Source organism: Dendrobates tinctorius, unplaced genomic scaffold (assembly GCF_039654945.1).
Source record: "Dendrobates tinctorius isolate UK_male_01 unplaced genomic scaffold, ASM3965494v1 ptg000019l, whole genome shotgun sequence".
Taxonomy (NCBI): Eukaryota; Metazoa; Chordata; class Amphibia; order Anura; family Dendrobatidae; genus Dendrobates; species Dendrobates tinctorius.
This window is the reverse complement of record NW_027361687.1, coordinates 26,662,786-26,951,143: the sequence shown is the minus strand read 5'-3', so window position 1 is coordinate 26,951,143 and position 288,358 is coordinate 26,662,786. Positions and strand designations below refer to the sequence as shown.

Here is a 288,358-nt window from a genome sequence, read left to right as displayed (position 1 = left end):
TCACCTCTCTCCTTACCTTGCTGCGCTCCAGCGATGAGCGATCTGTACTCCAACCTGAAAGCGCGCACTCACCAGCGAATGACAACGACATCAGATGCTGGGGATGTGCGCGCTGATGTCAGACGCCAGCCCCCGTTTGGCTTGCAGCTTTAACTATTGCCATGCGGGCCCGCACGGCAATAGAGTAACTGAACCTGCAACCTGGATGCAGGTTCAATTACTTGATCAGTAGAATTCTGCCGCTGGGGACGGGGCAGTGGATGGGTAGAGGTGACAGGGCCCGATGCGGGCCCCCTCTACTGATCGGGCCCCATACGCCAATCAGGGCAGTAATGCCCTGATGGTGGCCCTGTGTGTGTGTATGGTGCATACGGCGTATAGAGTGTGTGTGTGGTGATACGGTGTTCCGCTGGTGGTACCGCGCAATACGTTGGTACCAGCAGCAGTTTCCATATTGAGACACCCATCACTTGGGTGTCCCAATATGGCGGTATATGGTGAACTTCCTCCGCTTGGAATTCTGGGATATGGTGACATCTGGACAGAACAGAAAATGAAAACATTACAAGGCAATTATATAAATAGAGTTTAGTGATGGAAAAAAAATTCTAAACTTTGTAAAAGAAAAAAAAAGGGTTTGTGCCATTGGAGCTGTGTGAAGTCTCAATTCTTTTTTGCTTGCTGAGCTGTTGTTTTTATTTATATCATTTGTGCATACTTGATGCTTTGATTGCTTTTTATTTCATTTTTTTGTGGGAAGTACAGCAACTAAAAAAAAAAAAAATTCTAGATATTTCGACTTTTTGGTGTTTACTGTATGGTTAACATATTTTGAAGATCGATTTTTTACAGATCGAATAAAATTATTTTTTATTTCTTTATTTTTAAAATGGAAAAAGGGGAGATGATTTAATTTTTTTTTTTATTGCATGTATATTTTTAGCAACTTAAACCTGTGATTGCTTGATTGCTTATGCTATATACTGCAATATTAAATTGATGCATTGCCCGGAAGAAGATGGCGGCGAAACGCGTGTCGAGGTGAGGGGACGCTGTGGCGACTAGTTCTCGTTTGGAAACTACTGACATTCTATACAAGGTAATTTTGGCACAAGAGCACTTTAAGGATATTTAAGACATCATGAATCCCTGTTTCTTTATCAGATATATTTTTTTTCCGTTTGGTCCTATAATCTCACTAACTGGGGAACAATACACTACTCTGTATCTATATCTTCACACTGCACTTGCAGTACATCAGTACAAATTCTAGATACAACTAAGGTTGATATGACTCCCTTGCATTACCTTTTTCTTCCCTGAGCTACTGCATCTACACATTGGGAATCCATAGGTACCTTATCTGCTCTCTGGTCATCATACTGTACAGTGTATAGTCCATGGTTTCTTTCCACTTACTCTGTAATTATAATTTTATCAAGGAATGGAGATTTAATATAATAATAATAAATTTTATTTCTATAGCGCTGACATATTCCGCAGCACTTTACATTTCAGAGGAGATTTGTACAGACGATAGACATTAGAGCATAACAATAATCACATAGATCATAACAGATACCAAGATTAATGAGGGCCCTGCTCGCAAGCTTAGGCCTCTTTCATCCGGTGTCAGGGGTCCGGCGGCCTGCGGCGAATAGCCGGGCCGCCGGATCCGGCCTGCAGCGGTGACACCGGATGTACATGCGGCCCCTGATGCGGCTTGGAGGACATTTAAAGGAGCCGCAGCACCGGGGGTCGAGAGAGCCAGCCGGAGAGAGATCGGGAGGCGAGAGAGCAGCCAGAGAGACAGCGGGGGACGAGAGAGCAGCCAGAGAGACAGCGGGGGACGAGAGAGCAGCCAGAGAGACAGAGGGGGACGAGAGAGCCAGCCAAAGAAAGGTATGGAGCGTATGGAGAGAGAGAGGGAGAGAGAGAAGGGGAGGGGGAGAGAGAGATGCGCGCCGGGCACTTGTGGGGTTAAAACTCATAGTGCCCGGGCATGCGCAGTTGAAAAAGCCGGTCCGGCGCTGCAAAAAAACGTTGCAGCCAACGTTTTTTGCAGACGCCGGACGGCGCATGTTTGCCGTATCCGGCAAAACCCGGAGGCGCCGCATGTCCATCCGGCATGATGCGGCGATCATTACATTCTATGTGAAAAAACCGGATCCAATTCCGGATCCGGTTTACACAAATTTCGCCGCATCATGCCGGATTTAGAAAAACGGATGTGTGAAAGTAGCCTTTCAATCTATGGTGAAAAAAAAAGGGAGACACGAAAGGTGGGTGGTACCAATTGCCCTGATTGTTTGGACCAGCCATAATGTTAAGTGTGTAACAGTACAGACACAGGGGGCTAATGGATGCATAAAGCATGTGGGAACATGATGCGGGGAACCTGGTTATGGTAAAACTTTTGGCTGTGCCACACAGGGATAGATTAGGTTAATGTGTTGAGGCGATAGGCCAGTCTGAATAAATGCGTTTTCAGGGCAGCTTAAAATTGTGGGGATTGGGGACTAATAGTATTGACCTGGGAAGTGCATTCCAAAGAATTGGCGCAGCACGTGTAAAGTCTTGGAGACGGGAGTGGGAGGTTCTGATTATTGAGGATGCTAACCTCAGGTCATCAGCAGAACGGAGGGCACGGGTAGGATGGTATACTGAAACAAGGGAGGAGATGTAGGGTGGTGCTGAGCCATGGAGGGCTTTGTGGGTGAGGGTATAATAGTATTATGATATTATTGTCATGTAGGGGACGCTGTCACCCAAACAGCGTCCCCTACATGACAATCTCCGCTCATAATTATGGTTTTAATACTTTGTATAAAGAAAATGGAATTTTTTCATGGATCTCTTCTCAAAACTGGACCCTTTATTTTGAATTGGTGGTTGCAGTTTAAATTGTGTTCTACATATCTTTGCAGGAGGATCAACATGGAAACCAAGGTCGACTTCAATGGACCCTGAGCTACCATGGTGCCCCATCGACACACCACGATCACGTACCTGCAACTTGGCCATTTAATGGTAGCCGTCAGTGATTGACAATGGCATTTAAATGGTTAAACAGCAACGATCAGAGTTGCTCCTAACATTGCCGTTACAGGCATCTGCCAGAAAGAGATGAGCAGGTCATTTTAACCCCTTTCTGACATGAGACGTACTATCCCGTCCATGGGACCCGGGCCCCTATGCCCATGGACGGGATAGTACGTCTACCGCGATCAGCGGCGCCCACGTGGTGAGCGCCGCTGATGGCGGCCGGGTGTCAGCAGATTATCACAGCTGACACCCGGCACAATGTGTCAGGGGCGGTCACGGACCGCCCCCGACACGTTAACCCCTTGCACACCGCGATCAAACACGATCGCAGTGTACCGGGGGTTAAAGGGAAGCATCGGCAGGGAGGGGGCTCCCTCCGTGCTTCCCTGGGCCCCCCACGGCAGCGCAATGTGTAGCGCTGCTGCGAGGGGCTCCTTTCCTGCAGGCCCCCGAATCCAAGATGGCGACGGGGGCCTTCGGGGGCCTGCAGGAAGCTGGCTTCCTCAGTGCCTGCAAAGCGCAGGCAAGATGAAGTCTTCTTCAATGCCTGTGACAGATTGCTGATCTGTCACAGTGATCTGTGATGTGACAGATCAGCGATCTGTCACAGGACAGTGATGTCCCACCTGGGACTATTTATTAAAGTAAAAAAAAAATAAAAAAAAGTGTTAAAATAATTTAAAAAAATCGCCAAATAAATTAGAAAAAAAAAAAATATTCCCCCAAATAAATCCATTTTTTGGAAATAAAAAAAACCCAAAACAATAAAAGTACATATATTAGGTATCGCCGCGTCCGTAACGACCCGCCCTATAAAACTGTCCCATTAGTTAACCCCTTTAGCAAACCCCTTAAAAAATAAAAAACGAAGCAAAAAATAATGATTTATTATCATACCGCCAAACAAAAAGTGTAATAACGCGCGATCAAAAAGACGCATATAAATATCCATGATACCACTGAAAACATCATCTTGTCCCGCAAAAAACGAGCTGCCACACAGCATCATCAGCAAAAAAATAAAAAAGTTATAGCTCGCAGAATAAAGCAATGCAAAAATAATTATTTTTTATATAAAATAGTTTTCATTGCATAAAACCAACAAAACATAAAAAAACGACCTAAATGAGGTATCGCTGTAACCGTACTGACCCGAAGAATGAAACCGCTTTATCAATTTTACCGCACGCGGAACGGTGTAAACACACTCCCCCAAAAGAAATTCATGAAACGCTGGTTTTGTTCATTCTGCATCCCAAAAATCGGAATAAAAAGCGATCAAAAAATGTCACGTGCCCGAAAATGGTACCAATAAAAACGTCAACTCGTCCCGCAAAAAATAAGACCTCACATGACTCGGTGGGTCAAAATACGGAAAAATTATAGCTCTCAATATGTGGTGATGCAAAAACTATTTTTACAATAAAAAGCGTCTTTTAGCGTGCGACAGCTGCCAAACATAAAAACCGCCATAAATAGTAAATCAAACCCCCCGTTATCACCCCCTTAGTTAGGAAAAAATAATAAAATAAAAAAAATGTATTTATTTCCATTTTTCCATTAGGGTTAGGGTTAGGGCTAGGGTTAGGGTTAGGGCTAGGGTTAGGGTTAAGGCTGAGATTAGGGTTAGGGGTGTGTTGGGGTTCGGGTTGGAGTTAGAATTGGGGGTTTCCACTGTTTGGGCACATCAGGGGCTCTCCAAATGCAACATTGCGTCTGATCTCAATTCCAGCCAATTCTGAGTTGAAAAAGTCAAATGGTGCTCCTTCCCTTCCAAGCTCTGCCATGCGCCCAAACAGTGTTTTACCCCCACATGTAGGGTATCAGCCTACTCAGGACAAATTGCAAAACAATTTTTGGGGTCCAATTTCTCCTGTTACCCTTAGGAAAATAAAAAATTGTGGGCAAAAATATCATTTTTGTGGAAAAAAATGATTTTTTTATTTTCACGTCCGAGCGTTATAAACTTCTGTGAAGCACTTGGGGGTTCAAAGTGCTCACCACACATCTAGATAAGTTCCGTGAGGGGTCTAGTGTCCAAAATGGGGTCACTTGTGGGGAGTTTCAATAGTTTAGGTACATCAGGGGCTCTCCAAACGCACATGACACCCGCAGACCATTCCATCAAAGTCTGCATTCCAAAACGTCACTGCTTCCCTTCCGAGCCCCGACGTGTGTCCATACAGTAGTTTTCTCTCACATATGGGGTGTCAGCGTACTGATGACAAATTGGACAACAACTTTTGGGGTCCAATTTCTCCTGTTAACCTTGGGAAAATGAAAAAATTGGGGACTAATTGATCATGTTGATTGATCACCATATTGATCACCAAGGACAACATCTGCAAGGAGTTTGTATGTTCTCCCCGTGTTTGCGTGGGTTTCCTCCGGGCACTCCGGTTTCCTCCCACACTCCAAAGACATACTGATAGGGAATTTAGATTGTGAGCCCCATCGGGGACAGTGATGAAAATGTGTGCAAACTGTAAAGCGCTGCGGAATATGTTAGCGCTATATAAAAATAAAGATTATTATTATTATTATTATCATGTTTGTGGAAAAAATAAGATTTTTTTATTTTCATGCCCGGGCATTATAAACTTCTGTGAAGCCCTTGGGGGTTCAAAGTGCTCACCACACATCTAGATAAGTTCCTTAGGGGGTCTCGTTTCCAAAATGGGGTCATTTGTGGGGGTTTCCACTGTTTAGGTACATTAGGGGCTATCCAAAGGCAACATGACACCCACAGAACATTCCCTTAAAGTCTGCATTCCAAAACGTCACTGCTTCCCTTCCGAGCCCCGACGTGTATCCATACAGTAGTTTTCTCCCACATATGGGGCGTCAGCGTACTCAGGACAAATTGGACAACAACTTTTGGGGTTCAGTTTCTCCAGTTACCCTTGGGAAAATAAAAAAATTGGGGACTAATTGATCATGTTTGTGGAAAAAATATGATTTTTTTATTTTCATGCCCGGGCATTATAAACTTCTGTGAAGCCCTTGGGGGTTCAAAGTGCTCACCACACATCTAGATAAGTTCCTTAGGGGGTTTCGTTTCCAAAATGGGGTCATTTGTGGGGGGTTTCCACTGTTTAGGTACATTAGGGGCTATCCAAAGGCAACATGACACCCGCAGAACATTCCATCAAAGTCTGCATTCCAAAACGTCACTACTTCCCTTCCGAGCCCTGACGTGTGTCCATACAGTAGTTTTCTCCCACATATGGGGTGTCAGCGTACTCAGGACAAATTGGACAACAACTTTTGGGGTTCAGTTTCTCCTGTTACCCTTGGTAAAATAAAAAAATTGGGGACTAATTGATCATGTTTGTGGAAAAAATACGATTTTTAGAATTTTCATGCCCTGGTATTATAAACTTCTGTGAAGCCCTTGGGGGTTCAAAGTGCTCACCTCACATCTATATAAGTTCCTTAGGGGGTCTAGTTTTCAAAATGGGGTCATTTGTGGGGGGTTTCCACTGTTTAGGTACATTAGGGGCTCTCCAAAGGCAACATGACACCCGCAGACCATTCCATCAATGTCTGCATTCCAAAACGTCACTACTTCCCTTCCGAGCCCCGACGTGTGCCCATACAGTAGTTTTCTCCCACATATGGGGTATCAGCATACTCAGGACAAATTGGACAACAACTTTTGGGGTCCAATTTCTCCTGTTACCCTTAGGAAAATAAAAAAAATGGTGACTAAAAGATCATGTTTGTGGGAAAAAATACGAATTTTTTATTTTCACGCCCGGGCGTTATAAACTTCTGTGAAGCACTGGGGGGTTCAAAGTGCTCACCACACATCTAGATAAGTTCCTTGGGGGGTCTAGTTTACAAAATGGTGTCATTTGTGGGGGGTTTCCTCTGTTTAGGTACATCAGGGGTTTTCCAATCGCGACATGGTGTCCGACGTCAATTGGCGCTGCTTCCCTTCCGAGCTCTGCCATACTCCCAAATAGTGGTTTACCCCCACATGTGGGGTATCAGCGTACTCAGGACAAATTGCACAATAACTTTTAGGGTCCTGTTACCCCTGGAAAAATAAGAATTGAGGGTGAAAAGATCATTTTTGTGGAAAAAATATGATTTTTTAATTGTACCGGCTGTATGTTATAAACTTCTGTGAAGCCCTTGGGGGTTCAAAGTTCTCACCACACATCTAGATAAGTTCCTTAGGGGTCTAGTTTCCAAAATGGTGTCATTTGTGGGGGGTTTCCACTGTTTTGGTACATCAGGGGTTTTCCAATCGCGACATGGTGTCTGATCTCAATTCCAGCCAAAAACGTCAAATGGCGCTGCTTCCCTTCCAAGCTCTGCCATGCGCCCAAATAGTGGTTTACCCCCACATGTGGGGTATCAGCGTACTCAGGACAAATTGCACAATAACTTTTAGGGTCCTGTTACCCTTGGGAAAATAAAAATTGGGGTGAAAAGATCATTTTTGTGGAAAAAATATGATTTTTTAATTGTACCGCTGTACGTTATAAACTTCTGTAAAGCCCTTGTGGGTTTAAAGTTCTCACCACATATCTAGATAAGTCCCATGGGGGGTCTAGTTTCTAAAATGGGGTCACTTGTAGGGGGTTTCCACTGTTTAGGTACATCAGGGACTCTCCAAACGTGACATGGCGTCCGATCTGAATTCCAGCCAATTTTGCATTGAAAAAGTCAAACGGCGCTCCTTCCATTCTGAGCTCTGCCATGCGCCGAAACAGTCGTTCCCCCCACAAATCAGGTATCAGCGTACTCAGGACAAATTGCACAATAACTTTTGCAGTCCAATTTCTCCTGTTACCCTTGGTAAAATAAAAAAAATTGAACCTGAAGTATTTTTTTTGTGAAAAAAGTTAGATGTTCATTTTTTTTAAATATTCAAAAAAATTCCTGTGACGCACCTAAAGGGTTAATAAACTTCTTGAATGTGGTTTTGAGCACCTTAAGGGGTGCAGTTTTTAGAATGGTGTCACTTTTGGGTATTTTCTATCATATAGACCCCTCAAAGTGGCTTCAAATGTGATGTGGTTCCAAAAATAAAATGGTGTTGTAAAAATGAGAAATCGCTGGTCAACTTTTAAACCCTTATAACTTCCCAACAAAAAAAAATTTTGGTTCCAAAATTGTGCTGATGTAAAGTAAACATGTGGGAAATGTTAGTTATCAAGTTTTTTGTGTGCCATATCTCTGTGATTTAAGGGCATAAAAATTCAAATTTGGAAAATTGCGAAATTTTCAAAATTTTTGCCAAATTTCCGTTTTTTTCACAAATAAACGCAAGTTATTTGAATGAAATTTTACCACTAACATGAAGTACAATATGTCATGAGAAAACAATGTCAGAATCACCGGGATCCATGGAAGCGTTCCAGAGTTATGACCTCATAAAGGTACAGTGGTCAGAATTGTAAAAATTGGCCCGGTCATGAACGTGCAAACCACCCTTGGGGGTGAAGGGGTTAAGCAACCACAGTCCAGCTCAGTGCACTCCGCACATAGAAAGGAGCTGCATACATTTCCTGACCCTCCAGGACCCTGTGCTCCTCTTAGGATTTGTTGTGCTGGTGCGTCATCACGGTGCAGAGATTCTGTCACACCAGGCTGGTGAATCAAGCGACGCACCGAGGAACTCAAGAGGTCAGAAAATTTGTGCAACTACTGACCACGTGCGGAGTGCACTGAGATGGACCATGGTTGTGTGAAGCGATCCGCTCATCTGTTTTTGCTAGGAAGGGTGCAGGCTGAATTCTTTAGCCCGCTTCACACACTCGACACGATCATGTTTCATAATCTTATGTATGGTCAGAAGTGACTTTTTTTTTTTTTTTTGCTCTTATTTTATTCCAGCCATTCCTGAATATTGCATGTTTTTTATTTTTTTTTTTAATCTGCCATACATTCCCAGAGATTTGGGCCTTTTTACTTAGTGAAAATGTTTATGGCCTTAGCTCATTGGTTAATTATGCAGCACAGCCTAAAGACACGCCCCTGAGGATCCTGTGAGCAGTGTCCCCAAGGAAAAGACTCTTGTAATTAGCACTAACAAAAAAGCCTATATCTCTGTAACCATACGTTGGATTAAAAAAAAAGCATAAAATACTCAAGGGGACAGCAGGAATAAAGCAGGAGCAAAACAATTTTTAATAGCATCGCAAAACATGGTGGTGAAAATGAAGCCAGAGTGACTGGAAGACACTGAATGGCACGTCAGCCCGATTTAACTTTTTTTTGCAGTGTGTTATTTATTAGCACCGCTTTATAGGATTCATAGTGGATTTGTTTGTTTTTTTTGTCATTTATCAGCTTAGACAAAATGCAAAAAAAACCCAAAAAACTATATCCAACGCCCATCTGCTCAGGTATTATCAGGGGGGTTTGAATGTTTTTTTTTTTCTATTGAGTTACAGAAAAGATGGATCAAGGCTTTTGCTCCAATTGTTTGGTGCCAAATGTCTCCCAATTTAGGACACGCCAAACATTGAGAGTTGCTGCACCGTTTCAATTAATTCATTGTGGCCAGACACAGATGGCGGATCTGTGAGGCAAGTAAAAAGCACTAAAATATATAAAAAATAGATAAAAATACAAATCAACAACTTTTCTCCTCAGAAAAAAAAACCTTACACAACTATGGAAAAATAAAAGCACAAACCGGCTGCAGAGACAAAGGGAACAGTGACCCCGGCTGTAGTCAAGAATAAGTCAAAATTAGCCCAAATATTTGGGTTAAATCGAAACCGACATTGTGTCAGTGTAAACATAACTGTGGCGACAAGGAAACCGGATAATTTTTAGCCAGACGTGAAATAAACAAAAAGAAACTACATCTCCCAAAATCCTTTTGTACTTCCTGTTGCGATCACATGGTATGTTTTAGCGAATCAACACCCAGCTTTGAAATATAAGCGGCAAAAGGCATGCGCGTCACGTGACACATCTCAACGAGGACCAATCAGAGGGCGACCGCTTGCGTTTGAATGTGCTTGCACCGGAGCCTTCACTACTGCAGCGGAAATAACCGAACGGGCGGTGAGTGGCTAACCATTAATGTACCGGGGCGGGGAGGACGTCCTGGAGTTTGTCAACAGTGCTTGCACTGCCGCCCTACACTAGCGGGAATACAGGTGTCCCAATCAATAAGACACCCCCCCCCCCCCTCATTCTGCATTGTGGTTATGGCAACAGGCTCTTCTTGGCTATGTGCACACACTGCGGAATCACCTGCGGGTTTTTCCCCATGGAACCGCAGGTAAAGTGACCTGAAGTTTTCCTGCGGTTTTGCTGCGGTTTCACACCTCTACTATGTTAAAGGTGTGAAACCGCAGCAGAAACAATTGACATGCTGCGGTTTATAAACCGCGTGGAAAAAACGCAGTGTGAGCACTGCGGTTTTGAAAACCCATAGGGTTACATGGTAGTGTACCATGTCTGTGGAACTGCTGCAGATCTGCAGGGCCAAAACCGCAGCGTGTGCACATAGCCTTAGGGTGTGTGCACACGCTGCGGATTAGGTGCGGATTCATCCCGTGGATTTTGTAAAATCCGCAGGTCAAAATACCTGCGGATTGCTCTGCGGTTTTGCCCTGCGGTTTTTCATCTCCTCAATGGAGGAGATGGCAAACCGCAGCAGAATCCGCAGAAAGAATTGACATGTCAATTTTTTCTGCGGATTGAAAACCGCAGATAATCCACGCGGAAAATTCCGCACCGTCTGCACTGCGGTTTTTGTTTCCCATAGGGAATCATGGTACTGTACACCGCAGCTAAAACTGCTGCGGGTCCGCAGCGGCCGGAAACGCAGCGGAATCCACAGCGTGTGCACATACCCTTAGGGTGTGTGCACACGTTGCGGATTCTGCTGCGGATCTGCAGTGGAACTGGCCCTGCGGATCCTGCCGTTTCTGCTTCGGTGTACAGTACCTTTTTAGTCTATGGGAAATGAAATCCGCAGTGCACACGGTGTGGAATTTTCCGTGGTTTCAAATCCGCAGTATGTCAATTCTTTGTGCGGATTCCGCTGTGGTTTGGCCCCTGCTCTGTGGCAGGTGTCAAACCGCAGGGGAAACCCGCAGGCTAAACCGTAGAAAATCTGCAGATAAATCTTAGACAAATCTGCGCGGAAAATTCCGCAGGAGAATCCGCAACGTGTGCACACAGCCTTAGGGATACATAATGCTTTTTTTTTTTTCTTTTTCTTTACAGCTGCCATTCAGGATGGCACAGGCTGGAGACGAGTGGGAACTAAGTAAGGAGAATGTTCAACCTCTTCGCCAAGGGAGAGCGATGTCCACCCTGCAGGAAGTTCTCACCCAGCAGGACGGGGCCAATCACAATGCCGTCCAGCAAAAGAAACAGTGAGTGTTTCAGCGACAGGGCTAAAATATGGATGTCCTAAACTGGAAGTAAAGTGTGCACAGCTTCGTACACTATAGAGGCTTTTTTTGTGCACTGGAGCTCCTCTCCCACTGAAGTGAATGGGAGTTTTGTTGCAGTCCCCAAGAACGACCGCTACAAAGCACGTGGAGCTGTGGTGTTCCCTGCTTTACTCCAGGACCTGTAAATGTCTCATTGGCGGGGGAGGCTGTTATTTATTGGTGGTGGTGGCGACTATTTGACCGCTGTTAGTCTGAATCTGATATTAATGACTTACAGAAATTCTAAGAAATGTGCTAAAATAAAGATATATAATAACTAGTACATAATTGAATATTAAACGTTTTTCTACTTAACTTCTTTTAGCAAAAGGTGTGCTTTATCTAGTGCAGTCTTTCAGGATTCCAAGATGGCAGCCACAATCAGTCACACCTCCTCCTGATTGCATGGAAGAGGCATCTTTGCGATGCCTGACAGGACACTGTTCTGGTGTAACTTCTGTCTTGTTCTTCACGCATCCCATCCTGAAATCTAGGTGTGATTGATGGTGGCTGCCATATTGGAATCCTGACAGGCTGCACTAGATGAAGTTATTTAGAAAAATGTTTAATATTTAAATGTGTATTTATTGAGCACATTTCTTGGAAAACCCCTTAAAGGACTGGTCATCAGAATCTAAGTCTTGCAAATGGCCCTTCTTTCTCTTTCTGGAATCCAAATAGAGGTTTTTATTGTGACACAGATTTCTTAAAGGGGTTCCCCTGAAAAATAAATAACTTTAGATGATCATTAGACGTGTTCTTTGTAGATTCCCGTGTTGCAGTTTCTGAAACCCATGTGCCACCATCTTGGGTGAGTGAGCGCACATGTTTGCAGTAACACTGAGATATTACAAGCAGACAGATCCGAGTGTGAGATCTGGTAGATTCAGGGCAGGTCCTGCTCTGATCTGATTTGAGATCCGAAAAAAAAAATCAGACGGCACACCGCCACTTCTCACGAATGTGTGCTATGTGCACACGTAGAAAAAGTGGTGCAGAATTTTCTGCACAAAATCCGCATCTCCTGGCAGAATCCGCAGCCGTGGATTTGCCGCTGTTTTTATGCGGATTTTGTGCGGATTTTCTGCAGTTTTTGCCACTGCGGATTTCTATCATGGAGGGGTCCAGAAACGCTGCAAATCCACACAAAAGAAGTGACAATGACTTCTTTTGAATCCGCAGCAATTCCGCACTGATTTTTCTGCACCCCATCTGCACAGCTTTTTTTTTTTTTTTTTTTTTTCCATTGATTTACATTGTACTGTAAATCACAGTGCGGATCTGCAGCGTTTCTGCACGGATAAATCCGCTGCGGATCCGCAGCAAATCTGCATCGTGTGCACATAGCCTTAGTGTAACCTAAATATGAGGCGGTATGATCATATAGACTGATTAGCGATTGAGGGACTTCTATATCAATGTGATATAAGCGCCTGAGAACCAAGAGTTTTTTTTAATTTGAATTTTTTTTAACAAAGAGGGGAAAGATTTGATTTTTCATTTGTTAATTTATTTCCTTTTTTTATTTAGGGCCTTTGAATTAGAGCTTCGCTTCTACAATGGAGACGATCCTCTGGATGTGTGGGACAGGTAGGTCATTAGTTAATCGTGGACTAAAAGGGGTTGTTCTTAAGACGGTGATCACCGATCCACAGTAGAGGTGATTAAATAAATTACTGTTTGTGCGTTGGATCGCTGGGACCCCCAGCAAATCCATGGAAGACTCTGCCATACTTGATCTCTCAAAAGTGACACAATGAAAGCACTGAGAGATCAACCCCTATATCCAGACCAGATTTTCTTTGAGAAGACCACAACACAAGAAGACAACTTTTCAGTGTTCATTTCTCAGAGCTATGATATTTTCTTTGGAAGAGTGATTATATAGAGGGGTGACCTGATTGGGGATGGGAGGTTATAGACCTGTTAAAGCAAGTGAAGCCAGTGCACTCAACACAATGGATCATGGCGTTTTGGAAAAGGAAACCCTTTCAAAATGGATCATTTACTAAAGATGTTTCTATGATACACATCTGTGACTTTGCTGAAAAATAGCAAGCGCTTCCCTTCCCGGCCCCTCTGTAACAACTAGTGAAACTTTTTTTTTTTTTTTTAATAGAGGGATAATGGAGTTCTTATGTTGGGGTATTTGTAATAGTTATTTGTTCTAGGTTAGTTCTCTCAATATCAAAATTTTATTTATATATATATATATATATATATATATATATATATATATATCTCTCATAAATTTTCCTATGTCGTAGGTATATAAAATGGGCAGAACAAGCGTTTCCTCAGGGCGGTAAAGAGAGTAACCTGTGTCTGCTGCTTGAGAGAGCTGTCAAGATCTTCCACCAAGAGCAGAAATACTATGGGGACCTGCGCTATCTCGTCATTTGCCTTAAGTTTGTAAGTTGAGCCAAATGATTTTTCTTTTGTAAGCTTTTATGGTTACACCATGTACTCCACTTAACGGCACGTATAGAATTCAGAGCGAGTGGGAGATGAGATGAAGCACTCTGCATCAGAAACTAAAAAATGTGTGGAGCTGCTGTATCCTACTCCATTCGTTGCTTACATTCCATAGCTGCTGAATCAGATATGAGTTGCCTGGTGTCAAACCACCATCGTTGTCATATTTGTGACCTATCCTAAACATAAGTCACAATGCAAGACCTGGACATCCCCTTTAATGGGTACTTATTAGAGATGAGCGAATTGATCCACATCAGTAATCTGTGGCCATCGGTCTGGAGCCCTGAGATCCCGCCTCCTCCCTGCCAGCATCTGCAGTTCTTCTTTGGATTAACAAGTCTGGCGCACCATAATGATGACATGAAAAGAGGATCCAGGGATGCCTTTAGGTAAGAGGTGGTTCTTGGGCCTCCCATCTGGCGGCCACGTGTATTTGACATGGCTGCTGCAAATCGATTCCCACCAACTCTAGTCCTTGATAGGTGCAAATTTCTGAAATGTTTTGGGATCCTTGCAGGATCATAAAATATATATATATGGATTTGTAGGTAGAGGAAGACAGCCCAAAATCTGAGTGATGGGCCAACTGTTCACTGAGTATTTGATAAGACTTTGTGTTTGTAATCACAACTTTTATGGTGAAGATAGTAAAGGGATTGTCCACTTCTTGGACAACCCCTTCTCAATCCTTATGTTTCCCCCTGTATAATAACACTTATGCTCTCCTCCAGCTCTGGCTACCTTCTCTTCTCCTTCAGACAAGTCAGACATCTGGAGGAAGTGTGAGCTGTGGCTGCGAGTATTGTCCCTTTGTTACTTAGAATATCTGTAACTTACTGTAATTATAAATGATCACCTCTCCCTTCACAAGATACTAGATGTTATCTGTTGTTCTAGGCTCATTTTTGCACAGAACCTGCAGACTTGTACAGTTATTTACACAGCCAGGGGATTGGTATTCTACACGCTCAACTGTACATCACGTGGGCAGAAGACTACGAAGCCAGGGGCAATTATAAGAAAGCGGATTCCATATTCCAGGATGGCATCCAACGTAGAGCTGAGCCTCTGGAGAAACTCGAAACCCATCACAAGTAAGACATTCTCAATCTGTATTCACACACTGCAGATTTGATACAAAGATTTTTGTGCTTGAGAAAAGAGGATTTTTGGTAGTTGCCATAAAATCACTGCCTTTATTGGAGCACTCATGGTTTCACCCAAAGTAGTGAGCAATATTTGTTTTTGCAACTGGTCCATTCATCTGAGACAGAACTGTGGGTATTTGCCCTGACCAGGTACGAAAAGTGTAAATGTTCACCTGGTGTGATGTACCTCCTCTTCAAACACAAGCAGCTCCGTTTCCTCCTAGTGTCTCCATGGGATCTGCTGCAACTAATATTACTTTTTTTTTTTTTTTTTTTCCCTTTAGTTGCTGAGTGTCCCCCACTTTTTTTTTTTTTTTTTCTTCCTCTGCTACTGGGAGGTTATGGCGTGTACGCAACACTAGTAGTTCCTCTCTGGTGGTTCCCATATATTTGCTGGTCATCCATCCCCCAAATTGATTTAACAGATGAGTGTCTGCATCCCCACTGTCATTGCAGGGCCATTGAAGGAGTAACCGTCATGAACACAAAGATAGTGGACAGATGATGATCACCTTGCATCCCTTCTCAGAACTCTTCCAACTACCCCCTTTCTCTGGGTCCGGCTTCTATCCTATCCCTTACTCCCTAAAAAGGGTCATTTTAGTGGCTATCTCCATTTTTATTTATCCAGGGCCTCTTCTCTTTCTCAGTTTCACCTGAAGTAAGTTGGGTATTCTCACCAGTTGTCGTTGGATGCCGGGGCCGACCTGTCCGGTGGATGACAGTGGGGGTTCCCTGTCCCGGCTGGGGTGGTGACCCGAGGCGCCACCGCTGGAAGGTCAGCGGGCCTCCAGGGTGTGTGTGTGAGCGCTACTGAAGACTGCCTCTCCCAGGAGTCTCCAGGGACAGCGGCGCAGGAAGTCTCCGGTGGAGTTGGGCCGCCGTAATGCATCCCTGGGAGCGACGGCGAGCAGGCCTAGTGACGTTGCCACCGTCGCAATGCATCTCTGGGAACCGGCATCTCAGAGCGCACGCATGGGGAGAACGGGGCGGCACTGAATGACGTCAGACACCGGGTGCGGGCAAAGCATCTCTGGGAGCCCGGAGTGTAGGGAAGAGGATGCAGTGGCGGCGCGCACCCGGAAGAGGGGGGGGGGGAAGCGCTCCCCCACGCGGCAGTGACTGGAGGTGAGTGGGGATATAAATTAAAAAAATCAACAGATTGCGGCATCTCCTGGAAGCATGAGTGAGCTTCCAGAGGAGCATCCGCAGCTGGACATGTCCTCCGACACAGGGCACCAGCGGCAACTGCGGTAGTCACCGCAACAGCAGCAACGCCGTAAGAAGGATCCCAAGGAGCCTCAGCGACACAGTAGTAGCAGCAGCAGCCGCTCTGGGTCCCGGCGCAGCAAGGAGTCCAGTGGGGCAGTGGACCCAAAAGACAAGGCTTTGGCAGACCCGGCGGTCCCTGCAGATCCGGTATCCTTCTTCGGCCTGGTAGGTAAGTGGACTACGTGAATGTACCAGCCGTAACTAAGCCTGTTCTCCCTCTTTTAGGGGGAAGAAGTGCACGCAGAAGGCCAACCACAAGATTTGCCCACTTTGTAAAGAGGAGCTTCCCACGGGGTGGGGGAAAAGGCTCTGCCAAGCATGCATTGATCACACGATTTGTAAAGAATCTCCAAGGTTTGCCTCTGACCTTAGGGCCCTAATTAAACACCAGGTAGAAAACACTGTTAAATCCCTCCAGGGAGGAAGCAAAAAGCATAGGAAAGCTAAAACTAGGGACCCCGAATCAGACCTCAGCAATAGGGAGAGCGAACCTTCAACATCAAACTCGGACAATTCAGCATCCGACTCCTCGTCCTCTGAAGAAGGGGGTCGCAGCTGTTTCCCTATCGAGGAAACGGATAATTTAGTAAAAGCAATTAGAATAACTATGGGGCTGGTAGACACCAAACCCAAAAGAACTATCCAGGATGCCATGTTCAGCGGGTTGGAACAAAAAAAGAGAAGCTCATTCGTTATGAACGAGAAAATTCAAGCACTAATTCAGAGAATGGAAAAGGCTGGAAAAAGGCCTCCTGACTTCAAAAAGGAAATATCCCTTTGAAGACCCAAGCTGTTCTTATTGGGGAAAAAGCGCCAAAGGTGGATGTAGCTATAGCAAAAGGCCTCGAAAAAATTTGCCCTGCCGTTTGAGGATATGGGAACATTAAAAGACCGCATGGACAAAATAGCGGCAACATTCCTAAAAGGTTCCTGGGAGGCAGCCGAAGGAGGACTGAAAACCGCCATAGCCGCCACATGCACAGCTAGAGCCTTAATGGTGTGGCTAGATCAGTTGGAGGGCCATCTGAAAGACAACACCCCAAGAGGCACGATTTTAGACTCCGTCCCATTGATGAGAGGAGTGGCGGCCTTTCTGGCAAATGCATCCGCGGATTCAATCCAACTGGCAGCCAGGGCAGCTTCATTTTCAAATGTGGCAAGGAGAGCACTCTGGCTCAAATGCTGAACGGGGGACCTGCAGACGAAATCCAAACTTTGCTCCATTCCCTGTGAAGGCGAATTCCTTTTTGGCCCCAGGCTGCACGATATCCTTGACAAAGCGGGGGATAAAAAGAAGCCTTTCCCTCAACCAGTCCAATTTCCCCTTCAAACGTTTTCGGAGCAGGAAATTTATCCAGAGAAAGCCGCCTAGAAACTCCCAGGATAAGTGGGAGGACAGGAGAGGAAAAGGGAAAGGGTTCATGTTCGGGAATCCAGCGGACAAGAAACAACCCCAATGAAGGTGTCTCCCAGGTAGGAGGAAGATTGGGAGTTCCTGCAGAAGGGCTTAGAGCAAGGCTTAGCTACCAGCACATTGAAAGTTCAGGTGGCGGCCCAAGGGGCCCTTTACAACTATGACTTGGCAGGGAACCGTTTGGTGGCCAGGTTCATCGAGGCAGCCGGTAGATCCAGACCTAGACCTTCGCTAAACATTCCTCTCTGGGATCTAAACTTGGTCCTCTCAGCCCTGTCCAAACCGCCCTTTGAACCGTTACAAGAGGCTCCACTAAAACTGATATCACTCAAGACCTCCCTCTTGATAGCCCTCACATGGGCCCGCAGTATCATTGATATCCAGGCCCTGTCAGCCTTCCCTCTGTTTACTCAGATCCTAGAGGAGAGGGCGGTACTTAGGACAGACCCAGCCTACCTGCCGAAGGTAACATCCCGATTCCACAGAACTCAGGAAATCTCCCTCCCCTCCTTTTGCCCCAATCCAAAAACGGGAGAAGTGTTACACACATTAGATGTTAGGAGATGCCTAATTGAATACCTAGCGGCCACCTGGGAGTGTAGAAAGGATAGGTCTCTTTTTGTCTGCTTCCAGGGGCCAAGAAAAGGGTGAAAGGCATCAAAGAGCACGCTGGCGAGGTGGATAAGAGACTCCATCACCTTGTTGTACTCGTCGCAGGGAGCGAACGTCCCAGACAGAACAACAGCCCATTCTGCAAGAGCGGTGTCAACTTCCTGGGCAGAGAGAGCAGGCGTCTCCATTGAGCAGATATGTAGAGCCGCTACTTGGTCCTCTCCTTCAACTTTCTTCAACCACTACCGGCTGGACCTAGCCACCTCCTCAGATCTAACCTTTGGTAGAAGGGTGCTGGAGGTAGTGCCCCCCCCCCCCCCTAATGGTCTCTGTAATTCTCTCCGTGGTGCCGTCATGGGTGAAAGAGAAAAGCATAGTTACTTACCGTTAACGGTATTTCTCTGAGCCCATGACGGCACCCATATATTCCCTCCCTACACGCGTGGGGTGCGCACTTACTGTAAATACAGTTTAGTTAAAAGTCACGTGGTGTCTCATCTACGCTGTTTAATTATAGAAATTTCGTTTTTTTTCTTAAAATTGTTGTTAGTATTAGGCTGAAGTTCCGTTAATGCTCTGTAAAACAACTGATGCGGGAGATAGGTGTACCGCCTTTTTATCTGTAGGTTTCCTGTCCCCGTTGGGCGGATCCCCTCTCTCCGTGGTGCTGTCATAGGCTCAGAGAAATACTGTTAACGGGAAGTAACCTCACTTTTTCTGACTGTCATCCAAACCAGGCTCAGGGCCTGTAATCCTCAATCTGCCCTGGTTTATCACCGCACTTGGAAGTTCTACTTTCCTTCTTTGCAAGCATCTGGATTTCCAATTCCTTTGACTTCATCATTTCCAAGATTCTCTCCTTTCTTCATTACAGGTTGGACTTTGGCCTCAACCTTCCATCCCTTAAGGAACAGATTTTACCCTTTCCATTTTCTTCTAGAATTCTGTAAGCGGAATAAATCTTTCCATTGTGCCCTTCCTTAGAGCCTTCCGGCAAATCTTTAATGTTGTCTTATCTGCTCTTCAACAAACACCTGTTCAATGTTTTGACAGTATTTCTCCCAGATTTCTTTCCTGAAAGGTGTCATTACTGGTGGTGATCACCTTCCTGTGCAGGGTATCTGAGCTTGCTGTGCCCTCCCATAAACCTCCCTGAGGAGCAAGGTGGTCATGCGCCCTATGCCATCCTTTTTTCCAAAGATGTCCTTCTACCACCTATCCCTGGAGCGATGTCTCCACCATCTGGATTTGTGCAAGGCCGTTAAAAGGGGTTGTCTGAGTCTTGCCTATTGCTTGGTTAATAATATGTGATTTAAAGGGTTTGTCTCATGTTATCAATTTATAGCAATATATCTCATATACATACAGTAGGTACGGAAAGTATTTAGACCCCTTTAAATTTTTCAGTCTTTGTTTCATTGCAAACATTTGGAAAATTCAAAAAAGTTAATTTTTTTTCTCATTAATATACTCTGCACCACATTTTGACTGAAAAAAAAAATGTAGAAATTTTTACAAACTTATTTAAAAAAGAAAAACTGAAATATTACATTGTCATAAGTATTCAGACCCTGTTATGCGTCGAGTTCCTGCCTCTGCACAGGAGGAATCCCAAGCCTTGACTTCTGCAGTCTCCCATTCAGTCCTGACCGCAGAGGAGGCTGCTCAGCAAAGGTGTCGATTCTGATGTCTTGCTCAGGCTAGAGCTGTCGGGTTGGTTGCTGCTACCACCTCTGGTTCAGCTTTAGCAATCTGCACTAGTCAGCAGCGAGCAGCTCCGGAGGCGAAGTCCTTTTTGCAGCTTACTGAGCATGCCTGTGGGACGACCTCTCATTGGAGGTCGGAGGTCACATGCTCAGGTCCTCAAGCAGCTCGGATTGGACCATCAGGACAGTCCCGGAAGGACGCTGCTATAAAAGGCTCACTTGGCTAAGCGCTAGTATAGACTAATATGGCAAAGTGTGTGTGTGTGTGATGATGGATGTTTGTGACAGGTGACTGACTCATTATGACTCCCTCCCTTGGTTGTGCATCAGATAGGGTATTTTAAGAGTCAGCGCCGAGTTATGGCACTGCCTAGCGCCGCAGTGCTCCCAGCTCACACATGCTAACGCCAGAGTGTGCCACTCTACCTAAGGCTCTACGCTACCGCATGTACAGCAGCATCTGTTAGAGCGGCGCCCTGCACGTCTTATGCGCTTTCCAGTCCTAAGCTTAGGCTGGTTAGTGGCGTCCGCCAGAGCCGCGCTGTACGCACTTAGTGCGGTAGGCAACTATAAGCTGCACCCTGTGACTGTTAACAAGGGCACAGCATTCTATAAGCGTCTGTCCAGGCGTTGCGGTACTGTACGCTAGTGGGGCTAGAGGGACTCTAACCCTGTGTCCTTGGGGCAGAGTCCGTGTCTCCACACTGGCGCTCCCCTGCTGAGTTCTGTGAAGATGAACAGGCTCTGGCACTTGTTCCAGCGGCTCTGTGAGGTAACAGAGTTCGCTCTTGTACACACCGTGTCAGCGGTTAACCTGCCAATGTTTAGTTAGTGCTCTGCCATTACTGAGCAGCACTTTTTCATCTCTGCACGGTGGACCCCGAGTTGCGATCGCTCTTCCTTATATTTTATATTTAGTGCAATCCACAACCCTAACAGACCCTTTACTCAGTATTGACTAGAAGCACCCTTTTGAGCTAGTACAGCCATGAGTCTTCTTGGGAATGATGCAACAAGTTTTTCACACCTGGATTTGGGGATCCTCTGCCATTCTTCCTTGCAGATCCTCTCCAGTTCTGTCAGGTTGGATGGTGAACATTTTTTTTGTGGACAGCCATTTTCAGGTCTCTCCAGAGATGCTCAATTGGGTTTAGGGCAGGGCTCTGGCTGGGCCAGTCAAGAATGGTCGCAGAGTTGTTTTGAAGCCACTCCTTTGTTATTTTAGCTGTGTGCTTAGGGTCATTGTCTTGTTGGAAGGTGAACCTTCAGCCAAGTCTGAGGTCCAGAGCACTCTGGAAGAGGTTTTCATCCAGGATATCTCTGTATTTGGCCACATTCATGTTTCCTTCAATTGCAACCAGTCGTTCTGTCCCTGCAGCTGAAAAACACCCCCATAGCCTGATGCTGCCACCACCATGTTTCACTGTTGGGATTGTATTGGGCAGGTGATGAGCAGTACCTGGTTTTCTCCACACATACTGCTTAGAATTATCACCAAAGTATTTTATCTTCATCTCATCAGACCAGAGAATCTTGTTTCTTATAGTCTGGGAGTCCTTCATGTGTTTTATTTATTTATTTTTTTGCAAACTCTGAGAGCTTTCAAATGTTTGGCACAGAGGAGAGGCTTCTGTTGGGCCTCTCTGCCCTAAAGGCCCGACTGGTGGAGGGCTGCAGTGATAGTTGACTTTGTGGAACTTTCTCCCATCTCCCTACTGCATCTGTGGAGCTCAGCCACAGTGATCTTGGGGGTCTTCTGTACCTCTCTCCAAAGCTGTTCTCTCACGATTACTCAGTTTGGCTGGATGGCCAGGTCTAGGAAGACTTCTGGTGGTCCCAAATTTCTTCCATTTGAGGATTATGGAGGCCACTGTGCTCTTGGGATCCTTGAGTACTGCAGAAATTCTTTTGTAACCATGGCAAGATCTGTGCCTTGCCACAATTCTGTCTCTGAGCTCCTTGGCCAGTTCCTTCGACCTCAAGATTCTCATTTGGTCTGACATGCACTGTGAGGTCTTATATAGACAGGTGTGTGCCTTTTACAAATCAAATCCTATCAGATTAATTAAACACAGCTGGACTCAAATGAAGGAGTAGTACCATCTCAAGGAGGATCACAAGGAAATTGACAACATGTGACTTAAATATGAGTGTTTGAGCAAAGGGTCTGAATACTTATGACCATGTGATGTCGCATTGTATTGATGACAACATCCCAGAAATCTGTCCCACCTCCTCCATAACTCGATCATCTTTAATACTCTCTGCAGACAATTCCAGGCACGAGTCTCGCGACAGATATTGCAAGGAATCGGTGAGGGCGCTAGCGGAGAGGATTCAGAAGTCGCTGAACCGCCACGAAGTTCTCTAGTTGATTTAAAAGCCAAAGGGAAGAATAAAGCGAGAGCTCCAATAAACAGAGTGGGAGATGCCCTGAAACGTAGGCGCTGGCTCTTATATTTTTTACCATTTCATATTCTTCCCTTTTCTTTACATCAACGTGCAAATTTACATTTTTTTTTTTTTTTTTTTTTTTCCCAGCTCGTAGCCAAGGGTTAAGTGCTTTGAGTGCTCCTCCACAGCAGATCCCGAGCCACTCTCGTTTTGCAGTGTTTGATGAGAATGCGGGTGCTCCGATGGCGGGAAGCATGGCTACCACAACTGATCAACCGTGGGTAGCATTACCTCCAGCACGAGCGAAGGAAAATGAACAGAAAGCAGGACCCTGGAGCTCTGGAAGGGTAAGTGTGCAGGGTTTGTGCAGCTATACAACAATAACTAGCTCGCAAGCCGATTTCTGTAGCAGAAATGGCACACCTTTTTTTAAAAATTTTTTTCAGCCATCAAAAAGCAGTCATCAGCCACCTAGCAATACTCCGCAGAACCTGCCCAGCTTTACGCCATATGTGGATGAAATGGTCCAGCAGCAAACAGTGTAAGGAGCTTCCCCATTAGCTCAGGACTTCATACTTTAACCCTTTTATGACCAGCACATTTTCACTTTTGTTGTCTCATGACCTTATTGCTCCCCTTTTAAATGCCACTATCAGAAAATTGCAAAAGCATTTAAAGTGGTTGGGGTGTATAAAGCGGGCTCGGCACCTGCAGACTTTATACTTTTATGTCACATGTATGGAAGAGGTTAGAAAGTCCATCAATGAATGTCTCCTGATATTAAATGGCATCCATATCAATGGGATATATGGTGGCTAGATAATTTATATGGTCTACCATCATTGCTTGTTCTCTTCAGAACCCCCTGCAAGATTAATCCATCAGTCAGCAGCGTCCTGAGTTCACGTAAGCCTAGCAAAGAAGAGGATCCCCTGCAACGACTGCAGAGCAATTCGCAAGGCAAAGAAGAGATGGTCATGTACTGCAAAAGCAAAATCTATGCTGGTGTGGACGAGTTCTCATTAGAAGAAATCCGGGCAGAAATTTACATTGCAAAGATCCGTAAGAAGAGAGAAGGTTTGTCCTTGTATTGTTGTGGGTGATACAAGGTGGGTTATGGATGTATTGTCTTATGATCCTCCTCCCAGTGATAAGAAAGTAGATCTACCAATAGCATAACTGAACTTTAGTTTAAGGCCAAAATTGTTACTTTAGTTCAGGGTGACTGGGTATCATGTCTGTTCTCTTTGACAGAAGATCTCCAAGCCAGTGCTCTTCGTAGGCAAGAGATGGAGCGGCAGATTGAAGAAATGGAAAAGCAGCTAAAAGAAAGAAGTCTTGGCAATCAGGAAATGGTGGTTGAGCAGGTAACCTTTTAAATGGAAGTTTGCTATAATTTAAACATTTAATTAGGCAATTGCATAAATAGCAATTGCCTTTAGTCTAATACACTCTTTTCAAGTGGGAATAATTACTGTGGTTGATAAGTAATTTCGCATAAGCCACCCTTGTGAGGGGGCAATGTTTTGCCACCTTTGTAAGGGGGGGCGACAATGTTTCGCTGCACTACAGTTAAATGAATCTCTGCGGCAGATTATAGCTGTTTGGGCCTGATGTGCATATATATATATGTGCATGCTGCAGGGAAAAAATGTGAAGTAGTTATACCAAATCTGGAAAATCCTGATGAAAAATATTCTGCAGACTGTGCCACATATCTTTTTGAGGTTTCTATTTCAAGGGTTTGTCCACAGGTTGTAAGTTATCCCCTAACCTAGAATAGGGAATAACTTCCCTACTGCTAGACCCACTAACTATACCTGATGGCCCAGACTAGTGCAGAGGCTAAGTATGCACACTCCTGCACAAATCATTCTCAATGGGACGCTGGTGATAACCAAGCTTATCTCTCAGCTGTCTCCTGTACTCTCATTAACCCCTTTTACCCCCAAGGGTGGTTTGCACGTTCATGACCAGGCCAATTTTTACAATTCTGACCACTGTCCCTTTATGAGGTAATAACTCTGAAACGCTTCCATAGATCCCGGTGATTCTGACATTGTTTTCTCGTGACATATTGTACTTCATGTTAGTGGTAAAATTTCATTCAGATAACTTGCGTTTATTTGTGAAAACAACGGAAATTTGGCAAAAATTTCGCAATTTTCCAACTTTGAATTTTTATGCCCTTAAATGCCCTTAAATCAGAGATATGGCACACAAAAAACTTAATAAATAACATTTCTTTATCGCCTTATTGGGGGACACAGATTACCATGGGGTGTATGCTGCTGCTGCTAGGAGGCTGACACTATGCAAAACAAGAAAATTAGTTCCTCCCCGGCAGTATACACCCACCGACAGGCACCGAGCACCTCAGTTTGTGCTTAGTGTCTGTAGGAGGCGGACCGGGATCTCCCCAGATCCGCTCTTATTAATATCCCCTTTTTTCTTTTAGGTTTCCAGTCGAACCTTTAATCTTTTCGCTTTATTTTTCAGGTTCTCCATCAGGAAACAGGGTGTAGCTATCACCCTGATTTCCCATATCAGGCGGCTGAGCGAGCAGTGTGGTGTCATCCACATCGCACCTCTCAGTTCCGCAGGCAGGACTTTGGCCCTATCACCTTCCGGTGCTAGGGGCTGTGGATCGGTGGCTGGTCCTTGCCAATTTCCCTCCTCACCCCTCTCTCTGGACAGGGCTGAGAGGAAGACGGCGGTCGCAGGAGGTCTACGCCGTCTTCTCCAAGATGTGGGCATAGAGGATATTCTCCAGTGGCTTTCACCGTGGGCCCCTGTGACAGCCTCTTCAGGGACGTCAGGTAAGTGCCTGTACGATCCCTCCAGGCCCCACATCATAGCCTGCCTGCCAGCCAGCGTACCTCTGCAGAACTAGATCCCCAGATTCGAATCTCCCGCCCCTTCTCCTCTGCATGCCGCGCGCCGACCTCTCAGCCGCGCGTCTACCTTCCGGTGAGCCTTCCAGGGGACAGGTCAGTGAGCATAGGGGGAGCCGTCCTCCCTCAGCTCAGTATTCTACCGGCGCTCATATCGCCCCCCCCCCCCCCCCCCCCCGGAGTGGTTTCATCGGTTCAGGCATTGCGGGGCTGCGGCGTCCGGAGTCCGTGTTAGTTTCACTTTCGTTTTCGTTCGGGCGCCTCAGCGCGCTCCTCCTCTGTTCTGAGCGCGCTTTCCTGCGCGCCCTTTTCTAACCCATCACAGGGCTCCTTTCACTTTGTTACTCCAGCCTCCTCCGCTTTTCTCCAATCGCGGCACAGCTGCAAGGCTCCGCCCTTCCTTCCTTGTCGGGTGTTTTCCTGGCTCCTCATCTCTCTTCCTGTGCTGTTTGGGGGACACTTCAGCATTCGGCTGCTCCTCTGAATCTGGGTAGGCTCTACACTGGCGCTAATTAGCTCCCCTCTGCAGTTTTCTCACGACCTATTGCGGTCTCTCAGCGCATTTTTACTTATGCCCAATCCTTCAAGGGATCTCTGCTTCAGGCCCACCGCTACTCATTACGCCTGTGCGTGCTGTAAAAAGAAGTGGGCTTCGGGTCGCCTGTCCCCCTTTTGCCCGTCCTGCAGTCCTTCCGCTATGTCTGCATCCCATGAGCACGCAGAGTCCCGGGCTGAGGACGCTAAGCCTCCCCCGGAATGGGCCATTGTAATGTCTCAGTCGGTCTCTGACTTGACTAAGGTTTCCCAGTCGCTGGTCCAGGTCTTGGAACGACTTCCACAGCTGTCTACTGCCACCTGCGGCCGACCGCCTCTCAGGGTGAGTCATCCGCTCCTGACCGCGACCTTCCGAGAGACAGACAAAGCAGTAGCTCTAGGAAGTGGGCTCTGTCTACCTCGTCCTCTAGCTCGCAGGGTCCCTCTGAGCCTGTCAGGTTGCATTCTCCTTCCTCCGATGGCGACTCCAGGTCTGGCGATGACTCTCAATCGGAATCGAGTTCAGAAGCAGACAATGTTTCTAAAACACGGGACATGGTCGATAGTCTCATTTCGGCTATTTTTCAAACCCTTAAAATTAAGCAAGACAAGGCTCCCCCTCAGGAATGCTCTGTACTCCTTAAACGAGCAAGACCTCCGTCTCTGACCTTTCCCAATCACAAAGATTTCGATACTACCTTGGCCAAACACTGGGAGCACCCTGAGCAACGTTTCTCAGGCCGCAAGTACTTAGACGTGCTGTACCCCTTTGAGGCAGACCTGCTCACAAAATGGGCCAAGGCTCCTGAGGTGGATCCCCCGGTTTCCCGGATAGCCTCCAAAACGGTGCTATCCCTACCAGATGGGGCATCGCTTAAAGATCCTACGGACAGGCAGATTGAATCTCTGGCTAAGTCAATTTTTGAGGCATCCGGCTCCTCTCTCTGTCCTATTTTTGCATCAGCCTGGGTAGCGAAAGTCATATCTGCTTGGGCAAAAATCCTTCGCAGGGGCATATTGGCAACAGCTCCTCAGGACGAGTTGGCAGATCTTGCAGATCAGATTAACCATGCGGGTAAATACCTTTTGGCCGCCTCCTTGGATGCAGCCGGGTGCGTGGCCAGGGCAAATAGCAACATAGTAGCTATACGCCGAGTTCTTTGGCTAAAGTCATGGAATGCGGATACCACTTCGAAAAAGTCCCTTACTAATCTGCCATTCAACGGTTCTAGGCTCTTTGGAGCCAAGCTGGACCAGCTAATCGCCGATGCCACTGGTAGTAAAAGCACCTCTCTTCCCCAGTCTCGCCCATGACATTTCCTTAATAGAAGGGGTTTTCGCCCGTTTAGGCCCTTTCGTCCCTTCTCGTCCACGGACAGATCTGGCCAGCAGGATCGCTCATCTGCCACTAGAGAGCGAGAACAGAAAAAGCCATCCTACAAACCAGCTCCCCGCTGGAGATCTTAGAGGACAATATTCCAGGCCTTCAGGCACCAGTTCCGGCAGGTTTTCTTGCAAGTGACGGGTCACCCCCACCTGGAAGTTCTTCCAGGGTGGGAGGCAGACTTTCCTTTTCGTGGATGCTTGGCTGTCTGTTGTCGACGACGCTTGGGTCAGAGAAATCGTCGCATCCGGCTACAAGATCGAATTTGCTTCCCCCCCGAACAGACGTTTTTTCCGGTCTCTGCCTCCGCGACAGCGGTCTCAGACTCCGGGGTTTCTCCAGGCCATTGCCTCCCTTCTTTCCGCCGGAGTGATTGTTCCCGTTCCCTCAAACGAACTGTTTTCCGGGTTCTACTCAAATCTCTTCGTAGTCCCGAAGAAAGACGGCTCCCTTCGTCCAATTCTGGACCTCAAGTTGCTCAATCGCCACGTGAAGATTCTTCATTTCAAAATGGAGTCTCTTCGGTCGGTGATTGCCTCCATGGAGCCCTGGGAATTCCTCTGCTCTGTGGACATTCGGGACGCCTATCTGCACATTCCGGTTTGTGTGCAACATCAGACGTATCTTCGTTTTGCGATTCAGGGAGACCACTATCAGTTCACGGCTCTTCCTTTCGGCCTAGCTTCAGCGCCCCGTGTTTTCACGAAGGTGATGGCGACCGTCATGGCCATCCTTCGCTCCAGAGGGATTCTCATCATTCCTTATCTGGACGATCTTTTGATCAAGGGCTCGTCTCGTCAGGACTGCCTCCAGAGTCTTCAGATCACTCTGGACACTCTCGGCCGCCTCAGTTGGCTAGTCAACAGGGAGAAGTCCATTCTGATCCCCACTCAGCGTCTGACCTTCCTGGGCATGGAATTCGACAAGGATCTAGCCCGAGTGTTTCTTCCGAGGGAAAAGATTGCGGCTCTTTCCAAGGGCATCAGAATTCTCAAGAGGCCATCTCCCATTCCCATTCGGTCCTGCATGAAGGTTCTGTGCAAAATGGTGGCTTCCATGGAAGCAGTGCCCTTTGCGCAGTTTCATCTTCGCCCCTTCCAGCTGTCTCTGCTTTCAGCCTGGGACAAGACCACGATGTCCTTGGACCGTCCTATTCTGCTCTCTCTGAGTGAGGCAATCTCTCACTTGGTGGTTACTGCCAGCGTCAGTTCTCCAAGGGAGGTCCTTCCTTCCGCCTCGGTGACAAGTCATCACCACTGATGCCAGTCTTCTGGGATGGGGAGCCGTGTTCCAGAAAGCGGCCCAAGGATGCTGGAACCCACAGGAGACTCACCTCTCAATCAATCTTCTGGAGATCAGAGCAATCTTCCTGGCCCTTCACTGGCAGCCTCTCCTCTCCGGCAAGCCGGTCCGTATTCAGTCGGACAACGCCACGGCCGTGGCGTACATAAACCATCGGGGGGGGCACGCGCAGAAAGCAAGTAATGTCGGAAGTGGCCAAGATATTCTGCTGGGCAGAACGTTACGTTCCGGCAATCTCCGCCGTTCATATTCCAGGGGTGGAAAATTGGGCAGCCGACTTTCTGAGTCGTCAGGGCCTAGCGTCCGGCGAATGGTCCCTGCACCCCACAGTCTTCGATCAGATATGCCACCGTTGGGGCACCTCGGATGTCGATCTCATGGCATCTCGGATGAACCACAAAGTGCCGCAGTTCGTAGCCAGGTCCAGGGACCCTCTAGCCATCGCGTGCGACGCTCTGGTGATTCCGTGGTCCCAGTTTCAACTTCCTTATCTGTTCCCGCCTCTGGCCTTGATCCCACGAGTGGTCAAAAAGATAAAATCGGAAGGCGTACCAGTGATTCTTGTCGCTACAGATTGGCCAAGACAGCCTTGGTACGCGGAACTGGTGAACATGCTCGCGGACGTCCCCTGGAGGCTTCCAGACCGTCCAGACCTTCTCTCGCAAGGCCCCCTTTACCACGAGAATTCTCAGTATCTCTGAGTTTGACGGCATGGCCGTTGAGGCCGCAATCCTGAAGGAATCAGGTCTGTCCAGTCAGGTGATTCAAACTATGATCAGAGCCAGGAAACCAGCCTCTTCCCGCATTTATCGTAGGCACTGGAAGGCTTTTTTCCGCTGGTGCAATGATAAAAAAGTCTTTCCAATGTCCTTTTCCATCCCATCTATTCTTGGGTTTCTCCAGTCTGGTTTAGAAGCGGGTCTGTCCCTCAGTACCCTCAAGGGCCAGGTCTCCGCTCTTTCTGTCCTTTTCCAAAGAGAGCTTGCTTCCTTACCACAGGTCAAAACCTTTCTCCAAGGGGTCTCCCATGTGGCTCCTCCTCATCATTCGCCGATAGACCCGTGGGATCTCAATCTCGTTCTTAGCGCTCTCCAGAAGGCGCCATTCGAGCCTATCCAGGACATTCCTTTGTCCCTTCTCTCATGGAAGGTCACCTTTTTGATTGCCATTACATCCATCAGAAGAGTTTCTGAATTGGCGGCCTTGTCCTGTCGTTCCCCTTACCTGATTCTCCATCAGGATAAGGTCGTCCTCAGGCCCGTTCCTTCTTTCCTTCCAAAGGTGGTTTCCTCTTTCCATATCAATGAGGATATCATTCTTCCATCTTTTTGTCTGGCTCCCTCTCATCCGCTTGAGAAGTCTCTCCACAAACTGGACGTAGTTAGAGCCCTGCGTGTCTATCTCGCCACGACCTCTTCCTTTCGTCAGTCTGATTCCTTGCTGGTCATCTCTGAAGGTCGCCAGAAAGGACTTCCGGCATCTAAATCCACGATCGCTCGTTGGATTCGTTCTACCATTCTGGAAGCGTACCGTGTTGTGAGTTCATTTTCCCCTTCGTCACTGAGGTCTGGTGAACTCCCTATTCTGGTGAGTGAAGGTAGTGAGCCTGATTATCAGGCACCTGAGCCTAATGATGATGACTGGCTGAGTGGAGTCACTGACTGGATATAAGGCTGCCGACGCCCTTCTGCCCTGCGGGTGATTTCTCTGTGGACTTCTAGTTTACCAGTCTGATTCCTGCTCCTCTAAAGATAAGTTTTCTGCTTTGCCTTTTTGCATTTGTGTTTTGTTTTTTGCCTTGCTTTTCTGGATTCTGCCATTCCCTGCTGGGGTGAGCTGAATCTCCTTTTGCCGGTTGCTCTGTCTTCAGAATATTCCTGAGTACTGACACAGTTTTTTTGAAGCCTAGTGTCTTCAGAGCCTTTTTCACTGTCAGTCTGTTGGCTCTTATTTTCATAGGGTTTTTCACGGATTGCAGACAGCAGCCTTCCTGTCCTTTCCTATCTAGTTAGCTTGGGCCCCGTCTTTGCTCAGTCTATCTTTCTGTCTGTGTTGTGTTCTTTCTTCTTGCTTCACCGTCATTATATGTGGGGGGCTGCCTTTTGCTTTGTGGTCTGCTCTGGGGCAGTTTAGATTTCCCTTTCTGTCTTTAGGCTATCTAGTCCTCTGGCTGTGATCGAGGGGTCTAGGGCATCGTAGGAACCCCCCACGGCTACTGCTAGTTGTGTTGATAGGTTCAGAGGTATGCAATCTGATAGCTGCCAACCTCTCTGGTTTTCTGGACTTAGCTTGCATTTCTGTTTTTGCCTCCTGCGGTGACTCAATCATAACCGTACCGACTTCAGGAAAAACGGCCCCCTCCGGGGGTAAGAGCTCACTCCACCCGGGCTGTGGCGGCTTCGTGGGCTGTTCGTCACCAGGCTTCGGCCATGCAAATTTGCAAGGCTGCAACCTGGTCGTCCTTGCACACCTTTGCGAGGTTCTACTGGGTTCATACCCAGGCCTCGTCTGATGCAGTTGTTGGTAGCAAGGTTCTGCAGGCGGCGGTGGCTCACCGGCCGACCTAAGCCTTTTCCGATTCTTTCGTTCCTTTTTGCTGTTCCCACCCTTGGGACTGCTTTGGAACGTCCCATGGTAATCTGTGTCCCCCAATAAGGCGATAAAGAAAGATGGATTTTTGGCTCTTACCGTAAAATCTTTTTCTTGGAGCCTTCATTGGGGGACATAGCACCCTCCCTGTTTAAGTTGTACCGTGTTGGGTCTTCGAGTCCCTTGTTGGGTTGGTACATATGTTTTTAGAGTTTTCTCGTTGCTTCTCCTACTGCTTTTTCACCAACTGAGGTGCTCGATGCCTGTCGGTGGGTGTATACTGCCGGGGAGGAGCTAATTTTCTTGTTTTGCATAGTGTCAGCCTCCTAGCAGCAGCAGCAGGCACCCCATGGTAATCTGTGTCCCCCAATGAAGGCTCCAAGAAAGATTTTACGGTAAGAACCAAAAATCCATCTTTCCCATTTGTTTACTTTACTTCAGCACAATTTTGGAACCAAAATTTTTTTTGTTAGGAAGTTAGAAGGGTTAAAAGTTGACCAGCGATTTTTCATTTTTGCAACCCCATTTTATTTTTACGGACTACATCACATTTGAAGTCACTTTGAGGGGTCTATATGATAGAAAATACCCAAAAGTGACACCATTCTAAAAACTGCACCCCGCAAGGTGCTCAAAACCACATTCAAGAAGTTTATTATCCCTTCAGGTGCTTCACAGGAATTTTTTGAATGTTTAAAAAAAGTGAATATTTTACTTTTTTTTCACAAAAATTTACTTCAGGTCCAATTTTTTTTATTTTACCAAGGGTAACAGGAGAAATTGGACAGCAAAAGTATTGTGCAATTTGTCCTGAGTACGCTGATACCTGATATGTGGGGGGGAACCACTGTTTTGGCGCATGGCAGAGCTGAGAAGGGAAGGAGCGCCGTTTGACTTTTTCAATGTCTGAAATTCAGATTGGACGCCATGTCGCATTTGGAGAGCCCCTGATGTACCTAAACAGTGGAAACCCCCCACAAGTAACCCCATTTTGGAAACTAGACCCACCAAGGAACTTATCTAGATATGTGGTGAGAACTTTGAACCCACAAGGGCTTCACAGAAGTTTATAACATACAGCTGTACAATTAAAAAATCATATTTTTTCCACAAAAATGATCTTTTCACCCCCAATTTTTATTTTCCCAAGGGTAACAGGACCCTAAAAGTTATTGTGCAATTTGTCCTGAGTACGCTGATACCCCACATGTGGGGGTAAACCACTATTTGGGCGCATGGCAGAGCTCGGAAGAGAAGCAGCGTCATTTGACTTTTATGGCTGGAATTCAGATCGGATGCCATGTCACGTTTGGAGAGCCCCTGATGTGCCAAAACAGTGGAAACCCCCCACAAATGACACCATTTTGGAAACTAGAACCCCCAAGGAACTTATCTAGATGTGTGGTGAGAACTTGAAACCCCCAAGAGCTTCACAGAAGTTTATAACGCCCGGGCGTGAAAATTAAAAAAATCATATTTTTTCCACAAACATGATCTTTTGGTCCCCAATTTTTTTATTTTCCCAAGGGTAACAAGAGACATTGGACCCCAAAAGTTGTCCAATTTGTCCTGAGTACGCTGATACTTCATATGTGGGAGAAAACTACTGTATGGGCACACGTCGGGGCTCGGAAGGGAAGTAGTGACGTTTTGGAATGCAGACTTTGATGGAATGGTCTGTGGGTGTCATGTTGCATTTGGAGAGCCTCTGATGTGCCTAAACTGTTGAAACTCCCCCCATTTTGGAAACTAGACCCCCCCCCCCCCCCCCAAGGAACTTACCTAGATATGTGGTGAGCGCTTTGAACCCCCAAGTGGGCGTTAAAAAAAAAAATCATCTTTTTTTCCACAAAAATGATATTTTTGCCCCCAATTTTTTATTTTCCTAAGGGTAACAGGAGAAATTGGACCCCAAAAGTTGTTCTGCAATTTGTCCTGAGTAGGCTGATACCCTACATGTGGGGGTAAAACACTGTTTGGGCGCTTGGAAGGGAAGGAGCACCGTTTGACTTTTTCAACGCAGAATTGGCTGGAGTTGAGATCAGACGCCATGTTGCGTTTGGAGAGCACCTGATGTGCCCAAACAGTGGAAACCCCCAATTCCAACTCTAACCCTAGCCCTAACGGGAAAATGGAAATAAATACTTTGTTTTAATTTTATTATTTTTCCCTAACTGAGGTGGTAAAGGGGGGTTTGATTTACTATTTATGGTGGGATTTTATGTTTGGCAACTGTCACACACTAAATGACACTTTTTATTGTAAAAATAGTTTTTGCATCACCACATTTTCAGAGCTATAACTTTTCCGTTTTTTGACCCACCGAGTCATGTGAGGTCTTATTTTTTGCGGGACGAGTTGATATTTTTATTGGTACCATTTTTGGGCACGTGACATTTTTTTTTGATCGCTTTTTATTCCGATTTTTGGGACGCAGAATGAACAAAAACCAGCATTTCAAGAATTTCTTTTGGGGGTTGCGTTTACACCGTTCTGCGTGCGGTAAAATTGATCAAACTGTTTTATTCTTCGTGTCGGTACGGTTACAGCGATACCGCATTTATGCGTTTTTTTTTGTGTTTTGGCGCTTTTATGCAATGAAAACAATTTTAGATAAAAAAATAATAATTTTTGCATCGCTTTATTCTGCGACCTATAACTTTTTTATTTTTTCGCTGATGACGCTGTGTGGCGGCTTGTTTTTGTGGGACAAGATGACGTTTTCAGCGGTACCATGGTTATTTATATCCGTCTTTTTGATCGCGCGTTATTGCACTTTTTGTTCGACGGTATGATAATAAAGAATTATTTTTATTTTTTGCTTTTGTTTTTTATTTTTTAAGGGATTCGCTAAATGTTAACTAATGGGACAGTTTTATAGGGCGGGTCCTTACGGACGCGGCGATACTAAATGTGTACTTCTATATTTTTATTTTTTTTTAATTAGCGATTTTTTTATAAATTATTTTTACACTTTTTTTTTTTTGTTTGTTTAACTTTATTACATTGCCCCAGGGGGGACTTAACTGTCATGTGACAGATCGCTGATCTGTCACATCATAGATTGCTGTGACAGATCAGCGCAGAAGGCTTCCTCATGCCTGCGCTTTGCAGGCAGTGAAGCCAGCTCCCTGCAGGCCCCCGAAGGTCCCAGCCGCCATATTGGATCCGGGGACCTGCAGGGAAGGAGGGGCTCCCTCCGTGCTTCCCTGAGACCCCCGCAGCAGCACAATGTGCAGCGCTGCTGCGGGGGTCTCAGGGAAGCACGGAGGGAGCCCCTCCCTGCCGATGCTTCCCTAAACCCCTGGTACACTGCGATCGTGTTTAATCGCAGTGTGCCAGGGGCAGTCCGTGACCGCCCCTGACACATAGTGCCGGTTGTCAGCTGTGATAATCAGCTGACACCCGGCCGCCATCAGCGGCGCTTACCTTCTGAGTGCCGCTGATCGCTTAGACGTACTATCCCATCCTTGGTCATAGGGGCCCAGGTACCGTGGACGGGATGGTAAGTCAGATGTCAGTTAGGGGTTAAAGGGAATCTGTCATCAATTTTTTTTGCCCATCAGCTGCGGCCACCGGCATCAGGGGCTTATCTACATCATTCTGTAATGCTGTAGATAAGACCCCCCCCCCCCATGTTACCTGAAAGAGAAGGAAAAAAAAGTTAGATTATACTCGCCCAGGGGCGTTTCGGGTCCGGAGGGAGTCGCGGTCCGGACCGGCGCCTCCCATCTTGCAGTGATGATGTCCTCTTCATTTCTGGCCATTGAAGTCAGAGCAGAGTCCTGCAGTGCGCAGGCCCTCTTCCGGCACCTGCGCACTGCAGTAATTACCCTAGTATTACAGCTCAGCCCCATTTGCTGGATTTGAACAGAGCTGTAGAGATCTGTAGTACCAGGCACAGGCACAACAAACAGTATGGTGCTGTGCCTGCTACAGAATGTGGATGTGCTGCTCAGTGGAGGCCCCTGGCCTTTTTTGACATGAGTTGTTGGACCCCCAACAATCTGATATTCTGAGTATAAAACAGGATTTTTAGTTGCTTACCGTAAAATCTGTTTCTCTGAGCCTTCATTGGGGGGACACAGGAACCATGGGTGTATGCTACTGCCACTAGGAGGCTGACACTATGCAGAAAAAAAAGATACCTCCTCCTCCGCAGTGTACACCCCACCGACAGGAAGTAGGATGTTCAGTTAGTGAGAAAGCAGTAGGAGAAGCAATCTGTAAGCGAGATAAAAATCACAAACACAAATCCAAACTGTAACAATATTATACAGTAAACTGAGCTGTTCAACTTGGGAGGGTGCTGTGTCCCCCATGAAGGCTCAGAGAAACAGATTTTACAGTAAGCAACTAAAAATCCTGTTTTCTCTATCACTTCATTGGGGGACACAGGAACCATGGGACGTCCCAAAGCAGTCCTCAAGGGGAGGGAACAGCAAATAACTCCATCAGGACGAGGAAGTCACCCTCGTCACCTGCAAGGTCTTTTTTACCCCGATCGACACTTGCCGAAGCTAGGCATGGGCTCTGAAGAAAACCTTATAGACCTGTGGAGGACATATCATCGCACTGCAGAGGTGCCAGACGAAGGCCCAAAGAGTACCGTCAAGAGGACACACACTGTGCCCGGGCACAGTGCGTCGTACTCAAAAGAACGCAGTCCTTCCTGAGCCAGCAACCCTACTAATGCCGACCAGTTTCCGCGAACAGAACTCTAACCTGAAGGCCAGAGGACCTCTACACTTCAAGCCTGAGCTTGAGAAGTACCGTTGCTGTGGCCAAGTAGCCTGATGAGAGGGCATCACGAAGGAAAAGTCCGAGGCGGACGAAAGAAAGGGAATTCAGAATGACGGAGAGTGGACCCTTGATGCACAGGAAGTGCACCACAGCTGCTACAGACTCTGTAAGACCTCAGGCGTGGTTGAGAGTCTGAAAGGGAAAGATACCAACTGAAAAGGAAAATGAACCTGTTCGTTGCAAGAGCAGACATTGCCAAAGCCCTGAAGAAATCAGGGGACCTGGATAAAAGCTTCATGGAACAAGGAAAAAAAATCATGCGATTCACAGAAGTTAAATGTTGAACGAAGAAAATTTCTTCCACAAAAAAACAAGGATGTACTGAATCCTAGATCCCCAAACGTCATGCTGAGGAAAAAGCACTGAAGAATGACAATGCTTAGCCTGAGGAAGGGGAGCGCTTGTCCTTCCGGTGAGCTCCTTAATAATTTGGCCTATTGGAGCCACACGGAAGGAACGGAAAGTTGGTGAGAGACCTCTTTGGGCCTAATTTCGCTCGTGAAACCGAAAGCCAAATGGACCCTTAGTTTTTCGCCTAATCGTTCCCATCTACGTCACCAGGCAAGAAAAATTTTTGGACAGTAAGGATGGTCAAATCTTCCGACCGGCCCCCAGAAAGAATGCTCTGAGCAAGCTAGGCCACGCGTCTATAGAACTTTGCAACATGAGTGGGGGCTAAGGCAGGACACGCTATAGCGGCGGGTGCTTTGAAGGTTGACCCTGCTAACTACTGTGTGAATTCGACGTTGGTATCCCTGAGGGATCAACGTCTGGACGAGGAAGGACCGTAGTGGAGAACTTGGAACCGGAGGGTTCGTAGTCGCAGAAGTAGTCTAATTTGTGAAGCGCTCAGGAGAAAAAAAGATATACCGAGGCACCCCCTTGTTTGGAAACGGCTGAAGTCCGTTCCATGAGAATATGACAAGACCTGAGAGCAGGCTCTGAGAACCTGCTAAAGAACCGAACACTGAAAACATACTGAATGGAACCTGGGGATAACCTGTATCTCATCGCTGCGATGTAGGCACAGGTTGGCTATGAAGAGACAACTGATTTCTTGATTAAGCAGTAGACTGAAGACTACTGGATGACTTTTCAGACTGAGATCAAGAGGAAGATAAACCCAACATACAGGGATGAGGGTGAATATGGGAAAAAATAGTCCAGCTGGATTTATAAAAATGAATAGTCGAGCAAGGAAAGTCCACGGCAAAACATGGAGTATGTCAACTGCAAAGAAAGTTGGCAACTAGGCTGATGAAAGGAAGGTCAATCCTTATGACGATGTAAACGGTAGAATCCATCCTGGACCCTCTGGAGTAGGGAGGGGATTGCAGTGTGTAGATCAGCGTGCCTAAGTCTAAGACAACACGCGCCCGAAGATCACAGTGAAAAAATACAATTCTAGCTGAAATAAGAAACATGTTATCACCAGACTCATCCTTAGATCCAAGACTGGAGCAGCTTTCTACCCTGGTCGATACTTGCGCAGAGTGAGATCCCACTCCTGTCTGAGGTGGGATACTTTCCCCAGTCACGGTCAGAAGTCACATCTGTGAGCTGCTGGAGGCTTTATCTGGTAGGTCTGTAAGAAAGAATAGGTAAGTTCCGACAAATAAGGAGCTTGGGTATTGTAGTAGCTCGAAAGCCCTTAGGACATACTAGAACCTATAAACTACTATTAGCCAAACATTAATGATAGGCGTAACACACCGGGCAGTAAAGATAGCCTGCGGACGGTACTGTAAACTGATCAGAAGGTGGGACAAAAACTCTTGTGGAGCAACTCACACTTGGGGTCCAGATCATGCACAGTAAACCTCGACCATCCGTACCTGACACGAGTGTCTGACCTACCTGAAGGTGGAGTATACAGTTATGTTGCTACTGAGATCCACTCTGTTTGGACATGGTAGCCTTTTACGTTTAACTGTTAACAAATCACAGATGTTATTGACTATGAAATATGCAGCTGAAAGGTGTCTTAGACTCACATGATAGAGGCTTGAAATCGCAGCTGCAGCCCACCAGAGGTAATAAATGCCGGCACCTCACCTCGAGTGGTGATTTATATGGGAGCTAGGCAAAAACTGCAAAGGACCCTGAGGAACGTGAGAGAGGGCGTTCCTGACTCATCTGACAATGGGACAGTAGAGCCGGGCCAGTGTAGTCAATGGACTTCGGGTACATTTGAGTTACCGGAAAGATGGCGTGTATTGACTAAACCTGTCTGGTAGAGGACTATCCAAGTGCTCGATAAGGGATAGAATACTGCTGCAATAGGACGCGAGGAACCTGAAGACGAGGGCGTCTGACTTACCTGAATATGGTACAGAACGCCAGTACCATTGAACCACTCAACCCCCGACACGTCTCCACAGTAATACGGCCATTTCAACCACTGTACCTGGTAGGTGGTGCGTCTGAAGCCTGGATAGCGGATATAGCACAGTTGCCATCGGCTCGAAGTATCCTGTGAACAAATCAGCGTGGAGAAAACCCGGAGAAGGGTATAGGAGACAGCCATTCCTGTGTTGCGGTGCGGTCTAGGCCTGAATACCTGACGACCTTAGGCAGAATAACTGCTTCTTGTGTTGCGGTCTGGGTCTGGATACCTGACGGCTTTAGGTAGAATAACTGCTTCACGTGTAGAAAACCGTACCATGAAGTCTGTATTAAAGCAGATTCTGACCAGTCAATTCTCTTGACGGTAGAACAGTAGGTCTGGGATCAGAAAGAGACTAATCTCTACTCTCTGTTGTGCGCCAGGGTTCCAACCCCTGGACCTGCGAGTTGTGGACAGCTACCTTATTCACTGAGCCACAGCCGACAATTGCCAGATAACACGGACTTCTATCCAGCTGGAAGTCCGGCCCAAAACGCTGCAGACGTTAAGAGATAGAAGCAGCTCATTATTCTGCTTAGGGCACTGTGAAGCCAGCGTCCGGAGTGGGCTGCAGAAAAAAGGAAGGGCAAGTGCCTGTGAGCAGTAGATATGGAAGCAGTTGCTATGCCAGGGCTCCAGCATCATTATGTGTGAGGCAATGGTCGAGTCTTGCTCTACTGAAAATTAAGGCGCACCTGCAATTGCGGGTGGAACCTTCTACCAGACAAACGCCATGCGGCAATTACAGAAGACAGCAGCATGGCTCTACATGGCTATGTGTGCTATGACACCAGACATACTGATGCACTAGAGACTGCACAACAGATTATTATTACGCCAGTGAATTACACGCCTCTAGAGTACTATTACGTCAGTGACTGTATGACTCTAGAGTACTGTAGCGTCTGTGACTGCACGACTCCAGAGTACCATTATGTCAGAAACCGTACGGCTCCAGAAAACTCATTACGTTAGTGACTGTACGGCTCCAGAGAACCATTACGTCAGGGACTGTACGGCTGCAGGGTGCTATTCCGCTAATGTCTGTCCCTATACCACGATCGATTGTACGGTACGACTATAGCGCATATCCATGAGACACACTAGCAAAAATGGATTCTCTGCTCCTTCACTGGACCTGCGGAAAGTGTGGCCCTGCTTAGTTTTACTATGAGGGGCATATACTCTGCATCGTACCTGATTAGGCTGAGCGGAGATAGGCAGGAAAGAGCTGGTCCTGCCTGGTGAAGGCACTAACCGGGTCCCACGCTGGGAGAATGTGACCGCTGGGGGATGCCGAGGTCCGAGGAAGACGCTTCTTGCCGCAATAGAATGGGCGCGCTGTGAAAAACACCGCTGTGCACAGCCCGCAAGGGGACCGAGCTAAACGTCAGCTCTGGGTGTAGGAAGATGGCGGTGATGGCTACTATCTCTGTGCCGCATGTGAGGCCGGGTAGAGTGTGGAGCTTGCGCCGGGGAAGTGAGGGTAGACGGGCGGGAAAAAAGCCCGCCCGTATACAGGGAAGACGGCGGGGCGGAGCTACCGAGGACTAGGCCGCAAATGAAGACTGGGCCTAGATTAGTCCCTGGAAACCGCCGACGGAGCGGGGGTGGTGCGGAGGCCCAGAAAACGCTGGAGCTATAGTCCGGATCCTATCAGAAAGACGGGTGTGGGGGAAAAACGGTGGGGTGGGGGCACCGCGCTGAGGATAGCGGGCTGCTGCCCACCGTCGCCTATTCTGAGGGAAGGCACTAACTGAGGAAAGCCTGAAGCGCACAGCGCCCGGTGAAAGGAGTGTGCATGATCCGCCGGCCTCAGCCGGGAAGTGAGCTACCCACAAGTGCGGCAGGAGAGCGGCCAGGGGAAGGGAGGACTAGGCCCCAATATAAGCCGGGGCCTAGATTACCAGTGACCGTCTACACCTGACAAGGGGTCTCCTCTTCTTTACTTATCTTCATATTGAAGTCGTCCTGACGGTTGCCGGACGTCATGTCTCATCCAACTAACAGGCTCTGGTGGGCAAGTAGGTGGGAAACGGTGGGCCAGGACCGGGTCTGGAACACCTAAGCACGCTTCTTTGCAAGGGGATGGGGTCCTGCCGTCCAGACATATGAGGATACGGGGTGGCAGTACATGCCGTACTCAGTCTCTGTGTGGGAGTACAGTAGTGACCATTCACACTTTATCCCTCCGGAAAACCTGAAAAGAAACAACGCACATTGAGGTAGATAAGGGTCTAGTGAAAGACCCGTGTCCACCTTCTACTGACACTAAGCTAAACTGAACATCCTACTTCCTGTCGTGGGGTGTACACTGCGGAGGAGGAGCTAACTTTTTTTCTGCATAGTGTCAACCTCCTAGTGGCAGCAGCATACACCCATGGTTCCTGTGTTCCCCAATGACGCGATAGAGAAAGTTGTTTTTCACATGCATGATTTAATGGCAATAGAGCTAACCTTTTTGAGTAAACCTTACAGCCTGCTGCCTATCACATTGGTTGCATTTTAGGAGACTATTTTTTGATTGTAGATTGTCTTTTTTCCTTGCAGGATGTGCCCTCTGGACAGTCCTTCAAAATATATTGTGATGATAAAGAGGTGGCCATGGCTCCTGGAAGCACTGAGGTTGAAGCTGCATCTGTGCAGCGTACCATTACTGAGGCTCCATTACTGAGGCAGGTGTAATAAGCTTTAATGTCATTATGGAAGGCTAGAATAAGTCAGCCTTACTTAGCAAATGCCATTACCTTGCGATATATTAAAGGGATTTTCCCACCTGGAACTGCTGTGGCATGTCAACTAAGGCCCATGCATCTATCTCTGCAAAGGAATGGCGACATGGACACACAGGCATCGCTCTCTGTTTATTTGTCTAGAAGCACTAAAAATTGCTGAGCATCTTGCACCTGTCTGTCATACACGTCCCTTTAAATTTACATCCACCATATGTTTATATGCTTTAATGTCGTGTAATGTCCCTGTTTATTATCACTGTTGTTGTGAATTTAATTATTTTGTTTTAAAGCGATGAGATCCTGATGGTGGCTCAGAACAGACTAGCCTCTGGTGGTGAGTGAAAAGCTTCTTAAAGGGGTTTTCCAGTTTTATTTTTAAAAGTGACGTGCTGATAAAAGAAGTGATACTCCTACATTGGAAGTGATTCATACCCTGATCACCAGTTTCGGGATCCTGCAGCAAATCAGCGGACAGGCGACTGGTGGTTGTGAGGTTATGGCTGCTGATCCGGCAGAGAATGTCGACTCTGGAATAGAGTCCTGAGTGCAGCTTCTTTTCTTGTCATCATTGCTCCTCACTGTAAATTTATCATAAAAAAAAAAAAAAAAAAAAAAAAAATGTATTCTGTATATTACGGGTTCATATCGAAGTCAGTGACCGATACTGGAGTGATAGCTGATAGATGAAGCATCTTTCCAGATTGGTAGACAAAATGTTATATACATTTCTTCTAAAGTAAATCGTCCCAGACATCCCTTTTAATTATGCCATCAATTAGTGTTACTAACATTAAGCTAATTGATTGGAAAACACCTTTATAGTTATTTTACTGTGAAAAGATCCACGCAGTGATTTTACATGAGTGTAATCGTTGCCTACACGACATACAGGTGTTTGTTTTCTCCTACGCCTCATTGGGGGACACAGACAGTGGGTGTTATGCTGCTTGCCACTAGGAGGACACCAAGTAAACACAGAAAGTTAACGCCTCCCCTGCAGTATACACCCTCTCACTGGCTGGGAATTCCCCAGTTCTTCCTTAGTGTCTGTAGGAGGCGCTTGGGTCTGGCTTCTGACCCCACCGTTTTTATTTTTGAATTTTCTGTAAATTTTTTATTTTTTTTAATTAACAGAGTGAAGGGGGCGACAGTTCCTTTCTACGGCCCTCTCTCCCCTGAACCAACAACAGGCAAGCACGTGGAGTATACCTCCCCGTACACTTTCCTGCGACGACTGGGGCTGATTCTTCTGGCAATTGGTTCCTTTACGGTCCCGGTACCCCTCACGGATACGAGGGCGAACGCACAGAGAAGATTTAACCAGCGCTTTCGGATGCCCTGAATCTGCCCCATAGCTCTCTGTGCCCCTGCCCATAGGGTGGACTGATTGAGCAATACCCATGTAACAACTTCTCCGGCTCTGCTACATCACCCGGGAGCTTTTTTACCACAGGATCTGAGATGGGATGAAACCTGCAGGCTACTAGACAGCGCAGACGGAGCGAGCACCGGATTGGAGGTACCTGGTCGGGTCCTGGTCCCTGGGAGAAGCGCTGATCGAGTCTCAGCGGCGGCACACCGTCGCCCCGTCGCAGCCCCCCGTTCCCCCCTTCACAGGGGTCTGTTCCTTTTGATTGGCGGCAAGCAAATGTGGTACCAATATTCAAAAAGGGGTGTAAAAGGGAACCTGGAGACTATAGGCCGGTAAGCTTAACGTCTGTTGTGGGTAAAATTTTTGAAGGGTTTCTAAGGGATACCATTATGGAATATCTCAATGTTAATAAATGTTTAACTCCATATCAACATGGATTTATGAAGGATCGCTCCTGTCAAACTAACCTGATCAGCTTCTCTGAGGATGTAAGCTCTCAAATGGACCAAGGAGAATCATTGGATGTCATTTACCTCGACTTCTCTAAAGCATCTGACACTGTCCCACATAAAAGATTGGTAAGTAAGATGAGAAAGCTTGGGCTGGGGGAAAATGTGTGTAGATGGGTAGGTAGCTGGCTTAGTGATAGAAAGCAAAGAGTGGTTATTAATGGTGCATACTCAGATTGGGCCAGGGTTGCTAGTGGGGTACCACAGGGCTCTGTATTGGGCCCCCTACTATTTAATATATTTATTATTGATCTAGTGGATGGCTTACACAGTAAAATATCAGTATTTGCAGATGATACAAAACTATGTAAGGTAGTTAACACAAAGGAGGACAGTTTGCAACTACAGACAGATTTGAGTAAATTGGAGAATTGGGCTGAAAAATGGCAAATGAGGTTTAACACAGATAAGTGTAAGGTTATGCACATGGGAAGGAGAAACAGATGCTACAATTACTTACTAAACCAAAGCAAATAGGGTCATGGGATGCATTAGAAGAGGTCTGGGGACACGAGATGAAAACATAATTCTCCCTCTGTACAAATCACTCGTCAGACCACACTTGGAGTATTGTGTGCAGTTTTGGACGCCGGTGCTCAAGAAAGACATTACTGAACTTGAAAGGGTTCAAAGGCGGGCTACTAAAATGATAAATGGAGTTGGTTCACTACAATACCCAGAAAGGTTATCAAAATTAGGTCTATTTACTCTAGAAAAGAGAAGGCTTAGGGGAGACCTAATATATATGTACAAGTATATCAGAGGGCAATACAGAGATCTCTCCAATGAACTGTTTGTACCAAGGACTGTGACAAGAACAAGGGGGCATTCTCTTCATTTGGAGGAAAGACAATTTCTGCACCAGCATAGAAGAGGGTTCTTCACGGTAAGAGCAGTGAGGCTCTGGACTTCTCTTCCTGAAGAAGTGGTGATGGCCAACTCACTGAATGAATTTAAGAAAAGAATGGATGCTTTTCTTGTAACCGTGTAGAAGGTTACGAATAACATAATATTATAGGTAGATGGTTGACCCAGCTTAGTGGAAGGAAATTTTTTCCCTATGGAGAAAATTGGCTTCTACTCTGTGGGCTTTTTGCCTTCCCCTAGATCAACAATGCAGAACAGCTGCACTAAAAATAGGCTGAACTAGATGGACATAAGGTCTTCCTTCAGTCTTCAAAACTATGTTACCTGGCACTAGCGGGTAGGCCCAAAAATTTAGTCCCTGGCTTTTCGGCCCACTAGGCCACAATTTACATAGCGCCGCCACCCACGTCTTTGGCGCCTCTCGCTCTGTACGAGAGGCGCCATGCTAGTCTCGGGGGGGGGGGGGGGGGGGCGCGCATGTCCTTAACCCCTTCTCTGCTCCTCGGGCTCTGTGACGGCTGCGGGGATGGACAACACCTTGTGACGCTACAGGACCATCATTATTCCTCCCGGGGGGAACAGCGTCAGGACCGCGGGTAAGCTGCATCTGCTCTCAGAGAAAAGCTTAACTCCTTCGCTGCACATTCGCTGCAGCTCAGGCTCCACTTGTAACCCTTTCACGGGCACTATGTCTCGGTCTAAGGAAGCAAAAAAGGGGCTAATAAACGCACTGCGTTCTTTACCGCTGGTACCTATTGCTAGACTGCCTTACCCAGTACCCAGACTAATCCACTATGCATGGATTGCGACCCGGCTTGTGCTAAAACGCCATCCGCTGCAAGGCGCTCCCTGCGTTTAGTCCCCCTGAGTGGGCTGCATCCTTGTCACGGTCTGTGGAGTCACTGACCAAGGCTATAGACTCCTCCGGGAATCCTCTTTTAGTCAGAATGTGTCTTTACCGCCCGAGGAGGACTTTGGCGACGGCCGGGAATCGTCCGCCAGCAGGGGCCGTGCTCGTTCAAGGGATCCTCAGGTCTCTAGAAAGCGGACCCATGACGCGTCCCCTAGTCACGCTCGCGATTCAGCATCGGCGAGTTCTGTCTCGCTCTCCCTCTCCTAATGTTCGCAGAGAACATGTCTCTGAATTCGAGTCTGACATGTCTGTCCCTCAGAATTCCCCAAATGTCCATAAATCGCTTGATTCTCTGACTGTCAGTCAACAAGTTTCTAATGTTGGACGAGAAGAATATTCCTGCTCCGGAACACGTTATCTCCTTTAAGAAGACTAAACGTGTACGCGGGGTATTTGCCAGCCAACCGGAGTTGAAGAAACGTAGAACCGACCACATAAGCGGTTCACAGGGCAAAAGCCTATCGAGGCTAAATACCCCTTTACTCCAGATCTAATGAAGGATTGGTTACAGTCCCCCTCAGTGGATCCTCCTGTATTGAGCCTTGCTCCTAAAACGCTTCGATCCGTTTCTGAGGGATCTTCAGTCAGAAACCCCTCCGATTGTCAAATTGGCTACCTCGCCAGTTCAGTTTTTACAGCTTCAGGAGCGGCTTTTTTCCCATCTTTCTTGGCGACTTGAGTGGCTAAGCCAATGGCCACTTGGGCAGAAGTCTTAATTACTGCCTTCCAAGGTAGCAATCCTCCGGAGACAACCATTGTCGCCAAGCAGATAATTCCCGCAGGGCATTTTGCAGTAGACTCCTCTTTAGATGCCGCTAATTGCGCTGCTAAGGCAACCGCTAATGCAGTCTCCATCAGAAGAGCCCTATGGCTACACGACTGGCGGGCAGATTCCACCTCCAGAGACTTCTCTGCCGTATCAAACTGGTCGCCTGTTTGGACAAGAAACTAGACCAGCTCATTTCTGACTCTTCCGGGGGGGGAAGAGTAGGTTTCTTCCCCAACAAGGGGCTGCCCGGGCGTTTTTCGCCCATCTTGGCAATCCACACCCCGGGTGTGGACAATTGGGCGGTGGTTTTTCTCTGTCGCTAAGGCCTTGCCTCAGGAGAGTGGCCTCTTCATCCGGAAAGTTTTTTTTTTCAGAAGATCTGCCATCACTGGGGGTCTCAGGATGTGGATCATAGGGCCTAAAGACTAAACAGGGTTCCTCGATTCATTACCCGATCACGCGATCCATGCGCCATCCGAGCGGACACCCTAGTTCTGCCGTGGCACCGGTTCCGGCTTCTGTGCATTCTTTTCTTGCTCCCGAGGGTCATGAAGAAAATTGGAGCAGAGGGAATACCAGTGATCCTTGTCGCACCCGGCCATGGTATGCAGAACTAGTACAACTAGTCGCCGGCGTTCCCTGGCGACTTCCAGATCGCATGGATCTACTCTCACAGGGCCCGATTTACCACTAGAACTTCGGGGGCCCTGTCTTTGACGGCGTGGCCGTTGAATCCTGGTTTTTAGCACAGGCTGTCTTTTTTTTTTTTTTTTTTTTTTTTTCTTCCGATGTGATCTCCACAATGATTAATGTTGGGAATCCCGTGTCCATGCGCACTTATCACCGCACCTGGAGAACCTTCTTTTTTGTGGTGCAAGGACCATGGTCGATCCCCACTGGTGTTCACTCGCTCAAGGGCCAGATTTCAGCCTTGTCAGTGCTATTCCAATGCAAAATTGCTACGGGACTTCAGATGAAGACATTCATTCAGAGAGTCTCCCAGATGGCACCTCTATATTTTAAGGGCCATTGGAATCATGGGACTTTAACTTGGTTCTCGGAGCCTTACAGGAGGCTCTTTTTGAACCACTGCAGGACGTACCACTAGCTATTCTCTCTTGGAAGTTGGTCTTTCTAGCGGCAATTACGTCAATTACACAATATTCTGAATTGGCAGCCCTGTCCTGCCATCCTCCGTTCCTGAATCTTCAGGACGAGGCAGCTCTCAGGACGTCCCAGTCTTTCCTGCCCAAAGTCGGGTCGTCTTTTCATTTCAATGAAAAAATTGTTTGGCCTTCCTTCTGTCCGGCTCCAGTCCATTGCATTGAGAGGGCCTTCCACACCCTCGATGTGGTCAGGGCTCTGAGACGGTACATCTCGTGGACGGCTCCCTTCCAAAGACAGATGTCCTGTTCGTACTTCCACAGGGGCATAGGAAGGGTCTAGCCGCTTAAAAAACCACGCTAGCCAGGTGGATTTGCTTGGCTATTGAGAAATCCTACCGTGTCCGGGACACGCCTATCCCAGGATGGATTCAGGCGCATTCTATCCGCTCAGTGGGCGCCTCTTGGGCCATTCGGCACCAGGCGTCGGCAGAACAGGTATTCAACGCTGCATACCTTTACAAAACATTACCAAATTCATTCTCAGGCCTGTCTACAAGGCTGCGACTTCGTCCAGCCTGCATACCTTTACAAAACATTACCAAACTCATGCTCTGGTCTCTGCAGATGCAGCTCTTGGCAGACGCAGCTCTTGGTAGACGCATCCTGCAATCGGCAGTACCACAGTGGTACATGGGATATCATCAGTTATATGCTCCCCACACAGGGACTGCTTTAGGATGTCCCACTGTCTGTCCCCCAATGAGGCGTAGGAGAAATAGGGATTTTTGTGTACTCACCGTAAAATCCTTTTCTCCGAGCCAATCATTGGGGGACACAGCACCCACCCTGTTTGGCCTATTGGCTCACTGTAGCATTTTTAGGTTTTGACAGTTATGATTGTCATTCGTTTAATGCTCCTACTGTTTTTTTCACCGAACTGGGGAATTCCCAACCAGCGAGAGGGTGTATCCTGCAGGGGAGGAGTTAACTTTTTTTTCTGTGGTTACTTAGTGTCCTCCTAGTGGCAAGCAGCATAACACCCCACTGCCTGTGTCCCCCAGTGATTGGCTCGGAGAAAAGGATTTTACGGTGAGTACACAAAAATCCCTATTTTCCTGCCTTACGGTCAAGACATGAATTGGGAATTACTGCTTGGTGTGTGGTCACACCCCCCAAAATAAACCTGTCTACGCCTTACTTAAATAATGGTTTTGTCCAGGATTTGAAAAACATGGCTGCTCTTTTCCAAAAAAACAAACAAAAAACACCAATTCATGTGTTCTGCCTGGTATTGACACTGAAGTTTTTGCAGGAAGCAGCCATGTTTTTGTCCTGCTGAACAACCCCTTTTAAATAAACTAAATATCATACGTTTATTGTAGTCTGTGCCTGACTTATTGAAAAGGGGAGTCTTTCACCCCGCCCAAATTGTCATTTCAACTACTTATAGACTCCTTTAGGGGACTTGGCCCCTATAAAACTCCTCCCTGCAACATAAAGTTCACTTCTTTAATTATTTAGAAAAACCACAATTTCTTATGTAAATGAGGGGTCTTCGTGCACCCTAGACGTTGTCAAGGGTTCAGTGCTTCATTCCGCCCCGTCAATTAGCATTCTCCACACCACCCCCTTTCTTGATTGATGGCGCTCATTTGCACTGTGAGCACTGTCTGAGTTAAATCCGTCATCTCCTCTCATCCACACTAACACTGTAGGAGTGAAGAGCACAGTGTCTGTGCGTGTGCGCGCTCTTCCCTCTCTCTGTGACACTCACTCACTGCATACAGTAGCAGGCCAACAGGGGAAAGGGATGAGAGCACCCTCACTGTGTACTCTTGGCTCCTGCGGTGTCGGTGCAGATGTGCAGGATTGGGGATTTAATTCGGTCAGCGCTGTTAATCTAAGGATTAGTTTGGGGGATACTGATTGAGGGGGTGGAACAGTAGACTGAGAGTCTTTGTCACACTAAGAGTGTACCGAAGACCCCCTAATTAACGAACTTAAAAAGCACCATTATCAAAATTGTTATCCAAGTAACCTATTAGAGCCATCATATTATATAGCACTATGTACTTACAATTGCTCATTTTGCCTTTCTACCCAAATAATTCATCTTTTCCATTAGGTCTGACATTGCGTGATTATGAACTGACTATCTTAATCCTTCTAAGCTCTATGTAGAAACAGGAGGTCAATTTTCTCTGCATGACTCCTGAGTCACTGCAAAACTCCCTGGCAGGGGAAGGGGGAGAGGCTGAGTCAGGAGGTGAAAAGGGGAATGATTTTTGCAGAGACTTCCTGTTTCTACATAGAGCAGAGAAAAGAGAAGAATTAACTGGATAGAAAAGTAAGTGAGCAATTGTAAGTACAGTGCTGTTTATTGAGAGCAATATAGTAAGCGGATAAAACTTTGGGGATTGCTTCTTTTAACAATTTTTTTTTTTTTTTTTATAAACTAAAGTAGTCAAATCTATACTGCAGGTGAATTTTATAGGGCCAACATCACTTATATGACTTAAAATAGTTTAAATGGAGTTGTGGGGGGGTGACACCTTTTTAAACGTGTTAATCCTTCATGCAGTTTTTTTTATTCGTAACACGGCAGCTAGTTTTGGTGTTGAATATGTCATCTCGATCCTCTTTCAGACTCTCCTTCGGGTCAGCCTTCTGCTGTGCCGTTCACTATATTTGACGAGACCCGTGAAGCAGAGCCGGACACGTAAGTCCTGAATCCTGTTGTCTTGTAAACTGTGTTTTTCTTGTGGCATTGCACTGTGACCGTGGTCAATGAGTAATAGGTTTACACTTTCCTTTTAAAAGGGTTTTCCACTATTGACTGCCTATCTGTGAGATTGGTCCTCAATATCAGAATATTGGGGGACTGTCACCTGGGACACCACCACTGATCCTCTAACTGGAGTATAGAGCTGTACTGCGCACCGCAGCGGACATGTGGCTGACGTAAAATAACTGGGTGCTGTACAGTTTCCCTCGGGCCAATGCTGGTGGTCTGATTGGTCTGATATTGTTCACCTATCCTTATCAATATAGTACAATCAATCTCCTTTAAGGGGTATATCCAGGACTTTACAAAACACACAAAATGTACCTGGTGGCGTTTTAGAAGCCTCTACTGACGTTATGTCTACAGAGCGGAGGCTTCTTTTCCTCTCCGTTCTCTAGACTGGCCAGAACTTCCAAGGTTATTCTGATAGACAGCTGGATCCCCACCGCCTAACTGGGGGAGCCAGATGTCAGTCAGAATAACCTCATAAATCCTGCCTCATCATGACAGCACAGGCAGCTGAATCCCTGGCTGGAAACGTCTGTGAGCGCTCTGGGCCGGGGAAGCATGGCGACGTGTACAACAGGCAGGTAAGTTGCAATTACCTGCTGGTTGGTGCTTGGATACGTTTTTTTTGGGGAGTCCCAGATATACCCTTTAAATCAATAAGAATAACTTTGTTGGGCAATGTAGAGGCCATGTGGTATTACACGAGTCTGTGTCCTTCATGGCATATGGAAAGGTAAGGGGGTCAGCTCCCTTTAAACAGTATGCCAGCTGTGAGTTATTGTGTCACTGGTTTATTACACCCATATCTACAAGTCTTTGCTCTGTAAAACTGAGAATTAATGGAAATAAGGTTTGTATATTGACGATGTAAGGAATCCGGTGTATAATTTCCATATTGCAGCCTGTTGTCTGTGTCTTTTAGCTCTCAGAATAGCATGCCTCCTCCCAAACGTCGCCCGCTGGCACCTGTTACACGAGTGCTTGGAATACCAGGAGAAGCCCGACGTACGGTATGTATTGTTGGTCCCATTGTGTAGAGCTCCACATCTGGACCACTCCTTTTTAATTCTGAAATTATTCCTAAAAAAAGCATAAAAAAAATCTAACTGGGTCCACGGACTGGATATATGTCTGTAGGATAAACATCATCAGGGGAAACGCACCCCCCTTCTCTACTTGTACATCAAGTGTTGGGTATGCTCCATACAGGGCAGGTGCCGTCTGTGTTACACAGCCCGCACCTGCCTCCAACAGCCGTGATCAAAGATAGCCACCTCAGATCCCTGCTGTTTAACCACTTAAATGTCCAACATTGTTGGGACACTGGTGGAGCATAATTTCTGGAGCCCATTGCCTCCCTTTCATTGCATCATGATTTTGAGCTGCCCATGGACGGTAACAGCAGTCAGAGGCCATGTTTGTGCCCCTAAGTAGCCCATTTTGTGTCAGAGATTCCTAGGAGGTCATAATTTTAGTACATACTTCAATACTGAAGTTTTGAATTCTCTATTTCAAACAATTGCAGGTTGAAGTCCCCAAAAAAATAACACTCGATATAGGACAAAAAAAAAGTGCTACCTCAGACATGCTCTAAGGTCCCATTAATCACAATCTAAAATTATTTACCCGTGAATGCTATTTAAAAAATAAAGTTAACGTTTTCCGGTTGCTGCACAGCCTCCAAAAATTACAATAAAACAATGACCAAAACATATGTACCAATATAAGTGGCAGGTTGCCAACAACCCCCCCCCCCCCCCCCAAAAAAAAAAAAAAAGTCCTCGCACAGCTCTATTAAAGAAAAAAAAAAAGTTTTACTGGTAATGGTATTTCCCCCATGACAGCACCGATCTGACCTTCAGGGACAGGAAACCTACAGATAAAAGGGTGGTACCTCTCCCTCGCATCCGTTGGTTTCCTGTCCCTGACAGAGAACCTTCAGTTCGGCATGAAGAGTGAAGAATCCGAATGAAGATGGGCCGGGCCCGGCCAGTCCGTTTCAGGCAGTGGGGAGGGTGCAGGGTGTTGGGTTTTCCGGCCGGCGCATGTGCGGAAGCGAGCCCAAGAGCCCCCTGATGACGCGGCCGTGGAGGTCATGCAAGGAAGTAGGTACTTGCGGGGTAAACTGTAAGTCGGGCTGAGGACGCCAGGCGGCTTATTTAAAAAAAAAAGAGAGCGAGATGGAGATTCTCCCTGCATCTAGCGGTCCCCTGGCATGCTGGCGGACAGCGAAATGCAGCAGCAGCAGCAGAGACAAAAGCAGCAACCTAAGAGGCATGATTCTGCAGGCAAGCGGAGCTGATGTGTTCCAGCAGCCATTCTACTCTGCACAGAAGGAGATCCGGCGCAATGGACAAGTCCTCCTTCTTCAAAAAGCCTTTAATGAGCCCTGTTCCTCCGCCAGAGCCGGTACCAGCGGCTGCGCTTGAATGGTGGGTGATCTTCGTGAAGGTTCACCTTGTAATTGGGGTTCCCCTTTTTTCTTTTCCTTCCCTGAATAATAAGAGTGGGGAAATTCAAAAGCAGAAGATGCCCCATGTGTAAAGGAGAGTTATCAGTCACCTGGGATAAGAGACTATGCCATTCCTGTATAGAGCAAGTGTTTGAAGATTGAAAGTACCTTTAGATCCCTAACGCAGGGAGATGAGGTTAGAGAACAGAGCGCTACCAAGCACCTCCAGCCTGAGTCTTCTAGCTCCGAAGAAAAAGTCTCGGATATATCCGACTCTTCCTTATCCTCGGGCAATAAGTGTGTGTGTGTGGGGGGGGGGGGTGTCACTGTTTTCCTCTAGAGGAGGTAGAAAGCCTGGTTAAGGCTGTAAAATCCACTATGGGGGTGATGGGGACCTCGGTGCAGGATATTGTTTTGGGGATTGGCCCCAAAAAGCAGAGATCATTTCCCTTGAATGAAAATATACAGGCCCTGATCAAAAAGGAATGGGATTAACCTGATAGAAAAAATTCTTCAGTTTCATCCCTTAAAAGGAAATAGCCCTTCGAGGATTCAGCGTCTGCATCTTGGGATGAAGTCCCAAAATTAGATGTTGCGGTAGCTAAGGCCTGTAAGAAATTTGCCCTCCCGTATGGGGACCTTAAAAGACCCATTTAGACAAGGAAGCAGATTCCTTTCTTAAAAGGGCTTGGGAGACATCTGGGAGTAATCGTAGGCCTGCCATAGCAGCTACAGTTGTGTCCAAAAGTATTGACACCCCTACAATTTTGTCAGATAATACTCAGTTTCTTCCTGAAAATGATTGCAAACACATTCTTTGTTATTATCTTCATTTAATTTGTCTTAAATGAAAAAACACAAAAAGAATTGTCCTAAAGCCAAATTGGATATAATGCCACACCAAACATAGAGGGTGGACAAAAGTATTGGCACTGTTCGAAAAATCATGTGATGCTTCTCTAATTTGTGTAATTAACAGCACCTGTAACTTACCTGTGGCACCTAACAGGTGTTGGCAATAACTAAATCACACTTGCAGCCAGTTGACATGGATTAAAGTTGACTCAACCTCTGTCCTGTGTCCTTGTGTGTACCACATTGAGCATGGAGAAAAGAAAGAAGACCAAAGAACTGTCTGAGGACTTGAGAAACCAAATTGTGAGGAATCATGAGGAATCTCAAGGCTACAAGTCCATCTCCAAAGACCTGAATGTTCCTGTGTCTACCGTGCGCAGTGTCATCAAGAGGTTTAAAGCCCATGGCACTGTGGCTAACCTCCCTAGATGTGGACGGAAAAGAAAAATTGACAAGAGATTTCAACGCAAGATTGTGCGGATGTTGGGTAAAGAACCTCGACTAACATCCAAACAAGTTCAAGCTGGCCTGCAGTCCGAGGGTACAACAGTGTCAACCCGTACTATCCGTCGGCATCTGAATGAAAAGGGACTGTATGGTAGCAGACCCAGGAAGACCCCATTTCTTACCCCGAGACATAAAAAAGCCAGGCTGGAGTTTGCCAAAACTTACCTGAAAAAGCCTAAAACGTTTTGGAAGAATGTTCTCTGGTCAGATGAGACAAAAGTAGAGCTTTTTGGGCAAAGGCATCAACATAGAGTTTACAGGAGAAAAAAAGGCATTCAAAGAAAAGAACACGGTCCCTACAGTCAAACATGGCGGAGGTTCCCTGATGTTTTGGGGTTGCTTTGCTGCCTCTGGCACTGGACTGCTTGACCGTGTGCATGGCATTATGAAGTCTGAAGACTACCAACAAATTTTGCAGCATAATGTAGGGCCCAGTGTGAGAAAGCTGGGTCTTCCAGCAGGACAATGACCCAAAACACACTTCAAAAAGCACTAGAAAATGGTTTGAGAGAAAGCACTGGAGACTTCTAAGGTGGCCAGCAATGAGTCCAGACCTGAATCCCATAGAACACCTGTGGAGAGATCTAAAAATGGCAGTTTGGAGAAGGCACCCTTCTAATATCAGGGACCTGGAGCAGTTTGCCAAAGAAGAATGGTCTAAAATTCCAGCAGAGCATTGTAAAACTCATTGATGGTTATCTGAAGCGGTTGGTCGCAGTTATTTTGGCTTAAGGTTGTGCAACCAAGTATTAGGCTGAGGGTGCCAATACTTTTGTCTGGCCCATTTTTGGAGTTTTGTGTGAAATGATCAATGTTTTGCTTTTTGCTTCATTCTCTTTTGTGTTTTTTCATTTAAGACAAATTAAATGAAGATAATGCCAAAGAATGTGTTTGCAATCATTTTCAGGAAGAAACTGAGTATTATCTGACAAAATTGCAGGGATGTCAATACTTTTGGCCACAACTGTACCTGAAGGTCTAGATCTCTTATAATATGGCTGGATCAGCTAGAGGAACAGCTCCGGTGGGGAATACCCAGTTAATAATTGCTCGAGTCAATCCCTTTAATATGGGTTATCAGCAGCCTTTTTGTCAGATTCCTCAGCTGACCTACTTAGATTAGCACCTGAATCTGCAGCCCTCTCGAACACAGCCCGAATGGCACTTTGGCTCAAATGCTGGCTGGGAGACCTGCAGACCAAATTAAAATTATGCTCAATTCCCTGTGAAGGAGACTTCTTGTTCGGTGAAACATTGGATGACATCCTCCAGAAGGAGGGGGATAAGATAAAAGGTTTCCCTAACCTGGCAGCTCCCACGCTCAAACAGTCCTTTTTGGAATAGGAAATTCTTCCGGAGGAGGCCCCAAAAGAGCAGAGTAGATGGGATGAAGGGAGGAAAAAGCAAGGGTTTCCTTCTTGGAAATTCCTCTTGGGATAGGAAATCCTCAAAGTGACAGTACTTCCCAGGTGGGGGGGGGGGCAGACTATCCAGTTTCCTTACAGCCTGGGAGAAGATTTCAGACAGTCCCTGGATATTAAATCTTGTCAGGGCGGGCCTGTGGATAGACTTCCACTCTCTCTCTCTCTCTCTCTCTCTCTCTCTCTCTCTCTCTCTCTCTCTCTCTCTCTCTCTCTCTCTCTCTCTCTCTCTCTCTCTCTCTCTCTCTCTCTCTCTCTCTCTCCCAAGAATTTTGTCATGACTCCCCTTTGTTCCTCTTCGGAGGAACAAGAGGCCCTGGAGTGCGAGGTTTTGGACCTGGTGAGCAAATTCTTTCTCCAGGAGGTCCCCTGTTGTGAATTCTCTTGATCTGACTTCTGAGTCGGGGCTCCCTCTGGTGGTTCCTGCGGGTAGTGGAGCTGGCCGGGTTGACAGAAGTCTGCCACCTGACGACTAGGATTGGAAATCAGGGGTTACTGACTGGGAGGATATAAGTGAGTAGGCTTCCCTCAGTTGCTGCTGGTGATTAGTTTCTTCCTGTGCGTTTTGAGGTCTGCTGTCTCCTGCCTGATCCTGCATTTTTCAGTTAAGTTGTTCATTTGCTAATCCTTTGCATCTGATCTGGTTTTGCCTCTTTCTGCTTTGCTGTGAGGTTTCAGCGTGCTCCCTGCTGGGGCAGTGTTGGACCCTGCGCCATATGTTACAGCTTATGTTAGTTTGTTCAGTCCCCTGTTATATTAGTATCTTTCGCTTTGCTGTCAGTTCACACCAGAATGCTGATGTAGTGGGGGAGAGATCGTGAGACCTCAGTGTTTTTTGTACATCAGACGTGTCGGATTTTTCAGGGTTTTTGCGTGATTGCAGACAGTGTCTTTCCTTTCCTATCCTATCTGGACAGTTTGGGCCCCATCATTTGCTCAGTCTATTTTCTGCCTCATCTTGTCTCACCGACAATATATGTTTGGGGGCTATCTATTTCTTTGAGGTTCTACTCCGGGGCAGTTTAGATTTCACCTTTCTTGCTTTAAGCTTAGTTAGTTCTCTGGCTGTGCCGAGGCGTCTAGGGCATCGTAGGTACGCCCCACGGTTACTGCTAGTTGTGTTGTTAGGATTAGGGGTCTGCAATCCGCTAAGTTACCAACCTTTCTGGTTTCCTGGTGGCCTAGCATATTTCTGCCATCCTCCTCGGTGACCTATTCATAACAGTCCCCCCTTGAGAAAGGAGGGAGGGATTGTACTCCCCACTATTTCTGGTAAACAAACCAGACAGCTCACACAACAATTTTAGACCTGAGAGAGTTGAATGGGTATGTTAAAACACACAAGTTCAAAATGGAGTCAGTAAAGTCGGCCATCAGAATTCTGTTTCCCAATTGCTTCATGACTTTTCTGGATCTCAGCAACGTGTATTACCATGTCCCTATACACAAGGACTCTCGGTGGTTCCTCAGGGTGGCAGTCTCCATAAAAGGAGAAATAATTTTTCTCCTTCGTCTCATTGGGGGACACAGATACTGTGGTGTATGCTTCTGCCGCTAGGAGGCTGACACTAAGTGAAAAAAAAGGTTACCTCCTCCTCCGCAGTATACACCCTCGCCCCTATTGCGGGCAGAAATCAGTTTTTTTGCTTAGTGTCCTATGGATGCACACACAGTCTGGATCTCTCCAGACTATTTTTTTCTAGTTTACTATGAAGATGAGACAGGGGCGACGGATCCTATTGAAAGGGTCCGATCTCCCCAAACCATCAACGGGCGAGCACGCGTTGAGTATCGTCTCCGCGTATACTTTCCCGCACCGAGGGACATATCTGGGACTTTTCCCCAGACTTCTATTTTTGTTTGTTATTTTATGAAGATGAGACAGGGGCAACGCATCCTATTGAAAGGATCCGATTTCCCCAAACCATCCACGGGCGAGTATCCCTCCACGTATCCTTTCCCGCGACGTGGGACATTATGCCAGACTTAGCCCTGTCCACCCCTAGGTATTGAAACCATGGGCTTGCACAGAGGCACAAGACTAGTCTGTGCGGCCCCCACTGCTCCACCAACGCTGGACGGCGGTGCTGCAAGGTGGCGGACGGTCCCTCTCCTCACCCCCTGAAGGGGTTAGATGGAGCTAGGGTGCCTGCACCGTCCTATTTTTTATCAAAGACCACCTCATATACCTGCGCTCAGGCTGAAGAGGATCGGTGAGGAGAGGGTCGGGGAGGGCTCCTGCGAAGATTTCGGGCTGGAGCCCACAGCCGCAGCACTCTTCGCGGCGTCCACTAGCCATGCAAGAGAAGGGCTGGATCCGTCAGGACAGGAACGCTGCGCCGGTCAGTAGCGCCACTTTTGGTACTCCACCCCCCCCCCCCCCCACCCCAGTCGGGTAGGGGAAAAATTGAGGCCGGAGCTAGGCCGCGGCCGGAAGTTCCGCCTTCGGGGCAGCGTGTCACTTCCGGCAGCCCTCCGGTAAAAATCGAGGCCCCGGCTTCAGAGCACGGGCTAGGCCTCCCCGTCACCAGTGGTGTAAAGTGGGAGTAACGCCCCTAGAGTGATTTTACAGGCTGGTGCGCGCCACAGATGTCGGCGCGCGATTTAAAGGAAGCATCCAGGTCGGGGGGGCGCAGGACTGGGGTAAGTGCTGCCCGAGAGGCCACGCTATAGGGGAAAAACGAGGGGCTAACTCTTCCCCATATCCCCAGCAGCGGACAGATACAGCATGTCCGTAAAAGAGCAAAGAAGCACACGTTCTTTTACGCGGCATGCATCTCTTGTCGGGCTACGTTTCTGCAGGCGCAGAGCAAGCATTTATGTGAAGCCTGCGAATCCAAACGCACCCAGGAGCCCTCCCCTGCGACCGCGACCAATGTGTCAAATCCCCTGGAGTGGGCCCGATCACTGTCACAGTACATGGCGTCGCTTGCGAGAGCAATAGTCCCTTCAAGCCCCAGATAGGGGCAGGGACAGTGTCTCGCCGTCTTTAGAGGGAACCTCCACCTCACAGGAGCCTCCGGACTGCAGGGGCCACCCTCACTCCATGTAGACCCGGGGGAAACTAATCCACACGGTGTCGCCCAGTCCATCTGGTGCCTTCGGCATTCGTAAGATCTGCTCCTCGCTCCCCGTCACCAGTGGTTGATAGCGAGCAGACCTCAGATTGCGACTCAGACGAGCCCATTGACCTGGCCACTACAGAGTCACGTGAAACAGTGGACAGCCTCATAGAAGCCATCAATCAGACCCTGGGGATTGAGGATGATACCGCAGCGGCTACGGGGCATAAAGTGGCATGTAAACGAGTGAAGCGGCCGCACAGAATTTTTTCCTCTCACCCTGAGTTTGAGGACATAGTGCAGCGGCACAGAGAATGTCCAAAACGGCATTTTTCTCGGGTTAAAGGGCACTCAAAACGCGATATCCGTTTGCTCTGGACCTCCGTAACCAATGGATGGAATCCCCGATAGTGGATCCTCCGGTTTCACGCCTGGCCACTAAGACCCTGTTATCTGTCCCTAGGGTTTCCTCGATTAAAGATCCCACGGACTGCGTTATTGAGAGCCTAGCTTGTTCAGTATATGAGGCGTCCGGGTCTGCACTCGCTCCCTCGTTCGCAGCAATTTGGGTAGCCAAGGCTATATCATCATAGTCAAACATTAAACAAGGTCGCGCAGGAACAGGATCTACCTGCAGAGATCTCGGAGGTCACATGTCAGATGACGATAGCCGGAGATTATGTATTGAATACGTCTTTGGATGCGGCCAATTGTTCAGCACTTGCTGCCGCTAAAGCAATCTCTATCTGAAGAGCCCTATGGTTGAGGACATGGCGGGCCGATTCTATTTCCAAGAAGTCCTTGACTTCCCTGCCTTATAAGTGCGGCCGCCTATTTTTGGATCAACTTATCTCCGACTCCACAGGAGGAAAGAGCGGGTTTCTCCCTCAACAGAAGGTTAAATCGTTTTTTCGTCACCCGGTTCAGGCACGTTTTCGGGCCTTTCACAGTGCCACTGGCCATTCTAGGCTGGGCATGACGGCATTGGTCAGGTGGCGGCCGCTAAGCAGCCTGAGCCTGGTCCGGGACCCGACTAGGAGACCGGTCTGGGGTCATGCGTTAAAAGACTCCGGGTGGACTACGGGGCCCAATTCCGCCACCTCAGGCCGCCCCAATCAGGATAGGGAGCGGCAGGTCATATAGAGCCAACCCATTGGGGAGAATGCGTGCTCAACAGGCCAGATCGCGGGGACCCAGCTCCTAAGGATCATCGGCCAAATGACTCGAGGTCTTTACCAGACGACACCAGCAAAGTGGGCGGCCGCCTACTCGAAATGTTTTCATCACGTCTGGTCCAACATCGCTCACGACGCATGGGTAAAAGAATTGGTGTCCTCAGGTTACAAAATAGAATTTGTCAGATACTCTCCAAGATGGTTTTTTTCTTTCCCGGCTTCCCAGGGTGGATACCCAGGTAAGGGCTATATTGGGAGCCATCAAGTCGCTCCTGCACAACGGAGTCATTGTTCCAGTGCCGGAACACGGAAGTGCTCAGGGGTTTTATTCCAACCTTTTTGCGGTTCCCAAAAACGACGGGTCTGTCAGGCATGTTTTTGGACCTAAAGCTTCTGAACAAATTCATCAGGATCAGACATTGCCGGATGGAGTCTCCGTTCAGTCATAGCGGTCATGGAGCAGTGAGAATACTTGGCCTCAATTGACAGCCAGGACGCATTTCTTCATATTCCCATTTTTTTCTTCCTCATCAGAGGTGACTACGCTTCGCCATCAGCGTTCAGCATTTTCAGTTCGCAGCACTACCCTTCGGGCTAGCCACGGCTCCCATAGTGTTCACAAAAGTTATGGCAATTGTCAGGGCCACACTGCATTCTTGAGGCATAGTCGTCTTGCCTTATCTGGACGACCTCTTGGTCAAGGGCCCGTCAATACGGGCATGTGAGGTAGGTGTCAACATCACGCTAGATACTCTTGCCGCTTAGATGGTTGGTCAATGCAAAGAAATCATCCCTTGTGCCAGCTCAGAGCATCTCCTTCCTAGGAATGATCTTCGACACTTGCTGAAGGTTGATCATTCTCCCTCAGGAAAGGGTGCTAGTCTCCGGCAGGGAGTCCGGACACTACGCCAACCAGTCCCTCATACCATCCGATCCGCGATAAGGATCCTAGGGAAAATGGTGGCAGCAATCGAAGCGATACCTTTCGTCCAGTTCCGTCTTCACCCCCTGCAGCACGCCTCATGTCAGCCTGGGACAAGAATCCTTTCACGCTCCATCGGCGGTGCAAACTGTCCTCTCAAGTCCGGCAGTCGCTCGGATGGTGGATAACCAGTTCCTCTCTGGCCTAGGGGAAACCTTTCCCCCCATGTCATGGGCTGATAATGACAATCAACATCAGTCTCCTCGGTTGGGGAGCGGTGTTTTGCCACCACACAACCCAGAAACTGTAGTCTCCACAGAAGGCACGCCTCCCGATCAACTTATTGGGGATACGAGCAAATCGGCTGGCTCTGCAGAAGTTTCATCACTTTCTAGCAGGCCACCCCGTCCGGATTCCATCGGACATCGCCACGGCGGTGGTTTACATAATTTGTCAGGGGGGCACCCGCAGCAGAACAACCATGCGCGAGGTGGAGCTCGTTCTACCACTTCGTGATTTCGGCTGTCCACATCCCGGGCGTGGAAAATTGGGCGGCAGACTTCCTCAACCGGCAGGGTCTTGCATCCGAAGAGTGGTCTCTACATCCTGAAGTTCTTCAACAGATTTGTCAACTGTGGGGAGCTCCGGATGTGGACCTGATGGCTTCCAGAGTGAATGCCAAGGTGCCCACATATGTCGCTCGGGCCAGGGACCCGCAGGCATTCGCGGTGGACGCGTTGGTTCTGCCATGGAACCAGTTTCGCCTCCCATATCTATTTCCCCCTCTGCCACTACTCCCGAGAGTCAGCAAAGGGATCAAGACGGATGGGGGGCCGGCGATTCTACTGGCCCCCGTCAAGCATGGTACGCAGATCTAAGGCAGCTGCTAGCCGATGTTCCTGGGCGCCTGCTAGAGCGCCGAGATCTACCGTATCAAGGGCTAATTTGCCACCCGAACTCAGGGACTCTGTGTTTTGACGGCAGGGCCGTTGAATCTTGGATTCTAACCCAGGCAGGGTTCGGGAGCAAGGTGGTCGCTACAACGATGAGCGCCCGGAGGCCTGCTTCAACATGAATTTACCACCACACCTGGAAGGTGTTCTTTGCTTGATGTCGAGGCTGCGGTGTTTCTCCGCTAAGATTCTTGATCTCCAGCATCTTGGTTTTTCTCCAGTCGGGCTCAGAGAGCCCGGATAGCTCAGTCGGTAGAGCATTAGACTCGGGCTTTGCCCCAGGTTTCCGCAGGAGACAAATGTCGGCCTTATCCGTCCTGTTCCAGTGCAGGGTTGCTACCAATTTGCAGGTGAAAACTTTTCATCCGGGGAGTGTCCCACTTGATGCCTCCCTATATGGCGCCGATGGACGCCTGGGTTCTTAACATGGTCCGAAGTGTTCTACAGGTAGCTCCATTGGAACCGCTTCAGGATATCGCTTTTAGGTACCTTTCCTGGAAAGTTGTTCCCCTAGTGGCCATCACTTCCATCAGGCGGGTTTCAGAGCTGGCTGCTCTATCCTGCCGAGCTCCGTTCCTCACTTTCCATAGGTATAAGGTGGTCCTCAGACCAGCCCCTCCTTTTCTGCCGAAGATCGTGTCCTCTTTTTCACATCAATGAAGATGTTGTTTTGCCTTAATTTTGTCCAAGCACCGGTGCACCGTGTGGAAGAAGGCTCTTCACACGTTAGACCTGATAAGAGCCCTCCGGAGGTACGTGTCGCGGACGGCACCTTTTCCTCAGACGGACACGCTGTTCGTGCTCCCTGAATAACGCAGGAAGGGACTCGCTGCCTCAAAGTCGACCATAGCCAGATGGATTCATTTGACTATTCAGGAGTCCTACTGCATTAGAGGCACGCCGATTCTAGCAGGGATCAGAGCGCACTCTACCTGGGCAGTGGGCGCCTCTTGGGCGCTTCGGCATCAGGCTTCGACGGAACAGGTTTGCAAGGCAGCGACCTGGTCCAGCCTGCACACATTTGCCAAACATAATATCCATGCTCAGGCCTCGGCGGATGCAAGCCTGGGTAGAAGGATTCTCCAAGCAACGGTGGCGCACCTTTAAACAGGAGGTGCATGTAGCTTGGATCGGTGAGTCAATCTCCCTACCAGGGACTGCTTTAGGACGTCCCACAGTATCTGTGTCCCCCAATGAGACGAAGGAGAAAAATGGATTTTTGTGAGTACTCACCGTAAAATCCTTTTCTCCGAGACGCTCATTGGGGGACAGAGCATCCATCCTATTAGCCAGTTGGCTCTTGTTTTGTTTAAATGAATGTGTTTACCTATTTTGATATAAGGGTGGTGTTTTCCTTTGGACATGTTGTACCTGTATTAAGGCTTATTTGTTGTCCTCCTACTGCTTTGGCACCAAACTGATTTCCGCCCGCAATAGGGGCGAGGGTGTATACTGCGGAGGAGGAGCTAACCTCTTTTTTTCACTTAGTGTCAGCCTCCTAGCGGCAGAAGCATACACCACAGTATCTGTGTCTCCAATGAGCGTCTCGGAGAAAAGGATTTTACGGTGAGTACTCACAAAAAATCCATGTTTTTTTTTTTTTTTTTCCAGTACAAGGCCCTTCCGTTCGGGTTATCGATAGCCCCTCGGGTAATCACCAAGTTGGTAGTGGAGGCTATGGCGCACCTAAGAGAACAGGACTTTTTGATCGTCCCCTATTTAGACTGCTTTTTGGTAATCGGTGACTTGGCTAAACTGTGCAGGGAACAACTAGATAGAGCTAAGACTACCTTAGTAGATCTGGGTTGGCTTTTAAACTTAAAAAAATCAAGGCTCGAGCCAAAGACTACAAGAATTCGTAAGACTGATATTGGAATCACGGAAGCAAGAGTGTCACCTCAGAGTAGAAAAAAGGGGGGAAAATCATAGATCAAGTATCAAGAGCCACTCATAACCCATTCATGACTTGGAGAAGGGCCATGTCCCTGCTGGGTTCCCTAACCGCTTGTTTGCCAGCAGTTAAGTGGGCCCAGATACACACGAGATCTCCAGTGGGAGATTTTAAACAAATCTCTCTAAAAGGTCATTTGGAAGGGTGCATGACTCTGTCTTTGGCTACTATTCGTTCCCTGAGTTGGTGCGGAAAAATGAGAAATCTTGCCAAAGGGGTCTCTTGGGTAACAAATGTCCCAAGTAGTAACCATGGATGCACGCCCCACTGGGTGCGGGCGCTTACCTGGGCAACAAGGTTACTCAGGGGATCTGGAAGGGGGTAGGAGCTTGACGGGTCCTCAAACCAAAAAGCACTACTGGCGGTGAATTATGCCCTGATCGATTTCCTGGATACCCTACAAGGTCATCATGTCCGAATATTTTCGGGTAATAAGGTGGTGGTCGCCTATCTAAACAATCGGGGGGAACCGGGTCACGAGCCCTGGTAAACACAATATCTCAGATCTTCAGGTTGGCAGAAAGCAATCTCCTATTCCTGTTGGCACTACACATTTGAGGGATAGAGAATCACAAGGTAGACTTTTTGAGCCGCATTCAGTAAAGACAAGGCGAGTGGGCACTGAAGGCGGCTTTTTTTGTAAAAATGTGGTGTCTCCTGGTCATAGATCTCTTCGCTAATATCGACAACGCATATGCCTTTCCCCCGGTCGTCCTCATACCAGCAATCCTAAGAAAGATCAGGGAGGACAGAACGACAGTAATACTGATAAAGCCCCCTTTTGGCTACAAAGAACTTGGTTCTCCTGGCTGAGGATGATGTCTGTCACCCCGATCCTTGAGTTCTACTGGAAATACCGGACCTACTTTCTCAGAAACCGGTGTTTCACCCTCAGGCATCGAACCTGCATTTGACAGCATGGAATTTGAGAGGGTGCTGTTGAGGGATAGAGGGTTTTCAACAAATTTAGTCTCCACCCTGCTCAAGAGTAGGAAAGTTGTTGCCACTAGAACCTGTGCTTCCTCAGGAAGGAGCACAGCGCGTCGGGGTAGGCCGGCAGCACTCTTCTTGTACAGCGCCAAGGTAAGGCTATATGCCTAAAACGTTTTTTTTCTAATAGCATTTGCTTTTTAACCACTTTGGGCTATATATTGAAGGCTTACTTAAATCGGTTGTTACTATGAGCATTTGCTCTATATTTACTAGATGACATATGTTATGTTAATATTATAATCACCGGTTTGTTTGCCACATATGCCCTTTGAGTCATTCCATTGTTATGCTATAGTATTGGTCTGAGATTCTATAAAGTGATCCTATCTGGGCCTGTTGTAGTGCTGTTTTTCAGCTCATTTCTTTGCCATTTTACACATGTTTCGTCTTCTCCCCCTGCTTCCATGCACTTTGAGTCCATGGGTTTAAAATGTGATTCTGAATAAAATTATATTTTATTGGACTTTTTGACTGCTTATGTGTTGGTTGCTTTCTGAATAAATTGCAGTTGTCCTTATACGTCCTTTATATACATGGTATGTGGCTTATCTACTTTTTTGAATTATTCCAATATGTGACTACACTTCCACATATCCACATATACCATGTGTACCACAATTGTATTTCACCACTAGAGGTAAACAGGCCAAGGGGGGTAAAGGCATAACCCAGGTTGAAGTCCCACTTTATTAAGAAGGCATCTACCACCAGTGGCTTCTCTCTGGGGTTGAGAGAACAGAACTGCCTCACTTGTGTTCCTCCTGGTGACCCCACATCCACACAATCTGGTCGAAGACGGCACTTTTCAGCTTCCATTCTCCCTGCTTTAGTAGGTTTCGGCTCAAAAAGTCTGCGCTGATGTTGTCATTTTTCCTTTTATATGCAGCGCCGTCAAAGATAGAAAATGCCCCTTGGCTATTTGAAATAACCGCTCTGTCACTTCCATTAGGGGTCTGGACCAAGTTCCACCCTGGCGGTTGATGTAGGCCACCGCAACCTGATTGTCGGAGAGGACCCTTACGGCAAAGGGCCACAGCCAGATCAAAGGGGAGAGCTCTAAACTGGAAATGCCTGAGTCCCCCATGACTACCGCCACCCTGAGGAACCGCTGATGATCTGCGTGAATAGGCATGTGATAGTGCACAACTTTTAGATCCAACACCGCCATAAAACAGTTTTCAAAGATTAGCTTTATTTCTGAACCAATAGATTCCATCTTCAAGGTGCTACCACTAAGAACCCTTTTAGAGATCTAAGGTTAATGATAGTGCTGAAGGAGCCTTCCGGTTTCCGAATCCATAAGAGGGGGAGCAAAATCCTCTACCCCTCTCCGACCCAGGAACCTCCACCAGGACCTCTTTATGCCATAGCCCCAGGACCTCAGCCTCCAGGGTTCCCTGTTACGAGGTGGATGACCGGAAAGGCGTTGCAATGAATCTGTCCCATAGGATAGAAGAAAATTCCAATCTTGGCCCTGATGATATCGAGCTACGCACCCAGTTACTATTGGTAATCTCTGACCAGGCTGGGTAGAAGGTCGACAGCTTACCCCTTCCAGGGCCGACAGTCACTGGGGCAGTTTCTTGCGCTTTCGTGAGGAACCTCCAAACAAGAACCCCCGTACCTCCTTTTCTTCCTCTCATCCCTCTTAACTCAGTCCCTGGAACACTTCCTACGAATAAAAATCTTCTACTGAAGGAGGAAGGAAGGGGTCGACAGGCTGGGGAATTTCTTATCGTCCCCTGCCTTTTCCAGGATCGGGCCAAAGAGGTAATCCCCCTCACATGGAATGGAGCACAGTCTGAATCTGGCCTGAATATCCTCGGGCAAGCACTTTTTAGCCATAATGCTCTCCGAGTTGCATTTGAAAGGCTTGCTGCTTTATCTGCCATCCTGACTGAGTCCGCCGAGGCATCAGACAAAAATGCAGCACCCTGAATCACCCATATGGTTCTAGACTCGTGTGAGGCTCCACCTTTTAACTGAGTCTGTAGTTGGTCAAGCCAGACAATCATTGACCTTGCTGTACATGTGTATGCCACTGATGGTCTCGGGGCCCCTGGCGACATCTCCCATGCCCCCTTAAGGAACGTGTCCGCCTTCTTACCTAGAGGGTCTTTTAGGGTCCTCAAAGGGCAATCAGGATTTTTTTGATGCCTTGGCCACTGCCGCATCAAGGTTTGGGGCTTTATTCCAAGTGCTGGTTGCAGGATGCTCAAAGGGTTATCTTCTCTTAAATGCCTGATTATGGGAGCCCCTCTTCTCCTGCCTCTTCCACTCCCAGCATACCAGAGCCTGGATTTTTTTCATTTTAGGGGAAGGACCTGCGTTTCCTTTGATCCTGCCCCCCAACATGACATCCTGAACAGAACGTTCCGGCCTAGACTCCACTATCTCCATAGTGCTCCTGACCACTTCTTATGCATGCGGTCTATGGGGAAACAAAAGCGAGGAAGTTGAAGGAGATGAGTCGGAAGAGTCCTCATTTCCCATATAGTCAATAGAGGAGTCTGACTCTGGGAACCTTGTTTTACTTCCTCTTCCCTTCCCCTTGGGCACTCCCTGTGATAGTGACCTCATGGACTCCCTCACTTCCGCTCTAATAATCTTTCAGGCTTGTGGCGAAGTTGGGTATCTCCTCTGCTACCTGTGGGGGGCAGTAAGCATGAGGTAATGTACCCTACATTAGCACCTGTTGTGTCTCTCCCGTCCTGCTGTGAAACCTCACCATCTGCTGGACACAGGGTTGACATAATCTTTTTGGACAGGAATCCGGCAAGGGGAACCTGCAAAGGGGCACATTCCTTGTGTCTTGACTTCCCTGTACACTTCTTTCCCCAGCAGGACAGGAGAAATACGGGGAAGACTGCATCACCAAGTGAACATTCACGGAGATCACTTAGCAGTGTTTCAATGAGTAGGTACCATATTACGAGGGAGGCACATCTCATCGGCCGGTGCTGACTCGGCCACTCAGGAGGAGCTTCTGCGACTGGACCGACCACTTGCCTGGCCATCACCTGTATCGTCACGGGTCTTTTGCTGGGTTGTACGGGCTTCTGAACAGGTTGTACCTGCTCCTGCTGCTCACTTGCTTCCATTCTCGGAAATAGGCTCAGAAGCACTGGAGCCTGTGCAGCGTTCACCTTTATCCCCTGGCACGCCTCCACCCCAGGGTATCCGGGTCAGCAGGTCCTGGCCCGGACGCCTCTTCTTCCCCCAGACCTGTCACGCCCCCAGCGTGACGTGACTGCCCTAGCTCCCCGCCTCCTGCAGACCTCAGACCAAGCCACCGCTCATGGCCTGTACTGGATCCGGGTGTCCCCCAGACACCGGCTGCAGCCCCATGGCTCCACCACGTGCAACTGCGGTGCCGTGAGCCGGCCAGCAGCCTAGTCGTGCCACCGACGTGTCGCCATGGTGACCCCCCCCCCCCCCCCCAACCACGTCACAGGAGAGACTGTAGAGACCTTCTGCAGCCTCCGACACACCCGTGACAGTAACAGATTTCCATCTTAGACCAACTGCCTATCCTGCCTGCAGCTTCGGCTTCCCTAAAAACCCCTGAGGCTGTCAGACCCTCCTCGCACTGCTCATCATGCCAACAGAACTCATAGGAGATCCAAAAAGTGGTCCCATTCCAGTTCTTCCTCAAGATTATCCTCTCCTCCTGGGTAATCCAGACTGCACTTCACCTCTCGCTCTTCTTCACCTGAGCCTCTCGCAGCTCTAGAGTCTGACCATGATTGTAAGTCTGATACTAATCTGCATTCCAACCAGGCATCAATATTATGGCCAGCCTGACTTTGGCCGTTAATCAGTCTTTGAATGTTAAGGAAGATCATTCCCTTCCATCTGACCAGCTAGTACTCCGCCTGATGAACTATCTGACCTTTCCGACCAAATTACCTATTCTGGAAAAGATCTCCTATGGGTTCCATGAATGCTGCCAGCTGTGCTGCTCAAGCCTCCAGAAACCTAGTAGCCGTGTTGAGGGTTATATGGTTCAAAGCATGGCACGCAGACCTGACTTCCAAAAAGTTCATCACCAGTCTTTTTTCATTTGATATGAAGGATGCTTATCCCCACCTTCCCATTTTTCTGGGTTACCAAAGGTTTCTTCACTTCCCAGTACAACAGAATCACTATGTCCATGACCCTTCCTCTTGGGCTGGCAACAGTCCCCCAGAGTCTTCACGGAGATCATGGTTTCTGTAACAGCTATTCTGTGAGCAAGGGGGGACCAAGTCTTCCCCTTACCTGGATGATATATCCTTGTCAAGGCGCCAACATTTTGTTCAACCCTGGAAAGCCTACAGATTACTCCTGATACCCTTTCTCGAATTGGCTGGATCATCAACAAACCAAACTAGTCCTGACCCAGCGTTTGGTCTTCCTGTGCATGCTCTACAACATGAGGCTTTCAAGATTATTTCTTCCAGAGGACAAGATGCCACCCTTCCATTGTGGCGTTTGTGTTTTAAGACAGTCTCTCCGCCACACTCCCTATGCTGTTGCATGAGCTTTATTTTTTTTCTTTTTAATTTTAAGACTTTTATGAAATTTTTAAAACCCAATACAAGTGTCATTACCCTCACAATTTCAGTTGTGTCAAGAGTAAACCCATGAAACATATCACAATGCATATCGCATTAAACAGTAGGCATAACCAAAATTTGTTCTTACAATTACATTAAAAAAAAACTGAAGTGTAAAGGAGAAATAAATTATAAGGGAGAAAAAGAGAGAGTAGAGAAAAGAAGAAACAAGAGGGAGGTGGGGAAATACCGACAAAGGGAACAATGAACTATAGCCAGAGGCACTGTAACTGGCGAATCAGTTGTCTCCGATGAGATCCCGATATTCATTGGAGGATGTAAATTCCATCCAATAATAACATGATTTGTAAAACTTCCCATATGACTTGCTTATTGTCGAGGTTGCATGAGCTTCTTGAGCCGAATGGTATCTCTCAGATGGGATCCCCTTCACCTATTTTCATTCCAGACTCCTGCAGCTTGCTCTCATGTCACTGCTGGACAGGATTGTCCCCACCCTGGACCTGGACTGTCTGAGCCACCATCCGTTTCGAATCAAGTAGTCTCTGGCCAGGTGGCTGTTGTCCCCTCATCTACCACCGACTATCCTTTATACGTATATAGTGGCAGGTCGTGGCAACAGATGCGAGTTTCCTCTGCTGGGGGTCAGTCTTTCGGAACCTCACAGTTCAAGGTCATAGAAGCAAACAGGAATCCTCCCTTCCCATTAATATACTTCAGATCAGAGACCTTCTTCTGGCTATCCTCCTCTGCCAGTACCTCCTAACGGGCCTCCCAGTCCTCATCTAGTTGGATAACACCTCATCAGTAGCATACATCGACCACCAAATAGGAAATCGGAACTGTTCAGCCCTGGCAGAAGTCTCTTGAATGCTCACCTGGATAGAACAGAGTCTCAGCGATATCAGCGGTTCATATATCCAGAGGGACAACAGGGCTGCCAACTTTCTAAGCCATGAGGGTCTGGCAATGGAAGTGTGATCCCTTTACCAGTTTGTTTGCCCAATTTTTTGTCGGTGCGGCACCCCAGACGTTGACCTGATGGAATCCAGAATGAACAACAAGGTTCCGCAGTTTACAACCAATGCTCGTGAACCATTCGCGCTCAGCTCCTATGCCCTGACGAATCTCTGGTCCCAGTTTGCTCTCCCTTATCTCCCCCTGCTTCCCCTTTATGCCAGACTGATCATAAAGATCGAAGCGGAAGTAGCAACGGACTGGCCCAGAAGATCCTGCTACATGGAGATGGTCAACCTGCTTGCAGACACTCCGTGGAAGCTTCCAAACCTGTTTTCCCAGGGTCCCATCTTCCACCAGAATTCTCAGTGTTTCAATTTAATGACATGGCTTTTGAGGCTGCAGTGAGTCTCAAGATTTTCTTATCAAGTCATCCAAACGATGATCAAAGCTCACAAGCCTTCCTCTTCCCGTATCTATCACCGTACCTGGGAAAACCCTTTTCGGTTGGTGCACATCGAATCCTACCGCCCTCATGACCATTTCCATCCTGTGCCTTGCTGCCTTTTTGCAGTCGGGACTTGAAGCCGACCTCGCCCTCAGCTTTTATTTAAGGGTTAGGTCTCCCCTCTGTCCATCCTGTTCTCCAGGATCTTGCCCATTTGGTCCCTCCCTACTATCCCCATGGAATCGGGGGACCTCAACCTAGTCCTAGATGTTCTTCAGGGTACTCCCTTTGAGACTATTCGGGAGATCTTTCTTCCCTCTTAGAAGGTTTCCCTTCTGGTGGCCTTCACGTGCATCAGATGGGTTTTTGAACTGGCAGCACTATTCTGTTGTCCTCCCTTCCTCATTCTCCATCAGGGCAAAGTAATCCTAAGTCCAGTCGCCTCCTTTTAATCCAAAGGTGGTTATCTGTCTTTCATCTTAATGAGGAAATTGTCCTCCCTTCTTTTTGTCCTTCTCCCTCTCACCGTTTGGAACTGTTAAAGCGGTTCACATGTGCCTCCTACGACAGCTTCTTTCAGGCACTCTGATTATCTCTTCATCATTCCTGGTGGTGCCCTGAATTTTGACCTCTAAAGCTACTATCGCTCGTGGGATCCGATCTGCAATTTTGGAAGCATTTAATTCACAAAAATTAGTCCATATGAATAAATAGCTACCCTATGATAGATTGTACTCCACAAGAATACTCACACTTCTATATTCACCCTTAATTGGTACATAGGTAAGTGAAGTACAAAAAAGTAAGAATAAAAACCATTAAAAAAAAATCATGTTTCAATAAAATCAAGAAAAGGTGCTAGAACAAAGAGGGAACTAATCCCACCTTTGTGCAGCAAAAACAGCAGCAGTATGGTAGCTGAAAATCTCCTATATTCAGAATCGGTAAAAGAGATGTCTTTAAATAACACCACCAACCACAAAGTGCTTTAAGGTTAAATGTACCCACAAACTGAATAGAAAGATCAGCAAAACTGAGCCTGACAGGACTTAAGCAATCCAATTAGATAATAGACTTGAAGCAATCCCTATTATTAACACCCATAACGCTGTGACTATCAGTCATAAGGAAGGGTGCGGGATAAACAAGCTATTAGAAAGTTATGCGTTCAATACCTGTCTTGGCAGTGCTGCGGTGTCACACAAGGGGTGTCCCTCTGCCCCGACGCGCGTTTCGCTTCTTCGGGAGGTGTCAGGACAGGGGGCATCTGGGTTTAAATATCCCATATCGCCATTAGAAAGGGGAAGGGGGCGGTGAAAAGTACTGCATCATGGACTCTATTGCACATGCGTCCGCCATCTTGCTATACCCTATAAGGAAGAGTCTTCCTGTATCCTCAGTAACGTATAGGACATGCCCGTACAACGTTATCAGGTCTGACGTAAACGCAAGGGAAGGGGGCACGTCACTGTTCTTTATGGCGCGTACGCAGAGTCCTCAAGCTCCAACACTGAAAGGTCTTCGAAACCACTGGTCATATGACCGTGGTTGAGAAGACCACAGCGGGACCCCCACGCGTGCGCACTGACCAGTGAACTGATAGGGCAGAATTAACTAGGTCTACCTCAGACCTGATGACTACGTACGGGCATGTCCAATACGTTACCGAGGATACAGGAAAACTATTTCTTCCTTATAGGGTATAGCAAGATGGCGGACGCATGCCCAATAATCTGTGACGCAGTACTTTTCAACGCCCCCTTCCACTTTCTATTGGTGATATGGGATATTTAAACCCGGATGCCCCCTGTCCTGACATGCCTCCCGAAGAAGCGAAACGCGTGTCGGGGCAGAGGGACACATCTTGTGTGACACCACAGCACTGCCAAGACCGGTATTGAACGCATAGTCTTCTAATATATAGCTTGACTTATGATAGTCACAGCGTTATGGGTGTTAGGATTGGATTGCTTAAGTCCTGTCAGGCTCGGTTTTACTGATCTTTCTATGCAGTTTGTGGGTACATTTAACCTTAAGGCGCTTTGTGGTTGGTGGTGTTATTAGGAGACATCTCTCTTACTGAATATAGGAAATTTTCAACTACCATACTGCTGCTGTTTTTTTTTTTTTTTTTTATTTATTTTATTTTTTGCACAAAGGTGGGATTATTTTTTAATCATGTTTCAATAAAATCATGTTTTTATTGTTACTTTTTTTGTTCTTCACTTTATTTACCTATGTACTAATTAAGGGTGAATAGAGTGTGAATAGAGTGTGAATTTTGGAAGCATATGAGACAAAGATCAGATGGTGTCCCCTGGGCTTACAACTTATTCCACTCGGCCAGTGGGAACTTATATGCCTACAATGTTGTTTACTGGAGACTGGTTTTTTTTTTTTTTTTTTTTTGCTTTTTTTTTTTTTCTCCACCTTTGGGACTGATTTTGTGATTTTGGACGACCCATGGTCTCCTGTGTCCCCCAATGAAGTGATAGAGAAATTGTCTGAATTGCGCTTTTTCAACCATTTCACCCTACTTTGGATTTTTTTTTCTTCATTTCTCAGTACATTGAAATTTGTCATTCAAAACTATAGCCCGTGCTTCCTATGACCCCTGACCTCATCGAGACCTGATTTGTTCAGGTCCTCATCACGTCAGCGTCACACCAGCCAATGAGACAAATCACTGGGAAAGTTTGTTGAAGCAACAGACTCCAGGGTGATCTGCCTCATAAAAACAACTGTTTCTCCTCAGATCTCCTCGTCAGTGAGAGATTAGAGGAGAAACTGTGTTACAAGTGCTGCAGCGATCTTGCTATAAAATAAAAAAAAATGCAGGTTAGGGTTAGTGCTATAGTTGGGGTTAGGCTAATTTGGTCACGTCAGTCATGTCACATCACAGTTTTCTAGTTCCAGAAAAAATAAAAACAAATAAAATGGCCCGTCCATATTATAGTGCAGAGGAGGCTTTTGCACTTTTGTGTTCTGACAACGAAGAAAGTACAGTGTCAGATGGCGATGTGGATTTCGATGGCTTAAGCAGCGGAGACAGTGATAGCTCAGAAATGAGCAGTGATGCTTGTCCATCCTCACACACAAGGACCAGTACAACAAGAAGGACAAATAGCACTTCTGGAGAAATGTCTCCAACTCAGGGAACAATGCCCAGTACTAGTGCTGGCCCTAGTGCTTGTGAATTGGCGCATGCCAATGGCCAAGGGGCTTTGCCTTTTGATGTAGCATTTCCCAGATGGGAGGCTTCGGATTTGGCTACTCCATTCATCCCTAATTTTAATGCCATTCCTGGTATAAATGTGAGGTGGAAAACTTTGGACCAATGAATTTTTTAAATTTGTTTGACAGCTTGCTAGAGCACATTGTGCTACAAACAAATTTATACACGTCCCAATTCATCAGCCAGAATCCACGATCCGCTCCTTCAGTGTTTTGTTCCCTAGCTCCACGTCCTTTCCTCTTCCTCTCGCTGTCAGGGTACCTAAGGGCTCAGTCCTTGGCCTCCTTCTCTTCTCTCTCTACACGGCCCCAATTGGACAGACCATCAGCAAATTTGGCTTTCAGTACCATCTTTATGCTGATGACACACAACTATATACGTCATCCCCCGACCTTACCCCCGCTGTACTTCAGAACTCCAGTGACTGCAGTCTTAAACATCATGTCCGTTCTCTATCTGAAACTCAACCTCTCCAAAACTGAACTTCTTCTGCTCCCACCGTCTACTAACCTCCCTAAATCTGACATTTCCCTCGCCATGGGTGGCACCACAACACCCCGGCAGCAGGTGCCCTGTCTGGGTGTTATGTTTGACACCAATCTCTCTCCTTCACTTCCCATACAAGCTCTTGCCCGCTCTTGCCGCTTACACCTAAAGAACATCTCTAGAATCCGGCCTTTTCTCACCATGGAAACAACAAAAACCACCCTCACTGTAGCCTGGACTACTGCAACGCTCTATTAATTGGCCTCCCCGTTACTCTACTATCCCCTCTCCAGTCCATACTTAATGCATCAGCCAGGGTCATCTATCTGGCTAATCGGTACTCGGACACGTCTGCTCTTCGCCAGTCCTTACATTGGCTGCCCATTCATTATAGGATCCAATTCAAAGTACTTGTTCTCACCCACAAAGCTTTCCACAGTGCAGCACCCCCCTACATCTCCTCTCTCATTTCTGTCTGTTGGCCTAACCGACCGCTGCGCTCTGCAAACGACTTTCGACTAACCTCTGCACTAATCTGTACCTCCCACTCCCGACTCCAAGACGTCTCCCGTGCTGCACCAATCCTCTGGAATGCTCTACCCCAAGAAATTAGGACTATCCACAATTTGTATAGTTTCAGGCGCGCCCTCAAAACACATTTGTTCAGAGCGGCCTATCACGTTCACTAATCAGTCAGTCTATGTGTAAGTGTGCATGTGTAGCCCATTCACTATCCTTCCATCCCTCACGATGGCTGGACCATTATTGTAAATACATCATTGTAAATGCACACCTGTACTTTGTATCTCCCCCACCTCATTGTCGATTGTAAGCTCTCACGAGCAGTGCCGTCTTATGTTGCTTTAATTATTGTTTTGTTAACGTTGTTACTTATGACTTGTGTTTTGAAACTGTTAAACTGTAAAGCGCTGCGGAATATGTTGGCGCTATAGAAATAAAGATTATTATTATGCTAGGTCAAATTTATGGACACTAATGACCTGGAAATTAAATTTTTTTTTTTTGGACTTACATTTGCTATGGGGCTTGTAAAAAGAAAAAAAAAAACGAGCATTTGGTCCAACCGCCCTGTTCAAGCCACCATTGTTTTCTGCTGTTCTTTCTAGGACCCGTTATGAAATGCTCATTTTAATGACAATAGTGAATGCCTGCCCAGAGTTGCCATAGAACATGACAGACTATTCAAAATCGACCCGTCATCGAAGACTTGACAGAAAAGTTCTTAAAGCTCTACACCCCAACAGAAATCATTCCCATTTATGAGTCCCTTGTAAAATTCAAAGGAAGACTGCACTTCAAGCAATTTATTCCTTCTAAGAGGGCAAGGTTCAGAATAAAGCTCTATAAATTGTGCGAGAGTTCAACTCGATACACATCTGCTTTTCACATTTAAGAGGGGAAAGATGGTGAACTAAACCCACCAGGATGCCCTACTTATCTGAGGACATCTGGAAAAATCGTTTGGGAGCTGATAACTCAATTTTTACAAAAAGGCTACAATCTGTATGTTGACAACTACTATACCAGCATACCCCTGTTTAAAAGTCTGGTTGACCATAACATAGGGGCTTGTGGGACCATTTGCAAAAACAGTCAGAGGTTTCCACAATCATTGGTCAATGAAAAGTTCCGAAAGGGGCAGTCAGGGGCTTTTCGCAATGAAGTGCTGCTTGCCCTTAAGTACAAGGATAAAAAAGGTGTTTTTATCCTGAGCTCGATCCACACAGATGCCACAAGGGCCACTGCTGAACAGGGAGACACTACTCCAAAACAAGTGTCTGTCATTGACTACAACAGATATATGGGGGGGGGGGGGATCAGGTTCTACAGCCATACCACAAGAAAGTCATATACTTGGTAAAAGAAGTTAGTCATTTATTTGTTTCAGGTGGCCACATAAAATTCTTTTATGTTGTACAAAAAACCCTGAAAATTGTTGCCGCCCATCCTTTAGAATCTGAAGATGTCAGAAGACTCATTGAGTGACATTTTCTTGCACTCATCCCAATAACAGAAATAAAGAAGAACCCTCAGAAGATGTTGTGTATGTTCCAAGAGAGGAATGAGGCATGATGCCCGCTATTATTTCCCACAATGCCCATCATTGCCAGCCTTATGCCTCCATGACTGCTTAAAATCTTCCACCCAGAACCATGTTTTTAAACTGTTTTGACATTCAAGCATTTGGTTTATTTGGTGACACACATTTGAGTAGAGCTGACTTAATAATTTCCTGGGGAATGTCTCCAGAGACACAAGCTGGGCACAATATATTGGGCACTACAATGACATTTTTGCTCTAAAACTTCCACTACTTGTTTCTGGAAATCATCCATGTAGTGAAAATGGTCACTATCCATAGTTGAATTCCCAGAAGGGTGTTATTTCCAAAATGGGGTCACTTCAGGGGGGATTCTGTTGTTCTGGCAACAGCGGTTCTCTAAAGTGCTATAACAGCAGAATCCCCCCTGAAGTGACCCCATTTTGGAAATCACACCCCTCTGCAAATTCATCATCTTAACTTCTATGAAGCACTTGGGGGTTCATAGTGCTCACCACACATCTAGATAACTTCCGTGGGGGGATCTAGTTTCCAAAATGGGTTCACGTGTTTGGAGGTTTCCACTATTTAGGCACATCAGGGGCTCTCCAAATGCAACATGGTGTCCGCTATTGATTCCAGCCAATTTTGTATTCCAAAAGTCAAATGATTCTCCTTCCCTTTCGAGCTCTGCCGTGCGCACAAATAGTAGCTTTCCATTACATATGGTGTATCACTGTACTTGGGAGAAATCGTACAACAAATTTTATTGTGCTTTTTTTCCTTGTAAAAATGAAAAATTTTGCAGTTGAAGTAAGTTTTGTGAGAAAAAGTAAAACTTTTCATTTTTTCATTCCACCTTTCATTAATTCATGTGAAGCACCTGAAGGGTTAATAAACTTCTTGAATCTGGTTTAGAGCACCTTCAGGGGTGCAGTTTTTAGAATGTCACTTTTGGGTATTTTCTATCATATCGACCCCTCAAAGTGACTTCAAATGTGATGTGGTCCCTTAAAAAAAAAAAAAAATAAAGTTTTATAAATTTTGTTGAAAAACGGGGATTTTTGAGTGTACTCACCGTAAAATCCTTTTCTCCGAGCCAATCATTGGAGGACACAGGACCATGGGTGTTATTCTGCTGCCACTAGGAGGACACTAAGCAAATACACAGAAAAGTTAACTCCTCTGCAGTATACACCCTCTGCTGGCTCGCTCCTGAACCGGTTCAGTGTCAAAGCAGTAGGAGCTTACAAACAGAATTGCAATATGTCAAAACCGACAATGACATCAAGCCAACGGGCTAACAGGGTAGATGCTGTGTCCCCCATTGATTGGCTCAGAGAAAAGGATTTTACAGTGAGTACACACAAAAATACCTGTTTCTCCTTTGCCTCATTGGGGGACACAGGACCATGGGACGTCCTAAAGCAGTTCCTGGGTGGGAAACAGCACGACAGCTGAAACCTCATTAACCAACGGGTCAAATGTGCCCTACAGACGGATACTGTCGATTGCAGAATCGGTCTGCCAAGGGCTGCATCCGCAGAGGCTTGAGAATGAGGATTGTAATGCCTAACAAACATGTGGAGGCTGGACCAGGTCTCAGCTTTGCAGACTTGCTGTGCCGATGGCCAGGAGGCCCCCACTGACCGAGTGGAGTGTGCCTTAACCCCAGCCGGGATAGGCTGACCTCTGACACGGTAAGCTTCTTGTTCTTGAGTCGCTGAACGGATCCATCAGGCTATTGTAGCTTTAGAAGCAGGTAGACCATTTATGTGCCTTTACAGAAGCACAAAAAATGGAATCTGATCTGCGAAAAAGCGCTGTTCTGGAAATGTATTTCTTGAGTGCCCTCACCAAATCCAAAGTGTGGAGAGCTTTCTCAGTCCCATGAGCCAGAGCTGGGCAGAACGAGGGCAAAACTATGTCCTCATTCAAATGAAAAGAAGAAACGACCTTAGGCAAGAAGGACGGAAACGTCCTCAACACCACCTTGCACCCGTGGAAAACCAGAAAAGGAGGTTTGCAAGACAAAGCCGCCAATTCTGAAACCTGCCTGATGGATGTTATTGCCACAAGAAAAGTAACTTTCCAAGAAAGAGAACGTGACGTATCCTGCAGGGGTTCGAAGGGAGCTTCTTGCAAGGCTCCTAGGACCTAATTAAAGTCCCAAAGTTCCAGTGGAATCTTGTAGGGAGAGACGAGATGCGACACCCCTTGCATAAAGGTCTTAACCTGCGATTTGGAAGCTATCCGTCACTGGAACAGGTCGGATAGGGCTGAAATTTTGCCCTTGAGAGAAGCCCATGCTAGACCTGAGTCTAAACCTGCTTGGAGAAACTCCAAAATGGAAGGACTAGAAAACACAAGTGGGGAACATCCACGGGTTCTACATCAAGAGAAAAAGGTCTTCCAGATGCTACGGTAAATGCGTATGGATGTAGGTTTCTGAGCGTTAATCACAGTGGAAACTAACTGTTGAGAGAAACCGGCCTGGGCTAGAATCCAGGATCCAATGGCTAGGCCATCAAACTCAGAACCCTGGAGTTCTGGCGGTAAATCGGCCCCTGAGAGAGATCAGGGCGGTCTGGTAACTACCAGGGGGTGTCGGCGAATAGTTGCACTAGTTCCGCGTACCACGCTCGACTTGGCAAGTCTGGTGCAATGAAAATCACCGGGATTCCCTCCACCTTGATCTTCCGGATGATCCTTGGGATTAGCGGAAGCGGTGGAAAAATGTAAGGAAGGCGAAACTGGTGCCACGTAAGCACCAGGGTATCCGACCCGATGGCTAACGGGTCGCGAGACCGAGCTACGAATGCCAGGACTTTGGCGATTAAACCTCCCCAGCATTGGCAAATCTGCTGAAAGACTTACGGATAAAAAACAAAAAAAAAAAAAGAAAGACTTACGGGTGAAGGGACCCTGAGGCCAGACTCTGACGGCTGAGTACATCTGCCACCCAATTCTATAGACCCGGAATGTGAACTGCAGAGATGACTGAGCGGTTTTTCTCTGCCCACTGCAGAATGTGTGCTACTTTGAGCATCACTCTTCTGCTTCGTGTGCCCCCCTGACTGTTGGTATACGCCACCGCTGTGGCGTTGTCCAACTGGATCCGATTGGGACGAACAGCCATAAATCGATGGAATTGCTGAAGGGCTAGTTTGGTTGCTGTATCTCGAGAATATTGATCGGAAGGCGCGATTCCTGGATGGACTAGTGTTCCTGAGCCGTGAGGTGACAGAAGACCGCTCCCCAACCTAGAAGACTGGTGTCAGTGGACTGAAGAATGGACCTTCCCTGACTCAATGAGGATGTTGACATCCACCACGAAAGAGCGCCTGATCCGGGGGGACAGGCAAAAGCCCGGATTTCTGTCTCAAGCTGACAGCGATGCCTGCTGCAGAGGTCGGAGATGTAATAGGGCAAAAGGTACTGCCTTGATCGTCGCTACTATTTTCCCCAGGACTTGCATGGCGAACCGCAGGGAATGAGGGCGGACAAGGGAAAGCTCCTGGGCTCTGGGCTGGGGATGACTTTCTTAGGTTCACCAGCCAACCTAAGCAAGTGAGAGTGTCCACAGTAACACTGACACTCTCCGCACAAGCCTGATGGAACGAACCTTCACTGAGGAGGTCGACTAGGAAGGGTAGAATAACTACGTCCCGAGAGTGCAGGATAGGTATGACGGCTGCCGTTACCTTGGAGAACACTCTGGGGCAGTTGGGAGCCCAAAGGACAAGGCGGTGAAGCTGAAATGCTCGTTTCTGATCGCGAAGCGCAGGAATCTTTGGTGACTTGAAAAGATTGGAATGAGAAGGTATGCGTCCTTGATGTCGACAGACTCAAGATATTTTCCTTCTTTTTTTTTCTTTTAAATTTTTTTTTCCACCCCAGCGAGGACATAACAGAACGTAGAGATTCCATTCTGAAATGGCATACCTTGACCACTAGTTCAACAGTTTTCGGTCTAGGATTGGATGCATGGTTCCGTCCTTCTTTGGGACCACAAACAGATTTAAGTAAAAACCTTGAACCTTTCTGTGTGAGGGACCGAAGAGCGTATATGGCCTGATGAAATGGGGCTGCATGTGCCTCTGCCTCTGGAAAGCGGGACTAGAAGAAGCGTGATGGTGGGGCAGACGGCCGCCTACTCTGACTGTGTCTTCCAGATACTGCAATGAGTCATTGAGCAGAGAACTTACGGGAAGAGGTACCTTTGAGTCCAGACCATAAGGGTCTTTCTCCAGGGATGAGAGTGCTTGTAAGAAGGCTGTGGGTTCCTGTCCCTGCACGGGGGACGGGCAGAGCTAGAGGAAGCTGATGCGGATGGTCAGCTTCCTGAACTGCGAAAGGGCCGGAAGCGGACCTGGCTTGGGTGCCGAAAGGGCCGACTGGGTCTTCACTGAGGAAGGAATTTTAGCTAAAGCCTCTGCCCAGGCTACCATAGCTCCGGCCACCCAAGTGGCGGCGAAGGAAGGGGAGAGTGCTGCTCCGCCAGCCTCAAAGACTGATCGAGCAAGACTGTCGAGCAGTGGGGTTTTTGGTGGACGAGCCGTCCGACAGAGACAGGAGAATTTTGGAAGCGAGTTTGAAGACCAGGTGCAAAGGGATACCGCGCTTCTAACGGTCTTTGCTCTGTGAATCGCTTGTCCGGGCGACTCCTATGCCTTTGAAGGGTGGGTAACAAAAACCGTGTGAGGACGTTTAATCCTTTTGAAGGACACCGTGTGATCCGGACTAGTCCCAGGTTCATTGTCTACTTTCAGAGCCTTATTGACTGCTTTAATGAGAGAATCTAGAGACTCCTGGTACTCTAAAGAGTCTGGGTATACGGCCACATCTGACTCTCATTCTGAGTCGTGTTCACTGCAAACCCCTGGTGTGGGCGACCGGGAAGCAGAGCCTGCGGACGCCGAGGCACCAGAGTGCCTGGGGGACTAGCCCCACGAGTCATGGGGACGCCTGTCTGAGGAAAACTCTCGCATGGCTGAAGGGCTCTCTGCGTGAGATAAAGAGAAGCCCTGGCTTAAGGAGGAATCACTGAAGGATTCTAAGGCTCTAGCCAGGGAAACCATGGGCTGTGCCAGTGTCATGGCCCACTCGGGTGGACCAGGTCCGCTAGGTTCGGCATTAGCAGGGGGCTCCTGTGCACAGGAGGGTTCGTAGGCCGCACAAGTTGCGGTATGGTGTTTCTGTGGTAGAGTGGCATCACATATGGCACATGAAGCATACACCACTATGTGTGTGTTTATCCGTCTTTTTAGATGCCTCTGATTTGAGACATGATGTGTGTAGGTGCTGCTTGGAGGCTGCCACAGGGAAGGGTTAATCGCTGTGTAACAGCATATTCAGATCTTGTGTTCGTGTCACCAAAGAGAAACTCTGCGCTGCTTGAAGACACGCGTGCGTTGAGAGATGGCGTCCCCAGCCTGTGGTTGGACGTACGTTGACTGGAAGTGGGGTCAGAGAAGGAGGATATAGGCAGCGGCCGTGCCGATCCAATGATATATACCAATATGGCTGTTGGGGTTTGCTTATAGGGACTTTCAATACGATAATAAGGATATGGAGTAATCATCCCCACAGAGTAATATTGCATAGCTACTTTTTTTTTTTTTTTTTTTTTAAATCCCTTTGTTTATTAAAAGTTAAAATAATAACGTCGGGGTCTGAAACCAGACCCTAGTGCCTCCTACAGACACGAAGCAAGAACTGGTTCAAGATAGAGCCAGCAGAGGGTGTATGCTGCTGCGGAGAAGTAAACTTTATTGTGTATTTGCTTAGTGGCAGCAGCATAACCCCCATGTTCCTGTGTCCCCCAATGAGGCGAAGGAGAAATGAGAAATCGCTGGTCAACTTTTAACCCTTATAACGTCCTAATTTTTTTTTCAGGTTTCCAAAATTGTGCTGATGTAAAGTAGACATGTGGGAAATATTATTTATTAACTATTTTGTGCGATATGACACTGATTTAAGGGCATTAAAATCAAGTTTGAAAATTGCGAAACTTTCAAGAATTTCGCTAAATTTCCGTTTTTTTCACAAACGCAAGTCAAGAAGAAATTTTACCACTATTATGAAGTGTAATATGTCACGAGAAAACAATGTCAGAATCCCCAGGATCCATGGAAGTGTTCCAGAGTTATTACCTCATAAAGTGACACTGGTCAGAATTGAAAAGATTGGCCCGGTCACGAAAGCAAAAATAGGCTCTGGCACGAAAGGGTTAAAGTCTGCACCCCGAAAAGTATTAAAATATTTTTAGAAGTTTCTTAACCCTTTATGTTCTTTTCAGGAAATAAAGTGGAGGTTTTTTTTTTTTTTGTTTTTTTTGAACATGCATAAAATCAAAGTTAGTTTAACACAATAGATGACGATTGCTGCGCCAATTCTGCCTTTTTTTAAGAAATATACATGACCCAACTGTGCTCCTTGGTTCATGCATGACTCAAATGTGAAAGAGCACCTTGTGGATTTTGCGGTCTCAGTGTTATTGGGATGTTTTTCAGTCACCCTGTAGGTTTAAATAACAAGGTGAGCAATAATCACCAATGGATCAGTTTGAGTGTGGATATTCACTAGGTGAAAATGTATACACCTACTCAAGGGGGTGAATACACCAAGAGGAATATTACAAAATCACTTTTATTATAGTAGTACGTTACTGGGTTTTTATTGCTTCTGATGTTTTATACTATAATCCAATAAAAAATTATTTTGTATTCATATATCTCTTGGTGTATGCACGCTTTTGAGTAGGTATATACGCCATGTAGGTTTGTAGAGGTATCGATGTTCCAATACATAAGCGCACCCAAAAGGGCCCCATTTTAAAAACTATACCTCTAAGGCTTCTTTTACACTTACCGGCTTTTTGCTGGCCGTTTTTGCGGCCCCAATAGATTTCTATGAGGCCGCAAAATCGGCCCTCAAAAATTAGTTGGAGTACCTTATGGCCGTATTTGCGGCTGTGAAAAAAGATCACGCCTACGCGATCTTTTTCACTGCTTACGGACACCGCCCCCATTGAAAATCAATGGGGCCGCAAAAACAACGGAAGTGCATCGTCACTACCGGTTTTGCGGAACGCCGTTTTTTTTTTTTCCCAATACTTCTTCCATAATATTGGAAAACGGCGATCCGCACATTTTTTTTGCAGACCGTGAAAATTGCGGTGGTACGGCCCGTAAAAAAAAGTCCGCAATAACGGGCCGCTAGAAAACCGGTAAGTGTAAAAGAAGCCTTAAGGAATCTATTATTGGGGGGTAGTGAGTATTTAGACCCCACAGTTCTTTGGACCCCCCCCATTCTGCCAGTATTCCTGTGGTGAGAGTTCTGTATTGAAGTAAGGACTGTAATTTGGGGAATGGACAGCTAGAAAATCTCTAAATGTTTTGTGACTTTAAGAAATGTCATATGCCTCAGGGCAGACTCCCTTTTAAGAAACAAGATCTTAGTTAATTTTTAAGTATATTAATTTTTTTGTTTTTTTCTTCAAGGACTCAATTGACGATATTGAACCCCTAAGTGAAGAGGCCATTTTGACTGGTTCCGGTGGAAATAAAACGTTATTTGCAGATCCGGAGGACACGTGTGAGTTTATGAAAGCGGCACAGTTGGCATCTACTCCTTTCCAGAAGGCCAAAGACGAGCTGAAACCAACTGAAACCTCCAGTCAGGAGAGAATGCCGCTCAGAGAAAAGATGCCCGTGTCTGAGGAGTCCTACATACAAGTAGTATGCCCCAATAAGCTGAGGTACACCATTATACTACTTCTTTAAAAAAAAAATGTCCTTTAGGCTGTGTGCCCACGTAGCGATTTTTAAGCGTTTTTGCCACGATTTTCGGCGCGAAAACGTTTAAAAATCGTGTACAGAACGCCCCCCATGCATTCCTATGGCATTCCGCACATGCTGTGCTAATGCTGCGCTTTTTTCCGTGGCGGAATCGCATCGCGGAAAAAATCGCAGCATGCTCATTCTTTTGTGCGGAATCGCAAAGAATTGCCGCGATTCCGCACCCATAGGAATGCATGAGAATCGCTTACTTCCCACATCTGGCTATGCCCACCATGCGCGAAGTTACGCGTCTCATGTGCGGTTGGTACCCACGGTGTGGAGGAGAGGAGGCTGTCCTCCAGGCCCTGGGTACCATACCCCTGTAAAAAAAGGAATAAAAAATCGGGGTATATTTACCTTCCGATGTCCCGCGCTGCATTCAAGCCTAGCGTTCCCAGTAATGCCTTGCGGCAAGGCCCTGTAATGACGTAGTCTCGCGTGACTCTAGCGGTCTCGCGAGATCGCTATAGCAACGTGAGACTACGTCATCACAGGTCTCGCAAGGCATTACTGGGAACGCTGAGGCCCGGGAATGCAGCGCGGGACGCCGGAAGGTAAATATACCCCGATTTTTATTTTTTTTAGCATTTTAACATTCTATCTTTTACTATTGATGCCGCATAGGCGGCCTCAATAGTAAAAACCGGTCACACTCGTCAAACACTATGTTTGACGAGTGTGACCAACCTGTCAATCACTTTCCAAGCGATGCTTCAAATCGCTTGGAAAGTGCATGAATATCGCACGCGAAAATCGCGGCAAAATCGCGATCATAATCGCGGTGAAATCGCGCGGAAAAAACCGCGCGATTTCTGGGAAGGAGTCCGGTTTTTAGTGAGCGTTTTAAAACGCTACGTGGGCACATAGCCTTACTCACCCTACCCAGGTCCAGTGCTGAGACTTTGTGGTTTTTGGTGGCTGTTATTGTCTGCTGCACTAATGTCACATCGATAGCACTGGCTGCAGCCCATCACTGAGATCAGTACCAGATGCTGAGCTCACTGATTGGCTGCTGTGCCATTAACGTGACTACAGACAATAACACATTGAGAGCAGTGTCGTACCAATGGAGGAAGAGTAAATCAGAGGTTTTCTTTTTTTTTCTATGTACACTGTGCTGGAGGATGGAATTGATGAAACCAGAATACCCCCTTAAAAGTATGATATCCTATCATTTCCCTTCTTAACAGCCCCATTTTAGAAGCCAGTCAAGAAGACACCCGTTCCTCAGTGTCCTCTGTGTCCTCCGTCTCTGCTGGTTCCTCTAGCTTGTCTGTCTCCAAGACGCTGATAATCCAGGAGAAGCCTGATCTTGTGTCCCAGATCTCTGGAGTATATGAGCAAGCTTTGGGTAAGCCTCAATGAGCCAGGATTGTCCTATAACCCTTGGCTATTGGTACAGCAATGTATATCCGCATAATAATGCCTACACAAGCCTCTTTTCACACTGACAGCATGGCTTCTGTTTGTTACATTTTATAATGGATCCTAGCAGAGAGATACCGGATGCTTCTAAAAGTCATTCCATTAATTAAAGCAGTTTTTTTGCCATTTAGTCTGAAATTGGCATAATATAGAGCAAGAGAGTGATTCCAGGGATGTGTTACTTATTAGGCTGTGTGTTTTAATTTCAATTTCAATCAGTGTTTTATCAGCAGCAGATTATCACTGTGGGACTAGGTGTCGAATGCAGGCCAACCAGGCTAATCTATGTAACCCCGCCCCCACCACTGATTAGCAGTTTGGCAATTTCCAGTGTATACTGTAGGCAATCGGTGGTTTGGGCGGGGTTATCCACAGCTCTGCATTCTGATGAGCACTACTACATGTACAGCAGAGAAAACAGGAGATTCTATCAAAACTGCCCCAAGCAGCCCAGTAAGTGACACATCACTGGAATCAAGGTATCTGTCTCTACATTATGCTCCTCTCAGATTATATAACAAAAGCCTGCTGGAACCTTCCCTTTGCAAGGGGTCTCTGCTTTGGACAATCCCTACTTGTTAGAACGGTCCTGATAAGGTGATCACAAAGTGTCTCCATGCAGGGATCGCCAGCAATCGGCTGTAATCTGTAAGGACTTTTTAGTAGCAACCCTTTTGTTTCTCTGGTTCTTTAACCTCTTCCTGGCTTGTATCAAACTCCAAAATTGCTGTTTTTCACTCACTGCAGCTTCCCTCAAAAATGCAGTTAAAAGTGATCAAAATATGGTACATACCCCAAAAATAAATAAATAAATAAAAAAAACAGGTCTGCACCAAAGAAGCTAGAACTCTGATGCAGGTCCATCGACTGGAAAGTAACAGTCATGGACCTCAGAAAATGGTGTAAAAAAACAAAAAACAAATTTAGGATCAACATGACAGAAAAGTAAAAAAAAAAAAAAAATTCCCATTGAGATAAATACAGGACTGTACCACTCTACTTTTGGCCAATAGATGACTATCCTGAATAGGGGACCCCCTCCCCATCTATTAACTTGGGGTCCCTGACAGGATGTGTGACAGAGTTTTCTACGTCCAACCTGTGACCTGAAGTGTTATCACGGACTTGTCTTTGTATTCTTCTATTTCAGAAGAAGCCACTGTATTCATAGGAATCACAGAGCTGCAAAGAAGCACGCTGGAGGCGATGCCTGAAGTCTTGGCATCAGAAGCAATCATCCGGGAGGCCGGGCTGATCCCTGCTATGAAGGATCAGCAAGAGGTGCTGCTTGGTAAGCTGAAGAGTCACTCCTCAGTATGGTATGGAGTGTATTCTACTTTCTTGCGAGAAGTGCTGCATAATATATCCAGCTGCGGAGCCCTATGTGATCTAGAGTAAAGGAAATAAGTATTTGAACCCTTGCTGATTTTGTAAGTTCGCCCACTGACAAAGACTTGAGCAGTCTCTCATTTAAAGGTAGGTTAATCTTAACATTGAGAGAGAGAATATCAAAAATAGAATCCAGAAAATCACATTGTATAAATTTATATAAATGTATTTGCATTTTGCAGTGAGAAATAAGTATTTGATCCCTCTGGCAAACAAGACTTAATACTTGGTGGCAAAACTTGTTGGCAAGCACAGCAGTCAGACGTTTTTTGTAGTTGATGATGAGATTTGCGCACGTCAGGAGGAATTTTGGTCCACTCCTCTTTGCAGATCATCTCTAAATCATTAAGATTTTGAGGCTGTCGCTTGGCAATTCGGAGCTTCAACTCCCTCCATAGGTCTGGACATTGGCTAGATCACTCCGTGACCTTAATGTGCTTTATTCTCTATCGCCTCACTGGGGGACACAGGAACCATGGGTGTATGCTGCTGCCACTAGGAGGCTGACACTATGCACAGAAAAAGGTTAGCTCCCCCTCCGCAGTATACACCCCACCGACCGGCACTAATCTCGTCAGTTTAGCTTGGTGTCAGTAGGAGGTGGACACGGGTCTTTGATTAGACCCATATCTACCAGGGCTGTGGAGTCGGAGTCGTGGAGTCTGAGTCGGTGCTCATTTTGGTGGAGTCGGAGTTGGAGTCGGTATAAAATGGACCGACTCCGACTCCTAAAATATATAATAAATTGGGTACAGTAATTCAATGCAGGATGTGCTGAATATTTTTTCATAGGAGTTTGGGAAAGTTATGAAATGTCCTATAAATGGCTGTTATATTCCTGATCTAAGGCTACATTCACACACAGCGTTTTTCCTGTGTTTTTTGAGGATACGTTTTTCAGCTGCAAAAGCTGATCATCTTTTTAAAAAACTGCATCACCTGAAAGGTTTTTGAGCTCATAGATAATGTTTTCAATAGCAAAAGCAGATTAGAAATCTGCTCTATCTATCCATTTATCCATATCTGTCTATCCATATCTTATCTGTACCAAAAAGAATGAAAACCGGGTAGTACACCAATATATATTCTGTTCTATCTAAATATCTTGATTATTGGATCATAAAAATGATTAAATGTCTGAGGTTCACATTGTACTACAATAAATTTTTCACTTAAATATAAGCAATATGTGTGGGAGTCGTGGAGTCGGAGTTGGAGTCGGAGTCGGTGTAAGGGAAATTGAGGAGTCGGAGTCTGAGTCGGAGTCGCAGGTTTGGCTTACCAACTCCACAGCCCTGATATCTACCTCAGTGTGCGTCGTTTCTTTTCAGGTTTCCGGAGGGATACAGAGTGAATGGTCACATCTGTAGTCCCACAAAGAGACTGTGAGTACGGCGTGTACTGCCACCCCGTATCCTCATAGCTCTCCACAGCAGGACCAAGAGCCCCCTAACACGGATCCGTGTCAGGCGATCCAGACTGGTCCTCATTCCCCGTCTCCCACCCACTCACCCACCAGAGCCTGTCGGTTTGGAAGAGGCGCGGACATCCTTCTACAAGATTCATGGACGCCACCTGGACGATGAAGGTACCTCTTCCTTCCCCAGGTTTTCCTCTCAGAAGGCGGAACAGAGAGGGCAAGTATGGGGCCCCTGAGTGGCATGGCTAGGAATCACAGCTCCTTTCAGCGTGTAGCCCCGTGACAGCCTCTTTTCTCTCCCTGCCTCCCCCCCCCCCCCCCCTCGGCTGCACTTATCTTGTTCTATCTCTGCAGCCGGGCTTCATGCAGGGATCCAGTCGGGAACGGTCGCCGCGGCAGTGCAGCGATGTCTCCGCGCCGCCCCGAGTTTCCTGGTGGCCGCCGCATTTACTCCAGGCCCCGGCTTCAATTTGGGACTTGTTCTGCGTCGCGGCCACGCCCCCCGCCTTTATCCTTAGGCAGGCTTCCCTCCCGCCTGTTTTGGGCCCGCCCACCGCTCTCTCCCTCCATGTTATGCGCCCCTGAGGTGGCGCACGGCCCGCCTACTTCTAGCCTGCCTATTGTCTGCGGGCGGTGCCATCTTCGGCCTTGACAGTGCGGTTAGCTCCGCCCATCCCTCCTCGGCCTCTATCAGGAAAGCGTGTGCTCCTGCTCCTCTCTGGCTGCCTCCATTTTCTCAGCCTGTCAGCCGGACTCAGTTTCCTCTGCCTGCGGCCCTACAGATCCAGACGAGCTGTGCATCATCTCTTGCTGGAAGTATCTACAGGACACCTGATCCGTGAGTAGCTCTGCACTGCAGACTGACACCCTCCTCTGCTTCCTGTCCCCCAATCTTCCGGCACCGCTTCAGTGACTTTCCTTCATCATGTCTAACTTTAAGCCTGATCGTACTCGTCCTCCTGCTTCCTCCACTTGCACTTTAGTCAAGTACTTTGCATGTTCATCTTGCAAACGCAAACTTCCCTCAGGTCAGTCCACTCCCCTCTGCCTCGACTGCAGCAATCCCATTGAGCCCGCCGCCCATGAGCCCCCTATTGCTCCACGTGAGAGTGAATCCCCCATTCCTGGGTGGGCTTCTTCTCTATCACATTCAGTGGCGGATCTCACCAGGGTGTCTCAGTCCCTAGTGGCCTTACTTGATAAGTTGCCCCTGGACACTTCTGCAGGATCTAGCAGGTCACAAGAGGCTCCATCTGAGCCAGCCAGCATTAGCCGCAAAAGGCCCAGGCAGGATCTCCGGCCGGAATCCTCTCCTCGCCCCATCTCACCACATAGTCCTTCCCAGCAGTCTCCTTCCCGTGCCTCCTCCCCCGAGTCAGGCGAAGCATTCTCGGATGCGCCAGCCGACGGGATTTTAGAGTTGGATTCGGACCTTATCGCAGACATGAAGGTTACGGTACAGAACCTCCATTGCAGCGATCAACCACACTTTCGAGATCACAGACTCTCCTACGAAACCCTCAGTTCAAGAGGTTTCTTTCAGACGGGCAGAAGCACCGTCCAAAGTCTTCTCTTCTCACTCTGAGTTTGAGAAGCTCCTTACCAGGGAAAGAGAAAATCCGACCAGACGCTTTCAAAGAGGGAAGCGTCTCGGCGCGCTGTATCCATTTTCTCAAGAGCTCACCGACAACTGGTCGGCTTCCCCCTCTGTGGACACTCCTGTTTCCAGGCTATCTAACAACACGGTCCTTCCAATCTCAGGTGTGGCATCTCTGAAGGATTCTAACGACAGGATCATAGAATCTTTAGCAAAGTCAGCATTCGAAGCGGCTGCGACGGTGCTAAGTCCGGTTTTTGCTTCCACTTGGGTAGCAAAGGCCATAGCTACTTGGGCGGAGGATCTCCGCCAAGGCATTCTGGATAGAGCCCAGCCAGAGCGGCTGGCCGAGCTAGCCAACCAGATCTCCCATGCAGGTGAATATTTGGTCTCTGCCTCCTTAGATGCCGCGTCTTGTGCAGCTCAAGCGTCCAGCAACGTAGTTGCAATCCGGCGTACAATTTGGCTTAAGGCTTGGCAGGCGGATTTGTCATCAAAAAAGTCCCTTACCAGTCTGCCTTTTCAGGGAGCGCGTCTCTTCGGATCCCAGCTGGACCAGATTATTAAAGACGCCACTGTGGGGGCAGAAGCTCTCTTCTCCCTCAGTCCAAACCTCGCAGATGCCCTCCAAGGTGTCAGTTTCGGCCCTTTCTATCTTTCCGTTGCGTCGCAACGACAGAACCTTTTTCCAACCAACAAAGGCCGCAAGCCTGCCAGGACAGGAAGAAGGTCTCCTTTAGGCCCACTCCCTCCTGGCGATCTCACTCCTCCCAAAGCAGATCCTCCAGGTCCAGACCTGGACGGTCCACATCGACATGACTATCAACAAAGCCCCGAGGCACCTTCCCAACTGGGCGGCCGACTCCTTTTCTTCAGAGACGTCTGGCTTGCCTCGGTGGAAGACGCTTGGGTCAGGGAATTTGTATCCTCAGGATACAAGATAGAGTTCGCTTCTCGGCCCCGGGATCGCTTCTTCGAGTCCCGTCCTCCAAAAGACCCCGCCTTAGTTCCGGCTTTCTTTGCATCCATCGCCTCTCTTCTCAGTTCCGGGGTGATTGTGCCCGTTCCCGTAACAGAACGATTCACAGGGTTTTACTCAAACCTGTTTGTAGTGCCGAAAAAAGGCGGCGCGGTTCGGCCCATTCTGGATCTCAAATTGCTGAACAAAAGGGTCCGCCTGCGACATTTCAGGATGGAGTCCCTTCGTTCAGTAATCGCTTCCATGGAGGCGCAGGAATTCATGTGCTCAATAGACATTCAAGACGCCTATCTGCATGTTCCCATCTTTCCCGGGCATCAGAAGTTCCTGCGTTTCGCAATTCATCAGGACCACTTCCAGTTTGTCGCCCTGCCGTTCGGTCTCGCCACCGCGCCCAGAGTATTTACAAAGATCATGGCGGCGTTGATGACCCTTTTGAGGATCAGAGGTCTCGTTCTCTTTCCGTACCGCGACGACATTCTAATCAAAGCTCCGTCTTTTCCCCAGGCTCTCGAAAGTCTGACCATCGTTCTCGACACCCTGTCCAGATTCGGGTGGCTCGTCAACAAAAGGAAGTCCTGCCTTGTTCCGACACAACGTCTTGTGTTTCTAGGCTTATTGTTTGACACCCGTCGATCGAGGGTCTTTCTCCCCAAAGAGAAGATGACCTCTCTACGACGGGATGTACGATCGCTGCAGAGCCCCCAGCTTCCATCTTTCCGGTCAGCCATGAGCTTCTTAGGAAAGATGGTGGCGACGGCCGAAGCGATTCCCTTTGCTCAATTCCACTCGAGACCGCTTCAACAGGCCATCCTGTCTCGGTGGAACAGCTCTGTCTTTTTCCTGGATCGTCCAATTCGCCTCTCGTCCCGGGTTAAACAGTCCCTCAATTGGTGGCTGACGTCACCTCTCATTTCCCTAGGCTGGTCATTCCTTCCGATTCACTGGCAGGTTGTGACAACGGACACCAGCCTTCTCGGCTGGGGTGCGGTGTTTCGCGATCGGACTGTTCAGGGTCGGTGGTCGACACGAGACATCTCTGCCGATTAACGTCCTCGAGATACGGGCGATTTATCTGTCTTATTCACTGGTAAAGGCTTCTCAGGGGTCTGCCGATCCGGATTCAGATGGACAATGCCACAGCGGTGGCATACGTCAACCACCAAGGGGGGACACGGAGTCCCTCAGCACTAGCGGAAGTGTCCAGGATTCTCCACTGGGCAGAGGTATCAGTCCCAGCGATATCCGCGGTGCACATTCCCGGCGTGGACAACTGGGCCATCGACTTTCTCAGCGACGAGGGCCTCGCGGCGGGAGAGTGGTCCTTACATCCGGACGTCTTCCATCAGCTTTGCCGTCGTTGGGGGACTCCGGACGTAGATCTGCTGGTGTCTCGCCTGAACAGGAAGGTCCCACAATTCGTCTCCAGGGCCCGAGATCCTCTCGCAGTGGGCGCTGATGCTCTGACCATTCCTTGGTCTCAGTTCAAGCTCCCCTATCTGTTTCCTCCCCTTCCTCTTCTTCCCAAGCTGTTGAAGAAAATCAAGGCGGAAGGGGTACCAGTCATTCTCATCGCTCAGGATTGTCTCAGAAGGTCTTGGTTCGCGGACATCGTCAACCTTCTCGCAGACGCCCCCTGGAAGCTTCCAGACAGATCAGATCTGCTGTCTCAGGGTCCAATCTGCCACCCCAATTCTCGGCAGCTCAATTTAACGGCGTGGCTGTTGAAACCGCGGTTCTGAGACGGTTAGGTTTTTCGGATCGGGTTATTCACACCATGATCCAGGCTAGAAAGCCATCGTCTTCCAGAATTTATTATCGTACGTGGAAGGCCTATTTCACTTGGTGCGAGTCCAATGACATTCCGCCCATGTCCTTTTCACTTCCTTCTATCCTGGTGTTCCTCCAGGCAGGCCTAGACGCGGACCTTGCCCTCAGCTCTCTAAAGGGTCAAGTCTCGGCGCTTTCCATTCTTTTCCAGAAGATGTTATCCTCCCGACCACAGGTCAAGACTTTTCCTCAGGGGGTTGCTCATGCAGCACCTCCGTATCTTACTCCCGTGGATCCATGGGATCTCAATCTGGTCCCAGAGGGTCTACAAGGTTCGCCCTTTGAACCTCTCAGGGAAGTTTCCCTATCCCTTCTCTCCTGGAAAGTAGCCTTTCTGGTGGCCATCACCTCCATCCGGTGCGTGTCTGAATTGGCAGCCCTTTCTTGGTGCTCCACCAGGATAAGGTGGTCCTGTGACACCCCCCCCCGCCTAAGGTGGTGTCCACTTTCCACCTAAATGAGGACATTGTTCTTTTGTCCGGGTCCAATCCACCCTCTTGAGCGCTCCTTGAACAAGCTAGATCTGGTCAGGGCGATGAAGGTCTACCTGGCTAGGACGGCTCCCTTGCGGAAGACAGACTCACTTTTCGTCATTCCAGATGGTGCGCGGAAAGGTCAGCCGGCCTCCAAGGCTACTATTGCTCGCTGGATCAGATCGGCAATTTTGGAAGCCTACCGGGTCAAGCATCGAGTGCTCCCTCCTGGAATTAGAGCTCACTCTACCCGGGCAGTGGGTGCCTCCTGGGCGGCGCGCTGTTATGATTGAGTCACCGAGGAGGAAAAAACAAAACACAAACTCAGCCCAGAAAATCAGAGAGGTTGGAAACTAGCGGATTGCAGACCCCTAATCCTATCACACAACTAGCAGTAGCCGTGGAGTGTTCCTACGGTGATCCTAGACACCTCGTCACAGCCGGAGAACTAAATAAGCCTAAAGAGAGAAAAGCAAAAAACTGACTGCCCCAGAGCAGACCCCAAAGCAATAGGCAGCCCCCAACATATAATGACGGTGAAACAAGATGAAAACACTAACACAGATAGAAAGATAGCTTGGGCCCCATCGTTTGCTCAACCTAACTAAAAAGGACAGGACAGAAAAGCTGCTGTCTGCAATCCGAGAAAACCCTGCTAAAAATATTACCAACACAACTGATAAGCAAAAAGGACCCTGAAGTCACTAGACTTCAAACCCTATATCAGCACTCAGAATATTCTGAAAGCAGAGCAAAAGAGAACACTGATCAAGGAAAAAGAATCCAGCACACCCCTGGCCGGGGATGGCTGAACTCAAAAAAACAAGGTAAACAAAACCAAAACTAATAAGTTTTTGCTCTGCTATTGAACTTATCTTTGGGAAGCAGGAATCAGACTGGTCTCCAAGAATCCAGCAGAGAAATCACCAGCGACTCAGAAGGGCGTCGGCTGCCTTATATCCAGTCTGTAGTTCCCGTTACCCAGTCACGATCCACCTGATCAGGTGTTTGGTTTCTTTCATCCAAATCAGCCTCACTACCTTCCTTTACCAGAAGAGGGAGATCCTCGGACACAAAAGGTGAATGAACAGATGAGCTCACAACAGCGCGCCACAGAGCTTCTGCTCTGCAGATTTGCAAAGCTGCAACCTGGACTTCGATCCACACGTTTGCCAAATTTTACAAGGTCCACACCTACGCTTCGGCGGACGCCAGCCTGGACAGAAGGATCTTGCAGGCAGCGGTGGTGAGTTCTCAGACCTAATGGAAGTTTGCTTCTCCCTCCCCAGGGACTGCTTTGGGACGTCCCATGGTTCCTGTGTCCCCCAATGAGGCGATAGAGAAAACAGGATTTTTGGTTGCTTACCGTAAAATCTGTTTCTTGGAGCCTTCATTGGGGGACACAGCACCTTCCCATGTTCTGCAACTCCTGTTCTTGTTTTATGTGTTGGTTACAGTTGAGTTGTCTGTTCTGTTTGACTCTATTTTGTTACTTCTCCTACTTCTTTCTCACTAACTGACGAGCTTAGTGCCCGTCGGTGGGGTGTATACTGCGGAGGGGGAGCTAACTTTTTTCTGTGCATAGTGTCAGCCTCCTAGTGGCAGCAGCATGCACCCATGGTTCCTGTGTCCCCCAATGAAGGCTCCGAGAAACAGATTTTACGGTAAGCAACCAAAAATCCTGTTTTTTGGGTTTTTTTTTTTTTTTTTAGCCACTCCTTTGTTGTCTTGGCTGTATGTTTTGGGTCATGGTCTTGCTGGAAGACCCAGCCAGGACCCATTTTTAATGTCCTTGCGGAGGGAAGGAGGTTATCACTCAGAATTTTTCGGTACATGGCTCCATCCATTCTCCCGTTGATGCGGTTAAGTAGTCCTGTGTCCTTGGCAGAGAAACACCCCCAAAACATAATGTTTCCACCTCCATGCTTGACTGTGGGGGCGGTGTTCTTTGGGTCATGGGCAGCATTTCTCTTCCTCCAAACACAGCAAATTGATTTAATGTCAAAGAGCTCAATTTTTGTCTTATCTGACCACAGCACCTTCTCCCAATCACTCACAGAATCATCCAGGTGTTCATTGACAAACTTCAGATGGGCCTGCACATGTGCCTTCTTGAGCAGGGGGACCTTGCAGGCACTGTAGGATTTTAAACCTTCACGGCGTAATGTGTTACCAACAATTTTTTTGGTGACTATGGTCCCAGCTGCCTTGAGATCATTAACAAGTTCCCCCCATGTAGTTTTAGGCTGATCTCTCACCTTCCTCATGATCAAGAATACACCACAAGGTGAGATTTTGCATGGTGCCCCAGATCGATGTCAATTGACATTCACTTTGAACTAGATAGAGGCCCGATGCTATTGCATCAATAGGGCGGTATTTTCACTATGGGGGCAGGCTTTACAGCATTGAGAATCTCCCCAAACCCATTGTCCCCCCCCCCCCCCCCATGTGCTGACTTCTCCCGTCTGTGCTCTGTTCCTTGACCTGTCTACCCCATGCCATTGTGCACTCAACAATGATAAAAAGTTTTTAGTATGTTGTAACTTTTTGGCGGCAACATTGTGCCTTTGTTGCTTTTCTTTCATTGTCATTGGTATACTTTTTAGGAGGAACCATGTTGGCGTTGATATTTGCTTTTTAAAGGGGATCTGTCACCCCATTTTTGGACTATCATCTGCAGCCACCGCCATCAGAGGCTTATCTACAGCATTCTGTAATGCTGTAGATAAGCCCCCGATGTAACCTGAAAGATAAGAAAAAAGAGTTATATTATATTCACCCTGGTCTTCGGTCCAGTCCGATGGGTGTCACCGTCCGATCCGGCGCCTCCCATCTTCTAGCGATGATGTCCTCCTCCTTGCTTCTCCCTTGGCTCCGCTGACCTTTCCCAGCGCCTGGGCACTGCAGTAACTTACTCTGCCCTCAACAGGGCAGAGAAAGTACGCGTGCGCAGGAGAAGCAAGGAGGAGGACATCGTATGAAGATGGGAGGCGTCGGACCGCGACACCCGCCCCCGCCCCCCGATGAGTATAATCTAACGTGTTTTTCTTATCTTTCAGGTTTCATCGGGGGCTTATCTACAGCATTACAGAATGCTGTAGATAAGACCCTGATGCCGGTGGCCGCAGCTGATAGGCCGAAAATTAGGTGACAGATTCCCTTTAAAGGAGTTTTCCCACGAACGAAAGTTCATTTTAAAAATTGTCGGTGTCTGACCGTGTACAGAACATACCACTGCTCCTGGGCAGGGGATGAAGCAAAAGACAATACTGTCAATACAGCAGGAGATCGCAGAGGATACATTTTGTGAGGTAAAATATTGTTTAACCCCTTAATGACAGCCAGTACGTCTTTTTACTGACCTGAGATATAACAGAATATCATCCCCATCCCCAAAATCTAGTTGCTGTCATCTGTACACTATAGCTGACAACTTGCTGTATCACAAACTATCAGTATAGTCGCCGTCCACATCTGTTTAACCCCTTAGTTGCTGCTGTCAAGTGTCTACATCAAATAAATGGTTAATAGATTGTGGGAGCTTCCGCTTTAATCTAATTGACACACCAAGAAAATGATTGTGTAGTCCTGATGTTTGCCATAACAGTTCATGGCCAAATAGCGACCTTAGGGTCCCGTTTCACTTAGCGACGCACCAGTGATCCCGACAGCGAGACGACCTGGTAAGGATCGTTAGTGCGTCGCTAAATGGTCGCTAGTAAGCTGTCAAACAGACAGATCTACTCAACAACGCAGCAACGATCTGGCGATCCGTATAACGACCTCGGCGGTCGTTGGTACCTTGTCACACAGCAGCTTTTCTAACCATTCCCGCCTGCATCCCTGAGTTCTGTGTCGCCAACGAAGTCGCTCGTTGGCGTCAAACACCGTGATGCATGCTGGCCAGCGGGACGCCAACGATGAAAAAATGGCCCAGGACATTTGAGCACGATCAGCGATATCCAGCGGGGGGGGGCCATTGGCTGCTGCGTGTCACACAAAACGAGATCGCTGTTGTGTCACAAAATTGGTGACGCTTCAGCGATCTCGCTAGCCATATCGCTATGTGAGACGGGGGCTTTAGAGTCTCCTGGCTCTATCGGTCAGTTCAGAAGTTAGTGACATTTAAGTGGTAAACACTTTTTTTCATTCCTGCTATACCACTGTGCATTAATTCCTGAAAATCACCTGAAGGGTTAGTAAACTATCTGACAGAAGTTTTCAATCTATCAGGGGGTTGCTGTTTTTAAAATTTTCAAGTTTGGAAATTTTTTTGAAAAAATGAAAAATTACTGCTACATTTTAAAACCTCCTAAAAGGCTAACAAAATAAACTGGCATTTTAAAAATGGTGCTGATGTAAGGCAGACATATGAGAAATGTTTATTAATGTTTTTGTGTGATAAGACTATCTGGATTAAAGGGATAATCATTCAAAGTTTGAAAATTGTAATTTTTTTTTACATTTTTGACAAGTTTCTGAAATTTTTTATAAATAAACACAAAACATATCAACCTAAATTTACGATTATCATAAATTATAATGTGCCACGAAAAAACAATCTCAAAATCAATGGGACTTGTTGAAGCATTCCAGGGTTATCGCCACATAAAGCGACATTGGTCAGAATTTAAAAAAATTGGCTCAGTCACTAAGGGGTTAAAACAGTCAGTGAAATATTTTACCTCACAAAATGAATCCTCTGTGATCCCCTGCTGTAACGTCAGTATTGTCTTTTGCTTCCTCCCTTGCCCAGGAGATGTGGTACGCTCCGTACACGGTCAGAGACAGACAATTTTTAAAATGAACTTTCGTTTGTGGGAAAACCCCTTTAATGTGACCGGCTTCCTCTGCCTGTAGACACGTCGCGCATCTGCCGCCGGGATCAGCCGAATAATTCACTGTGCCTGCGCGGAATTCGCACAGTAAACTGGACAGCCACCTTCTCTTTTTTTTTTTTTTTTTTTTTTTTTTTATCAAAACAATTTTTGTGACAATCACAATTTCCCAGCAATACAAATTACATAACACTGTAACAAATCCATCCATTATCAAGACATTGTTATAATCATACCTGTATTATATCATGGTATAACCTTAAAATAAAATTGTAAAACAATTAACAAAACGGTGTATAAGAAAGACATAGCTGAACTGGAGCGGGTGCAGAGAAGAGCGACCAAGGTTATTAGGGACCTAGGGGGTCTGCAATACCAAGACAGGTTATTACACTTGGGGTTATTTAGTTTGGAAAATTGAAGGCTTAGGAGTGATCTTATTACAATGTATAAATATATGCGGGGACATGATGATCTTTTTACTCTTAGACCAGGGACAAGGGGGCATCCTCTACGTCTGGAGGAAAGAAGGTTTAAGCATACTCACAGACGCGGATTCTTTACTGTAAGAGCAGTGAGACTATGGAACTCTCTGCCATATGATGTTGTAATGAGTGATTCCCTAATAAAATTTAAGAAGGGACTGGATGCCTTTCTTGAAAAGTATAATATTACAGGGTATATACACTAGTTTCCTTAATATTGCGTTGATCCAGGGAGCTAGTCTGATTGCCGTATGTGGAGTCGGGAAGGAATTTTTTTCCCCCCAATGTGAAGCTTACTGTTTGCCTTCCTCTGGATCAACATGTTAGGGCAAGTTAGGATAGGATATGGGTTGAACTGGATGGACTTAAAGTCTTCCTTCAACCTTAATAACTATGTTACTATGTAAAACTCCCCAGCCCCCACCCCACCCCTTTTATAAAATCTCGTCCCCCAAAACACCCCTCCCCTTGTCTGGCATGTCTTCTTTTCCTATGCGTTTGTTTCTGCTATTTTCACTAATACATTCATTCTTCAGATTATATAATTCCTATGCCCTTCTATATCCTACTCTAACATAAATGTATAATTCACTATATTTTATATATGAAAAAAGAAGGATTTTTGGTACTCACCGTGAAATCTCTTCCTTGGAGCCTTCATTGGGGGACACAGGTTACCATGGGTGTATGCTGCTGCTAGGAGGCTGACACTATGCAAAATAAGAAAAGTAGCTCCTCACTTAACAGTTTACACCCACCGACAGGCACCAAGTACCTTAGTTGGTGAAAAAGGCAGTAGGAGAAGTAACATGAACTCACAAAATATGTACCAACTCAACAAGAGGCTCGTAGGCCCAACATGGTACAACTTAAATAGGGAGGGTGCTGTGTCCCCCCAATGAAGGCTCCAAGAAAGAGATTTTACGGTGAGTACCAAAAATCCTTCTTTATCGCTTCATTGGGGGACACAGGTTACCATGGGACGTCCCAAAGCAGTCCCAAGGGTGGGAAAGAACTTGGGCAACGTGAAGAAAGGACTTAGGTCGGACGGTGAGCTACCGCTGCCTGCAGTAGCTACCTACCTAAGCTTGCATCAGACGAGGCCTGGGTATGAACCCTGTAAAACCTCGCAAAGGTGTGCAAGGATGACCATGTCGCGGCCCTGTAGATCTGCAGTGCTGAAGCTTGGTGACGGACAGCCCACGAAGCCCCTACAGCACGGGTGGAGTGGGCTCTCACTCCCGGAGGATGCAGTTTGTCCTGAACACAGTAGGCTTCCAGTATCGCAGAACGAATCCAGCGAGCAATCGTGGATTTGGAAGCCGGGAGTTCCTTCCGACGACCTTCAGAGATGACAAGCAGGGCATCGGATTGATGAAAAGAGGCTGTCCTAGAAAGGGAGACTCGAATGGCTCTGACGACATCCAGCTTGTGGAGAGACTTCTACAGTGGCTGAACAGGTGAAGGACAAAAGGAGGGAAGGACCATGTCCTCGTTGATGTGAAAAGAGGTTACCACTTTGGGAAGGAACGGGCCTGAGGACAACCTTATCCTGATGAAGAACCAGGTACGGGGAACAACAGAATAAAGCCGCTAGCTCCGAGACTCTCATAATGGACGTAATGGCAATTAGGAAGGTCACTTTCCATGACAGGAGGGAAAAAGGAATGTCCTGAATGGGCTCGAAAGGCACACTTTGAGCGTTAAGGACAAGGTTAAGATCCCACGGATCAATCGGAGGATGGTGGGGAGGGGCCAGGTGGGCAACTCCCTGGAGAAAAGTCTTAAGCTGTGGCATGGAGGACAGATCCCTCTGGAAAAGAATCGACAGAGCTAAGACCTGTCCCTTCAGGGTACTGAGGGACAGGCCTGAGTCTAGCCCGGACTGAAGGAAGCCAAGGATGGACAGAAGGGAGAAGGACATTGGAAACCAAGGATGGATCGCATAGTTGTCGTCGCACCATCGGGAAAAAGGCCTTCCAGTACCTATGGTAAATGCGGGAAGATGCAGGTTTTCTAGCTCTGATCTTGGTCTGAATGACTTGGTGGGACAGACCCCTCAAAACCGCGGCCTCAACGGCCATGCCGTTAAACTCAGAGATTGAGAACTCTGGTGGTAGAGGGGGCCTTGCGAGAGAAGATCCGAACGGTCTGGAAGCCTCCAGGGGACGTCCGAGAGCATGTTGACTAGCTCCGCATATCAAGGCCGTTTTGGCCATTTTGGAGCTATCAGAATGACTGGAATGTCCTCTTGACTTTATCTTTTTTTACCACTCTTGGAATAAAGGCAAGGGGTGGGCATAGATAAGGGAGTCGAAATTGGGACCAAGGAATCACCAGTGCGTCACAACCGATGGCCAGAGGGTCCCTGGACCTGGCTACGAAGCGTGGGACCTTGTGGATCATCCTAGACGCCATGAGGTCGACGTCGAGAGTGCCCTAACGCTGACAGATCTGGCTGAAGGTCGTGGGGTGGAGAGACCTCTCGCCTGATGCCAGGCCCTGGTGGCTTAGGAAGTCAGCTGCCCAATTTACAACCCTCGGAATGTGAACAGCTGAGATGGCTGGAACGTGACTTTCTGCCCAGCGCAGGATCTTTGCAACTTCTGCCATTACTCGTTTGCTGCGATTTCCTCCCTGGTGATTTATGTACGCCACAGCCGTGGCGCTGTCTGATTGAATGCGGACTGGTTTTCCCGCGAGAAGAGACTACCAGCTGAGGAGAGCAAGGAAGATTGCCCTGATTTCCAGAAGGTTGATGGGAAGAAGGACTTCCTGGGCGTTCCAGCGCCCTTGCGCTGTTTTTTGATGGAAAACCGCTCCCCACCCGAGAAGGCTGGCGTCGGTGGTGATGACCTGCCATTGAGGAGGGTGAAATGATCTCCCGTGCAGGATTGACGAAGGCAGCGTCCACCAGGTCAGAGATTGCCTCACCTTGAGAGGCAGGAGAATGGGGCGGTCCAGAGAGACTGAAGTCTTGTCCCAGGCAGAAAGGATCGGCCGCTGAAGAGGACGGGTGTGGAACTGGGCAAAGGGGACGGCTTCCATGGAGGCTATCATCCTCCCCAGGATTCTCATGCAGAACTGAAGGGGAATGGGGAGTGGCCGATTCAGGGATCGGATTCCCTTCGAGAGCGGTAACCTTCGTGAAGACCCTGGGAACCAATGCTAGGCCGAAGGGGAGGAGCTGTAAATTGGTTGTGATCGTCCTGGATCGCAAATCGAAGGAACCTTTTGGTACTGCACACAGATGGGGATGTGGAGATACGCATCCTGAATGTCTATGGAGCAGAGGTATTCCTCCGGTTCCATGGAGATTGGACAGAGCGAGCCATCTTTTTTCGGGACTACAAAGAGATTCGAGTAGAACCTCGAAAACCGTTCATCCTGAGGAACGGGTACAATTACCCCGGTGGATAGGAGGGAAGAGACGGCCTGGAGCAACCCTGGAGTCGGAGAAGGCTGAGGAAGCGAGGTGCTCTTACGCCCAGTCGCGTCAGAGATTAACTGGTCCAGCCTGGCTCCAAAGAGCCTGGACCCTTGGAATGCTAGGTTAGTGAGCGACCTCTTAGAGATGGTGGCTGCATTCCATGACTTCAACCAAAGCATGTGGCGTATGGCCACGCTGTTTCTGTTTGCTCTTGCGGCGCACCCGGCTGCATCCAGGGAGGCAGCTAGAAGGTATTTGCCTGCATGATCAATTTGATCTGCTATTTCCGCTAGCTCATCTTGAGGAGCTGACGCTAAAATGCCCTTACGAAGTATCTTTGCCCAAGCTGAGATGGCTTTCGCCACCCAAGTGGAGGCGAAGCTGGGGCTGAGAGAGGCGCCAGTCACCTCAAAAATAGATTTTGTCAGTGATTCGATCTGCCTGTCCCGAGTCCTTAAGTGACGCACCGTCCAGTAAAGATAGCCGGCTGATCCACCTTAGGGGACTTGGCCCACTCTGTGAGAAGGTCCAAGTTAAAGGGATAAAGCACGTCCAGCTGCTTGCGTCCTGAAAAACGCTTTTCTGGGTGTTCCCAGTGTTTGGTTAAAGGTGTTGTCCGGGCTTTTCACATTATCTCAGTGCATATCTGGGCTGCAGAATGCTGACAATAAGTAATTTACCTTCTGTGACCAGTTTGCAGGGTTTGCTAGATATCAGCTCTTGCTTGTAAGAAAAACATCCGGGGGGGGGTGTGTTCTGGCATTGAAATGAGAACTGGTCGTTTCCTCCTCACTAGTTTCACTTTCCATAGATCACTGTTCAGCGTGTGTCTGGGGGAGGAGCAGCTGGGTGGTCCTGCTCTCTGCACTGAGGCTGCTAGATGGAGAGGATTTGTTACTGTGTGAGGAGAGAGAGGCTTCTTCATGTGGTCGGGGAGGGCCTGTAGCTATGGAGGGTGGGGTTGTTGCTACAGACGGCATGTTTTTTAGTAGAGTAGGAGGAAATGACCAGTTCTCATTTCAGTGCCAGAACACACACCCCCTGGACGTTTTTCTTACAAGCAAGAGATATCTAGCCACCCCTGCAAACTCGCCACAGAAGGTAAAATACTTAATCTCAGTGCATATCTGGGCTGCAGAATGCTGACAATATGTGAAAAGCCCGGAAAACCCCTTTAAGGTAGCATCAAACTCTGTGTTTGGGAAAGGTTCGGGAGGGAGGCCTTGCACGTTTAAATGAGACAGAGGAGTCCTGTGTAGGCATCTCTTCTTCCTTTAACCTTAGCGTTTGAGTAATGGCCGAGATAAGTCTATCTACCATGTCCTGTGTTTTGGACGTGTGGTCTGTATCGGAGTCTGACCCGGACTGAGAATATCTGACCCAAGGTCCTCCTCCGTGGAGGGGAGCTGGTACGAAGAAAGCAGCCTGGATGTTGCGGAGGGTCCTGGTGAGCTGGAAGAAGAGCCAGACAGAGGCCGCTTCCTTGAACTCCGACCCAGCCTGTCCCTTTGGAGGTCGCGGTCAGGTGCTGGTGGCTCGCCGTGAGAGGCGGTTGGAGCACTGGTGGCTGTAGACTGCTGTGGACCAGGGACTGGGATACCACTTTAGTCAGGTCTGCGACCAACTGAGACATTGCAACGGCCCACTCCGGTAAAGGGGGAGTGCTCTCATCCCGTGAGTCGGTGTGCTTCTGTGGGTCAGACATGCTGGAGGTACTGCAGGACGGGCAGAGAGGCGACGACTGACCTGACGTCCACTTTTTCTTACAGCGTGCACAGGCTCCTTGTGGAGTTGGGCATATGTAGAGAGAAACACTCTCTAGTGAGGTAAAGATACTGCAGGGGAGCGAGTAGGGCTCTCTGTTGAGGTAAAAATACTGCAGGGGAGCGCTATAAGGTGGCCCAGGGAGAAGGACAGAGCCTACCCTGTTATGAATGGGAAACCGAGGAGGAAAAAAAGACAGCAAGCTAAGTCTCAGAAAACCAGAGAAGTTGGTAACTATGCAGATCCCTGATCTTACCCGCACAACTAGCAGCAGTCGTGGAGCGTTCCTACGTTGGTCCTAGACGCCTCGTCACAACCGGAGAACTACATAAGCCTAAAGCAGGAAAAGAGGAAAACTAACTGCCCCAGAGCAGACCCCAAAGGAAAGACAGCCCCCCACATGTATTGACGGTGAAACAAGATGAAAATACAAACAAAGGCAGGAAAATAGGCTGAGCAAACGATGGGGACCGGCTAACTAAAAAGGACAGAAAAGGAAAGACCCTGTCTGCAATCTGCCAAAAAAAACCTACAAAAATATTGTCCAACACTTCTGATAGCAAAATTAACCCTGAAGTCACTAGACTTCTAAACCTATATCAGCACTCTGAAATATTCTGAGACAGAGCAAAAAAAGAGGCCAATCTAATAAGGGACAAAAAGCAGATTGGCAAATACTGATCAATAGGAGTGGAATTTCAACATAGCCCCAGCAGGGGCAGGCTGATTACACAAAAAACTGAATTGACCAACAAGCGCAAGTGTGAACATTAGCAAAAAGCAAACTTAACTTGAGAAGACTGGAAGAGAGCTGAAGTCCAGGACCTGAGGAGCAGACTGAATCACCAGCACCCGGATAGGACATCGGCTGTCCTATATCCAGTCTGATACTCCAGAGATCCAATCGTTATCTTCCTCATCAGGTGGCAGATCACTACCACGTAAACCAACCGCACTACCTCCTGTCACCACCAGATGGAGAACGGAAGGGGAACTCTCAACTGGTGGAGCAGAAAATGAGTTCATGACACTACCCGTTACCAGCAATTCGCAGCAAGCAGGAGCGTGACTGTGTCCCCCCGAATAGTAGGTCCGTGTGCTGCCAGGGCAGTGCACAAGGGGCTAGGCAGCGTTTTGATGCTGGAGCAGTGAAGATTCTTAGCGGTGGGTGTGGCTAGAGTCTGACTGGCGTGATAGGCTGTTGTCAGAAAAAAGGAGGCATGCCTCATGCGAACTTCCAGGCCTGACTGAAGGAAAAATAAGCGCCAAAAAAGCGCGCGCTGAACATGGGAAAACCCCTGTGAAAATGAAAGTGAAGCCGCCGGTGCCTGACAGGAAAAGCGCTATGTACTAGGGTGGAGCTGATACCCCGGAGAGGAAGGGGGGTTCGGTGATGGCGGTGGGGACACTGCAGGGCCCGTGCGTTGAGTGAACTATGAAGCTGCTATGCGCAGCCATGAGGGGTTGTGGTACCATAGACTTCTATGTGGAGCGTCCGTCTTCTTTTCCAGCTTGGTATATAATGAGGAGTCATACCGCAGGGGCCCTTGGATGGAGAGGGTCGCTGGGAGACAATATCCTTCTTCCCTCACTGTCCCTACAGACACTAAGCACAAACGGAGGTGCTTGGTGCCTGTCGGTGGGTGTATATTGCCGAGGGAGAAGCTACTTTTCTTATTTTGCATAGTGTCAGCCTCCTAGCAGCAGCAGCATACACTATGGTAACCTGTGTCCCCCAATGAAGCGATAAAGAGATTATTTTTTAGTGTATCTTTATTATTTTTTTGCTCAGCACATATTTTTATTTATATATTTATTTATACACATATTCCCTGTTTAATTAGTTCCTTTGCAGCACATTTGCATTTCATTTTTGTCCCATTGTGGTACATTATTATTTATTATTGCTATTTTTTTTAATCCGTCTGTGTTCATGATATTGCCACTATCCCGTTATTGCACTTCATTGAAGGGATGCGCGCTTCTGTTCTCTGTCAGCCTTGACTTTCGTGTCCTGCGCAGTTGGTTTTCTTGCGTTCCAGCTTGCGTTCCAGTGCGGTGACCGGAAGTCATTCTTTTACTTCCGGGCGGGTCTGCTAGCAGTGCAGAAGCGCCGGCCACTGCCCACCAATGAATCGGCACGGATACTCAGAATCTCATATATAAGGGACCGTGTTAAACCAGTTTATTTACGCCCCCATAGAGGAAGCAATAGCGAAACGGCACTGTCGGGGTGAGGACACGTTTTTGTGGGACCGTTACTATACAGCACTTCAGGTATTCAAGTTCATTATTTTCCAACATAAATGTATTAAATATCACATCTCCAGCGAGAGCCTCTGAAACAACCCGGGTACATTTGATCCATTTTCCCCTTTGTTCCTCCAAATTTCTTAACCGCACCTTTCTTAATATATATATTTTTCTCCATTAGAATGGTGTTATTCAAGTCTCTAATTATCTGTTCAATCCCGGGCGGACTGCACGAGAGCCGTTGCCTGGCAATACACTTTCTTGTATGATACAAAATTTTGCCTATTCCCAACTGAATGGATGCATTAATACCGCAATCCCCCAGATATCCCAGGATACACATTTTTGGTTTCATTTCCAAACCTACATTAAACACCCCTCCGACCAATTTATCCACATCCTCCCATAGCCCTCCAAGCTTGTGTCATGACCAAAACATATGTAATAGGTCAGACCGCCACCATCTCTGTGCAGACAGCGGCGATCACATTAAAACTGCACATTCGCTCCTCCTGTGTGTGTGTGTGTGTGTGGTGTGACGGTGTTCCGCTGGTGCTACCGCGCAAGAGGCTGGTACCACCAGCAGTTTCCATATTGAGATACCCATCACTTGGGTGTCCCAATATGGCGTTCGATGAACTTCCGTCGCTTGGAATTCTGGTATCTGGACACATCTGGATGGAACAGGATGTGAAGACATTACAAGGTAAGTATATATTAGATTTCCTCCATTTTCTTACTATTGCACCAACAGTTGTCTCCTCACCAAGCGCCTTACATGTGGTTTTGTAGCCCATTCCAGCTTTGTGCAGGTCTATGACCTTGTCCCTGACATCCTTAGAAAGCTCTTTGGTCTTGCCCATGTTTTAGAGGTTAGGGTACCGTTACACTTAGCGATGCACCAGCGATCCCGACAACGATATGGATCGCTGGTGCATCGCTAAGTGGTCGCTAGTGAGCTGCCACACAGGCAGATCTCACCAGCGACATCGCTGGGGTCGGGGGTCGCTACTTACCTGTCAGACGCGGTGATCCTGACGTCCACCCGTCGCTCGTTGGCGCCACAGGAAGCGCCCGACGATAAATGATCCAGGACCTTCTCGCGCGACCAGCGATAATCAGCGGGGGGAGCCGGTCGGAGGTAAGTATCACTTGTAGCGATATCGCTAGCAATATCGCTGCTACATCACAAAATCGGTGACTTTACAGCGATATTGCTAGCGATATCGCAGTGTGTAACGGGGGCTTTAGAGTCTGACTGAGTCTGTGGAGAGGAATCTTTTATAAAGGTGACTATGTAAGACAGCTGTCTTTAATGCAGGTAAGGGTATGTTCCCACAGTTAGGAAACACTGTTGGTTGGACTCTCCGTACCTCCACAGCATCAAACCCGCAGCGGCAAGATGTTACAGCATAGTGGATTGGATTTGAAGAAGTCTCATCTCCACTATGCGTCCTTAGACACCTCCGGCTTCCCGGAGGAGACGCACATGTGGCGCGTCTTTCCAAACCGCAGCATGTCAATTTATGTAACGGAGATGCTCCGTCTCTGCTGCGTAAATGACCCATTCACTATCATTAGATGTGATAAAACTGCGTTATCTTCTTAGTCACATGTGTATTAAGTGCAGGAACACGGCTTACTACGCATGTGTGCTAATTTAAATAAAGGTGTACCTTGTTTCAGCCAAAAGTTTGTCTACACTGCAGTTCTCGCAATGAGCTGAGCTGATTGTGAGAACTACCGTGCACGTGACCGTCAGGGACCGAGCTATCGCCGGTCATCATCTTCAAGATTCGCTGTGTCTGGATGTCAGGCTGGATGGTGGCATAATGCCACCCACCGTTCAGACAAAGGCATCCAGATGTAGCAGAGCTGAACTCGCCGTGGGACAGAATGTATATCTTCTTGTTGGACAGGTAAGGATATTGTTGCTTTTTTTTAGTTTATTTGTCTTACAGGAAACGTAGGCGTCGGTGGAATAGGCGATGCAGTAAGAATGGGCAGCACAGTGGCTCAGTGGTTAGCGCTGCAGCCTTGCAGCGCTGGAGTCCTGGGTTGGAATCCCACCAAGGACAACATCTCCAAAGAGTTTTTGTATGTTCTCCCCGTGTTTGCGTGGGTTTCCTCCGGGTACTCCGGTTTCCTCCCACACTCCAAAGACTTACTGATAGGGAATTTAGATTGTGAGCACCATCGGGGACAGTGATGGAAATGTGTGCAAAACTATAAAGCGCTGCGGAATATGTTAGCGCTTTACAGTTAACATGTTAATTCTTAATATTATAAGAATGGTTTAATTAAGATCTGTTAAATGAGTCTGTCATTATTTCAATTAAAGGACTTTATTTTGGCTTTGTCTTTATTTACCATTTCACTATAGGATTAGTAATGGATAGGTGTCTTATAGAAGCCTCTCCATTAGTAATCCGTGGGCTTGATGTCACATGACAATACAAAGGTGACCTCAACCCCACACATATTACCCCACTTACCACCGCTACAGGGCAAGTGGAAAGAGCCGGGTAAAGTGCCACAATTGGTGCATCTTTGGATGTGCCAATTGTGGGGCGGCTGCCATTTTTCGGCTGGTGAGGCCAAAATCCAGACTGATAATACCAGGCTGCAACTGTCTGCTTTTTCCTTGGCTAGTTAGCAAAAATAGGGGTACCCCAAAATATATATTTTTTTTTGGAGCGGATCCCACTTTTTTGCTAACCATCCAAGGTAAGCAGACTGCTGCGGGCTGGTAAGGTTCATGGATATTGGATCCTTACCAGCCTGAAATACCAGCCCCAGTAGTCTGCTTTATAAATATAGGGGGACCTATGCCATTTTTTTTTTTTTTTTTTTTTTTTAAATTATTATTTATTTATTGAAAAGGAGGGGACTGCTCTGTGTGCTTTCCTCCCATTCCTGTGTCGTGTACTTCTGGCTGTGTCACAAGATTCACCATTATGTAACTTAGTACTCATGGGTAGTAAGCTGCGTTCCTGCATTTAATACGCGTGTGACTAGGAAGATAATGTGGTTTTACCGCATCTAATGAAAGTGTATGGGTAATTTACGTAGAGACTGAGCTTCTCCACGACATAAATTGACATGCTGTGGTCTGGAAAGACACGCCGCATGTCCGTCTCCGCAGGTGAGCCGCGGGCATCGGTGCATGCATAGAGGGCATGGGATTTCTTGAAATCACATCCACTGTGCTGTAACATCTGGACGCTGCAGGTTGGATGCTGCAGATGTACGGAACGTCCAACCTGCAGCCTTTACTGACCATGGGAACATGCCCCAATATATCTGCAAACAGGAAATCACTTGTTTTTCCTTCCCAGAAGCTTTATTTGAAGTGACAAAAATAACCGCATGCAATGAAAAAACGCATCAAACGCAGGTGACCTGCCAGTGACCTCAAATGCAGATTTGGTGCAGATTTCACCTGTGGCAAATCCTGAGCCATTCCTGATCATGTGCACATACCCTAATGGTTGGTGGGGATCAAATACTTATTTTCTCACTGCAAAATGCAAATACATTTATATAATTTATACAATGTGATTTTTCTGGATTTTATTTTTGATATTCTCTCAATGTTAAAATTAACTTACCCTTAAAATTATAGACTGTTCATGTCTTTGTCACTTTGTCAGTGGGCAAACTTACAAAATCAGCAAGGGATCAAATACTTATTTCCTTCACTGTATCTTGTAATGCAGCACATCCCGCAAGAGTGGCTTTACTAAATTTAGGGAGCTGTCTACAGGTTGCTCAATTTTGGTTATGCCTGGCACATCCTAGTGGACACCCACTTTGAAGAGAACTGTATTATTATAGGTCCATTTAAAGGGAATCTGTCAGCTATTTAATCAGATAGCAGCATAATCTAGGTGTAGAGAGCCTGATTCCAGCAATGTATCACTTGCTCAGTAATTTGCTTGCGTTCCATTACACTCAGTGTTTTATCAGCAGGAGAGTATCACTACAGGACTAGGTGTTGAGTGCCAGGCTGTCCAGCTAATCTGTGTAACCCCGACCCCACCATTGATTGGCAACTTATTGACAATATGCAGTGTACAAAGCTGCCAATGAGTGGTGTGGGTGGGGTTATGCACAGCTGCCACAGTGGTGTGGGCGGGGTTATGCACAGCTGCCACAGTGGTGTGGGCGGGACTATGCACAGCTGCCAATGAGTGGTGTGGGCGGGGATATGCACAGCTGCCACAGTGGTGTGGGCGGGGTTATGCACAGCTGCCAATGAGTGGTGTGGGCGGGGCTATGCACAGCTGCCAATGAGTGGTGTGGGCGGGGTTATGCACAGCTGCCACAATGGAGTGGGCGGGGTTATGCACAGCTGCCACAGTGGTGTGAGCGGGGTTATGCACAGCTGCCAAAGTGTGGGCGGGGTTATGTACAGATACCACAGTGGTGTGGGCGGGGTTTTGCACAGCTTGGCATTCCGAGCACTGCTACATTTACAGCAGAGTAAACAGGATTATATCCAAACTGTAAGAAGCAGCCCAGTAAGTGATACATCGCTGAAATCGAGGTCTCTGCCCCTACATCATGCTGCTCACAGATTCCTTACCCTTCTAATTGTAAGTATTATTAGTTCCTAGCCAAATGCCATTTATAGCATTCAGTATAATTGTCTGCCATTGGATCTTGCAGGCAATGACTCCTTCAATAAAGGAGGAACAACGAGTATATATAGCCAAAAGTACAGAGAAAAATTGTATTTATCAAAAGTTAAACTTTAATAAATATATGTAATACAAACATCATATATTAACAAACATGCATGGGCATACATCAATGTCATGTGACTAACTCCATGGGTCAATATAATGACCACCAAAAGCGGGACCCAAAATTTGAATAACACATGCACCATTCAAAAAAGATCATATAGAAGGTTAAAGGTTGTTTAGAGACACATGTTATCCAGTGATAGGGATTAAACAGTACTGACTTCCCCAAAGCTTACAATTCCTATACCGCTAGGTAAACAACCTCCCATAGACACAAATTAGCGCCTTTACAAATGTTTAATCCAATGCACGGTAAAGGAAAGATTTATAAGAGAATTGGTACAAAATAATTACCCATAGTGGTGTGTATAAAGTCCCGTCTAGACCTTGGTCATATACCCCGACGCACGTTTCGCGTACACAAGGTGTCGCTTCCTCAGGGGGCGTGGCCTAATCCTGGTCTCGGTCGGGCATTTATGACAAATGAATCCCGGTCACGTGACTAAAGTGCGAAGTGAAAAGTGCGCAGGCGTGGAACGCGGAAGTGTGCTGCCCACCACATCCAAACTTCGGTCTCGGCTCACACAAGATGGTCACATGATGGGGCTGGTACCAAGCACCCGTTCACGTCACACACTTGCGGCGTTATACCGAGGGTGAATGCAATGGGACAGTGTGACTAAAAATATATATAAAACAGTGATAAGCTTGATGCCAAAATATCGCAATGACAAAAATAGTGCCGTAAAGGATGTGAAAGAAAGTGAAATCTAATTTTATTGATTTTGTATAAATATGCATGAGTAAACATGCATGAATAAATTATACCTTAATAGAACAAAGCATAAGTGAAAATACAATACAAAGTGACAAAATATGATATAACATGTGCATAATATGTTATTCATCTCATATGCTCTCATAAAAAGTGAAACATACATATTACCAAACATACATCCAATATATTAAAATTTTTTTTTTTGCATATATATGCTCAAGACAATAATAATCAAATGATATAATCATTTGAGCAAATAGTATAAGAAAAACATTTTTTGAGAATTTTTTTATATAATATAACAAATTTAATATGATATTATTAGATTACATAGAAATCCCAAAAATAGGGTAAAATGCTAATAGAAAAATTTGTTATCTTTTATTACATCCCTTCCCTTGAAGTAGTAATCTCGACTATCTTCTATTTGTTTCTTTCTTCATCTCATATTTCATTTTTCTTATTTCTTATTTTCTTCTTTATTGCTCACTAGTAGAATAATATTATCGAAGACATTGCTGAAGCGAATGATACACAAATCCATCGCACACAACCAACTAAAAAATAAAAACAACCAAGACAAAAATTAATAATTTTGGTTGTTCACTTTCTTTCACATCCTTTACGGCACTATTTTTGTCATTGCGATATTTTGGCATCAAGCTTATCACTGTTTTATATATATTTTTAGTCACACTGTCCCATTGCATTCACCCTCGGTATAACGTCGCAAGTGTGTGACGTGAATGGGTGCTTGGTACCAGCCCCATCATGTGACCATCTTGTGTGAGCCGAGACCGAGGTTTGGATGTGGTGGGCAGCACACTTCCGCGTTCCACGCCTGCGCACTTTTCACCTCGCACTTTAGTCACGTGACCGGATTCATTTGTCATAAATGCCCGACCGGGATTAGGCCATGCCCCCTGAGGAAGCGACACCTTGTGTACGCGAAACGCGCGTCGGGGTATATGACCAAGGTCGAGACGGGACTTTATACACACCACTATGGGTAATTATTTTGTACCAATTCTCTTATAAATCTTTCCTTTACCGTGCATTGGATTAAAAATTTGTAAAGGCGCTAATTTGTGTCTATGGGAGGTTGTTTACCTAGCGGTATAGGAATTGTAGGCTTTGGGGAAGTCAGTACTGTTTAATCCCTATCACTGGATAACATGTGTCTCTAAACAACCTTTAACCTTCTATATGATCTTTTTTGAATGGTGCATGTGTTATTCAAATTTTGGGTCCCGCTTTTCCTGGTCATTATATTGACCCATGGAGTTAGTCACATGACATTGATGTATGCCCATGCATGTTTGTTAATATATGATGTTTGTATTACATATATTTATTAAAGTTTAACTTTTTTGATAAATACAATTTTTCTCTGTACGTTTGGCTATATATACTCGTTGTTCCTCCTTTATTGAAGTATGATATTGATTCGCCTTATTGCATGGACATTTGATATTTTTTGCTGGTGTTTCTATTTACAACAGGCAATGACTCCTATTGTCTTAAAAGTGAGGTTATTCTTGGTGAGAACAGCAGACTTATCATGGGGATCCAAGCTGATTGCAATATGGTGGATCTGAAAGCAGTGGCATTAAAGGTTTGTAACCAGTTTTTATATTTATGGCATAATTTGTGATATCACCTTTTACTGTTACTCTTGTTTCCACAGCTGTGAATTATCCTCACAGCGGATATTTAAAGGGTTATTCCCATCTTCATAAATTAGGCTGGGGTCACACTGCGTTAAGGCTGTCCGTTTCACGGATTGCGTTACTCCGCGGCATAGCACTGTGTAACGCAATCCGTTAACGCTGCCATTCACTTCCATTAGGAGCGCATCACTAGCGCATGCCATAAATCGGCATGCGCTAGCAATGTGCCGTCATTCTGTGACGGACTCTCGGATGCGGGCTGCAGCGTTCGAAGGTTCGTGACTGCTAGCACAGATGAAGCATCTGCGCTAGCAGGCTCACATAACGCGATCGAGTTATGTGAGTAGCGTTAATGCAGTCCGTCAACGCTATGAGTTGAACGGACTGCATTACCGCTGTGTGAACCTGGCCTTTGTATTTGTCAGATACAGCTCGTTGCCCTGGAGACCAACCACCGCTGCTAGTCAGCAGAACATGCTCAGACTTACAAGCTCTCTTCTATTGAGCTTGTAAGTGCTGCTTTGCCGCTGGCCGGGATCGCTGGAACGCACTGTTACTTCCTAATCCCGACCAGTTTCAGCTCCCAAGTTAACAAGCTAGACACCAGCGGTGGTCGGTCTCCTCAGCAGCAGCTATTAAATGAAAAGTGATAATAGTTCACGAACGGCTGCAATTTTCATAAACGGTAAATTGCAAAAGTGCTTGTTTTTACAAGCTCTATCTGACAATATCCATCTATGAAGGTAGGAATAACCCTTTAAAGACTAAATTACTATTTCCCCATGATATCTTTGTGGTCTTCTGCCAGGTGGATTCAAGACCTCTTCCATGGGATTTCTATGCTGTACAGCAGCTAAAAGAACGACTTGGTGATGCCTTCGAGATCAATTTTGTTGAGCAAAGTAACTGCTACCTCTTTTCGGATGGATGTGTAACACTTTATAAGGACGTCGGCCTCTTCAGTCTCCACGTGAGTTTGTGTCCGTTTGTGGCCAATATCGATTTGTTGTCAGTGATGACATTGGGGGAGCACAGGACCCGTGGGTACACACCCTGATGCCTTGTGGGGTACCCTCTCATTGGACACTAGGCAGCTCCATATTGGAGTACAGTCCGCAGGAAGCCGACTCCACCTGTATCCGGGTTCCCACGGATTTCCTTCTTTACACTTTTTTTTTTTTTTTACATATTATTTATTTATTTTTTTGGTGGTCACTCACATAATAATGTGCCACTATGACTGCTCCTATATTTACACTCCCCAAGTACAATAACTCCATATTCTCACCCCTCGAACCGGCACCGTTGGGCTACAGCAGTCACGTGACGAAACATCGTCACACGAGTGTCAGCAGACATGGCGCCACCATTCCTAGAACAACACTAGTCTGGAAGGGTGAGCAAAGGATATGTTTGTATTCCATGGGGTACTGGTGCATTTAGGAAGGGGTTGTCCAGGTAGTGGTTGACCCTTATTAATTCTTACAGCTTTTTCTCCAGTCTGCGAGCCGCTGCAGTACCAGACACGGCTCGTGTATAATGGTGGTGCTGGCTCACCTACTGTCTGCTAATCTTTTAGGATGTACTGCAGGACTCTGAGGCATTGGTGGAGCAGGTTGCTGTCCTGCTGGCTTACAACTTTCTGAGTCTCATAGAGAAGCTGCACACAGCAGAGATCGTCCATGGAGACTTGAGGCCGGAGACTTTACTGCTGGATGTGGGGTCTGTATTCCTTTATTTCATGTTTATCATTAGGGGAGAGTTTTCTAAATTTTTGCTGACACCCAGCCTCATGTATATAGTTTATACCATGCCTCAATTTAAAGGGGTTCTTTGGTGAAAACACGTTATCACCTATTCTGGATCGCAGGGGTAAACCACTGCAAACAGGGGATTTTTATTACTGTATATACTAGAGTATAAGCCGACCCGAGTATAAGCCGACCCCCCCTAATTTTGCCACAAAAAACTGGGAAAACGTATTGACTCGAGTATAAGCCTAGGGTGGGAAATGCTCCATAGATTATTCCCCCATATGGTGTCCCCAGAAGAAGCTCCATAGATTGTTCCCCCATAAGAAGCTCCATAGATTATTCCCCCATATACTGCCCCCATAAGAAGCTCCATAGATTGTTCCCCCATTAGAAGCTCCTAAAGATTATTTCCCCATGTGCTGCCGCTGCTGCAGCATGTAAAAATAAAAAAAATGACATACTCACCTCTCCGTCGCTGGGTGTCAGATACTCACCTGTCCTGCGTCCATGGCTGCTCACCGCTATCTGCCACGTCATCAGTCAGTGACGTTCAGACTGCAGGGGGCACGGCGCGCACTAATCACGTCACCACGCCCTCTGCTGTCTCAAGTCACTGACCGATGACAGACAGCAGCAAGCAGCCATGGACGCAGGACAGGTGAGTATCGCTATACTTACCCGTCCTGTCGCTTGAGCCCCAAGCTTCTCCGCGCTCTCTCATCCTGCGTTCAGCGGTCATGTGATACAGTTTTAATGAGCGGTACCACGTGACCGCTGAAGGCAGGAACAGAGAGCGCGGAGAAGCTGGGGGCTCAAGAGACAGCGTAAGGACGGGTAAGTATGACCTGACACCCCCGCCCCCTCTCCCCCTCCGACCCCCCGGTGTATATGACTCGAATATAAGCCAAGAGGGGGACTTTCAGCCCCAAAAAACGGGCTGAAAATCTCGGCTTATATTCGAATATATACGGTATCTTTAGAATGGAACTGCAGGCCATACGCCCCCCCCCCCCCCCCGACCGTCGCACCGTTCATTCTACATGGGACTGCTGGCAAAAGCAGAGTATTTTTTTAAATTTCTTTTATTCAATGCTTTATTTCTTTGCTTTGCTGTTTGTATCCCTCCAGAATCTTCAACCTGCCGTCCTGCACAGAGATGGTCAATTGCTTCAAGCCGATTGACTTCACTCACAGCGTGGACATGCGGCTATGTCCCACATTGACCGCCAGAGCTTTTCCTATAGCACAGACCGAACATGGACAGCGCATTCTAGGTCCCCAAACCTCCCCCTACCAGGTAAAGAGGTCCCACCACTGGGATCCACACTGATCGCCAGAATTATGTGCCCCATTCTCCCCTGGCCCTAAAACCGCGGTGAAGGGCAGACTATCATTCATGTGCCCTTTTTAATCTAGTTGTTGTTATGTATCCAGTGGACATTCTCTGCAGTACAGAGTGCTCTCCAGTGTTGGTGCAGACTTTTGGAACGCCTGGTCCACTCCCATCTTATCCGCTATCTCTCTGATAGCTCTCTCCTTGACCCTCTACAATCCGGTTTCCGCTCTTTACACTCTACTGAAACTGCCCTCACTAAAGTCTCTAATGATCTACTAAGAGCTAAATCAAATGGTCATTACTCCATGCTAATTCTCTTGGATCTCTCTGCAGCATTCGACACTGTGGATCATCAGCTCCTCCTCACTATGCTCCGCTCCATTGGCCTCAAGGACACCGTTCTCTCCTGGTTCTCCTCCTGTCTCTCTGACCGCTCCTTTACTGTATCTTTTGCTGGCTCCTCCTCCCCACATCTTCCACTTACTTTTGGGGTTCCTCAAGGATCGGTTCCAGGCCCCCTCTTCTTCTCTTTGTTTGAACAATAGGGGCAGTGTGCAATCAGTAGATTGGTTTCCAGTACCATCTCTATGCTGATGACACCCAATTATATGCTTCTTCTCCTGACATCACGCCTGCCTTTTTAGAAAACACCGGCGATTGTCTAAGCGCTGTGTCTAACATCATGTCCTCACTATATCTGAAACTGAACCTGTCAAAGACTGAACTCCTTGTGTCTCCTCCCTCTTACCTTTTGACTCCGCAAAAACTCTTACTGTTTCTCTTATTCATTCTCATCTGGACTACTGTAACTCTCTGTTATGATTAAGTCACAGAGGAGGAAAAAACAAAACACAAGCTCAGCCCAGAAAATCAGAGAGGTTGGAAACTAGCGGATTGCAGACCCCTAATCCTATCACACAACTAGCAGTAGCCGTGGAGTGTTCCTACGGTGATCCTAGACACCTCGTCACAGCCGGAGATCTACATAAGCCTAAAGAGAGAAAAGGGAAAAACTGACTGCCCCAGAGTAGACCCCAAAGCAATAGGCAGCCCCCAACATATAATGACGGTGAAGCAAGATGAAAATACTAACACAGATAGAAAGATAGGTTGAGCAAACGATGGGGCCCAAGCTAACTAAAAAGGACAGGATAGAAAAGCTTCTGTCTGCAATCTGAGAAAACCCTGCTAAAAATATTACCAACACAACTGATAAGCAAAAAGGACCCTGAAGTCACTAGACTTCAAACCCTATATCAGCACTCAGAATATTCTGGAAGCAGAGCAAAAGAGAACACTGATCAAGGAAAAAGAATCCAGCATACCCTCGGCCGGGGATGGCTGAACTCCAAAAAACAAGGTAAACAAAGCCAAAACTAATAAGTTCAATAGCAGAGCAAAAACTTATCTTTGGGAAGCAGGAATCAGACTGGTCTCCAAGAATCTAGCAGAGAAATCACCAGCGACTCAGAAGGGCGTCGGCTGCCTTATATCCAGTCAGAAGTTCCCGTTACCCAGTCACCATCCACCTGATCAGGTGTTTGTTAATCAGCCTCACTACCTTCCTTCACCAGAAGAGGGAGATCCTCGGACACAAAAGATGAATGAACAGATGAGCTCACAACAACTCTCTTCTAATCGGTCTCCCTCTTACCAAACTTTCCCCCCTCCAACCTGTCTTGAATGCTGCAGCCAGGATCATATTCCTCGCCAATCGTTACACTGATGCCTCTACCTTGTGCCAGTCCTTACACTGGCTACCCATCCACTCCAGAATCCAGTACAAACTTATTACCTTCACCCACAAAGCACTCCACGGCTCAGCACCACCCTACATCTTCTCCCTCGTCTCAGCCTACCACCCTACCCGTGCCCTCCGTTCTTCTGATGATCTGAGGTTAACATCCTCAATAATCAGAACCTCCCACTCCCGTCTCCAAGACTTTACACGTGCTGCGCCAGTTCTTTGGAATGCACTTCCCAAGTCAATATGATTAGTCCCCAATCCCTACAATTTTAAGCGTGCCCTGAAAATGCATTTATTCAGACTGGCCTACTGCCTCAACACATTAACCTAACTAAAGCGCCATGGAATAAATGGCGCTATAATAATAAAAAATAACTATCCCTGTGTGGCACAGTCAAAAGTTTTACCATAACCAGGTTCCCCGTATCATGTTCCCACATGCTTTATGCATCCATTAGCCCTCTGTGTCTGTACTGTTACACACTTAACATTATGGCTGGTACGAACAATGAAGGCAACTGTTACCACCCACCTTTCGTGTCTCCCTTTTTCCCTCAGATATTGTAAGCTTGCGAGCAGGGCCCTCATTCCTCTTGGTATTTGTTTTGATCTATGTGTTAATGTTATGCTGTAATGTCTATTATCTGTACAAGTCCCCTCTGAAATGTAAAGTGCTGCGAAATATGTCGGCGCTATAGAAATAATTTTATTATTATTATTACTTGTGCACTGTGGACTCCATACATACCTTTTATTTTGCTGCCCTCAGGTGGATCTTCTTGGTATTGCAAATATTGTTCATTTGATGATCTTCAAGGACCCCCTTCAGCTTCAGCAGATTGAATCGTCATGGAAAATCACAAAACAGGTTCCAAGGTGAATCCTATAGCTTAAAATAATCCTTTTATTTAAATCTATCTTGAGATAACATTCAGTGTAAGAAAAAGAAAACATTACTAAGTGCAATGCATGACTTCCAATTTAGTCCTTTTGGAGACAAACCAGGTTCTGTATCAGGGACCTGTATTGAACCTGAATATTCAACACTTTAAAGCCACCACAATTAGACCCATCCTGAAAGTTAGGAACACTGGCTGTTTAGGATTTTTATTCCTTGCAGCCGCCATTCAATAGCAGGAATTTACTCCTGCTGCAGGCAAATGAAGTGAAAGAGTGTGTCAAATCATGCAAATTCCAATTATCATTTTTTTTTTTTTTTTTTTACCTGCAAATATTTTGTCTTGTTTTTTTCCTGTTTAAATTTCATATTGTTTTCTTTAAAAACTTCTTTAAAATGTTCCATGTCGGTAAGGTTGCAGGAATCTGATTTACCTGGGAGCTGTACAGTAACCATTTCCTAGACCTTACCCATTCGGTGGTATAGGGCGGCTCCGGAGCGGAGCTTCTTTTACACATATTAGATAGCCATCATCTGTGTCTAACAGCATTAGCCTGAGCAGAGCTCCGATCGCTGCTATTAACCATTTAGGTGCTGCAGTTCAACTAACTGCAGTATTTAAATGTAATGCACGTGTCCGTGTTTGTGCTCGTGGGGCTCCCCCTAGTGATGGTTTCCTCATTTTTGGAATTTTATTTTCTTCTCCAGTGTATTATAAAATGAGTATAATCATACACATGCAGCTTATTGCCTCCTGCATAAATTTGCTTCCCTGTTGGTATAACACTCTCTGCTCAATCGCAGTTGGTGGAATGAAAACCTATGGAACACCTTCTTCTCAAAGCTCCTGAGCTCAAGCCACGGGTCCACTGCCGATGTGCTAAAGGAGCTGAAGGACCAGATGGCCCAGTTATTTGACAGCTATTTCGAACCTGAAGTCTGCAGTTATTTTATCAGGTTGGAAACTCTGCTTAACCCCTTATGATTACGTCAATTCGTATTTCTCCTACGCCTCATACGTCAATTCGTATTTTTCTAAGACCATCCCTGGACGTATTGCCTAACAACGACCCTCTGTTTATATGTTATGTAGAATAGATATTTATGTTGGTTTATTTACTATGGATATTTCTATTAAACATTATAGCACTTCTTGCTGTTTCTTTTCTTTTGTGCTATAATAAACCTTTTGTTAGAGCATGAAAGCATGCGATAAAGGAACACCTATTTACTTTTGGGGTTCGTTTTTGCAGATGCCATTGGGGAATGCCATAAATCAGACACTGTCAACCAGTCAGATTCCACTCACTCCCATCCTGAAGAATGATTTTGCATTACTTACTAAATCCAGATGTAGTAAGTTCATGCAACATCATTTTTGCGATGTACAATGGAGTCTTGCCAGTGTCCTATGGAAACAATGCATTGCATCCAACAGAGCAAATCGTACGGAATCTGGGGAATAAAAAATTAAATAAACAGTATGAAAAAAAAATGTTGGCACAATAAGGGCTTTGTTCACATGATGCATTTTACTGTCCCAGTAAAATAACTAAGATTTCTGAAATCTCAAGCACACGCCGCTGCTTTTTTTTTTTTTTTTTTTTTTTTGCATATTTTAACCATCAAGGTGTTTTTCTTTAAATCTGCAGTGTGTCAATTCTTGCAGTGTTTCCCACCCATTAAAAGGAATGGGGAAAAAAAAAATCATGTAAAGAACTATGTATTTATAAGAAAATGTGTAAAAACAAAAAACCCGCATGCAGTGTTTTTCAAGCCGACTCTCAAGTACTTGCAGCAAAGAAACAAAACAAGTGCAAAGTGCCTAATGGTTGACATCCATTAAATCGTGAGCAGTAATGGTATTGGCCATGTGAATGAGCTTTAAAAATAATCTGTTAGCGTATTTTTGTGATAAAATGTGACAGCAGCCAGATGTTAGGGCAGAGACCCTGATTCCAGGAATGTGTAACTTAGTGATTCTCTCACAATTGCTGCACCCAAACTGTTTTCTCTGGTGCAGATCTAACTGTGCTTGGTATGCTGAGCTATGTATAGCCCTGTCCCCATCACTGATTGGCTGTTTTCTGCTGCTAATCAGTCTTTGGGGGGGGGGGGGGTTATGCAGCATGAGACACATAGTCCTGTAGTGAAAGTCTGCTGCTTTTATTGAAACAGCAAAAAACACAGCCCAGTGATGTGGTACCATGTGTCCTGATGGTCACCATGGGTCTGGTGTCTCTCATCATCCTCTTGACAATACTCCATAGATTCTCTTTGATGATACTTTATGATGATATTCTAAATTTTGTATCATCAAAGAGAATCTATGGAGTATTGTCAAGAGGATGATGAGAGACACCAGACCCAACCATGCAGACGATCTGAAGGCTGCTATCAAAGCAACCTGGGCTTCCATAACACCTCAGCAGTGCCACAGACTGATCATCTCCATGCCACGCGGCATTGATGCAGTAATTGATGCACTAGGAGCCCCGACCAAGTATTGAGTGCATTTACTGAACATAAAGTATTCTAATTTACTGAGATAATGGCTTTTGGGTTTTCATTGGCTGTAAGCCATAATCATTAACATTAACAGAAATAAACACTTGAAATAGATCACTCTGTGTGTAATGACTATATAATAGGAGTTTCACTTTTTGTATTGAAGAACTGAAATTAACTTTTTGATATTCTAGTTTTGCGCGATACACCTGTATACTCGCGTGGTCAAAATTGTTGGTACCCCTCGTTTAATGACAGAAAAACCCACAATAGTGACAGAAATAACTTGAATCTGACAAAAGTAATAATCAAAAATCTATGACAATGAACAAGTGTGAAAGTCAGACATTGCTTTTCAACCATGCTTCCGCCGAATTCTTTAAAAAAAAAAAAAAACCAAATAAGCCTGGACAGAAATGATGGTACCCTTAACTTGATATTTTGTTGCACAACCTTTTGAGGCAATCAATGCAATCAAACGATTCCTAACTGTAATGACTTTTGCACTTCTCAACAGGTATTTTGTCCCACTCCTCAAGAGCAAACTGCTCCAGTTGCCTTTTCCAGATGACATGTTTCAGCTCTTTCCAAAGATGCTCAATAGGATTTAGGTCAGGGCTCATAGAAGGCCACTTCAGAATATTCCAATGTTTTCCTCTTAGCCATTCTTGGGTGTTTTTAGCTGTGTGTTTTGAGTCATTATCCTGTTGCAAGACCTGCGACTGAGACCAAGCTTTCTGACACTGGGCAGCATATTTCTCTCTACAATCTCTTGATAGTCTTGAGATTTCATTGTACTCTACACAGATTCTAGACACTGTGTGCCAGATGCAGCAAAGCAGCCCCAGAATATAAGAGCCCCCTCCATGTTTCACAGTAGGGACAGTGTTCTTTTCTTGATGTGCTTCATTTTTCCATCTGTGAACATAGAGCTGATGTGCCTTGCCAAAAAGTTCCAATTTTGTCTCATCTGTCCATATGGCATCCCAGAAGCTTTGTGGCTTGTCAACATATGGTTTGGAAAATTTCAGTCTGGCTGTTTTATGATTTTTTTTTTTTTTTTCAACAATGGTGTCTTTCTTGGTCGTCTCCCATGATTTCCACTTTGGCTCATAAAATGACGGATGGTGCGATCTGACACTGATGTTCCTTGAGCTTGAAGTTCACCTTTATTCTGTGGAAGTTTTTCTGGGCTCTGTTACCACCATTCGTATTATCCATATATTTGATTTGTCTTCAATTTTCCTCCTGCGGCCACGTCCAGGGAGGTTGGCTACAGTCCCATGGAGCTTAAATTTCTGAATAATATGTGCAACTGTAGTCACAGGAGCATCAAGCTGCTTGGCGATGGTCTTATAACTTTTACCTTTAACATGTTTGTCTATAATTTTCTGTCTAATCTCCTGAGACAACTCTTTCCTTCCTTCCTCTGGTCCATGTTGAGTGTGATACACACCATGTCCCCAAACAGCACAATGAGTATCTGTAGCCCTCTATACAGGCCCACTCACTGATTCCAAGATTGTAGACACCTGTGATGCTAATTAGTGGACACACCGTGATTTAACATGTCCCTTTTGTCACATTATTTTCAGGGGAACCATCATTTCTGTCCAGGCTTATTTCATGAGTTTTATTTATTTTATTTTTTTTTAAATTCTGTGGAATCATGGTTGAAAAACAATTAAAAAAAATGGTGATGTTCCAGCTCCTTAAAAACCTTCATACTTTATTGATCCAACATGAAAATGCAGCAATAAAACTCCTTAGAAAAGGTGAACTCCAGGGGTTAAAGCTACACGTTTCGATCTGGAACATGCTGCAGCAGGAGTTTTGGCCCACTCCTTCATACAGATCTTCAAATCTTTCAGGTTTTGGGGCTGTTGCTGGATAACATTTGAGTTTTAGCTACTCCACAGATTTTCTATTGGGTTCAGGTCTGGAGAATGGCTAGGCCAATCCAGGACCTCGAAATGCTTCTTACGGAGCTACTCCTTAGTTTCCCTGGCTGTGTGTTTCGGGTCATTGTCATACTGGAAGACACAGCCATGACCCATCTTCAATGCTCTTACTGAGGGAAAGAGGTTGTTGGCCAAAATCTCACAATATGTGACCCCATCAATGCAGTGCAGTCATTCTGTCCCCTTTGCAAAAAAGCACCCTCAAAGTATGTTTCCCCCACCATGCTTCACTGTTGGCGCAATGTCCTTAGGGTTGTACTCCTTCTTCCTCCAAACAGGATGAGTGGAGTTGATAATAAAAAGTTCTATTTTGGTCTCATCTGACCACATGACCTCCCATGCCTCCTCTGGACCATCCAAATGGTCACTGGCGAACTTCAAAGAGGGCCTGGATATGTGCTCGTGTGAGCAGGGGACCTTTCGTGCCCTGCAGGATTTTAATCTATGATGGCGTAGTGTGTTACTAACGGTAATATTTGAGATTGTGGTCCCAGCTCTCTTCAGGTAATTCACCAGGTCCTCCATATGTAGTTCTGAGCTGATTCCTGAACTTGCTGAGAATCATCCTTACCCCACAAGGCGAGATCTTGCATGGAGCCCAAGCCTGATGAAGATTGACAGTCATCTTGTGTTGTCTTTTCTAATAATTGTGCCATCAATTGCTGCCCTCTCACCAAGCTGTCTGCCTTTTGTCCTGTAGCCCATTCCCAACCTTGTGCAGGTCTACAATTTTGTCTCTGGTGTCCTTAGGCAGCTTTTTGGTCTTGGCCATGGTGGATAGGTTGGAGTGTGATTGTTAGGATAGGTGTCTTTTTTTTATACAGGTAACGAGTCATTTTGGACTGGTCTGTGTTCCAGCGGTGTCTTTTAAGCACAAAGTGTGGGCGACCACAGATCTGTGCACGCCTAAAAAGATGTATATCACTGGAGCAGATGCCAAACGGAGTACATAGTGTCTCCATCAGCCTCATGGTGGGTCGTTCTGTTGGGGGTTTCGTCTGAAACGCATTTTTGTGGGATTTACACAGAAACATGAGGGAAAAATCCAGCTCCACGATATAGTGATTCCTGGGATGTCATAACTGGTGAGCTGGACTTTATTTTACTTATTTACACAGAAACCCTGGCGTAAGTGCTCAGCATGGTACACAAGAATATGATCCAGCCTTACACTGTAAGCGATAAAATATTATGTACCCCAAAAGGTTATAAATAAAAACCCTAATTTATTCTGCACACAACCAGCCATCACTCAGGTCCATCGTCTGTCACTGGAAATATAGGGGGTTCCCATGTTACTGGCAGAACAATGACTCTGGAAAAGTGACATGGCTCCCACCCCCTCAAATAAAATCCAGTGAATTCAGCACTCCCAAATCCAAATGCCCCCTTCCTGAGCCCCACTGTGCCTAAACCACAGTAAGAGGCCACATGTCTAGCATTATTGTAATGGAGAGAAGGCACTTAATTTACGGGTGTGTATCACCAGAAGCATCAGCTGGGCACACTACATGGCGCAATGTATGGGTACTAGACTGGCAGATTTGCAATCCTCTAGAATAAATCACAGCGTTGCTGTTACAAAATAGTCATTTCAGCCATAGATGAATTCAATTTAGAGGTGCAGTTTCTACAATGTGAACACTTTTGGGGTTTTTCTGCTGTTCTGGCTCCTTTTGGAGCTCCGCAAATGTCGCCCGTAAACTATTCTAGCAAATCTGTACTCCAAAAGCCAAATAGCACTCCTTCTTTCTCAGTCCAGTCATGTGGCCTAACAGTAATTTCTGACAACATATGGTGAAGCACCGCGTTCTGAAGAAATTGCGCAATAAATTGTGGGGTCTAGTTTCACCTATTAACCCTTGTGTACCCAACAAATTTGCAGCAAGTACAAAAAAAACTTTTACCACTCAAATGTCATATTTCAACGTCTCAATGTTAAGTTCTGTGAGGCACCTATAGGTTCAAAATACTACATTCCTAGATGAATTCCATGAGGGGTCTTTCTAAAATGGGGTAACTTGTGGGGGAGTTTCTGCTGTTTTGGCACCTCAGGGGCTCTGGTAATGGAGCTCATAGTCTATTAAAATGAAACTTGCGTTCTAAAAGCCAAGTAGCGCTCCTTCCCATCAAATCCCTGCCGTGTGCTTGAGCAGTAGTGTTCAACCACACACAGTGGGAACTGCCACATTCGGGACAAATTACATAACAAGTTGTGGGGTCCAATTTCTCCCATTACCTCAAGAGTAAATTATAAATTTGGTGCTAAAACAGTATTTTAGTTGAAAAATGTAAACATTTTTGTTGTCACATCTACGGTAAATGTTTTGTGAATCACCTGCAAATTAAAATACTCAGTACACCCCTATCTGAATTCCTTAAGGGGTCTAGTTTCCAAAATGGGGTCACTTGTTGGGGGGGTTTCTGCTATTTGCGCATGGCAGGGGCTCTCAAAATGCAACATGGCGTTTACAAGCTATTTCAGATAAATTCTGCTCTTTCCTACCATATATAGGGTATTGTTGCATTTGGGAGAAATTGCACAACAAATTATGAAGTCTGTTTTATCCTATTACCAATTGTGAGAATTCAAAATTTGGGGCTAAAACAACATTTTTGTGAGAAAAAAAAAAAAAATTTCAATGTGACGAGCTAATATAATGAAATTCTATGTCGTACGTGTGGGTTCAAAACGATCACTATACCCCTGGATAAAATCCTTGAGGGGTCTAGTTACTAAAATACCGTCACATGTGGGGAGTTTCCACTGTTTAAGCACATCAGGGTCTCTCCACGTGACATGGCATCCGCTCTTAATTCCAGCTATTTTTGCGTTCAAAAAGTCAAGCCCTGACATGCACCCAAATAGCAATATTCCCCCACATATGGGGTATCTGCGTACGCAGGAGAAATTGCACAACAAATTTTGGGGTCCATTTTCTCCTGTTACCCTTGTGAAAATTAACATTGGGGGCTACAGTAAAATTTTTGTAAAAAAAAAAGTTAAATTTTTTCCTTCCACACTGCTTTAGTTGCTGTGAAGCACCTGAAGGGTTAAAAATCTTGCGGAGTGTGATTTTGAGGGGTGCAATTTTTAGAATGGTTTCACTTTTGGGTAATTTGTCACATAGACCCCTCAAAAAGACTTCAAATGTGAGGTGGTCCTTAAAAAAAATGGTGTTGTAAAAATTAGAAATCGCTGGTCAACTTTTAACCCTTATAACTTCCTAACAAAAAATGTTTCCAAAATTGTGCTCATGTAAAATAGTCATGTGGGAAATGTTATTTATTAACTATTTTGTGTGATATGAGTCTCTGGTTTAAGGGAACAAAAATTAAAAGTTTAATCACCAGGATCCGTTGAAGTGCTACAGAGTTATTACCACATAAACTGACAGTGGTCAGAATTAAAAAATTAGGCCTGGCCATGAACCTGAAAATTGACTTTGTCATTAAAGGGAATCTGTCACCCCTTTTTTGAGATATCCTATAATTATATCATTCAATTGTGTGTCACATAAGGATTCTCTTTGTACTTTTGCTTCCCTCTGACCCCGCACCATTCATGCATAAATACCTTTTTTATATCGGTTCAGATGTATGTAAACTGCCGCGGTCCGGTCCGCTGGGCGGGGCTTATTCACCTGCTCCCCCCCTCCGTCTTACTCTACGCATTTCTTCTTGTGTAGAGCAAGACAGGGAGGGGGAGCAGTTGAATAAGCCCCGCCCATCGGACTGGACAGTGGCAGTCTACATACATCTGAACCGATATAAAAAAGGTATTTATGCAGGAAAGGTGCGGGGTCAGAGGGAAGCAAAAGTACAAAGAGAATCCTTATGTTACACACAATTGAATGATATCTCAAAAAAGGGTGACAGATTCCCTTTAAGGTGTTAAAGAAAAAAGGAACGTATCCATGTTTAGCATCTGCGTACTTGTACTGACCTGGGAAATCATATTGCCAGGTTGGTTTTTAGCATTTGGTGAATAAAAAAATAAAAGTGGAATTTCCTTTTTTTTTTTTTTTTTTGCAATTACATCTCACTTAGAATTGTTTTTGTCGTTTTCCAGTACTCGATATGGTAAAATCAATGGTGTCGTTCAAAAGGACAACTCGTCCCGCAAACAACAATTGCAAGGTCATGAAGGGGTTAAAGAGGTTGTCCACTACATTATATAATGCCCCCATCAATTTAAACAGCGGAAAGAATTATTTTTGTGAATACCTTTTGTTGCCATTCCTGCCTATGAACGGTGCTATCGCTGAACGCTCACTGGACATCATGTGACCCCGGCTGCGGCCGTCGAATACATCCGCTGATGTCACGTCAAGTTTCGGGAACCCAGAGGCATGACCAATGGGACGCACCCCCATGAGTGACTGGGCTGTGAGCACGTCACAGCCCAGTATTCGACGCACGCTTGCGGCCAATGAAAGCAGAGGAGAGAGGGAAAGCGCACACTGGATTCTGGGCTGTGACTTGCCAGGTCGCTCCGGTGTTTGAGTGATCCAGAAGTCACAACGCCATGTAAAACGGAGAGCCAGAACGTGGCCTTCATAGAATTATTATGAGAGCTTGTGACTTCCAGTCTGTCAGGAGCTGTGCTCACAAGATGGTGGAACGGGACCAAAGCTGTACCAGGAAGAGCAGAAGGTGTCAGCTGCTAAATATTGTAACAAGCATAGAACACACATTAGTGAAATAACAAAAATACTCGAAAGTCATTCTTTAACTTGGCCCTCTGTGCTTCTGATAGGAGACCTGCCTGGTCCTTTCCCCCTCAACATCTGCCATCAGAGCTCCCCTTTATACACAGAGGCATTGGCCTCTGAGTAATGGATAGGACTGGTGTAGGAGAACTCCCGCATGTGCATGGATGCTGGCTGAGACGTCATCAGCACCACTCCCGAAAAAAGGGCATGGCAAGAGCGCACCTTCACTCAACCGTCTTCATTACAGTCTATTATCCCCGTCGGCATGCGTCCGGACACCGTTTCACTGGGGTTTTTGGACGTATGCCCCGACAGGGACACAAAAATGTGAAAGCACCCTTAGAAAATGACTAAAAAAACACAAAAGGAGCTTCACAAAAATAAAGAACCACTGGAGTTTCCCGATGCCACTTCTGCTTGAGAATTTCGTTACATCGTTACGTTGGCCCGAGTTTAGAATATTCTTTGTGCACCGAGGCCTCGGAGAGTTTCTGAAAATTCTGACAATTTTCGAGATCTTGTGATTGTTTTCAGGACTCCTGACCTTTGGGTTTCTTCTGTCAGAACAAATGTGATGTTACCATGTCAGACTAAATATTTGTGCTGAGAAGCACATTAGAGAAAAGGTTACTACATCTCTATGTGTTATGCCAAATAGCGAGGACGTCGCAGAGAATCAGCAGACGCCCGTCTGGAGACACACAAGCCGGGGCCAGTGTTCTGGAGTTCTTGTCTGGGGCCGTCCAGCTGAAGATCCGTGGTTGGTAGTACGGTAAGCTGTCGGATCTCATGGGACTTGTAGGATTGTTTGGTGCTGTGTTCAGGAATTATGAAGGATTATTTGCGATTTGGTGGCATTAATGATACACTATGACAATGATTTTAATATTTGCGATTTGGTTGTTTTATGTCCAATTGTCCTGAAATGTGGTTGTGATTTATTGCATTTTTTTTTTATTCTTGAACCTCCAATTTTGCGTCTTTTTCATGATACACATAAGACTTTGATTTGGTGATTCGGAGGCAGCGCTGCCCATCACCAGGTTACACATTCTCCAAATCTCATCCACACGCTGCAGTGAAAATCCACTGCATAAACTATCGGTACAGATTCGATATCTGTTCGTAACACAAAGGGTGAAATCAGTAACACGTTGGATTTCTGCAATTACATTTGCATTAATATTTAATAGTGTCGATATCGTTGCCAATTTTCTGCAGCTGAAAGGGCCAATGGGCTAAGTTCACAAGTTGCAGATTTTCTGCTGGTAAAATTTGCAACATTTTACAGGACCAGCAAAGTGGCAGTTATTTACCTAGACCTTATCCATAAACTGTTTTTTTTTTTTTTAATTTCGGCAGCATATCACTTTCTGATCTGGAAATGCGCCTTTTTGATGCGTATTTTACCCATTAATTTCAACGGGGAAATTAAAGGAATCTGTCACCAGCTTTTGCTACTCCATCTGAGGTCAGCATGATATAGGGGCAGAGACCCTGATTCCATCGATGTGTCACTTACTGGGCTTCTTGCTGCTGTTTTTATAAAAATACTGTTTTCTCAGCTGCAGATCTAGCAGTTCTCTGAATGCTGATCCATGTATAACCTGCTCACAGGACCGATTGGCAGCTTTCTGCCTATGCACAGTGTACACAGCTGCTAATCAGTGGTGGAGACGGGGTTATACAGAGCTCTGGAATATGGAGGACTACATAGCAGCAGTCATCTACTGATACCCCTTTGTGACCGGGCCAATTTTTTAAATTCTGACCAATGTCACTTTATGTGGTCATAACTCTGGAATGCTTCAACAAATCCCAGTGATTTTGAGATTGTTTTTTCGTGGCACATTATAATTTATGGTAATAGTAAATTTAGATTGATATGTTTTGTATTTATTTATAAAAATATCAGAAACTTGACAAAAATGTAAAAAAAATTGCAGTTTTCAAACTTTGAATGATTATCCCTTTAATCCAGATAGTCATACCACAGAAAAACATGAATAAATAACATTTCCCACATGTCTGCTTTACATCAGCACCATTTTTAAAACTGTCATTTATTTTGTTAGCCTTTTAGGAGATTTAAAAATGTAGCAGCAATTTTTCATTTTTTCAAGGAAATTTACAAAATGTATTTTTTTGAGGGACCTATCCAGGTTTGAAGTGACTTTAGGGGTCCTATATATTGGAAAACCCCAAACGTGATACCATTTTATAAACAGCACCCCCTGACATACTGAAAACTGCTGTCAGTTAGTTTCTTAACCCTTCAGGTGATTTTCAGGAATTCATGCAAAGTGGTATAGCCGGAATGAAAAAGTGTTTGTTTACCACCTAGATGTCACTAACTTCTGAACTGACCGCTATATCCGGGAGACTCTAAGGCCGCTATTTGGCCATGAACTGCTATGGCAAACATCAGGATCACAGAATCATGATCTCAGTGTATCAATTAGATTAAAATGCAAGCCCCCACAATCTTTTAACCATTTATTTGATGTAGTCACTTTTGACAGCTGCAACTAAGGGGTTAAACAGATATGGACGGTGCCAACACAGATCATTTGTGATACAGCAAGTTGTCAGATATAGTGGACAGCCAACAGCTGCTGGACTGTCACCTTTATGGGGATGATATTCTCTTATATCTCAGGTCAGTATATATACGTATTGGCGGTCTTGAAGGGGTTACAGAACTACAGCAAGCAGCCCAGAAAGTGACACATCACTGAAATTAGGGTATCTACCCCTACATCATACTGCTCTCAGATTACGTAGCACAACCCAGTGACAGATTCTCTTTAAATCCACAGGTTTAAATTGCTGACCTGGCATTGTTTTGTTGCTTTTTTTTTTCAAGCTTCTGCAAGAAAAATCGAATGAAATATGCACGGATTTAAGATGACGAAATACAGTTAGGTCCATATATATTTGGACAGAGACAACATTTTTCTAATTTTGGTTCTAGACATTACCACAATGAATTTTAAACAAAACAATTCAGATGAAGTTGAAGTTCAGACTTTCAGCTTTCATTTGAGGGTATCCACATTAAAATGGATGAAGGGTTTAGGAGTTTCAGCTCCTTAACATGTGCCACCCTGTTTTTAAAGGGACCAAAAGTAATTGGACAGATTAAATCATTGTAAATAAAATGTTCATTTCTAGTACTTGGTTGAAAACACTTTGTTGGCAATGACTGCCTGAAGTCTTGAACTCATGGACATCACCAGACACTCTGTTTCCTCCTTTTTGTTGCTCTCCCAGGCCTTCACTGCGGTGGTTTTCAGTTGCTGCTTGTTTGTGGGTCTTTCTGTCTGAAGTTTAGTCTTTAACAAGTGAAATGCATGCTCAATTGGGTTGAGATCAGGAGACTGACTTGGCCATTCAAGAATATTCCACTACTTTGCTTTAATAAACTCCTGGGTTGCTTTGGTCGTCGTTTCATACTACAGATGGACAATGACCCAAAACATAAAGCCAATCAGTTTGGCTGCATTTGGCTGGATCTGAGCACACAGTATGGCTCTGAATACCTCAGAATTCATTCGGCTGCTTCTGTCCTGTGTCACATCAATAAACACTAGTTACCCAGTGCCACTGGCAGCCATGTATGCCCAAGCCATCACACTGCCTCCGCCGTGTTTTACAGATGATGTGGGATGCTTTGGATCATGAGCTGTACCACGCCTTCGCCATACTTTTCTCTTTCCATCATTCTGGTAGAGGTTGATCTTGGTTTCATCCGTCCAAAGAATGTTCTTCCAGAACTGTGCTGGCTTTTTCAGATGTTTTTTAGCAAAGTCCAGTCTAGCCTTTTGATTCTTGATGCTTATGAGTGGCTTGCACCGTGCAGTGAACCCGCTGTATTTACTTTCATGCAGTCTTCTCTTTATGGTAGATTTGGATATTGATACGCCTACCTCCTGGAGAGTGTTGTTCACTTGGGTGGCTGTTGTGAAGGGGTTTCTGTTCACCATGGAGATTATTCTGCGATCATCCACCACTGTTGTCTTCCGTGGGCGCCCAGGTCTTTTTGCATTGATGAGTTCATCAGTGCTTTCTTTCTTTCTCAGGATGTACCAAACTGTAGATTTTGCCACTCCTAATGTTGTAGCAATTTCTTGGATGGGTTTTTCTGTTTTTGCAGCTTAAGGATGGCTTGTTTCACCTGCATGGAGAGCTCCTTTGACAGAATGTTTTCTTCACAGCAAAACCTTCCAAATGCAAGCACCACACCTCAAATCAACTCCAGGCCTTTTATCTGCTTAATTGAGAATGACGTAACGAAGGGATTGCCCACACCTGTCCATGAAATAGCCTTGGAGTCAACTGTCCAATTACTTTTGGTCCCTTTAAAAACCGGGTGGCACATGTTAAGGAGCTGAAACTCCTAAACCCTTCATCCAATTTTAATGTGGATGCCCTCAAATGAAAGCTGAAGGTCTGAACTTCAACTGCATCTGAATTGTTTTGTTTAAAATTCATTGTGGTAATGTCTAGAACCAAAATTAGAAAAATGTGTGTCCAAATATATATGGACCTAACTGTACTTCAGATTTTAGCTTAGAAATCCATACACACATTGTTACTTAACCCATACCCCTTACCAGTAAGACCAGCGTCACTTACCTGTGTATGATACGGGCTCAGATGCTGAGACGTTATATTGCAGACGGTGGCTTACAGGAGCTAGTCTTTTTGCCTCACACCTTTAAGGGGTTGTCCACTACTTTCAATTAACCCCCCAATGTATCCCCTTGGGGCCGCTAATGAATTTTGTAAATACCTTTTGTTGCCGATACTGCCTGTGAGAGGCGCTATGCCGGCGGCTGAGTCCGGGTCACATGAAGCCCTCGTCTCCTTTAATTAAGATAAAATAATAAACCAACCTATACTTACCTTTCCACCGTAGTCCAATTAATAACGAGGGTCCCACGACGATCTCCCACTCCACCGATGAAATGGCAGGCGGAGGTAATCCTCCGCTGTGAATCCCTCCCCTGCTGGAAAAGAGGTCCTGTAACCATAACCCTAATTCTCACACAGCATTGCTGTAAAGTGAGAGCCTGAACTCAGGTAACCTCAGTGATTGACTGCAGGAGCCATTGTCTCCTGTCAGTTCATCACTGGGAGGCCCTATAGAGCAGTGGTATCACCTGATGTCACTGTTCTATAGGGGAAATCATCGTGGGACACTCGTTATTAATTGGACTGCGTCAGACAGGGAGCATACGGTTGGTTTATCTTTTTACTTTTTATTATAGGAGACCGAGGGCGTCGCTTGGATCTGGGCGTGCAATAAAAATATGAAAACCGTGTTGTGTTTTATTTCCGTAAATTACTTTATTCTTGTGTGTGGTTTTTTTAACCCTTTCAAGCTATAAGATTAATAATGGATAGGCATCTTATTGACGCCTCTCCATTATTAACCGGGCTTAATGTCACCTTACAATAGCAAGGTGACATTAACCCCTTATTACCCCATATCATATCGCTACATGGGAGTGGGAAGAGAGGGGCAAGTACCAGAATTGGCGCATGTTAGAGATGCACCATTTCTGGGGCGGCTGCGGGCTGGTATTTGTAGCCGGGGGGGCAATATCCATTGCCCCTTCCTAGGCTATGAATATCAGTCCGCAGCTGTCTGCGTAGCCTTTCCGGCTATAAAATATAGGGGGACCCCACGTCTTTTTTTTTTTTTTTTGGGTCCCCCTATTTTAACCCCTTAAGCCCCAAGGGTGGTTTGCACGTTCATGACCGGGCCAATTTTTACAATTCTGACAACTGTCCTTTTATGAGGTCATAACTCTGAAACGCTTCCATGGATCCCGGTGATTCTGACATTGTTTTCTCGTGACATATTGTACTTCATGTTAGTGGTAAAATTTCATTCAAATAACTTTGTGAAAAAAATGGAAATTTGGCGAAAATTTTGCGATTTTCCAACTTTGAATTTTTATGCCCTTAAATCACAGAGCTACGGCACACAAAAAACTTGATAAGTAACATTTCCCACATGTTTACTTTACATCAGCACAATTTTGGAACCAAAATTTTTTTTTGTTAGGAAGTTATAAGTTAAAAATTGACCAGCGATTTCTCTTTTTTGCAACACCATTTTATTTTTACGGACCACATCACATTTGAAGCCTCTTTGAGGGGTCTATATGATAGAAAATACCCAAAAGTGACACCATTCTAAAAACTGCACCCCTTAAGGTGCTCAAAACCACATTCAAAAAGTTTATTAACCCTTTAGGTGCGTCACAGGAATTTTTTGAATATTTAAAAAAAAAAAAATGAACATCTAACTTTTTTTCACAAAAAAAATACTTCAGGTTCAATTTTTTTTATTTTACCAAGAGTAACAGGAGAAACTGGACTGCAAAATTTATTGTGCAATTTGTCCTGAGTACGCTGATACCTGATATGTGGGGGGGGACCACTGTTTCGGCGCATGGCTGAGCTCAGAAAGGAAGGAACGCCATTTGACTTTTTCAATGCAAAATTGGCTGGAATTCAGATCGGACGCCATGTCGCGTTTGGAGAGCCGCTGATGTACCTAAACAGTGGAAACCCCCCACAAGTGACCCCATTTTGGAAACTAGACCCCCCAAGGAACTTATCTAGATATGTGGTGAGAACTTTGAACCCTCAAGGGCTTCACAGAAGTTTATAACGTACAGCGGTACAATTAAAAAATCATATTTTTTCCACAAAAATGATCTTTTTACTCTTCGCCATGACAGCACCCACTTGAAGAGAGCAAGCGATAAAGGAGGGCGGTCCGCCTCTCCTCCTCAGTTGGTTTCTTGTTCCTACGGGAACCGCAGGATTTTCTACAGAAGACATACCTTGGCCGAGGAACCTCCTGTGCAGTGTGCGCGAACGGCAGGGGTTCCGGTCCAGAAGCAGCGACGGGGGAATGCTGGAGTCCAGCTCCCTCCTCGACTGAGACAGCAGCAGCGCGATGAGAAACCGGTTCCGGGTGGGGCCGACTGGGGGTTTTCTAATAACATATACACCACCGGGATCTTGGAGGACAGCCATCCCAGTCCGTTTGGGAATGCGGAGCCGAGAGAAAGAGGTAATCTCCGGCGTTCCCGAGGCTTCAGCGGCCAGGAGGACGCATATGCAGCGCTGCCAGGAGGTAAGGAGGAACTTCCGGGTTACCGGATGTTCCTCAGTGTACAGCGCATGCGTGGTCTCACAGAGCCACGCGAGATTAGAGTTTGGAGCAGCACTCCCTGCCCCCTCCAGGAAGGGAAAAAAAAAAAAAAGGAGATGTTTAATATGGTGGCGCCGGCTGCTGTATTCCAGGCCAGTCGCATGCTAATTAGCCGCGCCGCAGGAAGGCGCACCTGGGGGGGGGTACCAGGTAATGAAGGGGGCTATAAAAAACCTGTGGGGATATGGATAGAGCGTGCAAGCATGTCTTCCCCAAGACAGGACACGCATCCCCAGGCAGGTGATACAGCGGCAGCCAAAGATCATTCACGTCGAGGCTCCTCGGATAGAAGCCATGCCAACAGAACCCCTTCTCAGCCTGAGCCGGTACCTACAGCTTCTCTGGGTGTGGATGACTCTGCCTATCAATCTGTTAAATATCTTGTCTCTCCTCCGCTATGTCCACTGTAGGCTAAGAGGAAGGAAAAATAAAAAAATAAGGAATGTGTCCTCTGTACAAGTCCTTTACTGGACTCTAATACAAAGAGGCTGTGCAAAAAATGTATTAATGAAACCACAAAACAGGCTTCAACACCAGCCACAGATATAAGGGCTATAATAAGGGAGGAATTACAGGCCCTAACCCAGTCTAGCGGCTTACCTAAGAAAACTAAGACTAACAAGCCAGGTACAGTTGGCTTAGATACGGATGAGGATGAAGCAATAGTTTCTGACAGTTCCGATACGTCCACATTATCTTCCTCTGATATCGAGGGGCGTTCATGTTTTCCGTTAGATAACATGGACAACTTGGTGAAATCTGTGAGAAACGCCATGGGATGCACAGAGACTAAAGAACCGCAAACGACACAAGAGATTATGTTTGCGGGATTAACAGATAGGAGGAGAGCTTTTCCTGTTATACCAGCTATAAAAGCCTTAGTGAAAAGGAATGGGAGAAGCAGGACCAGAGAGGTTATCTTCCCTCGGCGTCAAAAAGAAGGTACCCCTTCAGCGACGAGGAGTTGTCAACGTGGTCTAAGGTCACGAAGGTCGACGCGGCAGTCGCCTCAGTCTCAAAACAGTCGGCCTTACCAGTGGAAGACGCAGGGATTCTAAAAGACCCACTGGACCGGAAAGCCGATGCCTCACTAAAGAGGGCATGGGAGGCAGCTACGGGCACATTTAAATCGGCAATAGCCAGTACGTGCACAGCTCGCTCTATGCTGCTCTAGATTGATCAACTAGACCAGCAAATAGAACAAAAAGTCTCCAGAGACAAGCTACGAGCTGCTATACCACTGATTCGTGGGGCAGCGGCATATATAGCGCATGCTTCGGCCGATTCCCTACGCATGGCAGCCAGAACAGCAGGCTTGCTTAATAACGCCAGACGTAGCCTGTGACTTAAGAGCTAGAAAAGTGACACCCAATCCAAGACAAAGCTATGTGCCATAGCTTGTGAGGGTGATTTTTTGCTCGGGAAAACCTTAGACGAAATCCTTACAAAGGCAAAAGAAAGGAAAAAAGGGTTCCCTAACCCCTCTCTCCCATTTTATAGGAGGCCGTTTAGGAGACGACCATTTGGCAGGGGAAATCCAGCAGAAAATCAAAATCGCTGGGCCACGAAAGAAGAAAAAGGCAAAGGTGCTATGTTTAGAGGATCCTCCTTCCGCAGAGATCGGAACTAAGGAGCCAGTCCCTCCAGTAGGGGGGAGACTAAAAATTTTTCTTCAGGAATGGGAGAAAATCACAGCCAGCCCTTGGGTCCTAGGCATTATTAGGGAAGGATTAAAAGTAGAGTTCCATCACGTACCCCGTAATTCAATCATTGTAACATCCCTCAACTCACCAGTCCAACAGCGGGCCTTAGAGACTGAAATTATCAGTCTGCTGGGCAAAAAAGTTTTGATCCAGGTGCCTAAAGGACAGGAAGGGAGAGGATTTTACTCCCCTCTTTTTCTGATACCTAAACCAGATGGCTAATTCAGGACGATAATTAACCTGAGGAAACTAAATTTATTTGTAATAAATCATAAATTTAAAATGGAGTCCATTAGATCGGCAATTAAGCTCCTTTTCCCCAAATGTATGATGGCAGGCCTGGATCTGAAGGATGCCTATTATCATCTTCCCATCCATTACAGGTTCCAGAAATACCTCAGAGTGGCGGTCTTTCTCGAGGGCACCATACAACACCTCCAGTTCACAGCCATGCCATTTGGCCTTTCCATCGCACCAAGAGTCTTTACAAAGGTGATACTGGAAGTAATGGCTTTCTTACGACAGAAGGACACACTGATAGTTCCCTATTTGGATGATTTTTTGATAATAGGGAACTCAGCTAGACAATGTAATAAACGAGTTGCTGATGCAATCTTATCCCTACAGGCTCTGGGTTGGATAATAAACTTCAAGAAGTCCAGAATCGAGCCACAGTCAGTTCAGTCCTTCCTGGGTCTCCAACTAGACTCCATAAGCCAAAAATGTCTGCTACCACAGGTAAAGATTACAGCAATTAAAACGAAGGTCAGGTCAGCAATAGACAAGCCACACATATCCTTAAGGGAGGCAATGTCCCTCCTGGGGTCCCTTACTTCCTGCATCAAGGCAGGTCGGTGGGCCCAATTCCACACAAGAGAATTACAGCATCAAATTCTCTTAGAGGAGACCCAGGACCGTGGAAATTTGAGAAAGAAAATCACTTTATCTCAGACGGTCCTAACCTCCCTAGCATGGTGGCTAGAGGAGGATAACTTATCGGGAGGAGTACCATGGGTGATAACACCCTCCCGTATAATTACTACTGACGCCAACCCCACAGGATGGGGAGCTCATATGGGAAGTACCTTCGCCCAAGGCCTATGGGATATAAGTGAGGATCAGGATTCATCAAACTTAAAAGAGCTAAAGGCAGTTAGTCATGCATTATATCATTTTCTTCCGCAGTTACAAGGAGAAAGCGTGAGGATCCTGTCAGACAACACCACAGTGGTCGCATATCTGAACAGGCAAGGCGGGACTCGATCAGTCGCATTAATGTCTTCCGCAAGAAAGATCTTGCCTTCAGCCGAAAAACATTTTTTGTTTCTCTCAGCCCTCCACATAAGAGGGAGAGACAATTCGGAAGCAGACTTTGTGTCATTATGGGGTCTTCCCCAGATAGATCTCTTCGCCACCAGGGAGAACAGGCATGTGCGAAGATTCGCCTCTTTAAAAATGGCAGACAATCTGGAAATTCTGGATGCCCTCCAAGTCCCATGGCGGTTCAAACTGGCATATGCATTTCCCCCAATCATACTACTACCACAGGTGATCAGGAAGATCAGGACAGAGGAAGCACGAATAATCTTAATAGCGCCATTCTGGCCCAGGAGGCCATGGTATTCATGCCTGCAAGCAATGTCATTGTCAGACCCTTGGGTGCTTCCTTCAACCCCCAAGCTCCTCTCGCAGGGACCATTCTTCCTTCCATCCTCAAGTGGACAATCTCCACTTGACGGCTTGAACGTGAAAGGGAAATTTTGAGAGCAAGAGCATTCTCGGAGGGGTTAGTCAATACTCTTTTGCAAAATAGAAAATTGGCTACAACAAAAATTTACACCAGGGAATGGAGAAAATTCCTGGAGTTTCACACAGCTCCTGATTCCAGAGAAATTCCTAAAACAGCAATCCTAGAGTTTCTACAGAAAGGGAAAGATTTAGGACTATCTGTTAACACACTAAAAGTCCAGGTGTCGGCTCTAGGGGCCCTCTATAGTTATAACGTGGCAGGCAATAGATGGATAGCTAGATTCATCTCGGCCTGTGAGCTGAGCGAACCGGTACACATACCCAGAGTTCCTCCTTGGGACTCTGGTGCTGGAGGCCCTAACACGTCCGCCTTTTGAACCGTTAGACTCAATATCCCTTAAGCACCTATCTCTTAAAACAGTACTGCTAGGTGCACTAACCTCAGCCAGAAGAGTTAGCGACATACAAGCACTTTCAATAGAACCCCCTTTTCTGTTGACATTCCAGGATCAGCTAATATTAAAACCAGACCCCTCATACTTACCAAAGGTAGCAGGGAAGTTTCATAGATCACAAGAGATCCACCTCCCTTCTTTTTTTAGTAACCCTTCTACTCCAGAGGAAGAAAAGTTCCATACACTAGACGTTAGAAGAGCAGTATTACAATACATTGAGAGGTCTAGCAGCTGGAGGAAGAGTAGGGCTCTATTTGTTTCCTTCCAGGGCCAAAAGAAGGGATATGTGGTCACAAGGGGTACTCTGTCTCAGTGGATCAGAGACGCGATTGGTCTAGCATACTCCGAGAGCAATGAAGATCCTCCGGAGGGTATCAGGGCACATTCCGCCAGAGCTATGGCTTCCTCTTGGGCAGAGAGGGGAGACGTCGCAATCGAGTCTATATGTAAGGCTGCAACTTGGTCTACACCCTCTACCTTTTATAACCACTATAGGCTTGATTTATCATGTTCATCTGACCTAGCCTTTGGTAGAGCGGTCCTCGGCACGGTGGTCCCTCCCAGGTGAAGGTCTCTGAAAGTCTCTCTAAGTGGGTGCTGTCGTGGCGAAGAGTAAAAAGCCGGATTACTTACCGGTAAAGCTCTTTTAATGAGTCCACGACAGCACCCGTTCACTAACCCTCCCTAGAAGTTAACATAATGTATATACACCTTCTTAGTTGCAAAATTAATAAATTTAGAATAATGCCCGGGCGTGAAAATAAAAAAATCATATTTTTTCCACAAACATGATCTTTTAGTCACCAATTTTTTTATTTTCCCAAGGGTACCAGGAGAAATTGGACCCCAAAAGTTGTTGTCCAATTTGTCCTGAGTACGCTGATACCTCACATGTTGGGGTAAACCACTATTTGGGCGCATGGCAGAGCTCGGAAGGGAAGCAGCGCCATTTGATGTTTTTGGCTGGAATTGAGATCGGACACCATGTCGCAATTGGAAAACCCCTGATGTACCAAAACAGTGGAAACCCCCCACAAATGACACCATTTTGGAAACTAGACCCCCCCCCAAGGAACTTATCTAGATGTGTGGTGAGAACTTTGAACCCCCAAGGGCTTCACAGAAGTTTATAACATACAGGCGTACAAATAAAAAATCATATTTTTTCCACAAAAATGATCTTTTCACCCTCAATTCTTATTTTTCCAAGGGTAACAGGACCCTAAAAGTTATTGTGCAATTTGTCCCGAGTACGCTGATATCCCACATGTGGGGGTAAACCACTATTTGGGCGCATGGCAGAGCTCGGAAGGGAAGCAGCGCCATTTGACGTTTTTGGCTGGAATTGAGATCGGACACCATGTCGCGATTGGAAAACCCCTGATGTACCTAAACAGTGGAAACCCCCCACAAATGACACCATTTTGTAAACTAGACCCCCCAAGGAACTTATCTAGATGTGTAGTGAGCACTTTGAACCCCCCCAGTGCTTCACAGAAGTTTATAACGCCCGGGCGTGAAAATAAAAAATTCGTATTTTTTCCACAAACATGATCTTTAAGTCACCATTTTTTTATTTTCTCAAGGGTACCAGGAGAAATTGGACCCCAAAAGATATTGTCCAATTTGTCCTGAGTATGCCGATACCCCATATGTGGGAGAAAACTACTGTATGGGCATACGTCGGGGCTCGGAAGGGAAGTAGTGACGTTTTGGAATGTAGACTTTGATGGAATGGTCTGCGGGTGTCATGTTGCCTTTGGAGAGCCCCTAATGTACCTAAACAGTGGAAACACCCACAAATGACCCCATTTTGGAAACGAGACCCCCTAAGGAACTTATCTAGATGTGTGGTGAGCACTTTGAACCCCCAAGGGCTTCACAGAAGTTTATAATGCCCGGGCATGAAAATAAAAAAATCGTATTTTTTCCACAAACATGATCAATTAGTCCCCAATTTTTTTATTTTCCCAAGGGTAACAGGAGAAATTGAACCCCAAAAGTTGTTGTCCAATTTGTCCTGAGTACGCTGACGCCCCATATGTGGGAGAAAACTACTGTATGGACACACGTCGGGGCTCGGAAGGGAAGTAGTAACGTTTTGGAATGCAGACTTTGAGGGAATGTTCTGCGGGTGTCATGTTGCCTTTGGAGAGCCCCTAATGTACCTAAACAGTGGAAACCCCCCACAAATGACCCCATTTTGGAAACGAGACCCCCCACGGAACTTATCTAGATGTGTGGTGAGCACTTTGAACACCCAAGTGCTTCACAGATGTTTATAACGCTCGGACGTGAAAATAAAAAAATCATTTTTTCCACAAAAATGATATTTTTGCCCCCAATTTTTTATTTTCCTAAGGGTAACAAGAGAAATTGGACCCCAAAAATTGTTTTGCAATTTGTCCTGAGTAGGCTGATACCCTACATGTGGGGGTAAAACACTGTTTGGGCGCATGGCAGAGCTTGGAAGGGAAGGAGCACCATTTGACTTTTTCAACTCAGAATTGGCTGGAATTGAAATCAGACGCCATGTTGCATTTGGAGAGCCCCTGATGTGCCCAAACAGTGGAAACCCCCAATTCTAACTCCAACCCGAACCCCAACACACCCCTAACCCTAATCTCAGCCCTAACCCTAGCCCTAACCCTACCCTTAACCCTAATTTAAAAATGGAAATAAATACATTTTTTTATTTTATTATTTTTCCCTAACTAAGGGGGTGATAACGGGGGGTTTGATTTACTATTTATGGCGGTTTTTATGTTTGGCGGCTGTTGCACGCTAAAAGACGCTTTTTATTGTAAAAATAGTTTTTGCATCACCACATATTGAGAGCTATAATTTTTCCGTATTTTGACCCACCGAGTCATGTGAGGTCTTATTTTTTGCGGGACGAGTTGACGTTTTTATTGGTACCATTTTCAGGCACGTGACATTTTTTGATCGCTTTTTATTCCGATTTTTGTGACGCAGAATGAACAGAAACCAGCGTTTCATGAATTTCTTTTGGGGGGGTGCGTTTACACCGTTCCGCTTGCGGTAAAATTGATAAAGCGGTTTTATTCTTTGGGTCAGTACGGTTACAGCGATAGCTCATTTAGGTCTTTTTTTATGTTTTGTCGGTTTTATGCAATGAAAACTATTTTATATAAAAAATAATTATTTTTGCCTCGCTTTATTCTGCGAGCTATAACTTTTTTATTTTTTCGCTGATGATGCTCTATGGCGGCTCGTTTTTTGCGGGACAAGATTACGTTTTCAGCGGTACCATGGATATTTATATGCGTCTTTTTGATCGCGCGTTATTACACTTTTTGTTTGGCGGTATGATAATAAATCATTATTTTTTGCTTCGTTTTTTATTTTTATTTTTTAAGGGGTTCGCTAAAGGGGTTAACTAATGGGACAGTTTTATAGGGCGGGTCGTTACGGACGCGGCGATACCTAATATGTGTACTTTTGTTTTGTTTGTTTTTTTTTATTTCCAAAAAATGGATTTATTTGGGGGAATATTTTTTTTTTTTTTTTTTTCTAATTTATTTGGCGATTTTTTTTTAAAATTATTTTAACACTTTTTTTTATTTTTTTTTTAACTTTATTAAATAGTCCCAGGTGGGACATCACTGTCCTGTGACAGATCAGCGATCTGTCACAGGAAGTGCAGAAGGCTTCCTCATGCCTGCGCTTTGCAGGCACTGAGGAAGCCAGCTTCCTGCAGGCCCCCGAAGGCCCCCGTCGCCATCTTGGATTCGGGGGCCTGCAGGAAAGGAGCCCCCCGCAGCAGCGCTGCACATTGCGCTGCTGTGGGGGGCTCAGGGAAGCACGGAGGGAGCCCCCTCCCTGCCGATGCTTCCCTTTAACCCCCGGTACACCGCGATCATGTTTGATCGCGGTGTGCAAGGGGTCACCGTGTCGGGGGCGGTCCGTGACCGCCCCTGACACATTGTACCGGGTGTCAGCTGTGATAATCAGCTGACACCCGGCCGCGATCAGCGGCGCTCACCACGTGGGCGCCGCTGATCGCGGTAGACGTACTATCCCGTCCATGGGCATAGGGGCCCGGGTCCCATGGACGGGATAGTACGTCGGATGACAGGAAGGGGTTAATGACTGCATACCATGCATGATGTTTTGTGAACATGCCTAGTTTAACTACAGCATTTGGTTGGTAAAATATCTTATAGGTCAATACTATATGGGACTATTGGGACAGGTCTTATTTGACCTGAGCTTACACTCTATGCTCCAAATGGCTTGTTAATGTATTTTTGGCTTATGGTTATTTATACTATGTGCTTATATTAAGATACAAATATTAGTATAATTTTTGACGGATATTTAACCTCACTTTATTTTTATAAGCCCTCTATTTTGTTTTTGGTGCCAATCTTTATTATTTCCAACTAATTTAGGCATGTGACTTTCTCCCAGAACTATGTACTTTAGTGTTCCTATATAAAGATATGGTTATCTTTATTATGTACTAGCTGAAGAGCCCGGCGCTGCCCGGGCATAGTAACGAACTACGGTTAGTTATCAGGGCTGCAACTAGGAATTTTGGGGCCCCCTTGAGACTCCGCCCAGGCTCCACCCAGCCCCGCCTCCACCCCTCGAATTGTCCACAGTCCCACTGCTCTCTCTTGGAAAAACTCCACTTCTCACCTATCACACATTAACAGTTCCTATCAACAGATCACACATATAGCAGGCAGCTTTTGCTTTGGACAAAAGATTTTTTTTAAGCCGCCACAATAACAGGGTAGACACGTTTGTCCGGGCTCTACTCTACTGTAACCTATTAAATATTTGTTAAAATATGCAATACAATTTAGGTATATTTTTATTTATTTTTCAATTTTTAAAATGACCAATAATATCACATACAAGGAGCAAATACCGCTACACCATGTCCAGACCACATATTACCACCACATAGTGACCTATAAAACCACATACAAGGAACAAATACAATCATCACACCATGACCAGACCATATATTACTACCATAGTGACCGAATAATATCACATACAAGGAACAAATACCACCGCACCATGACCAGACCACATATTACCACCACATGATGACTGAATACTACAATAATGATCATTAAAAAAAAAACCATAATACTATCACCATAATTGGCATTATACACAGGAGATCTGTATTTAGTATGCAGTGTCTGTGTAGAGGTAATATAGTGATCAATGACATTATACACAGGAGCTCTGTATATAATGTACAGGTAACACAGCGCTGTTTATATTGGACAGGTTATACAGTGATCAATGACATTGATGTATATAGTGTCAGTGTAAAGGTAATACAGTGATCACTGGTAACATTATACACAGGACCTCTGTATATAGTATACAATGTATAGTGTCAGTGTACAGGTAACACACTAACTCACCAGTGACGTCTCTAGGTGAAGTCCTTCATCCTTGCTTTTCATTCATCCAGCACAGATCGCCATCACGTCTTCCAGCCAGGGCTCATCTCTGTAGGAAATAACAGTTATCTAGAGCTCCGCTTGCAGAACACATTACTTATTTTTTTCCCAACTTCTACATTACACCACATGAAGAAAAAAAGGCGACATAGTGTCGCTCTGCACAGTAACAGGACTGCCCCTCATTTAAAACAGGATCCTCAAAAAATTAAATACATCACTGCAGTAATAATGTCCCTTAATTAGCCCCTATGGTAATAATATCCCCCATCCTGACCCCCGTGTGTCTCATTCCTGGCTTCAGCTATATGTTCTCCCATCCCACCCTCATGAGTATCCATCCTTCCCCATATGATCTCCATCGTATCCATCCTGCCCCATGATCCTGTGCGATCTGTCTCCAACCAGGGGAAGAGTCTTGAGGAGATCATTTGCATATTCCCAGTGCCTTCTGGGATAAGTGAAGAGTCTCCGCGAGCTCAACGATCACTGGGTTTTGGCCGTTGCAGCTGAAAAGAGGAAATCGGAAAAACGGAAAAATCGGAATTTTGGCTCATCTCTCATCGTTTTTAAGAAATCTCAAGATGGAAGAGGCCAGGAGCCATTTGGTGAGCTGCATTTCTTGCTACATGTTCACAGACTTACCAGTGGAAAAGCCAAACGTCACATGCCACAAATGCAAGCTTGTGTCCCTGTTGGAGGAAAAGTTGCAAAATCTCGAAGAGAGGTTAGCTACGTTGAAGATCATTAAGGAAGGTGAAGAGTTCTTGGACAGAGCAGAATTATCTCTTCATGTTACAGAAAGAGAAGAAATTCGAAGTGCACCTGAAGAAACAGAGGAATGGAGACATGTGACCCAGAGAAGCAGGAGGATCAGGAGGCAGTCAGCACCCATACTGCTCAGAAACCATTACCAGGCTCTCACGCAGGAAAACGATGAAGAAATACATCAGGATAAGACTTTGCAAACAAATAGCAACCTTGTACGCCTTCAGAGTCCTCCTGGATGGAGAAAGAAAAATGTTGTGAAGAAGAAACGGAGAGTGGTGGTCATGGGGGATTCCCTGTTGAGAGGAACAGAGGCCGCTATCTGCAGACCGGATATAACTTCAAGAGAAATGTGCTGTCTTCCAGGTGCAAAAATTAAAGATGTGTCTGACAGGATATCAGGACTCTTCAGACCAACAGATGACTACCCATTCCTGCTACTACATGTGGGGACAAATGACACCGCAAAAAACGACCTGGAAACCATCTGCAGAGACTTTGAAGACTTAGGCAAGAAAGTGAAAGAACTGGGAGCGCAGGAGGTCTTCTCTTCCATCCTCCCAGTGGATGGCCATGGAACAAGGAGGTGGAATAAGATTCTGCAGGTGAACAACTGGCTACGTCGATGGTGCCGTCAGCAACGATTTGGATTTCTGGATCACGGAGTGAACTACTTATACGATGGACTACTTGCTAGAGATGGGGTGCACCTTACAAAGACTGGAAAGCAAGTATTTGGAAGTCGCCTTGCTACACTTGTAAGGAGAGCTTTAAACTAGAACAACATGGGAAGGGAAGCAAAACACCAGAAAAAGCCATACACCTGACAAATGCTATTGAGAACTCTGCTATTAGAAGTGGAAAGGAAGAACAAAGACGAAAGAATCTAATTAATAAAAATATTGGAGAAAGAGAAACCAATCACAAACTAAAATGTTTCTATACTAGTGCACAAAGCATGGGCAACAAACAAGGAGAATTGGAACTACTAACACAGGAAAAGAAATATGATGTCATTGGAATCACTGAAACTTGGTGGGACAATACACATGATTGGAATACAAGACTAGAAGGATACAACTTATTTGCAAGAAACAGACTTGATAAACAAGGAGGGGGTGTCGCATTGTATATTAGAAATGCGTATATCTGCACAGAGATTGAAACTTCAGAGACTGGGAGTTCTGTGGAAACTGTTTGGGTAAGAATACAAGGACAGAACAATGGAAAGGACACCATTGTAGGCATTTACTACAGGCCGCCTGTGCAAGCTGAAGATATGGATGAACTCTTTATGCATCAAATGGCCAAGTTCTCCAAAAAATATGACATAGTTGTCATGGGATATTTCAACTATCCAGACATTTGTTGGGAATCTCTCTCAGGCAAAACTAACAGGTCAAGGAAATTCTTATCCTCTCTTGCTGACAACTTTATCTTCCAAAAGGTAAGGGAGAAAACAAGGGGAACTGCTACCTTGGATATAATCCTTATAAACAGGGAGGAAATGGTTGAGGAGGTAAAAGTGGCTGGGACCCTAGGAGATAGCGACCATGCTATTTTAGAATTTTGGATAACTAGAGGCGGAAGACCTGTGAAGACTCAGACGTCAAGGTTAGATTTCAGAAAGGCAGATTTTAAGGTATTCAGAAAGAGAATTGGAGGGATCCAATGGCTGGTTATCCTTAAAGACAAAAATGTCCAGGAAGGATGGGAAATCTTGAAAAATGAAATTCTCAAAGCACAGTTGTTAACAATTCCGAAAAGAGGGAAGAATAGGAAGCATTTAAGGAAACCAGGATGGATGAACACAGAACTTAAGCACATGCTAAAAAGGAAGAAAAAAATGTTTATAAAATGGAAAGAGGGAGGCATATCTAAAGAAGAATATAATGCTGTCTGCAGAACCTACAGGGCACAAATCAGATTATGTAAAGCAGAAAATGAATTGAGGCTTGCAAGAGATGTCAAAAGCAATAATAAAGGATTTTGGGGATATGTCAAAAGTAAAAGAAAAGTCAAAGATGCTATAGGATTTTTACAGGATGAAAATGATGAAATGGTAAGACAGGATGTTGAGAAGGCTGAACTTTTAAATTCCTATTTTGCATCTGTTTTCTCTCAGAAAGGAAATGTAACATCAACTGTTCTTCACTGTCCTATTAAGGGAATAGAAGAATCCAGGATAACTATAAACAGAAAGATAGTGAGGAAACACTTGGCTAACCTAAATGAATTCAAGTCTCCAGGTCCAGATGAATTACACCCCAGAGTACTGAAGGAGATAGCAGAAGAAATTTTTGAACCCCTCTCCATAATCTTTGAAAATTCTTGGAGAACAGGAGAAGTGCCAGAAGACTGGAGAAGAGCAAATGTTGTTCCTATCTTCAAAAAGGGGAAGAAGGTGGACCCAGGCAACTATAGGCCGGTGAGTCTGAGTCAGCATGGGTTTGTAACTAATAAGTCATGTCAGACTAACTTAATTTCCTTCTATGATGGTATCACTGATTGGGTGGATCAAGGAAATGCTGTAGATATAGTATATCTTGACTTCAGCAAAGCATTTGACAAAGTCTCTCATACAATCCTTATTGAAAAAATGACTACGTATGGAATGGACAAGGCAACTGTTAGGTGGATTCATAACTGGCTTAGTGATCGGACCCAAAGAGTGGTCGTAAATGGCTGCACATCCAGTTGGAAGAATGTCTCAAGTGGGGTACCACAGGGCTCTGTCCTGGGCCCTGTATTGTTCAACATCTTTATCAACGATTTAGATGAAGGAATTGAGGGTAAACTGATTAAATTTGCTGATGACACAAAGCTAGGAGGGATAGCTAATACTAGAGAAGAGAGAGAGAGAGGATTCAAAAAGATTTAAATAAACTTGAGAAGTGGGCAGCAACTAACAGAATGGTTTTTAACAGGGAGAAATGCAAAGTACTACTTCTGGGCAATAAAAATGAAAAAAGCATATATAGAATGGGAGGAATAGGGCTAAGTGACAGCACATGTGAAAAAGACTTGGGTATACTAATAGATCACAGACTGAATATGAGTCAACAGTGTGATGCAGCAGCAAAAAAGGCAAATGCAATTCTAGGATGTATTAACAGAAGCATACAGTCTAGATCACGTGAAGTCATTATTTACCTCTACTCCTCTTTGGTCAGACCTCATCTGGAATATTGTGTCCAGTTTTGGGCACCACATTTTAAAAAAGACATCAACAAACTGGAGCAAGTTCAGAAAAGAGCGACCAGAATGGTGACCGGTCTGCAAACCCTGTCTTATGAGGAAAGGTTGCAGGATTTGGGAATGTTTAGTTTGCAAAAGAGAAGACTGAGAGGAGACTTAATAGCTGTCTACAAATATCTAAAGGGCTGTCACATTGTAGAAGGATCAACTTTATTCTCATTTGCACAAGGAAAGACTAGAAGCAATGGGATGAAACTGAATGGGAGGAGACACAGATTAGATATTAGAAAAAACTTTTTGACAGAGTGATCAATGAGTGGAACAGGCTGCCACGAGAAGTGGTGAGTTCTCCTTCAATGGAAGTCTTCAAACAGAGGCTGGACAGACATCTGACTGGGATGATTTAGCGAATCCTGCTTTGAGCAGGGGGTTGGACCAGATGGCCCAGGAGGTCCCTTCCAACTCTACGATTCTATGATTCTAACCCTGCCCCATCTGTCTCCAATCATGCCCCATATCTCCATTCTGGCCAATGTCTCCAATCATGCCCCGTGTCTCGCATTCTGCCCCCATATCCAGAATTCTGCCCCCAGCATCCAGAATTCTGCCCCCAGCATCCAGCATTCTCCCCCCAGCGTCCAGCATTCTCCCCCCAGCGTCCAGCATTCTGCCCCAGTCTCCAGCATTCTGCCCCAGTCTCCAGCATTCTGCCCCAGTCTCCAGCATTCTGCCCAAGTTCAGCATTCTGCCCCCATGTCCAGCATTCTGCCCACAGCGTCCAGCTTTCTGCCCACAGCCCCGGCATTCTGCCCCGGTCTCCGGCATTCTGCCCCCAGCATCCAGCATTCTGCCCCCAGCGTCCAGCTTTCTGCCCCCAGCGTCCAGCTTTCTGCCCTCAGCGTCCAGCATTCTGCCCCCATGTCCAGCATTCTGCCCCCATGTCCAGCATTCTGCCCCCATGTCCAGCATTCTGCCCCCATGTCCAGCATTCTGCCCCCGTCCCCCCGGATCGCCGCTGTAAAAAAAAAAATAAAGAAAAAAAAAAAGTTCTTCACCTGGCCACGCTCCAGCGGCGGGCGAGGCTCCATCCCTCCAAGCTGCTGAAGCGCGCTCTAGCCGGCGACTGACAGTGATGTCAGACGCCGGCGATGTGCGCGCTGCAGCTAACGTCAGCTGCCAGCCTCCGATTGGCTGGCGGCTGTTAACTATTGACGTGCGGGCTGGCAGGCCCGCATGTCAAAAGCGTTTAGCTGCCGCCCGCAGCGCCGCGCTAAGGGCCCGGTTTACCTGCCGGTAGGGGCCCGGTGAGCAGAGGAGCCCCATACACCATACACCAGTCAGGGCAGTAATGCTCTGATGGCGGCCCTGTTAGTTATAACAAATTATAATGAATATATATATATATATATATATATATATATATATCTGAGTGTAGAGCCCCGCCCAGTCTGCATAGCCACATTCACTATAATATCCCACATCATCCCGTCAGCCAGAGCCACAGGACTACTACCCCTAATATTCCACATCATCCCGTCAGCCAGAGCCGCCGGACTACTAGCCCTAATATCCCACATCATCCCATCAGCCTGGACCACCAGACAACTACCACTAATATCCCACATCATCCCATCAAAGACGCCGGACTGCTTCCCCTAAAATCCCACATCATCCCGTCAGCCAGAGCCACCGGACTACTACCACTAATATCCCACATCATTCCGTCAGCCTGGGCCACCAGACAACTACCACTAATATCCCACATCATCCCATCAAAGACGCTGGACTACTCCCCCTAATATCCCACGTCAGCCAGAGCCACCGGACTACTACCACTAATATCCCACATCATCCCGTCAGCCAGAGCCACCGGACTACTCCCCCTAATATCCCACATCATCCCGTCAGCCATAGCTACCGGACTACTACCACTAATATCCCACATCATCCCGTCAGCCTGGGCCACCGGACTACTCCCCCTAATATCCCACATCATCCCGTCAGCCAGAGCCACCGGACTACTACCACTAATATCCACTAATATCCCACATCATCCCGTCAGCCAGAGCCACCGGACTACTACCACTAATATCCACTAATATCCCACATCATCCCATCAAAGATGCCGGACTACTCCCCCCTAATATCCCACATTATCCCGTCAGCCAGAGCCACCGGACTACTACCACTAATATCCCACATCATCCCGTCAGCCAGAGCCACCGGACTACTCCCCCTAATATCCCACATCATCCCGTCAGCCAGAGCCACCGGACTACTACCACTAATATCCCACATCATCCCGTCAGCCAGAGCCACCGGACTACTCCCCCTAATATCCCACATCATCCCGTCAGCAAGAGCTACTGGCACTACTACCACTAATATCCCACATCATTCTGTCAGCCACAGCCACCGGACTACTACCCCTAATATCCCATATCATCCCGTCAGCCTGGGGTCAGAACCAGAGCCCTGAGTGGAACGGTCCTAACCTCCATACTGGGGATCCCTTTAAGAGAGGCCTGGGGTCAGAACCAGGGCGCTGAGTGGATTTGTCCTGATTTCCATACCAATGATCCCTTTAATTAGAAGCCTGGGGTGAGAATCAGAGCGCTGAGGGATTTACCCTAACTTCCATACCGGAAATCCCTTTAAGAGAGGAGTGGGGTCAGTACCAAAGCACAGAGTGGATTTGACCTCACTTCCATACCTGAGATCCCTTTAAGAGAGACTGGTATCAGAACCAGAGCGCTGAGTGGATTTGCCAGGACTTGCATACCAATGATCCCTTTAATAGAACCCTGGGGTCAGAATCAGAGCGTTGAGGCATTTGCCCTAACTTCCATACAGGAGATCCCTTTAAGTGAGCCTGGGGTCAGAACCAAAGCGCTGGATGGATTTGCCCTGACTTCCATACCGGAGATCCCTTTAAGAAAGGCCTGGGGTCAGTACCAAAGTGCAGAGTGGATTTGCCCTAACTTCCATACCAATGATCCCTTTAAGAGACCCTGGGGTCAGAACCACAGAGCTGAGTGGAGCGGTCCTAACTTTCATACCAGGGATCCCTTTAAGAGAGGCCTGGGGTCAAAACCAAAGCCCTTGATGGATTTGCTCTGACTTCCATACCAATAATCCCTTTAAGAGGGAAGATGTGCCTACGGAATGGAGGATGTGTGATGGATATATAGGAACGGGAGGGGAGATTCATTTCTGTCATGTGCTCTCTGCTCGTTTCAGGGGGGCAGACAATGGCTGGGAGCTTATGTTCCCGGGGATGCTAGATTTCTCCCACCATGTCAGTGTCTGCTGAGGTGTTGTCAGGTGGGAAAAACTTGCTCATAGCAACCAATAACAGCTCAGCTACTTTTAACCAGCTCTGGTGAAATGAGAGATGCTTAGGGATTGGTTGCAAGGAAAACTGTTGCTCATAGCCACCAATCACAGCTCAACTTCTTTTGAACAGCTCTGGTAAAATGAAAGATGCTTCGTGATTGGTTGGTGATACACACACACACACACACACACACACACACACACACACACACACACACACACACATACATACATTTACTTTTATATATAGAGATTGATCTTGAAATATGGGAATCTTATGTATCATTTACTGGCAACATTAGGCTAACTGCTGCTCCTATATGTAATGGTTACATTCTTTCTAACTACTTTTGTATTTTAAGTGGTTTAAAAAACCCTTTTTTGTGGTTTTGTGTGTACCAATAAAATTTTGATATTTTGTATGGTGATCCCTGCTTTCTTGTATGCCTCTTTGTCCTTGGTTGTCACTGGGCTCAGGAGCTGAGCCCACATCATACCCGTCAGTGACTAGCTATGTTACACAGCCAACATCTGCCTCATAACAGCAGCTAACGGATGTAACCCCCCCAAATGCTGCTGCCGCGCCTGCGTGATAGAAGCTATCGGTGTATATAGCTGTGATCCGATAGCTGCTACTGCGCATGCGCCAGTGGCGCCATCTTACTGGAGACAGAAAAAATTCCTCCAATACTCCTTCAAGATGGCGCCGCCTGCGCAGAAGCAGCTCTTGGAGATCGGGAATCTCAGGAATCAGCAGGCTCAATTTTAGTTTTTAGTGTACTGTATAACCTATTTTCCCTAGTGAGTTGCTACAAAGGCAAAGGTATTCTAGGAGCAGTTAGAGGCATTTAGGTTGAGCAGACGTCTAGTGGGGCGCCATTAATTTCTCATAGGATGCCAACCTCCGCAGTCATGTAGGGACAGACCAGGGACAGAGTAGGGTTTTTACCTGTCTTAACAGGGATTTATCAGGTTCAGGTTTTTGTCCCCCTGATTTGTTCGTTACCCATTTTGCAGTCATAGCAACCACCATATTCTAAGGGAATGGCAAGAAAGAGCTGCGAGTACAGATACTCTTCTGATTGAGGTGATGGCTACCAGGAAGGCAACTTTCCAGGAGAAGGATAGAGATTTCTTGTTGCAGTTTGAATGGGGGCTTCTGCAGAACTTCCAGAACTAGGTTGAGGTCCCAAGGCTCTACCAGGGGCTGGTAAGGAGCAACAGAGTGTGCGACCCCCTAAAGGAAGTTTCTGACCTTAGGACGAGACATCAGGTTGTTCTGGAAAAGAATGGAAAGAGCCAACTCTTGACCGTTGAGAGAACTAAGGAACAGGTCAGATTCAAGGCTGACTGCAAAAATGTCAGAAGGTAAGGTAGAGAAAAAGCGATTGGAGCAACTTGATTGATTTCGCACCAGCTGAGAAAGCCCTTCCTTACATGACTGTAGATGAGAGAGGAAGAAGGCTTGATTATGGTCTGAATGACCTGATCGGAGAAACCTGCGGGCCTTAATACTGCGGCTTCAACAGCCATGGCGTTAAATTGAATGACCAAGAATTCTGGTGGAAGAGAGTGCCCTGCGAGAGGAGATCTGGGATCTACCATTGGACATCCGTGAGGCGGTTGATTACTTCTGTGTACCAAGGTCTTCTGGGCCAATCTGGAGCTATGAGCATGATGGGCACTCCTTCCACCTTGGTCTTTTTGACCAGCCTGGTAATCAGTGGCAGAGGAAGAAACAGGTATAGGAGTGAGAACTGGGATCAGGAGATCACCAGTACAGTCAATCTCTAAGGGATCACAAAATATAAATACAAACTGGGAAACCTTGTGGTTCAGTCTGGATGTCATCAGATTGACGTTGGGCATTCCCCATCTGAGGCAGATCTACTTGAAGAATGTTGTATTCAGGGACCATTTGCCTGCGGCAAGGCCCTCTGGACTAATAAAGTCGGTGGCCCAGTTGTCCAGGAATGTGTACCTCTGAGATTGCCGGAACAATGCGACCAGATCTGAGGAACCTCTGACATCACTATTTCGAGTTCCTCTTTGATTGTTGATGTATGCCATGGCCGTGGCATTGTTGGATTTGACACATATCTGACCACCGAAGAGAAAGTCCTGCCAGTGAAGAAGAGTTAGGAAGATTGCACTGAGTTTCCTCAGAAATGTTGATGGGAAGAGAATATTCAAGAGTATCCCAATGGCCCTGGATTGTTAGGCCTTGAAAGACTGCTCCCCAATAGAGAAGACTGGGTGGGGTCTGTTGTCACGACCTTCCAACGCATTGGCAAAAAAGATATTCCACAATGAACGAGGGTAGAGCATCTCTACTATTCAAGGGAACTTGATCTGGGAAGACAGGCTGAGGGACCAGTCCAGGGAATGAGTGGACTTTTCTCATCATGATAGAAGAAAGAACTGTAGGGGGCATGTGTGGAACGGAACAAATGGGACGCTCATTTAAAATTGGAGACAGCATGGGGAGGGATTTCTGAGAGAGTGAATTCGGCGTAGTAAAGCTGAGTATTTCTTGTTGGACAGAAAGACGCTTGCCCGTGTGGTGTCGAAAGACATTCCCATGAAATCTAGGCGATGGCCGGGGTCAGAGGCAACTTCACTGTGTTGATGATCCAGCCGAGGCAAGAAAGGGCAGGACTAAAAAAAAAAGAGTGCTGGAAAGTGGAAAATTCTATTTTGTAACTGTAAGAGACAATGTTCTGGACCCCGGTGGAGTCGACTACCGAGAGCCACTCATCCCGAAACAGGAGAATGCAGCCGCCTATCATGAGAGGCTTCCACGATAGGTGTGCCCTCTCATGCCGAAGAAAATCTATTGGATTTGGGCCCAGAAGGTCTGCGCTGGTGGTTTATTGGACACCAGGAAGGGGCTGGCTTGGAGGAAGATATCCTGTTTTTATGGCGGGCCAAAGATTTGTCCTGGCAATTGCTATTCCCAACTGAGAATCTCTGAAAGAAGTCTCTTGGAAGGCAGACATTTTGCCCTTTGTTGTGGAAGCAAAGTATTCCCCCCCACCGTTGTGTCCCAAACTATATTGTTTAGCTCTTCGTCAAAGAGCCAGAAGCCCTGGAAGTGGAGATTGGTGAGAGACTTCTTGGACACAGCGTCCCCGTTCAATGCCTTCAGACATAAGACCCTGCGGATTGTGACAATATTGCTGGCCACCAGTGCTAAGCAAGCGACTACTTCTAAAAAGTAGGCAGAAACTACTTTTCTGAGTGCAAAATCTGATCTGCTAGGTCTGCTAATTCAGTGGTAGGAGTGCCCGACAGAATACCTTGGTGAAGGAGTTTTGCCCAGGCTGAAACCGACTTGGATACCCACATTGAGGTAAAGGAAGGACAAAGAGCCTCTAATGCAGATTTGGCGAGAGCCTTGGTGTGCCTGATCCCTGAGCAAGGCCCTGTGAGGGGCAGTATGGTACCTCTTCTTCTCTTGCTACTCATCCCCACATGTGTGTTCTAACATACACTGCAAATATGTTGTGCATGTGAGTGAATGTTGTGACAGGACGGCCACTAGGTGGCAGCAGCTGAAGGCACTAGAAGGGGAGTAGTGATAGACTACAAGTAGGCATGGGTTTACTTGTAGGTAGGAGCAAGTAGATAAGGGAACACCCGCAGGAAGTCAGAGGCAGAGTCGGGGCAGCCAGGGCAAGGAGCAAATAGTAGTGATGCAGCAGTGAGAGAGGACACATGGGGTGAAGATTACTGAGGCAATGAGGGACCCCAGGCTAAGCAGCATGCGAGTAGTCACCATTTATTGAAGTAACCATTCCAAAGGGGACCCGGGGTTAACAGATGGGACTAGGTAGAGCTGTGCACGCCTTTTACCTTTTTCCAATGGAAACCAAGCAAGGCGAATGGGAGGAAGATGGTGAACCTAGGGGGCACGGACATCTTGTAGAGGCAAAGTGGAGACCAGTGATGTGTAAGCATGCTCAGACAAGAGGCCAGTACGCATTGAGTCAAGGGTCCACGTGAGTACGAGAGTCTGACAGCCTGAGACCAAGACGGGGTCAAGAAGGAGCGCAGGCTGGTGTACAAGAAGCGAGTCAGTAGCTGAAGCTGAGGACTGAATAGAGGTTGTGGAGAAGGGATAGAATTCATATCCAAGTAGCACAGTTTCCCAGGACAAGATTAGAGGTTCAGCAACTAGGACAGAGTATGTGCTGAATGTGAAGGACTGCTTTCTGCTTATAATCGGTGCCTGAAGATATTGATGCTGCTAAACCTTCTTGTAGTCTGTGCCTGAAGACTTCTATTCTGCAAGTAAATGTTTCTGTTATAAAAAGCATTGGATGTGTCTTTGTCTGTCTCTTTGCCGCCCTGGGAATGAGAAGTGAACGTGGAATGGAGGTAATAAATTGTATAGCAGTACTGGGACTTTCTTTATCTTTTCATGTACAAGGTGCCGGGGTGCTCACTGACTGTTGCTTAGTGAACTTGCTCACGACTACCACCCCGTGCTAGCTTGTTACAGCCCCATCGGAGAGGGGAAGGATTGTGTTAGTTAGATTGAGCTGGGAGACCACTGAGGGAGACACTGCCCATTTTTGTAGAAGGTCAGATGCAAATAGATATATAACACTTCCATGTGTTTCCTTCTCTGAAAGCGTTTTCTGGATGCTCTCATTCCCTGGCAAAGAGTTTGTCAAATTCTTCTATTTCTTCCTGGAGAATACGGTCTGTTTGGAGAGTACAGACTCCTAGTCCTTTACGTTAACAGTCTGATTGACTGCAAGAATCATACTATCCACCATATCCTGTAACTTCAAGATCTGTTTGGAGTCCAGATCGGGATCTGACTTTGAACGAGGTTCTGACTCCTGAACTGCTGGTGTGTCAGGAAGGAGAGTGAGAGAGGGATGCCATCCTGGAGGATGTTGAGGGTGATAGAGACTTGGAAGATGAGCTGGTGCGGGTATGCTTCTTGAATCTCTTGCATGATCTGCCATGGTGAAGTTGAAAAACCAGGGTGTCCGGCTCATTCAAGGAAGCGAACAGGACCCTCGTGGCGGTAGCATGATTGGGCAGCAGTTCCTCATTCTGTAACCTTCACAGTTGCAATGCGCATGCAGGGGGAACTTAGATATTGACTTCTGGCACGCATTTTGCATTCCAGTGAGGACTAAGCCTAGCCTTCGATGCGGGCTTGCACCTTGAGCTTGCATCTTTCTCCACACATGATGACTGATTTAATCAGCCATCATGTACCGCTAAGAGCCACAGATGGAGCAGTGCTGTGCCCACAGCTGTTGACCTCTTAAATTCTGCTGTAAATCTCTGATAGCAGCAATTAACATGCGCCAGGGTGGGCCCATGCCCCCATCAGCGTGCCTGTGACATGATCGTGGGGCATCAATAGGTTGTAATGACAGCTGTTGTCTGCTGAAGACCCCCATGGCTGTCATTGCGATCCTCCTTTGAAACCCAGTCTGTGGCCAGTATTGCCTAAGAGGACTATTCAATAAAGAAAAAAGTGAGAAAAAAAAAGTTTAAAATTATGAGAAAAAAAAGTTCAAATTACCCCCACCCCCTTTTGCCCCATTAAGAATAAAACAATAAAAAAATTAAAAAATATACATTAAAGTCTGATCTATCAAAATATAAATTAAATCAATCTAGTCGTTAAATGGCATAATGAGAAAATAAATCGAAATGCCAGAATTACTTTTTTTTAAGACATAATACTTTTCGATCTAAATGTTTGGCACTGATAAAATTAAAGCGTATACTCACCTCCCGTGTCGGCGTCGTTCCAGCAGTGTCTGCACGCGTGGTCAAGGGGCTCTTGTTCAGTTGCATGACACATGGTGCCAGGCGCCCAATAAGCGCTGGCATCAATGTCTCTGCCTTCATACGAATTGAACATGAAAAGGAAGTCAGAGATCAGCTGCTCCCGGAATTACTCATCATGTTCAAGGCGGAGACAGTGACGTCAGCGCTGATTGGGCGACGGGCTCACGTGTCATGCAGCCGCACAAATGCCCAGGGACCGCGAGTGCCGACAGCGCTGAAACGGCGCCGGCATGGGAGGTGAGTATAAGCTTTCTTATTTTATCAGGGCTAAACATTTAGATAAAGAAGCTGTTGTCCTAGTAGTGGACAATCCCTGTAAGACCATGTTCACATGTAGTGGAAATTTTTGCTATGGAACAAAAGTCTGTGATGCAAAAACGTATAATTCTCACAGATAGGGCCTTGTCTCATCCGCCAGGAAAATATTTGAGTCTGTTCCATATATTTCTCATACTAGAGGTTTTTTCCAAGCCATCCCCATCCATAGCACTTAATGCATGGCCCATACTACAGCACGAGCCATTACATCTATTTCTACAGTAATTGGTTATAATGGAAATGATGTGCAAACCAGCAGTCAATCTAATAGAAATATCCTATTTGTGGGAAAATGTGTCTGCCCTTCTCAAAAGGAAGAGCGATTGCGCTGTAAGAGAAAGTGGAGGAGGGGGCCTGAAATAGCTGAAATCTTAGGGGTCCGGGCATGAGTTAATATGGCCTGAGTGTGGTATAGATCACATGTGTGTATGTAATAAGCAGGTACTGGGATTCAGTAACACAAATGCTGCAGAGCAGGGATTAATTATATTTAATTATTCAACAGCAAAAAACTCCTCGTAGGGAGACAGCAGAGGAAAACGGGTACAAAAACTAAGCTGAATAACGGTTGTTTAACTAAACAGTCTTTTGATAGCAGTTTCACTTATCGTGACTCCGCAAACCGTCACTCTCTAAAGGTCACGTTGGTAGTAGAATGCCGGCGGTGTCCCCCGCCCAACACACGGTCCTGTTTCTGGTGGCAACGGATGGTCTCCGGTTTCGCCTGCTGAGCGCCTAGTCCATGTATCTGCGGAGTGATAGGATGGAGCTCTCCGCAAGGTTCCACTCGCCGTGTGTCTCACTGAGCAGCCGCCGTCACCCGAATAGCTGCGCTGCAATGCTCTGCCAGCCTTGCGCCTCACTGGATGTCAGCCGACATCTGGATGTCCATACTGCGATGATCTGTCTGTCGCACGTTTCCCTGCGCAGCTGCCGGTATGGGTGAGTCTCTCACACTGCCATCTTGCCTCTGCATGCAGCGGCTTATCACTCTCCTTACTGAGTCTGCGATCCGTATCTGCTCAGCGTTCTGGCGGGAAGCCCCCAACCTTTCCCATACAGGCCCTTTTAGCTTATTCACCCTGGCCACGCCCCCTTCACCCAGATTACTAGCTTGCTTCTGCTGCAATTGCATTCCCTACAGCAACAGGAGGTGCAGTCCCAGCAGTACTGGACCCGGCACTTCGGCAGCCCTGGCAGCCCAATCCTCCTTCTACAACCCCGCCTTCCTTTAGCTCGTCATTCCATGGGCGAGAGCTCTTTCACTAGTCTTTCACAGTTCTCGACCTCTTGGATAACTGTCTGCCAAATAAACTGATCTTGCTCGTAGCGGGTGGGAGGCACTCCAGCTGTGGCTCGCTCTGACTGGTGTAATTCAGGCTGACTCATGGGTTGTAAAGGGATGCTCTGATCCAGTGAGTCTGCCGCTTTAGCGACTTCCAGCATAGGTGATTCGGTGTTCATCTCGGGAGGGGTAGGTGGCACATCATTGGGGTTTGAGCACAGAGCTAACACTCCCTCCTCTCCATCGAATTCAGGAACCAGAGCTGGGGGCACCTCCCCAGTTTTTGGCAATTCTTCTCCACTTTTGTGTTCTTTGGACAAGCAGGGCTGCAACATGCTACGATGGACTACTCTAGTCGGTGCTCCCTCCTCCTGTTCAGGCTGAACTTCATACATCATCCCATTGGCGTCAATCCGTCGTGTCACTCGGTGTGGAGTCGTCTCACACTGGCTTTCCAATTTTCCCCGGGGCAGCTTATTCTGGACCAAGATTCGGTCCCCGGGTTTCAGAGCTGTCCCACAAATAGGTGGCGCTTCATGGTGCTTCCTGAAACTTTGTCTGCACCAGTCGACGGAGAGTCTGCAGTCGGTGCCGGTGTTTCTTAACCCAAGAGGACACCCCTGTCTGTGGTTAGTCCTCCTCCGGGTCCAGCTCTGTAATCTGTCGTCCTTTTCGTCGGAACAACATAGTGTACGGCGTGAACCGTCGTGCTGTGTACTCGGTTATTGTACACCCACACCAGTTCTGCCACAAACTCAGGTCACCGTATCTTACGGTCTTCTTCCAAAGTGCATAACATCTGGATCAATGTTCGATTGAAGCGTTCACAAGCCCCATTCGCTTGAGGGTGATAGGGAGTAGTTCTAGACTTCCCAATCCAGTACAAACGGTGGAGTTCTTCTATAGCTTGCCCTTGGAAGCAGGCACCCTGATCGGAGTGGATCCTTTTCAGGCAGCCGTACATGCGGATAAAATCTCAACAGATGACTTGTGCAGCTCATTTGGCGGTCTGTTCTATAGTTGAAGTTACCACAGCAAACTTGGTGAAGTGATCAGTCAGCAGCCCTGACAGCCCAGTCCTCTCTTCTACATGTTCATGTGGCAGAACAAAAACAGTAGTGGAAACAGAAATAGTAAACTCCGTGGCATGGACTGGCACAAGAGTGTCACGCAATCCTTCAGGGGCCCTACTCATGCCCCAATGGTTACTCAGAAGAAAACCCCATTTTGAGCAGGCTATGGTCTTTTTTATGGCATGATCCCTAAATAGAGCATTAAACCTTGTAAACCCCTTCCCGAAATTCACTGTATACATGTACAGCTTATTTCGGGTGCAGGTATCTAGAGCAGGCTCAGGAGCAAAGCCGACCACATCTGTGGCAGGTACTAGCTGTGTCACACAGCCGTGTCACACAGCCGGCACCAGCCTGTAATGGCAGCGGCTGGCATTAGCTGTGATCAGTGCCATTTAGCCATTTAACTGGAGTGTCAATCACTGACGGCAGCATTTTAAAGAGATTCCTGACAGGCAGCATGTATCAGATGCTGGCTGTAGGATTTTGTAAGGTGCACAGGGTGGTAGTCATAGGTGAGGGACTGCTGAGGTCCCACACCCTGGTACTCCACAAGTAGACAGTGTCCCGTTTCCTTTGTGCTGTGGGTGTATGTTATAACACTCACGGTTTGGCCAGAAGTGGAGATGCTTGATCCTTTTCAAACAAATGAACTTTACTCCAAACTCCATCTTAGTCACAGTACTGTACAATGTTACATTCACGTTTCTTTCAGCTAGAGTTATCCCTTACTTGTCTGGCACCCCTGACCTCTGAGATACTCTGTCTGGCAACGCACCTCTCATGGGTTCCTATCCACCTTTCCAATATGGTTCCCCTTCCGGCTGTCCCTTCTGGACATTGATCAAGGCAAGCTCCTCTGTACCTATTCAGGATGTAGGTCCCAAACATCTCAGGAAGGTCTGCTAAATTTAGTGGTGACCGTTTCCTTGCTGCCCAAAGTTCGTACTCTCTTGTGCTTTTCAGCCCTCTGGCCTTGGACTATACTTATCACACCTTCTACCTAATCTAAAACAGGAAGTGTTCCCCTTTTTATAACCTAGCCCCCTCCCACTGACTGAGCTGGTCCCAACCACTTAACTGTTCCTAAACTATGCAATTTACTTCCTACTTCCTGAATCTATTGTGCCCAAAACTCCACAGTCCCATTCCTTATCTATATCTACAGCTTTATCCTATACCTATGTCCTAATTCCTTACCCTAATACTTTTCCTATTCTTAATACATTAACACATTATGAGTTCCACAACATTAATATTTAAAACATTTTATAAAATTGTTTATATTACATCACTCGTATATGTGACGCCCCTGAGGGTTCAGTTGCCACAGAGGTACTGCACCTCCTCCTGAGGTGTGGTACCCCACCATCCAGGTAAGTTGGAGGCTCCTGACCACATTCCAACACCTGCACCCATCATCACAAAGTAGTGTAGCAAAGCCACATTGCGGCTCCCTGCTTGGAGTGTAGCAGAGCACCTTTGGTGGCTCCCTACTTGAAACATGAATCGTGCTGGGAGGCAGGTGAAGTTAGAAAACATAAGAGTGGGAAGGTTTAGAAGTCAGTTCAGTTGAGTTCAGTGGAGTTGAGAGGAGAGTGTGAGGCGTGAAGATCCCTGGGAGAGGGATGGAGGAAGGAGGTGCTGCAGCAGATCTCAGTGACCTGGGTCTGCTGGCATGGGAAAGGAGAGAAAGACATTGAACAGAAACCTGATCTTCCATGGGATGGAAAGACTAGTACGGAACGTAGGAGTAAAAGGGAACAGAGGACGTGGGTTAGAAGAGAACCCTGCCTAGAAGTTCTAAACGCAAGGCCGGGGCCCAGTCCCCGAGGTTGTATGGATGCTAAGGGTCCTACAGCAGACACCGGTGGAGTAGTGGGATGTAAATGCACTACTCCCATCTAAGACTTGGGGGCACAACAGCAACTTGGATAGTGAGCCGGGACTTAGGAGTAAGGAGTCCCCGAAGCAGGCTACAGCTGTCTGCCGTACAAGTTCTTTGGAACATCTGTCAGGAGGGACTCCAGTGTAACTCAGTACGAGGAGTACTTCACACCAAAGGCGCTATAAGAGGAGACGTTCAGAAAGGCACATGTTGGCGGAGTGTTGGAAGGGAGCATTCCATCTGACCTGGAGGTTGACTGAGTCCCTGACCCGCAGGCACCTGTGTGTACTACAGACTGTGAGTAAAGCTTTGGAACTACAAGCCCCGGTGTCCTCCATTTATTCCTGCACCAACACACCCGGTACCGCTACATCTGGGTACCCGCTTCTACATTGCCCTGGGACTACAGCTCCACCTGTGGGGAGCTTCACCATCTTGGCTGCAATACACCACCAGCCCCAGAGGATCTGCATGCAGCGTTGGTTTAACATCTCACTTGCCGAACACCACGAACTATTCATTCAAACAATTACATTTCACCATTTCAATTCCCCCCATTACTTGGGCGCCCAGGGCCACGGACCGGGTCACCGCTGCTGTGACACATCCTGCTGACACCGGCCCAGTACCGAGTACCCCACAGCCCTGGGAGGGTGACCCATATACCCAGCATAAATTAATTCATTCACATTAGTGTCTTTGATATTCTATGCACTTGAAATACAATTTTAATACACAGAAGCGCAGCAGTTTTCCTATAGAGGAAAAAAAGAGCATGATTGTCCCTGACACATTGTCTTACATATCCAGATAGGTATATTTGACTCTGAAGTGCTGCGGTATTTCGTAGATAAAACTTACTTTAAAAGCCGTGATTTGGGCAGCATGAATCGCTCAACAGGTTCCCTTTGAACAGTAATAAACCGATGGCACGTGGATGAAACACTGCATCCATTTACAGTGTTTTGCATGGACCCATTGGCGAGTATGATCTGTCTAATAAACCAGACATGTCTCGGGTTTTTCTTTTGCGGACGCTTGTTTGGCAAAATAACATTGACGGTGGACATGCCTATAGGCTGTAAAGGGTACATGATCCATCCAGGCGAAACGGATGTGTGAATGCGGTATAAGTTCAGGTGCACACTGCTAAATTACAGGGTATGTGTATGGACGATGATGACCAGACCGGCCTCAAGACTCTATAGGAGCAGGAGACCTGCGGCCGATCTGTAAATCATGGTCTATACATGGACTGTGGATGTGTGAATCCAGCCTAAGGGTATATTCATACGTCATTTAAAAAAAATTGTCTAATTAAAACATAAGAAAGCCTAAAATCGTCCCATGTAAACATACACTTATGGAATATAATGTAACTCATAAAACACAATAGCTGAGAGCTTTATGAATAGTCTAAATTAAAAACCTATCTTTGTTGCCCATAGCAACCAATCGCAGTGCAGCTTTCGTTTTTCAAGAGCACGTTAAGAAATGAAAGCTGTGCTGTGATTGGTTGCTATCTGTGTTGTTCTCTGCTGTTTCTATGAGGCACAAAATCCATAATAAATCTATAATTTCTACTCAAATTAACCCATATTAGCCATGATGAAACCTATGACCCACTGAAGGTATAATGCGCCATATGCAGCCAGATACATCTGTGCGTTATACAGTCCGCTGCTGATTTTATATATCTGCCAGTGGTTACTATAGAAACAGTCGAGAAACTGTGTCAAGTGGATTTTTTCCCGTAATGTAATTATAGGCTTAAGTAGAGATGGGGACTCCTCTCCTCCGATATTATCCCTTTATAAATATTCAAAATATGGAATATTTGATTATTTTGCAGCGCTGAGAGCCAGGGAGATGCAATATTTGACTTATCTCAGGCTGCCATACAAAGCCTTTCATTCGCGGACGTAATGATAATTTGGCCATTACACCCGGTCAGCGGAGATTAACTCTTTCACTGTGCATAAGATTACCGGCTCGCTTAACATGAAGGCTTTGAACGCCATCCATCGTAGGGGATGAGGGGGTTAAGTGGAGGCCGAACGCTTCTATTCCTGTCGAGAGTTGTGAATTTGCAGGGTCTCATTCATGCCAATGACATCAGCCGCCTCCCCATGGCAACTAAGAGGCTGTAGTAAAAAATTCCCAGGCAACATTTGAGTCAGAAGGTGCCAAAAAAGAACAGGTTGGATACGGAGTCATTAAAGGGACGACTGGGATTGTACATCGAGGCGCGCACCTTTGGAAAGACGGACATATTGCACAAGCTTATACGAATTTTTTTTATCAAGACAACGCCGAGGAATTGTCTCTTATTGAGGGCTGTGTCTTGCTTTGTTCCTCCACGGAGAGAAGGTGTTGACCTTCGCTTCGCGGTGACAGTCTACAGAGAAGTAACTCAGCAGGTGTTCTGGCTCAGAATGAGGAATCATCTCCAGTTTTCACTCCTGCGCTCTGTTTGGAGAACATTTCCTTGTGTTATTATGGGAATGGCGATTCTTCATCCACTATAGTGGATCCAGGACTTCATAGGTCGCAACCTCCCGGGACACAGGTATCGTGCATCCCATTAACAGCTTTTCGTAAATTTTGCAGCATGATTTCATTGAATTAGTAAAGGCTGATATACCTGAAACACAAAGCATGGTCTAAAAAGAAAAGGACTGGTATAAATATAATCATTGTTACAGAAAGACGGGGCTTATTGTGTGTATTGCCATAGCACTTGTGTGGTCGGAGGCCAATCTTCGGTGATTAGAGATGAGTCGATCTTCAGAGATTCGAAATCATGAAAAATTCAATTTCAGCAAAGTTGTTCTCTGTCAGTTGATTGCCCCTCATTATGTCCTGAGGTCTTTCAAGACTCGGCATTAAAAACACAGGATGTGAAAAAAAAGCCATACTGTATACTTACCTTGCCTGTCCCGCCGTCCGGTCCTTGGAGCCTCTTTTCTCTGTTCCCCGTCGCATGTATTCTCTTCGGCCTCTTCAATCCAGGCCACAGCTTGCAGCTCCACTAGGCCTCAGATGGAAGCCGCATGGTCATTTGGGTGAAGCGTGTCTTCATGTTGTGACGTCAGAGGCATGGAGTTAAGAAGGCCGAAGAGTACACGCAAGATAGGAGACAAGAAGAGGCGCCAAGGACCGGGCTACGGGATCAGCGGGACAGTAGAGCATCATGGTGAGTATTATTTAATTTTTTTAATCAGATTACCGCTGTCTGCCATTTTGCTGAATTCGCACAGAACTAATTGCAAAAAAATCTGTATTCTGGAGAAGACAGATTTTTGTAAAATTCAAGAAGAATTTAATTCTACTCAAAGTAAGTTAGCTCATCCCTAGTGGCAGCTCTTAGCCAGGTTTCTCTGTATTCTATGTCTTGGGGCATCTCTCTGTGCTCAGTAGGCATATTTAGGAAAATGATAGTTTTCTCTGCCTAAAGATCTGAATGGCATTTATTTTACAGACATAGTATACTGGTTTAGTAAATTATATATATATATATATATATATATATATATATATATATATATATATATATATATATATATATATATATATATATACACAGTATTATATATACAGTATATAAAGTAAAAGTTAGAGATTCCCGGGGTGGAGGGGGAGGAATAAGGTTACTAAAAGTAATGGCGTAAAAACAATTCCAGAAACCATATTTTTCTCCTACAATTTTTAAAAATAAACATCATAAACCAGTGAATAACAAACATTTTTTTTACATCTCTGCAATCTTAAGAAGCAGTTACGTTACATTTTCTGTGGCTAGTAATGGGTACAAAAATGGGACATCGAAATAAAAAAAAAAGAAAATCATGTTGCCTTGACAAGTGCATCGCAAAAATGTCCATTTGTTTATGGATGCTTTATGTTTTTGTGCATATTTTATATATTTTATACATTATATATTTTATATATGCTGGAGTGCAGGTGTGTAATGTGTATATGCATGCGTAATTTGTAAATGAGTGCCCATATATTATATATGTGTGTCTAATTAAGTGTGTTCTTAATTGGATCAGCATACACTTTGTGTGGTATTTTGCGAGTGTTATGGTTTTAACGTATAAAAATAAAGCATATTTTTAGGATTAGTATTTTGTTTATGAGTTATTTTCATGACTTCACTTGAGGATACCTTTAAGGTCATAGTAATTTTCTGGATTGACAGATCTTCATGTGTTAAAATAATGATACTGTCACTCCTCTTTACTTAGCTGAGTTGTTCTTGCCATATTCTGGCCTAGAACAGTTATGGAATAGGGCTCATTCCTGGAACTGTGTACCAACACGGTCTCTGCAAAACACATCTGGTTGGAAACAATTTCAGAAGTCCCGTGATACCAAAAATGAACTCTTGACAAAGCATGCCTGCAAAATGCAAGCCATACAAGGTGACTACCTGGTGAAGCTGCACGAGAGAATGCCAAGGGGGCTGTAAAGCTGCCATTGATGTTATACAGAACAGAATCTAAGGTTTAAAACACATCCTGGTTGTTTCACATGTGTTTGTTTTCTCCTTGTTTCCATATGTGTTTCTTTGTGGTTTTGCTGCCTTCATTCTGAATCTACAGTGAGCACCTTCCAATAAGAACAAGGAAAACCATTGCATGAACCAGGGCTGTGGAGTCGGAGTCAGAGTCGGAGCTCATTTTGGTGGAGTCTGAGTCGGAGTTGGAGTCGGTATAAAATGGACCGACTCCGACTAATAAAATATATAATAAATAGGGTACAGTAGTTCAATGCAGGATGTGCTGAATATTTTTTCATAGGAGTTTGGGAAAGTTATGAAATGTCCTATAAATGGCTGTTATATTCCTGATCTAAGGCTACATTCACACACAGCGTTTTTCCTGTGTTTTTTGAGGATACGTTTTTCAGCTGCAAAAGCTGATCATCTTTTTAAAAAAACTGCATCACCTGAAAGGTTTTTGAGCTCATAGATAATGTTTTCAATAGCAAAAGCAGATTAGAAATCTGCTCTATCTATCCATTTATCCATATCTGTCTATCCATATCTTATCTGTACCAAAAAGAATGAAAACCGGGTAGTACACCAATATATATTCTGTTCTATCTAAATATCTTGATTATTGGATCATAAAAATGATTAAATGTCTGAGGTTCACATTTTACTACAATAAATTTTTCGCTTAAATATAAGCAATATATATGTGGGAGTCGTGGAGTCGGAGTTGGAGTCGGAGTCGGTGTAAGGGAAATTGAGGAGTCGGAGTCGCAGGTTTGGCTTACCGACTCCACAGCCCTGGCATGAACAGTTGTGTCCAAACTCTGTCATTTAAAGGAACATTCAAGCAAATATTTTTTAAAGTTCTGACACTTGGAATCAAAGAACACCCCATGTCATGCATGACCCCTCAGGCCTTGTGCAAGGTATAACACAGTTTATCAATGTGTAAGCAGAATATGAGGAAGCAAGTAGATTTTCGGCCTAGTGGCCCATTCATTTCGGATGACAACTAAGGAAGTGTTAGGGCTGGCGGAACGCACCAAATTATAAAGTAGTAGTAGGTGCGTTCGCAGCCCGGGGTCCACCGTGCAGAGGTGGTACACTGCTGCCAAACAATTGCGGAAGAATAGAGCGGCGTGAAAACAGTCACACGTGGGTTACGTCACCCAGTGTGAGCAGGAGCGGACTCTGTTAATTCACAGAGCCGCACAACCGCTGAACGTGGATGCCGGAGCCTGTTTAGCTCACAGAGCCCAGCCAAAGAGCGCACAGCAAGCGGCCACAGAACTCTACCCCCGAGGACACGGGGTTAGAGTCCCTATAGGCCTACTGAGCGTGCGGCGTCGCTGCCATGAACGCCGCTATAGACGTTGGCTATGGAGTGTGGAGCACTTGCACTGAGGCGTGCCGAGTCACTGATGATGACTAATGCCTGACTCAGACTCTGACCTACCTACACCTAAGCCTGGGCGCTAGCAGGCTAGGCTGCACAACACATGCGTACCAAAGGTAGGGGTTTCATAATGAGTCAGTCACCAGAGACATTCATACGTGCATTCATCACTCACTCCTTATAGTCTGAAAATACAGTCTATCCTAGCGCATGGCCGAGTGGCCATGCGAACCTTTTATAGCCGCGAGCGTCCGGGACCTTCCTGGCTTCTCGGATGGGCCAATCCGAACAGGAGCAGGACCTGAGCACGTGACCTTCGATCTCCAATGGGAGATCACGCCACGGGCATGCTCAGAGGCCCGACATGGGGACTTAGTCCCTGGAGAATCTCGCTGCTGAGCAGCAAGTATTGCCATAGCTGTGCCAGAGGTGGCAGCAGCAAGCAAACCCACAGAGCTGGTCTGGGCAGAGCGCCAGGAGCGACGAGTTTGCTGAGCAACCTCCTCTGCGGCTGGAGAGGAATGGGAGACCGCCGGCAGTAAGGCTCGGGATTCCTGCTATGCAGCGACAGGAACCCGACGCCTAACAGGATGACCCATCTGTTCCTAATAAGAATTTTTCTGCTGGCTGAAAAAGCATTTTGATCATTTGTTAGCTGATCAGTGGTATCTATACATGTGCCGATAACCAGCCTATGAGCGTGCACAAATTTTTCCATGGGAGATGGAAGGCAATATTCACATCACTTTTTACCTTGCGTTCAATGTCTCCATCCGGCTTTATGTTCAAACCCCCTGCATACCAGGAGGAGTAACATTAGATTAGGTTCCCAACAATGAAGATTGCCTTTTCGCGGCTCTACATACAATGTAGACGGCATGAGCTGCTGCGCTCAATGATTGGCTGCAGCAATGCTAATGTGACATCAACGCTGCAGTTAAACAGTGGAGAGACAGAGGCAGTGGTAGAGACCAGGAGGATAAGTAAAGCATAATTTTTTTTTTTTTAACAAAACAATGTACGTATAAGGAAAAGTTTTCTGCAATGGGACAACTCCTTTTAACCCTTCCTGATCTCACCATTATCCTTTATCCATCCTTCTTTAGGACCTGCACCTAGGTTTGGCATGTGAGTAAGAGGCAGACATGCTGAGCTTAGCCTTACACATCCTGTGACTCTTTACAAGGGGTTTCCGGTTTTATGCAAATTAAGGTTAATCATTGTATAATAAAAGTTTGACTACTTCCTTATAAACGTTTTTACTATTTTGTCCAGACTTAACTAGGGATGGAAGAATCGATTCGTATGACTATGGTCCATCGGTTAGGTGAATAACCCGTGACTGCTGGACTGGAAGCCTGCGAATCTCCTTATCGCCAGGCTCTTCTTTTGATTGTCCAGGGCTGGAGTGACGCAAACACGCGACAGCACGCCTGCCCGGCTAATCAAAAAATGTCAGGAATAACAGGAGGTAAGTGAAAATTTGCATGTCTCCTGTCCAGTAGTAACAGAGTATGGACCTGGCCGATGGATTGGAGTCCTGCGAATCGGTTCTCCTATGATAACCTATCCATAACAAAGTTATCAGTATCAGATCAGTGGGGGCTCAACACCCGACACTCTCGCTGATTAGCTCTGATAGTGGCTGGATGGAATCAGTGCCGCTCTATCCAATGTACAATAGCCACTTCCAGGTACCGCAGAACAGCTCATATACCCGGCAGTGATCCCTATACATTCAATGGAGTTGCCCTTTGAATCCTGTGGCTGCAAGGCCAAATTTCAGCTGATTACTAGGGGTCCTGGTTGTCAAACCTCCACCAATCTGACGACCTTTGATTGACCTTAATTTCCGGACAGGTCGCGGGTCTCTTGACCTGAATTTACAGCCTCGTGGGCATATATGAGGTTGTAAGTCCGGGTTAGAATACATGCTGCCAGTCCAGACATTGCAGTCTGTGTACGGAGCATGAAACACCGCTGGCTAAATTCAACCTCAGTCTGTACAAATTGCAGATTTAAACATTATGCTCCGATCCAATAACAGCAAGCAGACAATTAAGAGAAGTGAAACTTAAATTAAAAAAAAATAAAAAAATCAAAGAATGTTGTAAAACATTCATTATAAAGTAATTAAAGGGCTTTTCCTGCCTTTAGAAATGATATATGGCTAGGATATGCCATAGCTCGGAATGAAGTTACGGTAGTTAAAGGGATTGTCCAAGAATTAGCAAATAAGGGTATGTTTTTTAGAACAATGTGTTGCGTACGGCATTTTCCCTTACTTTTACCCTTGTGTAGTACTGATGCTACTTCCTGCTGCACAACTGTCGGCAGGTTAAGGGCCCCGTCACACATAGCGACGCACCAGCGATGCCGACAATGATATGACCTTGTCAGGATCGCTGGTGAGCTGCTGGGTCGCCCTCCCAGGGCTGTGGGGTACTCTGTACCGGGCCGGTATCAGTGGGATATGTCACAGCAGCGGACCGTGGCCCTGGGCGCCCAAGTAATAGGAAGATGTGAATGGTGGAATGTAGTTAGATGAATAGTTCGTGACGCCACCTGTGGTGCTCGGCAAGGGAGGTGTTAAGCCGACGCTGCATGCAGATCCGCTGGGACTGATGGTATGGTGCAGCAAAGATGTAAAAGCTCCCCACAGGTGAAGCTATAGTCCCAGGGTAGTGTAGATGTCGTGGCACGGGGATGTAGCGGTGCCGGAAAGGTAGGAAGCAGACAAGACACAGCGGGGTGCAATTTCTGTACCTTTATTTGATAACTGCAGTCCAGGGTCCTGATTACAGATGGTACCGGAGCAGGCTAGCCTGGAAGCAATTCAGGGATTCTCTCTCAGCAGATGGGTTGTGCAGTCTCCTTACTAGCGCTTATTTGCGGGATCTCCAGTACCGAGTTACACTGAAGTTCCTCCTGTCAGATGTTCCAAAGAACTTTACTTGTATGGCAGACAACTGTAGCCTGTTCCAGGGACTCCTCACTCCTAAGTCCCGGCTCACTATCCGTGTTGCTGTTGTGCCCTCAAGTCTTAGATGGGAGTAGTGCATTTACAGCCTTCTACTCCTCTGGTGTCTGCTGTAGGACCATCAGTGTCCATACAGCCGTGGAGACCAGCCTCCAGTTCATGCGCTCTTACGGGAGATGAGCTCTTCCTCTCAGCTCTATCTCAGCGCTCCTTCCACATGTCTGCACACTTCACCCTCCGCAGACTAACTGACTACTCCCTCCTCTTTGCCCTCAGAGAGCACTCCTCCCCTTAATTTCGGTTCAGAGTTCCCCCTGCTGGCCTGGAGTGGAACTGTGTTGCATGCATAGATGGACTGCGAGAGAGACCCGTCATTGCCTCCAAGCCTGGCATTACCCTCCCTGGAGGAAGGCACAGCCACTGTGGCGACCTTACTCCTGGAGGCGCCACATTCCCCCCTATTGCAAGTCAGCACTCCTGGGCTGAACAAAACATGAAAAACATATAAACAGTTAAACAATAATAATTGTACAAGATGTAAAAATGAAAAAGTGACAAAAACCAAGTGCTTCAAAAATGGTCCTATGATGATAAGTCCAAGCATCAATGTCCATGGTCCATTCCTGGGCAAATGGTGGACTATGTACAAAGAAAGTTTTGACCACACACAAGACCTGTGGTTCAGTGTCCATGAAAATAAGGTAAAACGGAAAAATTCTAAAGGAAAGTCTTACAGATTACCTGTAGGTACAAAAGCTTAAACAGCTACATATTTAGACAGGTTAACAGTTATAATACTCAACTTTATTTTATATTGGACAGTTATATGCGGAATCTAACTGGTAGTATGCCTTGGGTGATACGAGTAGATCTGCGTAACACTGGTGTTGTAATGGCCCTTACTGATTGTCTGGTTCTAACTACCGGTGTAGTATGTGAACTGGGTGGCACATGTCTACGTGCTCTTAGAGTCACTAGGGGCATGTCAGATTCACTACTGGCAGGGCGAGGTGTTGTGAGTTCATTTTCCCCTTCACCATTGAGGTCTGATGAACTCCCTCTTCTGGTGAAGGAAGGTAGTGAGGCTGATTACAAAGCACCTAAGCAGAATGATGATGACTGGGTGACTGGGATTGCTGACTGGATATAAGGCAGCCGACGCCCTTCTGCCTTGCGGGTGATTACTCTGAGGGATTCTTGGAGACCAGTCTGATTCCTGCTCCTCAAAAGCTAAGTTTTCTGCTCTACTTTTTGCATTTGTGTTTTGGTTTTGTTTTGCCTTGTTTTTCTGGATTTCTGCCTTTCCCTGCTGGGTGAGCTGATTTCCTTTTTGCTCTTTCTTCAGATAATACCTGAGTACTGATATAGTCTTTTTGAAGCCTAGCGTCTTCAGGGCCTTTTTCCCTATCAGTCTGTTGGCTCTTGTTTTTGAGAGGGTTTTGGCGGATTGCAGACAGCAGCTTTTCTATTCTGTCCTATTTAGTTAGCTTGGGCCCCATCATTTGCTCAGCCTATCTTTCTATCTGTGTGAGTGTTTTTTCATCTTGCTTCACCGTCATTATATGTTGGGGGCTGCCTATTGCTTTGGGGTCTGCTCTGGGGCAGTTTAGATTTCCCTTTCTGTCTTTAGGCTATGTAGTTCTCCGGCTGTGATCGAGGGGTCTAGGGCACTGTAGGAACTCCCCACGGCTAATGCTAGTTGTTGTTGTTAGGTTCAGGGGTCTGCAATCCGATAGCTGCCAACTTCTCTGGTTTTCTGGACTTAGCTAGTATTTCTGTTTTTGCCTCCTACGGTGACTCATTCATAACAGCGAGGGTTCTCTGTCTCCACTGCTGGTGTGGCATCTGCTGCCTGATTTTCCTGATCTTCAGGGTTTTCTGGAATCACGTCTTCCTGTGCTACCAATTGGGGAAATGTCAACACTGGCACCCCTATAGCATCGTTTACTTTAGTCCAATTCGCAGGGAATTCTCCAAGTATTGTGCTGACCTTCTCTTCTTCCTCTATGGGTTGGATGTTATCTGGTTCTTCCACTCTTTCCTTCAGCAGGTCAGGACATAGTTTCAGGTGATCTCTTGATATTTTGCTGCTGAGGTTTCTCCTCCATCTTTGCTAATAAGGCATAACTTGGTATTATCAAAGTTTGAAGGCAGAATGGTATAAGGTTCAGCTTCCCATTGATCATCCAATTTGTGCAATCTTCTCTTCCTTTTTAAGACTTGCTCTCCCGGCGACAAAGGAACGGCAGGTGCATTTTGATTGTAAAGCTTCTCCTGCTTTTGTCTTGCCTGAGCTAGACTCTTTTCCACGTATTCTTGAACTCTTCTGTACTGTTGTTGTCTTTCTGTATCCCAGTCAGCATCTGGTGACGTTACTTCGGGCGTAAGGACTCCCATGTCCAAATCAATAGGCAGTTTACCAGGTCTTGCTCTCATTAAGTAGGCTGGGGTACAGTTGGTGGAATTCACTGGAATATGGTTGTAGAGGTCCACCAGATCTGGCAACTTCTCTGGCCACAGATTCCTCTCCTCCAAGGGCAAAGTCTTCAGTAGGTCAATCACTACCTGGTTCATCTTCTCACACATGCCATTGGTCTGTGTGTGGTACGGTGTTGTCCGGATCTTCTTACAACCATACAAGTTACAGAATTCCTGGAACACTTCTGCCTCGAAAGCTGGACCTTGATATGTAAGCACTCTTTTAGGATATCCATGTGGTCTACAAAAGTGCTGTTGGAATGCTCTGGCTGCTGTCCTGACAGTTTGATCTTTGACAGGCACAACTACCAGGATTCTTGAATAGTGGTCCACAATGGTAAGAGCATAGATGTAGCCTGACCGGCTTGGAACCAGCTTCACATGGTCCAGGGCTACCAACTCAAGGGGCTGTTTGGTGATGATTGGCTGTAGAGGAGCTCTCTGGCTGTTTCGATCCTTTCTGCGCAGGTTACATTGTCCACACTCCCGGCACCACCTCTCAATGGCTTTCCTCATACCAGCCCAGTAGAACCTCTCCCGGATCAATGCTTCCAACTTCTTCCATCTGAAGTGTCCAGCTCCATTGTGGTATGCTTCCAGGACCATTGATGCCTCTCTCTTTGGGACTATCACCTGCCAAACCAGCTCATGAGTGCAGGCACTGATACTCCTCCGACACAGCTTTCCTTCATAAATGAAAAACCGACCTCTTTCCATCCACAACTGCTGGGTTTCTTCAGGAGCATTCGATTCTGGGCGTGAGTCAGCTTGTGACAGTAGCTCCTTCACCAGGCGGATTGCGGGGTCATTATCCTGAGTTTCTGCCCAGTCATGATGGGGCAATGGATGTAGGGTGACCTCTTTCAAGCCAGACCGTCTGTTTCTCACTCCTTGAGCACGTTGGGCCGCGATTGGCCGGTGGAAGGGAGGTAACTCTATTTCTTCAAGAGCCTCAGGGTCTTCTCCTGCATCTGGTAGGTTAGGCATTCTGGACAGCGCATCAGTATTGGCATTCTTGTGCCCTGCTCGGTACTTGATGGTAAACTCATAGTTAGACAGCCGAGCCATCCATCGCTGTTCCAGTGCACCTAGTTTTGCAGTGTCCAAGTGAGTCAACGGGTTGCTGTCCGTGAAGATGGTAAACTTGGCAGAGGCTAGGTAATGTTTGAACCTTTCGGTGACAGCCCAGACTATGGCAAGAAACTCCAGCTTGAAAGAACTGTAGTTGTCAGGGTTCCTTTCGGTGAGACGCAGCTTCCTGCAGGCGTAGGAGATCACTCTTTCCTTTCCATTCTGTACCTGCGACAGTACTGCTCCTAGTCCCACATTGCTGGCATCAGTGTACAGCACAAAGGGTTTGTCATAATCTGGGTAGGCCAGAACTTCGTCACCTGTGAGAGCCATCTTCAGCCGAGTGAAGGATCTCTCCAACTCTTCAGTCCATTCAAAGGTGGAATTTTTCTGTTTGGTCTTCTTGGACTGCCCCACCAGAAGGTTTTGCATAGGGGTGGCTATTTCAGTAAAGCCTTTGATGAATCTTCGGTAGTAGCCTACCAGTCCAAGGAATTGGCGTACTTCATGAAGGTTGCTGGGCTTCGGCCAGTCCCGGATGACTGTGACCCTGTCAGGATCTGGTGCCACACCTTCTGCACTGACCACATCACCGAGGTACTGTACCTTGGGCTTCAGGAGGTGGCATTTGGAAGGCTTCACCTTCAGGCCAAAATTGGACAAAGCTTCAAACACTTCAGCCAGGTGTTCCAGATGATCCTCATAGGTTTTGGAGAAGACAATGACATCATCCAGGTACAACAGGACCGTCTCAAAGTTCATGTGTCCCAGGCAGCACTCCATCAGCCGTTGAAATGTTCCTGGAGCCGTGCAGAGCCCGAATGGCATATAGTTGAACTCACAGAGACCTATTGGAGTGGTAAATGCTGCTTTCTCCTTGTCGGCAGGTTCCTGTGGCGGAGGCAAATACCCACTAGTGAGATCCAAGGTGGAAAAGTAGCTAGCAGTTTTATGTGCAGCTAATGATTCCTCAATTCTAGGTAATGGGTAGGCGTCTTTATATGTAATGCTGTTAATTTTCCTGTAATCAACACACATTCTCATGGTACCATCCTTTTTCTTTACAAAAGCTATTGGAGCTGCCCAGGTGCTACAACTGTCTCTGATAACCCCTGCTTCCTTCATCTCTCTCAACATTCCTTTTGCACATTGGTATTGTGTTTGGGGTATAGGCCGGTACCTTTCTTTAATGGGTGGATGATCTCCAGTGAAGAAATGATGTTGAACCCCTTTTGCCTGCCCATAATCTAGTGGGTGTTTACTGAATACCCGCTCATATTCTTGTGTCACTCTGTAAACCCCATTTTTCTGGTATGAAGGTGTAGAGTCAGTCCCCACCTGCAGTTGGTGGCACCACTCCTCCATCTGCTTCACAGAGCCATTGTCCTCCACCTGATCGGATGAGACCAAGGGCTCTGCTGCCTGCAAAGAGTTGTTATTAACAGTGAGCAGCTTAGCAACTGTGGCGTACCGAGGTATTGTGGCCTCTTCCTCCCCACAATTCAAAAGGCATACAGGTACTCTTCCTTTACGTACATCAACTACCCCTCTGGCTGTCAGGACAGAGGGCCTGCTATCAGAATATACGGGCTCTACCAATGCCTGGTAATCCTTCCCTCTGAGACCTATAGCTGCCCGACACCAAACCAACATTTCACATCTGGGGGGGTATTGCAATGGGGAAAGCATCACTCACTCTGATGCTGCCAATTTCTCCACCAGAGAGTTCTACCTGTTGTCTTTGCATCAGGGCTCTGATCTCCTTCTGCAGGACTCGTTGTTCACTGGAACCAGCAGTCTCCTGTTGCAACAAGACAATAACCTCGGAAAGACAATTTTCAATTACATTTGTACCAAGAGTCATCATGGGATTACATTCACGTCGATCAATATCCACAACTATCAGACCTTGAGATTTCAGCTCTACCCTCCCCACTTTAACAGTAATTTCTTTACATCCAATCTGCGGCAAAGACTGACCATTACTGGCAATTACTGTCAGTTCATCAGTTGGGCCACGGGTAAGTTCAGAATCAGCCCAATACCTCTTGTAAAGAATGTACGGCATAGTGGTCACCTGAGAGCCAGTGTCCCGCAGAGCGTTCATGGGGATACCGTCAATCACCACTGGAAGGATTGGTCTCCCTCCCACATACTTGGCTCTCCAGTTCTTTGGGCCTGGGGATCCTATTCCTGGGGGTTGGCCCTCTACCCCAGGGATTGCTCGTTTAAAGGACAATCTTGCAAGATGACCTGCCTTATAACAGCGACGACAGATGGGACGTCCGTCCTGGTCATAGCAATCGTTGTTCCTCCCTCGGAGTGGCGGAGCTCTCCTCTTTGTGTCTAGATTTTGGAGGACTTTCTGTTCCAAGCTGGGAATTCAGTTGTCCTTCACCTCTGCTTTTCACCCTCAGACCAATGGGCAGACGGAGAGAACAAACCAGACCTCGGAGTCGTATTTGAGATGTTTTATTTCCGCTGATCAGGATGATTGGGTTTCATTTTTGCCCTTGGCCGAATTTGCTTTAAATAATAGAGCTAGTTCTGCCACTTTGATGTCACCTTTTTTTTGTAACTTTGGGTTTCATCCTCGATTTTCTTCAGGGCAGGTGGAGCCTTCTGCCTGCCCAGGTGTTGACACTGTGGTGGAGAGAATGCACCAGATCTGGGACCAAGTGGTGGATAAGTTATCTCTCTCCCAGGAAAAGGCCCAGCGGTTTTCCAACCGGCATAGGACCATTGGTCCCCAGTTTAAGGTTGGTGATATGGTTTGGTTATCATCAAAAAATATCGCTATGAAGGTGGCTTCTCCTAAGTTTAAGCCTAGATTTATTGGACCTTACAAGAGTTTGGAGATTATTAATCCGGTCTCTTTTCGTTTGCCTCTTCCTGTCACATTTAAAATTCATAATGTGTTTCATAAGTCCTTGTTGAAGAGGTTTGTTGAACCAGTTGTTCCTGAGGTGGCACCTCCGGACCCTGTATTAGTTGAAGGTAACATGGAATATGAGGTAGAGAAGATACTGGATTCCCGTCTGGCTAGACGGAGACTCCAGTATTTGGTTAAGTGGAAGGGTTATGGTCAGGAGGATAATTCCTGGGTCTCTGCCTCTGATATTCATGCCAAAAGATTGGTGCGTGCCTTTCATCGGGCTCACCCTGATCGCCCTGGTGGCGTGGATGAGGGTTCGGTGACCACTCCTCAAGGGGGAGGTACTGTTGTGAGTTCATTTTCCCCTTCACCATTGAGGTCTGATGAACTCCCTCTTCTGGTGAAGGAAGGTAGTGAGGCTGAATACAAAGCACCTAAGCAGAATGATGATGACTGGGTGACTGGGATTGCTGACTGGATATAAGGCACCCTACTCCCTTCTGCCTTGCGGGTGATTACTCTGAGGGATTCTTGGAGACCAGTCTGATTCCTGCTCCTCAAAAGCTAAGTTTTCTGCTCTACTTTTTGCATTTGTGTTTTGGTTTTGTTTTGCCTTGTTTTTCTGGATTTCTGCCTTTCCCTGCTGGGTGAGCTGATTTCTTTTTGCTCTGTCTTCAGATAATACCTGAGTACTGATATAGTCTTTTTGAAGCCTAGCGTCTTCAGGGCCTTTTTCCCTATCAGTCTGTTGGCTCTTGTTTTTGAGAGGGTTTTGGCGGATTGCAGACAGCAGCTTTTCTATTCTGTCCTATTTAGTTAGCTTGGGCCCCATCATTTGCTCAGCCTATCTTTCTATCTGTGTGAGTGTTTTTTCATCTTGCTTCACCGTCATTATATGTTGGGGGCTGCCTATTGCTTTGGGGTCTGCTCTGGGGCAGTTTAGATTTCCCTTTCTGTCTTTAGGCTATGTTGTTCTCTGGCTGTGATCGAGGGGTCTAGGGCACTGTAGGAACCCCCCACGGCTACTGCAAGTTGTTGTTGTTAGGTTCAGGGGTCTGCAATCCGATAGCTGCCAACTTCTCTGGTTTTCTGGACTTAGCTAGTATTTCTGTTTTTGCCTCCTACGGTGACTCATTCATAACAGCGAGGGTTCTGTCTCCACTGCTGGTGTGGCATCTGCTGCCTGATTTTCCTGATCTTCAGGGTTTTCTGGAATCACGTCTTCCTGTGCTACCAATTGGGGAAATGTCAACACTGGCACCCCTATAGCATCGTTTACTTTAGTCCAATTCGCAGGGAATTCTCCAAGTATTGTGCTGACCTTCTCTTCTTCCTCTATGGGTTGGATGTAATCTGGTTCTTCCACTCTTTCCTTCAACAGGTCAGGACATAGTTTCAGGTGATCTCTTGATATTGCTGCTGAGGTTTCTCCTCCATCTTTGCTAATAAGGCATACCTTGGTATTATCAAAGTTTGAGGGCAGAATGGTATAAGGTTCAGCTTCCCATTGATCATCCAATTTGTGCAATCTTCTCTTCCTTTTTAAGACTTGCTCTCCCGGCGACAAAGGAACGGCAGGTGCATTTTGATTGTAAAGCTTCTCCTGCTTTTGTCTTGCCTGAGCTAGACTCTTTTCCACGTATTCTTGAACTCTTCTGTACTGTTGTTGTCTTTCTGTATCCCAGTCAGCATCTGGTGACGTTACTTCGGGCGTAAGGACTCCCATGTCCAAATTAATAGGCAGTTTACCAGGTCTTGCTCTCATTAAGTAGGCTGGGGTACAGTTGGTGGAATTCATTGGAATATGGTTGTAGAGGTCCACCAGATCTGGCAACTTCTCTGGCCACAGATTCCTCTCCTCCAAGGGCCAAGTCTTCAGTAGGTCAATCACTACCTGGTTCATCTTCTCACACATGCCATTGGTCTGTGGGTGGTACAGTGTTGTCCGGATCTTCTTACAACCATACAAGTTACAGAATTCCTGGAACACTTCTGCCTCGAAATCTGGACCTTGATATGTAAGCACTCTTTCAGGATATCCATGTGGTCTACAAAAGTGCTGTTGGAATGCTCTGGCTGCTGTCCTGACAGTTTGATCTTTGACAGGCACAACTACCAGGATTCTTGAATAGTGGTCCACAATGGTAAGAGCATAGATGTAGCCTGACCGGCTTGGAACCAGCTTCACATGGTCCAGGGCTACCAACTCAAGGGGCTGTTTGGTGATGATTGGCTGTAGAGGAGCTCTCTGGCTGTTTCGATCCTTTCTGCGCAGGTTACATTGTCCACACTCCCGGCACCACCTCTCAATGGCTTTCCTCATACCAGCCCAGTAGAACCTCTCCCGGATCAATGCTTCCAACTTCTTCCATCTGAAGTGTCCAGCTCAATTGTGGTATGCTTCCAGGACCATTGATGCCTCTCTCTTTGGGACTATCACCTGCCAAACCAGCTCATGAGTGCGGGCACTGATACTCCTCCGACACAGCTTTCCTTCATAAATGAACAACCGACCTCTTTCCTTCCACAACTGCTGGGTTTCTTCAGGAGCATTCGATTCTGGGCGTGAGTCAGCTTGTGACAGTAGCTCCTTCACCAGGCGGATTGCGGGGTCATTATCCTGAGTTTCTGCCCAGTCATGATGGGGCAATGGATGTAGGGTGACCTCTTTCAAGCCAGACCATCTGTTTCTCACTCCTTGAGCACGTTGGGCCGCGATTGGCCGGTGGAAGGGAGGTAACTCTATTTCTTCAAGAGCCTCAGGGTCTTCTCCTGCATCTGGTAGGTTAGGCATTCTGGACAGCGCATCAGCATTGGCATTCTTGTGCCCTGCTCGGTACTTGATGGTAAACTCATAGTTAGACAGCCGAGCCATCCATCGCTGTTCCAGTGCACCTAGTTTTGCAGTGTCCAAGTGAGTCAACGGGTTGCTGTCCGTGAAGATGGTAAACTTGGCGGAGGCTAGGTAATGTTTGAACCTTTCGGTGACAGCCCAGACTATGGCAAGAAACTCCAGCTTGAAAGAACTGTAGTTGTCAGGGTTCCTTTCGGTGAGACGCAGCTTCCTGCTGGCATAGGAGATCACTCTTTCCTTTCCATTCTGTGCCTGCGACAGTACTGCTCCTAGTCCCACATTGCTGGCATCAGTGTACAGCACAAAGGGTTTGTTATAATCTGGGTAGGCCAGAACTTCGTCACCTGTGAGAGCCATCTTCAGCCGAATGAAGGATCTCTCCAACTCTTCAGTCCATTCAAAGGTGGAATTTTTCTGTTTGGTCTTCTTGGACTGCCCCACCAGAAGGTTTTGCATAGGGGTGGCTATTTCAGTAAAGCCTTTGATGAATCTTTGGTAGTAGCCTACCAGTCCAAGGAATTGGCGTACTTCATGAAGGTTGCTGGGCTTCGGCCAGTCCCGGATGACTGTGACCTTGTCAGGATCTGGTGCCACACCTTCTGCACTGACCACATCACCGAGGTACTGTACCTTGGGCTTCAGGAGGTGGCATTTGGAAGGCTTCACCTTCAGGCCAAAATTGGACAAAGCTTCAAACACTTCAGCCAGGTGTTCCAGATGATCCTCATAGGTTTTGGAGAAGACAATGACATCATCCAGGTACAACAGGACCGTCTCAAAGTTCATGTGTCCCAGGCAGCACTCCATCAGCCGTTGAAATGTTCCTGGAGCCGTGCAGAGCCCGAATGGCATATAGTTGAACTCACAGAGACCCATTGGAGTGGTAAATGCTGCTTTCTCCTTGTCGGCAGGTTCCTGTGGCGGAGGCAAATACCCACTAGTGAGATCCAAGGTGGAAAAGTAGTTAGCAGTTTTAAGTGCAGCTAATGATTCCTCAATTCTAGGTAATGGGTAGGCGTCTTTATGTGTAATGTTGTTAGTTTTCCTGTAATCAACACACATTCTCATGGTACCATCCTTTTTCTTTACAAAAGCTATTGGAGCTGCGCAGGTGCTACAACTGTCTCTGATAACCCCTGCTTCCTTCATCTCTCTCAACATTCCTTTTGCACATTGGTATTGTGTTTGGGGTATAGGCCGGTACCTTTCTTTAATGGGTGGATGATCTCCAGTGAAGAAATGATGTTGAACCCCTTTTGCCTGCCCAAAATCTAGTGGGTGTTTACTGAATACCCGCTCATATTCTTGTGTCACTCTGTAAACCCCATTTTTCTGGTATGAAGGTGTAGAGTCAGTCCCCACCTGCAGTTGCTGGCACCACTCCTCCATCTGCTTCACAGAACCATTGTCCTCCACCTGATCGGATGAGACCAAGGGCTCTGCTGCCTGCAAAGAGTTGTTATTAACAGTGAGCAGCTTAGCAACTGTGGCGTACCGAGGTATTGTGGCCTCTTCCTCCCCACAATTCAAAAGGCTTACAGGTACTCTCCCTTTACGTACATCAACTACCCCTCTGGCTGTCAGGACAGTGGGCCTGCTATCAGAATATACGGGCTCTACCAATGCCTGGTAATCCTTCCCTCTGAGACCTATAGCTGCCCGACACCAAACCAACATTTCACATCTGGGGGGGTATTGCAATGGGGAAAGCATCACTCACTCTGACGCTGCCAATTTCTCCGCCAGAGTTCTACCTGTTGTCTTTGCATCAGGGCTCTGATCTCCTTCTGCAGGACTCGTTGTTCACTGGAACCAGCAGTCTCAGCCACCTGTTGCAACAAGACAATAACCTCGGAAAGACAATTTTCAATTTCATTTGTACCAAGAGTCATCATGGGATTACATTCACGTCGATCGATATCTACCACTATCAGACCTTGAGATTTCAGCTCTACCCTCCCCACTTTAACAGTAATTTCTTTACATCCAATCTGCGGCAAAGACTGACCATTACTGGCAATTACTGTCAGTTCATCAGTTGGGCCACGGGTAAGTTCAGAATCAGCCCAATACCTCTTGTAAAGAATGTACGGCATAGTGGTCACCTGAGAGCCAGTGTCCAGCAGAGCGTTCATGGGGATACCGTCAATCACCACTGGAAGGATTGGTCTCCCTCCCACATACTTGGCTCTCCTGTTCTTTGGGCCTGGAGATCCTATTCCTGGGGGTTGGCCCTCTACCCCAGGGGTTGCTCGTTTAAAGGACAGAATCTTGCAAGATGACCTGCCTTATAACAGCGACGACAGATGGGACGTCCGTCCTGGTCATAGCAATCGTTGTTCCTCCCTCGGAGTGGCGGAACTCTCCTCTTCCCGAGCCATGGGACATCCTCTGGACTGGAAGCCAGCTGGATCCTCTCCTTGGAGGACACTTGCAGAGACTGCACAGTTTTAGTAAGTGCAGCCATTCCTTTGGTCAACTCCTGGACCTGAAGACGCAGCTCCTCAGTTGGATCTTTATCCAGAGTCTGTGCATCAGCTTCTACAGGGATGGAAGGAAAAGATGTTGCTTCCTGATGGTAGGTGATCGCTGGGGGCCTAGGGGGCGCTGGGCGGCTGTCAGTTGATTCCTGCAGTACCCGAATAGCCCTGTCCTTAAAATCAGCAAAGTCCAGATCAGGGTTTTGCAGGGTTATGATACGCAACTGTCCTCTGTGGGTACTGGATAGGAGTCCTTCAATGAACTGCTCCTTTAACAGCTTATCCTCCTTCACACTGTCAGGATCAACTTACTTAACTGCTCGCAGCGCCTCCTGCAGGTTGAGAGCATAGTCCCTTATACTGTCCTGCGCCTTTTGTTTACAGCCGAAGAACCTCATCTTGATTTCAGCTGCAGGGCGGGTGTCAAAGGTGCTTCTCAGCATGGCCAGGATCTTTGCAACAGTCTCTTTATCAGTGTCCTGCCAGGCTTTCACTTCTCTCTGTGCTGCACCCGTTAACTGTCCAATGAGGATGTTCACTTTCTGGCTTTCAGACAGAGGGTATACTTTAAACAACTGCACAGTCTCTCTTTAAATTCACTCAGGGTATGTGACTCACCCAAGTACTGCGGTAGCCAGGCCGCTCCCAGTATATAGGGCATAGACAGCGGCATTATGGGGACCGCTGCGGCAGGCGCTCCTCCTTGCGGTGCTGCGGGGTTGGCAACGGCGTCTGCCGCTGCATTGCTGTGTGGCGCGGACATTCTCTTCCCCCCCTAGTTAACGTTAGCCAGGGTCGGGGGTTGTGTGAGCTTACCGGCGGCCGCTTTGCAGACCCGATTCTCTGGGCTCTAGGCCTCAGCTCCTCCCTTTCTCGCTCGCTGTCCTCTCTTCCCCCACGGCACTTCACTTCTTCGCGCTCTGTGGCAGGCTCTGCCCACGAAGGCCTGCCCCTTCTTCCCGCGCGCGCCAAACATCACGGCAATGGCGGCAATTGGCGCCAATTTCACACACAGTCTTTTACACAAACACAGTCTATGGCACACAGGACTCGGGGGTACCGGGCTCCGTAATCCTGTTCGTGACGCCAAGTTGGGTCGCCCTCTCAGGGCTGTGGGGTACTCGGTATCGGGCCGGTATCAGTGGGATGTGTCACAGCAGCGGTGACCCGGACCGTGGCCCTGGGCGTCCAAGTAATAGGAAGATGTGAATGGTGGAATGAAGTTAGATGAATAGTTCGTGACGCCACCTGTGGTGCTCAGCAAGGGAGGTGTTAAGCTGACGCTGCATGCAGATCCGCTGGGACTGATGGTATGGTGCAGCAAAGATGTAAAAGCTCCCCACAGGTGAAGCTATAGTCCCAGGGCAGTGTAGATATGGTTGGCACGGGGATGTAGCGGTGCCGGAAAGGTAGGAAGCAGACAAGACACAGCGGGGTGCAATTTCTATACCTTTACTTGATAACTGCAGTCCAGGGTCCCGTTTACAGATAGTACCGAAGCAGGCTAGCCTGGAAGCAATTCAGGGATTCTCTCTCAGCAGATGGGTTGTGCAGTCCCCTTACTAGCGCTTATTTGCGGGATCTCCAGTACCGAGTTACACTGAAGTTCCTCCTGTCAGATGTTCCCAAGAACTCTACTTGTACGGCAGACAACTGTAGCCTGTTCCAGGGACTCCTCACTCCTAAGTCCCGGCTCACTATCCGTGTTGCTGTTGTGCCCTCAAGTCTTAGATGGGAGTAGTGCATTTACAGCCTTCTACTCCTTTGGTGTCTGCTGTAGGACCATCAGTGTCCATACAGCTGTGGAGACCAGGATCCAGTTCATGCGCTCTTACGGGAGATGAGCTCTTCCTCTCAGCTCTATCTCAGCGCTCCTTCCACACGTCTGCACACTTCATCCTCCGCAGACTAACTAACCACTCCTTCCTCTTTGCCCTCAGAGAGCACTCCTCCCCTTAATTCCGGTTCAGAGTTCCCCCTGCTGGCCTGGAGTGGAACTGTGTTGCATGCATAGAGTGACTGAGAGAGAGACCCGTCATTGCCTCCAAGCCTGGCATTACCCTCCCTGGAGGAAGGCACAGCCACTGTGGCGACCTAACTCCTGGGGGCGCCACACTGCCAAACAGGCAGATCTCAGCAGCAATCAGGACCAGCGACGATGCGGGTAACAAGCGCGCACGTCGCTTAATTACCCTCTGTGTACCTTAGATACCAGAGTGCTGGTGCAGGGAGCTGGTATCCAAGGTAAACAGCGGGTTTCTAAGCAGCGCGGCGCGTAGAAACCCACTGTTTACCTTGGATACCAGTTGCCAGCACGCTGGTATCTAAGGTACACAGCGGTAACTAAGTGGCGCATGCCCTTAATAACCCGCAGTTTACCTTGGATACCATCTCCAGCTCAAGTCATGCAGGATCAGACTGGCTAATAGGAAAACTGGTGAATTCCCTGCTGGGCCCCCAACCACTAAATTGTCCCATTACACTTGACAGACTATATACAGTGGGTACGGAAAGTATTCAGACCCCTTTAAATTGTTCTCTCTTTGTTTCATTGCAGCCATTTGGTAAATTCAAAAAAGTTCATTTTTTTCTCATTAATGTAGACTCTGCACACCACCTTGACTACATTTCTACATTTCTGGGGGGTTTTTTGTTACGGCTGGGTGCAGAGTGTACATTAATGAGAAAAAAATGAACTTTTTTGAACTTACCAAATGGCTGCAATGAAAGAGTGAAAAATGTAAAGGGGTCTGAATACTTTCCATACCCACTGTATATCTCATCAATCATCTAACAAGTTACTTATTTGTGAATGAGGGTAATTTAATATTTGTATGTGGCTGAACAGTGGGCCCCCAAAGTCAATATGACCCTTGGAACCCCAGTCCGACATGGTAACTACAGTACATGCACAAGGCCTCATGCTAATCACTGACAGCGATGCTAAGAGCTTTAGGGGTATTTCCCCACTGTTCTAGCTGAGCCTCAATATCAAAGTTTAGCTAAAACATGTTCTACCCATTTTCAAACAAACAATAGGAGTAAGTCATATATTTTCGGCACTATTGTTTCATACATGGTGGTAAAAGTCATACCCTTGGAATGGTTTTATGTTTCATTTCCTTTAAGAAAGTGTAGCAGTTTGTCCCCTGGAGGTATAAAGTTACGCCATGTCCCTCCCTGTGCCGGGCAAGCTACAGCCTGCGCGTCATGTTCACAATCTACAGGTGAGACTCAGCGGGTAGAGATCTCACAGTGAAGGTAGCAGAAGGAGAGGGTTAATAGGAAGAAATCAGAGGACCGGGAGGAGCGTCTTCTTCACTTTTTAAGAATTTTTATCACACCTGCCTTTGGTGTTTCAGCCTAAAGCCAACACGGCTTGCATTCGGGACGGTCGACCATGGGAGCTGTAACGTCTACACATCGCTCACTACATACAGCATATAGGATGGATTAACCTGTTTTGGCACTTCATGTGTTGGGTTTAACCCATCATGGGGAGAGGATTGCTGTGATTGACACAAGGTAGGGTCACAGTGTTGTAGTCACCTTCATTGTGCTGTAATAATAGTGATTTGTGATGAGCACACTAAGACATTATCTGAGCATGCTCGGGTGCTAACTGAGTGTTTGTGGCGTGTTCGAATATTCTGCATGTTTCACAGCTGTTGTACAGCCGGAACACATGCAGGGATGGCCTAACTAACAGGGTATCCCTACAACAGCCACAAGACATGCGATCACAGGGACTCAAACATATATTTCAAGCACGCGGAAGACACTCAGCACTCGAGCATGCTCCGATAACACCTTATCTCAGCACGTTCGCTCATCACTAATAGTGATGCATGCGATTATGTTAGGTTACGTTCCCACAATGAGCTTTTGGTGAGTTTTTAATGTTTCCGATTTTCTGCAGGATTTCTGAACTTGTTAAGTAAAATAGGTTACTTGCATTTTTTTTCGAAAATACGCAGCATAAAAAAACTCATTGTGAGAACTTAGTTATAGTCTTTTTTTTTTTTTTTTAATTGACTTTTCTATCTTGTGGCATTTGTTGCCATTTTGTGCGTTATTGTTCAAAATGGTTCAGTGGGTTGATGAATTTTGCACAAAAAAAGTTTTTTTTAAATCTTCTTTTGCACCTTTTTAAAGCACCATCCTTTAAAATGCTGCATGTTACTCTTCTAATGTGCAAAAATATTTTGTAGATTTTGCACTCCAGTATGGCACCAGAATGCAATTGTACACAAATTAGAAGAGTCGCAAATGATGAATTAGGGCAACACTGAGTTCCTGAGTTGTGGCGTTTTTGGAGCAAAAACTCTCCAGATCTTAGTTTACCAAAAAAAAAAACCATCAAAGCTCTTACGTTTTTGCAAATTTTCTGCTGCAAAAACTCAGCAAAAATCATTCCCATTGGCTAGAAGATCTGAAAAAAGAAAACTATCCAACTTTACCATGTTGGGCTCCTCAACCATAATGCACTCACCAGAGTGAAGGGGCACGGCACACCAGAAGTAATGCTTCACAGGGGTATTAGGAGGTACAGAGGAGAGTCGCTTCAGAGCTTACTAAGGACTATGGTTCTTTTTTTATTATACAGCTGTATAATCTTTGAAAGATTAGATTTGGCTGATATTAAAATGAACTTTTCATTAGTTCAGCTTATTTTAATATCAAGACAAAAAGATTTTTGTTTTACATGGATTACATTGCCTTTTAGAGAGGGATATTCAACTGCACCAGCCTCATCAGGTCTAAGCTATAGAGTTTTAGAATAATAATGCATACAGCAATTTGTATTGTGAAAAAAGGTTTTGGCAGTCACTTCTATCAGGATACGTATTCAATTGCTAGTATTGCTGTTGCCTTTTGAGGCCCAGTTCACATTTCCTTTCTAATTTCTCCCTACCATAGAACATTACCTGTCATTTCTGCTGTGTCTGAGATAACCATTCATGTCACTGATAAGAGTGTTGACAGTGTCTACATACTAAAATCTATCATTTATCATTAGCTCCTGCTCTCTGTTGACTATAGCTCTCCACACCCCGTGAAGATAAGTCATATTTACCACCTAACCTATGACCCCTCTCCAGCAGATTTAGACCCCATGCCTGGCTTTTCTTTATACAGACGCCAAGTCAAACCCCCTAAACAAATATGGACCCCTTAAATATGGCTCAAGACTAGAGTTGAGCGCAAATTTTTTCGATATTCGGTTTGGATTACAGTCGGTGGCAAATATTGTTTTTGTAATGTTTGCCAAACACAGCCGAATGTCATTGGAGTAGAAATAAGCAAATATGCTTGGAACCGACCAAACATAAATTCGGCACGACTAGGGTACCAATATGGCACGAATATGGCAAATTTAGATACGGCAATCGTTTCCAAACATATTTGCTCAACTGTACTCAAGACCTCACCCAAGAGTGGTCCACCTGCGCGAGAATGATCCTAGGCCAAACCTACTTTGCTTACAGGACAGCTAAGATTCTCCCCCCACTTAAAGACCCCAGACTAGCCCTTTACTGACCTGCATTTATATCTGCTCCTGGGCCCCCCAGTAGAGTGTTGTCAGAGGAAAAGAAGTGCAGACACCATGGAGAGGCAAGTATGTAGGGCACCCTGGAAGTTTGCCGACTTATCCGGGTGTCCGGTTGACCTTTTTCTGGGAGGGTTGGCAAGTATGACTTCTGAGGATTACCCTCTTTATAACATAGGATTTGGAAGGAAACCAGGCTTACTGATGTTCTGGACCTTTTAGCATATGTAAGCAGGTCCGGGTAATACAGTACTCAGGGATTGCAGAGCAATACAGTATAACAATATTATTTATTTTAACAGTAAAGGTAATCTCCTTGCAGGGAGTTAATGAGCAGTGAAAAAACAGTTAATAGAACAACAAGAAATAAATGGAATAAGCAGAAAGAGTGCGACAGTCTGAGTTTCAAATAACACTTATCGTAGCTCCTGCTGGTGTTCCTTAGTCCACAGTCCGATGGGGGTAGTAGTACCGGCAACGGCCGCTGTAGGGTCCTCCGACTGGGTCCAAGATTAGCGATCCGTCTTCTGGCAGCCGGCAGCGGTCTCTGGTTTTACCCACTGAGCCCCCAGTCTATAAGCCTGTGGTAATGGCCCGAATTGGGGGGGTGGTCCACTGCTTACCGCGACCAGATGACACAGACACCAGACGGAGGCAGATTTTGGTTGCAACAGGTCCGAGTTTATTGGCCGTCCTCCTGACGACCGTAGCCATACACCGCAGCACCTTCACAGCTCTCCGTATTCAAGCCCGGGTACCTGCACCTTTCTTCAGTCATAGTGACGTTCCTCGCAGCTCTTTCGCTGGGGCTGCCCTAGGCCTATCTACCGCCAGCGCTTCACCAGTCCGAGGTCGTCGTCCAATTGGTTCCCCCGGGGCCTCGTCTGTCCTGCGGTTCTTTGTGTCAGGGCCACCCCCCTGACTGTCTCTTCCTATCAGTCCCCTGGTCGAGCTCTCCACCGTTGTCAGTTCTCCGTACTGATTCTTCTCCTCCTGAGCTCCTCCCGGGACTAGCACTCTCTGGAACCCTCTCCTGTCCTATTTATCTCCCTCCTCGGGAATTTCCCTCCTGGGTTCCTATCTCCCCGCCCCCCATGACTAACCATTTTCGTAGCCCAAAGCTGCTGTAAAGTCCTGTTCTCACGCTCCCCCCCTGCCATCTTGTGGTCAAACTTAGGTACTGCACTCCTATTTCATTTTCCCCAGCTGTTTCCCTTCTACTATTACAAGCATCCATCTTCAGTGCACCAACCATCCCTTCTCTCCCTACAGACAAGTCCGTCCGTCAGGTCACCTTCCCTACAAGCCCACGCAATCAAAGCGGGAAAAGGTTCTTAAGTTTGCGTTCCAAGCGTGAGCTGATGCGCGCTAGCCAGCAAAGGGACCCGCACCTCCATGTCCTGTAATTGGCGCACGCTTCTCGGCACGAGCCCGGTCCTGCGTTTGGCCCGGGTGCACGGCGCTTCCTACAGTCACTGTCCCACTGGAGTGCTCAGGAGATGTTGGCCGTAGTACGTTGCAGCGCTGCTGCTTGAGGAGCAGAGCGCGCTGCTCACTGTCCTGCACTCTCCCTGCCGGCAGGAAACTTCCCTTCGCTTTGCGCTCTTTCAGCTCTCTCCTACCCTTAGACACGCCACCTCTTCCCGGGTCACGGGGTTTGTCTGGTCCCCTATTCCTTCCCCCGGGCAACATAGGATGCAGCCTCAACAGTTCTGGACCCAGCTCAATGCAGGCACTCGCCACCCGGTCTTCCTCTTAAGGCTGGGTTTGCATTACGTTAGGCAGTCCGTTAGGCAGACTGCGTTACACCGCGGTATAACGCGGTGTAACGCAGTCCGTTAACGCTGCCATTCAGCCCCATTGTCGGGCGCATTGTGACGCATGCTGTAAAGCGGCATGCGCTAGCGATGTGCCGTCATTCACTGACGGAGCCTTGGACGCGGGCTGCAGCATCTGAGGCTCCGTCACAGCTAGCGCTGATGATTCATCTGCCCTAGTGGGTATAGCATAACACGATCGTGTTATGCTATACAGTTAACGCAGCCCGTCAATGTTATGCGTTGAACGGGCTGCTTAACGTAATGTGAACCCAGCCTTACACCAGTAATAGAATTCTATGGTTTCTAAGCCAGATTCTCCCTAGTGAGGGACATTGTCTGTTTTCCAGAAAAGGATCATGAACACCACTAGCTAGTAATAATGAGGGAACGTGCCTGGATAAGGTGTTATCTGAGCATGCTTGGGTGCTAACGAAGTGACTTTGGTGTGCTCGAAAAATACGTTTGAGTCCCTGTGGCTGCATGTCTCAGGGACATGGCAATCCCTCCATGCATTGCATCTGCCGTGAGACATGCAGCCACGGGGAATCGAACATGTTATCCGAGCACGCCGAAGACACTCGATTAGCACAGTGAGTGATTGACAGCTAGATCGTGTTCTGTGATTTGTCCAATGTGACAGCCGGCCTTTTTCTGCCAAATTGCTGTCAGAATGTTGTTTGCAGGGACGTCAGAGAACAGGGAGAGTTGGGTATGTGGTCTACATGTGAAGATTTGCTAGCTTTTCCAGGAGTACATTCTTGTAAAACTAAATTACACCATGTGTTTGCTTCCAAATCTGAGAGAAACATTATGCAGGCAGAGACAGACCCTGATTCTAGTGTTGTCACTTAATGGGCTACTTATAGTAGTTAGAGGTCAAATGCAATCTGTAATTATATGATAATACCCATGCAATCAATGGTGGAAGGTGCTGCTAATGGCTCCCAGGCTGGAGGACGCAAAACACTCACCTTGCCCCGGCACTGGCAGCCCACACTACTCCACTGCCATACATATAGATTCACCCTGGATATGTCCACAGTGAATATCGTAATCCCATCTCATGAGTCACAGTGACTGATGGAAAATCATCCTCAAGGTGACAAATAAAATATTCAGCAATAAAAACCCAAGGCAAATAGAATTAAATGTATTGCTGATTAATACAAAGCCAGGTAAATTAAAGTGCGATGTATCCGAATCCGGCAAATTCTGCTTCTACTGAAAATCATTTGCGTCCTTAGTTTTGCTGAGAGGCTGAAATATGATTCCTGCCTGACGCCTGTTCAATATTTCATTTACCCTTAGGCAGGTGAACGTGGTATGTAAGCACTTGTTGGACTGAGAAAACACCTTAGCTTTGTGAAAGTAAGTTCATATGATCACACCCCAGCACTAGTGCTTTGTAATACATCTATGGCCGGTATATTATATCAGAGTACGGGCAGAAACCAAGAATCAACTACATTCACCAAAGGGTTTCATAGTTTTTGGATTACTTAGGAACTCTGAAGACTTCCCAACGGCACCTTGCGCATGCGCGGATTATGGCACATTTTTGTGCTTGGCTAAAACGGTCCTTTGACCTTATTCAAATATCAATTTTTCATGTCCTTGTTCTGTTTTTAATATATACAGTATATTTATTATAGTTTATGACTGGCCACATGTCATGAAACAAAATCACCAATACAAGTCTATAGTTCGGTGAAAATCACAGACAGCCACGCGGATACGATCAGTGCACCGTTACGATCAACATTATAAGAGCTCATTCACATGACCGTATTTTCAGTCCGGGAAAAAAAAAACGGATCGCACTTGGACCAAAAGTTACTCAATGTGCAGTGCAGATGAGCAATTTTTTTTTTCACTGATCAAATCTGCGTGTAAAAAATAAAAAATGGCACAAGTTTCTTCCATAAATCGGATGAGTCTTGCCAGGTCAAATATATGGGTGTGCAATAAAAAAAAATAAAATAAAATTCAGATGCAATACAGAACCACAGTACAGCATCCATTTTTACGGATACATTGCCATTCTTTAAGTTAGGAAGCTGTAAATGGACTTGCAAAAAATTAAACACTGCTGCTGGAAAAAACGGACTGCACACGGATAAGTGAAAAAAAAAATCATCCAAGTTTACTGAATGAATTTACTGAATTTTTTATATACTCATGTGAACCTATCCTAATTGGCAGAACAGTGTTGAAGTGGGATGTCAAGGGCCCCCCAGTAACATCAACTCTGGGGGTTACTGTTCTGCTATGTGCAAATAATACATTTACCCTCTTTCACAAATATATTTATACTTCTATATAATAATAAATTAGGTCATTTCGTAAATGAATGATGCTGCCATTGTCTGTAGATATTGAATCACGTATATTGTGCAAACTGCTGCTCTTATAGAGGAATATGGGCTTACTACTGCAAAGAGGCCTACCTGGGAATTCTTCTGTTCTCCTGGGGTCCACTCCGAGCCTGTGCAGGAGAAGCTTTGGATTTTTTCAGGTTTTTTTGGCATATTAAAAAATAAATACAGTAAAATCATTGATGGTTGAAAATGACACCCTGATAAAAAAAAAAAATCTCCAAAACACCTATAAAAATATATATATTTTTTACGTACGTGAAAAAAAATTGAACATCGGATGCCTAAATGCCTATAAATGCTTTCCCAGTATTGAAATAATATTGTTTCAAGTGAACTTGAGGAATGTGGGAGTAAATGGTAGCTTGCCAGCGTAAAAAAAAAAAAAAATTACACGACTGTGTGAAAACAAATATACAGTAAAATGTGCACAATGGAGTAAGAATGATAGCGTACAAACTAAATGGAAAGACGTCATTTGGTAAGAAGTGCACGCACGCTACATTATGTGTTGCAGCTCACTCTGGATTGTGAAAGTCAATAACACATTTGGCACAGCCATCGCAAGAAACGAAGCGACACCGGAAAAGACTAAATCTGGTGCGTGACATTTTTCTCACAGACATGCCTCCACTTTCAGTAGATGTGCGGATATGTTAGACTGCGCCCAGTGAGGAGACGACATTTTACAGATGAGAACATCTACACTGCTCTGGTAATTGTAACATATCAGTGATACAATGAAACCATTTACTGCAGGTGGTGTAATAAGTGATTTTTTTTTTCTCCTTAGCTGTGCTGCATGCAATGATTAGTGACCTTTGTTTTGCTCATTTAGGCCATGTGCACACGTTGCGGATCCTGCTGCAGAGCCGCAGCGTTTCAGGCTCTGCGGGTCCGCAGCAGATTTAGCTGTGTTGTACAGTACCATTGTTTTCAAACTGGTAAACTGAAAAACACTGTGCTCATGCTACGGATTTTTCCGCACGGATTTGCTGCGGATTTAAATCCGCAGCATGTCAATTCTTTGTGCGGAATTCGCAGCGGTTTCACACCTGCTCCATTGTAGAGTTGTCAAACCGCAAGGCTAAACCGCAGGCTAATCTGCAGGTCTTTTGACCTGCAGATTTACCTGCGGATTTTCCCAAATCCGCAGCACCTAAAACAATGTGTGCACATAGCCTTAGGCCCCAAACTAGTGTAAATACATTATTAATAAATTTGGGTCATGCCCAGCCTAATTGGTGGCTCCATATTTTTAAGCTGTAAATGAGTTTGGTGGGTGTGTGGCGCCCCTGAGGCTCAGTCGCCACAGAGGTACTGCACCTCCTCCTGAGGTGTGGTATCCCACCATCCAGGTAGGGTGGAGACTCCCAACCACACTCCAACACCTGCATCCCACACCACAAAGTAGTGTAGCAAAGCACCTTCGGCGGCTCCCTGCTTGGAACACGAAACGTGCTGGGAGGTGGGTGGAGTTAGTTTACATTACAAAGAGCAGGAAGAGTTTAGGATTAGAAGTTAGTTGATTAGAGAGCTGGAGAGAAGAAGATCCCTGGAGAGAGGGATAGATGGATGGAAGTGCTGCAGCAGATCCCAGTGACCTGGGTCTGCTGGCACGGGAAAGGAAGAGAGAAAGCAACATAGACTGAAAGCCTGATTCTCCATAGAAAGAAAGGATTAGTACGGAAAGTGAGGAGTAAAGAGAACAGAGGACGTGGGTTAGAAGAGAACCCTTCCTAGAAGTTCTAAGCGCAAGGCCGGGGCCCGGTCCCCGAGGTTGTATGGATACTAATGGTCCTGCAGCAGACACCGGAGGAACAGAAGTAGTGACCACTTTATTCCCACACAAGACTTGGGGACACAACAGCAACTGGATAGTGAGCCGGGACTTAGTAGCAAGGAGTCCCCGAAGCAGGCTACAGCTGTCTGCCGTACAAGTAGAATTCATAGGAACATCGGACAGGAGGAACTCCAGTGTAACTCAGTACTAGGAGTACTTCATCTAAAGGCGCTATAGAGGAGCCGTTCAGAAAGGCACAAGTTGGCGGGGTGTTGAAGGCGTATTCCATCATGCCTGGAGGTTGACTGAGTCCCTGACCCGGAGGACATGGCACGGAGGCAGGCACCTGTTTTCACAACAGACTGTGAGTAAAGCTTTGGAACTGCATGCTCCGGTGTCCTCCACTTATTCCTGCACCAACACACCCGGCACTGCTACATCTTGGTGCTCGACATTGCCTCACCTACGCCTTCCCTTGGCCTCTGCATCTACACTGCCCTGGGACTACAGCTCTACCTGTGGGGAGCTATACCATCTTTGCTGCGCCATACCATCAGTCCCAGAGGATCTGCATGCAGCGTCTGCTTAACATCTTCTTTGCCGAACACCACAGGTGGCGTCACGAACTATTCATTTCCACTACATTTCACCATTCAATCTCCCTTTTACTTGGGCGCCCAGGGCCACGGACCGGGTCACCGCTGCTGTGACATTCCCATCTGAGAGACCGGCCCGGTACGGGGTACCCACAGCCCTGGGAGGGCGACCCAAACTTGGCGTCACGAACAGGATAACGAGACCTGATGCCATCGGGTTCTGTGTGCCTAAGATTCAAACTTTTTGAAAATGTGCAGAAGACCCAATCTAATAGACTGTAAAATGAACGCTAAAAATGGCCGCTGGCGCGGTGAAGAAGGGCGTGACAACATGGGTGGTCCTAAGAAAAGACCGCGAACTGTCCTGGGCCTCCCCTGTCTGAACTTCTATGCGACAGCAACATGGCCCACCCCCCGAGGGGTTCGTATACTGGCCTGGTATGGAGGAGCTGGAAGACTCCGCCCCCAGAAGGAGGAGCAGAGGCCAGTGGCGGGAAAAGAGCTCAGGCAGGAAGAAGAATGCCATGATGGAAGGAGGAAAGAAGCCAGAAGAACAGGGGGAGGAAAGGCAACTTGCCCCCAGGCCGCCCCTGCGGAGTATACGACCGCTGAGACACCCTCTGCAGTGCCTGTCACCGCCTCAAAGCAGATATTGTCACTGGTTAAGGCCTGCCCGGAGGAGGTACATGAGGGTTCCGCAGCGGAATGGAGAACTGGGACTGCGTCCCCGTCTGGACCGGGCGTGGCCCCCTGCTGACGGCCTTGACAGAAACCAACCATGCCCCTGGCCAGATCCAGCTGCGACCTGCCCCGCTGGCAATTCCAGGAATTGCGGCCGCCGCTGCTCACTACCCTGCACCCGGAACGGGACCGAACCCTAAGCAGGGAGCGCACGGTATGATTACCGCCCCGGACGTGACCTTGGTGTTGGGAGTAGAGCCAATGAATTGGAATGGCCTGATTGACCCTTGCTGGTGGCCCCAGGCTATGGTACCCATCACGGAGGTCCCGATGGAACTGGAGGAGGACGATCCAGTGGTGCCGGCAATAACACCTGCTGAACCACTGACCGCAGCAGAGGTACCCCTGGAAATTGCTGACACGCCATCCCCCGAGGCAGTCGACGTATCCATGGCCCTTTCGATTACCCCAACCGGTCCCAATCTTACCCTTTGGGAGGCGGAGTACCTGCGATTAGCGCACCATTGTGCCAGTTTTTTCACTTTTTCTAATATCTTTCTAATTTTGATTATGTTATCTGTTGATCCAGTTGTTGCCTAGTTCCATTGGCAGCCTTTGCACTTGAACTGTGGAGATCATGGATGCTGAGTGATCCGGAACTGTAAATGTAAATAGTTTGCACCTCTTAAGGTGCTCTCTCTTGGTTTTACTTAGGAACCTACCCTTGAACAAGGACTACCTTGGAATAAGGACATTTCAAGACATAATGGCCAGACCAGTGTCTACTCTTTGCACTTATTGATAATGTTTAATATTTTTTGAATAAAAAGCTAGACAATGATAGTGTGTAATGAAAGTATTAATGACAGATTTTATAGGGTCTAATTGAGAAAGAAATACAGTGACTGTGTTACAGACTTTGAATAAAGATGTGAGAGTTAAATAAAAATGTGAAAGATAAACGGAGAAGAAATGTGTCACTAGCAAAGGTGTTGCTCGAGTGATAGTGAATCTGTTGCTATAGCACTTTGAATTAGGTAGCATAACTTTAAATATAGATAGACAGTTAACTGGTTTGTAACGTTCAAGAAATAGTGCCTCCCACATTGGGAAGTTTAGTATAAGACATGTTTATTATGCAATATAAAAAATTTTTATGTTCCTGTATTGTCAGCTGTTTGCCTTGCAGCCCGCGGACGTGCTGTGTTTAACAGGGGGGGTATGTGGCGCCCCTGAGGCTCAGTCACCACAGAGGTACTACACCTCCTCCTGAGTTACAACAAGAAAACACAGAATGACAGGTTTGCAAAAATACTCTGCAATAAAAAATGGCAGTAATCAGCAAGTGCTGGATTACAAATACAGGGTATTTAGTCGATACTTTTTTTGCGCAAAAAATGTACACCAAGCTGCTCCACCACGTCAAGGTAACCCCTATTGAAGCAGTCCCTATCTAATGTATTAAAAACCTGAACATGTGAACAGTGTCTAATATGAACAGGATTCAGACAGCCCGCTCCCTAGTATGGGCTTGTGGTCTGAGACAGCTCTTATGTGCACGTCACACAAGAGAGGGGTGGGGTCTCCCAAACCATGCTAAGCAAGGAAAAAACAGATTAAAAACACACGTGACATGCACAAGTGTGAACACGTCGATCAGACAATGCTCACACCACCCACTAACAGAAATACAACAAGAAAGCACAGAATGACAGATTTGCAAAAATACTCTGCAATAAAAAAAATGGCAGTAATCAGCAAGTGCTGGATAACAAATATTGACGTGGTGGAGCAGCTTGGTGTACATTTTTTTGCGCAAAAAAAGTATCGACTAAATACCCTGTATTTGTTATCAAGCACTTGCTGATTACTGCCATTTTTTATTGCAGAGTATTTTTGCAAATCTGTCATTCTGTGTTTTCTTGTTGTATTTCAGTTAGTGGGTGGTGTGAGCATTGTCTGATCGACGTGTTCACACTTGTGCATGTCACATGTATGGTTTTAACCTCCTCCTGAGGTGTGGTATCCCACCATCCAGGTGAGGTGGAGACTCCCAACCACACTCCAACACCTGCACGCCACACCACAAAGTAGTGTAGCAAAGCACCTTTGGCGGCTCCCTGCTTGGAGTGTAGCAAAGCACCCATTGGTGGCTCCCTGCTTAGAACACGAAACATGCTGGGAGGTGGGTGGAGTTAGTTTACATTACAAAGAGCGGGAAGAGTTTAGGATTAGAAGTTAGTTGATCTGGAGAAAAGAAGATCCCTGGAGAGAGGGATAGATGGATGGAAGTGCTGCAGCAGATCCCAGTGACCTGGGTCTGCTGGCACGGGAAAGGAAGAGAGAGCAACATAGACTGAAAGCCTGATTCTCCATAGAAAGAAAGGATTAGTACGGAACGTGAGGAGTAAAGAGAACAGAGGACGTGGGTTAGAGGAGAACCCTTTCTAGAAGTTCTAAGCGCAAGGCCGGGGCCCGGTCCCCGAGCTTATATCGATACTAATGGTCCTGCAGCAGACACCGGAGGAATAAAAGTAGTGACCACTTTATTCCCACACAAGACTTGGGGGCACAACAGCAACTGGATAGTGAGCCGGGACATAGTAGCAAGGAGTCCCCGAAGCAGGCTACAGCTGTCTGCCGTACAAGTAGAGTTCATAGGAACATCGGACAGGAGGAACTCCATTGTAACTCAGTACTAGGAGTACTTCATCTAAAGGTGCTATAGAGGAGCCGTTCAGAAAGGCACATGTTGGCAGGGTGTTGAAGGCGTATTCCATCATGCCTGGAGGTTGACTGAGTCCCTGACCTGGAGGACACGGCACGGAGGCAGGCACCTGTTTGCACAACAGACTGTGAGTAAAGCTTTGGAACTGCATGCTCCGGTGTCCTCCACTTATTCCTGCGCCAACACACCCGGCACTGCTACATCTTGGTGCACGACATTGTCTCACCTACGCCTTCCCTTGGCCTCTACATCTACACTGCCCTGGGACTACAGCTCTACCTGTGGGGAGCTATACCATCTTTGCTGCGCCATACCATCAGTCCCAGAGGATCTGCATGCAGCGTCTGCTTAACATCTTCCTTGCCGAACACCACAGGTGGTGTCACGAACTATTCATTTCCACTACATTTCACCATTCAATCTCCCTTTTACTTGGGCGCCCAGGGCCACGGACCGGGTCACCGCTGCTGTGACATTCCCATCTGAGAGACCGGCCCGGTACGGGGTACCCCACAGCCCTGGGAGGGCGACCCAGGTGTATTGAGGGTCGGACGCTCACTGATTCCAGTACACCCCCAATGTCATTTTGAGCTGTCATCCGCTCCTGTGGCAAACCTGAAACAGTGTCTGGAGCAAATACACAGTGAATAGGAGTGGAGTTGCAATTCCCAGTGTACTTAGGGTACCGTCACACTTGGCGACGCACCAGCGATCCCGACAATGATGCGACCTGGTAGGGATCGCTGGTGCGTCGCTACGAGGTCGCTGGTGAGATGTCAGTCAGATCTCAACAGCGATGCAGCAACGATACGGAACAATAAGACGGTTGTTGGGACTCTGTCTCTCAAACCTGTAGTATTGAGGTTGTTCGTCGTTGTCCCTGATGCATGCCGGCCAGCGGGACAACAGCAATCAAAAAAATGGCCCAGGACATTGGAGCACGATCAGTGGCATCGCAGCAGGGGCCCGATCGCCGCTATGTGTCACACGTAGCGAGATCACAGGCGAGATAGCTGTTGCGTCAAAAAAAAAAAATCGGTGACGCAACAGCGATCTCGCTATGTGAGACGGGGGCTTTAGCCGCACAATTTTGCTTCGTAAACAGTTTCAATCCAGGAACCCTCAGAGCTGATCAACTGATCGGGGGGGTGCCAGTTGTTGGGATCCCACCCATCTGATATTAGATAACCCATTTAAAGAGACTGTTCAGCACAGAATGACTGTTCAAACCAAGCACAGGCACTCAGTGCACCCTTGGTGTGGCCAAACAGTTCAGTGCACCTTCCCACCTACTTATTTTCCATCTGACAGGTTCCCTTTAAGGGGCATTTGTGCCCTAGAAAATAGTATTCTACTTCAATGTCCTCTTCAGATGGAGTATTTTGCTTTATCTCATTGGCTTTGCTGCCATGATAACCAAAGCTTTGGCCATTAAATCTGTTCTTTGGCCCTTCGATGGGCCAGTCCTACACCGATCTCACAAAATAATTGGCAACAGGTATCAGTTTGCACTTCACTTTCTGGTTATTTCAGGACCATGTTGTGCCAAATGTTTTCTCCCACAGAGAAGACTGGCCCGCAGTAGCATAATCCTGAATAATACATTTAGCTTTCTCTTCAGACTTTATTAGATTTCAGGATTAGGCACGTGAAGCGGAGTCAGATGGAACAGGTACAACAAGTTAATACCAATTCCCAGATCCTTCATTATCCTTGTAAAGTATAAAATCCTGAGTCACTTCTGATCCAAAAGTTTATTCTGTGAGGAGTCAGCAATTCATCCAGTCACCAAACTGGGTCATCTGGATCAATCATTAGGACTAAATGTGATTGTGTTCATGTGAGTCAGCCGGCAGTGATGCAGAGGTAGAGTATCCAGCAAGACGGATGACGTGGGATCTGCGGAGCCGCTAAGCTTTCACAGTAGATAATTACAGTGTGATGTTAAAAACTCAAACTTGAGAATCTGAGACCTGTCGAAATCACATGCTCTATTCACAAATATATGTCATCGCTGCTGACCCATTTACTAGGATGATTTTGCGACCTAACATTAAACTACTCAATTATCAATCCTTTTTCCGGCATTTATAACTGCTGGGATAGGGTGACAGAAGGAGACGTCTCCTTCTGGCTAACCACCTAGATGCAACGTTGGCAATTGCCACAGCATCAAGAGCATTATGGCAGTAATGCAGTCTTCCAGGTTTAGCAGCACGCCATTGAGCACCGGCTCCACACCCCCAAGAAGAAAAGTGAGATGAGCAGCTAAAAATGTGATCTGATAGTGGAAAGCAGTAGGATTTGACAACATGAAATACAGTCTATTAGATTATCAGCCAAATTATGGCAGAATCCCCTGTGAAAAGAAGTATATAGGATGGATTATTCTCTTATTACGGTGTCAAATATCCACGTGATGGATGATTACGTGCTGAAAGCTGAGACACCCACTGTTCCCAGGAATGGTCTAAGAAATTTCTGGAGGCGTTTGCTCCATTCATTGTCTACGGTTATTCCAAAGAAAGCCACGTGTTGCGCTCTGTTATTTGGGGCGGCACGATGGCTCAGTGGTTAGCACTGCAGCCTTGCAGCGCTGGAGTCCTGGATTCGAATCCCACCAAGGACAACATCTGCAAGGAGTTTGTATGTTCTCCCCGTGTTTGCGTGGGTTTCCTCCAAGTACTCCGGTTTCCTCCCACATTCCAAAGACATACTGATAGGAAATGTAGATTGTGAGCCTCATCGGGGACAGTGATGATAATGTGTGCAAACTGTAAAGCGCTGCGGAATATGTTAGCGCTATATAAAAATAAAGATTATTATTATTATTTTTATTTGGAACCGTCCCATAAATAGGGAATGAAGTGGTGGCTCATACATGCTGCCATCTCTCCTGTTTTCGAGTTGAAATAATCAATAGGAATATAATGGAGTCATAGGAAAAATTATTTTCATAATTGCTTTGCAGTTACAATGTAGCTGTAATTTTTGTCCAAAGTATTTGGGCATTTAATAGCTCCTAAATATGCCTTTACCGTAATGTTAGTCACTGGGGCTATTAACATGGTCAGAATTTTCTGCATCTATATTTAAACATGTGGCATCCATATCATGACCTAAAGCAGTGGCGGATCTTAATAGGGGCGGATGGGGCGGTCGCCCCGGGCCCAAGGTTTTTTGGGGGCCCAGGGGCCAATCCGGAGCCGCCGCAGCGCAATTTTGGCTTCCCCCAATAGTCGCGTGTCGCGGCAATTGGCGGCTGCGCTGCGCTGAATGGCTGGCTCAGTCACCTGATCCTCCTCCCCTCTCTCCACAGCGTCCGCGCTCATTCCGGCCAGCAACTGGCATCACGTGGCTGCATCAGAGTGTCGCTGGCCACTCACACTCTGGCAGCGGCTCCTCTGTTCCCTTCCCTTCGTTGGTGTCCATAGATACAGCGGGGCCCGGCAACTGACAGCCCAGCCGACGCCGTGTATCACAGGAGGAAGAAGAACTCTCTGGTGCCTGGTGGACAGTGTTGCAGCAGCAGCACTGCCTGTTCCTCACCTCTCCGAACTTGGGGGTAAGTCGCAGCAGGGTGGGGCGGAGGTATGTCATGACTGACTCATGTGGATGTGGGGAAAAACACTCTTTGTTATACATGTATTTTAGCCCTATGTTGATTGCTCATTAAATATTATAAACTGAATGTACATTTCCTGCCTATTGATGATTACCCTCTAAGAGTACACCGCATAACATCTGGGCCTCCGTCCTTGATCGCCGGCACACGTGTTTTAGCCCTTAGTTGCCTACCACATCTTTCTCTCACCTACTTTATGTGGATGTGGGGGGCAGGGGGGGGGGCCTTGGTCAAGAGGGGTGCCGGGTGCCCATACTTTAGGAACAGCCTCAGACCAGTGAGCAGTGCACTATGTAACGTAACCCATTCAGGTCCTCAAATCACGTCCCCTATGGCCAGGTTCACGTTGGGCGATTTTGTGCGAATTGGCCGTAGGCCTACAGCTTATGTGCAATGTCTTTTTAGGCCATGTCCACACGTGGCGGAATGGTGGCGGGTTTTCCGTACGGACCCGCAGCAAACCAAGTGCTGCGGTCCGTACGGCTGTCAATTCCCGCACGGGGACCGCAGCGCTCAGCTAGCTGTATTTATGCATGATGGTTTCAAACTGCACAGGTGAGAGATCCTTTTCAAAACTTAATTAAAAATGAGTTGAGGAGTCAAATGGGACAAGACAGACTCAATCATCTCTCTTTAATGAGCATTGAACAAGAGCTTTTGAAGAGTCTAGACCTCTCAGAAATCATCAATGACTTTAGCACCAAAAAATCTCGCCGAAAAAGTCTATGAGCAGTTTATGATCTTCAGTGTCAAAAAAAATCCGAGTTTCTAGTCCATTAAGAAATTGTTGCCTGTGCTCATTGCACTTTTCCTGTTAGGCTACCACCCACACAGAAATACATCTGTATAGATAAATAATTATGTTGAATTATTGTTTAATATTATGTTTACATGTTCTTATTTGCACTTACATGTGGTACGGTGAATGTAGCCTTATGTTTACCTTGTATGAAGAAATACAGGCCAGTATATACCACATTATATGTTTTACCTGGAATATTTAATATTATTTATATTGTTTGACCATACAATACAATTTCTTGTGAGAAAAAAGTAGTTTTTCTTTGTTTTTATGGTCTAATAAATGTTACAATTTGTATACCTAAAAATCAGCATATGCAGTGTTTTTGTGAGAAGAGCCACAAAATTTTGACAGAAAATGTTTTCCTGGGAAGGGGGGTACTGGGGCCCAGGTTTTATGAACAGCCCCGGGCCCATGGTCCACTTAATGCGCCACCGACCTAAAGTCAGTACATTATTTACACTGTAAATGCTTTCACATTCTGGCAAAAAAAAACGGTGAGTATCGGCACTAAGGAAGTAGAGCAATGGTGCATGCCCCTCTATAGCACCCTACTAAGGCTTTAGACAAAACAGCTGCAGTATAGCTCAATGTGCACTGCAGCTGCAACAACAGTGGCAAAAAAAACTTAAAAACTCCTCGTGCAAGTCCTGGCCAGCTCTGCCTAGACGCGAATCACAGGGGGAAGGGGCTCCAAATCCCCTGGATGAATAGAAAGGTAGATAGCATATGCAACCATCATAGACTGTAAATAGAGCAGATGTTGCACATGCTCACTACAGCTCTATGCACACCCTTAGACTGTAAATGGAGAAGATCTTGCACGTGCTCACTACAACTCCATGCACACAACGGACTTTGTGACCCAGTCTAGTGATCATTAGAGATTCTAGTGGTCGGACCCCAGCGTTTAAACCTTTATCCTCTACCCAGTGGATAGGTGACATGTTGGTTATTGGGGAAACCTTAAATATAAAATTGCCAAAAAAACACTAACCTTTAGGGGAACCTGTCATGTTGAGAATGGTATCCGAATGATACAGGGCAGGAGGAGCTGGTCACATTGATAGACATTTTTAGAGTAAAAGTTTAAAGAAGCCCTCCTCCCACAGTTTTTATCCTCTTAATATACTACAATCATCTTAGTATATAGCACTGTGTACTTACAATTGCTCATTTTGCCTTTCTACCCAGATAATATTTCTCTTTTCTCAGCGTAGAAACAGGAAGTCTCTTGTCCCTGCATTTATCATTCCCCTCCTGACTCAGCTGCTCCCTCCTCCCCCCTATCATGGACTTTTGCAGTGAGTCATGCAGAGAAAATTGACCTCCTGTGTTTCTACATAGAGCTTAGAAGGATTCAGAAAGTTAGTTATAAATCATGCGTTGTCATAGACCTAATGGAAAACAGATGCATTAGCTGGGCAGAAAGGCAAAATGAGCAATTGGAAGTACACAGTGCTCTATAATATGATGACGATGACTGTAATATATTAAAAGGATAAAAAGTTGAATGGGAGGAGGAGGAGGAGGACGGCTTCTTTAAGAATATCTTGCATTTTATTCATTGAAATCCATTGTGTTTGTATATATGAGGCCAGTCCTACTCAGTGCCAGGTAGTGTTCCCTGTATGACTAAGCACAGATAGCTGTCAATCACTAGTAGGACCGCTCACTGGACTTGTATGCATACCAACACCAGGGATTTCAATGAATATAATACAAGTTATATTAAATCTTTTCCCACAAACCTATACATCAATCTGGTCAGCTTCTCCTTTTCGGAGAGCAGCAGCAGTTCTCACTTCTTCTGGGCCTGAGTTTTATCAGAAGAAAGTGAGATTGAAGTAGCCACTGATTGAATGTGTAACGCTGGTGGGTCTGGACCTACTGCTCCATGGGCCGGGCTTACCCTGGAGGGGCGTAACTAAGTGACTACCAGGTATTTGCTAAAACCTTTGATGGTGAGGATAGGCTAGGCTGCCAGGAGCCACCAACCCAGGGCAGTCCCCAACGGAGGGTCAGAGACATGGGTAGGCGATACAGGAGGACGAAGGCAAAGACGTGGTCAGACAATCTGAGGTCAGGGTAGCCAGCACAGGTTTAATATACATATAAATCTACAAAAGTATGAAGTCCTTAATCCATCAGCTAATTATTAATGACACTTTATTGAAAAAAATATTAACCACAAAGTACATACATAAGATTACAATATTCCAGGTGAAGACACAGGTAAGCAAAGGTTAGAGTCTAGCCACGTAAGGTAAGGAGGGGCAGAATACGAAGCATCCTAGACAGTTATAATAAAAATGGAGTCCCATAGCTTACCCATATCCCTGTTAAATCTCGTGCCTGCAACCCCGACGCGCGTTTTTTTGTCTTCCTCTCTACAACCTCCCTTCCTCACCAAATGGATTAACCAAAGAAAACCCCATAAAATGAATGCAATTTCCTCTGCAGTTTCCTGGTGATTAAACGGAATTAGGATTTTTCTCTGTTATATGAGAGCAGCATGATGGTGGGGCAGAGACCCTGATTCCAGGGATGTGTCACCTTGCTCTGCTGCTTGCTGTAGATTCAATACCATGAGTGTTTTATTAGAAGATTATCACTGCAGGACTAGATGTCACGTGCAATACAGTCCAGGTAATCTGTGTAACAGCACCACCACTTGCTGACAATCAGTGGTGTGGGTGGGGTTATACACAGCTCTGCATTCTGACCACTGCTATATCTACAGGAGAAAAAACATTGTATAAAAACTGCACCCAGCAGCTCTGTAAGTGACACATCACTGGAATCAGGGTCTCTGCCCCTACACCATGTTGCTATCAGATTACATAGCAGAAACCTGCTGACAGATTTTCATCCTGCATTTTCCATGCAGAAAAAAATCCCATCAACCCAGCTATGTATGAATATGCCCTTAGTTTCCTAGACACGCAGCGCGCACTTGCAGGCTCTATCCTTTAGAGCCTGCAAGTGTCTCTTTGAAGCTGGCTGGACTGCGGGATCCAGACAGCTTTAGTCCCCCTGTGCTTCACTCGTGGTGCAAACTCATAGCTGTCTCTGGATATTTTTTGCAGCTAAAACAAAATCCAGATTTTCACTCCCTGATTATCGGATAATGAGAGCAATTTCTCATCCATGTAGAGATTATTCGGCATTGCACAGCCCCTTTCCTGTTGACCACCACCTTATTTCTGGTGACTGTAGACATCTCGTGAAGCGTGCAGATTGCATGTCAACCTGAGACATCTGCAAACCTCCTCTACCTGTGTCAGATACGCCCCACCCTGTAATCAGACTCCCAGTAAGGTAAGAGAGGAAAAAGTGCAAACATGTCAGGTTTCCTCTCTCCTCCCCGCGCTCTCATGCTCGCTCCTTCCTTCTCCTTTTTCACATTCCCCGAGTGAGCGGATTATTTTATGCCGGAGATTCAGTGGCTCCTGTTCTGTGCAGGTACGTGACCCCCATGGAGGGGCCTTTTTTAATTAATTTTCCTGGCTTTCTCGCTACTCATAAAACAGATTTATCTGTGCACTCTGGAAGGGTTTAAACGCGCCTTGTCAGCGGAGATCCGACCCCGACGGTTACGCTTTCACAGGGTTTTTCAATTTTTTTTTCTTTTAAACACGGTTGTCCACAAGTCAAAGACGAGACATGCAGCCGCGGGGACTCGAATATAGTATTCAAGCACGCCGAAGACACTCAGATAACACCTTATCCCAGCACGTTCGCTCATCACTAATATATATATAATATAGTTTTTTCCAGCATAGTCCTGACTGCGTGGGTAAGCAATAAAAGTTGTGTAAATTCCCCCGTAGGCTACGTTCACACTAAGTATTTGATGGTGCAGATTTTTTGCATCCATTAGAAAAATTGTTACGTGCAGGTTTTTTTTAATGTGTTTTTATCTTTTTGTTGTGTGATGTTAGAAATAAAGCTGCTTTGGTTTTGATACTCCCTTGTATTTTCACTTTAACTAAACTTTGTTACTGTCACGTGTGGATTACATGTGTTTTTAGTGCATTTCCACGGTGGGAGGGGGGGCTACAGCATGCAGCATTTTGGTACAGATATTGCCCATTCTTTTGAAAGGAGACCCAAAATCCACAGGTCAAATTGATGGAGAAAAAAAATTACCATAAAACTGTGTGAATAAGTGCGGAAAATATATATGGATTTTAGATGCAAATTTCAGTCTAGAAATCTGCACCAAATGCGCCATATGTATGAGTGTTGTGCTCACATTCTCTGGGTGGAAAATGCTCTGCAAATTCTGGTGTCAACATAGTAGAGATTTTCTGGAATTTCATCCAAATGACTTGATTTCACTTGTTTTTGCAATTAGGATTTCCTCCAAAATCCATTTGAAAGTTATCACTGTGGAGAGAAGATCCACAACAGATACGTTTCCATGTGATCTCGTAGTTGTCCCACAGTGGACTCGCTCACCTCTGCGATGGACATGCAATGCAGGGTCAATAGGGTGCGTTTTAAGAGTTAAAGAAGTTGTCCACTACTTGAACAACTAATTTTCATACCCCACGCTTGGCCCCGATAAAATAATACAGCCTATGCTCACCTACCATGTCGTTCCCGCGGTGTCTCCCCGGGCTCTCATGCTGTTTTTGTGACGCCAGCGCCCGATCACTGTCCTCACCTTCTGTCGAATTGACCATGAAGAGGAAGTCAGGGATCAGCTGCAATCCGGACTTCCTCGTCATGTTCCATTTGTCCAAAGGCGGAGACAGTGCCGCCAGTGCTGATTGGGTGCCAGGCATCACATGTCACCAAAACCGCACGAGAACCCCGGGGAGAGCGACTGCCTACAAAGCAGGAACGGTGTCGGCACGGGAGAACAGTATGGTCTTTATTATTTTATCAGGGCCAAACGTTTTGATTAGAGATGAGCAACTTTGCCTTTTTTCGGGTCGAGTCGGGTTTCATGAAACCCGACTTTCTCAAAAGTCGAGTCGAACGAAATCGGCCGACTATCGTGAAAAGTCGAAGGCCGACTGAAACATGAAACCCAATGCAAGTCAATGGGGAAGAAAAGTCGGCAGTGAGTGGAGGACAGTAAACACACCTACATGCCGGACCACTTTTTTAAAGTGCGCAAAATCTCTCTCCCCACAGTGTACGTCATTGCTCAGTGGCTGAAAAAAGTCACGTGCAAGCATTCTGGGAAATCCGACTTTGGCTCTCGTTTTGCCGACTGCATGACTGACTTCACGATGTGGTCGGGTTTCGGTCGGCGAAACCCGGCTTTGCCATAAGTCGGTGACTTATGAATCTGGCCGCGCTGTTTCGCTCAACTCTAGTTTTGATCAAGAAGGGGCTATCCTAGTAGTGCACAATCCCTTTTAAGACCTTTGCGCCTTAAGGCCACGTTCACACGCTCAGTATTTATAAGCCCAAACCAGGAGTAGGTGAATAATGAACAAATGGTGGTGTTTCTACTAGTCTTTCCTCTGTAAGGCTATGTGCACATGCTGCGGATTTGGCCTCTGTGGATCCGCAGCAGTTCTGCAGTGTACAGTACAATATAAGTCTATGTGACTTACATTCTGCTGTGCACACGCTGCAGATTTTTCAGTGCGGAAAAGCTGCGGTTTTAAATCCGCAGAAAGAATTGACATGTCAATTCTTTCTGCGGATTCCGCTGCGGTTTGCCACCTATTCCATTATTCAGGTGTCAAACCGCAGATAAACCGCAGGTCACTTTACCTGCAGATCCGCACGGAAAAATCCGCTGGTGAATCCGCAGCGTGTGCACATAGCCTAATTCCTACTCCTGGTTTTAGCTTACAAAAAACTGATGTAAAATACTGACCAAATACTGAGCGTGTGAATGTGGCCTTAAAGATAAAAAAAACCTCAATGTGACTGGAGAACAATGGTGCAAGCAACTTTCTCAGGGGCCCACAGTTCATCATGTGGTTGATCCTGAAGAAGTGACACACCTGGGATTATTTGGTATGTAACACGTGTTGTGTATACAAATATGGCATATAGTAGAATACATTGTGTGTGTATGTATAAGTGTGAGTGTGTGTGTGATATATTACTAGATGGTGGCCTGATTCTAATGCATCGGGTATTCTAGAGTCTCTCTCCACGCCGCAGATCTCCTGACAGAGTCATGCGTCGTTCCAATGTGCTGATTGGTCACGGCCGCGGGATTTCCGTTACAGACAGACACAGAATTAGACGATTATATAGTAGATATAGTGTAGTAGGTGTGTATTTACAAAATATCTCACAGCAGTTCTCGATATTGTACTCATGTCATTCTTTGTTGCTAAGCCACCATTGTCTGCAATGTTGTGTTGACAGCTACAAGTAACCTGGTATGGGGAAAAATATTTTGCGACTTGGCTTATGGATCATCTTGTGACCATAGTTGGAAAACCTTTCCATCCAAGACTTTAGCAACACATGTACAAATGCCAATATGAATGTTCCCTTAGAGGAAGTAATCCAAGATTAACACAAAAAAAACAAGAATCTTTGTAATATACCTTGTTAGAGAAATCTGCTTCTTTCTCCTCCTGGACTGATCTTTCATTCTCAATTCATGGGTAAAATCTATATTCGGTGACTTTCCCATTTCTGAGATAGGAAATGACAGTTGGTGCTCAAATAGTTTTATGGAGAACCGTAACTGTTTAACTTGCAACAGAATTTCTGTGTCGGCCTCTGGCATCTCTGCACTCGATATAAATATAAAAGCAGCGACTGTCATTGAATATTTAATTATTTGGAAAGTCTGGTTTACTTAGTCCCAGCAGCCCCCTACCCACGGTATCCACACTTTCACTAAGTTCAGTTTCTTTTCCCAGTGACACCGCAGCCAATACCATCCCCCACCCACATAGTGGTTACAACCCGTCTCCTTCCCATAATTGTTACAATAGTCCCTAAAGAGTAATCGTCGCTGCCTCCTCCCTACACACACAGGCATTCCCCCTCCATGTGTGCCACTTCAGCCGCTGTTGTATCCCGTGTGCCCCCCCAGCCCCCAGCAGGCAGGCCAGACAAGCTTGGGGCAGAGAGGAAGCTTAGTGAGCACTCATAGGCTCAGCTCAAAAACTCCTTCCTCCGAGGAGCGGGGACTGAGGCAGGCTGAGCTCAGTTACGGTTTGTTGTGCCCCGGACTGCTGCCACTTATCCCTGTGTCCACCATGACGCACCCATGTCAGTTTGTAAGGCCATTTCACAGTCCTTGATCTACGGTCTTTATCTGCTTTTAAAGATGACCTGTCAACATAGAAAAGGTTTTGTTTTTTCATGTTGACAGGTCATCTCATCTTTAAAAGAGATCGAGGACTGTGAAATGGCATCACATGAAAAGTGATTTTTTTTTTTTTGTGTGACTTTTTGCGACCCAAAGCTGTCATTTCACAAAATGGTGCACTTAAAAAATACAGCAGTTGGGGACTGGATTGGAATTGTGCCAAATTTTGCAACTTTTTAAAAAGTCACAATTGATGATGCATCTAGAATTACTAACCTCCTCACACAAAGCAGAAAACAATAAACGCCAGGAGGACACTTATAAAATGCAAAAGGCATAAACAATAATACACTGGGTGAAAAAAAAAAATAGACCAGAAAAACAGATGCAAGGGCAATGATGAATTGGGGCACTAATCATCTTAGCCAGCTGGCCGTGGGCCTCAACTTTTCTTTGTGACAGCTTGCAGGAGGACCACACCCACTTGGCTAAAAAAATACTTCACCGTGGGGCAGCACGGTGGCTCAGTGGTTAGCACTGCAGCCTTGCAGCGCTGGAGTCCTGGGTTCAAATCCCACTAAGGGCAACATTTGCAAGGACTTTGTAAGTTTTCCCCGTGATAGCGTGGGTTTCTTCCTGGTTCTCCGGTTTCCTCCCACATTCCAAAGACATACTGACAGGGAATTTAGATTGTGAGCCCCAATGGAGACAGTGATGACAATGTGTGCAAACTGTAAAGCGCTGCTGAATATGTTGGCGCTAGATAAAGATTATTATTCTGCCTCTTCCTAATGGCTGCAAATCCCAAGCGTTCTAATTATCAGCTTCTTTGATAATTGTGTAACTCGAACTCACACGACCATGTGTCTGCAGATAGGTTAACTCCACCGGCAATGCAACTGTAGAAAGACCAGGAGAAACGTGGCTGTTTTCTTTCAAAATCTTGTATTAGTTTACAATGAACAGTAGGTAAAGAGGAGTAATCTGTACAGGGCAGTACACATGAGTCTTGAGTAATGGTTGCTGTAGACTAAACTGAAGAAGGGAGAAGCAACATAATACAGAGCTCAACTCCGGGAGGGACATAGGGACAATCTTCACACAGTCTAATTCTACCTAGCAACAACGGGATTTGCTGATTGGAGAAATAACTCAACACAGAAAAATATACATTACAAGTTGTTCCCATTCGTGGGACACAATTATTATAATACAGTATATAGGGAAGAGAGGGCCATATCTCGGGAATGTGGGAGGTGTAGGAAAAGAAGAAAAGCAATGCCGTGTTCAGTAGAACAGAGGCATTTACACTAGGTAAAGAACTTACAGATTTATTTCAAGGGACAGGTCCTTTTTGGGTGGTGTCCATAGATCATGTCACCTCAGCTGTTGTAGGCCAAGCAGCTTGTACAGGGTACAAGCCTAAGGTGGTCGAGTGGCATTTCCTCATTCGTAGTCTGGACACCATTGAAATTGGAAAGCCTAGTCTACCCTAAAAGATTGACTTTGTTATGGTGGTCTTGTGAATTCTGATGATTATGCCTTGCACATACCTGCCCGTTTGCACCAGCAGATGGGTTCTGAAGATCCCTGCACCTTTTAAAACCTCTGTTGTTAAATTAACACGTGGACTATGGTACACCTGTTAGTGCAGTGAGAATCTGGAATTCCTTGCCTGAAGAGGTGGTGATGGCGAACTCAGTTGAAGGGTCCAAGAGAGGCCTGGATGTCTTCCTGGAGCGTAACAATATTGTATCTTACAGTGATTAGGTTCTTTAGAAGGACGTAGACCTGGGGATTTATTCTGACGGAATATAGGCTGAACTGGATGGACAAATGTCTTTTTTCGGCCGTGTTAGCTATGTTACTATGTAACTCTTACCCGACAGACTCTCTCTGCCATGAATGAGATTTTGTGATCACTGGACAAATTAGTCCTTCTTAGGTGTTCTCCACCATTAGGTGGGGAAACCGTGCTATACCTAGGTTTCCTGATCTGTCCTGTAGGATATCCTAAGGAGTCTACTGGTTTTAAGAGGAGTCTGTCAGCACAAAATGACTGTTCAAACCAAGCACAGGCACTGGGTGCACCCTTGATGTGGCTAAACATTTAGGTGCAACTTCCCATGGGCTTGTTTTTCCATCTCTCTCCAACCACTCTCTTCTTATGGTTGACAGATCGGTCTTTATAGAGTTGGAGAAGGGTGGAGATAGAGGGAAAACAATTAAGTGGAAAGCCACCATGATGCACCAAGCGCTTGAACTTGGATTGAAATGTCATCTTGTGCTGACACATTCCCTTTAAAGTTGACTGTGAAAGGTGAAGAAATAGGCTTGGAATGGTTTCCTACAGGACAATGTTATACTGTTAGTGGCTGTAATGACGCTAAGAAAGCTTTCGTTCAGTATATTTTTTATGATGAACTCTGTTTATAACTTTTCCCTTGAATTTCAGTTTGCATTATCTGCTCGACACAGAGATTGCATTCATAGTAGTGTCTATTACTGCTGTGTGTTCCCACATTTACTATGAGTACAATCACCTGGTTACTGTAGGAAGATAGTGTATCGGTTTAGTGTCACTCGCGAGATCAAAATACAGAAAAATCTTTGATAAAGTCATTTTTTTTTGTTTACTTTATTATTGTGAGTTTTTTTTTGCCATAGGAGTGAATGTACAGGGGGCTCCACCATCAAACCACCCATCTCCCAGTACTTATTACCAATATTTCTTTCTTAGGGACCATTCAGACAACAGTGATTTTTTTTTTTTTTGTAGGCAGAATAATGAACCAATTTCCGTCAGTGTCCATTTTAACCATCAGTTTAATTTTTTTTTTTTACATACAAGGTTTCCCAAGCTTTTCCTATCGGACAGGACTAGAAGGCAACTAGCATGGTATCCTTTTGCTGTCCGATATTTGTCCAAGAGCCTATAGACTTGAATTGGCGAGTTTGATCGTAGACTAAAATAAGTCTTTGTTTTTTACATTTTTTTTATGACCCCTATCTGAATGAAACTGTAGCGTGTGAGACCGACAGAGACCGCTATTCCATAAGTGAATGGAGCAATGGTAGGATCCCCAGCAGTCAATACATTTATTCCCTGTTCACAGGATAAATGAGACAACCACTTTTGGACCGCAGATCCTTTTGTTCCCCAAGATATGAGCCGCTCCCGGAGATATTTGACAGCAGCCCTCTTGTAGAGAAAACAGGAGCGCTTGGTAGAGAGCTCCTCTGTCTATGAGAGAGCTGGCTTAGATAGTTTCCGAAAAAATGATCAGCCAAGCCCTCATTCAGCTGACAGTTTCCTACTGTGTATGGGGGGCTTTTAAGGTGTAACTTGAAAATCCAGGTGCCCCATTATAAGTTTGTAACTATGCCTCCCAGCTATAAAATGCCATCTATAATAGTCATCTTCTCACTTAGAAGAGCCTTCGGGCCTCCTCCGATGCTCAGCCTTTTAGCCCCAGAGGCCGGGCATGTGCTTTAGCTGGGTTACATGGTAATGACAGGATTTGTTGTCAGTCATCTTGTTAATCTATTATATACTTACCTTGCAATGTCTTCACATCCTGTTCCGTCCAGATGTGTCCGGATCCCAGAATTCCAAGTGGCGGAAGTTCACCGACCGCTATATTGCGACACCCAAGTGATGGGTGTTTCAATATGGAAACACCACACACGCACTGTATATGCCGTACACACACACATGTAAGAAGCGTGCAGGAATAGGTATGTTACCACAGAGCAGATGGACCAACGGTTAAAGGGGAGGTTTATTTACAGGGAATAATACTGGTAAAGTTAACCGTGTAGAAATTAATATAAAGTGAACAGGTTTAGCAAACAGCCAACAAAAGCATACACAGAATTCAACAGTAATAAGCGTTATTTTCCTATGGGGAAACTTATCAGTCTGCAGGGGTCTTGATTGAAGGGGTCACTCTTCTCCTATGTTGGCATCGAATCACCAGCGGCGCTTGTAGTCTGCTCTGTATCCTGGGCCTTTAATGTTGTCCAGCCGGGGTATGCGGGGTTAATGCGGGAGCCAGAGGGGTATGAGACTGACGATATCCCCTTTGCTCCAAGTCCTTCTCTCTTACTCTGCAGCGGTGCTCTCTCACCGGAATCAGGGGCTCTGCATTAACACATAAGTCACCGCAACCTTGTACGTGGCTCAGTCTCTCTAAACAGGTCACAGCTCCATTGCTGAATGCAGCCTCTTTGCAGGAAAGCGTCTTGCCAAATAATACAGTCTCTCTGTGGGGCAGCGTCTTATCACAGGACACAGTCTCTCTGCGGGGCAGCGTCTTATCACAGGGGGGAGTGCGCAACTTTCCTGACACTGCAGTCCCAGGCTTCACGTACTCACGGTCTGCAGTCTTTGTCTGCGGTCTCTCTCACTCTGGCGGCTGTACCAGAGTTCTCTACCCGCCTGCGTCAGCGTCCTTCCCTGTCTAATGTCTGCGCTGCTCTGAGGAAAGCGCGCGCCGTTTTCCCGCTCTCAGCTCTCCTCCCTTCCTGTTCCTGGCTGCTGAACAGGCTGCTAGTGTCCCCCGGGGAACCTGCTGCCCTGCGCAATGGTTCCGGGCACGGAGCAGAGGAGACAACCCTCCCTCGGTTCCTTCTGTACTTCACCCCCTTACACACACACCCCACACACACTGTATACGCCGTACACACCACACACACTTTGTATACGTCGTATGCACCACACACACGCACTGTATATGCCGTACGCAGCCTCTTGCGCGGTACCACCAGCGGAACACCGTCGCGAACACGCCGCCGCCGGGATCAGCCGAATGATTCACTGACTGCCGCCATCTTTGTACAGGAGGTGCGGTCTGATTTAATGGAACTGCGCGAATTCCACACAGGCACACTGATTCATTCATCTGATCCCGGCGACAGATGCGCGACGTGTCTACAGGCAGAGGAAGCCGGTCACATTAAAGGGGTTTTCCCATAAACGAAAGTTCATTTTAAAAATTGTCTGTGTCTGACCGTGTACGGAGCGTACCACATCTCCTGGGCAGGGGAGGAAGCAAAAGACAATACTGACATTACAGCAGGGGATCACAGAGGATTCATTTTGTGAGGTAAAATATTTCACTGAGTGGTATGTTCTGTGCATGGTCAGACACAGACAATTTTTAAAATGAACTTTCGTTCGTGGGAAAACCCCTTTAAAAAGCCAATATCAACGCCAACATGGCTCCTCCTAAAATGTATGCCAATGACAATGAAAGGAAAGCAGCAAAGGCACAACGTCAAAGACAACAACGGGCAAATGAGACTCTTGAAGCGCAACAGCATCTCTGGGACAAAAACAATGCATATAAGCGTAGGAGTCAAGCACATGAGTCCCCTGATGCAAAAGTCATTAGATTATCACAGGACGCCATTAGGGAACAACAGCGCCGCAAACAGAAATCTGCAGTCTTAACAGCAATACCATGCTCACAACCTGACCCACTGGAACTGAAAATACAGTAATTTTGCCATCCTATTTTGAAGGCAGTCCAAGATACACGCAACAGCGCTACCAGGATGCTATATGTACAGTAACAAAGTATGGTCGACCAGATCTGTTTGCCACCATGACATGCAATCCCAAGTGGACTGAGATTACTCAAAATTTAGAACCATGAAGTCAGCAAATGGTGAAAGAGAGAGTTGATAGGTGGGTGAGCACATGGGGGGATTCTCAATGCTGCAAAGCCTGCCCCAATCGTGACATTACCGCCCTCCCGATGCGATAGCACCGGGCCTCCATCTAGTAGGGACATAATTGTGTTTCTAAGTCCTCACCATACAGATCAGATGTGCAGTGTCCGCATTGTTACCGGAACCAGTGAGGATTTCATGATTCTGGATGGGTCGTTGTCGGAAATATACTAAATCTTGGCTATGAAGTATCAACTGAGGTTTGGATATTGGATTGCAGTGAGTTGATTGACTATTCCCGCTAGATAACCAGTTCATAATGATTTCCCTTAGCGTTTAACCCCTTTCTGTCATGTGACGTACTATCCCGTCCATGTGGCCTGGAACTTAATCCCCAGGGACGGGATAGTACGTCACAGCGATCAGCGGCACCCACGTGGTGAGCGCCGCTGATCGCGGCCGGGTGTCAGCTGATTATCACAGCTGACACCCGGCACAATGTGTCAGGGGCGGTCACGGACTGCCCCCGACACGTTAACCCCTTGCCCACCGCGATCAAACACGATCGCGGTGTACCGGGGGGTTAAAGGGAAGCATCGGCAGGGAGGGGGCTCCCTCCGTGCTTCCCTGAGCCCCCCACAGCAGCGCAATGTGCAGCGCTGCTGCGGGGGGGCTCCATCCCTGCAAGTCCCCGAATCCAAGATGGCGACGGGGGTCAGCAGGGAGCTGGCTTCCTCATGCCTGCAAAGTGCAGGCAAGGAGGAAGCCTTGTGCAGTGCCTGTGACAGATCGCTGACAGTGATGTCCCCCCTGGGACAGTGTAATAAAGTTAAAAAAAAGTGTAAAAATAATTTTAAAAAATCGCTAAATTTAAAAGAAAAAAAAATAAAAAAAATTCCCTAATAAATTCATTTTTTGGAAATAAAAAAAAAAAAAATAAAAGTACACATATTTGGTATCGCCGCATCCGTAACGACCCGCCCTATAAAACTGTCCCAGTAGTTAACCCCTTTAGCGAGCTCCTTAAAAAATTAAAATAAAAAACGAAGCAAAAAATAATGATTTATTATCATACCGCCGAACAAAAAGTGCGATCAAAAAGACGCATATAAATATCCATGGTACCGCTGAAAACGTCATCTTGTCCTGCAAAAAACGAGCTGCCATACAGCATCATCAGCAAAAAAATAAAATAGTTATAGCTCGCAGAATAAAGCGATGCAAAAATTATTTTTTATATAAAATTGTTTTCATTGCATAAAAGCACCAAAACATAAAAAACGACCTAAATGAGGTATCGCTGTAACCGTACTGACCCGAAGAATAAAACCGCTTTATCAATTTTACCACAGGCGGAACGGTGTAAACGCACCCCCCAAAAGAAATTCATGAAACGCTGGTTTTTGTTCATTCTGCGTCCCAAAAATCAGAATAAAAAGCGATCAAAAGATGTCACGTGCCCGAAAATGATACTAATAAAAACATCAACTCGTCCAGCGAAAAATAATACCTCACATGACTCGGTGGGTCAAAATATGGAAAAATAGCTCTCAATATGTGGTGATGCAAAAACTATTTTTACAATAAAAAGCGTCTTTGAGCGTGCGACAGCCGCCAAACATAAAAACCGGCGTAAATAGTAAATCAAACCCCCCGTTATCACCCCCTTAGTTAGGGAAAAATAATAAAATTACAAGAAAATGTATTTATTTCCATTTTCCCATTAGGGTTAAACCTAAAGTTAGGGCTGAGATTAGGGTTAGTGGTGTGTTGGGGTTAGGGTTGGCGTTATAATTGGGGGGTTTCCACTGTTTGGGCACATCAGGTGCTCTCCAAATGCAACATGGCGTCTTATCTCAATTCCAGCCAATTCTGCGTTGAAAAAGTCAAATGGTGCTCCTTCCCTTCCAAGCTCTGCCATGCGCCCAACCAGTGTTTTACCCCCCACATGTAGGGTATCAGCCTACTCAGGACAAATTGCAAAACAACTTTTGGGGTCCAATTTCTCCTGTTGCCCTTAGGAAAATAAAAAATTGGGGCAAAAATATCATTTTTGTGGAAAAAAATGATTTTTTTTATTTTCACGCCCGGGCGTTATAAACTTCTGTGAAGCACTTGGGGGTTCAAAGTGCTCAGCACACATCTAGATAAGTTCCGTGGGGGGTCTAGTTTCCAAAATGGGGTCACTTGTGGGGAGTATCAATAGTTTAGGTACATCAGGGGCTCTCCAAACGCACATGACACCCGCAGAGCATTCCATCAAAGTCTGCATTCCAAAATGTCACTACTTCCCTTCCGAGCCCTGACGTGTGCCCATACAGTAGTTTTCTCCCACATGTTGGGTATCAGCGTACTCAGGACAAATTGGACAACAACTTTTGTGGTCCAATTTCTCCTGTTACCCTTGGGAAAATAAAAAAATAGGGACTAAAAGATCATGTTTATTGAAAAAATACGATTTTTTTATTTTCACGTCCGGGCGTTATAAACTTCTGTGAAGCACTTGGGGGTTCAAAGTGCTCACCACACATCTAGATAAGTTCCTTGGGGGGTCTAGTTTCCAAAATGGTGTCATTTGTGGGGGGTTTTCACTGTTTTGGTACATCAGGGGCTTTCCAAACGCGTCATGGTGTCCGATCTCAATTCCAACCAAAAACGTCAAATGGCGCTGCTTCCCTTCTGAGCTCTGCCATGCGCCCAAATAGTGGTTTACCCCCACATGTGGGGTATCAGCGTACTCAGGACAAATTGCACAATAACGTTTAGGGTCCTATTACCCTTGGGAAAATAAAAATTGGGGTGAAAAGATCATTTTTTTGGGAAAAAATATGATTTTTTAATTGAACGGCTGTACGTTATAAACTTCTGTTAAGCCCTTGTGGGTTCAAAGTTCTCACCACATATCTATATAAGATCCTTGGGGGTCTAGTTTCCAAAATGGGGTCACTTGTTTGAGGTTTCCACTGTTTAGGTACATCAGGGGCTCTCCAAAATGTAACATGGCATCCGATCTGAATTCCAGCCAATTTTGCATTGAAAAAATCAAACAGCGCTCCTTCCCTTCTGAGCTCTGCCATGCGCCGAAACAGTGGTTCCCCCCCCATATCAGGTATCAGCGTACTCAGGACAAACTGCACAATAACTTTTGCAGTCCAATTTCTTCTGTTACCCTTGGTAAAATAAAAAAAATTGAACCTGAAGTATTTTTTTGTGAAAAAAGTTAAATGTTCATTTTTTTTTTTTTTTTTAAACATTCAAAAAATTCCTGTGAAGCACCTGAAGGGTTAATAAACTTCTTGATATGGTTTTGAGCACCTTAAGGGGTGCAGTTTTTAGAATGGTGTCACTTTTGGGTATTTTCTATCATATAGACCCCTCAAAGTGGCTTCAAATGTGATGTGGTCCGTAAAAATAAAATGGTGTTGCAAAAATGAGAAATCGCTGGTCAACTTTTAAAACTTATAACTTCCTAACCAAAAAAAATTTTGGTTCCAAAATTGTGCTGATGTAAAGTAAACATGTGGGAAATGTTACTTATTAAGTTTTTTGTGTGCCGTATCTCTGTGATTTAAGGGCATAAAAATTCAAAGTTGGAAAATTGCAAAATTTTCAAAATTTTCGCCAAATTTCCGTTGTTTTTTCACAAATAAACGCAAGTTATATGAATGAAATTTTACCACTAGCATGAAGTACAATATGTCAAGAGAAAACAATGTCAGAATCACTGGGATCCATGGAAGCGTTTCAGAGTTATTACCTCATAAAGGGACAGTGGTCAGAATTGTAAAAATTGGCTCGGTCATGAACGGGTTAATCAGTACTATAAGTGCCAGAAGAGGTTAACATTTATGATTGTACCGGTTACTCAACATTCTTGTCTGTCTCGCCTGTCGGTTGCAAAATGTTTTTTTTTCTTTCCATTGCGGAGTTTTTGGAATTTTGCAGAGAAGTGTTATATCCCTTACGTTCAAATCGTCATCTTGCGTTCTCATACAGTTGTAAGGGGGACGACGAGTGTGTGCCCGGTGACTACAGAGAGAAGGTGCAGTGTGCCAATGACTACAGAGAGAAAGGTGCAGGGTACCGGTGACCACCAGAGAAAAGCTGCGCGCCAGTGGTTGTCGGCGCTTGAGTCTTGGCACGAACAGGCAGCATGCAGCATAAAGAGGAAAGTGCAGCACACCCAGTAGCGACCAGAGAATGCTCCATGTCCGTGAGTACAGTACACATGCCAAATAAGAGGGTCCACGTACGGGACTGACACTAATGCCCTGACGTTGCCAGCGACTATTTGCCCAGACACTTGCGCCCTTACTTCGCCAGAGTATATTTGCAGAGCTACGTTGGGCTCATACAGGACTGTGTTCCCATACCCTTTGGAGCCACTGTATAGTACTGTATATGGACTAGGCTCGGCAGAAGGTACCGGAGACCAACCGCTGCCGCCAGAAGATGAATCATTGTTACTACAGGAACTTCCTGGAAAAGACACCGTGCCAGCCGATGCCGACGCTATTGAGTTCACAACAGGAGTACAGTTTGAGTGACTCCTGACAACTACCTTTATTTGAGCCGTTGTTCTTCACCTTACAATATCCTTTGCCATTTATTCTGTTTAATCCATTGTTTAACCCTTTACCTCCCTGCATGGAGTATTCCCCTGTTAATAAATCTGTTAACCATTGCTGTGCCTCCTGTCTGTCACTGCATCCGCGTACCTGATCTCACAGTGACCATGAGATTTGGGATATTTATGGCACTTTGGCATATTCTGTCACTTTGGATGAGACTGGTACTTATGTACTGTCATGGGACGTTTCATACCTTCTACATGCGCAATCATTGGGCTGACGGCTATCCGATAAGTATATATTCAGGCAGTGAATGCTAAATAGTTTGCAGATTAATGGCTTCCTAAGGTGACATATACAGCATAATAGAGGACCTGTCACCAGGTCTCACTCATACCCATCCCATCATAGGATATGTCACAATTTTTATAGGAGCACTTTACCTTATTTTGTAGTATCTTCAGCTAACTTTAAAAAGAACTTGTCAGCAGGTCAAAAGTATCCAGCTGTTCCTCTTATTTTGTGTTACTATTGTTTCCCGGATAATTCAGCTTTTTTCTTTTTCAAAATCTGCCATATGGTTCCACAGATATTGGCCTTTTTATTTAGTGCTAATTTTGTCATTTACAAAGGGGCTGGTGCTCACAGGATCCTCGGGGGCGTGTCTTTATGCTGCTTTGTCTTACCATATAAGCATCAACTCTACAGTAAAGACTATAAAAATGAGCACGAAATAAAAAATACTATATATCGCTAGAACTCTATAGTGCATTAAGAAATGAATATTTAAGGCAACAATGGGGATAAAATAAGAGCAAAAACTGTCAATTTTTGACCTGGTGAAAGATCCTTTTAATTAGTTGGAGATATTACAAAAATGAAGTAAGTTCCTTCTATGAAACGTGTTATGTGCGTTATGTATGGAGGGGGTTGAGGATGATGCAGGTGCACTAATTCTCCTACAGTGTCTGTGTAAATTTTGACTTGGAAAGGACTATGAGGTAAAGGGGTTTAAGAGCCAAAAATGGAAGGGCAGTACATGTTTTAGAGCCATTGTACCAGCTAAACACAAAAAAATCTAAAACTCCTAGTGTAATAATACCACCAGACATATTCACCACTGAACAGTACCAGCCATGTTCCTCTTACCAATGCTAGGCACAAGCCCGTTTTTAAACATCAGCAAAGTCATCCTCCAGTCAATGTTGTTGGTAGCCCTAAGATTCCAATGTAAATGACAGGGATCAAGAGAACAGTGAAATATTGGCATGAATATTTTGAATCCTACATTTTTGCACCCAAGAAGGACACTGTGGTCAGTCTTTTCTGACTGTCCTCTGAATGTGATGGGCCATTGACCGCTGATCTAAAATAAAAAGGCTGTATTTTTGTTCAACTATGTTGATATCATGCATCATCCTCATTATTTTATTGGTGTTCTATACCTGATGAAAGGGACGATTTGCCCTCGAAATGGGTTGTTTTTTATACCTGCAGTAAAGAACAATTCTTCCACTACCATTTGACACTCTCCTTACACCCTTTTTGTTTTTGTTCCATACTACTATTGTTAGGTCTTTGGGTTGAATTACATCATTTGTCCACTAATTATCCTTAAGTACATCCCTGAGGGTACATGGCAGGGACAGTCAATAATCAAATACTGTTGGGATTGTTAAGTCTCTGAGTGTAGTTAACCACAAAGCACTAATACAAATACTGGAGGAACAGAAATCAATGATTAACGAAGCAGGCTTTTCTTGATGGACATCTATGGGAAGGAGATAAGGAGCAGACTAATCTTTTCAGTATATTGTTGTCAGTAGTATTTACAGATGAATGCTTAGTTGCATGATTCCACTGCTGGGGGAGTAAAACCTGTACATCTATAGCTGATGGCTATTTCTTCAGTCTACTCCATACAGGTGAACTCTCCAGGTGAATGTTCATAAAGAAAGGATCTCTCAAGAACTAAAGGATAATGGGCCTCTTTAAGAAAACTCCTGGATGAAACTAGCTAAGTGAGGATGACTTTGGAGGCGATACTGAGATCTAGGTCCTCTTTAAGATCGGAATAATCATTTGAAATACTACACTGATTCTAGAACAGTTTTTTTTCTGCACTCTTTCATTCCAAAGTTATGCTCATCGTTGTTAAAATGTGCCCAATATGCAAATAAGCCCTTTCAACCAAATGTGCGTGTGGCGCCCCTGAGGGTTCAGTTGCCACAAAGGTACTGCACCTCCTCCTGAGGTGTGGTGCCACATCATCCAGGTAAGTTGGAGGCTCCTTACCACATTCCAACACCTGCACCCATCATCACAAAGTAGTGTAGCAAAGCCACATTGCGGCTCCCTGCTTGGAGTGTAGCAGAGCACCTTTGGTGGCTCCCTGCTTGGAACACGAAACGTGCTGGGAGGCAGGTGGAGTTAGAATACATAAAAGAGTGGGAAGGTTTAGAAGTTCAGGCAGTCAGTCAGTCAGTTCAGTTGAGTTGAGTGGAGAGAGTGAGGAGTGAAGATCCCTGGGAGAGGGATGGAGGAAGGAGGTGCTGCAGCAGATCTCAGTGACCTGGGTCTGCTGGCACAGGAAAAGAAAGAAAGAGAAAGACAGTGAACAGAAACCTGATCTTCCATGGGACGGAAAGACTAATACGGATCGTACGAGTAAAAGGGAACAGAGGATGTGGGTTAGAAGAGAACCCTGCCTAGAAGTTCTAAGTGCAAGGCCGGGGCCCAGTCCCCAAGGTTGTATGGATACTAAGGGTCCTACAGCAGACAACGGTGGAATAGTGGGCTGTAAATGCACTACATCCATCTAAGACTTGGGGGCACAACAGCAATTTGGATAGTGAGCCGGGACTTAGGAGTAAGGAGTCCCCGAAGCAGGCTACAGCTGTCTGCCGTACAAGTATAGTTCTTGGGAACATCTGTCAGGAGGAATTCCAGTGTAACTCAGTACTAGGAGTACTTCACACCAAGAGCACTATAAGAGGAGATGTTCAGAAAAGCACATGTTGGCAGGGAGCATTCCATCTGACCTGGAGGTTGACTGAGTCCCTGACCCGGAGAACATGGCACAGAGGCAGGCACCTGTGTGTACTACAGACTGTGAGTAAAGCTGAACCAGGCTGTACCTGTGACCTTTCTTGTGGACATTTGCTTTACCCTCTCTCTGTGATGCGGACGTGTTTTGATTGGCCAGCATCATAGAAGAGAAAAAGCAAAGGCCCACAGAGGTGGTAGAGGCCCAGTTGGTTGAATGGGAATATATGCACATCGAGTGCTCTTCTACAAAACACTGAAACAGAGGGGCACAGAAAAAATTCAAAGGAAAAACTGTCCCAGAAACAGCAGAGTTGCAAAAATTGGAGAAGGCAGTCAACTTGTTAAAGAGGATCTTTATTTTAAACTAACATTCACTGCCCTAGTAACAGGGCTCTGAAGGGTCTCATTAACAGACTTGGTGGTCACGCATGTGGACCACCACTTCATTCATTGTCTATGGGACAGCCAGATAACCAAGCAGTCACTTCTCCACTCCAAAGGGCCACTTCAGACCCTCCTCACTGGGATCAGTGGAGTTTCTCGCGATCAACCTGCTACCATCTCATGTCCCTGCATTTATCATCCCCTTTTCACCTTCTGACTCATCTGCTCTGCTTTCCTTGTCATAGACTTTTGCAGTGACTCTTGACTTGTGCAGGGAAAATTGACCTCCTGTTTCTACATGGAGCTTAGAAGGATTCAGCTCGTCAGTTCGTAATCATGTCATGTCATAGACCTAATGGAAAAGATGATAATTATCTGGGTAGAAGGGAAAATGAGCAATTGTAAGTACAGGGTGCTGTATAATATGATTGCAATATATTAATAGGATAAAAACTTTGATGGGAGGAGGAGGGGGGCTTCTTTACTGTAATGTGTATGGGGGGCCTGAGTTGCTCAATGGCTGTATGGAGTCATGAGAAATGTTTTGAAAGGAAGAGAATCCCTTGAATAGACTTGTAAACTTTTGTTTGTGCATCAAATACATTTTTTATATATTTTTTTTTTAACACACAAAATATATTTTAGTTTTTTTCTTTCTCACACCTTGCCATGCCATTTTTTTTTTTTTTTGCTATAACTGTAAAGGTTTGTCCTATACGAGATATTGATGACACAGTTGATGGTCTCTTTTTCTAAAAGCTTGAAGAGTCCTGATGTAAAATATTGGCTGAATAATCCCATTCTGTAAATGGCAATGTCTGCAGTGCTACCCGGATGCCATTTTTCTTGTTTTCATTTCTTCGTCTCTAAACATCATTACTGGAGTAATCCTTACAAGGCATCAGGTAATCTTATGCTTGACTCACTAAGGACCAAGAAAGTCACTTATTCTGTCCTTTTGTGTTCTCTGATTGTTTCTTCGCCTGCAGCATCAGCTGTTTAGGTGAATTAGCATCGTGTGATCCACAATTATTGCTTGTCAGCTGAAATTCGAGCAATTAATTTCTTCCCTATTACGAAAATTGCAATTTTCTGGAGGACCGGTTTTGCCTTGGACAAAAAAACAAAAATCAACCTCCTAAACATTATATTATTATCTGAGAACTTGTGTAGAGCTTTGGGAAAGGACTGTAGGACGGGTTAACAAGATTCATCCTTGACTACTGAGCTAAGACCTCTCCTATGGTTATAATCCTCCTCTGTGTATTTCAGTGCCGGGGATGTGGATGAGATTTTACAAAATCTCTGCAGTGTAAATTGTGCGGCAGATTTGGCTGTCTATCGATTGATGCTCAATTCACAGATTGGTATGGATTTTGCCTTAGCCGACATTTACAGCAGCAGCAATGTGAAAATTGGTTTTATGTGTCTGCTATTGATGTGGCCTAACTTCTAATTGAGACTAAAGTAACCCATACACTTTAGATCAGGGGTCCCCAACTTGTGGGTTGGGAGCCACATCTTTCTTGTGGACTCATTATGTGTGGCTCACGGCTATTTGCCATCTTGGTGTATCCGGTCTAGCAAATGGCTAACAAGTAGGTCTCCAGAAAGTGACTTTTGTGAGTAGCCAGACATAGAAGAGCAAATCTGGAGGCACACAGGCTGGCCATGGAGATAGTAGGGTAAAATTTTCAGCTGCCAGTTAGTGGACTGTTGGATGTAAAAATACTGAATGAGGCAAGGTGGGAACCCCTACATAAGTATACTGCCTTTAAGACCAAGCAGTACAAGGTCTCTGTATGATATCTGCGTGAAAGCTTTGGCTTTCATTATTCTTGAATGTGGCTCACATCCATTTCTCAGAGCTAAGTAGGTCTCTTAAAGCATGACAAGTTGGGGTCCACTGCTTTAGTTGACTGATCGCCAATCGTTTGTCCGGCAGCTATCCCACCTGTTTACTCTGCCGATCTTTCCTGTGTTCTCTATGAGAAAGACCCTGCCAGGCAACTCTGGTGGCAAATTATCTCTTAGAAAGCAAAGTATCTGCAGTGCTAAATCAGACCACACAGATCCATATCTCCTTGGACTTAATCTATCAGTGGAGACTTGGTTGAAACCCATACTCATTATACTGTTGGTTGACCCCATCAATATTGCCAGGTTTGGCCATGTTTGTATATGTTGTATGGGCCCTTAATTCTACAGAAGCCAATTCTAATGTTGGCTAAACCCACTGATATGGACACACTTGATCAACAGAGAAATTGGTATGTCCATGGTGATCAGGATCTGTCATGTCCTGTCTTGGAGTGTCAATTCTTTTGTTCTTGGTGAGATTAGCCACCACCACAGGAGTCTGACAGCCGCTCTCTTGTACACAACACAGGAGCACGAAGCAGAGCTAGAGCTCCTGTGTATGGGTGAGTCGGGAGCGTTAGCTTTTTGCGTGAACCATGGTTTGGATGACAACTATCTCGTGTGTGGGAACCCAAGTCAGGCCATAGATCTACAGATTTCTAATTAGATATGAGTCTTTCACTTTGTATATCCGTGGTCCAGGTTTGCGCTCTGTGTGTGGACAGGAGGTGTACGAATTTCCTTACTCTCCGGGATCCGAGGTTCGGCTTATGATTAGCGGGGTTGACAAGATATTACCTGTATGCTGCACAACTGACGTTACGCCAAACCGGCAAACCAAAAGTCGCCCTGGGGAACTCAGAAACTCAGGAAATTCGTGCAGCTCCTGTCCACTGGTAGAGAACACTGACCAGCACTGGGGTTGTAAAAAGCGATCCGCTCATCTCTATTCCTAATAAATAAGGGGGGCTGCCAGGCCTGACAACTTAAGTTGACATCTTAAAGGTGAATTCCAATCTTGGTAGGTTTTGACATATGGCAAGGATATGCAATTGCTCTGTCTGACTGATGTTAAAAATGAAGAGGTCACACACAGCGCTGTTTAAATGCAAAGTCCTCTTCATAGTTTTCCCTGGCCACCTGGTTGTGCAAGAAACTACATTTGTCACTATTTTGAGTGTAGCTGGTGGTTGGGAACATCTTTCTGCAGACAAAAACTGTGAAGGGGCATCATGGTAAGTCATTCTGATTCAGTGTTGGTCTCGGATGTTCAACCCCCACTGATTGCATTTCCAAGCTGTATGTTATTATATACAGATGAAAATATACCTTTAATTATGCCATATAGAGGTGTTGTATGAGAATATTGGGCCTTGATACTAAATAAATAACAACACCAAAACCCCAAAACTTGACCCAGAGCATATGTTGGTATAAGTGGAAAGCCTAGGTGTGGATTTACACTGCCATTTAACAAGCAGAACCTAACATAAAAAATACTACATAGGGTACTTGGTTAACATTTTTTTGATGAAAAAAGTCAAAGCTATCCCACCGCGACAAAGTGTACCCAATATGGACGGTACCTAAATCTTTACAATACATTAGGGTACCTAAATCTTGCAGTTCACATAATAGATAGTAGGACGTCTGCTGACACATAGTGAGGTGAACTATAAGAGTTGGGTACTATCCCGACTGGGTACACCTTGTCGCGGTGGGATGGCTTTTCCTTTTTTTTTTTATCAAAATAACGTAAACAAAGTATCCTACATTATTTACATGTACTAATTACTTATTACAGGGTATTTGCTCATTTTGTTTTTATCTTAGGTTCTAAATTAATAACGGCCCCATAAATATCACATCTTTAGCATTACTGCTCTTCTAATACAGGGCAGGATAACTCCCTCCGGCTTCAGAACTTGGATGCAGCTGCAACCTCTGCAACTCCAAAAAATTTCTTCATATCTTATCAAGGAAACATGACCTGCTTGTCCCATATCTTGCCCAACATCAAAATCATCAGTCATGTTGACACACTTGCTCCGGTCATCATGGTTCAAGTAGCTCCTAAAAACCATTGAACAAATTTTCGCCCTAACAATAGAAGGCCAGATGTATTATCTTTAGATTATTTTAATGTAATAGATTTTTTTTCTTTTCCCTGCCTTCAGTTTAACATAATGTTCCGAAAAAAGAAAAAGAAACGTCCCGAGATCTCTGCTCCGCTGAACTTTCAGCACCGTGTACATACCTCCTTTGATGCCAAAGAAGGCAGATTTATTGGTCTTCCCCCACAATGGCAAAATGTCCTGGACACGTTGCGGCGTCCAAAACCTGTAGTGGACCCTTCCAGGATCACTCCAATGCAGCTAAAGCCTATGAAAGTGAGTACAATATACTGTATTATCTAATCCTGCGTGTACGGCTAGAGTAATGCTAAATTACCAGTCCTTAAAAGGGAGCCCGTCAGCTTGGAAAAAAAATGTGACTTGTATTTTTTTCATTGACATCCCCGCTCATTCTGGGATTAGGAGTCCAGTGGGTGGTCCTAATCGGTAATTGACAGACTTCCCTGTATGAGTATGTATATGGTGATGGCTGTCAATTACTGATTAGGTCTACCCACTGGACTTCTAAGCCCAGAATGAGCAGGGATGGGCACTTGGCTTACCAAATTATCACCTCCATTAAGACCAGAGTTTTCAGTGATTTTATCAAAGCAGTTTCATTGTATCTTGCAGCATTTTTTATATGCTTCCCAAAATGGAAAATTATTCCCAGCCCATATACTTTACAATGACACATCCTAATACACTCACCCTTAATTAACTTGTAAATGTAATTATTTATCATGTTCTTCGTAGACTGTTGTTCGTGGCAGCACCATTGGATTGGAAGGATACATCTCAGGGATTCTGCTTGACATTCAAAAACTTTCTGTAACCAGCTCTAACACTCTGCGGGGTCGAAGTCCCCAGACGCGAAGGCGAGCTCAGTCTTTGGGGGTGCTTGGGGATGAGAGGCCGAACAATGGACCATATGTTATACCGGAGCCAAATCTACCTGACAAATGTTCCAACTACATCAACTGCAATGGTACTTCCAAGTCCAACAGGAGGCAGACCATGTGGCCAGACTACAAGCCTACCGACGACAGCCCATCCAAACCCAACGGTTCGGTTTGTAAAGCAAAATCCTTAGACCCCGGGGACTTTCAGGACTCAGTAGATCGTGTGAGTCATTCGAGATCTCCCAGTGGTCTACGCAAGAACATTAATGGAGGCTGTAGCTTTGAGCAAGATACACGTGCTACAAAACGGCAGCTATCTCACGAGACTCTGTTAGAAGAGGGTCCTGTCTCCAGATCTGCTGAGAGTCTTACAAAACAGGGACTGCTAAGGAGTGGTTTTGAGCCTTCGGGCAATGAGAACTGCTTGGAGAAGCCTGTCCCAGCACAACAGAGAAAGGTATGATTTGTTTTCTTGAACGGCAGAACTAAGCTGTTTATATAAGCTTTTTATCCGATGTTGCATTTTTATGGTTTGTGGTGGATTTAGAAGAATGCACAACAGTACAAGAAGCCTTGTTATGCAGTCTACAGTATGTTTTACGGATTTCCTTAGCTTAATGCATGACTGCAAATGTGGAAGTCTTAAATCACCAAAGTCACTAGGCTCAATGATGGGTTTAGCCGACTACCTGTTTTAGAACATTGAATACATAGGGTTACTATTTGGAGAAGATGCCCAACAACCGTTTCTCCTAAGAATAAGGTTTGTAAGGTCCTTCCCCATCTATTATTCCATTTTATGCCAATAGAAGTTAATCGATTTTGGCTTTTTTTAAGGAGATGGGAAAACTGAGTAGGGCTTGCCTAGTTTGGACTTGTTAACATCAGGCCTACAAATCAATCACTTAAAGAAAATGGATGGAAAAGTAGAGTAATTCTACTCCCGATCATAGCTGGAGTAGGTTTAAAGCAAAGCTGTCATTTGATTCCTTTTGGAGGTCATCAGAGTCTGGCTGCAATAGTTCAGCTAGGCATAGCTTTCTCTGAAATGTTCTAGTGATTCACAGAAACATAGTTTAAATATCCAGATGAGGACTAGACTAGTCCTGTTCCGCTCTAGCTGATTGACAGATCTCCCCCATGCTTGTACATAGCAAGAGACCGGCCAATCATCTGGAGAGATGCAGAGAGAAGATAGCCGCAGGTGACACTATGCTATGGTCCCCAGCCGAATCTTTAAACTACGTTTTTTTTTTTTGAAACACTGGGGAATTTCAGGGAATTTCAGAGAATAACCTATCTCAGAGCCAGACTCTGATTGATGCCACCTGAGGCTTGGTCAGCAAGAATCGAACGACAGGTTCCCATTAACTTTCTGGCTTGAACACCGTCCAAAACAGGCTGCCTATATTCCAACAAAATCATGATTAAGGCTCAAGTGTGACATGCCAGTCTTTATTAATGGCTTTGTACCAGGAGATCACTCCACAGTCTGTGCCTGACATTAAATAGGACTTTTGGCATTTCTTCTTTGGTGGGGTCAAGTGTCAGTCTGGTAATCCGGTGGTTCCTAGCAGCTCTATTGTCTCTTACTATTGCTGTAAATTTGTTCCTCCATTTGTATATGGGCCATCATTTTATTGGTGGCAGCATAGTGGGACAATGCATGTCTTATGTGTGTGATCCTTACCTCCGACCGGCTCCCCCGCTGCTCATCACTGGTCGCGCGAGAACGTCCTGGGCTGTTTCTCGTCGTCAGCTTCCTGCGGCGCTTCCTGTGGCGCCGACGAGCGACACGTGGACGCGGGCGGGAGGACGTCAGGATCGCCTCGTCTGACAGGTAAGTAGCGACCCCCGACTCCTGCTATGTCGCTGGTGAGATCTGCCTGTGTGGCAGCTCACTAGCGACCACTTAGCGATGCACCAGTGATCCATATCGTTGTCGGGATCGCTGGTGCATCGCTAAGTGTAACGGTACCCTTAGCTTTCCTCCTCCGATACTGGCACATTTCAGTAGGACAACTGCCGAGATGGATGTTCTGGAGTTTTTCAGGCAACTCATTCCACAACCTGTCCAGTGGTAGGGTTTTGAGTGTAATATCTCTCCTATATGTTTTTGCCACTTGAGGGGAATAGTGAATGTGTTTTTTTTAATAGAAATTACAGCTAGATACATGCAGTGCATCAAGTCTTCCTTGACGAGTGCACTAGCTATGGCTCGCCTCAAATACTCTGATCATGCATCCCCGAAAGGAAACCTGACAGCAGGACTTATTCCTTGGAAGCAGTAGGAGCACTTGAACAACATCCTAATACTGTTTTTTAAAGCTCCTGCTCTCACAGTAGGGTAGTGAACTAGTTAGGGACCCCTGTCAATCATTGCTACTTCTTGCTAGGATTACGACTACGGAAGATCATCAATATCTGCAGCGTAATCACACGAATTACAAGTAGGAATGTGCTGCTGATAACTATGATTTTTAAGCTAGTTTAAAACCCGTCATACCCAACAAATGACAGATTTGCTCATTTATTGGGTTTATTAGCCTGATGGTTGGGAACGAACATTCCTCATATCACTTGTTTACCTACTGGCTGGTCTGAATGGGTCATTACAATATTTTTCATAGTAAAAATTCACTGTAGTCCTCAATCCAAAGTAGTTCTAGCCTTACTAAAGTACTCCTTGTAATACCCATAGTACCATCATGACTGTAAGCCACAATATACTTTCCTTTTCCAAAAGATGGTGTACAGCTTATAATTATCAAAGATTATTATAAAGAGTAACCAGCAATTTTTTTTAATCAATAGTAAGATAGAATAAAGAAACATGTAATATATCCGAGAAATCTGCTTCTTTTAACTCCTGGATTAATGCTTCACTCTCAAAATGCTCAATTCTTGGTAAAATATGTCCTCAGTGAATGTAGATTTTTGCCATTACTAAGATGGGAGATGGCAGTTGGTGCCCATAAGTTTTTATGGAGAACTGTAACTGTCATTTCAGGAGAACTCGCACTAGAATGTATGTGTCAGCCTCTAGCTCCTCCCCCTCCACAGAATCTTATAAGCACCAACTGTAGTCTCCTCTCTCAGTAATGGGAAATCTGTATTCACTGAATACAGATTTTACCTATGAAACGAGTGAACTATATTACTAAATTGATTATTTTCAGGTGTACCATTGATTGCTTAAATAAGAATTAGAAGTTACTCTTTAAGTCCTAGCAAAAGAGTTAAGTTTCCCTTAGGAACACATGGGCGGTTCAATATTATCTGTAGAAAAATGTCATATAAATTCTTCTCGAGCAATAACCTTATCACCGTGTAAATACCACCAGAAATATATGTATATATGCCAATTATCTTGAAATGCTCTGGAAGCTTCCCGAAAAAAGGGAACAGCTGCCCTATGTCAACGTCTGTAAAAGTTGGAAAACCAAAAGGTTTCTATAAAGTGATGGCAAGATGCTCTGTCTATTGATGGTAGAGGAGATTTGGGTAAAAAACCCTAGATCCTCCAAAAAGGACATCTATGAAAGTTGGCTAATAAGAATACAAGCAATACAATGTTAATATTAAAGACCACACACAATGTCCATAAAACCATAAAAAGTGAACTTGTGAAAAAGCAGTTAATGGGATTGTGCCACGAACAAAAGTATATTTTAATCAAAAGATCTTGGAATAAAAATAAACTCCACAATTTGATGTATTCAATTAAAATGTTCCTGCGCTGAGATGATCTTATAAATATGCCTCTGATGTGTACTGTGTAATGGTTGTGTCTGACTGTACAGTGACATGGTCTGATCAGACCACATCTCCTAGGCAGAGGAGGAAGCAAAAGAGAGTATACAGACATTACATCAGGAGATCACAGCTCCTGGGCAGGGGAGGACGCAAAAGAGAGTATACAGAAATTACAGCATAAGATCACAGCTTCTGGGCAGGGGAGGAAGGAAAAGAGAGTATACAGACATTACAGCATGAGATAATAATAATCTTTATATAGCGCCAACATATTCCGCAGCGCTTTACAGTTTAACAGTTTCAAAACATGTCATAAGTAACAGCTTTAACAATACAATAATTAAAGCAAAATAAGACGACCCTGCTCGTGAGCGCTTACAATCTACAATGAGGTGGGGGAGATACAAAGTACAGGTGTGTAATTACAATGGTGTATTTACAATAATGGTCCAGCCAATTTGAGGGAGTGAGGGATGGATGGAGATAGTGAATGGGCTACTCATGCACACTTACACATAGATTGATTTTGATTAGTGAACACGATAGGCCGCTCTGAAACAATGTGTTTTGAGGGAGCGCCTAAAACTATGCAAATTGTGGATAGTCCTAATTTCTTGGGGTAGAGCATTCCAGAGGATTGGCGCAGCGCGGGAGAAGTCTTGGAGTTGGGAGTAGGAGGTACGGATTAGTGCAGAGGTTAGTCGAAAGTCGTTTGCAGAGCATAGCAGTCGGTTAGGCCGATAGACAGAAATGAGGGAGGAGATGTAGGGGGGTGCTGCACTGTGGAGAGCTTTGTGGGTGAGAACAAGTACTTTGAATTGGATCCTATAATGAATGGGCAGCCAGTGTAAGGACTGGTGAAGAGCGGACGCGTCCGAGTACCGATTAGCCAGATAGATGACCCTGGCTGCTGCATTAAGCATGGACTGGTGAGGGGATAGTCGCTTAACGGGGAGGCCAATTAATAGAGCGTTGCAGTTATCCAGGCGGGAGTGGATCAATGCTACAGTGAGGGTGTTTGTTGGTTCCATGGTGAGAAAAGGGCGGATTCAAGAGATGTTCTTTAGGTGTAAGCGGCAAGAGCGGGCAAGAGATTGTATATGGGATGTGAAGGAGAGATTGGTGTCAAATATAACATTATTATAGTGCCACCCACGGAGAGGGAAATGTCAGATTTAGGGAGGTTAGTAGACGGCGGGAGCAGAAGTAGTTCAGTTTTGGAGAGGTTGAGTTTCAGATAGAGAGCGGACATGATGTTGGAGAGTGCGAACAGACAGTCACTGGCATTCTGCAGTACAGCAGGGGTAAGGTTGGGGAATGACGTGTATAGTTGTGTGTCATCAGCATAAAGATGGTACTGAAAGCCGAATCTGCTGATGGTCTGTCCAATTGGGGCCGTGTAGAGAGAGAAGAGAAGGGGGGGCCAAGGACTGAGCCCTGAGGTACCACGACTGTGAGAGGAAGAGGAGATGACGTGGAGCCAGAGAACAAAACACTGAAGGAGCAGGCAGAAAGATAGGAAGAGAACCAGGAGAGAGCAGTGTCCTTAATGCCTAGTGACTGGAGCCTAGAGAGTAGGAGATGGTGGTAAACAGTGTCGAAAGCTGCAGATAGGTCAAGAAGAATGAGCAGAGAGTGGTCACCGTTGCGTTTTGCTGTCAGAAGGTCATTGGTCACTTTGATGAGTGCAGTTTCAGTCAAATGTACGGGGCGGAAGCTGGATTGTGAAGGGTCAAAAAGGGAGTGAGTGGAGAGGTAACGGGTAAGGTGGGAGTAAACTAGGCGCTCCAAAAGTTTAGAGATGAAGGGGAGATTGGAGACTGGTCTGTAGTTGTTTGTGCAGGATGGGTCGAGAGTGGGCTTCTTTAATAATGGAGAAACAATGGCGTATTTGAAGGAGGATGGGAAAATGCCCGAGAAGAGGGAGAGATTAAAGATCGCAGTTAGGTGAGTTGTGATGACTGGAGAGAGAGACTGGAGGAGATGTGAGGGAATGGGGTCAGTAGTGCATGTGGTCGGACGAGTAGAAGAGAGGAGTCTGGAGACTTCTTCTGTGATGGGATCAAATGTGGAAAGTGAGCCAGGGGAGATGCAGAAAGGGATGGGAGTCACAGCACTTGGTGGTTGGGAGCAGATTTCTTGATGGATATTATTTATTTTTTCTGTGAAGTGGGAGGCCAGGTCATCAGCACAAATGTATGTGATAGGGGCTTGTGCTTTTGGCCTGAGGAGGGAGTGAAAAGTGTCAAAAAGTTTCTTGGGGTTGTTGGCTAGTGAGGAGATCAGGGTGGTGAAGTAAGTCTGTTTGGCGAGGTGAAGGGCAGCGTTATAGGTTCTTAACATAAATTTGAAGTGGATGAAGTCTTCTGGTGTGCGGGCTTTTCTCCATAGGCGTTCAACACTCCTAGAGCATCGCTGGAGAAGTCGAGTTTGCGATGTGAGCCAGGGCCGGCACGGTGGCTCAGTGGTTAGCGCTGCAGCCTTGCAGCGCTGGGGTCCTGGGTTCGAATCCCACCAAGGACAACATCTGCAAGGAGTTTGTATGTTCTCCCCGTGTTTGCGTGGGTTTCCTCCGGGTACTCCGGTTTCCTCCCACATTCTAAAGACATACTGATAGGGAATTTAGATTGTGAGCCCCATCAGGGACAGTGATGATAATATGTGCAAATTGTAAAGCGCTGCGGAATATGTTAGCGCTATATAAAAATAAAGATTATTATTATTATTAGGGCTGTTTTACTCTGTGCTTGGAGGTTCTGAGGGTGATCGGAGCTACTAGGTCAAGGGTGCTTCTAAGAGTGTCTTTGTGGTGTTGAACAGCCAGATCGGGACAGGAAAAAGAGGAGATTGGGGTGAGTGGTGAGCGTAGGGAGTCTGAAAGTGTCTGAGGGTTAATGGCTTGTAGATTTCTGATTGTGTGGTAGGTAGGAGTGAGCTGGGGTGGGCGAGGATTTCTGAGCGTGAAGGAGAGTATGTTGTGGTCAGAGAGTGGAAGCGGTGAGTTATTTAGGTGGGAGATTGAACAGAGCTGGACAAAGATGGGATCAAGGGTGTTACCATCCTTGTGTGTCTCAGAGGTTGAAAGCTGTGAGAGGCCTAGAGAGGTGGTTCGTGATAGAAGCTGGGATGCAGATGTGGAAGTAGGGCTGTTAATGGGGATGTTGAAGTCTCCCAGGATAAGAGTTGGTAGCTCTGAGGACACGAAGTGCGGCAGCCAGGCAGTAAAGTGTTCAAGAAAGTGGGTGGGTGAGCCTGGGGGCCGGTATATGACCTCTACTCTGAGGGAGAGGGGACAGAAGAGCCTGATGTTGTGGACCTCAAAAGAAGGGAATGAGAGTGATGGAACTGGGGGGATGAACTGGAAAGTGCATTGTTGGGACAGGGGTATGCCGACTCCACCACCAAGTCTGTTTGTGGGTCTCGGGGAATGAGAGAATTGTAAAACACCATAGGAAATGGCGGCAGGAGAGACAGTGTCAGAATCCTGAATCCAGGTTTGTGAGGGCCAACAGATTGAGTGTTGTTCATAAAGTAGTTGTGCAGGAAAGGAAGCGTGTTATAAACAGACCGTGGATTCTAGAGGGCACAATTAAAAGATGGAGATGAGGGAGTGCAAGTAATATTAATAAGATTATTTTGGTTTCAATATGAGGTAGGGTAGGGGGATGGTGGACCAGGGTTGGGGGAGATGTCCCCTGAAATCAGTAGGAGTAGGAATATAAAGAGCAAATAGTTGTTGGAATTGTAAGATGTATTTTTCTGTGATGTGTTTGGGCAAGATGGGCTGAGGTTTCTCAGGAAGGTGAGGAGTGCATGGGAGCTGTACATGGGAGAGGGAAGTATAGAGGGGCTGATGTGTATGAGTCTTGATGGAGGGGGGATGGGGTGGTGAATGTGGATGGCAAGAGAGAACAGGAGGATAGAAATAAAGCACATGGCTAAAAGGGAATGCAAAGTGTGGGTTACCTGATTCCTGCCCTGATTAACTGCCATGGATAACTGTTGCTTTCTTGATGCTTAGCTTCTGTGATGCTTTGCTTATGGGATGCCTGTGTGCACCCCTCACTGCGTGCTTCCCCTTAGGAACTACTAAATATATAGACCACACTACAGTGTCAGGAGAAAGGGTTAGATGATCAAAGGCACGAGACCAGGCTGCATCTATATGCTACAGCACCTTCCACCTGATAAGATCTAGAGAGGCCCCAGTCACGGATATATAGCAGTAAAAATTAAATACAGTGCAACAAATGAATTATACCAAAGCTTTAGCAGGCACATTGAAATATGTAGCAAAATGGTAATGCAGCAGAAGACAGACAGCAAGCTGAAGTATGGAGTTGTACCATTTGGATATGGAGCGCCCTCACTCACCAGGTACTCAGTACCGGGCCGGATGATCTTCTCAACGGGGGGTTGTCACGGCAGCAGTGACCCGGTCCGTGGCCCTGGGGCTCCATTACAAAAGGGGTTGTTTCAGTGTGCTTATGGTGGTGAAAGTTTATAAGTGATTCGTGACGCCACCTGTGGTGTTCGGCAATGAAGATGTAAGCCGACGCTGCAGACAGATCCTCTGGGACAGATGGTGTGGTGCAGCAATGATGTTATAGCCCTCCACAGGCAGGGCTGCAGTCCCAGGGCAGAGTAGGTGAAGTGACACTTAGATTGTGTAGTGTCGGGCGCAAGGGATGTAGCAGTGCTGGACGGGTTGGCGCACGAATAAGTGGAGGATACCAGGGCATGCAGTTCCAAAGCTTTACTCACAGTCTGTTGCAGGTACAGGTGCCCGCATCCGTGCCGTGTCCTCTGGGTCAGGAGCTCAGCCAACTTCCAGGCAAGATGAAGTACTCCTTTCCAACACTCCGCCAACATATGTGCCTTTTCTGAACATCTCCCTCTTAGCGCCTATGAGTGAAGTACTCAAAGTACTGAGTTACACTGGAGTTCCTACAGCCAGCAGAGGTGGGAAGTTACCATTCAGGCTGCTTGCTAACAGCTCCTGGGCAGGGGAGGATGAAAAAAGAGTACACAGACATTACAACATGAGATCACAGCTCTTGGGCAGGGGAGGAAGCAAAAGAGTATACAGACAGGACAGTATGGGATCACAGCTTCTGGCCAGGGAATGACTCAAAAGAGTATACAGACATTATAGCATGAGATGACAGCTCCTGGGCAGGGGAGGATGGAAAAGAGTATACAGACATTACATATGGTTCACCAATGTGACAGATGCTTACGCGTTTTGGACTAGAGGGTCCTTACTCATAGCTTAACACCTTACAAATAAGCATATACCTATATACACTTGCTGGCTGAAGTAAAGTGGGAGGGAAACAAAATGGGCGGAGGTCCACAATAGCAGGAAGGGAGGATTTTCTCCACAAAAAAAAAAAAAGGCATAGTATCTGAACATGGAGGAAATCACCACATCATCTTAATCATATATATATAAAAGATCAGATTTTAAATTCATGCCTGCGGGATATCGTGTTTTTAACTTAAAAATCCACATTGCTTCTTTGCGCTGCAATTCCTTTTTTCTATCACTAAAAACTGGTTTCTCCTCAAAATTACTAAATTTTGATTTTATTTCCAAATAATCATCTCTTGTTTTTCTTTCTGCTACAATTTTACCCCTATTAATTTGATGCTTGCGATAACCTCTAGTCTTTAATCGTTCATCAATTACTTCACATTCCTGTCTGTAAAATGAATCAGTTGTGCAGCACCTCTTGGCACGCACAAATTCACCTACTGGGAGATTATTAATGACATGTTTGGGATGGTTGCTGCTAGAATGCAGCAAAGAATTACCTGATTGCGGTTTTCTATATAAACATACTTCAACCCTAAAATCTGCTTCATTTCCAATCAACATCATGTCAAGAAAAGCAATTCGTTCTTTATTCATATGATATGTAAATTTTAGATTATGATTATTAGTATTAAGGAATTTTATGAATTCTTTTATATTATCTGGATCACCCTTCCATATTATTATTAGATCATCAATGAATCTTCCAAAAAATTCTATATGATCCATAAAAATATTTTCCTGACCATAAATTTTTTCTTCCTCCCACCAAGTAACAAATATATTTGCAAGCGATGGGGAAAATTTCGCCCCCATCGCACATCCTTGTAATTGAAGGAACAAATTGCTTTTCCTTTTAAACATAAAGTAGTTGTTTTTTAACAAAAATTCAGTTACAGATAAGATAAATTGCTGCAATTCCACACTGTATTTAGTATATTTAAGCAACTGATCCTGAAGTGCACGAATAGCTAGATGATGAGGTATAGATCAAATCAAATCAATCAAATCAAATTTATTATCGCCAAGTACATATTACATATATACAAGGAATTCTTTGTGGCAAAGAGGTAACATAATATATAACAACAGATACAACAAGTAACATCTAACAAGACAGACACAGTATATAGTCTACACATGACGATTTAATTGTTGGATACAGTGTAGCAATATCTGCAGTAACCCATGTATAATTACTATTCCACTTAATGTTCTTCATTACACGTAACACATGTTTGCTGTCCTTGATATAGCTAGGTGATCTCAATACTAGAGGTTGAAGTCGTGCATCCAACCAATCCCCCAAATTCTCCAATAATGACCCTATTCCAGATACAATAGGCCGCATAGGTGGGGGAAATACCCCCTTATGAACCTTGGGCAAGGCATGAAAAAAAGGAATTTTGGGGAAAGGTGGATTCATAAATTCCAATTGCTGACTAGTAAGAAAACCCATCAAATGTCCTTCTTCCAAAATTTTCATTAAAAGAACTCTTATCTCCTCTGTAGGATCCTTCAATAACGGCTTGTACACAACACTGTCTTGAAGAAACTTATGCACTTCTTGTTCATAAAGACCAGTGTCCAGTATAGTAGTAGATCCACCTTTATCTGAATTTTTTATAACAATGTTAGAATTTTTCTTCAATTCCTCCAATGCATTTTTTCGTTTTTTTGTTAAATTTTTTTTATAGTTCTGATTTTTATTTTCCAATGCCAATTTAGTAAGTTCACTTTCCACCACTATTTGAAATTCCTCCATCACTGTGCTACGTGACTGCACTGGGTAATAAGTAGGATTGGGAACCCTGTTTCCAAACAGACGGTCATTTATGTCCAAAAAATTTTTTTCTTCTTCTGACATTTCATACAAATTTTTTAAAATAATCTGGTCTGAAAAAGATTTTTCTGAATATTCATTCACAGGTGGAATCTCATCTTGGACAGTATGAATAGAGTCTTATTCATCAAAAAAATGTTTCTTTATTGTTAAACCTCTGATAAATTTATTCATGTCCAGAATTGTGTCAAAAAGATTAAACTGTTTATTTGGGACAAAACCCAGTCCTTTCTCCAGAACTTCCACCTGTGCAGCTGACAGGTTTAGAACTGTTTGTTCCTCTTTTGGTAGTGCCTGGTGTAGTAATTTCGTCTTACGATATTTTCGCCCTGCCCGCCTCCGTTTTTTCTTGATGACAATACTTTGTTCTGTGAATCCAAGTTTTTTGTCAGGATAGAACTAGTAGTCGCTGCCTGTTCTTCTATGTCTACATCAGACTGATCAGTACACACATCTGTATTATCAGTAGACGAAAAACTCACATGTCTTTGCGATTTATACCGCTTTATTTATTTAATAACATGTGAAACATGCTGTATTCAATATGTGGGCAACACCACACGTCCTCTTCGCAAAAGGATTTCTGAACATCTTTATTCAATATGTGGGCAACACCACACGTCCTCTTCGCAAAAGGATTTCTGAACATCTTTATTCAATATGTGGGCAACACCACACGTCCTCTTCGCAAAAGGATTTCTGAACATCTTTATTATTCATGTAATAAAACTACAAGGAGTCCCTCGGGAGCCTCTCAGCATTTTATTTCTGTACATGGAGGAGATGTCAGTACTTGTAGGGTTAATATAATAGAAACTGTCCCAAACCCCAAGAGGGGAGGTGATAGAAAAAAGGAATTGTAGCGCAAAGAAGCAATGTGGATTTTTAAGTTAAAAACACGATATCCCGCAGGCATGAATTTAAAATCTGATCTTTTATATATATATGATTAAGATGATGTGGTGATTTCCTCCATGTTCAGATACTATGCCTTTTTTTTTTTTTTTGTGGAGAAAATCCTCCCTTCCTGCTATTGTGGACCTCCGCCCATTTTGTTTCCCTCCCACTTTACTTCAGCCAGCAAGTGTATATAGGTATATGCTTATTTGTAAGATGTTAAGCTATGAGTAAGGACCCTCTAGTCCGAAACGCGTAAGCGTCTGTCACATTGGTGAACCATATGTTTTTTATGCATCTATTGTGTTTTTAATCATTTTTTTGGAATAAAGTCTTTTGATTTTAACCATCCTTTGGTCGAAGTTGCTGGAACATCTCCCAAGTATTGTGCCTACAAGATTTTCCGGAATCCAAGTTCCCTGCACCGCCCAGGATTGATTGCATTCCTCCAGACTTCGCATTTGCTACGGTTTGGTGAGCTGACAAAAAACTTTTTCCTTTGTATACAGACATTACAGTATGAGATCACAGCTCCTGGGCAGGGGAGGATGCAAAAAAGTGTACAGACATTATCGCATGATATCACAGTTCCTGGGCAGATGAGGATGCAAAAGAGAGTATACAGACATTACAGCATGAGATCACAGCTCCTGGACAGGGGAGGATGCAAAAGAGAGTATACAGAAATTACAGCAGGAGATCACAGCTTCTGGGCAGGTGAGGATGCAAAAGAGAGTATACAGACATTACAGCAAGAGATCACAGCTCCTGGGCAGGGGAGGAAGCAAAAGCGAATATACATACATTACAGCATGAGATCACAGCTCCTGGGCAGGGGAGGATGCAAAAGAGAGTATACAGAAATTACAGCAGGAGATCACAGCTTCTGGGCAGGTGAGGATGCAAAAGAGAGTATACAGACATTACAGCAAGAGATCACAGCTCCTGGGCAGGGGAGGAAGCAAAAGCGAATATACATACATTACAGCATGAGATCACAGCTCCTGGGCAGGGGAGGATGCAAAAGAGAGTATACAGAAATTACAGCAGGAGATCACAGCTTCTGGGCAGGTGAGGATGCAAAAGAGAGTATACACACATTACAGCAAGAGATCACAGCTCCTGGGCAGGGGAGGAAGCAAAAGCGAATATACATACATTACAGCATGAGATCACAGCTCCTGGGCAGGGGAGGATGCAAAAGAGAGTATACAGAAATTACAGCAGGAGATCACAGCTTCTGGGCAGGTGAGGATGCAAAAGAGAGTATACAGACATTACAGCTTGACATTACAGCCGATTCTTTCTTTGAGGTAAAATATTGTTTAAAAACAGGCAGGGAAATGTTTACTCACAAAAGTAATCAGCTGTGATCCCCTGCTGTCCTCTTTTGCTTCCTCCCCTGCCCAGATGTGGCATATTCAGTCCATGTTCCTGTACAGACAGACACATCCATTACATAGTAAACAGCAGGGGCACGTTTATAAGATTATCTTAGCACACAAACATTTTTTTTTTTAAAACCCATCCAATTGTGGAAGTTGTTATTCCAACATCTACAGTCATGGCCAAAAGTATTGACACCCCTGCAATTCTGTCAGATAATACTCAGTTTCTTCCTGAAAATGATTGCAAACACAAATTCTTTGGTATTATTATCTTCATTTAATTTGTCTTAAATGAAAAAACACAAAAAGAATTGTCCTAAAGCCAAATTGGATATAATTCCACACCAAATATAACAAAGAGGGTGGACAAAAGTATTGGCACTGTTTGAAAAATCATGTGATGCTTCTCTAATTTGTGTAATTAACAGCACCTATAACTTACCTGTGGCACCTAACAGGTGTTGGCAATAACTAAATCACACTTGCAGCCAGTTGACATGGATTAAAGTTGACTCAACCTCTGTCCTGTGTCCTTGTGTGTACCACATTGAGCATGGAGAAAAGAAAGAAGACCAAAGAACTGTCTGAGGACTTGAGAAACCAAATTGTGAGGAAGCATGAGCAATCTCAAGGCTACAAGTCCATCTCCAAAGACCTGAATGTTCCTGTGTCTACCGTGCGCAGTGTCATCAAGAAGTGTAAAGCCCATGGCACTGTGGCTAACCTCCCTAGATGTGGCCGGAAAAGAAAAATTGACAAGAGATTTCAACGCAAGATTGTGCGGATGTTGGATAATGAACCTCCACTAACATCCAAACAAGTTCAAGCTGCCCTGCAGTCCGAGGGTACAACAGTGTCAACCCGAACTATCCGTCGGCATCTGAATGAAAAGGGACTGTATGGTAGGAGACCCAGGAAGACTCCACTTCTTACCCCGAGACATAAAAAAGCCAGGCTGGAGTTTGCCTGAAAAAGCCTAAAACATTTTGGAAGAATGTTCTTTGGTCAGATGAGACAAAAGTAGAGCTTTTAGGGCAAAAGCATCAACATAGAGTTTACAGGAGAAAAAAGAGGCATTCAAAGAAAAGTACACGATCCCTACAGTCAAACATGGCGGAGGTTCCCTGATGTTTTGGGGTTGCTTTGCTGCCTCTGGCACTGGACTGCTTGACCGTGTGCATGGCATTATGAAGTCAGAAGACTACCAACAAATTTTGCAGCATAATTTAGGGCCCAGTGTGAGAAAGCTGGGTCTACCTCAGAGGTCATGGGTCTTCCAGCAGGACAATAACCCAAAACACACTTCAAAAAGCACTAGAAAATGGTTTGAGAGAAAGCCCTGGAGACTTCTAAAGTGGCCAGCAATGAGTCCAGACGTCAATTCCATAGAACACCTGTGGAGAGATCTAAAAATGGCAGTTTGGAGAAGGCACCCTTCAAATATCAGGGACCTGGAGTAGTTTACCAAAGAAGAATGGTCTAAAATTCCAGCAGAGCATTGTAAGAAACTCATTGATGGTTACCGGAAGCGGTTGGTCGCAGTTATTTTGACTAAAGGTTGTGCAACCAAGTATTAGGCTGAGGGTGCCAATACTTTTGTCCGGCCCATTTTTGGAGTTTTGTGTGAAATGATCAATGTTTTGCTTTTTGCTTCATTCTCTTTTGCGTTTTTTCATTTAAGACAAATTAAATGAAGATAATAATACCAAAGAATTTGTGTTTGCAATCATTTTCAGGAAGAAACTGAGTATTATCTGACAGAATTGCAGGGGTGTCAATACTTTTGGCCATGACTGTACTGATTAAAATATGCTTTTGTTCCTTTAAGTACCCACAGTGAGTCAAGAAAAGTCACTTTTCATGAACTTGCTGAAAGAAGTATGCAGTGTTTTAATTGCACTGTGTTGCCTGTCCTCAGGGAAGACATTCTATGTTTTTTTTTTCCAGTATGAACAGGCAAGCAGGTGTCTATCCAGTTCAGACAGGTAGTCTCCATCTTGATAAAAAAAAAAATATTTAGGATGCGTCAAAAATTTAAAAATTGCATCAGGAACAGGGCTGAGATTAGATTGTCATTTGGGATATACTGTATACCAACTTGTACGGTGAATTCTTGCTTATCTGTATCTGTGTACTGATTTACATTCACTAGAGACAGATAACACCTTGAGGCCTCAGACATGTAATGGGTGCAAAATGTGTTCTGGCACATAATCTCACAAACGGTGATGAATTTTTAATCTAAATACCATTAGGTTAAGATCAGTCATTATCGACGTTTAGTAATTACACCATTTCTTAAAATAAATAGGTGTAATTACTAGGTAAATCATTGTGACAACACTCGTGTCCTAAACGGTGCATGTAAGCAGGTCACAATGTAGGTGTGGCCCTATTAACCCAAAAATTAGCTCCCAGCTCGAGGATAGCACAGTGAGGGACACATGCCCGGCAGGGTAGAGGTATGGTCTCTTCTGGAACATTTGTAGGATATGCTATAAAGGTTTGATAAGTTTGGGACTTGCGTGCGTCTTGGAAAGAGGGCCCTGACGCAAGCTATCAGGAATGGAAAGGTGCATGTATGACCAGCCTTTTCATCCAACTTCTCCCAGCCACAATCTTGTGGCCAAGGGCAGAAAAGGGGACAGACATTTAAAGGCCCCTATACAAGTTGTCTAAGCTCATTGATATCTACAGAATTGGGCAACCAGCTAAAATAAACGAGGGTGTCGGGGAACAGAAGGATCAATCGGTTGGAATTCAATTGCCAGATCCTTTTTGTTTGACAAGGAGTTTTGATAGCAGCACTCTCCAAAAAACACAGGAACGCTTGGCTGAGCCGAATCTGGAGATAGAACAGTCAACCGAGTGATTGCTTGGCTGACAGCCATCTAATCTCCGAACAATTACCACCTATGCTGTACACAGGTGATTAATTTATGTAGATAGAAATTCCGCTTTATGGTTACACCTCATGCTGAGGCACTCTGCTTGGCAGTTACACTATACTATTATCTCTAATTTCAGTAATAGCACTTATAGCAGGTACAGAGTCTGGCAGATAAAGGAATCCACAGGAACAGTTTATTTACCACTTATATTGAAGGTAGTTGCCACCTATAGATACCCAACATCATTGGGTACAAGGCAGCTATCACAGAATACCATAAAAATATCACAATTAGATCTGTACACATCAGATTTCACCAGCACAATTTGTAATATAATGTAAACACATGGGCCATGCACACAGTGAACAAGTATGTAGGACAGTGTTTACACCACCAAAAGACTGAAACACAGAAAAACACAGTATAACAAGCGTATAAAAATTCTCTGTTGTAAAAAAGTAACAGTAAACAGCAAGTGCTAGTAAAAAGATGACAACAAAACAGGGTATTTGGTTGATACGTTTTTTGCAAAAAATGTACACTAAGCCGCTGTACCAAACGTCAAGGTATACCCATATCAGAGCAGTCCCTAACCGATGTATTTAAAAACTTGACCATGTGTATGGTACCTATATGAGCAGCATTCAAAAAGGTAATGTCTGATGTGGACACGCTGTAGAAGACGGCTTATATGTACATGGCCCACAAGGGAGGGATGGAGACCTCCCTAATCTTGCAAAAACAAGTAACCAATTGAATATAAACACATGGGCCATGCACACAGTGAACAAGTCTGTAGGACAGTGTTCACACCACCAAAAGACTGAAACACAGAAAAACATAGTATAACAAACGTATAAAAATACTCTGTTGTAAAAAAAAGTAACAGTAAACAGTTTGTAATATGTATTTACAGATGCATATTGCAACAGATTTGGGAGAGACTTGGACCTCACAGGTCATCTGGTGCAAGCCACAGTTCAGACTTCAGCTGCTTACTGTCTCAGCTTACTGCGCCACTCACCACAGTGCCAATTCACACACAGGCCACAGCCTTCATTCCTTTCTAAAGCCACGTTACCTATCCACAGGTGATCTCAAATTTTGCAGTCTACTTTAAGGTGTCTCTAAGGGGCCCATCACACATAGCGAGATCGCTGATTTTGTGACGCATCAGCGATCTCACTAGTGATCTCGCTGTGTGTGGCACGCATCAGCGACTGGCGCCCCCGCCGAGTATCGCTGATCATGCAGGAATGTTCTGGGCCATTTTTTGATCGTTGGTCTCCCACTTGCCAGCACGCATCACTGCGTGTGGCAGCGGGAGACCAACGATCAGCGAGCTCCCACCGCTGTAAGCAGACACTGGGAGCTGGTATCCAAGGTAAATATCAGGTAACTAAGCGCGTGCGGCGCTTAGTTACCCGCTGTGTATCTTGGATACCAGCGGGTAACTAAGTGCTGCACGCGCTTAGTTACCCGATATTTACCTTGGATACCAGCTCTCAGCGCGAGCACGCTGGTATCCAAGGTACACAGAGGGTAACTAAGCGACACGTGCGCTTAGTTACCCGATATTTAGGAGGAGGAGCTTTTGCTGGCTCCTCCTCCTCTCATCTTCCCCTTACTGCTGAGGATCCTCAAGGATCAGTCCTAGGCCCCCTCCTCTTCTCTTTGTACACTGCCCCTATTGGTCAAACAATCAGTAGATTTGGTTTCCAGTACCATCTCTATGCTGATGACACCCAATTATATGCTTCTTCTCCTGACATCACGTCTGCCTTTCTAGAAAACACCAGCGATTGTCTAAACGCTGAGTCTAGCATCATGTCCTCACTATATCTGAAACTGAACCTGTCAAAGACTGAACTCCTTGTGTTTCCTCCCGCTACTAATGTACCTATACCCGACATTGCCATTTCTGTGTGTGGTACTACTATTACTCCCCAGCAACATGCCCGCTGTCTTGGGGTTATGCTTAAATCCGAGCTTTCCTTTGTCTCCCACATACGATCACTGGCTCGCTCTTGTTATCTGCACCTCAAAAACATTTCTAGAATTCGACCTTTTCTTACTTTTGACTCCGCAAAAACTCTGACTGTTTCCCTTATTCATTCTAGTCTCGACTATTGTAACTCCCTTCTAATCTCTCTCCCTCTTACCAAACTCTCCCCCCTCCAATCTGTCTTGAATGCTGCTGCCAGGATCATATTCCTTGCCAATCGTTACACCGATGCCTCTACCTTGTGCCAGTCATTACACTGGCTACCCATCCACTCCAGAATCCAGTACAAACTTATTACCCTCACCCACAAAGCTCTTCATGGCTCAGCACCACCCTACATCTCCTCCCTTGTTTCAGTATACCATCCTACCCGCGCCCTCCGTTCTGATGACCTGAGGTTAGCATCCTCAATAATCACAACCTCCCACTCCCATCTCCAAGACTATACACGTGCTGCACCAATTCTTTGGAATGCACTTCCTAGGTCATTACAATTAGTCCCCAATCCCCACAATTTTAAGCGTGCCCTGAAAACTCATTTATTCAGACTGGTCTATTGCCTCAACGCATTAACCTAACTATCCCTATGTGGCACAGCCAAAAGTTTTTACCATAACCAGGTTCCCCGCATCATGTTCCCACATGCTTTATGCATCCATTAGCCCTCTGTGTCTGTACTGTTACACACTTAACATTATGGCTGCTCCATACAATCAGGGCAACTGTTACCACCCACCTTTCGTGTCTCCCTTTTTTCCTCATCGATTGTAAGCTTGCGAGCAGGGCCCTCATTCCTCTTGGTATCTGTTATGATCTATGTGATTATTGTTATGCTGTAATGACTATTGTCTGTACAAATCCCCTCTGAAATGTAAAGTGCTGCGGAATATGTCGGCGCTATAGAAATAAAATGTATTATTATTATTACCTTGGATACCAGCGTCCTCGCTGGCCCTGATCGCTGGTGTGTCTGCCTGTTTGGCAGCTCACCAGCGATCATGTAGTGATGTACCAGCGATCATGAAAAGGTCGTATCGTTGTCGGGATCGATGGTACATTGTTTGGTGTGACGGGACCCTAACTGGACTGTCCCAGGGTAAACATTTTCAGTCAGAGCATGCCTCCACTTATGAAACCGCCAACAGGGAGTCGCCAGGGAGCCGAGCTATATGGTAATCTCTGAAACTGCTAATCAGAGCTCAGGGTAGCAAATCCTGATTAGTTTTTCCATTTTTAGTATATGGGTATGGAATAATTAAAGTGGAAAGTGGTCCCGTGTACATGATAAATAACACGATGTCTGGCCATTACCTGACTCTGCATATTGCATTTTTTCACCAGTTTTACACTCTGTTTCAGTTGGCCCTGAGCTAGTGGGTGGATTCTTCTGTTATGTCTCCTATACACAGTATAACCAGACTGAAAAGGTAAAGAGAGAGGGATGTTTTTCCTCTGTATAGCAGAGACAGAAACAGTATTGTCATGGAGGAGATTTTACAGAAATAATGAGCTCTGTGGCTGTGAATCCAGCACTGATTTAAAATAAATTTGATATAAGGGGCAAGGATAAGTCACTTATGCATTTTTATTTAATAAAAAATATATTCCAAAGTTTCTTGTATTCATATTTACTATTGATGTAAATGAATTAACCAAACGGCTGATACATGTTCTCAGAATCATGGGCAGCATTTATCGGACACAGGTTTTATCATTTCAGCCAAGTCTGCTTTACTCTTAAATGTTGCGGCATTTAGGAGAAAAATATACCTAGCTGAAATTATATAGCTATTGTCTGATATATGCAGCTCCTGGTTTGAACAGCATGTATCGCCTTTTAGGTTCCCTTTAAGCAAACTTTCATGAAAGGGAGGGGACACATGCTCTATATTTGTCAAACTGAAGATGGGCCCTTAACTTTGAAGAAAAACCCCTTCATCAGCTATGCATTAAAGAAGTGATAACTTGCTGACCGCTGTAGGTCCCACCATCGGGACATGCTCTCATCAAGAGAACGGGGCTCTGGAGTCAGTCTCAAGTACAACACTCATCTATATCCAGCAGTCTTATAGACAATGAATAGTGCGGTGGTTTGTAGGTGTAAGCCCCATTCTTGGGTTCCAGTGTTCTACAAGTTATCATCTATGCCTTTGATTTGTAATAACTTGCTGTCATGGCAACCCTTTTTTAGGGGTTACGTAATGACTCGGTCTAAGGACTGTTTATACTTTTGTATTTGTCCAAACTAAAAACCCCTAGTGAGCTCTCATGATATATTTTGTAGGTAAAATTTGACAGGATGATAACTCGCTAACGAGAATATTTGTCTTTGTGTTCTTTTAATAGGCTGAAGAATATAAGCGTCCCTTATTATCTGCAAGGGGCGTTTTGGCCAAAGCTGCTTCCCTCCCACCTGACCATTTACCCCCAGACTTCCCAAGGATAGTTTCAGGGACACCATCAGAACGGGTTTCACCTCTCCGGCCATGCAGACCTTCTCCTGCAGGTTCACCACGTAGTCGCCCCATCCAAACCAGCTCCACCAACCTCCATTTAAGCCAGGACTCATTTAATAAAATTCCACTGAGCAACCAGGACTCGACGGTGGTAACCCATGAACAGTTCAAGACAGCACTTCGTATGGTTGTAGATAAAGGGGACCCACGTCTGCTTTTGGAGGATTATGTAAAAATTGGGGAAGGATCAACTGGAGTTGTTTGCATTGCTCGAGAGAAGCACAGTGGGCGCCAGGTGGCGGTAAAAATGATGGACCTAAGAAAGCAACAAAGAAGAGAACTTCTGTTTAATGAGGTGAGTGCTACGAGTCCTTATAACCAACTGTTTAAGGTTGGTCAGTGTGGACCTATGTGGTCTGATTTATACAACCTATTAGGACATATGAATGTAATAGAAGTAAGTCAGGAGCGTTAGACCTCCTCTCGATAAATGAGCGTAGAAGGCTACTGCCCGTTCATTTACATGTGCATCATCTAAAGGTATGTTCACGCAGATCTTTTTTACCAGGATTTTGGAGCCTATTCTGCTCCACAATTCACACAAGAAAACTTTAGATACAGCATTGAAATCAGTATTCCATGACTGCTTGATGGGGAGGGCTGTGAAACGCTTATTACCTCATGGCATCCCTGGCTCCTCCTTGATTAGCCAGGCTTGCATAATATTAGTGAAGATAAGATATTAATGGTTGACTGAGAAATATTCTGTCAAGCTGAATGTACAGTACTTGGGCAAATCCTCAAGATCCACTGCCAATAGCTCCCTGTGCAATTGCCAACTAAAGATGTCCTAGATGTGCTTGATTGGAGACAAGTCCGGTGATCCTGTAGGCTATGGTAGCACATGTAGGCCACCAGGCTGCTCACAGTAGCACGAACAACATGTGTCCAGGGACACTTTGGACAAATGGCTTTACCATTGGTTCCATCATCAAATCAATGTAAAACCGAGCTTTTGGTGTACCTGGAATTAAGACTAGAGGGGTCCTGCTACTGTACATTCTGCCACCTCACACTATAATCTCGAGTGAGGGATTTGTGTGATTTTTTTTTTTTCCCTCCTGAAGACCTCTTCATGGCATTGATCCAGAGACCGTATAGGCAATCTCTGGCTATTCATTGCTTCCAAGACAAAAGCGGGACTCCTCACTGAAGAGGATAGACCTCCATTTCCATCTTGCTCTGCACCATGAAATGGAAAACTTGTAGCTGGACATCTATGCCCTCCAAACTCTTGATGGTTTGTGTAGACCCTGTGCAATGTCTTGGTGTCAGTATGTAACAACTAATTTCATTGCAGTACAGAATGGATCAATTGTGGAACCAGTGATGCAGTCATTTCTCCAAGAAAATAACCGTTTACATACTTGGTACAGTTCTGGGGATATGATTCATACAGTGTCTTTCATCGGCCTTGTCTCCAGCTCCATTGTATATTGTTAAATTGACTCACTTGTTTAGCTTTATATACTCTTCAGTGTATGATGCCATTAGTCATCGCGGTTGCATTATCCTTTTATGTTTCTTTGGCAGTGCATTTGTGATTATTGACACAAGCTTGTCCTTTGTGTGGTATGTAGGTTGTCATCATGCGAGATTATCAGCATGCCAATGTGGTGGAGATGTACAAGAGCTATCTGGTGGGAGAAGAACTGTGGGTTATGATGGAGTATGTGCAAGGAGGCGCTTTGACAGATATTGTATCACAAACCAGGTATGTGCACACTCATGTCAGATAATCCCACAGCATGATTATAATCTGATAGTAAAATAAACAATTGTACCCTCTAGTATATTTGAATAAATACTGGACCATTAAGTGATTTATTTATATACAACTCTGGCAAAAATTAAGAGACCACTGCACAGTTTTATAAAAATCAGCTTCTCTACATGTCTGAGGCTATGTGCACACGGTGCGGATTCTGCTGCGGGTCCGCAGCATTTCAGGCTCTGTGGGTCTGCAGCAGGTTTAGGTGCGTTGTACAGTACCATTGTTTTCAATGGTAAACTGGAAAACGCTGTGCACATGCTGCAGATTTTTCCGCGCAGATTTGCTGCGGTTTCAAATCTGCAGCATGTCAATTCTTTGTGCGGAATCCGCAGCGGTTTCACACCTTCTCCATTGTAGAGGTATGAAACCGCAGGGCTAAACCGCAGGCTAATCCGCAGGTAAACCGCAGGTCTTTTGACCTGAGAATTTACCTGCGGATTTTTCTAAATCCGCGCGGAAAAATCCGCAGGACCAAAAACTACGTGTGCACATAGCCTGACAGCCATTCCATTCCAATGTCAGTTGAATTCCAACCTCATTCTACTTAATGTGCTTCTGATTAGGTGATCACCTGAACCAAATCTTATGTAATGTAGAAAGTCTAAAAAAAAAACCCTGCAGTGGTGTTCACAATCCTCCTGCAATAGGACAAGCTGGTTGGCAAAACAAGTGCTAGTAATATTCCAAAAGTAATAGGAATGAAAAAAATAACTTTTAACCATGCCAAAGGAGTTGAAAAGAAAAGTTTTGAGTGAGGAAAAGAAGGGCTAAATTCTGGCTTTACTAGCAGAGGGATACAGTGAGCGTCATGTTGCTTCCAACCTTAAAATTTCTAAGACGGCAGTCCATTACAACAGGGTCAAGCAGCAGACATTGGGGCAATAAAGCTACAGACGGCAAGAACAGTTCGTAACAGGCTCCTAGAGGCAGTTCTCAAGTCATGTAAAGCTAGAAAAAAGCCTTTCATTAATGAGAAGCAAAGAGGAGCCAGGCTGAAGTTTGCCAAAGACCATAAGGATCGAACCATACAGGACTGGAGTAAGGTAATTGTGGCGCCCCTGAGGCTCAGTCGCCACAGAGGTACTGCACCTTCTCCTAAGGTGTAGTGCCCCACCACGTTGGTAAGTTGGGAACTCCTTTCCACACTCCAACACCTGCACCCCACACACAGGATAGTTCAGCAGGACCACATAGCGGCTCCATGCTTAGAGGGTAGCAGAGCACCTTTCGTGGGTCCTTGCTTCGTAACACGAGATGTGCTTGGAGGTGGGTGGAGTTGAGATATATAAAAGGTTGGGAAGGTTTAGAATTACAGGATCAGTCTGGAGGTCAGTCTGACAGAGGGTCAGAGAGGAAGGAAGCCACTTGGGAGGAGTGGGGATCCCTGGAAGAAGGGATGGAGAAAGGAGAGCTGCAGCTGCCTCAGTGACCTGAGCCAGCTGGCACGGGAAAGGAACAGAAGGAGAAAGACGTAGAACTGCAACCTAAGCTTCCATAAGAGAGAGAAGGAACAGTTCGGAACGAAGGAGTAGGAGAACAGAGAGGAGTTGTGGGTTGGAAGAGGAACCCTGCCTATAGGTTCTCAGCGCAAGGCCGGGGCCCTGTCCCCGAGGTTGTATGGACACTTATGGTTCTGCAGCACACACCGGTGGAGTAGTTGGCTGTAAATGCACTACTCCCATCTAAGACTTGGGGCACAACAGCAACTGAATAGAGAGCCAGGACTCTGGAGAAGGGAGTCCCCGAGAGAGGCTACAGCTGTCTGCCATACAGGTAGAGTTGTTAGGAACATCTGACAGGAGGAACTTCAGAGAACCAAGGTACTGGAGCTCTTCACACTAAAAGGCGCAATAGAGGAGACGTTCAGGAAAGGTACATGTTGGCGGAGTGTTGGAGAGGAGAATCCTGACTTGCCCGGGAGGTTGATTGAGTCTCTACCCCGGAGGACACGGCACGGAGGCAGGCACCAGTGTGTACCACGAACTGTGAGTAAAGCTTTGGAACTGCAAGCCCTGGTGTCTTCCATTCATTTGTGCGCCAACACCGTCAGCACTGCTACATCTGGGTACCAACATTCCTCCCACCGCCTGCGCCTATTCTCTGCCCTGGGGTTACAGCTTCACCTGTGGGGAGCTACACCATCTATGCTGCAGCACACCATCAACCCCAGAGGATCTGCACGCAGTGTTGGCTTAACATCTTGCTTGCCAAACACCACAGGTGGCGTCACAAACTATCACATAAACTATATCACAAACCACCATTGATTTGGGCGCCCAGGGCCACGGACCAGTCACCGCCGCTGTGACACATTTTCCCCCTGACACCGGCCCGGTACCGAGTACCCCACAGCCCTGGAAGGGCGACCCATAATCTTCTCTGATGAGTCTAATTTTCAGCTTTGCCCAACATCTGGTCATCTAATGGTTAGACGGAGACCTGGAGAGGCGTACAAGCCACAGTGTCTTGCACCCACTGTGAAATTTGGTGGAGGATCCGTGAGGATCTGGGGATGCTTCAGCAAGGCTGGAATTGGGCAGGTTAATATTTGCGAAGGACGTATGAATCAAGCCGCATACAAGGTTATCCTGGAAAAACAGTTCATTCCTTCTGCTCAGGCAATGTTCCCCAACTATGAGGACTGGTTTTTCCAGCTGGACAATGCGCCATACCACACAGCTAGGTCAATCAATGTGTGGATGAAGGACCACCACATCAAATCCCTGTCATGGCCAGCCAAATCTCCAGACCTGAACCCCATTGAAAACCTTTGGAATGTAATCAAGAGGATGATGGATAGTCACAAGCCATCAAACAAAGAAGAACTGCTTAAATTTTTGTACCAGGAGTGGCATAAGGTCACCCAAAAGCAATGTGAAAGACTGGTGGAAAGCATGCCAAGACGCATGAAAGCTGTGATTATCCCCTTTGTGACCTTGGATGTACTATTCCGTCCAGGTGCCCTGGGCCCCTATGACCCTGGACGAAATAGCATGTCATACGCGATCAGCTGCGCTCACGAGGGGAGCGCGGCTGATCACGGCTGGGTGTCAGCTGATTCTCACAGCTGACACCCAGCACTAAGTGCCAGGAGCGTTCATGGACCACTCCCGGCACTTTAACCCCTGGCACACTGCGAACAAACATGATCGCAATGTTCCGGGAGCAGACAAAGGGGTTGTCAGCTGTGACAGCCCTTCTGCCTTTGGATCGAGAGACCCCTCGGCATGATGCGGGGTCCCGATCGCTCCCATGGCAGCCCATGCGCAGTGTATATCAGGAAGTCTCTGATGTCAGTGCACAGAAACTGCAGCGCTGACAGCTTATATGGCATGCAGATCTGCATGCCATATAAGTGATGAGCCTGCACAAAATGAGTGTCCCGTAGTGGGACACAGTGTAAAACATAGAATGAAATTAAAAAAAATTTAATAATTGTAAAAATATAGAAAAAAATAATAAAAACTAATAATAAAAAAATGAACTATTATTAAATCGATATTTCAATAAGAAAATCTAAACAAAAAAAAGCACACATTTACTATCGCCGCACCCGTAACGACCGGACCTATAAAACTGTCCCACTAGTTAACCCCTTTAGTGAACACCATTAAAAAAAAAGCAAGGCAAAAAAACAAAAGCTTTATCATCATACCGCCGAACAAAAAGTGGAATAACACGCGATCAAAAAGACGGATATAAATAAATATGGTACCGCTGAAAACGGTAGCTCTCAGAATAAAGTGATGCAAAAATAATTATTTTTTATATAAAATTGTTTTTATTGTATAAAAGCGCTAAAATATAAAAAAAGATATAAATGAGGTATCGCTGTAATCGTACTGACCCAAAGAATAAAACCGTTTTATCAATTTTACCAGACGCAGAACAGTATAAATGCCCCTCCCAAAAGAAATTCATGAATTGCTCGTTTTTGTTCATTCTGCCTCCCAAAAAAATAGGAAAAAAAAGCAATAAAAAGTCATGTGCCCAAAAATGGTACCAATAAAAACAGCAACTCGTCCCATAAAAAATAAGACCTCACATGTCTCTGTGGACCAAAATATCGAAAAATTATAGCTCTCAAAATGTGGTGATGCAAAAACTGTTTTTTGCAATAAAAAGCGTCTTGTAGTGTGTGACAGCTGTCAAGCATAAAATCCCACTATAAATGGTAAATCAAACCCCCCGTTATCACCCCCTTAGTTAGGGAAAAATAATAAAATAAAAAAATGTATTTATTTCCATTTTCCCATTAGGGTTAGGGCTAGGGTTAAGGTTGGGGCTAAAGTTAGGGTTATGGCTAAAGATAGGGTTGGGATTAGTGTTAGGGTTGAGATTAGGGTTATGGTTAAGGTTGGGATTAGGGTTAGGGTTGAGATTAGGGTTAGCAATGTGTTAGGGTTAGGCTTGGGGTTAGGGTTAGGGTAATGGTTAGGGTTGGAATTAGGGTTAGGGGTGTGTTGGGGTAAGGGTTGGAGTTAGAATTGGGGGGTTTCCACTGTTTAGGCACCTCAGGGGCTCTCCAAACGCGACATGCGTGTGATCTCAATTCCAGCAAATTCTGCGCTGAAAAAGTCTATAGTTGCTTCTTCCCTTCCGTGCTCTGCCATGACAGTAGTGGTTTACCCCCACATATGAGGTATCAGTGTACTCAGGACAAATTGCACAACAACTTCTGGAGTCCAATTTCACTTGTTACCCTTGGGAAAATAAAAAATTGGGGGCGATAAGATCATTTTTGTGAAAAAAAATATGATTTTTTATTTTTACAGCTCTACATTCTAAACTTCTGTGAAGCACTTTGGGGTTCAAAGTGCTCACCACACATCTAGATAAGTTCCTTATTGGGTCTACTTTCCAAAACGGTGTCACTTGTGGGGGGTTTCCACAGTTCAGGCACATCAGGGGCTCTCCAAACGCGACATGGTGTCCGATCTCAATTCCAGCCAATTTTGCGTTGAAACAGTCAAACGGTGCTCCTTCCCTTCCAAGCTCTGCCATGTGCCCAAACAGTGGTTTACCTGCTTATATGGGGTATCGGTGTACTCAGGACAAAATTGTACAACAACTTTTGGGGTACAATTTCTCCTGTTACCCTTGGTAAAATAAAACAAATTGGATCTGATTTAAATTTTTTGAGAAAAAAAGTTAAATGTTCATTTTTTTTTTTTAATCATTCCAAAAATTCCTGTGAAGCACCTGAAGGGTTAATAAACTTCTTGAATGTGATTTGAGCACCTTGAGGGGTGCAATTTTTAGAATGGTGTCACTTTTGGGTATTTTCTATCATATAGACCCCTCAAAGTGACTTCAAATGTGATGTGGTCCCTAAAAAAAAAAAAAAAAATGGTGTCGTGAAAATGAGAAATCGCTGGTCAACTTTTAACCCTTATAACAGGGGTCCTCAAACTTTTTAAACAGGGGGCCAGATCATGGTCCCTTAGACCATTGTAGAGTCGGAATATAGTTAAAAAAAAACTATGGACAAATTCCTGTGCACACTGCACATATCTTATTTTGAAGTAATAAAACAAAACAGGAACAAATACAATATTTAAAATGAAGAAGTAAAGTTAAATCAACAAAATTACTGATTTTTTTAATGGGTTCTTTGAATATCCTACACTTCGAGTCAATTTTTTCGCTTTCTTGATAACATTGATTCCTATGTATTCAAAATTGCTATTAGTAAGATACCAATATATATACAGTGCTACAAAAACTATACCAGCAATAAAACTGCCCACACAACGACATACAGACTGCACTGCCCACCAATGCAGCTTCACCAGTGCCCATATTGGTGGAACTGCACTTTTACCTCAGGCTCAGACTGGTGTGGTTCGAGAGTCCCCAATAGGCAGGTAAATGTCCCCAATAGGCAGCATAGGTCCCCAATAGGCAGGTAAATATCCCTAATAGGCAGCATAGGTCCCCAATAGGCAGCATAGGTCCCCAATAGGCAGGTAAATATCCCTAATAGGCAGCATAGGTCCCCAATAGGCAGCATAGGTCCCCAATAGGCAGGTAAATGTCCCCAATAGGCAGCATAGGTCCCCAATAGGCAGGTAAATATCCCTAATAGGCAGCATAGGTCCCCAATAGGCAGGTAAATGTCCTCAATAGGCAGGTAAATGTCCCCAATAAGCAGCATAGGTCCCCAATAGGCAGGTAAATGTCCCCAATAGGCAGCATGGTCCCCAATAGGCAGGTAAATGTCCCCAATTGGCAGCATAGTCCCCAATAGACAGCATAGGTCCCCAATAGGCAGCATATGTCCCCAATAGGCAGCATAGTCCCCAATAGGCACGTAAATGTCCCCAATAGGACCCGGCGTTAAAAACAACAAACAGTACTCACTTATGTACCCCGCTGCTCTGAAGAGGCGCCCGCTCGTCTCAGTCTTCTGGCACAGGAACAGGTGGCATGACGTCATTAGGCCACACAGGCGGCGTGATGATAATCATGTCGCCTGTGTGTGCTCGCTACATACAGAGGGCTGCGCAACGCCTTTCCTTGGCGCCTCGTTGCTCTGCCCACGATTACAGGGCCCGCCTGCATTGAAATGCAGTGAAGTTCAATGTCGGCTGGGCCCAGGGACCGGATAAAAGTCCTCGGTGGGCTGCATGTGGCCCTCGGGCCTAGATTGAGGACCCCTGCCTTATAACTTCCTAACAAATAAATTTTTGGTTCCAAAATTGTGCTGATGTAAAGTAGACATGTGGGAAATGTTATTTATTAGCTATTTTGTGTTCTCTGTTTTGAGGGCATGAAAATTCAAATTTGGAAAATTGCTAAATTTTCAAAATTTTCGCCAAATTTTCGTTTTTTTTTTCACAAATAAGTGCAAGTCATATCAAAGAAATGTTACCACTATCATGAAGTATAATATGTTACGAGAAAACAATGTCAGAATCAGTGGGATCCATGGAAGCGTTCCAGAGTTATTACCTCATGAAGCGACAGTGGTCAGAATTGTAAAAATTGGCCTGGTCATTAACATGCAAACCACCCTTGGGGGTAAAGGGGTTAAAAATCATGGTTATTCCACAAAATATAGCATTATTTGAGGTCTGCAAGCACTGCAATTTTTTGTTTTTTTGACCATTTATCATTTTCTGAAAATAAATACAAAATGTAGTGCTTGGAAATTTGAAGACATATTGTCAGTAGTTTATAGCATAAAAGAGCAATTTACATTTTACTTAAAAATATACATATAAAGAGAAAAATCAGACAAACTGAAAATTTAGAAGCGGTCTATTAATTTTTGCCAGAGCTGTATACATATCTTCAAATTTCCAAGCACTAAATTTTGTATATATACATCACTAACAGACTGGGTGCAGCGTTTCACAGGCAAACATTCTAATTAGGCAGACTCTATAGTATAATGCACCCCCACAGGCAGCCTCTGTATTATAATGCACCCCCATAGGCAGCTTCTGTATTATAATGCACCCCCATAGGCAGCCTCTGTATTATAATGCACCCCCATAGGCAGCCTCTGTATTATAATGCACCCCCATAGGCAGCCTCTGTATTATAATGCACCCCCACAGGCAGCCTCTGTATTATAATGCACCCCCATAGGCAGCTTCTGTATTATAATGCACCCCCATAGGCAGCCTCTGTATTATAATGCACCCCCATAGGCAGCCTCTGTATTATAATGCACCCCCATAGGCAGCCTCTGTATTATAATGCACCCCCATAGGCAGCCTCTGTATTATAATGCACCCCCACAGGCAGCCTCTGTATTATAATACACCCCCATAGGCAGCCTCTGTATTATAATGCACCCCCATAGGCAGCTTCTGTATTATAATGCACCCCCATAGGCAGCCTTTGTATTATAATGCACCCCCATAGGCAGCCTCTGTATTATAATGCACCCCCATAGGCAGCCTCTGTATTATAATGCACCCCCATAGGCAGCCTCTGTATTATAATGCACCCCCATAGGCAGCCTCTGTATAATAATGCACCCCCACAGGCAGCCTCTGTATTATAATACACCCCCATAGGCAGCTTCTGTATTATAATACACCCCCATAGGCAGCCTCTGTATTATAATGCACCCCCATAGGCAGCCTCTGTATTATAATGCACCCCCCACAGGCAGCCTCTGTATTATAATACACCCCCATAGGCAGCTTCTGTATTATAATACACCCCCACAGGCAGCCTCTGTATTATAATACACCCCCATAGGCAGCCTCTGTATTATAATGCACCCCCATAGGCAGCCTCTGTATTATAATGCACCCCCATAGGCATCCTCTATATTATAATGCACCCCCATAGGCAGCCTCTGTATTATAATGCACCCCCACAGGCAGCCTCTGTATTATAATGCACCCCCATAGGCAGCCTCTGTATTATAATGCACCCCCACAGGCAGCCTCTGTATTATAATACACCCCCATAGGCAGCTTCTGTATTATAATACACCCCCATAGGCAGCCTCTGTATTATAATGCACCCCCATAGGCAGCCTCTGTATTATAATGCACCCCCATAGGCAGCCTCTGTATTATAATGCACCCCCATAGGCAGCCTCTGTATTATAATGCACCCCCATAGGCAGCCTCTGTATTATAATGCACCCCCATAGGCAGCCTCTGTATTATAATGCACCCCCATAGGCAGCCTCTGTATTATAATGCACCCCCATAGGCAGCCTCTGTATTATAATGCACCCCCATAGGCAGCCTCTGTATTATAATGCACCCCCATAGGCAGTCTCTGTATTATAATGCACCCCCATAGGCAGCCTCTGTATTATAATGCACCCCCATAGGCAGCCTCTGTATTATAATGCACCCCCATAGGCAGCCTCTGTATTATAATGCACCCCCCCATAGGCAGCCTCTATATTATAATTCACCCCCATAGGCAGCCTCTATATTATAATGCACCCCCATAGGCAGCCTCTGTATTATAATGCACCCCCCCATAGGCAGCCTCTGTATTATAATGCACCCCCATAGGCAGCCGCTGTATTATAATGCACCCCCATAGGCAGCCGCTGTATTATAATGCACCCCCATAGGCAGCCTCTGTATTATAATGCACCCCCATAGGCAGCCTCTGTATTATAATGCACCCCCATAGGCAGCCTCTGTATTATAATGCACCCCCACAGGCAGCCTCTGTATTATAATGCACCCCCACAGGCAGCCTCTGTATTATAATACACCCCCATAGGCAGCCTCTGTATTATAATGCACCCCCATAGGCATCCTCTATATTATAATGCACCCCCATAGGCAGCCTCTGTATTATAATACACCCCCACAGGCAGCCTCTGTATTATAATGCACCCCCACAGGCAGCCTCTGTATTATAATGCACCCCCACAGGCAGCCTCAGTATTATAATACACCCCCATAGGCAGCCTCTGTATTATAATGCACCCCCATAGGCAGCCTCTGTATTATAATGCACCCCCATAGGCAGCCTCTGTATTATAATGCACCCCCATAGGCAGCCTCTGTATTATAATGCACCCCCATAGGCAGCCTCTGTATTATAATGCACCCCCATAGGCAGCCTCTGTATTATAATGCACCCCCATAGGCAGCCTCTGTATTATAATGCACCCCCATAGGCATCCTCTATATTATAATGCACCCCCATAGGCAGCCTCTGTATTATAATACACCCCCACAGGCAGCCTCTGTATTATAATGCACCCCCATAGGCAGCCTCTATATTATAATGCACCCCCATAGGCAGCCTCTGTATTATAATGCACCCCCACAGGCAGCCTCTGTATTATAATACACCCCCACAGGCAGCTTCTGTATTATAATACACCCCCATAGGCAGCCTCTGTATTATAATGCACCCCCATAGGCAGCCTCTGTATTATAATGCACCCCCATAGGCAGCCTCTGTATTATAATGCACCCCCATAGGCAGCCTCTGTATTATAATGCACCCCCATAGGCAGCCTCTGTATTATAATGCACCCCCATAGGCAGCCTCTGTATTATAATGCACCCCCATAGGCAGCCTCTATATTATAATGCACCCCCATAGGCAGCCTCTGTATTATAATGCACCCCCATAGGCAGACTCTATAGTATAATACACCCCCATAGGCAGCCTCTGTATTATAATGCACCCCCATAGGCAGCCTCTGTATTATAATGCACCCCCATAGGCAGCCTCTGTATTATAATGCACCCCCATAGGCAGCCTCTGTATTATAATGCACCCCCATAGGCAGCCTCTGTATTATAATGCACCCCCATAGGCAGCCTCTATATTATAATGCACCCCCATAGGCAGCCTCTGTATTATAATGCACCCCCATAGGCAGCCGCTATATTATAATGCACCCCCATAGGCAGCCTCTGTATTATAATGCACCCCCATAGGCAGCCTCTGTATTATAATGCACCCCCATAGGCAGCCTCTATAATATAATGCACCCCCATAGGCAGCCTCTATATTATAATGCACCCCCATAGGCAGACTCTATAGTATAATACACCCCCATAGGCAGCCTCTGTATTATAATGCACCCCCATAGGCAGCCTCTGTATTATAATGCACCCCCATAGGCAGCCTCTGTATTATAATGCACCCCCATAGGCAGCCTCTGTATTATAATGCACCCCCATAGGCAGCCTCTGTATTATAATGCACCCCCATAGGCAGCCTCTGTATTATAATGCACCCCCATAGGCAGCCTCTATATTATAATGCACCCCCATAGGCAGCCTCTGTATTATAATGCACCCCCATAGGCAGCCGCTATATTATAATGCACCCCCATAGGCAGCCTCTGTATTATAATGCACCCCCATAGGCAGCCTCTGTATTATAATGCACCCCCATAGGCAGCCTCTATATTATAATGCACCCCCATAGGCAGCCTCTGTATTATAATGCACCCCCATAGGCAGCCGCTATATTATAATGCACCCCCATAGGCAGCCTCTGTATTATAATGCACCCCCATAGGCAGCCTCTGTATTATAATGCACCCCCATAGGCAGCCTCTATAATATAATGCAGCCCCATTATAAAAATACTCACCTCTTTTCCTCCTGGTTCCTGTGCTACTCCGAGCTCCCGCTCATCTCCTAACAGCTGGCGCCGGGTAGTGACGTCAGCACGCCCGCTGTTAGTGTCTGCGTCAGATGCTGAGAGAGGGATGATGGGAGAGGGAGCGGAACGCTCCTTCTCTCATCAATGCAGTCAGTTGTATTGGCTAGATGCTGATACAGTTGACCCTGTGATGACGAGCGTGGGGCCCATAGTGGCCAAGTGGCAGAGCCGGGAGATCGATTCTCCCTGTTCTGCCACAGAATATAATTGTATCGGCGTGATTTTCTCAACCGCCCACTGTGCCCCCCCCCCGTAGCTACACTACTGAGTCAACCCAACCCCTCTCTCCATTCTTCTTTCAGTAAGCCCTCTATAATGTGACAACTAATGATTCAGTGATGAGCTCCATAATTAGTCAGAAATTATTATATTTTTTGTTTAAAACCCTCTATACTAGTGGCTCGATTGTTCGACTGGCAACTATGTCTCCTGCTGCCAGACAGCCATTAGCTGCAGGGCAGGGAGGCTGTGCTGTGTAGCTTTGTCCAATAGCTGCAGAGCAGGGAGGCTGTGCAGCTTAGGCCAATAGCTGCAGAGCAGGGAGACTGTGCTGTGAAGCTTTGGCCAATAGCTGCAGAGCAGGGAGGCTGTGCTGTGCAGCTTTGGCCAATAGCTGCAGAGCAGGGAGGCTGTGCTGTGCAGCATTGGCCAATAGCTGCAGAGCAGGGAGGCTGTGCAGCTTTGGCCAATAGCTGCAGAGCAGGGAGGCTGTGCAGCTTTGGCCAATAGCTGCAGAGCAGGGAGGCTGTGCAGCTTTGGCCAATAGCTGCAGAGCAGGGAGGCTGTGCAGCTTTGGCCAATAGCTGCAGAGCATTGAATAGTGTCGGAGAAGGTGGCCTTGACTTGGCAATAGTCTTCTCCGTCCAGTAAGGCCTCTTTCACACATCAGTTTTTTGCCTTCAGGCGCGATCCGGCTTTTTTTGGAAAAAACGGATCCAGCAAAATGCAATGCCGGATCCGGTTTTTCCCCATTGACTTGCATTAGCGCCGGATCGCGCCGGATGGCATTGCGTTTCATCCGTTTTTTGCCGGATCCGGCAACTTGTCTCATTCCGGCGTCTTGAAAAAACGTCTACTGTAACGTTTTTTGTCTCCGGCGAAAAAGCCGGAAGCGCCGGATCCGGCGCTTCCAGCTTTTTGCTACAATGAAAGTCTATGGGCGCCGGAATGCGCCGGATCCAGAAAAAGACGGATCCAGCAACCGGATCCGTTTTTTTTAAGTCTGCGCATGCTCAGATCCAATTGGCCAGCCGCCAGGAACAGAGACGGATCCAGCAAAAAAACGGATCCGTTTCTACAGTTCTCCAAAATTTATGCCGGATCCGTTTTTTCTAAAAAAAGCCGGATCCTGCCTGACGGCAAAAAACTGATGTGTGAAAGTAGCCTAAGGGTACCGTTACACTTAGCGATGCACCAGCGATCCCGACGATATGGATTGCTGGTGCATCACTAAGTGGTCGCTAGTGAGCTGCCACACAGGCAGATCTCACCAGCGACATCGCTGGGGACGGGGGTCGCTACTTACCTGTCAGACGCGGCAATCCTGACGTCCTCCCGCCCGCGTTCACGCGTCGCTCGTCGGCGCCACAGGAAGCCCAGCAGGAAGCGCCTGACGAGAAATGGTCCAGGACCTTCTCGCGCGACCAGCGATAATCAGCAGGGGAGCCGGTCGGAGGTAAGTATCACATGTAGCGATATCGCTGCTACGTCACAAAATCGGTGACTTTACAGCGATATTGCTAGTGATATCGCAGTGTGTAACGGGGGCTTTACACTCCGCCTTCTTATAATCGGAATTGTTATAGACCTATAGTGTGCAGAGCACTTTGTTAGCGTACATATGAGGGACCAGATTGAAATAAATGAACAGGCATGTTAATGAAGGACCACCGTGTTAGCCACTTGATCTTCTCACACCATGATTGCACTGAAGCCCCATTGGAATGGTACAGTAGTTTACAGCATTACTATAAGGAGGATGTATTTCTAGTATTTATAAGAAGTGAAAGTGAAATCTGATTAGTATTACTTGGCTATAAACTCCAGAGAGTTGTCTACAGAGAACTGTAGCTGTCGTTTTAAGAGACCTTGCTGTAGAATGTTTGTGTTGGCATCTAGTTCCTCTCCTCCATAGAATCTTCTGAGCACCAACTGTCATCTCCTATCACTGTAATATCCATGACTTGGGAGTAAACGCTGAGACTTCAGGAGGAGAAAGAAGCAGATTTCTCTGATAAGATATATTACAAAGTTGCTTATTTTCATATGTACTGTTGATTTATGAAAGAAAAATTAGAATAGCAATTACTCTTTAATTTATGTGACTTCTCAAGATGTAATCCTTGGTATTCTTTGTTTCAGACTGAATGAGGAGCAAATTGCTACTGTTTGCAAGTCTGTGTTACAAGCTCTGGCGTATCTGCACTCCCAAGGCGTGATCCACCGGGACATCAAGAGTGACTCTATACTATTCACACTAGATGGACGGGTAAGGAATTGTAGCCCCCTCATCAGTGTCGGAATGGGGTGCCAGGGGCCCACCAGTAGCATTGACTTTTAGAGGCCCACTTTTCACCTGCATACAAATATTACACTACCCTCATTCACAAATGTACCTATATCTCTATGTAGTAATAAGTTGGGTGTATGAATGATGAGATGCTGCTTTTTTCTGTACGGAGTGAATCAAGTACTGACCATACAGTGGGGTTGTGGGCCCAGATTTGCACAGGGGTCCACCCACCGGGGGATTCCCCTGTTAACCTATGGACCAGTCCAAGCCTGCCCCTCATCTATACATTTCTTTTTTATTACAGGTAGTACATTTTTTTTTCTGCCTTTTATACATTTCAGCAGCTATAACTAACTTTTGTTTCAATTTAAAAAAACAAAAAACGTATGTTATGTATTTTAGATATCCACCTACTTATTAAAATTGTACATATTTTCTATAACAAAGAAAATTAATAAAATACAAAATATATACAGGGTGGGCCATTTATATGGATACACCCTTGGATGGATTCACCCATCCCTAACCCACCTCTTCAACCTATCGCTAACATCTGGTACCTTCCCTTCTGCTTTCAAGCATGCCACAATCACGCCTATCCTTAAAAAGCCAACCCTCGACCCAACCGCTATGTCCAGCTATCGCCCAATATCGTTGCTCCCATTCGCTTCCAAACTCCTGGAACAGCATGTCCACGCTGAACTTTCCTCCCACCTATCATCTAACTCGCTCTTTGACAATCTACAATCTGGTTTCCGCCCCCATCACTCCACTGAGACAGCCCTGACCAAAATTACTAACGACCTACTTACAGCAAAATCAAATGGACAATACTCTATACTCCTGCTTCTAGACCTGTCCGCTGCATTTGACACAGTTGACCACTGCCTCCTACTACAGATCCTCTCCTCCTTCGGCATCAAAGGCCTTGCCCTATCCTGGATCTCCTCAAACCTTTCCAACCGCACATTCAGCGTCTCCCACTCCCACACCACCTCCTCATCCCACCCTCTCTCTGTTGGAGTCCCCCAAGGCTCTGTTCTAGGACCCCTACTCTTCTAAATCTATACACTTGGTCTGGGGCAACTCATAAAGTCCCACGGATCCCACTACCACCTTTATGCTGATGACACTCAGATCTACCTCTCTGGCCCAGACGTCACCTCTCTGCTGTCCAGAATCCCAGAGTGTCTATCAGCCATATCCTCCTTCTTCTCCTCTCGCTTCCTCAAACTCAATGTAGACAAATCTGAACTCATCATCTTTCCTCCATCTCACAGATCTTCTTTACCCGACCTAGCTTTAGCAATTAATGACATCACACTTTCCCCAGTACCAGAAGTCCGTTGCCTCGGAGTAACCTTTGACTCTGCCCTGTCCTTCAAACCGCACATCCAAGATCTTTCTACCTCCTGTCGCCTCCAGCTCAAAAATATTTCCAGAATCCGTCCTTTCCTCAACCCGCAATCTACTAAAATGCTTGTGCATGCCCTCATCATCTCCCGCCTCGACTACTGCAACATCCTTTTCTGTGGTCTCCCTGCTAACACCCTCGCACCTCTCCAGTCCATCCTTAACTCTGCCGCCCGACTAATTCATCTCTCTCCTCGCTACTCCTCCGCTTCTCCCCTCTGCAAATCTCTTCACTGGCTCCCATTCCCTCAGTGTATTCAGTTCAAATTACTAATTCTGACCTACAAGGCCATCTATAACCTGTCTCCTCCATATGTCTCTGAACTAATCTCCCGATACCTTCCCTCACGTAATCTCCGGTCCTCCCAAGACCTCCTTCTCTCCTCCACACTTATTCGCTCCTCACCCAACCGCCTCCAAGACTTCTCCCGAATTGCCCCTATTCTCTGGAATTCTTTGCCCCAACAAGTCCGACTATCAACCACACTTGGATCCTTCAGACGGAACCTGAAAACCCACCTCTTCAAGAAAGCCTACAGCCTGCAATGACTCCGCTACCTCCTTCTCTCTCACCACTACCGGTGATATCACCTCAACCAACCTCGGAACTGCTGCAACCCACCAACCTACTGTCTCCTTCCCCACCATCCTGTAGCATGTAAGCCCGAAAGGGCAGGGTCCTCTCTCCTCTCTGTATATCTGTAATCTGTATGTAACCCCTTCTCATGTACAGCACCATGGAATCAATGGTGCTATATAAATAAATAATAATAAAAAAAAATAATAATACACCTAAATAAAATGGGAATGGTTGGTGACCCAGATCGGCATGCTGAATTTGCAGAATGGGCAAAACAATAATTGGAACAGGACCCTCGGTTTACACAGAACATTATGTTCAGTGATGAGGCAGACTTTTTTGGGTGGGCCATTTATATGGATACTCCTAAATAAAATGGGAATGGTGACAGTTTTCTTGCGTTGGGTGTCTTGCACTGAAATCTGCTACAATGACTCAGGCACTCTGTTCACCATACATCAACACAATTTCTATCCGCTCCTCACGTGTTAACCTCTGCAACATATCAATGGCTGTAAACAAATATAGGTGTGTATTTGTATATACAGTATATTATGTATGTATATTTAAAGAAAAAATTAAATTATATATTAGTAGGGTTTCAAGTTCTCAAGTATATACACACAGTAAGAGGGTGTCATCGCATGGCAAAAATGAATGTGTTTTGATTAGTGATAGTCCCACTGCTGATGCCCCCTGTACTCTCCTTCTCGCATAACTGCAGGAGGGGGTGCATGGAGTAGTCCCTTGCGCATGTTCTGCTGTTTTCGACAGCGCTTTACACTTTACATGGATACTCTATTGTACAAAACACATCATCCATCCAGTGAGTCTGTTTGCTCCAGTCAAAGGGATAGTACTAATATTATAAATGGGTATTGTTGGATAGTACCGCTTATTAAAATTTTCAGCCGTTCTTGAGATAGTAACACTTAGTTTTACAGCTTGTCGCCTTGGAGACCAACCACCACTTCAAGACAACAGAACATCTGCTTACAAGAGCATATCTATTGAGGCTGTAAACACAGTTTTGAAGCTGGCCAGGATTGCAAGACTGCCTTGTTACTACTTTATTGGCCAGCTTCAGCACTGTGCTTGCAAACTAGGCATCAGCGGTGGTCTGTCTCCTAGGCAACAAGCTGTAAACAAAAGTATAAATATCTCAAGAATGGCTGCACATTTTAATAAGCAGTAAATTGCAAAAGTGATTATTTTTACAATCTCTATCCGACAATATATAAAAATAGGATTAACCCTTTTAGTGAACCTGGGTACAAATGAAATTAATGCAACATGTAGTGTTCAGAGATAACAGACTCCAATAAATAATTTCCCACTCCACTTCACATCAATTAAAATTTTGACAAATCCCTCTTTGGTCCATAAACCCATGCTGTTGCTACATATTTTCACCTTTCCACCAGTGTGATGCAGAAAGAGTCAATTTTCCTAGAGAAAAAATTTTTTTTCTCACAATGTCCTACAGAATAGTGTATGGCTGGTTGTAGGAATAGCAGATCATTGTCAACCACAGAGAAAGTTTGCTCGCTTAGAAGGTATTTTGCAGAACTGTGCTACATTTTTCTGTTTGTGGCACTGCCATCTGTCTGGTAGCCTGTCGTATTTCTATCAGTGTGCTGATGAAGGCTGTATAGCAGTAGGTCACTCATCATGACTAGCTTCCTCACGGACCTTGGTCATTGTACCTTTTTTCTCATGCCATTATGTCGGTTATGATAAGGTGTGTGGCATGTTTATAGGCCTGTCAAGTGGTGGAGAGTCATAGATCGAGTTGAGTAAAACTATAGAATGCCTCTAATAGGTCAAATACAGATGAAGAAATGGAGAAGTCGTAACTTGGAGCTTTCGACATCGACCTGTGAGAGTAGAAGTGGAAAATATTAAGAAGACATGAGTGAATTGATTCTCAGGACCCTTGTCCAGCGGACAAGTCAGCATTCTGTGGCCACCAGATATGATCCATGCAAACCACCTCCTACCTGCTGGCATCCCCGGATCCACTTTGGATGAGCTAGCTTGGTGTGATGTCATTCATGAATGATTGATGTTTCGACGAAGCTTGATAATCAAAGGAGATAATACAGGGTGGGAGGGGCTCGCAGGATTACTAAAGAGGTCATGTGACTCTGTTCCCTCATCTCCAATAACAGGGACACGTCTAATTATTTCATTGAGAAGTAAGAGGAGGATGATGAAATGTTGGTGAGGACGTGACCAAGAACTTCACGCTCAAGTCTTTGTAGGAGTGCTGTATAGTGATGAGCGAGTATACTTGTTGCTTGGGTCTTCCCGAGTATGTCCTCCGAGTATTTTGGCGTGCTCGGAGATTTAGAATTTGTCGATGCAGCTGCATGATTTGCGGCTGCTAGACAGCCTGAATACATGTGTGGAATTCCTAACAAACAGGCAATCCCCACATGTATTCAGTCTGTCTAGCAGCCGCAAATCATGCAGCTGCATCGACAAATTCTAAATCTCCGAGCACACCAAAATACTCGGAGGACACCCGAGCATCCTCGGGAAAACCCAAGCAACTAGTATACTCTCTCATCACTACTGCTGTAGTCTCTTGTCTTCCAGCTGGCTGGTTGATATGGAAACCTTCTGTAAACTGATGGAACTGGTTTAGCCATGGACAATAATCTCAAAATAAAATTTACTAACAAGGCTGTGATTTTATTTTTTTCCTACAGTTTTGTTTCAGCAAAGGTGGTATAGTTCTTAGATTTCTTAATCTCTCCGAAGATACAAACTACCAACATGTGCAAGATGGTTTATCACCCACTGTGTCGTTCTAATGGTATATGCCTCATGTGGATTCATAATGGCTAAACAAGTGCCAGTGTAGAAAACCGTTAAAATTTTAAGGAGGCTCCCTAACATTAATAAAAGGTCAGAAAATGGTGTAGGGTGGACTGAGAATCTGCAAAATGCTCTACAAAACAACACTCCCAATCTAAAATGAGACAAAAGTGACACTGGTAACATGGGCGCACGGCGTTCCTATCTCATAATATACATAAAGAAAAAAGTATATGCACACAAATAGGGATCACCACAAGGATATGATAATCAAAAAGTATCAATTTTATTAATGGACACAACAAACAGACACTTTGTTTAAAAACAATTAAAAAGTCTGAACAACCAGACACTGATAACAAAACAAAGACAATGGGTCATTTTGATAAATAGTTAAATACTATGGGTCCCAAGGCCAACCATTCAGTATAATGCCAGGTATCTGCTAGTTACCATAACCTAGGGTCTATCAAATCAATTGTAATGACAATCATGACCTTGGATCAAAAATACCATATTATCAATAACTACTATGGTTACATATTGATTCTACATATGCCATGAATAGAAAATTGAATGCTTATCATGTTGCCAACACAAATAAACATACATTAACAAGTCCCTTTCCCTAGCATGATATCACCTGGTTTCTGAGGATGAACAAGCTACTGGGTAGGTTACATGGGACCCCCAAACCCATGCGTATCGACACAGTGATGTGTCTTTCTCAAGGACTGACCTAGGTTATGGTAACTAGCAGATACCTGGTATTATACTGAATGGTTGGCCTTGGGACCCATAGTATTTAACTATTTATCAAAATGACCCATTGTCTTTGTTTTGTTATCAGTGTCTGGTTGTTCAGACTTTTTAATTGTTTTTAAACAAAGTGTCTGTCTGTTGTGTCCATTAATAAAATTGATACTTTTTGATTATTATATCCTTGTGGTGATCCCTATTTGTGTGCATATACTTTTTTTCTTTATGTGTTTTCATGTCAATCCATTTATATGCACTAGGTGATCCCACCTAAATTGACATTGTGGATGGTGCCCGTTTATTCTATATCTTATCTCATAATATACGTGTGTGGACTTTTTTTGTTTTATAGGTGAAACTTTCCGACTTTGGGTTTTGTGCTCAAATAAGCAAAGATGTTCCAAAGAGGAAATCCTTAGTGGGTACTCCATACTGGATGGCACCAGAGGTCATTATGAGGGCGTCATATGGCACCGAGGTAATTTAAGTAATAAAATGACTTAATATAATAAAATGGAATTTATCAGTACAATAACTGATAAAGCAATTTACACAATGCACAAAAAAGTGACTCTATATGATGCAAAAATGTTATGAAATGGGCCGTGCCACTGGACAATCCTCTGTGAGTCAGAATGGTGATGACCTCTGTTCATCCATGGCTTGGAGAGCAATCAATTCGAATGGCCACAATGTTATATATGAGCCTTAAGGCCCTTTTACATTTAGCGATGCACCAGCGATCCAACCAGCGATCCGACCCGGTCAGGATCGCTGGTGCATCGCTAAATGATCGCTAGTGAGCTTTCATACAGAAAGATCTCACAGCGATGCAGCAGCGACGCAGCGCACGATACTTACCATTCACACACAGCGATCCTGCGTCCTCCCGCCCGCCTCCACGCGTCGCTGGACGTCACAGCAGGAAGTCTCAGCAGGAAGCGCCCGACGAGAAATGGAGCCGGACATTCTCGCGCGATCAGCGATGGACAGCGGGGGAGCCGGTCGTTGGTAAGTATCACACATAGCGATATCGCTAGCAATATCGCTATAACGTCACAAAACCAGTGACGTTTTAGCGATATTGCTAGCGATATCGCTTAGTGTAAAACCCCCTTTACAGTAACCAGGGAAATGCATTTCATTAATTCAGAAAAAAAACAAATTGTCTATTAATAAATTCATTTACTGCCAATGTGTACTGTATATATGATAATTTCCATATTTCAATTATTCCATCTTATTGTGAATGTTTCATCAACTGCTCTTTTTCAATGGGGGATTTTCTCTGTCTAAAGATCCAAATTGCCATTAAGTCTGTGGTTTCTTTTACTTTCTTGGACCGCACATACTATTTCTTGAATAAAGACAAGTTTACTGCTGAGACTTTGGTGAACTTTACAGTATGTGGTTACTGTGTGTTTAAGGGTTTGGTACCCTGAGATACAAAATAGGTTTCTCTATGACTTTAGATTCCATCACTAATCTATGAAGATTCTTAAAAAATACTAATTTAATTACTTGTTTTCTTTGTTTTATAATGCTTTTTTATTCCTTAGGTGGATATCTGGTCTCTGGGGATTATGGTGATTGAAATGGTGGATGGTGAACCTCCTTATTTCAGTGACTCTCCTGTGCAGGCCATGAAAAGGTTGCGAGATAGCCCTCCTCCTAAACTGAGGAACTCTCACAAAGTAAGTAACAAGCACAACGTATATTTTATAAGTTATAATTATTTTCTCGATTTCCGGTTTGTAAAATAGACCTTAAATTGCTAATTGGGATCTGGCAATGCCAATGAGGATGATATTACGTCTGTGAACAAAAAATGGCGTTTTGTAATTATTTTTATTTTTTCATAATATCAGAGAAGTGTGGAACAGTTGTAAGGGTGAGGGGAGGGAAGGGAAATCTAATGGCATGCAAAATAACATAAAAATTAGGCCCTATCTTTTGTGAAGAAAGAGGCCAAAATTATTTGACTATCTAAAAGGCAAAACTTTTTCAAGGCAGTTAAAAGCGCATGTACAACAAAACCCGAAAATGTGTCTGGTCAGGAAGGGAGGAAAAATAGCCTGGTCCTGAACTGGTTACAGGTATTTTCTCATGAAAGACATTTATAAGACTTTCCTTAGTGGGTTGGAAATGACTTAAGTCCACCAAATTTAACCTTTTAGGGACAATCCACACCTTCCAAGTCAGAGCTGGATTTCTGTACTAGGCAAATATCCCATAAATCTCATGCCCATGCAGTGGATAAAACATGCAGGGTGTGCGTTTTTGAGATAACAGCACATTTTAACACTTCCAATGATACATTGGTTATTTCTACTGGGAATCCATCCTTGTCAGTGAAAGGTGCTAAATATTTTTCGATGGGGTCTGGAGAGATCCAGAAGACCCCAAAGAAATGGATGGGAGGATTTCTAGTAGAAGGGAACGGTCAATAATTTCAAGAAATAAGATTCCTATTCTCCCCATTTACTAACACAGCAGATGTCTTAATGATCTTAACCCTTCTCCTAGGCATCCCCAATTCTTCGAGATTTCTTGGATCGAATGTTGACCCGTGAAGCAACAGAAAGAGCCACAGCCCAGGAGCTTCTCGACCATTTTTTCCTACTCCAGGCCGGCCTACCGGAATGCTTGGTTCCCCTGATCCAGCAATATCAAAAGAGGAACTCTACCTGCTAATTCTGTGGAGAAATCCAAGTACTAGATGCTTTCTTGGAGTCCTTTTTCATGGACCTTCTTGCCTGTTGATTTGTAGATATGGCATTGCACCATGAAGGCATGCACACCGCCCTCCAAGCTCAAACCGCCACAGGTATAGAACAAGAGGTCGCAGACTCTGAGCTCCTCGGACTCCCAGTCTTTCAAAGGGGTTAAATGTGATTTGTTTACAGTAGTTATTAACCATTTCACTGCTGGAAAGTACAGTAAACTCGACGCTGGCGGTGCAGGCAGCCGAGCGGTAAATAATTTATTTTTTACACTGGATAAATAAAAAGCATAAAATCAGATGAGGACAGCACCTTAAATCTTTTAACCAAGTCCAAGACCTGGCTGTAAAACGATGACCATTGTAACACCATTTATTTGCGGAGTGTTTTTTGGCCTCTCTATGGTCTTGTATGGTCTGATCAGACTGCGCTCCCTAAAGGGACATTTAACAAAATGCTATAGGTTGTTGTTTAGATGAAAAAAAAAAAAAAAATTGCACAGATAGCAGATTCTTTTGATTATGTTTCGTGACAAATGCTAATTCACGGGTGTGGATCGTTTTGCACAGATGACGTCAGACTACTGTAGATCACAAAGTTAGAAAACAATATCATGAAAGTAAAATATAAACTTGTGAAACTTTTGCAGGCTTCTGATAAAGTGTCTGCTCGTGTCGCGCACCTCCTATATACGTGTGTCTGGTCTCCAGTCGGTCTGCTCTTATGTATTGGGTTTAGAATTAGCGGTGCTTAGTAGTGTCCTAGTTCGCAGGACGCCCACGTGACTCCAACTGATCTTAATTACTTTAGAAGTAGATTTTACATCCCTGTGCCAACAAAAGTATTAAGAAAACTATTAATGTGTCACACTGAACATGCTGGCACAAAGGAATAGTTTCCAATAGAACTTGCGTAAGGAGTCGACCATTTTTAAATATGGATCTAAGGATCCTATATGTTCTAAGATCTAAGGATCTTATACGTTCAATAAAAGTTGCCTGAACTTGATGATTTCAAATGACCAATGTTTGTGGGCCTCTGGACTGTCCTCTAACAGATCATTACGATGCGGTGGATGGAATTCATGCTCCGATCCTCTTCGTGGCGGTGATACTCCGACAGTGGCTTTCTTGTATAGAATGCTGAAGTAGAGCATGGGGGAATCAGGAAAGATGGCCATCAGCCAAACTATTTAACGTGTATGGACAACATCAGGACATGGGCCTTCTACTCTAAGAAGAAAATTGTGAAATGTAGTTCTCTACAGCTCTGGTACTAAGCTGGTTTTCTATACTTCTCAATTGATGGCCTATCATTTGCATATACACCAAAACCCTTCTCTAATCGGTAGAACAAAAAGGGGCTATCGCTGCTGCAGACACAGTGGCACATTCATATTTTAGGTAATGCCTGGTGCTTTAGCTCATAATTAGAGTTGAGCAAATATGTTTAGAATTGGTCACTGAATCTGAATTTTTCATATTTGTACCCTATTCATGCCGAATTTGTTTGATGATCAGTTCCGAACATATTTGTTCATTTCTTCGCCGGTTGACTTCACTGACATTCGACTGTGTTGCAAAAACAATATTCGCCACTGATTATAATCAGAACTAAATTTTGAAAAATTTGCTCAACTCTACCCATAATCACACATCAGCTAATTCTAAGGCTAAGTCATCAATTGTTTTACCTTCAAAACTTGTTTTAAAGGTCGTTGGTCACCCCCAAGCTCAAACTTAACCACTTGCACCCTCACGTAGGGAACTCTACTCATGTAGAGCTGACGGCACAGTGACAGTGTGTACAGGTGCTCTCATCCCCCTCTCTTGTCTGCAGTGGCAAATCGATGTACACCGAAGCAGGTAGCCGATGCTGACAGGAGGAAGATGAGAGCGCACCCCCACTGACACAGTGCACACGTATGCTTGGCCCCTGAAGTGTCAGTGTGCATGCACTCTCCTCTCCCTCTCCTGTCAGCATTGTCTGACCGCTGCTGTGCGATCTTGTGTGCAGCCAACGGCCGTTTCAGACAAGAAAGAGAAATTCGGGCACACTGTGTATTCTCAGCTCCTGCTGTTATGTGCAGGTATGGGGATTCAAATCGGGCAGCGACCCAAAGCAAATGCTTTCTATCAACATGAGATGGTAATTGAAGCAGCCCCAAGGCCTCACCAAGGACACATAATTATCATACTTATATAATTAAGTGGCTCTTATGTAAAATTAGATTAGAGAAACCTGTATCTCAGCTATGATTTTTATTCGGGCTACGTCATCTATATGAATGTGTAAGTGATTTAATTTGACTTTTGGGGCTGACAGACTCCACCAAATTCATTTAACAACATGTTAAAAGGATAAGACATAAGGGCCACAATGATGGACTTTCAACATTTGGAACCACCTCAAAGGACACCGGATTTCATGGACAGATTGCACATGCCTGATCTCATCTGGGGCATACCTAAAGATAAGTTGGTCGGACCCCTTCATTGGACTGATGTTCACCCATCAGAATGTGCACATAATTATAACTGTGTATTATATTATACAGAATTAACATTTTTTTTAATTTTTATCGTCCATATTATAAAAAATTCACATCCTGATCACAACTCTTTACAAAATAGATCTCAAAGGAGAGTCCAGGTCAAACCTAGTGATGACTTACCTACAGGCAACGTTGTCCACAGCGATTGGTGAAGGTCCGACACCCATATCCTTCAGCTGTTATCTATTATGGAGCTGGAACAGTGCGGCTCCTAACATAGTTTAGTAGTACAGGACAAAAGAATGCCGTCTTTACTCGTGTCTGGGGGTGGCATATCTGCAGGAGAACAAAGTGATCAGCAGCCCAAAAATTGTACATGCCAGATTGACATCTCCTTTGAGAATCAGTTGGCTGGTGACCCCACACATATTAGTCTGTTAACCAAACCCATCAATTAGCATAGGGTTCAGCCGATATTCGTCTAATGTGTATGAAGGCCTTAAGGCTTGGACAACCTCAACTACGTGACCATTTGTATCAAATGTAGGACTTGTGACTTAAGGCAGAGCCATCTATTTAAATTTGAAGGTCTAAAGATATGTTGTCATTGTGAAATGATCAATCATAACATTTGACTCACCTTACTAACATTGTAGATCCCCCTTGTGCAATTGAAACATCTCTGATCAGTTGAGGCATGAACTCCACAACACCTTGGAAGGTGTCCTGCCATTTTGGAAATGGGCGAATTGTCTAGCCATGATAATGTGATCCTCGATTAAAATTGCTCAGAACCTTTTCATTTGCCCATTTTTCCTTGTTGCAGCACATCAACCCTAAGAATCAACTGTTCGCTTGCTACCTAGTATATTGTCACAAGGTTTTAAAAAAGCTGATAAGGTGAGCTGCATGGTGCTATATAGGGGTGCACTACCTTATTGAGGCCTTTGATCGATGCAGAGTTCAGAGTCTGCCCCGAAGTCCTCTCGGAGCACATCCCGTTTCTATGATGGAATGAGGGACCAAACTGGATGGAAGTAAAGCCTTGATTAAAACTTCTACTATGGTTATGGTCACTGATGACTCTATTCATCAGAAATAGTCAGGTCACACAGATGACAAAACAGCATCATAATATAAAAAATAAAAAGTGTTGTAAGTATATACTATGAAAAATGAGATCTTACAGTTTCGTCACAAAAAAAGCAGAAATTAGGTGTTTGATCTGGAGATGTGAAGATGGGTACAATCCTACCCCAGCCACTTACTTGTGAGTGACTGATGGACGTCTTCAGATGAGCTGCATTTATATAGTTTGTAAGTTTACTCAATGTGTTTTATTTTGTGCCAAATTATTACAGTTTTGTACTTTTATTTTGTTTGTTTAAAAAGAATTAATGTTAATACACGTATCCAGTAATATACTCCTGGAGCCAACCAGAGAGACTAAATGAAAAGTGTGCTGCACGGCTGCTATTCGATGTAATGTGTGTACAAACACCAAGCACTTTCTACAAACCTGTTTTAATAAAAGCAGTGATGGTCTGATGTGGTTTGTTATTTGTGATCATTGTATTAACAGTTAGTCTGTCTCCATTTCCCTTCTTTCCGGAGTTAGATGAAGATATTCTCCAGGATGCATTTGTTCCAAAGGTGTTGTCTGTCTAACACTGAAAGCTGATAATCACCAATTTTCTGCTTTTTTGCTGGCTCCTGCTCCTTTTGTTTCTCAACATGTTGGGGTATAGTAAGAATCCAATATGCATTTCTTAGTTAATGCACCCCAGCCTCACCTGACTGCTCAGGCTGCTGCATGCTGCTTGTGTATTCAGGTAGCTGTCACACTAGACACTTTTTTAAATATAAATATATATGTTGTTTCACTTGCTGTACAACTCTAAAAATGAGTTACCCGATCTACCCAGCTCTGCTATACAGCTGTGATCTGTTGCAAGCCCTGAGGTCTGCTGCATTCCTGGGCTCTGCTACAACACTGAGGTCTGCTACATTGCTGGGCTCTGCTACAACACTGAGGTCTGCTACATTCCTGGGCTCTGCTACATTCCAGAGCTCTGCTACAACACTGATGTCTTACATTCCTGGGCTCTGCTACAACACTGAGGTCTGCTACATTCCTGGGTTCTGCTACAACACTGAGGTCAGCTACATTCTTGGGCTCTGCTACAACACTGAGGTTGGCTACATTCTTGGGCTCTGCTACAACACTGAGGTCTGTTACATTCCTGGGCTCTGCTACAACACTGAGGTCTGCTACAACACTGAGGTCTGCTACATTCCTGGGCTCTGCTACAACACAGATCTGCTACATTCCTGGGTTCTGCTACAAGACTGAAGTCTGCTACATTCCTGGGCTCTGCTACAACACTGAGGTCTGCTACATTCCTGGGCTCTGCTACAACACTGAGGTTTGCTACATTCCTGGGTTCTGCTACATTTCTGTGCTCTGCTACAAACCCTGAGGTTGGCTACATTCCTTGGCTCTGCTACAACACTGAGGTCTGTTACATTCCTGGGCTCTGCTACAACACTGAGGCCTGCTACAACACTGAGGTCTGCTACATTCCTGGGCTCTGCTACCACTCTGAGGTCTGTTACATTCCTGGGCTCTGCTACAACACTGAGGTCTGTTACATTCCTGGGCTCTGCTACAACACTGAGGTCTGCTACATTCCTGGGCTCTGCTACAACACTGAGGTCTGCTACATTCCTGGGCTCTGCTACAACACTGATGTCTTACATTACTGGGCTCTGCTACAACACCGAGGTCTGTTACGTTCCTGGGCTCTGCGACAACACTGAGGTCTGCTACAACACAGGTCTGCTACATTCCTGGGCTCTGCTACCACTCTGAGGTCTGTTACATTCCTGGGCTCTGCTACAACACTGAGGTCTGCTACATTCCTGGGCTCTGCTACAACACTGAGGTCTGCTACATTCCAGAGCTCTGCTACAACACTGATGTCTTACATTCCTGGGCTCTGCTACAACACTGAGGTCTGCTACATTCCTGGGCTCTGCTACCACTCTGAGGTCTGTTACATTCCTGGGCTCTGCTACAACACTGAGGTCTGCTAGATTCCTGGGCTCTGCTACAACACTGATGTCTTACATTCCTGGGCTCTGCTACGTTCCTGGGCTCTGCGACAACACTGAGGTCTGCTACATTCCTGGGCTCTGCTACAACACTGAGGTCTGCTAGAATCCTGGGCTCTGCTACAACATTGATGTCTTACATTCCTGGGCTCTGCTACGTTCCTGGGCTCTGCGACAACACTGAGGTCTGCTACATTCCTGAGCACTGCCTCAACACTACAAGTCAGTCACCAGCCATGCTAAACTCTGCTACAACAAATGGCTGTTTATGCCATCAGGCTCTGCTACAGTGGGTACAGAAAGTATGCAGACCCCTTTAAATTTTTCACTCTTTGTTTCATTGCAGCCATTTGGTGCATTCAAAAAAAGTTCATTTTTTCTCATTAATGTACACTCTGAACCCCATCTTGACTGGAAAAAAACAGAAATGTAGAAATTTTTGCAAATTTATTAAAAAACAAAACTGAAATATCACATGGTCAAAAGTATTCAGACCACTTGCTTAGACACTCATATTTGAGATGGTTCTACTCCTTCATTGGAGTCCTGCTGTGTATAATTAAACTGATAGGCCTTGATTGGTAAAGGCACACACCTGTAATAATAATAAATTTTATTTCTATAGCGCCGACATATTCCGCAGCACTTTACATTTCAGAGGGGATTTGTACAGACAATAGACATTACAGCATAACAATAATCACATAGATTATAACAAATACCAAGAGGAATGAGGGCCCTGCTCGCAAGCTTACAGTCTATGAGGAAAGAGGTAGACACGAAAGGTGGGTGGTAACGGTTGCCCTGATTGTATGGACCAGCCATAATGTTAAGTGTGTAACAGTACAGACACAGAGGACTAATGGATGCATAAAGCATGTGGGAACATGATGCGGGGAACCTGGTTAAGGTAAAACTTTTGGCTGTGCCACACAGATTAGGTTAATGTGTTGAGGCGATAGGCCAGTCTGAATAGATGCGCTTTCAGGGCACGCTTAAAATTGTGGGGATTGGGGACTAATCGTATTGACCTAGGAAGTGCATTCCAAAGAATTGGCGCAGCACGTGTAAAGTCTTGGAGACGGGAGTGGGAGGTTCTGATTATTGAGGATGCTAACCTCAGGTCATCAGCAGAACGGAGGGCGCAGGTAGGGTGGTATACTGAAACAAGGGAGGAGATGTAGGGTGGTGCTGAGCCATGGAGGGCTTTGTGGATGAGGGTAATAAGTTTATACTGAATTCTGGAGTGGATGGGTAGCCAGTGTAATGACTGGCACAAGGTAGAGGCATCGGTGTAACGATTGGTGAGGAATATGATCATGGCTGCAGCATTCAAGACAGATTGGAGAGGGGAGAGTTTGGTAAGAGGGAGACCGATTAGAAGAGAGTTACAATAGTCAAGACGAGAATGAATACGAGAAACAGTAAGAGTTTTTGCACAGTCAAAAGTAAGAAAAGGTCGAATTCTAGAAATGTTTTTGAGGTGCAGATGACAAGAGCGAGCCAGTAATCGAATGTGGGGGGCAAAGGAAAGCTCGGAGTCAAGCATGACCCCAAGACAGCGGGCATTTTGCTGGGGAGTAATAGTGGAACCACACACAGAAATGGCAATGTCGGGTATAGGTACATTAGTAGAGGGAGGAAACACAAGGAGTTCAGTCTTTGACAGGTTCAGTTTCAGATATAGTGAGGACATGATGTTAGTCACAGCGTTTAGACAATCCCCGGTGTTTTCTAGAAAGGCTGGCGTGATGTCAGGAGAAGAAGCGTATAATTGGGTGTCATCAGCATAGAGATGGTACTGGAAACCAAAGCTACTGATTGTTTGACCAATAGGGGCAGTGTACAAGGAGAAGAGGAGGGGGCCTAGAACCGATCCTTGAGGAACCCCAACAGTAAGGGGAAAGTGAGAGGAGGAGGAACCGGCAAAAGATACAGTAAAGGAGCGGTCAGAGAGATAGGAGGAGAACCAGGAGAGAACGGTGTCCTTGAGGCCAATGGAACAGAGCATAGTGAGGAGGAGCTGATGATCCACAGTGTCGAATGCTGCAGAAAGATCCAAGAGAATTAGCATGGAGTAATGGCCATTTGATTTAGCTGTTAGTAGATCATTAGAGACTTTAGTGAGGGCAGTTTCAGTAGATTGTAAAGAGCGGAAACCGGATTGGAGAGGGTCGAGAAGAGAGTTATCAAAGAGATAGCGGATAAGACGGGAGTGGACCAGGCGTTCCAGGAGTTTAGAGATGAAGGGAAGATTAGAGACAGGTCTATAGTTAGCGGCACAGTTTTGGTCGAGGGATGGTTTTTTTAAGTAGTGGATGTATGACGGCATGCTTAAATGAGGAGGGAAAGATACCAGAAGAGAGAGAGAGGTTAAATATTTTAGTTAGGTGAGGGTTGTCAGCAGGGGAAAGGGACTGGAGGAGATGTGACGGAAATGGGTCACTGGTGTAAGTGGTTGGGCGAGAAGATGCAAGGAGCCTGCTTACTTCTTCTGTGACTGGTTCAAAATCAGAGAGTGAGCTAGATGCAGTGGGGGAGGGAGGACAGTGCATTGTATGAGGTGATTGGGAGATAATTTCCTGTTATGATTGAGTCACCGTAGGAGGCAAAAACAGAAATGCTAGCTAAGTCCAGAAAACCAGAGAGGTTGGCAGCTATCGGATTGCAGACCCCTGAACCTATCAACACAACTAGCAGTAGCCGTGGGGGGTTCCTACGATGCCCTAGACCCCTCGATCACAGCCGGAGGACTAAATAGCCTAAAGACAGAAAGGGAAAACTAAACTGCCCCAGAGCAGACCCCAAAGCAAAAGGCAGCCGCCCACATATAATGACGGTGAAGCAAAAAGAAAGAACACAACACAGACAGAAAGATAGACTGAGCAAAGACGGGGCCCAAGCTAACTAGATAGAAAAGGACAGGAAGGCTGCTGTCTGCAATCCGTGAAAAACCCTATGAAAATAAGAGCCAACAGACTGACAGTGAAAAAGGCCCTGAAGATGCTAGGCTTCAAAAAGACTATGTCAGTACTCAGGAATATTCTGAAGACAGAGCAACCGGCAAAAGGAGATTCAGCTCACCCCAGCAGGGAAAGGCAGAATCCAGAAAAGCAAGGCAAACAAAAACAAAACACAAATGCCAAAAAGCAAAGCAGAAAACTTAGCTTTAGAGGAGCAGGAATCAGACTGGTCTCCTAGAAGTCCACAGAGAAATCACCCGCAGGGCAGAAGGGCGTCGGCAGCCTTATATCCAGTCCGTGACTCCACTCAGCCAGTCATCATCATTAGGCTCAGATGCCTGATAATCAGGCTCATTACCTTCCTTTACCAGAATAGGGAGTTCACCAGACCTCAGTGACGAAGGGGAAAATGAACTCACAACAGTACCTCCCCCTTGAGGAGGGGTCACCGAACCCTCAACCACGCCACCAGGGCGATCAGGGTGAGCCCGATGAAAGGCACGCACCAATCTTTTGGCATGAACATCAGAGGCAGAGACCCAGGAATTATCCTCCTGACCATAACCCTTCCACTTAACCAAATACTGGAGTCTCCGTCTAGCCAGACAGGAATCCAGTATTTTCTCTACCTCATATTCCATGTTACCTTCAACCAATACAGGGTCCGGAGGTGCCACCCCAGGAACAACTGGCTCAACAAACCTCTTCAACAAGGACTTATGGAACACATTATGGATTTTAAATGTGACAGGAAGAGCCAAACGAAAAGAGACCGGATTAATAATCTCCAAAATCTTGTAAGGTCCAATAAATCTAGGCTTAAACTTAGGAGAAGCCACCTTCATAGCAATATTTTTTGATGATAACCACACCATATCACCAATCTTAAACTGGGGACCAATGGTCCTATGTCGATTGGAAAACCGCTGGGCCTTTTCCTGGGAGAGAGATAACTTACCCACCACTTGGTCGCAGATCTGGTGCATTCTCTCCACCACAGTGTCAACACCTGGGCAGGCTTCTTCAGGGCTCCACCTGCCCTGAAGAAATTCGAGGATGAAACCCAAAGTTACAAAAAAAAGGTGACATCAAAGTGGCAGAACTAGCTCTATTATTTAAAGCAAATTCGGCCAAGGGCAAAAATGAAACCCAATCATCCTGATCAGCGGAAATAAAACATCTCAAATACGACTCCAAGGTCTGGTTTGTTTTCTCTGTCTGCCCATTGGTCTGAGGGTGAAAAGCAGAGGAGAAGGACAACTGAATTCCCAGCTTGGAACAGAAAGTCCTCCAAAATCTAGACACAAACTGAACTCCTCTGTCAGATACAATGTTCTCAGGAATCCCGTGCAAGCGAACCACCTGTTGCAAAAACAGTGGCACCAACTCAGAGGAAGACGGCAACTTAGGGAGTGGTACAAGATGAACCATCTTAGGCCGGTTTCACACTAGCGCATTTTCAGCGCGCGCACGGCCGGGGTAGCTCCGCCCCCGATCCGGCTCTCTGCCCGGCGTGCCCGCCCCTTCCTTGTAGCGCCGCCTCCTAGCGAACAGCGGCGCCTGCGATCGGCGCACCCTATCTTTAGCATAGGGTGCGCCGATCGTGCGCAGGCCGTGCGCTAGTTGCGCTTTGACCTGCGCTGCGCACTTTTGACGGTGCGCCGTGCGCGCCAAAATCCGAAAAGTTTGATTTTGGCGCGCACGGCGCACCGTCAAAAGTGCGCAGCGCAGGTCAAAGCGCAACTAGCGCACGGCCTGCGCACGATCGGCGCACCCTATGCTAAAGATAGGGTGCGCCGATCGCAGGCGCCGCTGTCCGCTAGTAGGCGGCGCTACAAGGAAGGGGCGGGCACGCCGGGCAGAGAGCCGGATCGGGGGCGGAGCTACCCCCGGCCGTGCGCGCGCTGAAAATGCGCTAGTGTGAAACCGGCCTTAGAGAACCTATCACAAATCACTCAAATAACAGTCATTCTTTGAGAGACCGGCATATCAGAGATGAAATCCATTGAAATATGGGTCCATGGCCTCCTGGGGACCGGCAAAGGCATCAACAACCCACTAGAGCGAGAACAAAATTTAGACCGGGAGCAAGTCCCACAGGACTGCACAAAATTCCAGACATCATGAGACAAGGTGGGCCACCAAAAGAGCGACTCACCAGATCTCTAGTACCAAAAATACCTGGATGACCATCCAATGCAGAGCAATGAACTTCAGACATCACTCTCTTCTTCCACTGGTCAGGAACATACAACTTTCCACTGGGACAATGCTCAGGTTTGTCCTCCTGGAACTCTTGCAGAGCAAGTCTCAAATCGGGCGAGATGGCAGAAAGAACTACCCCTTCGCCTAAGATGGTAGCAGCCTTGGTCACCACAGGAGAATCAGCAAAGAAGCTCCTAGAGAGGGCGTCTGCCTTGACATTCTTAGTTCCAGGAAGAAAAGAGACCACAAAATCAAAACGTGTAAAAAACAAGGCCCACCTAGCCTGTCTAGGGTTCAAGCGTTTAGCCAACTCTAGGTAAATCAAATTCTTGTGGTCAGTGAAGACCACAACTTGATGTTTAGCTCCCTCCAACCAATGTCTCCACTCCTCAAATGCCCATTTCATGGCCAACAGTTCTCGATTCCCCACATCATAGTTATGTTCAGATGGAGAGAACTTTCGGGAAAAGAAAGCACAGGGATTCATTTTAGATGTTACAGGATCCTTTTGGGACAAAACAGCTCCTGCACCAATCTCAGAAGCATCCACCTCTACCTGGAACGGGAGTGAGACATCAGGTTGCCGCAAAACCGGGGCGGAGGTAAATCTTCGCTTCAGCTCCTGAAAGGAAGCAACAGCCTCCGGAGACCAATTCAACACATCAGCACCCTTCTTAGTCAGATCAGTCAATGGCTTGGCAATACTAGAAAATTTTGCTATAAATTTCCGTTAAAATTTACAAAACCCAAAAACTTCTGGAGGGCCTTCAAAGAAGTGGGCTGAACCCAATCATAAATGGCCTGTACCTTGGCCGGGTCCATTTCAATAGTTGACGGAGACAAAATAAATCCCAAAAATGAAATCCTCTGTACTCCAAAAAGGCATTTCGATCCTTTGACATACAGGGAATTCTCCCTCAAGATCCGGAACACAGTCCGAATATGTTCCACATGAGAATCCCAATCCTTGGAGAAGATCAAAATATCATCCAGATAGATAATCAAAAATTTATCGACAAAGTCTCGGAAAATATCGTTCATGAAGCACTGGAAGACAGAAGGGGCATTAGTGAGCCCAAAAGGCATCACCAGGTACTCAAAATGTCCCTCCGGAGCATTAAACGCCGTCTTCCATTCATCCCCCTGCTTAATGCGGATAAGATTATACGCCCCCCTGAGGTCAAGCTTGGTAAACCAGCAAGCACCTCTAACTCTAGAGAATAGATCCGAAATCAGGGTAACGGATACTGATATTTAATAGTAATTTTGTTGAGGGCACGATAATCAATACAAGGCCTTAAAGAACCATCCTTTTTGGCCACAAAAAAAACCCGGCACCTAAGGGTGAAGAGGATGGTCTAATATGACCCTTCTCCAACGCCTCCTTAATATAGGACCGCATAGCCTCGTGCTCGGGTACAGATAAATTGAAGAGCCGACCCTTGGGAAATTTACACCCCGGGCTCAGTTCAATTGCACAGTCATAACTCCTATGAGGAGACAAGTACGCAGACTCATTCTCACTAAATACATCATAAAAGTCCGCCAAATAGTCAGGAACATCATGCGACTGAGGAGAGGTGGAAAAAAACGGAGCCTCACTAAAGGCACACCGACAACCCCAACTCACCACAGACACAGATTTCCAATCCAAAACTGGATTATGAATTTGCAACCAGGGAAACCCCAGAACAACGGCATTATGCAGACCATGCAACACCAAAAATCTGCAATTTTCTTGATGGTCTGGGGCAACCCGTATGACCACCTGGGTCCAAAACTGAGGTTTATTTTTCGCCAAAGGAGTAGCATCAACCCCCCTCAAAGGGATAGGCGTCTGCAGAGGTGTCATCGGAAATCCACAACGTTTAGCAAAATCCAAGTCCATTAGGTTTAGCGCTGCTCCCGAATCCACAAAAGCCTTGGCGGAAAATGTGGACAGGGAGCAGATCAGAGTAATTGCCAGAAGAAACTTAGGTTGAACACCACCAACAGAAAACGTGTGTGCAAAGCGTTTCTCTCGTTTAGGACAAACAGAAATAATATGCGAGGCATCTCCACAGAAAAAACACAGCTTATTACGCCTTCCGAACTCCTGACGTTGCGCCTTAGACAAAACTCTATCACATTGCATAGGTTCAGACATCTGTTCAACCGGTGGCAACACCTCTCGTGCAATCCTGCGTTCACGTAAACGCAGATCAACCTGAATGGCTAATGACATAGAATCGTCCAGACCAGAGGGAACAGGAAATAAGGACCGCCCACTTTCGGAACTTTTGACAGTACAACTCTGCAGAATCTCGACCCTGGTTCAATGCCAACAGGGTCTTTTCAGCCTGATCAATAGCATTAGGTTCGTCATACAACAACCCCAAGGCTTGAAAGAATGCGTTCACATTAGTCAGAATAGGATCATCTGGTTTCAAAGAAAACGCCCAATCTTGGGGATCGCCACGCAGCAAAGAGATGACAATTTTAACCTGCTGCGCGGAGCTCCCTGACGAGTTAGGCTTCAAGACAAAAAATAATTTATAATTATTTTTGAAACTCAAAAATTTAGATCGATCCCCAAAAAATACATCAGGTGTAGTGATCTTTGGTTCAACAGCATGCGAACGAGCAAGGTAGGCGGAAATTCCCCGCACTTCCGCAGCGAGCTGCTCCACACGATCAGACAATTGCTTTATCTCCATTGAGAGAAAAAAAGAAAATTCCCCCTACGGCCTCAGAGATATAGAGGAAAGAATATACACACTCTTTTTTTTTTAAACACAATTCTTTCCTGCTATTGAGTACCCTAGACTCTGCGGTATGGCGGGTGATTCTGTTATGATTGAGTCACCGTAGGAGGCAAAAACAGAAATGCTACCAAAGTCCAGAAAACCAGAGAGGTTGGCAGCTATTGGATTGCAGACCCCTGAACCTATCAACACAATTAGCAGTAGCCGTGGGGGGTTCCTACGATGCCCTAGACCCCTCGATCACAGCCGGAGGACTAAATAGCCTAAAGACAGAAAGGGAAAACTAAACTGCCCCAGAGCAGACCCCAACGCAAAAGGCAGCCCCCCACATATAATGACGGTGAAGCAAGAAGAAAGAACACAACACAGACAGAAAGATAGACTGAGCAAAGACGGGGCCCAAGCTAACTAGATAGGAAAGGTCAGGAAGGCTGCTGTCTGCAATCTGTGAAAAACCCTATGAAAATAAGAGCCAACAGACTGACAGTGAAAAAGGCCCTGAAGATGCTAGGCTTCAAAAAGACTATGTCAGTACTCAGGAATATTCTGAAGACAGAGCAACCGGCAAAAGGAGATTCAGCTCACCCCAGCAGGGAAAGGCAGAATCCAGAAAAGCAAGGCAAACAAAAACAAAACACAAATGCCAAAAGGCAAAGCAGAAAACTTAGCTTTAGAGGAGCAGGAATCAGACTGGTCTCCTAGAAGTCCACAGAGAAATCACCCGCAGGGCAGAAGGGCGTCGGCAGCCTTATATCCAGTCCGTGACTCCACTCAGCCAGTCATCATCATTAGGCTCAGGTGCCTGATAATCAGGCTCATTACCTTCCTTTACCAGAATAGGGAGTTCACCAGACCTCAGTGACGAAGGGGAAAATGAACTCACAACAATTTCCTGTCGAATCTGGTCAATTTTTTCTTTGAAGTAATTGGCCAGATCGTCAGCTTGGAGCTCCGTGGTTGGGGCCTGTACTCTTGGGTTGAGTAGAGAATGAAAAGTGTCAAAGAGATGTTTCGGGTTATTGGACAGTGAGGTGATGAGGGTGTTGAAATAGGTTTTTTTGGAGAGGTGAAGGGCAGAGTTGTATGCTCTAAGCATAAACTTATAATGGATGAAATCTTCATGTAGGTTGGATTTTCTCCACAGACGTTCGGCGCACCTGGAGCACCGCTGCAGGAAACATGTTTGCAGGGTGTGCCAGGGTTGTTGCCATCTGTGTTGTGGTGTTCTATTTATAGGGGGTGCAAATTCATCCAGGGCACTTTGAAGTGTTTCATTGTAATGCTTCAATGCAGAATCAGGACTTGAGAGGGAGGAGATAGGGGCCAATGATGACTGAAAGTTCTTCATAAGTTTCTGGGTGTTAATGGCCTGTATGTTTCTATAAGTATGGACAGTGGGAGTGAGCTGAGCAGCCTGGCAGTTCTTGATAGAGAAAGAAAGAAGATTATGGTCAGAGAACGGGAGAGGGGAGTTTGCAAAATCATCCACTGCACAAAGCCGTGAGAAGACCAAGTCGAGGCAGTTTCCGTCTTCATGCATTGGAGAATTAGTAAGCTGCGAAAGGCCAAACAAGGAGGTTAGAGATAAAAGGTGAGTAGCAGATGGAGAGAGAGGAAGAGCAATGGGGATGTTGAAATCTCCCATGATGAGGGTAGGGATGTCACAGGAGAGAAAATGTGGAAGCCAAGTGGAAAAATGATCCAGTAACTGATGGGAGGGGCAGGGAGGACGATACACCACCGCCACTCGCATGGAGAAGGGGGTGTAGAGTCTGACGGCATGGACCTCAAAAGAAGGGAAGACTAGTGAGGGTAGTTGAGGGATAACCTGAAAGGTACTTTTTGGTGATAGGAGCAGACCAACGCCTCCACCTGCTCTATTGTCTGATCTTGGGGTATGAGAGAAGTGTAGTCCCCCGTATGAAAGAGCAGCAGCAGCGGTCGTGTCTGACTGCTGGATCCAGGTTTCAGTAAGAGCCAGGAGGTTAAGAGAATTAAAAAGGAAAAAGTCATGAGTAAAGGAGAGTTTGTTACACACTGAGCGAGAATTCCTAAGTGCACAATTAAGAGAGACAGATGGCATGCAGGGAATATTAATAAGATTAGAGGGGTTTCTGAGTGTAGCAGTTGGGGGGTTTGACTTTCTATAACATGGGGTCCAGGGTTGGGAGCAATGTCACCTGTGACTAGTAGAAGGAGGATAGAAAGAGTGAGCAGATTGTTAAGTGATTCGTGAGAGCGTCTCTTATGTTGAATGGTGGAACTGACTGGATCTGTGCAATTTAACAATGTGAAAAGAGCGTGAGTGCTATACATAGGAGAGGAAAGGAGTGAGGGGCCGATATGGATGGAGTGTAGAGAGTTAATTCCAGGGTGGTGGATGTGTGTGAATGCAGCGGCCAGGATATAAATTACACAAATGCATATGGAATATATTTGTTGTACTCCAAATGTACAGGGAGTAGATGTATATAAATGTCTTACCTGTCTCCTGCCCTA

At 45.7% G+C, this 288,358-nt stretch overlaps 2 protein-coding genes across 7 annotated transcripts; both read left to right on the top strand.

Moving 5' to 3' along the window:
* The first annotated feature begins 9,960 nt into the window (after positions 1–9,960).
* On the top strand, positions 9,961–119,297 carry BUB1B (BUB1 mitotic checkpoint serine/threonine kinase B). The gene is made up of 23 exons (XM_073566745.1): positions 9,961–10,077; positions 11,251–11,402; positions 12,993–13,052; positions 13,730–13,874; positions 14,838–15,034; positions 22,363–22,532; positions 22,634–22,833; positions 22,933–23,027; positions 23,346–23,563; positions 23,741–23,853; positions 40,929–41,053; positions 41,404–41,447; positions 49,296–49,368; positions 50,366–50,453; positions 82,987–83,243; positions 84,516–84,676; positions 85,901–86,041; positions 112,243–112,355; positions 113,219–113,380; positions 113,990–114,132; positions 115,293–115,461; positions 118,017–118,123; positions 118,950–119,297. The coding sequence occupies exons 2-23, from the start codon at positions 11,263–11,265 to the stop codon at positions 119,128–119,130; spliced, it is 3,102 nt and encodes a 1,033-aa protein (XP_073422846.1). The 5' UTR covers positions 9,961–10,077; positions 11,251–11,262; the 3' UTR covers positions 119,131–119,297.
* Positions 119,298–163,483: 44,186 nt separating this feature from the next.
* On the top strand, positions 163,484–276,381 carry PAK6 (p21 (RAC1) activated kinase 6). 6 transcript variants are annotated; one of them, XM_073566741.1, is made up of 9 exons: positions 163,484–164,184; positions 227,177–227,389; positions 227,870–228,472; positions 248,459–248,923; positions 250,209–250,342; positions 263,891–264,017; positions 269,969–270,094; positions 271,176–271,310; positions 272,143–276,381. In XM_073566741.1, the coding sequence occupies exons 2-9, from the start codon at positions 227,186–227,188 to the stop codon at positions 272,308–272,310; spliced, it is 1,962 nt and encodes a 653-aa protein (XP_073422842.1). In that variant the 5' UTR covers positions 163,484–164,184; positions 227,177–227,185; the 3' UTR covers positions 272,311–276,381. The 6 variants fall into 6 exon arrangements, with proteins under 6 accessions (XP_073422842.1, XP_073422841.1, XP_073422844.1 ...); XM_073566740.1 differs by lacking the exon at positions 163,484–164,184 and adding an exon at positions 185,607–185,775; XM_073566743.1 differs by lacking the exon at positions 163,484–164,184 and adding an exon at positions 201,212–201,349.
* Positions 276,382–288,358: the final 11,977 nt, after the last annotated feature.

What these genes read in the sequence shown, in the direction of transcription:
- BUB1B (XM_073566745.1), top strand. Translation starts at nt 11,263, where the DNA reads ATGGCACAGGCTGGAGACGAGTGGGAACTAAGTAAGGAGAATGTTCAA. An exon ending in AGGAAATGGTGGTTGAGCAG is followed by an intron (nt 23,854 to 40,928) that starts GTAACCTTTTAA and finishes TTTTCCTTGCAG; the next exon opens with GATGTGCCCTCTGGACAGTC. An exon ending in ACTGAGGCTCCATTACTGAG is followed by an intron (nt 41,054 to 41,403) that starts GCAGGTGTAATA and finishes TTTGTTTTAAAG; the next exon opens with CGATGAGATCCTGATGGTGG.
- PAK6 (XM_073566741.1), top strand. Translation starts at nt 227,186, where the DNA reads ATGTTCCGAAAAAAGAAAAAGAAACGTCCCGAGATCTCTGCTCCGCTG. An exon ending in TGCAGCTAAAGCCTATGAAA is followed by an intron (nt 227,390 to 227,869) that starts GTGAGTACAATA and finishes TGTTCTTCGTAG; the next exon opens with ACTGTTGTTCGTGGCAGCAC. An exon ending in GATATTGTATCACAAACCAG is followed by an intron (nt 250,343 to 263,890) that starts GTATGTGCACAC and finishes TCTTTGTTTCAG; the next exon opens with ACTGAATGAGGAGCAAATTG.